Consider the following 288,358-nt stretch of genomic DNA (forward strand, 5'->3'; position numbering starts at 1 on the left):
CCCCATGCATTGGAAGGCAGAGTCTTAGCCACTGGGCCGTCAGGGAAGTCCTGCCCTCACCTTTCTTCTAAACATACCCCCAACTCTTCTATTATCTGTTCTATACTCCCTGCTGTACCTCCAGCCATTGCCCTATATCCTCCCTTTCATGGCAATTAGTCTTCTGGAAAGTATGACTGCTTTCATCCATTTCGTCATCTCTCATTCAGTTGGCACCACCGCGTTACCTAAGTGGCAGCCCCTCTGTTACACTGCAAAGGTGTTATCTTGGGGAACCACCACCTCCATAGTTGATTCTCAGTAGGTCCTTACTCAAGCTTGCTGAGGCCGTGGTCATGAACATGGATTTGGAGTCAGACAGAATGGCCAGTTCCTAACCCTGTGTGTCCTGGGCAGATCTCATAACCCCTCTGATCCTGTTTCTGTCTGTGCAGAATGGAGCCTCTACTGTTTGGCTGGAGGCCATTACTCCTGGGGCAGCTGAGGGAGTGAAGAGGGAAGGAGAAAGGAAAGCCCACCAGGCCCCAGGGGGACCCTCAGTGGGGAGCCCACAAGGCTGGGGTATGTGTGGCTTCACAAAGGCCCACTTCTCCCCTGCCCATATCTCTAGCCTCCTCCTGCCTCCCATGGAGTTTGGTCATTAACAAGCATCTTGCACCCCAAACTCCATCTCAGCTTTGCCTCCAGATAAGCCAACCTGGCCCACTTTTTCTCACCCATCTTTGTCATCCAGGTCATTTTATTGTCTCTTGTTCAGCCCACTGCTTTGGTCTTCCTTCAAGACTCCATCACTTTTCATTTGTTCTGTAAACAACTCCGCAAGGCCACCCCACCTCACTGTCAAGGTGCCCACATAAAATGTGGACCTGACTGTCACCTCTCTCAAGCCACTGCAAACCTGCTCAAGCATCTCAAGGAAGTCATTGGTTATTCCTAGATCCTCCGGGTCAGGCCGTTTTAGTGGCCTGGCTTCCCAATACTATGCATCAGCCCAACCAATCTACACAGGATTCTGGAAATCATGAGCTCGCTCAAGACTTGAGCTGTTCCCTACCCAGCATCTCCTCTCAAGGTACCTTTTTTCCTCAGCCTATCTGGAAGATCCCAGTAGTACCTCAAATATTTTCTTGGGGGGTCATCTGCCTGCTGAAGTCAACCCTGACATCCTTAGTTCACGCTACTTCCGTATGGTACCCTATGGATACATTTTGTATATCACACATACTACAACATTCACATAGCATACTGCATAGTAATATTAATTTTCAATTTTCTGTCTCTCTAGTTGGAATGAAATCTATGGGCAAAGCCACGCTCCCCAGGGTCCAGCTTATGGCCCATTCTCAGGAGCACAAGTTCAGACAGCCTCTGGAAGCAGGAGAAGGCACGGAGAAGGCAATTCTTCTCTAGAAATCCCAGAGGAATGAGCCTTGCTCACACCTTCACTTAATCTGCTTGTGAGCCATTTTGGACTTCTGATCTACAGCACTGGGAGGTAAATTTGCATTGCTTTAAACCACTGATTTTGTGGTTATGGCAGCAATAGAAAATCAATACACTTTTAAATGAACAGATTTAAAAAGAAAAGCAAATATTCTGGAAAGGCCCTAGGCTGCCTGGCTTTCTTGAGGCTGACTTAATAATGGTTTTGTTTTTTCTGGTTTTTGTTGTTGTTGTTGTTGTCCATTATCCATCTTTATATTGTCACAGGCTGATAAATCTGATACTTGGGCTTCTGGGATAATGTTTAAAATAAGCGATAACAGCCCCCAGTGAGGGCCCACAGGGCTGTCCTGGGAAGGAAGGTGGAGGCGGGGAGTGCTTCTTGGCTGGGTTGCAGCTTCTATTCTGGTGCTGAGAAACCTTTGGGATCCTCTTTTTGCTTTTCTCCTAAGTCCCCAAATGCTGATACCATCTCCCTGATAAGTGAGGTTTTACTGTCCTATTGTATTCTTAAAACATTAATCTCCCTCTTAGATTATATCTTCTTTACATGTGGTACATTTATATTGCTATTTACTTTTTTAAAGTGGTCAATTTCCCTTTACTTGCCTCATCATAACAAAAGGAACGAATGTCTCCTGTTGGCTAAAGGGTTAACGTTGTAGCTTCGGGTTTTTTCCCTCTCCTTGGGGACTCAGAACGTGCATGCCTGTTCTATATTCCTTTCACAAAAAGGATCAAGGGCGAGGAGCCTGGGTATTGAATGTGCATTCACTGTACATTCATAATAAATGCTGAACAGAATGGCACATTCATGATTGCTCTTGATGTAAATGAATGGCTGAATGAAAGTTTTAGGGCATAGCTCACCTCCAAGAGGGCAGTCCTATTCGCACTCATACCTGTCCAGTGGATCTTGAATTTCCTTGGAAAAACTAGTTTTTCCTCTCATCATAACAGCCGTCTCCTTCCTCCCTGCATCTTTGTAATCAGGCTTTTTTTTTTTTTTTCCCACACTGCTGTTGGATGAAAGATCCCGCCTTTGATTGAAATGGAATCTTCCACTATTGAGCAAGCTTTTGTTGAATGAGTCATCGGGGCGGCTGCTCATTGGCTGAGGCCGCTGGAACCAGGGGATTGCCTGGCGCCGGTGCAAGGCCCGGCTTCATTCACAGAAACGCTGGCTCGCTCGCTAGCCCTTTCATTCACACAAACAGCATTTCATTCACATTTTGCTGTTTTTGTCTGCTTCTAATGAAGATCACGGTTTGGGAATGATAGGGAAGTTTTGCTTTAGATTTGGGGGGACTTGGATAACCATCACCACCATCTCTGGAGTGTGCATTTGCTGTTGCTATGCCAGCAAGGGGAAGAAAAAAAATGAGTGCCATGCGGCTGCTCGGCTAGGCCTGCGGCCCTGGGAGGGGAGCTGCCGCTTCTCCACGCTCCTGCGTCCCCGCAGCGGGCCTCACCTGGCCCACCTTGAGTGGCACTCGTCACACCCTGTTCCATAAAGCTTTTCAAGGCTGGGTGCCTCAAGTGTCACATGTCTAGCCGTGGGTGTGAGAAGACTAAGGCTAATCTGATAACGTGCTAGAGGTAAATTCATTTTTTGCATAGAAGTAGACGGGAAACTTGGACAGGGAGCGAAAGCGTTTCACTGTGAAGGGCAGCTTCTCTCAATAGACCGATGAAGACCGATGAAGACCGGCAGAGCCCATGGTGACAGGGGTCAGTGGGTTTGCGTCTCCGCAGACCTTCTGGGGTGGGGTGGAGGGGCTCAGTGCTCTGTTTCGCGGACAGCAAGGAGGCCTGTGCGTTTCACTTGCAGCCGGTGTCTGACTCCTGAAAACAAGGCATCTTTCGGCGGGCTTGATCAGTGTACTGACAGCAGCTGCATTTTCCCCCTTTCTTTCTGCAGAGTTGCAAGCAGCAACCAAAGGGATATTGAAATGTATCTGTAGCGTTTCTTAGGCATTTCTCCAGAGCTTGAGCACATTGAGTTGGAATAAAGCTTCAAGCACAGCCCCCCTTTTGGAATGGATTTCTGGAGCTTGTTGCCATTCATCAAAAGAAACACTCTTCTTTTTCAGAAGTAGGTTTTCAGCTTAACCCTGGCTGAGAAAGACTGCTGTAAATTATCAGGGAAGAGACCCTCAGTGGCTCTGGGCAGAAGTTCATACGCAGATTTTTTTTTTTTTCCTGGGAGGGGGAGGAACTGCATCGCCACAAAGACTCTTGTCATGGCTGCTCTGTTGACTTGAAAAAAACCTTGGAGATTGATATTTTATGTTCACCTGGGAATGAATATTTTCTTTTTGGCTATTTAAGAATTCCTGCTGCTTTCCAAATCAAAATTCATGAGGATCCGCTGAAGATCTTATTCTTAAAAATCCTTCGTCACATTTTAACGCTGCACCGTCAGACACTTTTCTAGGCTCGCAGATGGGCTGAACAGGGGAGAAAAAAGCCTAGCATAGAATAATGGGTTTCAGAAAGTTCATTTGAAAGAACAGGATTTACCTCTGGCATAGATGCTGAAAGGGGGCAGGGAAAGGGGAGGTGAAAAACCAAAGGTTGGAAGGAAATGTCTGGGAAGGTAGAGAAAGGAAATTTGAGAATTGATTGGCTCTAGTGTGCTGTCAGTGGGTGTATGTGGTTTTTTTTCTTCTTCTTCTTTTTTTTTTTTTTGCTACAGGAAGTGATTTGCAGTGCTCACCGAGCCTTTGTTGAGAAGGGTCTCCTCTCGGAGTGAGTCATGCTTTTGCTGTGAGCAGCCCCAAGCAGCTGGGCGCGCAGCAGAGGAAACTATGACTTTTGCAAAGCGAACGTACCGCCCTCAGCAGCCGAGTCCGGGGCCGGGGCTGCGCGGCCGCGGCCGTGCGGGGTGTTAGCGGTGGGAGGCCGGCGCCGCTGCTCGCGCCCCCCAGCCTGCTGTCCCGGCCGCTCCGTCCCGCCCCGGGGACCGCGGCTCGCCTGCTATGCGCGGCAGCCTGCGCCGGGGCCGGCACCTGCAGCGCCCGGGCGGATGCGGCGAGCCCACGGAGGGGCATGCTTCCACGCACCAAGTACAACCGCTTCAGGAATGACTCGGTGACATCGGTCGATGACCTTCTGCACAACCTGTCGGTGAGCGGCGGTGGCAAGGTCTCGGCGGCGCGCGCGGCCCCGGCGGCGGCCCCCTACCTGGTGTCCGGAGAAGCGCTGCGCAGGGCGCCCGACGATGGGCCGGGCAGCCTGGGCCACCTGCTCCACAAGGTGTCCCACCTGAAACTCTCCAGCTCGGGCCTCCGCGGCCTGTCGGCGGCCAGGGAGCGGGCGGGCGCGCGGCTCTCTGGCAGCTGCAGCGCGCCCAGCCTGGCCGCCCCGGACGGCAGCGCGCCCCCCGGCCCCCGCGCCCCGGCCATGCGCGCCGCCAGGAAGGGCCGACCCGGCGACGAGCCGCCGCCCCGCGCCCCGCACGCCAACGACCAGGTGCTGGGGGCAGGAGTCACCTACGTCGTCAAGGTGGGTGCGGGCGCCGGCCGCCGGGTGGGAAAGCCCGGGCGCAGAGGCGTCCGGCACAGTGGGTCGCCTTGGAGGCCCGGGGGTGCGCACTTTTTCGCAGCCAGCTCGTTTGGCAGAGAGGACCCAGCTCAGAAAACGCACCCATTGCGCATCCAGTGGGAGAAGCTTTGAAATTGGTGACCTCACTGTCCTGGTTTCCCCTGGCTCCGCTCCTTTGGCATGCCTTTGCCACCGAGCTTTGCCATGTGTCCGGCCAGTACCCCTCTCGGCATGGACCACTCTCCCTGGGAACTGTGCATCAGGTCTGCCTAGGGTACACACTTGGAAGAACTGGGCAGTCCCTGCGATGAGAAAGGCAGGTGGTGTCACTACTTCTGTGTTTGCCCCAGGCGGCAGGGTAGATGGTTTCATTTCTTCCCTCAGCAAGAATTTCCAGCTTCTTGCAGTGCAGCCCAAGTACTGTCCTTTATACCAGATAGGTAGCAATTTCTTAGCCAGCAAGGTTTTCTTTGGTTTCTGCCTTTCCTTCCATGCCTCCTTTGGTTTACAGCAGCAGAAGGAAATTTGGGACTGTTTTCCCCTGAGGACTGGCCTTCCCTTTAAATAGGCTAAAGGAAGCTGAGCCACAGGCTGGAAAGTAGATTTTTTTTTTTTCCTCCAACACAGAATTATACAATCATGCCTGATGTAGTCCACAAAATTCTTCTCTTATGCAAGTATTCTATGATATTTAAAGAACAAATACTTAGCAGCATTCCTCTGGCCTGCCACATGCTTATCACATCCTTCTGGTCGTTGGGCAGCAGAGAATCACCATAGCGCTCTTCCAGCTGGGCAGACAGCCTCCAGACAGTGGAAAGGGGCCAAAATGACATTATTTCAGACTGGTCACTCCAAGACATGACTTTTTGTTTTAAGAGAAATGAGATGCACACTGTCCCCACGGTGTTGCCAATCACACTGAGAAACCTGCGGGCTCTTAGTGGATATTAATACTTACTGGCTACAGATCCAGTTTCAAAATTCTACAGACCACATCCCCTGGCAAAATATATCTTGATAATTTTGAACCAAATATTAAAGGAAACAGTTGACTTTGTGGACTATCTTTAACTATCTCAAAAGTACTAACAAAAGGAATGCGATCATGAGCATTAAAAATGGACCTGTTCTCCTTTCGAGTCTCCTTTTTAATTTAATCTTCATTCTTAGCTTCTGAGAGTGAATTAATCATATATTTTACAAAAGGGATGAAGATCAATATATAGTATGCACAGCTGGTTGAGTTTATTGTAAAAGAAAAAAGAATATTCCTCTTCTATGCCTTCTTTAAGTTATATAACCAGGAGCCGAAAACAAAAGGGAAAAAGAAGAAACAAAACCAAACAACAAAACCCCTGACAACACTGAGGTTAAGAAGTGATGCCAGAGTATATTACTTGTGGCATGTGTAATATAGTATAATTGCTATCTGAAGGAAAAAAAGAACCATGTTAGACAGATGTTGGCAAAGGTTTTTATACCTGTCATGTTGAACATAGAGGGTAGTTTCCAAATGGAGGGAGAATTTTCAAACTTATGTCTCTAAAGCTTCCTTTAAAAAAATAACTTGCTTTGCTTAGGGCTTTACTCTTGCTTTTTGAAGGATGGAGGCTGACATCCAGTTCTAAATGTCAGTTGTGGCCAAAGAAAACTAGTCTACTGTCCTGGGCTATTAGGTTGTGACATCCGGTTCCCTCAACCCCAAAGCAAGAGCAGCACTCAAATAAGTGAAAGGCTGGGTCTGCCTGGAGCCTTCTGGATTTGGGGTCATTTTGCTGTGCCAAAGGATTGTAGTGACCTGGGGGCACATAGCATGCCCGGTTAGTGCTCCTTGCTGTTGCCTGGTCCATCTTCAGTGGTGAATGGTGGCATCACAGGAATATAAGCTCAGGTTTCCCTGGAGAAGTTTGAAATCACACAGCAAAGGAGTCCAGACACTAAAGGACAATTTCTTCTGCGCACGTTTGATTCACAGCATCACATGGCCTTCTGTCAGTGCACATTTCTGAATTGCCCTTGTTGAGTTTAGAACAGTGAATTTATTTTCTTGAAAGATCACAAAACTAAAAAAAGAAAAGAAAGAAAGAAACCTGGTATTATTGGCTGATTTGCAAGTAGTTTTATTGGTGTCCTTACTTTGAAAGATCTCTGGTAGATAGAAAAGAGGCAGTCTTTATAACTTGCTTGTACATCAACAGCAAAATCTAAAGGCTTGGAGTTTGGGAGAGAACTTATTATTATTCTCTTTGATTTAAATGTATGTCTAAATTAAGGAAAACCCCAAATGTTTTCTAGTTTCCTGGAAGACTCATCTGCTGTATAATTATAGATTTCCTGCCTCAGAGACATATCTACCTAAAGACAATATTAGGATATTGCACACAGATTTATTCTTTAAAAATATTTCAATGTAATCTACTTACATAAAATGGACATTGTAAAATATAGATGTCTGGTGTATCAATTAGGAAACATCAAATTGTTTGAATAGCAGGTTGTAATATTAATTAATGAAGGATTTGAAATTTAAAAATAGTAATACCTGAGCAGCAGTAGAATTCCAGGCTCAGAGCATGTTTAATTTGTCCTTCGTGCCTTCACTTGAATCTGATGTTAATAACAGCATGAGATTATGCAAATGAGCAAGGGTTCAGGTTTGTGTTTGTTACTTCAGGACACCCATTGGTGGCACCTTTGTACCTGCCTAAGTATGCCTGACACTGGGTTTTGTTTTGTGTGTGTGTGTGTGTTTTTCTTTTTTGGTGACACAAAAGGAAAAGAACAAGAAAGTATGTCCTTGAGATAAAGGAAAATCATAATAGCAAAGAGCAATGGATATTTTCACTATAATTCTATTTTAAAACTGTTTTACATTTGGGCTTGAAAGGCCTAAAGACATACAGACAAATATGGAGGACACTGCTGCCCACTTTCAAATTCTATTGCCTAGAAATCCAAGCTGGCGAGGAGCCTGAGTGCCCATGGGGGCTGCTACTGATGTTTAGCAGGTCCCAAAGGCAATATTGGGATGCTCTACCCACAGATCCGCAGGGCGAACAGTTTAGGAAGGAAAGATAGCCAAGAACAGTTGGGGGTCAGTTCTTTAAAATAGCCACTGGCTGTTGTGGAAGAGTCATTTGAAGCAAGCTTGTCTTGAGGTTCAGCCTTGACCAGCCCTGATGGAAGGCAATACTGTGTGGGCTACACCTGAGTTAGCTGTTGGCCCTCAATGGGAGGGTTCTGTAGAAGAAGAGTTCACTTTACAGCACATGACACCACAGGCTCAAAACAGGATCAGGATAAGAAGTGGCCACATTCAGGGCTGACCCAAGTGCCCACAGCAAGAATCAGGAGGTCAAGATGCTTGCTGATCCCCAGCAACCCAGTGAGAATGTAGGTTGTACTTCGTCGCTCAGTCATGTCCAACTCTTTGCAACCCCACGGACTGTAGCCCACCAGACTCCTTTGTCCATGGGATTCTCCAGGCAAGAATACTGGAGTGGGTTGCCATGCCCTCCGACAAGGGAACTTCCCAACCCAGGGATCGAACCCAGGTCTCCTGTATTGCAAGGAGATTCTCTACCAACTGAGCCAATAGGAAAGCCACAAGAGAAAGTAGGTTATTCATTCTTAAATCCTGTGACAGCCCCCTCAGACAGCCAAGGTTTTGGTCTGCAAAGAGTGGTGCTGTGTCTTTACTGACAATAGCTTCACATTATGAGCTGTTTATAGAAGATTTTAATAATCAGAGAACTACTGAATTATTTCCTGAAGTGCTGGATTGTTTTTCTTTTGGGATGAAGCCTTGTTTTTACAAAAGCTCTTTAAAAATTATTTTGTTTCTCCCATTTGTGACTCTGATGATATTTAGGGTGTACGAATTATTCATTTTATTTATAAATGTTCTATTGCTTTTTATAGGTGGTCTTTATTAACTGTTCTTACTCTAAAATTTATTCTTAATTGGTAGTTTTTTCTCACTTGCCTCACTGTCTTTAAAAGTATTTTAAATTTATTCTTAGAAAAAGTATCTACAATTTTTTTTCTTTTATTAGCACTGTATTCTTTTGATAACTATGAGCTAAGTAAGGTCATATTAAACGTCACCAACAAAGTTATTTCATGTATAGTCATGATATATTATTGTGGTGGGATTGATCAAATTTTGTTTTAATTCTAGATGAGTAAGTTGTTTCTTGATATAGAACATAATTTTAAAAGTTGATTTTTTTCCTTAAAATTGTTGAAAAATCTCATGAATGCATGGCTTATATGTAAACTGTCAAAATGATTTGAAAAACAGTTTAAGAAATTCTTGTGAGATTAGACAAAATTATTTATTTGATCTGGAAAGCAAGACACCTCTTTTTTTTAATGACACAAGTATAGCAGATGTGTGAAATGTGTATATGCACACACACACCACATCACACATAAACACATATACACATATCCCACACCACACACACACATACACACGCATACACACACACACCGAGTAGACACCTTGTAATGACTTCGGACAGGGTCATTAGAAAATAGTAAATGTTATACTTCCAGAAATGCCTGATTATTTCATTCATTACTTTTACATTCACATTTAAGAGAAAATAATTCTGAAGAAGATAAGCTTTTGGTGAAACTTAAATCTTACAAAGAGTGAACTTCTTGCTCCTTTACGTTCCCACTCGGTTTTATCTTTGAATATACGTCATATTTTCATATTTGTCATATATGAGAAATATCATTTTGGCAAAGTTGTGATAGTGGGATACTTCGGCAACAGACATGTAAGACATGTAAAAGGCTGGCTTTCCAGCCAACTGGCTTGTTCTGAAGGGTGTGTGAAGCCTGCCGCCCCTCTCTTGGTTGTGGTGTCTCCGAGCAGGAACATGGCCTGGAGAATCTGCAGGGTGCCTGGACACCAGGACCCCAGATCCATTTGGCCACCTCAGAGTGTGGGGCTCAAGAGGTCAGCCTGTCATGGCTGGGGCAGGTCTTTACTCCTGAACCTCGTGCATCTGGAAGAAAGGGGCCTCTGGCTTGCACCATGGTGTCAGGCTGTGCTTCCCCGGGTCACGTGCCTTCTGGGTGGCTTCGGCCAAGACCAGACCCCACGGTGCTACTGCCCAGAAAGTTGCACAGGGTTCAGGGGAAAGCACAGTGAGGATTCAACCCTTCAAACGAAAATACCCAAAGACAAATAAAGTTACATGGAATTAATTCAGAAAAAGATAGTTTCAGATGAAATGCAAAAAAATGATCAATTGGGCATATTTCCTGGGTAAAGGACAAGAAAAAAATTGAATTTTAACATAAAAAATTTACAATGTGTAGTGGATGAAGAATGTCTTTATGGTAGGAGGAATTAAGTGTAAGAATGTCCTGCTGAGTGGGTGGATGTTGGCTTTGTGTGTGTGTGTGTGTGTGTGTGTGTGCACATGCAGCTGCACAATAATCTTACAAGTTGCTTTTGGTCCTGCAAATTCATAAGCATTGATTTTCAGTTGAGGTTGAAAAAAAACCCACCAAAAACCAACAAATCATTCTGTCCCCATGTGGTTTAGCCTCTTCCCTAACCACCACCAGCGTGGAGACAATAACCCGTTGATATGTGTCAGTCTGGGCTTCCCACGTGGCTCAGTGGTAAAGGCTCAGCAATAAAGAATCTGCCTGCCAGTACAGGAGACACAGGAGACACGGGTTCAATCCCTGGATTGGGAAGATCCCCTGAAGGAGGAAATGGCAACCCAATCCAGTATTCTTGCCTGGAAAATCCCATGGACAGAGCAGTCTGGTGGGCTCTCGACCATGGAGTTGCAAAGAGTCAGACATGACTGAGCAACTAATCACACACATATACAGACACACAGACACACACAGACACACACACAAACACAGACACACACACACACACAGAGGCATCAGTCTGTGCCTCCCAGCGCTAGGATTGGTGCTGTTTTCCTAAAATAAACAGAAAGACACTAGTTAAACTTGGAGGGCCAGGGCCAGGAATCTCCACGAGAACCACTGAATTCCAACAAGATGCTGGGTCAAAGGCTGAGTTTCCATGGTTCACGCAGGGCTGTTCTCTTCACCTTGGTGGGGAGAAGGTGCCATGCATACCTGTGATGCATCTGGGAGGAGAGGACCAGTTGCTGCTCTCCTTGGGGAACTGTTTCCTCTAGCATCTTCTTGACTCTGCAGTGCCTCAGGCTGGGATCAGCCTCTGCCCTTGCTCTGGTAGATGATAGCAACTCAGGGCATCCTTGGTCTTTGGCCCTCAGACTCTGGGCTCAGACTTGCCTTGACTCTCGATAAGAGAGGTCTGGCAAATTCCACCACCTTCCAGCTGAGATCTCCATTTCTAGCCATGGTCTCATCTCCTGCAGGAACTGTCGGGAAACCTGGGTGCCGGAGGAGAAGCTGCAGGAATGGGAGAGTTGAAGGGCAGGAGACTCACCTTATTACTGGTGTTTCTGACGCTCAGCAGCTTCAAAGTACCTGAAACCCTCCAAGCCAAGACTTTCTGAGGAAGAATGTTCAAAGAGCTTGTTGTTATGATGCTTCTTCCTTTCTATATTTATTTATCGGCCACACCACCTGGCATGAAGGATCTTACTTCCCTGACCAGGGACTGAACCATCGTCCCCTGCAGTGGAAGTGTAGAATCTTAATCAGGGAGGTCCCAGCTGCTTACTTTCAAGCTGACTTGAAGCCATCCTAGTTTTTCTGAAACGTGTTGTTTTGCTAAAGTAAAGGCCCCTCAGAAGAGCCTTTCCTCACTTCTGTCTATTGAATGGGCAGAAAAATCTGCAAAGATTTGATTTCAAATTTTAAGAAACTTAAATTTGTACCAACTCCACAGACTCAGTGGGACTTAGCCTTCACTCAGCCTCTCTGCTGGGACCCTTCTGACAAACTTTATTTTATCAAATTCCATTAAGCATAATTGTTTGGCAGTCTAAACGGGCTCACAGACCAGGTTCAATCCTATTGCTTTTGCAAATATTCAGCATTTCTAATACCACTTGCCCATATAAAAATCTTCTGTTTAAAATTTTTTTGAAAAACCACAGCACAGCTCTAGCTCTGTTGAGGGAAAACTAGCCCCTAACCTGTTTTCAGCAGAAACACTATAAAATCAGGGTCTCTTATGCTTTCCCCCAAAGAGGGAAAAACAACGTTTTTATCTCTGGTGATGAAACCATGAAAAGGTGACTGTTTTTTGAGTGTTCTTCATGGTGAAGAACCAGCCCTTTCATTGGCCCTCCTGGAGGTGGACTCAGTGTGTATGCACAGTTCGGTTCTGCTGGGACCACTGTGCTGCACCAGGTCAGATCCTGAAGACCCCTTTCCCTCCTAGGACTTGGCACATACTTCTTACTTCCTTTCCCTCCGGGCCTCGGTTTGGACACTGATGTTACCGAGCAGAGGCCTGTTCAAGCAGAAGTCCCCACAGCCTGCTCAGCAGGAGAGGACCTTTGCCCTCCCCCAACCCCGGGGAGGAGGGCATATGGGGGGAGAGATGGTTGTCCCCTAATGCTGAATCTGTGAGGCAGCAATAATGAGAAAGGCAGCCTCTGGGGCCTGGGATCCATTATCTGATGGGTCCCAGGGCCCGCAGAGAAACAGTCATGGACTCTAAGCCCAGACACTGACGAGCCACCTTCTGTTGCTGGCAGTCCTGCAGCCTTGTGATGTCTCTCACCTGCTTTTGTACACCTTTTTTTTTTTTTCTAAATGTATGTTATTACTGTTTGGCTGCTCCCAGGTCTTATTTGCAGCATGCGGGATCTTTAGCTGTAGCATTCGGACTTTTAGTTGTCATAAGTGGAACCTAATTTCCTGACCAGGGACTGAACCCAGTCCCCCTGCATTGGGAGGGTAGAGTCTTAAAAGTCCCATCAACCTTTCTTTATAAAATGTAAACATGTGCTGTGGAGATTTTCAAACACACACTGAGCATACAAAACATCAACATAAAAAAGAGAGAGGATGGTCTGATGAGCCCTCAGGTACCCGAGTCAGCTTCTCCAGCTGCCAGCTCACGGCCTCCCCCACTTCCTGAATGGTGCAGGGCTGGGGCTCTCAGACAGAACTCGAGGTTCTGATGAATAAGTTGCAGGATTGAGTTTCATAGTGCTTCCACATCTGGCGGAGCATGTTCAGGGTCACAGGCCCTGGGACACCCTTGCATTCGACTCTGTGGTCCCCAGGGCAGAGACAGTAGGGCAGCCCTTGTGGTTTCTTCTTTAAAGGTGATGACTTTGGGCTCCAAGAGGCACTGCTGATGGGCACCCCCAGGGGATGGGGTGGGAGCTGTACCTTGCTACCCACCCTGCTCGGGCTCCCCTGGACCACCCCTCTTCTGACTCTCCAGTAACCAGATGACCCTTTGAGGAACGGGTTTTCTCCCAAACTGTTTTTATAGCAGTGTATTAGTCCAGGGTCTCCAGAGATAGAGAACCAATAGGATGTACGTATAGGAGATTTGTGACAAGACATTGGCGTATGTGATTACTGAGAAGTCCGCAGGGTGAGTCAGCAGGCTTATGACCCAGGAAGAGACAACATTTCAGTGTGAGTCCAAAGGCAGGAGAAAGCCATTATCCCAGTTTGAAGGCCCTCAGGTAGGAGGAATTACCTCTTATCCTAGGGGAGTGTCAGTCTTTTGTTCTATTCAGGCCTTCAGTTGATTGGATGAGACCCACCCACATTGGGAAAGGCAGTCTGCTTTACTCAGTCTATCCATTTAAATGTTAAAGTCATCCATAAACACCTTCACAGAAACACCCAGAATCACTGTTGGTCCCTCTTTGGGCACCCGGTGGCCTAGCCAAGTTAACACACAAATTCAGCATCACAGGCATAGCCACAAACTTTTGGAGTCTCATCTAGGATGGCCATTAGTTCACCCAAACAGTTAGAGAGATTCATGTGCCCTGGAAGAATGGAGATGAAAGATAAGAAACGCCTAAGTAAATCTCCTGGAAGAATCTCAGGTTTTCTTACCATTTCTCTGGGCACCAAATGGAGACACCTTTAAAAATTCCTCAAGCAGGACCTCAAACCAAAACCCTGGAGTATAAGACAGATGAACTATGACCTCTGCACACCAGGACAGCTGTGGAACTTTTGGGACCAGTGGCAAGAGTGTGTCTGTGGTTTGAGACTTGCTCAGAGTGGAGGCCTGATACATGAGGTGTCACACCTAACATTATCACCAGAGGCCAGAACAAGTTCACTGGTGGAATACAGCCCCCTTGTGTGTCTGTGTACAGGCTCTCAACCAGGGACAGAGGCTCTAGGAGGGAAACAGGTGTTTCTAGATCCATGAGTTATTGTTGTTGTATAGTCACTAAGTCATGTCCAGTTCCTTTTGTGACCCCATGGTCTGAAGTCTGCTAGGCTCCTCTGTCCATTGGATTCTCCAGGCAAGAGTACTGGAGTGGGTTGCCATTTCCTTCTCCAGGGGATCTTTCTGACTCAGGGATCAAACCCATGTCTCCTGCGTCTCCCGCCTTGGCAGGTGGATTCTTTACTGGTGAGCCGCTTGGGAAGCCCCACTGGGAGTCATTACTAAAATGGAAAAACTGTGCATTTTCTTTATGATTTGCAAATAATAATAGTAATTTATAGGCCTAGTTTTCTCAATGTAAGAGTTGCTCTCATAGATTTTAAAAAAGTGGTTTCATGTGAGCTTCTGTTTGTAGCTTTGAGCAAATTAGAGAATGAAGAGTATATATTACCAGACAGTGGAAGTAGCTAGGGCTGGTCCCTTTCAGAAACTGGGCTTTGTGTGAAAGGCTGATCATCACGTGAGCAAGCTGGCCTGAGTCCTGGGCCAGAGGAAACACTGTTAGACACTTGAGACTTTCCTGAGCTCACGTTCTGAGAAGCTCCTATCTTTTGTCCGTGTTCTTGTAACTGATGAAAGCTGGGGCACAGTCTAGAAATCCTGATTCTTGCACGTGTCAGCCTTGTTTGTCCTTGTCTGGTTCTGCTGGCTTCACTCCTTCAGGAGCTCCCCCTTTAGACTCTCCTCCTGGTCTCTGGGCTAGGGACATTGTTTTAAAATTTTAAAATTATTATTATTATTTTGGGGGCTTCACAGTGTGGCATGCAGGATCTTCCCTGACCAGGGATAGAACCTGTGTCCCCGGCACTGAAGTCCGGAGTCTTAACCACTGGACCACCAGGGGAGTCCAAACACTGCTTTTTAAAAAGTTGTCTTATTTATTTATTTGGCTGCACCCAGTCGTAGTTGCAGCACTCAGCATCTTGAATCTTCATACAGCACGAGAACTCTTATTTGCAACATGTGGGATCTAGTTCCCTGACCAGGGATCGAACCAGGACCCCCTGCGTTGGGAACATGGAGTCTTCAGCACTGAACCACAGAGAAGTCCCCAAACACTGCTTTTTTTTTTTAAGGATGGTTATTTGTGAGGTGGTGGTGGCTGCAGTCTCTAAAGGACTGAGCTGTGAATTTGTTCACTGGAAGTAGCAACTCCTGTAATAGATAATAATCTTGTTTGCAGAGTGGCTTAGTTACTTATTCACTAACATGGGAGAAGAAAATAAAAATCATCAAATGATGGCTGAGAGGAGGGGGTTCTGATGTTCCAGTGTGATCCACAAACTCCTGTCCTATAATTGCATTCCCCACTTCTGTTGCGCCCTGCCGCCCGCCCCACCCTCTCCCTCCTGCACTATCTGTTGGTTAAGACTCCCAGGGCAGAGATTTGCTAAGAAAAGTTAACACTTGGCTTTCTGGACAAAAACATGATTTATGTGCTGTGTATGTTTGCGCATGTTCAGTTGTGTCCAACTTTTTGAGATCCCATGAACTGTAGCCCGCTAGGCTTCTCTGTCCATGGATTTTTCAGTTAAGAATACTGGAGTAGCTTGCCATTTCCTGCTCCAGGGGATCTTCCCAGGGTTTGCCAATTCTTGGGGTGTAAATAGTTATGGGAGGTGGGAAAAGATGTATAGTAACACAGCTTTGCAGAGTCTTAACTTCGAGGGTGTGGATGATATTGACATGTCACACAATACTTAGAAGTGCTGAGTTTTGAGTATTACTTTTGATAAAATATAACTGATTGTTTGGACCTCCTCCTTAGGCTGTGCCATGCTTAGTCGCTCAGTCATATCTGACTCTTTGTGACTCCAGGGACTGTAGCTCTCTGGGCTCCTCTGTCCATGGGATTCTCCAGGCAAGAATATTGGAGTGGGTTACCATGCCCTCCTCCCTCCTTAGGCTGCTTGCATCTAAAACAAATTCCCCTCCAAGTAGCCCTTCTTCCCTTGCTACTCCACCTTCCTCATTTCACTTTCTTTCACCTAATTCATGCCAATATGAGACAATTGACTTCTTCTGACCTGTGGACAGTGTCTGGAAAAGGTTCCTGGGTGACCCTCTAATTATAAAACCGAAAACCCACTTCATCTGGTGCTGACACCTCACAGCCTCTCTCCCAGACTCCTGGCATCTGCTGTGAAGGTTCTTCTTCTTTGCTTTTTCTCCTCATTTCTATTCCTGGATTATTTATAAACAGTCTTACCCTCTCTGTTTCTCTTCTCATTCATTAACTCCTCCATCAATCTACTAACCAATTATTTTATTCAGTTCAGTTCAGTTGCTCAGTCGTGTCCGACTCTTTGCCATCCCATGAATCGCAGCATGCCAGGCTTCCCTGTCCATCACCAACTCCTGGAGTTCACTCAGGCTCACGTCCATCGAGTCGGTGATGCCATCCAGCCATCTCATCCTCTTTTGTCCCCTTCTCCTCCTGCCCCCAATCCCTCCCAGCATCAGAGTCTTTTCCAATGAGTCAACTCTTCGCATGAGGTGGCCAAAGTATTGGAGTTTCAGCTTTAGTATCATTCTTTCCGAAGAACACCGAGGACTGATCCCCTTTAGAATGGACTGGTTGGATCTCCTTGCAATCCAAGGGACTCTCAAGAGTCTTCTCCAACTAAGTTCCCATCCTGGGGTAATGTGTTGGGGATAAATAGGTGATTGCTTCTGCTGCTGCTGCTAAGTCGCTTCAGTCATGTCTGACTCTGTGTGACCCCATAGACGGCAGCCCACCAGGCTCCCCTGTCCCTGGTATTCTCCAAGCAAGAATACTGGAGTGGGTTGCCATTTCCTTCTCCAATGCATGAAAGTAAAAAGTGAAAGTGAAGTCGCTCAGTTGTGTCTGACTCTTAGCGATCCCATGGACTGCAGCCTACCAGGCTCCTCTGTCCATGGGATTTTCCAGGCAAGAGTACTGGAGTGGGGTGCCATTGCCTTCTCCAAAAGAGGGGATTAAATAAGCATAATTCCTGCTCTTTTGGTGCCAGTGGTGGAGACAGAGGAGAGAAAGTACCAGGAGATCACATTGGTGGTGAGGATGTGGAGATCAAGGATGGCTTCTCAGAGGAGGTGATATGGAAGTGGAGCCCTAGATATCCAGGAAGATGGATGGAATTGGTATGCAGATGTGTTCAAGCATGAGTGAGTGTGTGTGTGTGTGCATGTTCCATTCTAGGAGGAGATGGAAACTGACAGTAGCCAATGTAATTAGTGTATTGAGTCAGGAGAGGGTCCCCACGGACTGGCCAGCACTAGGCAAGTACAGTGGGAAACCACTGGAGATTTTCTGAAAGACTATTCTATCTTCTGTGTGGAGAACAGATTGGAAAGGCAGGAATAAAAGTGGAGACAGTTGAGAGGTAATAAGGAGGAGTATGGTGGCTTGGACCCATGTCATAGGTCAAAGGCCAGTGGCATATGTTGGGCGCAGGTCTGTATTGTTCACTGTCCATGTAACATGCCCATCCTCTCTTTCAGGGCCCCGTAAATGAAACAAATCTCAAACTCATAACCTTTCCCACCTCAGTTAAGGGTTTCATTGCTCACCTACTTCTCAAATTCAAGACCTCAAAGCCATCCTTGAATGCCTCCTTTTCCTAAACTCATTGTATCCGTTCAATCACTGAGCTATCATTTCTATTCCACAGGGTTTCAAATCTTCTTTTTCTTTTCCTTTTGCTCTGATTCATACCTTCATCATTTCTTGCTGTGACTATTACAATGAACTAACCAGTCGTCGATGATTGCTTTGGGAAGGACTCTTCTTTTTTAAATTAAATAAAAAAGATGATATAGTCTTACTTAGATGTTTCAGAGTGTCCTCTCAACAGCCTTCCCTTCAAATTTTCTTCCTTTCATAGATAATCACCATCACCTGTTTGCTATTTGTATTTCCAGACACACATATGCACACTTTTTTACCTTCCTTTCTTGTATCTTTTCTTTTCCCTTTCTGTTTTACAAAGCAAAATATCCTACATACATTTTTCTGTGACTTGCTTTTTTAAAAAATTTAATATGCCTTGGAAATCTTTCAGTATTAGCATTTATAATTCTGCTTCCTTCTTTTTGGCATTTGCTTAACATTCATGCACGATGTTACATGCACAGTATACATGCATGCATGTATGTGTGCATGCGTGTGTGCTAAGTCACTTCAGTCGTGTCTGACTCTTTGCGACCCCATGGACTGTAGCCCACCAGGCTTCTCTGTCCATGGGATAATCCAGGCAAGAGTACTGGAGTAGGTTGCCATATTCTCCTCCAGGGGATTTTCTCTATTCAGGGACTGAATCCATGTTTCTTATGTCTCATGCATTGGCACGCAGTTCTTTACTACTAAGCCACCTGGGAAGCCAAATATTCATGTATATGGAGGTGCTGATACTTATTTAGTCAGTTCTCTATTGTTAGACTGGAGAAGGCAATGGCACCCCACTCCAGTACTCTTGCCTGGAAAATCCCATGGACGGAGGAGCCTGGTAGGCTGCAGTCCATGGGGTCTCGAAGAGTTGGACACGACTGAACGACTTCACTTTCACTTTTCACTTTCATGCATTGGAGAAAGAAATGGCAACTCACTCCAGTGTTCTTGCCTGGAGAATCCCAGGGACTGGGGAGCCTTGTGGGCTGCCGTCTCTGGGGTCGCACAGAGTCGGACATGGCTGAAGCGACTTAGCAGCAGCAGCAGCTATTGTTAGACATGTAGATAGTTTCCAATTTATCCCAGTAAAATAATGAACATTCTTCTACACACGTATTTCCATTTGGGCAAATATTTTTGCCTGTGAGTACAGTAAGTTTTAGCTAATATTAATCTTTTCCTACGATACTTGTGGGACCTAAAGAACAGTGATCAATTCTATTGATGAAGGTGACTTTTTCATTCCTGGCTATAAAGTGAGTCCTGTTACTTAACTATAAAGGAGGACATTTACTGTGTACCTTTTACAAGTTAAGAAACATTTCCTATAACCTTAGTTTTCAAAAAGTTTCAAAGTAGTTTCCAGCATCTAGTGAGTAAATATATATTTTTTGCATTCTTCTGTTAATGTGGTGAATCATTTATCTTTGTAAAATGCATATCTCATCTTCTTAATTAAAATCTCTCTGTCACTTGCTTTTGCTTATGGAATTCAATCCAAATGAATTTCATATGATACCCAGACTTTCATGATTTGGCTTCAGTTTAGCTCTTGAGCTTCAACTCTTGCCCCTCCAGTTTCCAGCCTTATAACAACTTGTTTTCCCCAAACAAGTTGCAACTCTGGCCTTAGTTCCAAGGCCATTTTCCCACTCTGGGCCTCTTCTGTCCACTCCATCTTGGCCTGGAATAACTCTGTTGTTGTTCAGTCGCTCAGTTGTGCCTGACTCTGGGACTCCATGGACTGCAACATGCCAGGCTACTCTGTTCTCCACTGTCTCCTAGAGTTTTCTCAAAATCGTGTCCCTTGAGATGGAGAGTCCATTAACTCTGTTAGCTTTCAAGAACTTCGGGCAGCTGTTCCCTCCTGTCTCTCTGGTGAGGCAGGGTTAGTGTCACTCCTCAGGGTCTCCACAGCCCCGTAGGCCTGTCTTTGTGTTCATCAGTTTAATCCATGCTGAGTGAGAACCTGCCAGATTCATGTTGCTGGAGCTCCTGCAAACCTAACATGAATTCAATGGTCCCTGCTTTCAAGAAATCATTCTCCATAGAAGGTTTACATGGCCATGCATTGTGGAAAAGAAGGTCAGCTGGCTCTCCCCAAAATGTCCCTGGGTAAAGAGCCTGTGACAAACATTTACTATGTGACAATGGAGGAATCATGGTGGCTGGAGGCCACTGGGGCGTATGACAGAGCAAAAGAGACTGGTTACGAGGGTGACCTGTGGTCCTGTCATATATGGTTGGTGATTAAGAATGTGACTTCAGAGAGGCACATTTTGAACTCTGTTCTGTTTAAAAGTCCCTTGATGATTGTTCTTTCTGTGAACTGGCATGTATGAAATAGCCCATCCAAAGTCTTTACAGGGTGTTCCCTAGATCAGAGGGACCCATGAATTCTGTTTTATATTGCTTTTTCTCTAGTACTAATTGCAGAAAGATTTCAATAAGAGAATCAACTTTAATGAGAGCCATGAATAATTATTATTAAGTTAAAATATTGTATAACCAAATGTCACCAGGACATTTCCAAACAGAAAGCTAAACTGAACACTTCCACATGCTCCCACCTCTAATTAAAGCATGTGGATTTATGAAAAAGAATGAGGGAAAATGAATGTATCAACAAGTATTTTCTGAGGACTCAATTACTTGCCTTGTCCTGTGGAAGGTATTGTGGATTGTGAAAGAGGTACAGGGTGATTTTACAAAAGGAACTTGTGATCCAGTTGAGAAGGAAAAGCAGCTCCATTTTAAAAAGAAAGAAAAAAACATCATGTTCAATAAGGTTCTAATGGCATAGTGAGAGATTAGTGGTGGCTGGAGTTATCAAGAAAGGCTTCACAGAAGGTGTGGGATTTTTTTTTTTCTGGGTCCTGAAAGACTGTCCAGATCTGGGTAGGTAGAAGAGTGGAGAGTGTTCAAGCAAGAGAGCCAGAGTGAGAAACACTTTGAAGGTGGGAGTGGGCATGGCGTTTGACTAGGGGTTGGCCAGAGTCAGAGGGACGGTGAGAGGTCAGCTGCCATCTCTAGCCTCTTAGAGTCAGGATGCTCCCTATTTAATGGAGGGACCATTCAAACACTGGTCCTTGTTGGATTACACTTGATGGCTTCCCTCCATGTGGTTGACGTTTGCAGGTCTGATCTTCATTATTAGGTTACAGAGCCTGAGGGAGCTGGAGGAATGTTTCCCTTACTTTCTTCTCTCCAAGTTAAACATTTCTCCCTCAATCAACAGTCCCAATCTCATGATATCCTGGATTCTATTTGTTTATGTATTAGTTTGTTAATTACTTTTAAGAGACGTTGCTCATGTGAAAAATTTGGTGGAATTGTTTGGATTAGTGTATATTCTATTTTTAGAGTTTTGTCCTGTTCTCATCCACACGCTAGTAAAGTAATGCTCAAAATTCTCCAAGCCAGGCTTCAGCAATATGCGAACCGTGAACTTCCTGATGTTCAAGCTGGTTTTAGAAAAGGAAGAGGGACCAGAGATCAAATTGCCAACATCCGCTGGATCATGGAAAAAGCAAGAGAGTTCCAGAAAAACATCTATTTCTGCTTTATTGACTATGCCAACGCCTTTGACTGTGTGGATCACAATAAACTGTGGAAAATTCTGAAAGAGATGGGAATACCACACCACCTGATCTGCCTCTTGAGAAATCTGTATGCAGGTCAGGAAGCAACAGTTAGAACTGGACATGGAACAACAGACTGGTTTCAAATAGGAAAAGGAGTACATCAAGGCTATATATTGTCACCCTGTTTATTTAACTTATATGCAGAGTACATCATGAGAAACGCTGGACTGGAAGAAACACAAGCTGGAATCAAGATTGCCGGGAGAAATATCAATAACCTCAGATATGCAGATGACACCACTCTTATGGCAGAAAGTGAAGAGGAACTCAAAAGCCTCTTGATGAAAGTGGAGAGTGAAAAAGTTGGCTTAAAGCTCAACATTCAGAAAACGAAGATCATGGCATCCGGTCCCATCACTTCATGGGAAATAGATGGGGAAACAGTGGAAACAGTGTCAGACTTTATTTTTTTGGCTCCAAAATCACTGCAGATGGTGACTGCAGCCATGAAATTAAAAGACACTTACTCCTTGGAAGGAAAGTTATGACCAACCTAGATAGCATATTCAAAAGCAGAGACATTACTTTGCCACAAAGGTCCGTCTAGTCAAGGCTATGGTTTTTCCAGTGGTCATGTATGGATGTGAGTTGGACTGTGAAGAAAGCTGAGTGTTGAAGAATTGCTGGTTTTGAACTGTGGTGTTGGAGAAGACTCTTGAGAGTCACTTGGACTGCAAGGAGATCCAACCAGTCCATTCTGAAGGAGATCAGCCCTGGGATTTCTTTGGAAGGAATGATGCTAAAGCTGAAACTCCAGTACTTTGGCCACCTCATGCAAGGAGTTGACTCATTGGAAAAGACTCTGATGCTGGGAGGGATTGGGGGCAAGAGGAGAAGGGGACGACAGAGGATGAGATGGCTGGATGGCATCACTGACTCGATGGACATGAGTCTCAGTGAACTCCGGGAGTTGGTGATGGGCAGGGAGGTCTGGCGTACTGCGATTCATGGGGTCACAAAAAGTCAGACATGACTGAGTGACTGATCTGATCTAATGTGATCTGAAGGATAATTTAGAAGTGGATACCTGTGGCGGATTCATGTTGATATATGGCAAAACCAATACAATATTGTAAAGTTAAAAAATAAAATAAAATACTAAAAAAAAAAAAAAGAAGTGGACATTTAGAACTGGATGTTAGAACTAGAACTGGAACAGCAGACTGGTTCCAAATCAGGAAAGGAGTACATTAAGGCTGTATATTGTCACCCTGCTTATTTAACTTACATGCAGAGTACATCATGAGAAACGCTGGACTGGATGAAGCACAAGCTGGAATCAAGATTGATGGGAGAAATATCAATAACCTCAAATATGCAGATGACACCACCCTTATGGCAGAAAGTGAAGAAGAACTAAAGAGCCTCTGGATGGAAGTGAAAGAAGAGAGTGAAAAAGTTGGCTTAAAACTCAATATTCAGAAAACTAAAATCATGGCATCCAGTCCCATCACTTCATGGCAAATAGATGGGGAAACCATGGAAACGGTGACAGACTTTATTTTTGGGGCTCCAAAATCACTGCAGATGGTGATTGCAGTCATGAAATTAAAAGACACTTGCTCCTTGGAAGAAAAGTTATGACCAACCTAGATAGCTCATTAAATAGCAAAGACATTACTTTGCCAACAAAGGTCCATCTAGTCAAAGCTATGGTTTTTCCAGTAGTCATGCATGGATGTAAGAGTTGGACTATAAAGAAAGCTGAGCACCAAAGAATGGATACTTTTGAACTGTGGTGTTGGAGAAGACTCTTGAGAGTCCCTTGGACAGCAAAGACACCCAACCAGTCCATTCTAAAGGAAATCAGTCCTAACTATTCATTAGAAGGACTGATGCTGAGGCTGAAACTCCAATACTTTGGCCACCTGATGCAAAGAATTTTCTCATTGGAAAAGACCCTGATGCTGGGAAAGATTGAAGGCAGGAGGAGAAGGGGACAACAGAAGATGAGATGGTTTATGGCATCATTGACTCAATGGACATGAATTTGAGTAGACTCCGGGAGTTGGTGATGGACAGGGAGGTCTGGAGCGCTGCAGTCCATGGGGTGGCAAAGAGTCAGACATGACTGAGCGACTGAACTGAACTGAAGGATAACTTGGGCCTTAATTTGGGCCTTAGTTCATATGCCTCCATGACAGAGGTAGATTCACATTTGTCTAAGATACAGCTGCTCTGTTTTCCAAGAAAGGATGATAGGGCTTTCTTTGTGGATTATTCTTTATAATCTACAAACAGATGATTTTCAGAGTCACAGTTCCTTTTATCAAAAGACTCAGTGCAGACTCATCTCTGCCCTCTTATCCCCCTCCTATAGGCCATACAACTACTGTGAACTTCCAACCATCAACCTCGGTCATCAAAACTCAGAATCACAATTAAGAAGGACAGCGGAATTGTCACTGAAAATAATGCTACCCATAAAATAAAGTGAATGTCCCCAGCAGAATGGTGGAATAAGTTGTGGTGTATTAACACCACACAGTAACATGCAGATGTTTAAAACAGTGAGTTAGAGTTTTATTATAGTTGATTGGATTTCACAAGGCATTGTTGGATGAGAAGAGCATAGTGTAGCTATATATGTATTATGAATTAATTCTTGTAACAGAAACAAGTACAGGAATGCTTGTATATACCCACAGTTATAGATGGAGGTTTCTACAGCTCATCCCAAGCAATGGATAGGTTACTGTGCTGAAAATCAGCTGCTGCAGCTGCTGCCAAGTCGCTTCAATAAATGGTGCTGGGAAAACTGGACAGCTACATGTAAAAGAATGAAATTAGAACTCTTCCTAACACCATGCTGCTGCTGATAAGTCACTTGAGTTGTGTCCGACTCTGTGCGACCACAGAGACGGCAGTCCACCAGGCTCCCCGTCCCTGGGATTCTCCAGGCAAGAACACTGGAGTGGGTTGCCATTTCCTTCTCCAGTGCATGAAAGTGAAAAGTGAAAGTGAAGTAGCTCAGTCATGTCCGATTCTTCGTGACCCCATGGACTGCAGCCTACCAGGCTCCTCCATCCATGGGATTTTCCAGGCAAGAGTACTAGAGTGGGGTGCCATTGCCTTCTCCAGAAAATCAGCAAGGATATACACAACTGAGCAACATAATCAGCTATAGAGTTGGATAGACATCTGTAGAGTCCTCTATGAAACCACAACAGGATAAACATTCTTATCAAGTACTCATGGAATATCTACTAAGATAGACCACAGTTCAAGCCATAAAGCAAGCAAACCTAACCAAGTTTAAAATAATTAAAATCATACAAAGTATGTTCTCTGACCACAATGAATTCAAATTAGAAATTGATAAGGAAAGACAACAGAAAAATATACAAACACTTGAAAATTAAGCAATATGCCTGTAAATAATCCCTGGACAAAGGACAAATTGCAAAGGAAATTCAAAAATACATAGAATTGAATGAAAATGAAACTACATCATATCAAAATATGTGGGACACAGCTAGAATAGTACCAAGAGGGAAATTTATAGCAACAAATGCTTACTTTGGAAAAGAGAAAATTTCTCCAAGCAGTGACCCAAGTATCTAGCTCAAGACACTAAAAAAGAACAAAATAAAGCCAAATCAAGTAGCAGGAAGGAAATAACAAAGATAAAAGCAGAAATCAATGTAATGAAAAACAAAATCAATAGGGAAAAAAAATGAAACAAAAATCTGATTCTGTGGAAAAAATAATCAATAAGATGGATAAGCCTAACAAGACTGACAAGTATCAAAAGAAAGAAGATACAAGTCACCCTCCCTAGGAGTACGAAGGGGCTGTTTCAAGAGATCTGGTTGCCATGACAAGGCTTCTAGGATAGCTTGGCCAGGTTCTCAGTTGTCAGCGTCCACATGCTGGGCTGGCAGCCACCCACTAAGAGCCAGGACAGTGAGGCAGGCTCTAGGCAAAAGGGAGTGTGGCAAGGAATGGAAGACAAAGCCAGGCATCCATATACAGTCTGATTCAATAATATGGAGGCCCAGTGCTGAGATTGGAGCTCAAGGCCCAGTGGGTCCACAGAAGAAGCCTGGCTGGGCTGAGAATGTGGCTGTTGGCACTAGACCTACAAAGGTTCAACTACACAGAGAGGAGCTAAGGAGACTTCAGGGGCCATCTTGTCCAATAATCTTTTTATTTATTTTTTCAGGTGGGGCTGGGAAGTAAAGAAAACCAATTCTACAGGCAAGAGAATGTATCTTCTGAGACCAAACAGCTAGTTCAGTGTCAGAGTGAATGGAGTCTTTGTCGGCTACAGAGGGCTGGTCAGCTTCGCCTCCTTCATACATTAGCTATAACGTGGCTTTAGCTGTCATACTCATAGGTATTTTAGGAATATTTCTTCCCTCTTTTCCTTTGGCTTTGAATAGCAGATGTGGCCTATTGCGTTGCCTGTGATTTTCAGATGAAATGAAGCACAGTGGTTTACTTTTAACCAAACCCCAGTCATACTTCCTCTCTCTGACTCAGCTTCCTCGTCGTAAATGAGATGGATGACACACGCCACCAGCTAACATTTACAAAGACATCCTGGCTTTTTTTTTTTTTTTTTGATGAAAGCCTATATGGCATTTGTATTAATATAATTTTCTCTGTTAGATGAAAGATTAAACGAGAATTGTCACACTAGCTAAGGAAACGTAGACGTAGGATGCCTATGGAACCAAATGGCTAATTTCTTCCTTGTGTGGAGCTGAAAAAAATCTAATAAAGAAAACAGGGAGACTGAAAGTGGGTCATCACCTCTCTCAACACTCAACCCTTTTATTCCCACCAGACCGTCCTGCAGCATGCTCCTCTTCATGTGCGCTTTTTTTTTTTTTTTTAACTGCACCGGAAACATATTTTCTGGCTTTATTCTTAACAACAGATACCCTGAGTTCTCTGGACTTAACAACAGGTACCCCTGGTGGCTCAGATGGTGAAGAAACTGCCTGTAATACAGGAGACCTGGGTTCAATCCCTGGGTCAGGAAGATCCCCTAAAGAAGGAAATGGCAACCCATTCCTGTATTCTTGCCTAGAGAATTCCATAGACAGAGAAGCCTGGTGAGCTACGCAATCCATAGGGTCGCAAAGAGTCAGACACGACTGAGTGACTAAACTAACATTTTCACTTGCACTTTATTACTCCAAGTTCTCTGAACAGGTGACAACTTTACTTAACTCTTAGTTGTCCATTCCCCAGGGTGATGGCCACCAGGAGGAGATGCATCGGAGCCTCAAGTCTGAAGTGGGGATGACTACAGCACCGTCTCATAGGGCTGGTCAGAAGGAGTGCAGTCAATGAACTTTAGTAGGGCAATTGGCCCAGCGCCTAGCAGGTGACAGAGGCTTCCTGAAAGCTTGCTATTTGAGCCATCCGTGTCCCTATTATTGAATCCGGAGCTCACCTCTCCAAAGTTTCATGAGTCAGGGACGACCTCTGTCTTCAGTCAAAGAGATTGATTATTCATTTACTTTATTCAAGAAAGAGTACTGTCATATCACAAGATTGTGACTCCAGCTCTGTGTCAGCTCAGCCTCCTAACTCATGTGGATCTGTTCCTGGAGGCAGATGTGATGGTACAGTGCTGTTCTACATGCCCCTGAGGGGAGGTAAGGTTGAGATTTGATGGGATGAAAGCTGGGGAACGATCACTTGCTCTTTCTGGTCCCCATTTTGGGTTCTCAGCTTCACAACTTCTGCAGATTTTCTTTGGGGCTACACTATGAACGGCATGGGTTTGTCATGGAGGGTGAGTAGCAAGGTAATTACAAGCAACTGGTTTTGAAAACCAGCCAACTGGTTTTTGCTCCTGGAAAGAAGCAGTGTGGATATTGGAAACAGATTTCATTGTGGGTGGGTGATGCCTATGTGGCCGCAGTGCCCAGCACCAGTGTTGAAGTTGATAGGTGTTGGTACAGAACTTGCTAGCTGCCCTATAAGCCAGTACACAGAAGCTGAGTTGTCATAGGGCTTCAGACAACATGTATCATAATGCCAAGTTATTTTGGTGGGTGGATTAGAAATGATTTTCATTTTTTGATGCTTGTCTGTATTTTCCAAATTTTGCTACAAGGAACATACATTGTCAGAAAAAAATGAGCATTAAAAATAAAGTGATTTGAGGATTTTTTTAAAAAAGCAATGATCTTTTATTCTTTTTATTGACCACATAGTAGACTATGTGACCTTGAGTGTTTAGCTCAATGAACATCACATATATATAGAAACACATTACACCTACAGAGCACCTGACAAAGATCTAAAGGACATTCCCAGGCTTCCTGTGTCCCAGCCAGTCAGGAACCCCCCAAATGTACCCACTCTTCTGACTTCTGCCACCATTGATTATTTATGTCCATAAACTTTTTTTCCCAACCTTGAAACTTCTTATTTTGTATTGGGGTATAGCTGATTAATGGAGAAGGCAATGGCACTCCACTCCAGTACTCTTGCCTGGAAAATCCCATGGACGGAGAAGTCTGGTAGGCTGCAGTCCATAGGGTCACGAAGAGTCGGACACGACTGAGCGACTTCACTTTCACTTTTCACTTTCGTACATTGGAGAAGGAAATGGCAACCCACTCCAGTGTTCTTGCCTGGAGAATCCCAGGGACGGGGGAGCCTGGTGAGCTGCAGTCTATGGGGTCGCACAGAGTCGGACACAACTGAAGTGACTTAGCATAGCATAGCATAGCCGATTAACAATGTTGTGGTAGTTTCAGATGAACTGCAAAGGGCCTTAGCCATAAAAATACATGTATCCTTTCTCCCCGCAAAGCCCCCTTCCATCCAGGCTGGTGCATAATACTGAACAGAGTTCCATGTGTTATAAACAGGTCTTTGTTATCCATTTAAAATATAGCAGTGTGTACATGACCTTCCCAAAGTTCCTAGCTATCCCTTCTTTCCAAGCAGCTATAAGTTCATTTTCTGAGTCTATGTGTCTCTTTCTGTTTTGTAAGTTCATTTATATCATTTCTTTTTAGATTCAACATATGAGGGATGTCATATGATATTTCTCCTTCTCTGTCTGAGTTCATTCAGTATAACACTCTATAGGTCCATCCATGTTGCTGCAAATGGCACTATTTCGTTCTTTTTAATGGCTGAGTAATATTCCACTGTATATATGCACCACACCTTCTTTATCCATTCCTCTGTTGATGTACATTTATGTTGCTTCCATGTCTTGACTATTGTAAACAGGGCTGCAGTAAACATTAGGGTGCATGTATCCTTTCAAATCACGTTTTTCTCTGGTTATATGCCCAGCAGTGAGATTGTTGGCTCGTATGTAGCTCTAGTTTTAGCTTTTGAAGGAACCTCCATACTGTTTTCCACAGTGGCTGTACCAATTTACATTCCCATCAACAGTGTAGGAGGGTCCCCTTTTCTTCACACTGTCTCCAGATTTGTTCTTTGTAGAGAAGTTACTCTTGAACACAAATGTTTGTGGTTGACTCGCTAAGATGGTTGGGCCACAGCTAACTTCAGCAATTCTAAAGGATTTTTTCAAACCTAAAATTTCTGGAACAGAATTTTGCTTGAATTTAAAGTTGTCACACATTCTGTAAGTCAATGACATTTGAATTCTAATTGATTGTAGGTGTGTAGTGAAGTGACCTGAAGTATTAGCCACTCAGTCACATTCGACTCTTTGCAGCCCCATGGACTATAGCCCAGCAGGCTCCTCTGTCCACAGAGTTCTCCAGGCAAGAATACTGGAATGGGTTGCCACGCCCTTCTCCAGGGTATCTTCTTCACCTAGGGATTGAACCTGGGTCTCCTGCATTGCAGGCAGTTTCTTTACCATGTGAGCCTCCAGGGAAGCCAGTTGGTTAGCCCTTGTCTGTGCTCAGGTGCAATGGTCACCTCTGGGATTTTGGATGAAAGAGATGAAGTTCACAGCCTGCCCTGGGCCTTTGGGTTCCCACAGGGAACCAGGAACCATTATCGAGTGATGGTTGACCAGGTCACAGATGAGACTCAGGCAGGAGCTCGTTTATAGTATATCTTATATGCCTCACATCTTTAACTCAAATTTCCCAGAGAACACATCACAAGTGCCAGTTTCCCTATAGAACCTGAAACCCTTCAAGTCACTAGCTATCAGTACTACTAACAACTAAAATCTTAAAAACAGAACCATTGACTATTATTGCAAATCTGAAAGTCTATATACAACCTTACCAAATATGGATACTTTTAGTTAATAATGTTATCTTTCTCTTATGAAGGCAATGCAAGCAAATTGCAGAAAAAGTGGAAACTAGAGAAAAGTATAAAGAAAATTAAAATTACCTGTAATCACAATTTTTCATAATAATTGCTATTAAGATTTCCATGATGGTTTTAGCCTTTATTTTACTTATGCAGAATTGAGATCAAGTTCAGTAATTCTCCAGGGCGCTCTTCTATTTTGTGTGTTCCCTGATGGCTCAGAGGATAAAACATCTGCCTGCCATGTGGGAGACCCAGGTTCGATCCCTGGGTTGGGAAGATCCCTTGGAGAAGGAAATGGCAACCCACTCCAGTATTCTTGTCTGGAGAATCCCATGGACAGAGGAGCCAGGTGGGCTACAGTCCACAGGGTCGCAAAGAGTCGGACACGACTGAGCGAGTTCACTTCACTTCACTTCAGTGATTCTCCAAATTATTAAATATTCTTAGAAGGCATGTTTTGTTTTTTGTTTTTGGCCATGCCACACAGTTTGCAGGATCCTATTTCCTTGATCGGGGATTGAACCCAGGACTTTGGCATTGGAAGGGGGCCTTAACCATTGAACTGCCAGGGAATTCCCTAGAAAACATGTTTTGCTTTTGGCTGTGCTGTGGGATCTTAGTGTCCTGCTCAGGGATAGAATCTGGGGCCTTGCCAGTGAAAGCACCAAGTCCCAACCCCTGGACCACCAGGGAATTCCTGAAGATATGGTTTTTAATGATTGCATAATATTCTATCTCATTAATGCATTATAACTTAAACACTTTCTTATTTTTTAATATTTATGCTATTTCCAATATTTTTTTGCTATAAAAACTTGGATATTCGATCATTCATTCATTTACTCAATAAATCACACTGAGTTTACACTCAGGCCCTGTACAGGTGCAGAGGGTAGAAACTGGGAATTAAAGAAAAGTAGATGTGGTCTCTTACCTCATAGAGCTTACATTTCAGTGAGGAATCAGAAACTAATAAAATAAACAAGCTAATCAAATAGAGAATTTAAAAATTAATTAAATAATTAAAAAATGCAATCATGCTCAGAAGAGCCAAAATGATCTTGATAGGAAATAGTTAAAAGACTCAAAGTTTTTGATTTCAAGACAGTATGATACTGGCCTAAGTATAGACATATAGATCAATGAATATAGATCATATAGAATTGAGAGTCCATACATTTATGGCCAATTTATTTTTGATAAGGATTCCAACATTGTATCTTTTCAGCAGATGGTGCTCAGACAACTGGATATCCACAGGCAAAGAATGAAGTTGGACCCCTTCCCACATCATATATCAAAATAAACTCACAGTGAATCAAAAACTTAAATATAAGGGCTAAAACCATGAAATTCATAGAAAACACAGCACAGTAAATTTTTGTGACCCTGGATTAGGCAATGGTCTCTTAGCTATATTACCAAAAGCACCAACAACAAAAGAAAAGTGGATAAATTTAGCTTCATTAAAATGAAAAAAATTTGTACTTCAAAGGACACTGTCAAAAAAGTGAAAAGACAACCACAGAATGGGAGAAAATATTTGTGAATCATGTCTGATAAGGGACTGACATCTAGAATACATAAGGAATTATTATAATTCAATAATAGAGATGAAAATAACTCAATTTAAAAAAATGAGCAAAGGATTAGAACAGACATTTCTCAAAAAAAAAAAAAAAACCATACAGATGGTCAGTAATCACATGAAGAGATGCTCAACATCTTTAGTCATTCAGTTCAGTTCAGTCACTAAGTCGTGACCGACTCTTTGTGACCCCATGAACCGCAGCACGCCAGGCCTCCCTGTCCATCACCAACTCCCGGAGTCCACCCAAACCCATGTCCATCAAGCCAATGATGCCATCCAACCATCTCATCCTCTGTCGTCCCCTTCTCCTCCTGCCCTCAATCTTTCCCAGCATCAGGGTCTTTTCCAATGAGTCAACTCTTCTCATCAAGTGGCCGAAGTATTGGAGTTTCAACTTCAGCATCAGTCCTTCCAATGAACACCCAGGACTGATCTCCTTTAGGATGGACTGGTTGGATCTCCTTGCAGTCCAAGGGACTCTCAAGAATCTTCTCCAACACCACAGTTCAAAAGCATCAATTCTTTGGCACTCAGCTTTCTTTATAGTCCAACTCTCACATCCATACATGACCACTGGAAAAACCATAGCCTTGACTAGACAGACCTTTGTTGGCAAAGTAATGTCTCTGCTTTTGAATATGCTATCTAGGTTGGTCATACTTTTCTTCCAAGGAGTAAGCGTCTTTTAATTTCATGGCTGCAATCACCATCTGCAGTGACTTTGGAGCCCCCAAAAATAAAGTCAGCCACTGTTTCCATTGTTTCCCCATCTATCTCCCATGAAGTGATGGCACTGGATGCCATGATCTTCGTTTTCTGAATGTTGAGCTTTAAGCCAACTTTTTCATTCTCCTCTTTCACTTTCATCAAGAGGCTCTTTAGTTCTTCTTCACTTTCTGCCATAAGGGTGGTGTCATCTGCATATCTGAGGTTATTGATATTTCTCCCGGCAATCTTAATTCCAGCTTGTGCTTCCTCTAGCCCAGCGTTTCTCATGATGTACTCTGCATATAACTTAAATAAGGGAAATACAAATCAAAAATCACAATAAGATATCACTTTATGCCCACTAGAATAGCTGAAATAAAAAAAAAGACAAACAATAAGAAGTGTTGTTGGTCAGGATGTGGAGGAATTGAAACTCATGTTGCTGATGGGAATGTAAAATGCTGTACCTGCTTTGGAAAAAGTTTTGGTGGTTCTTCAAAATGTTTAATATAGAGTTACCACGTGGCCCAGCAATTCCACTCCTAGGTATACGCCCAGGAGAACTGAAATCATATGTTCACATGAAAACTTGCACATGAATGTTCATGGCAGCTTTCTTCATAATAGCCCCAAAGTGGAAATAACCCAAATACCCATCAACTGCTGAGTGGATGGATTCAACTGTAAAAAGGAATGAAATACTGACATGTGCTATAACTTGGAAGAGCCTTGAAAACATGCTAAGTGAAAGAACCCAGGCACAAAAGGGCACATATTGTATAATTCCATTTATATGGAATGTCCAGAATTGGTAATTCTATAGAAATAAAAAGTAGATTAGTGGTTGCCAAGAGGTGTGGTGGGGAGAGGGTAGAGACTGCTAATGAGTCCCTTACCCAGATTTATTTTGGGAATGATGAAAGTGTTCTGGAATTAAATAGTGGGGATGGTTATACAATATTGTGCATATACTAAAAATGACTGAATTGTAAATATTGACAGGATGGATGACTTTTCATAGCAGGTGAATTTTTTTTTAGACAGGCTTCAACTTCTTTCTTTTAAAAGCTATGTATTTATTTATTTGGTTGTGCTGGGTCTTTGTTGCACGAGGGCTTTCTCTAGTTGCAGTGAGTGGGGGGCTACTCTTCCTTGCAGTGCTCAGGCTTCTCACTGTGGTGGCCCCCTTGTTGCGGAGCACAAGCTCTAAGCCATGGGCTTCTGTAGTTGTGGCCCTTGGGTTCAGTAGTTGCAGCTTTCTGGCTCCAGAGTGCAGACTGACACATGGTCATAGTTGCCTTGCAGCATGTGGGATCTTCCCGGAGCAGGGATTGAACCCGCATATGCTGAACTGGCAGGCAGATTCTTAACCACTGGACCACCAAGGAAGCCCAGATCTCACTTCTGAAACAATAAAATTCATTTTAAAAATTATTTTTCAGGTAAATAACAAAATGAAGATAAATCACAGCCTGCAGTCGTGGCAAAGAGGAAGGGGAAAGGTGCTCTCACATACCATGAATGGATGTATAAATCGGTACAAGTTTTATGAAAAGCCAATTGAAATCCTTATCACAGGAGCCTGATGTGGATGAATAGTCAGTATTCTGAGTATAGTACACGTAGCTTTCACAGCTTAATTAATGCCACTCTTTTACAGCCTGTGCTGTCTGGTGTATTTCTCACAGTAATTCCATTTTACAGATGAGAAAAAATAAACTCAAAAAGGCCTGCAGCAATAAAGTTTGCTGCAGTTCACACAGCCACGAGGTGGGTCTGTAACGTAAGGGCTGTGAGTCCAAAGTCTGCTCTTGACTGACTATCAAGTTGAATGCAGAAATATACGCAGGTTTTGCAGGGCTTTGTCATTTGCCATTCAGCAAAAGTGATATGTCGACAAAGGTCTGTATAGTCAAAGCTATGGTTTTTCCAGTAGTTGTGCATGGATGTGAGAATTGGACCATAAAGAAAGCTGAGCGCTGAAGAATGGATGCTTTTGAACTGTGGTGTTGGAGAAGACTCTTGAGAGTCCCTTGGACTGCAAGGAGATTAAACCAGTCCATCCTAAAGGAAATCAATCCTGGATATTTATTGGAAGGACTGATGCTGAAGCTGAAGCTCCAGCTCTGGCCGCCTGATACGAAGAACTGACTCATCAGAAAAGACCCTGGTGCTGGGAAAGATTGAAGGCAGGAGGAGACGGGGAAAACAGAGGATAAGATGGTTAGATGGCATCCCTGACTCGATGGACATAAATTTTGAGCTAGCTCTGGGAGTTGGTGATGGACAGGGAAGCCTGGCATGCTGCAGTCCATGGGGTCTCAGAATCAGATAAGACTGAATGACTGAACTGAACTAACAGGTGGCGCTAGTGGTAAAGAACCTGCAGTGCAGGAGCCACAGAGATGTGGGTTGATTCCTGGGTCGGGAAGATGCCCTGGAGAAGGAAATCACAACCACTCCGGTATTCTTGCCTGGAGAATCCCATGGACAGAGGAGCCTGGTGGGCTATAGTCCATAGGGTCGCAAAGAGTCAGATATGACTGAAGCGACTTAGAACAATGCATAAAAGTGATTTGCCTTTTGTAGAACAGTCTTCTTATGCTTTTAAAAGAACAGAAGACAGAGGAGTAAAATTTGAGATCTATGATTTTTCTTGTTCATTTTTGTATTGTAGTGGTTGGCATATAGAAACATTAAATACTTGTTGAATTGTGTAATTATGGCATACTCAACAGAAAAGCACACATGCCAGTTAACATATAGACTTAGAGAGAAGGTAGTTGACTCATAGAAAATGTATTTATTTAAAAATTATAATTAGTCACTGGGAAACTCTAAGCATGTAATTCATTTGGAAAACTACCAACTACTGACCTTTTAGAAAATGCACCTGTTATACCAATTGAATGTTACCTGTATCAATTTCCAGGATACTGCTCCACATGGGGAAAAACTGGCATGGAGGTAAACTGAGAGAAAATGTTGAAGTTTATAGCAGTAGTGTTATAGTCTGCTTTTTTCTATTCCTGAATTTTTAAGCATATTTTTATTTTGAAATAATTACAGAATATTGTTGCAAATATTTATTGTGCTTTTTACTCTTCTCCTCCTTTGCTAGGATCGGCATTCCCATCTCCTACTGTGTTTTCCTTATTGTTCTTTAACTTAAAATACACACTCTCAGACACTCACTTGGATGAATATAGCTAAGTGAAAAGGCCTATTTAACAGTTAAATATCTAAATTCCAGAATAATTTCAGGGAAACACAATCAGAGAATGTTTGAGTATGTTACATATCACAAACCAGGGTAAATTGGTGCTAATAAGTGAAATAAAAAGTTAATGAAAAAATTATGATTCATGAGATTCCCACATTATCAAATGAAGTGTTATAAGCTTTCTGGTTCTATTGCTGGAGAGATGCTGAAAGCATCTTTAACTTCATTAGCCTTTAGTGAATACATTCACCAAATGTTTACTTTGTACCCATTTCATTGAGGCATTAGGAATGCAAAGAGGAATAAAGACACAGGCCTGTGGATTCTTCCAGCTGACAAAGTGTGTGAGTGGGTGCTGGAGCCTGCACTGGGTTTGGGGATGAGGGTGCAGGGCAAACATGGGATATTTTGGAGACAAGCTGAGATATTGGGGAATTGAGAGGGAGGGAGGGCATGGAAATGTCAGAGAAACTTAAAGGTTTAAATTTTCTTCATTTTGAATTTTGGCAGCATCACTTTGTTACATTCTCTGTGTAAAGCGTCATGACACAATAAAATGGTGAAAAAGGATCATGGAAACAGGCAGAGGTCATGGCTGCAGAACACAAGAAGTGCTCTTGCAAGATAAGGGATATTACCACTTGAGGAGGGAGAGCACTTTCTGGGCGTCTGATATTTGATGCAGATCATGAAGGATTGGAAGTCATCTGAGAAGGGGAAGTGGGGAGGGAGGAAAGGAAAGAAGGAGTGGCAGGGAGGAGGATATTGCCTCTATGGACACAAGAGGTGTGACAAGATGGGATGCACGAGGGAGTGATGAAAGATTTGGTTTGGTAGGAGTATGGGTGTGGAGGTGGTGTGTGAAACCCAAAAGGCAGGCGAAGGGTAAAATCATGCTTTATTTATATGTATTACCTACTTTCCTGACTAGCATGGACCTTCAGTCAGAGCATGCTCTCATCTATACTGTTCGCTGGTGTCCTTTCATCTGTCTAGACCAGTTCTGGCACAGAGTAGGGGCTCCATCAACATTTACAGAATGAATGATGTGTTGGAAGGATCTCCTTTTTCAATTACAGAGAGAAGCTATTGCATATAGTTGAGGTTCTTCCAATTTTCATTGCTGTTTCATCACCTTGTTTTGTGAATATACTGCTATATATTTATTAATTACACCATTGATGGATATTTGGTTTTCCTTTAGTTAGGGACTACTATGAATAGTGCTACTGTGAATATTTCCATACATTTATTTTGGTGGGCAGATGGATTTATTTCTCTTGGAGTGGAATTGCTGTATCACAGGGTATGAACATATTCAGTTTCAGAAGAAAATGCCAGTTTTCCCAACTGTTTTCCACAATTTATATACCTACCAGCAGTGCAAGAGTTCCTGTTGCTCCACCCCCTACTCTTGATATTGTATTTTCCACTTTACCAACCAGGTGGGTGTGTAGTGTGTGCATTGTGGTTCAATGAGCAGTTACCTGATGACTAATGAAACTGATCACCTTTTGTTCATGTATTTGCCATTTGAAATTACCTTAAAATGTAATGCACAATTTAAACTGGTATATTTCTAATACCAGCTTTAGTATCTGATGTTAGTATTCTAGTCCAAAGGAGACAAGAGCCTCACTATCTTATCTTTCATTTTTCTTCATTCCCCATCTTCCCTCTGCTATGCTCCTTCTATCTTCCATGTCATTGTAGAACCTTCAGTTCAGTTCAGTTCAGTTGCTCAGTCGTGTCCCACTCTTTGCCACCCCATGAATTGCAGCACACCAGGCCTCCCTGTCCATCACCAACTCCCAGAGTTCACCCAGACTCATGTCCATCAAGTCAGTGATGCCATCCAGCCGTATCGTCCTCTGTTGTCCCCTTCTCCTCCTGCCCCCAATCCCTCCCAGCATCAGAGTCTTTTCCAATGAGTCAACTCTTTGCATGAGGTGGCCAAAGTATTGGAGTTTCAGCTTTAGCATCAGTCCTTCCAAAGAACACCCAGGACTGATCTCCTTCAGAATGGACTGGTTGGATCTCCTTGCAGTCCAAGGGACTCTCAAGAATCTTCTCCAACACCACAGTTCAAAAGCATTGATTCTTCGGCGCTCAGCCTTCTTCACAGTCCAACTCTCACATCCATACATGACCACTGGAAAAAACATAGCCTTGACTAGACGGACCTTTGTTGGCAAAGTAATGTCTCTGCTTTTGAATATGCTGTCTAGATTGGTCATAACTTTCCTTCCAAGGAGTAAGCGTCTTTTAATTTCATGGCTGCAATCACCATCTGCAGTAATTTTGGAGCCAAAAAAAATAAAGTCTGACACTGTTTCCACTGTTTCCCCATCTATTTCCCATGAAGTGATGGGACCTGATGCCATGATCTTCGTTTTCTGAATGTTGAGCTTTAAGCCAACTTTTTCACTCTCCTCTTTCACTTTCATCAAGAGGCTTTTTAGTTCCTCTTCACTTTCTGCCATAAGGGTGGTGTCATCTGCATATCTGAGGTTATTGACATTTCTCCTGGCAATCTTGATTCCAACTTGTGCTTCCTCCAGCCCAGCGTTTCTCATGATGTACTCTGCATATAACTTAAATAAGCAGGGTGACAATATACAGCCTTGATGTACTCCTTTTCCTATTTGGAACCAGTCTGTTGTTCCATGTCCAGTTCTAACTGTTGCTTCCTGACCTGCATATAGGTTTCTCAAGAGGCAAGTCAGGTGGTCTGGTATTCCCATCTCTTTCAGAATTTTCTACAGTTTATTGTGATCCACACAGTCAAAGGCTTTTGCATAGTCAATAATGCAGAAATAGATGTTTTTCTGCAATTCTCTTGCTTTTTCCATGACCCAGCGGATGTTGGCAATTTGATCTCTGGTTCCTCTGCCTTTTCTAAAACCAGCTTGAACATCAGGAAGTTCACGGTCCACGTATTGCTGAAGCCTGGCTTGGAGAATTTTGAGCATTACTTTACTGGCATGTGAGATGAGTGCAATTGTGCGGTAGTTTGAGCATTCTTTGGCATTGCCTTTCTTTGGGATTGGAATGGAAACTGACCTTTTCCAGTCCTGTGGCCACTGCTGAGTTTTCCAAATGTGCTGGCATATTGAGTGCAGCACTTTCACAGCATCATCTTCTAGGATTTGAAATAGTTCAATTGGAATTCCATCACCTCCACTAGCTTTGTTCATAGTGATGCTTTCTAAGGCCCACTTGACTTCACATTCCAAGATGTCTGGCTCTAGGTGAGTGATCACACCATTGTGATTATCTTGGTCATGAAGCTCTTTTTTGTACAGTTCTTCTGTGTATTCTTGCCACCTCTTCTTAATATCTTCTGCTTCTGTTAGGTCCATACCATTTCTGTCCTTTATCGATCCCATCTTAGAACCTTAGTTCTAGATTATTATTATTATATTAAGACACAACCACAAGACATTTAGACTTAACAGTTAATTTCATTGATTATTAAATATTGTGTTTTATTTATCATTTCTTTTTCTAGGATTTAATTCTCACTGAATGCAACATCAGGTAATTCTTTCAGAGAGTTTCCATGTAGTAAACTTTCTGAATCTATGTGTATCTGCAAATGTTTTCTACCTGTTCCCCTCCACAATATAGTTTAGCTGGGTGTTGAAGTCTATGTTCAAAAATTATCTTCCTTCAGAATTTTGAAGATGTTGCTCTATTATCTTTTTTTGTAGCTGAAGTTGCTGGTGAGAGGTTGCTATCCATATGCTTGTTCTTTTATCTATGTATTTATGTATGTATGTATGTATATTAAATTGTGCTAAAATATATACAAACATAAAATTCACCATTTTAACCATTTTAAGTATATAGTTCAGTTCAGAGGCATCAAGTACATTCACATTTTTGTGTTTAACTCTTTTTTTTTTTAAACTGAATACTCTTCTCCAACACCCAAACTTTTGAGGATTTCCTCTATCATTGTTCTGACATTGTATCAAGACATGGGAGCTTTTGTTCATTTGTTCTTTTAATCTTTTTTTTTTTTGATTGCACTGTGCAGCTTGTGAGATCTTAATTTGCTGACCCAGGATTGAACCTGTGCCCCCTGCAGTGGAAGTGAGGAATCCTAACCAACTGGACCACCAGAGAATTCCCTGTTCTTGGTGGAACATTTCAAAGGAGAAATTGGATCTTCTCTATTATCTTTTCTCTATATTCTTATGCCTGCATCTTATATTTGATGGGTACTGAAATATCCGAATCTATCTTCAGTGTCCTTTAAATTTTCTTTTACTCATCTCAATTCTTTGTACTTTTATGCTATTGGTGTTTAGTATGGTTGATCCCACAGTCTCCTTTTGTTCTTTTCATGTATGTAGCCGCAATGGGTTTTAGGAATTGTGTCCATCTCTAGGTGTGGTCTTGAATATGCTGTCAATCATTGTAATCGCATCCTCCTGTAAGCAGTTAGTTCAGGAACCAGGATGAAGCCTCAGCAAGGCATTCTCTTGGCAACATCCTCTTGATGCTGTCTGTGCTCATCAGTGCTCCAGTGTCAGTCCCATGCTTCATGCATGGCTGTGACTTCCTTCTTCAGCCCTACTCTGATTGGCTTTCCTCTTCCAGGGATGCCTTAATGTGGCTGGTCCACTGATACACCCCTTCTTCTGCTTCCCATTGTAATTAGGGATTCACCTATTCTTTCTAACTTTTCTGCCAGTACTGGGGATTTAAGTGGAAGTGAGAGGCTGCAGTGTGCATGCAAACAGCCAACATCATCCAAAAACTTTATCAATTTTTAAACAGAAAAGTTTCCCCCTCATTCATAGTATGAATGCATTTCCTTTTTAACTTCCCTAGTTTCGTTAAGCCTAGTTGTACTTTGGGGTGATGCCCACTGTTAGGGAAAGGATATGTGTTGCCAGCTCTGCACTTGTCTCCCACCCTGGAGAGCCGAGTCCTGCTTGGAGCTCAGCTCAGGTTCACACCAGGAAGTCCCTGCCTCAGGCAGATGCTTTACTGAGCAAAGGGTATGTTATGTTATTACATAACAAAGTTATGTAATTTTTTAAAATTTACCAAAGCAATGCATACTTATGAACTTTGGAAAATGCAGAAAATACAGTTCAAGGATTTTCAAGATGAGTTGATATTATACTTAAATGTCCAATAAGTATATTTTAAAAAATAGTCAAAAAACAAATCCTCTTTAATCCCACCACACAAAGAAGATAACTCTGGGCAGCAGGTGATTGAGGTCAAGATTTAGGGTCTGATATGAGGTGGCCGGGGTTCAAATTTTGACTCCTCCTGTGATCCTGTAAGCTCAGCATTTCACCTTTCTAAGGACTGAGTGTGGCTTCTTCCAAGTGTGACTTCTGACCAGATATTCGCATCAGGCCCCTTACAGACCACTGAGTCAAACTCTGGGGTGGAGAGGGCCTAGCACTCTGGGCTCAACAAGGCCTTCGGGTGCTTCTAATGTGTGCTCAATTTTATTCTAAGCATGGTTTCCTTCACGTGCCCTTTACAGTGAAAGTGAAGTCGCTCAGTCGTGTCCGACTCTTTGCAACCCCATGGACTGTAGCCTACCATGCTCCTCTGTCCATGGGATTTTCCAGGCAAGAGTACTGGAATGGGTTGCCATTTCCTTCCCCAGAGGATCCTCCCAACCCAGGGATTGAACCTGAGTCTCCCTCATTGTAGGTAGATGCTTTACTGTCTGAGCCAGCAGGGAAGTCCTCATGTGCCCTTAGCTATTAATTATTTGTAATCGCATAAGTAATATGTGGGTACATTCTTGTTGAAAAACATCATGTCACACAGAATGAAAAAGCAGAAGTCCCTCTTCAGTACCGTCAGGTATCGAATTCCTTTCCACTGGTCACTGCAGCTACCAGTTTGCTGCCTGTTCTTGTAGATTTTTTTTTTCCTGTGGATATACTTGTATCTTTGCAGACATATATGTCACTAGGAATAAGTAGTTTTGTGGGTTTTTTTTTTTTTTTTTTTGCTTTTAACTTACATGGTATCATAGTATGCATACTTTCCCAAAGTTAGCTTTATTATTGTTATTTATTTGCTTGCCTTGAAAAAAGTTTCAAAAACAGAGCCATGTTTTTTTTTTTTAAAATTACTGCTTGATCAACCATGATTAAATTTCTTTCTGATATAATCACACAGTAAAAATCTTTGCATGTGCCCCCTCTTAAAATGTATGAGAATCTCCACAAGTACTTTCTCACGGGAGAAGTTTTGGGTCAAAAGGGAAAAGTGCATATTTAAATTTTTGAGCCATTCTCTGAAATGCTTGTATCACTTGTGGTTCCACCAGTAGTAAATAAAGACTGTTTCATCTCATCTCCAGCAACACTGATGTGGCTGAATTTTTCAAAAATTTTTTCCCAATTTTCGATTTCTCATTTTGCTTTAACTACATAGGTTTGAGTGCTAATGAAATTGCATAGGTATGATCACTGCTCATAATGGTCAGTACCATGTCTGTCACATGGTGATTGTTTAATAAAAGTTAGCTTTTAACGATTAACATTTTGGTGTAGTCCTTCTGATTTTTTATATATAGCTTTTGAAAGACATAGTTATTATCATACTATAGATACAGTTTGAAAAAATTGACTGCACTGCATTCCTTTTTACTAACTTATTTATTTTAAAAATATTTAAATATTTATTTATTTGGCTATGTCGGGTCTTATTTGCAGCACATGGGCTTCTCTCCAGCTGTGGCTTGTATAGCACAGCGTTAGTTGCCCCACAGCTTGTGGGAGCTTAGTTCTCTGACCAGTGATTGAAACCATGTCCCTTGCAGATTCTAATAAGGCAGGTTCTTAACCACTAGACCACCAGGGAAGTCCCTATTGCATTCTTTCCTCAGTATTTATGTAGTCTTTATAAATATATAATGATGACATAACTCCTCTGATAGCTTCACCACACTGACCCTCCTCTCCTGAGGAGCACTTAGTTTGTGTCTTTGTTGTTTTTGTAACAAATAATAGTTGATAGGGCTTCCCAGGGGGCTCAGTGGGAAAGAATCCACCTGCCAATGCGGGAGACACAGTTTCAATCCCTGCGAAGATCTCCTGGAGGAGGAAATAGCAAACCACTCCAGTATTCTTGCCTGGAGAATCCCATGGACAGAGGAGCCTGGTGGGCTACAGTCCATGGGGTTGAAAAGTGTTGGACACAATTGAACAACAAAACAACACAACTAAACAGCAAGAGGATCTTTATGCATAAGGGTTTTTTTAAGAGTAGGGATCATTAAGATCCATTCCTTATGTTAAAATTTCAGAAATGGAATTTCTGGAACAAAAGAACAGTGTTGAGCCTCTTTATATGTGTAGAAAAAATATTTTCTGTGTAGTTATATAAATTAAAAATATTTTTATTACGAGTAATGCATTTACTCTTATTGCACTTATTACACACACATGTGAAAATCCAACAGTCCTAATGGTGTGAAATCAAAATGCAAGGGCACTTCTCTCTCTCAGCATACTCCTGGTGGCATACCAAGAATATATCTTGTCAGATATCCTTTATCTATATAAACACACACAGAAATGTGGATATATGTTTGATTAGGCAGAGAAAACTTGAGAAAGAAGAATGCATTTGTTCAGATTACAATGATTATTTTAAATAAAAGACAATATTGCCCTGCCTTTTTTTTTTTTTTTTTTTTAGCATTTGCAGATGCTTTTTATTGTGATTTATGTTGGGAAGATCCCCTGGAGAAGGGAAAGGTTACCCACTCCAGTATTCTGGCCTGGAGAATTCCATGGACTGTATAGTCTATGGGGTCATGAAGAGTCGGACACAGCTGAGCAATTTTCACATTTCACTTTCATGCTTCTATTTCTTAGGTTCGTGGAATTTCAAGCTAAACTTTATCTTTCTTTAAATATGATCCATTGCAGATGGATCCTCAAGGTGAAAACTCAGATCTGGTCTGAAGAGCAAGCACTAAGGGCTCAGGACACAACCCTAGAGCCCTCTGAAGGCCCAAGAAGGGGCTTTTGAAAGTCTGGATGTTTCTCCATGCCCTGAGAGTGGGCACATAATTATTTTCCTCTCCATGAAGAGAGAGGTTGGAAGAAAACTTACGACCAACCTAGACAGCATATTAAAAAGCAGAGATATTACTTTGCCAACAAAAGTCCATCTAATCAAGGCTATGGTTTTTCCAGTGGTCATGTATGGATGTGAGAGCTGGACTATAAAGAAAGCTGAGCGCCTAAGAATTGATGCTTTTGAATTGTGGTGTTGGAGAAGACTCTTGAGACTCCCTTGGACAGCAAAGAGATCCAACCAGTCCATCCTAAAGGAAATCAGTCCTGAATATTCATTGGAAGGACTGATGCTGAAGCTGAAACTCCAATACTTTGGCCATCTGATGTGAAGAACTGCCTCATTTGAAGAGACCCTGATGCTGGGAATAATTGAAGGTGGGAGGAGAAGGGGACAACAGAAGATGAGATGATTGGATGGCATCACCAACTCAATGGACATGAGTTTGAGTGAGCTCTGGGAGTTGGTGATGGACAGGGAAGCCTGGCTTACTGCAGTCCATGGAGTTGCAAAGAGTCGGACATGATTGTGCCACTGAACTAAACTGAACTGCAGAGTGAGGGCGTGTTTGTAGCTCAAGTTTTGCTTGCCAGTTTGTGAAGCCCACCAACAGTAACTAACCATGCAAGAGGCCCTACCCCTCAGGTTCTGGAGGGTCCAAGCAGCTGGCAAGAGTGAAATGAATTTGGGAGCCACTGGGAGTTATTGGTTCAAGGTGGCAAGTTTTAGTGAGCACTGTACACCTTCCCTGGCATCCCGGCCTTCCTGTGAGTCCTGAGCTCCTGGCAGTTTTTGGTTGTTCTAGGACCTGAGTCTCTCTGTCTGTGAATTCCTGCATCCCATGGGGAACTTTTAAGGGCTTCCCTGATGGCTCAGATGGTAAAGAATCCACCTGCAATGCAGGAGACCTGGGTTCAATCCCTGGATTGGGAAGATCCCCTGGAGAATGGAATGGCTCCAGTATTCTTGCCTAGCGAATTCCATGGACAGAGGAGCCTGGCGGGCTACAGTCCATGGGGTTGCAAAGAGTTGGCCACGACTGAGCAACTAACACACACACACATTGGGGAACTTTTACAATTCTGGCTCCAGCAATATGTCCCTGACCCCCAGTCTCCTTCACTTCCTAAAACACCTGGTGGGGCAGGGGAAAACGCAGCTACTAAGACAGTTCTGACGTCATCCTCATCCTCAGGCACTCACGGCCGGGGCTGTGTCACCAGGTAGACTTCTGAGATGGCAGTCCCAGTTCTTGGGGTGAGGCGAGAGCCATCAGAGTGGGTGGAGGGTGACAGATCTGGGGCTAATCTTTTCCCAACCTTTTTTTTTTTTTTTTTTTTTGGCTCTCTGCCCTTTCCATTCATTTGTAACTGGCTCAGGCACACAGCTGCTGAGAAACGTCTTTATCAAGACCCTCTTTTACAAAACGATGACTTTTGTCTTAGTGCTATTGGCGGTTATCGCTCTTTTCTTCTGTATTGAAGGAACATTTCCCCTTATTTTCCTCCTGCTCTGGATGAATTGAGTTTTCTTTCAGAATCTTTGTAAGTTGCAGTTGTTTTTCTGAGGGCTCTGGATTCTTGCCTACACACCCTATTATTTCTTTGAATTCTTTAAAAATTTTTCTTTGAATTCTTGAACAAGCTGGCTCAGTTTATTCTATCAGTGACACTCATTTCTGTTACAGGAACTCTGTCTCCAACCCCAGATGTTTTTGCTTTTAATGCTTCTTATCCAGAAAGCTGATTTTATTCTGTGCCCTTGAGTTATTATTTTTAATAATAGTGCTGTTTGCCTGTATTCCTCTGTTTCCTGAAGAAAGTCTTCAGACACAATTGGAAATTCTTTATTTTAATATCATGAACTTGGGTTTTCACAGAGTCCATTTACCAATGTTATGCCATCAGTTTCCCAAGATTTGGGATGTTTGGATGCCCTACCTGGGGGCTATTACCGGGTTTACTTCAGAAAGCAGGAGAAGCCAAAAGCTACAAAATTCTGAGACCCCCCAAAGTTAGCTGGAGAATGAAAAAAAAAAAAAAAACACATGGAAACATGCCATTTTTAACTAAATATAAACTATAGTTGAACCCTCAGCCACATTTATGAAGATACCCTTAGGAACTTGGCCTGAAGTGTACAAAATAATAATATTACTGGTATCTTAAGCCATGTATATGCCAGGAGTTATGTGAAATATTTTACAGGTGAGTTTATACTCACAGCAAATCCAGGAGACATGTTATCACCACTGTTCTGATTTAAGGAAAGTAAGGCTGTAGGTGTGCACTTGTATGCTCGCTCAGTCACTCAGCCCTATCTGACTCTTTGTGACCCCATGGACTGTAGCACTCCAGGCTCCTCTGTCCATGGGATTTCCCAGGCAAGGATACTGGAGTGGGTTGCCATGCCCTCCTCCAGGGGATCTTCCTGACCCAGGGATCGAACCTGCGACTCTTACACTTCCTGCATTGGCAGTCAGATTCTTTACTACTGTGCCACGTGGGAAGCCCAAGGCTCTGGGAGAATTAACTAAAAAGCAAGCAAACTAAGGTTTCAAGTATTAAATGGAAAAACCAAGATTTGAACTTACATAGCCTTAGACATGGAGAAGGCAATGGCACCCCACTCTAGTACTCTTGCCTGGAGAATCCCAGGGACAGGGGAGCCTGGTGGGCTTCCGTCTATGGGGTCGCACAGAGTGGGACACGACTGAAGTGACTTAGCAGCAGCAGCCTTAGACAACGGCAACCCACTCCAGTACTCTTGCCTGGAAAATCCCACGGATGGAGGAGCCAGGTAGGCTACAGTCCATGGGGTTGCGAAGAGTCAGACACGACTGAGTGACTTCACTTGCACTTTTCACTTTCATGCACTGGAGAAGGAAATGGCAACCCACTCCAGTATTGTTGCTTGGAGAATCCCAGGGACAGAGGAGCCTGTTGGGCTGCCATCTATGGGGTCGCACAGAGTCGGACACGACTGATGCGACTTAGCAGCAGTAGCAGCAACAGCCTTTGTACACCATTGATCAGATAAAGAAAGGTTGGAATGTTAAATCAGTACTATATAGACAAATCTCAGACTTGAGTGGACATCAGAATCCCTGGAGAGCTTGCAGGAATTTCTAACAGGTTCTGAGATGCTGCTGCTGGCCAGGGGACCACACTTTGAGATTCACTGCCTCATATACATGGTACAATTGGACATCGCTTCATGGTCTCTCCTTTGATTTCCCAACAATTTGTCTTTCATCCTAGTTCTGACACATTTCTTTTGCTGCCCCATGATGTAGCTGTCAAAGAATGACCAGTAAACTGTGAGTTCTTCAAAGGCATGATGCCTGTTCAAGTTCTTTCTATGTGAGCCTCCTAACAGGTTCAGATAAGTGTTCATTAACACTTATGATGTGAATGGTGTAGGGTCTTCTTACATGTAGTTAGTAAACAATGGGCTTCCCAGACGGTGTTAGTGGTAAAGAACCTGCCTGCCAATGCAGGAGATGTAAGAGATGTAGGTTCGATCCCTGAGTCAGGAAGATCCCCTGGAGAAGCAATTCACTTAGTATTTAAGTAAATAGCAATTCACAATAGCAATTCACAAATGCAATTCTCTTCAGTATTCTTGCCTGGAGAATCCCATGGGCAGAGGAGCCTAGCAAGCTACAGTGCATAGGGTTGCACAGAGTCAGACATGACTGAAGTGACTTAGCACATATGCAATAAACAAATGCTTATATTCAGTTCAGTTCAGTCGCTCAGTTTTGTCCAACTCTTTGTGACCCCATGAGCTGCAGCACGCCAGGCCTCCCTGTCCAACAGCAACTCCTGGAGCCTACCCAAACTCATGTCCATTGAGTCGGTGATGCCATCCAACCATCTCATCCTTTGTCGTCCCCTTCTCTTCCTGCCCCCAATCTTTCCCAGCATCAGGGTCTTTTCAAATGAGTCAGCTCTTCGCATCAGGTGGCCAAAGTATTGGCATTTCAGCTTCAACTTCAGACCTTCCAATGAACACCCAGGACTGATCTCCTTTAGGATGGACTGGTTGGATCTCCTTGCAGTCCAAGGGACTCTCAAGAGTCTTCTCCAACACCACAGTTCAAAACCAGCAATTCTTCGGCACTCAGGCCTCTTCACAGTCCAACTCTCACATCCATACATGACTACTGGAAAAACCATAGCCTTGACTAGATGGACTTTGTTGGCAAAGTAATGTCTCTGCTTTTGAATATGCTGTCTAGATTGGTCATAACTTTCCTTCCAAGGAGTAAGCGTCTTTTAATTTCATGGCTGCAATCACCATCTGCAGTGATTTTGGAGCCCAGAAAAATAAAGTCTGACACTTTTTCCACTGTTTCCCCATCTATTTGCCATGAAGTGATGGGACCAGATGCCATGATCTTTGTTTTCTGAATGCTGAGCTTTAAGCCAACTTTTTCATTCTCCTCTTTCACTTTCATCAAGAGGCTCTTTAGTTCCTCTTCACTTTCTGCGATTTCAGGTGGTGTCATCTGCATATCTGAGGTTACTGACATTTCTCCTGGCAATCTTGATTCCAGCTTGTGCTTCATCCAGCCCAGCGTTTTTCATGAAGTACTTACTCTGCATATAAGTTAAATAAGCATGGTGACAATATACAGTCTTGAGGTACTCTTTTCCTATTTGGAACCAGTCTGTTGTTCCATGTCCAGTTCTAACTGTTGCTTCCTGACCTGCATACAGGTTTTTCTAGAGGCAGGTCAGGTGGTCTGGTATTCCCATCTCTTGAAGAATTTTCTAAAGTTTGTTGTGATCCACACAGTCAAACACTTTGGTGTAGTCAATGAAACAGACGTAGATGTTTTTCTGGAACTCTCTTGCTTTTTTGATGATCCAACAGATGTTGGCAGTTTGATCTCTGATTCCTTGCCTTTTCTAAATCCAGCTTGAACATCTGGAAGTTTAAGATTTGCATATTGTTGAAGCCTGGCTTGGAGAATTTTGAGCATTACTTTACTAGCGTGTGAGATGAGTGCAATTGGGTGGTAGTTTGAGCATTCTTTGGCATTGCCTTTCTTTGGGATTGGAATGAAAACTGACCTTTTCCAGTCCTATGGCCACTGCTGAGTTTTCCAAATTTGCTGGCATATTGAGTGCAGCACTTTCACAGCATCATCTTTCAGGATTTGAAATAGCTCACCTGAAATTCCATCACTTCCACTAGCTTTGTTTGTAGTGATGCTTCCTAAGGCCCACTTGACTTGACATTCCAAGATGTCTGGCTCTAGGTGAGTGATCACACCATGATGATTATTTGGATCATTATGATCTTTTTTGTATAGTTCTTCTGTGTATTCTTGCCACCTCTTCTTAATATTTTCTGCTTCTGTTAGGTCCATACCATTTCTGTCCTTTATCGAGCCCATCTTTGCATGAAATATTCCCTTGGTATCTCTGATTTTCTTGAAGAGATCTCTAGTCTTTCCCATTCTATTGTTTCCCTCTATTTCTTTGCATTGATTACTGAGAAAGGCTTTTTTTTTAAAATCTCTCCTTGCTATTCTTTAGAACTCTGCATTCAAATGGGTATACATTTCCTTTTCTCCTTTGCCTTTCACTTCTCTTCTTTTCTCAGCTATTTGTAAGGCCTCCTCAGACAACCGTTTTGCCTTTTTGCATTTGTTTTTCTTGGGAATGGTCTTGATCACTGTCTCCTGTACAATGTCACGAATCTTTGTCCATAGTTCTTCAGGCACTCTATCAGATCTAATCCCTTGGATCTATTTGTCACTTCCACTGTATAATCATAAGGGTTTTGATTTAGGTCATACCTGAATGGTCTAGTGATTTTCCCTACTTTATTTGATTTAAATCTGAATTTTGCAATAAGGAGTTCATGCAACATGGATGACATTCCCATTTAGGGGCCATGCTTGAAAATAATAAGCCTAGGCTTACCATCATTCCAAATGAAATTGGAACGGAGCCTCTTATAGACAATGAAGCTAGAAGACACCAGAGTTAGTTATTCATAAACTCTTCTAACCTCTGGAAGTAAAGGTATGGGGACTGAGGAACAGTTATTAACTGGACAGAAGAGCCTGGTGGGCTATAGTCCATGGGGTCGCAAGAGTTGGACATGACTTAGTGACTAAACCACCACCACCACAGCTCTCAGAAGCTGCTCTGGTCCAGACAGTTCCACCAAAACCCCCAGGACTCTGACTTGTTGGCCTGGATGGGATCACACACACATCCTTGACCAACTCTGAGGGTGGAGTTCAAAGACACCCATCATAGAAGTAGCCTACCTGAGAGATGTGGCTGGTTTCATGGATCACTTCCCTCACTATTGCATCATCAGAACAAGGTAGCTCTCTAGAAGTTCTGGGAGGGCTGCTTAAGATCCTTTGTCATTTGAGACACCAAGATGACCTTAATAACTTTTTGGTCCATCTGCATCTTGGCTTGGAGGTCCAATTTTATTAAACATGGTCTGTTTCTTTTGGTGGAAAATATTTTTAATTTTTCCTCATTTTGTAATTGTATGAGTAATAAACGAACATGTTCTTGCTATGTAAAATGTCTATAAACAACACAGAAGGATTCAGAGCTAATACTCCTCCGGAATCATTCCTCCTCCCACTGCTCTTTCTACCAATACCCACACTGTCTTTGTCTCCTCTCTGTGCCCTAGGTCTCTGAAGGTGGACCCAGTGAACTAAGCATCCTCATGTTCATACGCTTATGTGGTCCAGTCTCCTTTAGCAAGTTTCCCTTATCCTCCTCAACCACTTTTTTTCTTTGTCCCCTACAAGCCATACTGAAATCATCTGAGATTTTAGCTTCCCGTCAGTATAAAAAAAAAATTTAGAGTTATGCATCAATAATTGCTTAGGTATAAAGTGTACCTAAATTTTGTTGATTCTTTTCTTATCATTGTTTCTTGCAGCCTACATCCTTCTCTTTTTTGTAGTCCTTGTTTTCCTGAAATACTTCTTTCAGAGAACGTCTGTGGGTGGTTAACTTTCTGAGTCTTTGCTTTGCCCTCCTATTTGAATGCTAGTTTGGGTGGATATAAGATTCTTGGCTTAATACTCTTCTTCATCCTTTCTATGTTATTTGTTTTCATATATTTGGTGCTGAAAGAGAACTTTCCCTCTACTTTTTTCTTTTATTTTTCTGGAATTCCCATGAGGCTAATATGGAAACTTCTGCATCTAAATTTCATGACTTTGCACTATGTTTTATGTTTCAGTCTCTTTGGTGGTAGGAGGTTGTTTTCAGTTTTGGGAGGTTTTCTGGGCTCCATTGTCCAGGTTTGCACAGTTCTTCAATTTTGTACATCTCTGGAGCCCATTGATTGAATTTTCTATGTAGTAAAAACCAGGTAGGCACATGATGGAAAAATCAAACTCTCATTCCCTGTCGTTACCAAAATTTATACAAAAATGCCTTCAGTTCAGTCACTCAGTCATGTCTGAATCTTTGCGACCCCATGAACCACAGCATGCCAGGCCTCCCTGTCCATTACCAACTCCTGGAGTTTATTCAAACTCATGTCCATTGAGTCCATGATGCCATCCAACCATCTCATCCTCTGTCGCCCCTCCTCCCACCCTCAATCTTTCCCAGCATCAGGGTCTTTTCCAATGAATCAGCTCTTTGCATCAGGTGGCCAAAGTATTGGAACTTCAGCTTCAACATCAGTCCTTCTGGTGAACACCCAGGACTGATCTCCTTTAGGATGGACTGGTGGGATCTCCTTGCAGTCCAAGGGACTCTCAAGAATCTTCTCCAAAACCACAGTTGAAAAGCATCAATTCTTCTGTGCTCAGCTTTATTTATAGTCCAACTCTCACATCCATACATGACTACTGGAAAAACCATAGCCCTGACTAGATGGACCTTTGTTGACAATGTAATGTCTCTGCTTTTTAATATGCTGTCTAGGTTGGTCATAACTTTCCTTCCAAGGAGTAAGCGTCTTTTAATTTCATGGCTGCAATCACCATCGGCAGTGATTTTGGAGCCCAAAAATGCCTTGGAATACACCAAATAAAAGTATGAGATTTATATAATAAAGACTGCAAAGTCTTATTAAAGGCAATAAATAATATCTGAATTTGAGACAACTCTCATGTTTGTGGATAAAAAACTTAATAATAAATGTAAATTCTTTTCAAGGTAGCATATGAAATTTCAATGGAATTCAAATGGTTTTTTAGGTGTGGGAGAACGTCACTAAATAATCTTAAAGTTCTTAAGGAAAAATATGCACAAGAGACTCATAAATTGACCAATGACATATAAGAGAGTTCAGATAAAGGTCCATACAGAAATAGGAATTTAACATACCACAAAGTTGGCACATTAATCCAGCAAGACATGAATGAATAAATCAGTGATATTCATATAAATTCTTACTTAAGTACTTGTATAAGCCTTACAAATAGCTGAGAAGAGAAGAGAAAGGCTAAGAAGAAAGGGAAAGATATACCCAACTGAATGCAGAGTTGCAGAGAATAGTAAGGAGAGATAAGAACACTTTCTTAGGTGAACAATGCAAAGAAATAGAGGAAAAAAATAGAATGGGAAAGATGAGAGATCTCTTCAAGAAATTTGAGATACCAAGGGAACATTTCATACAAAGTTGGGCACAATAAAGGACAGAAATGGCATGGACCTACCAGAAGCAGAAGATAATAAGAAGTGACAAGAATACACAGAAGAACTGTACACAAAAGCTCTTAATGACCTGAGTAATCATAATGGTGTGGTCACTAACCTAGAGCCAGACATCCTGGAGTGTAAAGTCAAGTGGACCTTAGGAAACTTTACTACAAAAAAGCTAGTGAAGGTGATGGAATTCCTGCTGAGCTATTTCAAATCCTGAAAGATGATGCTGTTAGGATCAAGTGCTACACTCAATATGCCAGCAAATTTGGAAAACTCAGCAATGGCCACAGAACTGGAAAAGGCTAGCTTTCGTTCTAATTCCAAAGAAAGGCAGTGCAGAAGAATATTCAAACTACTGCACAATTTCACTCATTTCACATTCTAGCAAGGTCATGCCCAAAATCCTTCAAGCTAGGCTTTAACAGTACATGAACCACGAACTTCCAGATGTACAAGCTGGATTTAGAAGAGGTAGAGGAGCTAGAGATCAAATTGTCAACATCTGTTGGGTCATAGAGAAAGCAAAGGAATTCTGAAAACCTCTACTTCTGCTTCACTGACTATGCTAAAGCCTTTGACTGTGTGAAGTGAGTGAAAGTCGCTCAGTCATGTCCGACTGTTTGCGACCCCATGGACGCATGGAATTCTCCAGGCCAGACGACTGGAGTAGTTAGCCTTTCACTTCTCCAGGGGATCTTCCCAACCCAGGGATTCAACCCAGGTCTCCCGCATTGCAGGCAGATTCTTTACCGGCTGAGCCACCAGGGAAGCCCAAGAATACTGGAGTGGGTAGCCTGTCCCTTCTCCTGTGGATCTTTCCAACCCAGGAATCGAACTGGGGTCTCCTGCTTTGCAGGCAGATTCTTTACCAATTGAGTTATCCTGTGTGGATCACAGGATAACAAACTGTGGAAAATTCTTAAAGAGATGGGAATATTAGCGCACCTTACCTGTCTCATGAGAAACCTGTATGCAGGTCAAGAAGCAGAGCTAGAACTGGACATGAATCAACTGGCTGGTTCAAAATTGGGAAAGGTGTACATCAAGGCTGTATATTGTCACCCTGCTTATTTAACTTATATGTAGGGTGAAAAGTGAAAGTTAGTCCCTCAGTTGTGTCCCAGTCTTTGCAACCCTATGGATTATAGCCTGCCAGGCTCCTCTGTCCATGAAATTCTCCAGGCAAGAATAGCAGAGTGTGTAGCCATTCTCTTCTCTGGGGGATCTTTCCCACCCAAGGATTGAACCTGGGTCTCCTGCATTGCAGGTGGATTCTTTACCATATGAGTCACCAAGGAAGCCCCAGAGTCATTATGTGAAATGCTGGACTGGATGGCTCACAAGCTGAAATCAAGATTGCTGGGAGAAATATCAACAACCTCAGATATGCAGATGATGCCACTCTAATGGCAAAAAGCAAAGAAGAAATAAAGAGCCTCTTGATAGGTGAAAGAGGAGAGTGAAAAAGCTGGCTTGAAACTCAACTTTCAAAAAACTAAGATCATGGTATCTAGTCCCATCACTTCATGGCAAACAGATAGGGAGGGAAAAAGTGGAAACAGTGGAAGATTTTATTCTCTTTGGCTCCAAAATCACTGTGGATGGTGACTGTGGAGATGAAATTAAAAGATGCTTTCTCCTTGGAAGAAAAGCTATGACAAACCTAGACAGCATATTCAAAAGCAGAGAAATCACTTTTCTGATCAAGGTCTGTATAGTCAAAGCTACTGTTTTTCTGGTAATCATTTATTATGGATGTGAGAGTTGAACCATAAAGCAGGCTGATGCTGAAGAATTGATGCTTTCAAACTGTGGTGCTGGAGAAGACTCTTGAGAGCCCCTTGGACAGCAAGGAGATCAAATCAGTCAATCCCAAAGGAAATCAACCGTGGATATTCATTGGGAGGACTGCTGCTGAAGCTGAAGCTCCAAAACTTTGGCTACCTGATGCAAAGAGCTGACTCATTGGAAAAGACCTGATGCTGGGAAAGATTGAGGGCAGGAGGAGAAGGGGAACACAGAGGATGAGATGATTGGATGCCATCACTGACTCAGTGGACATGTGTTTGAGGAAACTCTCAGAGATAGTGAAAGACAGGGTAGCCTGGCATGCTGTATTCCATGGGATTGCAAAGATTTGGACATGACTTAGCAACTGAACAACAACAACTCATATAAGTAGTAGTCCATTTGGAGGCTAGCATTATAATTCATGCCATAGCCTATATAGACAAATAAATCCCAAATAGATTAAAAAGCTAAATGAAAACCATTAAATAAAGTGAAAGCATAGATAGGTAAATAATAAATAAATATTCTTAATATAAAATTTGGAAAATTATTATGAAAACCTGTGGACACAAGAGCTTCTCATGCAAGATAAGGCATTCCAAAGCCACACCAGAAAGGATAGACATGTAATCACAGTAATTATTACTAGATTACTATGGTAACAAGTTCTTTTAGGTAAAATGTAGAAACTGACCATCAAAAGATTAACATCACATTAATCTAGAAAAAAAAGATGAAGAACCTAATAGAAAACTGGACCAAAGATATGAACAGTCAGTTAACAGAAAAAGAAGTGCAAATAGCCAATAAACAATGAGAAAACTACACAATCTGATTAGATGACAGGGAGATTCAAATGAAAACAACAACAGAAAAGAAATACTTTTGCCCACGAGAGGCAAAGTTTCAAAAGATTGATGTTGTCCACTGTTATGTATGGATGTGAGAGTTGGACTGTGAAGAAAGCTGAGCGCCGAAGAATTTATGCTTTTGAACTGTGGGGTTGAAGAAGACTCTTGAGAGTCCCTTGGATTGCAAGGAGATCCAACCAGTCCATCCTAAAGGAGATCGGCCCTGGGATTTCTTTGGAAGGAATGATGCTAAAGCTGAAACTCCAGTACTTTGGCCACCTCATGTGAAGAGTTGACTCATTGGAAAAGACTCTGATGCTGGGAGGGATTGGGGGCAGGAGGAGAAGGGGACGACAGAGGATGAGATGGCTGGATGGCCTCACTGACTCGATGGACGTGAGTCTGAGTGAACTCCGGGAGTTGGTGATGGACAGGGAGGCCTGGCGTGCTGCGATTCATGGGGTCACAAAGAGTCGGACATGACTGACTGACTGAACTGAGCTGAACTGTTACAAAGGGTAGAGAAGTAAACTTGCTTAGACATTGGTGGGGACAGGACAAATTGCTACAGACCTTCGGGAGGGCAATTCAACTTGGCAGTGTTGGTGGTGATGTTTACGTAGTGCTGCGAATGTGGCAGTATTTGTCATCTTATATAATTCCCTGAAGTCGGACATGGTCTTCATATAACTGTACAGCAGTGGAGGTACTGGCATACCTGTGAAGGTTGTGGTGGTGGTAATAACAACTCTGAGAAGTTAGTCTACATGTTACTCTGCACATTCGTCAAGGAATTCACACAGCTTTGCATTAGTGTTGGTGGTGGTATTCACCAGAATCTGTGATGTTGGTTGTGGTCATATTCATATAACTCTGCAGAGTTGGTGGCTGTGGTATTCATGTGACTCTGCAAGGATCTAAGTGGTAGTGTTCATCTACCTCTGCAGTGGTGAGCATGTTATAGGTTATTCTCTGGAGTGGGTGCAGACGGTCTTCATATAATTCTGCTGTGTTGGACATGATATTCACATATCTGCAGTGTTGCTGATAGCAATGAAACGATGTTGGATGTTGTTTATGGTGTTTACACAACCTGTGGTGTTGGTTGTGGTAATCACATAACTCAGTGGTTGTGTTAGTGATAGTCTTCTCATAACCTCACCATTGGCTGTCTATTCCCATAGCTCCCACGGCTCCCATAGCTGTGATGTTGGTCATGGTATCCACACAGCCCAATCATGGTGGTGGTATTTGCATACACATAATGTGCCACTGTGATAGGTGCATTCATATGACTTTATGATGTGGCTGATGTTATTTCCATGGCCTTTTGAGGTTGGCCAGGTGTTTGCATTTCACATATCATCATTGTCGGGGCAGAGGTGGTGGATGATCGGGCCACCCAGGATGGCTGTTTTCTTGCTCTCTGTACATCCCCTGCTTGACCAGTGCCAGCTATACCTACACCCTACTCACATGACTGACCTTCCCACATCCTTGCCCCCGGCCCCAGCCAGTGATCATTCTAAGCTTTGGTTTAGAGTATCTCCACCATGATACCTTATCAAATGGGCCATTATGGACATGCTCACTTGCTGGTTTTCCCTGGTAACTGATAGCCAACCTGATGTCAGTTCCCCCTATAACTGGTAACCTCCCTTTCCCCCTAGGAGCGAAGACTACTGCCCTGTTCTGCCCGCTGTCTGCTGCACATGGTGGGTTGTTGCTCCGGGACCTTGCTTCAGACATGTGAGATTCCCCCCATCCATTAAGCCACCGATGTCTCTGATGCTGACACCAGCTCTTTCTTGGGTCTTGAAGCGGTGCAAGTGCAGGGCTTGCAGGCCTGTAGGGTTCAGCCCAACAGGTGATATTCAAATAACTGTGTGGCAGAGGTCTTGTATTCACATGACCCCGCATCACTGGGGAAGGTTGTGTTCACAGACACTGCAATTCATCACAGTATTCATAATCCTACAATGTTATTTTGTCATGGCATAATTGTGTGGCATTGATATTGTTATTCACAGATCTTGTGAGGTCGGTGATGGTGTAATTCAGATAACATCAGGACTTGGGCATGGAATTCACACAGCTCTACAATGATGGTCGTGTTGGCATTAACACGGCACTGTGGGGTAGTGATATTCCCATAACTGAGAGAGCATTCACAGAATTCACATTTTGCTATGGTGGTGTGGGTGGTATCATATAATTCTACAGTGTTATAAAATGGTCTTCAATAGCTCTGTGATGACGGGCATAATAACTGGCTGACCTGCAGTGATTATGTCATATTCACATATCTGCAGTGGTGGGCATGGAGGTTTCCATAACTGCAATGGTGGTAGGAATGGTCGTCACACATTTCAGAGTTATTGACACAACTTTGCCACTTTGGTTGAAGTAATTACTTCACTTTGTAATGCTGCTGGTGATGGTGTTCACATACCTCTGGGATGTGGTTGTGATGTTCACATAACTGTGACAGTGGTGGTCTTGACAATCCTGTAACTCAGCAGAGGGGGTCGTGGGCTGCACATATCTTAGTGACAGTGGTCATCATCTAACCCTGCAGTGGCGATGATGGCATCCACACGTCTGTAATAGAGACAGTGGTAGTCACGTGATCATGCACTGTGACTTGCGACCTCGTTGTAGTATACATAACTCTGCAATGTTGGTCATGGTACTCATGTACGTTTGTGATGATGGATGTGGTATTCGCGTAAGTCTTCGGCTTTGGTGGTGGTGGTGGTAGTTATATAACCCTGTGATGCTGGTCTCGGCATTCACATGATTCTGTGATATGGTCCCTTTAATCATATGACTCTGCAAGGTTGGTGGTCATCTTATTCATATGTCTCTGTGACCGTTCATGGTACCCACTTAACTGATGGAGGTGGTGGTATTTAAATAACTCTGTGACTGTGCAGTGGTTGGAGTAATAGTCACATTTCAGAGAAGTTTAAAGTTTTGCTTGAGGTTATGTAAGATGATACGACAGAGCCAGGCTCAAATTCAGGTTTTCTGTATAATTTAAATGCAGTCTTTTCTGTACTACACCATGAGGTCCCTTCCTGCTATGTCTAAATTTAAAGTCATTAGTATAAAACATCTGTACCTTCAAACTCCCCCAAGGGCTTTGGAACACGAATATTCTATCTCTTCCATTCTAGTTGTTTGTCTGTAGCTTTAACTGTGGCTATATATTCACACATACACATACATTCTCATGTATAAAACTGATAAACAAATGTAGCTACAAATTTAGATGTTAAGTTGAAATTCTGGAAATTTATGTTAAATAATTCAGAAGAGGTCTTTCTGGTAAACCAAAATAAAACACCTTTGGGGATAATCTATAGTTTATTCAAAGCCCAAAATGTATTTACTAAATAGTGAAGTGTAAAGTTGGCCAAAATGTTGGTATTATAGTGTTTTTGTTCTTTCTTTAAATATTATAAACTTCTGGAAATTTAGTAAAGGACTAGAAATGGGATGCTGGGATGTTGGGTGGTGGTTACATGACAGGTGCATGTTTAAATGATCATTGAGTTGTACATTTATGATTTCTGCATTTTATGACATACAAGTTCTACCTCAACAAAAGCTTTTGAAGGTGTATTGCTAAAGAAAGTGAACATCCTAATGGGTTTCGTGAAAGTTAAGTATAGTGCCAAATGTAAGCACTCAGGATATTTTCTGATGGGTGTGAGTTATTACTTCTATAGAAACAGAACGAAGTGTCACCATGAATAAAAAGTTATAATGTGGTTGAAAAACTGTGTATGGCTCCCCCAAATGACTTTGCTTTGGTTAGGAATCGTCTCTTCATCTTAGCTCTCTGACTCATGACTTACATTTTCTCTCCTTGCAGTATCTGGGGTGCATTGAAGTTCTTCGCTCAATGAGGTCACTTGACTTCAGTACAAGGACGCAAATTACCAGGTAAGCCCTCTTGAAAATGGACTCCTGTGATTTTACTTGAGAAAGGAATGATTTCTGAAGTAAACCACTAGAAATTTCCAGAGGGAAAGTCTGCCCCTTGAGTGCTGGTGACCAGGGACAGGGAGTTAGGACTCACTGTCTCAAGTCTCCCGAGTGTTCTATGTTTGTGACATGTATGTCTTGACACAAGCCTCCTGAAGAACACTCCTCACTTCCAAACTCTTTTTATAATTAAGTTGCAGACAAATGGAGTGTTTATGTTTGTTTCTTTAATAAAAGAAACTCTAAGACCAGACGGATATTTTAAATCTCTGTTATTTCTTTTTTTTTTTTTTTAAATCAAGATGTCAAGAGAGAATTTCCAATGGTATACACAGAAATTAAAATGCACAGAGTTGGAAGTAGAAATCTTTTTTTTTTTTTTTTTTTTTTTTTTTTTTTTAATTTTATTTTATTTTTAAACTTTACATAACTGTATTAGATTTGCCAAATATCAAAATGAATCCGCCACAGGTTAATGGGAGTAATAATTTAGAAAGCAGACTGATTCTTTTAAGGCTTCAGTGATTTTGAGCAGGTTTATATGTTTTAAACCAGATTTTAAACTTGAGGGCCAATTCTGTTTTTAAGCATGTTTTTATAAAATTCATAGCCTAGTAGAGCTTGTATCTTTAGAAAAATGCCAATTTCAAGTCATCTTGAAGAAGAGAACCAGAAAGCTAAGACTAGGTCTGTGAAATAGCTACATTTCAGAAGGCGATGAGCTTATATTGCTTTGGCAGTAGTGGTATTGTTTAATTTAAACAGTGACCTCAGAAAATGCCTCAAGTTTTATTTCGTTCAAATTTGTCTATTGGATATCTTTCATTAGCAAGCCAAAAACTAAAGATTGAGCTTTAGAAAGCAATTATTTATGGTAATTAGCTGATCAGTAATTTACATACCTCAGTTCTACGTTTTAAGCATCACAATGAAACCTCTTGCTCATTGAAGAAATTCATGTTCAAAAGAGTTGATGTCTTCCTTCTCTCTCAAGCAACTCAAGACACACTTACGGTGAACACAGTAGTAATCTATGCCCAGGGGAGAATCCATCTCCACATATTTGTAGAAAATGGTTTATGGATATTGCCACGGCAAAAGAATGGCATTTTGAAGGGAGAGCAGTTAGAATAAAAGTCTGAGTGTTTAGTCAATCACTCATTCATCCCAGCTGTGAGAAGGCAGTGCTGTGTAGGGGGTGTGGGCAGAATGCTTAACCATGGACCTAGGGACACTGGAACCCCTGACCCTGGTCACCTGCTCATGGGGGGTGGCAGTTGTTGTGTTTTTTTAACTTAAAAAACCTGAAGTATATTTGATTTACAATGTTGTGTATGGTGCCGTTGTTTTTTAAAGAGAATTGTCAACCATTTCTATTGAATTTTCTTTACAGGTCCTAGAACTTCCGAGATAATTTTATGTCATTTTAATTCTTCTGATATATTTTTTGAGTCTTTACCATGGCTGCTGTCCTGCTTTGCCAGAACCCCTGTTTTGGGGGAGAAAGACACATGTGTAAATGGCCAAGTCCTGCTTTTCAGGAATGGAGGTGGGCGGGATGGCCAGTAGCAATCCCAGTGTGTCTTTGGATCAAGGTCTGGGCATTCTTTGGGTGCCAAATGGCCAGATAAAATCGTAGTAGTGGTAGAAAAAAGCTGTGGAGCAGACATCCAATCCCACTCTATTTAGATTCTAGCAGCGGTGCAGCAATGTAATGGGCCAAGTGAAGTGCCATTCCTTGACTCAGGAAACTTGGTGTTGTACTTTGGTTGTATCAGCATTGCCTTGGGTTTATTAGACTTAAAAAAATATCAATATATTTATTTCAATTGAAATATAGTTGATTTATGATATCATGTTAATTTCTGTTGAACTGCAAAGTGATTCAGTTATACATACATATATATATGTATACATTGTTCTCGATTTATTAGACTTTTTGAAAACTATGTTTGCTTTTCTCTGTGATGCTTTTTGTCTTTTGCCTCATTTTTATCATGTGACCTGTTTCTTATTTTGTTACGAGCCAGACAGCACTTGTAGGAAATGGTTTGACAAATCAACATCAGAAAGCAGCCTTCACACCCGGGACAAGAATGCTCAATGGTGTCCTGTGGATGTGGCATGATTTCAAGTCTGTGTGGCAGCTGAGTGTTAAACATACCTGTGATTAAACTCTCCCATCCTGATGTGCTTTATATGCTAAAGGCATTCTTGAAAGGTTGTAGGGAAACCTAATGCTGTAGTTAAGTTCTATTGTTGATGTTGTCCCTAAGTCGTGTCCAACTCTTGCAACCTTATGGATTGTAGCCCGCCAGGCTCCTCTGTCCATGGGGATCTCCAGGCAAGAAGGGTGTAGTGCATTGGCATTTCCTTCTCCAGGGGATCTTCCTGACCCAGGGATTGAACCTGTGTCTCCTGTATTGGCAGGCAGATTCTTTACCATTGAGCCACCTAGGAAGCCCAGCTATATAGTACTATACTGTAAAAGATTTAAAATACTTTTCACGCAAATAATATATAAAAAAGCAAACAAAAAATAAATAAAACATTTTTAACCTTACAGGACAGTACCTTGAAAAGTACAGTAGCACCTGCTACATCACTGCTGCGTAATGCTTGCTTCCAGGCGTCCTGAACTTGGAATAAGGATACTGTATCTCTATACTCTAGACAATACTGTAGTAAAGTACCCAAAAGCACAACCCCTGGAAGAGGGTGCACCCATGTGACAGTGTATGCCACACGTGTGAACTAATTTATGTGATTTGGACATGTGAACCATGTTCACATCTTAGCAAGTTTGCAACTTGAAGGTTTGGGCTTCCCTGATGGCTCAGCAGTAGAGAATCCGCCTGCAGTGCAGGAGATGCAGAAGACCTGAGTTTGATTCCTGGGTTGGGAAGATCCCCTGGAGAAGGGCATGGCAACCCACTCCAGTATTCTTGCTTGGAGAATCCCATGGACAGAGGAGCCTGGCAGGCTACAGTCCATGGGGTCACAAAGAGTTGGATATGACTGAAGCGACTGAGCATGCACGCACACACACACACAACTTGAAGGCTCATATGTGGGGACTTACTGTATTTATGAAAGTCTGCTCAGGGGACAGAGACGCTTGACAGATGAAGAAAAAACTTTTTCATAAGAACTAGTTGGTGGTGGACAGGGAAGCCTGTTGTGCTGCAGTCCATGGGGTCACAAAGAGTCGGACACAACTGAGCGACTGAATTGAACTGAGCTGAGAACTAGCTTCCCAATGTTCCCCTGGTCCCTGCACCTGCATGGCCTTGAAGAGGGTGACTCCCTTGAGTTCTGACCCCACAACGTGACCCCTGTCAGCACGCCTCCCCACACCCTTATAACTCAGCACTATTAAGGCCATACAGGAACCCCACGGCAGAAGCTGGGCCACTCAAGAGCTTGAGGAAACTGCCCTCTGTTGTTTCCCCCATCACCAGCGCCACCTCATGGTCTGTGAAACCTGAAACCCACGTGGGGAACCACTTTTCTCCCTGCATGGATTTCCCTGTGCTGTGCAGCCCCAGAGGACCGTGGGGAGGGTCTCGGCTTGGTGTCACCCTGGGGAAGGTGGGGGCTTGAAGCAGGGAGGACCCAGCTCCCCAGCTGGAAGTCAAATCAGAGACCTACGCTTTCATTTGCGTTAAGCCACTGGGTCTTCACATGAGGAGACTGTGGCAGAATGCTGATGGCCACTGCTGTGGCTTCCGGCCACTCTGCCCATGGGGACCACACCCTGTGCCTCGGGGGATGGCTTGGACTGAGTTACTGTACTTCCTGTCAGAGCGTGATGTGCCTCATTAGATGGGGTGGACTGGGATAGGGTGGCGAGTGTGCTTTTGGTCTGACTCGGCGAACAGCCTGTCAGGCCACCCTGCAGGGTGACAGGAAGCGCCCATGTGCCATGGTCACAGGAAAAGCAAGGCCTTACTTTCTTTCCCCTTCCCATCTGCTAGTTTGATTTGCCGTGTTAAATTTGATTTATTATTGGAAATCACCTTAAGCTGTTTTTATGGCATGGAAGGCTATAAATATATATGCGGTTAGACCCAGAGCACTCAGCGAGCTGGTCCTTCTCCAACAGTAACTGAGATGGTCTGACGTGTATTTTTGGTTCTAAACGACCCCAGCTGACCTCCTGCAGTGCTTGGATTCATCCAGTAACCATCAAGTTTGCTTTCCACTCAGCCTCGCATAGACACACGAGCTCAGTGTGCATGGCTTTGCTACACTTCCTGTAAATGAAGGTGAGGGTGAATTCCTGTAAATATACAAAATGTTGAGCAGAGACCAACACAAACTTGCTTTTTTCAAACTGTAGAGAGAAAACAGTTGAATCTAGTTTAGGTTTTTCATTTCCCTTATTTTATTAACCATGCTCTAACCAACTGAGCTAACCAGCCACTTTATTTTAATGTCATAGTTTCAATGGGCCCTGAAGATGCAGGTTTAGCCCAGACCTTGACCAGCACGGCCCATGGACGAGGTTGCTCCCTAGCACTCCACTTAGCATCCACATGCTGGAGGGTTCTGCTTCAGAGTCCAGGTGTTTTGAAAATTCCCCAGGAACATGTATGAAATATTTTTGGTTTGAAACCAAACTCAAAGTTTGTGTAAGGACAACATCCTTCTTTGAGGAAGGCATTTCCTTTTGTTCTTTTAAAAAATACATTTCATTTATTTGGCTGCACCAGGTTATAGTTGCGGTACACCCACCACCAGCTCTTCGTCGTGGCATGTGGGATCTAGTTCCCTGACCAGGGATTGAACCCAGGGATCGAATCCCCCTGCATTGGGAACACCGAGTCTTAGCTACTGGACCACTAAGGAAGTCCCTCCTTTTGTTCTGATTCAACCTATCGATGGGGGTCTCTGAAGACTTGTATCACGGATGCTAGCATGAGTTGAAGTTCAGAGTCACCTGGCCACAACTTTCTCACATTACTACAGCCTGAGGGGGCAGAGTGTAATGGACACAGAATCAGCCATGAGCTGGTGAGTCAGACTGAATGTTGTGATGCTGGGATCTTTTATGTCCAACGTTTCCCTCAGGGAGTTTGGTTAGATGGTAGATGTGTGACTGTGTGGGACGGGTCTGACAGTGCTGGGCACTGTGATGGCTACAGGGCCATGATTTTGAACAAAATAACCAGCACGCCCTGGCGGCCAGAAGGAGAAGGGAACCCGCAGACAAGGTGTTAAAGATCGATCGCGGATGCTCCTGATACAGCCTGATACAGCGAGAACGGCGGCCTGGCTTGCGGGGGTTTCTTGCCAGTTAGGAGCGTGGAGGGGTCCATCCTCAGCCTGAAAGACGGCTAGCTGGATGGCCTAAGTCCAGTTTCTTCTCTCCATCCACCCTCTCTTCCCCGAGTCGACCTGGCAGCCTTGGTAAGGCTCGCTTGTCCAGTCACTCCTGGCTTCCAACATTCTCTCAGTGCTCTCAAAAACAGAAAAAGGCCAAGGTAAAACCTTTCACCACACAGTCCTTCAGCTCCATCGACTCCCCCAGCATCCTCATCTGTGTGCATCCATCCCAGCTGTGCTGTCTCTCCTCATGCGCATGAAGGCCTCCCGCCACCGCGTGCCCTCGTTGGACTTCCCGCGAGAGAGGGACCGACCAGGCTGCGGGGCTAGGCACCCGGGCCTCCTCCACCCCTGCGATGTCCACCACAGCCCTTTGCCATCTCACATCAAACTTCTGTGACACGTGGCCATTTCATCACCAGCTCATGGGGGAGTGGATCAGTGCCCGGGCTGAGGTTTGGGGTAAGGCCACATTTACTAATGAGCTATTTGTGTTGTTTGTAGAAGATTTCCCATCCTCAGGGTGGAGTTCAGCCTATGAGGAGCTGTGGGGAGAGGAGATGGACGCAGAGGAAGAAGGGCAGGTAAGGCGTTGTGCAGCTCTGCCTCTGGGAGAACTGTACACGGTCTGGGGATGACCTGGGGTCTGATCACATATCCTGACCAGGAGGAAGCTGGAAACACCCAGGCAGGGAGGGGCTCTGAACATCTTCTGTTCAGCTTTGAGGTGAAGCTTCCTCTTGGACCATGGCATGGATCCCACATGCTGCACGAAATGGGCAGGACTTTGATTCTGTAGCTTTCTCACCTTGCAGATCCAGAGGATGAATTTGGAAGGGCCCTGGCTTCCCTGGTAGCTCAGCTGGTCAAGAATCCACCTGCAATGCAGGAGACCCCGGTTCAATTCCTGGGTAGGGAGGATCCCCTGGAGAAGGGATAGGCTACCCACTCCAGTTTTTTGGGGCTTCCCTGGTGGCTCAGATGGTAAAGAATCTGCCTGCAATGTGGGAGACCTGGGTTCAATCACTGGGTTGGGAAGTCCCTGGAAGAGGGAATGGGCTACCCACTCCAGTATTCTGGCCTGGAGAATTCCGTGGACAGAGGAGCCTGGCAGGCTACAGGCCATGAGGTCCTAAAGAGTGGGACACGACTGAGTGACTTTCACTCTTATTTATCTGCAAACCCATTGTATCAAAGGTGTTAAGATGTGCGCTTGATACTTGGCAGGTGACATGAAAAACGAGACTGACTTTTGCTCAGGTGCCTTCAGGCTTCTGGATGTTACCTCGCCAATTAGACTCCTCCCCAATCATATTGGAGAATTCCTTTTCCGCTACAAAAGAAACACGGCTAATGTCGATTTAAGTTCAACACGCCAGGAAAAGGAAGAAATCTGTAAAAATCTTTCCCGAGGCTGGTTGACTCTCAGAATTAGAAAGGGGAGCAGTGGGTGTGAACAGCCTGCCTGCCCATCCCTGTGTACATCCTGCCGGCACAGGATGGCTAACTTATGATTTCAGCCTTACGGCTCGCTCTAAATTTATTTGTTCTGAACACGTTTCTCAGGCTGAGCCTTTCGAAGACTTCCACCCCCAGAAGGGCGAGGCCTGGCAGGGAGGGAGTTAGTGTTTTCTCAGTTTAGAATTCTTTTTGAAAACACCAGCTTGCCTGCGTGCAAACGCATCCGGGCTTTGGATGTAGCGGGCTGAGTCCTTCCGCTTTCCTTCTACGTTGTTACTCAGGGCTTACCACCAACCGAAGTAGTTTTGTGCTTTGCGACTCATTCGTCATTATTTGCGTGCGAGAATGTGATAGATGGGGGTGTGTGCATCACAGGTGCCCAAAAAGCCACGACTAGGGAAAGAGGGCCAGAGTCACGAGGCAGTGGGTCAGGTGACAGCAAGCGTATAAAAAGTACCACAGGAAAACGGAAGAGGCTTGGACGAATCTGGGAGGACTTCCTGGGGAAGGAAGCGTTTAACCCTGGGGTGAATTTCCCTGACCACATGGCAGACCGGAAGAAAGCATGAAACTGAGGCAGCTGCTCCCACTTGGGCCTCTCAAGGTTTCTACCTGTCTGCCTCTGGGCAGTAATGCTAATACCCGCCAGAGGGTGGGGCCTGAGTCGGATGCAGTGAAGGAACACAGGCATACCCTGCACCTGTCTGAGTCCTGGGCCCAAGCCCGGCTGCCTTTAGGACAGAAAGAGAGTTCTGGGGCTGAGGGATATAGGCATCTGCTTTCTGATTGGCTGCAGTTTGGTGTTCCATCTCTTCTTGCTAATATATGTTGATGCATTCACCCACTTTGTGAGGAATAAACGAGAGGTTACATCATCTGGCACAAGCTGTGTACAGGTAAAGTCTCAAGGCCATTCCATTGACCAGACCCACACATGTGCCTTCATCTGTCCCCTAGAGGACCCTGAGACTTAGTGTGAGGAGCCTACTGGGGAGCGTGTTGCAGGGAGCAGAGGGTGGGAATGGGCCACTGGTGCTGGTGAAGACCCTATCAGAGCAATGGAAGCCAGACTCTGGCCCTGGAGGGAGCATAGTCATTTTTATGGGGATGTCCACGGAGCCCAGGGTGGACTAGGGGCTGCAAAATGACAGCTCTAGCTGAAGGCTCACAGCATGACTTGGTCTCCAGGCTTATCTCTCTGTATCCTCTCCAAATCAAATTTTTCTCTTGGGGCTCTCTGAGCAGCCGTCCTAGCCTGATCTTTGGACAGCAGTCTCCTGACCCAAGCAGCAGAACCTTATTTACAGGTGGGGTTCCTAACCTAGCAGGTGAGTAAAGGGATCCATAGGTACCAGCTCATAATTACCTCTCACCAGAGAGGAGCATCCTAGGTTCTCATTACTTCTCAGGGTTGGCTCCTCACCTGTGGAATAGGGATGGAATCCCTACAAATGGCTTGTTTAGAGTCTTAAACCTACAAAGTGCTGGGGCTGCACCTGGTTTGCCAGGTTACACATAGTACGCGTTCAGCAAATCTGGATAGGGTCTTTATCATGGATTTAATTTTGCAGTTCACTCACTCTTTCCAAATTTCTGTATATGATAATATCGACTGTTGATTGACATTATTCTAATTATCAATGTCAACCAGTTCCATTCAGGGCAGGTTTTCTAGCTGAAAAGAAACACTGGTTTGATGCAACAAACTAAAGTTACTGAAAATTGAAATTTTTGGTAATGTAGCATTGATTTTCACTTCAGATCAGATCAGTCACTCAGTTGTGTCTGACTCTTTGTGACCCCATGAATCGCAGCACGCCAGGCCTCCCTGTCCATCACCAACTCCCAGAGTTCACTGAGACTCGCATCCATCCAGTCAGTGATGCCATCCAGCCATCTCATCCTCTTTCGTCCCCTTCTCCTCTTGCCCCCAATCCCTCCTAGCATCAGAGTCTTTTCCAATGAGTCAACTCTTCGCATGAGGTGGCCAAAGTACTGGAGTTTCAGCTTTTAAGCATCATTCCTTCCAAAGAAATCCCAGGTCTATTCCTTCCAAAGAAATCCCAGGGCTGATCTCCTTTACAATGGACTGGTTGGATCTCCTTGCAGTCCAAGGGACTCTCAAGAGTCTTCTCCAACACCACAGTTCAAAAGCATCAATTCTTCCACGCTCAGCCTTCTTCCCAGTCCAACACTCACATCCATACATGACCACAGGAAAAACCATAGCCTTGACTAGACGAACCTTTGTTGGCAAAGTAATGTCTCTGCTTTTGAATATGTTATCTAGGTTGGTCATAACTTTCCTTCCAAGGAGTAAGCGTCTTTTAATTTCGTGGCTGTGGTCACCATCTGCAGTGATTTTGGAGCCCAAAAAAATAAAGTCTGACACTGTTTCCACTGTTTCCCCATCTATTTCCTATGAAGTGATGGGACTGGATGCCATGATCTTCGTTTTCTGAATGTTGAGCTTTAAGCCAACTTTTTCACTCTCCACTTTCACTTTCATCAAGAGGCTTTTTAGTTCCTCTTCACTTTCTGCCATAAGGGTGGTGTCATCTGATTTTCACTTATGCCGATATTATCTGGTATATAATTCTATCTTCTTGCTTTGCTAATTGCAGCTGTTGCTGATAATAATAATGATGATAATAACAATACCAACACTATTATTGAATACTTGCTATATTGCTCTAAACATGTCATTCATTCATTCAACAAATTTTTATTGATCACATGTCGTGTTCAGTCACTATTTAGATATTAGGAGCAGGACACTAAATAAAAACTAAACTTCTATTGCAGGGAGAGAGAATAAGCACATAGACATATCAAAATAAGGATGAACTTATTAGTTTTCTTAGTTGAAAATAGTCAAATGTCAGCTGTTTCATGTTGTTTGGCATAATAATTTCAGATAGTGATGAGAGCATGTGGTGTCTTCTCTCAGAATCCCTGAGAGGTGGACTGTGTACATTTTGGAGATGAGGAAACCGAGGATCAGAATGTTTACAAAAACTGTCAAAGATTACAGTGCCAGGAAGTGGCAAAGTTGAGACTGGAACCAGAGCAAGTCTGAATCTAGAGTCAGGAGTCACCCACTGCTACTTGAACAAGAGGGTTGCATCCTTAGGGAAGCCACAAATGCTGGCAAACTCCAGACACACACTGGGCAGGGGGGCACCATTGGCAGATGGAAATTCCTTGTTAATTAAAAACTCCTTTCCCAAACACAGTGACATGATGGCCTTGAGCAGGCCATGGAGAAAATGAGGCACTTGCAGTCTGGTTGGGATGAATGGGGCAAATACACATAAGGAAAAGGGTCAGCTGTGGGGCAGAGTGGGCTCTTCAAATACTGTGCTGCTTGCCTTCTACTTGCTTTATTCATCCTGGGAATGCTTGTCCTGTGCTTCAGCAACTCTTCATTGAATGTCACTAAATTATAGAAGTAAATATAATACAAGTGTTTTGTTTTTTTTTTAAAAACTTTTCATGTGAATAGTTTGTAGAAAGGATGAGACTCTCGCCACCTTAACTAGCTCAAAGTGAGTAGGGTAGGTTAGAATGGGGAGAGGTGGGGTGGAAAGGGGGTGATTGAGAGGTGATAGGATAGATGAGTTGAGGAAGGGTGGCTAGGGGGCGGTTTTGGAATGGGAAATGCTGAGTAGGGGTGGGGAGAGATAGGGTGGGCTGGGTAAGGTGGAGGGGCCTGGGTGGAAAGGATGAGATGCCATCTTTCTCTCCAAAGGGTTTTAAGAGAGTCGTCTTTTCTCACCTTGACCATTGGGATAAACTAGAATCAAGATTGCTGGGAGAAATATCAATAACCTCAGATATGCAGATGATACCACCCTTATGGCAGAAAGTGAAGAAGAACTAAAGAGCCTTTTGATGAAAGTGAAAGAGGAGAGTGAAAAAGTTGGCTTAAAGCTCAACATTCAGAAAACAAAGATCATGGCATCTGGTCCCATCACTTCATGGCAAATAGATGGAGAAACAGTGGAAACAGTAGCAGACTCTATTTTTTTTGGCTCCAAAATCACTGCAGATGGTGACTGCAGCCATGAAATTAAAAGACGCTTACTCCTTGGAAGAAAAGTTACAACCAACCTAGACAGCATATTAAAAAGAAGAGACATACCTTGTCAACAAAGGGTCGGTCTAGTCAAGGCTATGATTTTTCCAGTAGTCATGTATGGATGTGAGAGTGGGACTATAAGGAAAGCTGAGTGTCGAAGAATTGATGCTTTTGAACTGTGGTGTTGGAGAAGACTCTTGAGAGTCCCTTGGACTGCAAGGAGATCCAACCAGTCCATCCTAAAGGAAATCAGTCCTGAATGTTTGTTGGAAGGACTGATTTTGAAGCTGAAACTCTAATACTTTGGCCACCTGATGCAAAGAACTGACTCATTTGAAAAAACCCTTATGCTGGGCAAGATTGAAGGTGAGAGAAGGGGACGACAGAGAATGAGATGGTTGGATGGTATCACCGACTCAATGGACATGAGTCTGAGTAAACTTCGTGAGTTTGTGATGGAGAGGGAGGCCTGGCGTGTTGCAGCCCGTGGGGTCGCAAAGACTCAGACACGACTGAGCTACTGAACTGAACTGAACTGAACTGAGTCTGATTCTTGTTTTGTTTTTTTTTTACCCCTCAACTGGAAAATATGACATTATTCTACTTCCTCATTTCTACTTTCATTTCAGACAGTGGTCAACACATTGTCAGGATGACCTTATCACCGTAATTTTCTGACAAGATGCTTAGGAGATGAGCTTCAAGATAAGTAGCTGTCTCTCCCAGTGAGGGCATCGTGCCCAAGGGCCTGAATACCTCCAACCATGGGACCTGTTCCTGGGAACCTGGGTGGAGAGATCTTTCTACTGACAGTCTGCTGGGTGGGAGTGTCAGTGTCCACTGGACTTGCATGGCATGGGCTTGGACAGCCAGTTGGCTGCACACATGAGCCAGGATCTCATGGGATGTGGGGCTAGGAAGGGTGAGTGGCTAGAATAGGTTCAGATGTCACTGAAACACAGAGAAAGGGGTTAGAGACAGTGTCTAAGAGTTTAACGCTGAACTAGTCGAGGACTTGGCAGAGCCTCACCTTCCAAGCCTCGAGTTACTTATTTTTTTTTTTTTGGTTACTTATTTACTTCTTTAGCAACTCGCTCTGTCTCCTAGTGGAACGTTTATTTAGTAAAGACATATCACTCTTTGAAGGGAAGACAGAGAAGACAGGAAAATTGTCAATTACCATAATCTCCTCCCATGGAGAGAATTCTGCTGCAGTTGGCTGGGGCGAGGCCTGGGTGATCCCCAGGGTGGCCTGATAATGTCTCTGGATGACAGCAGTAGGAACGGAAGATCTTTTTCTCTTCTTTACCATATTACACCACCTGGAAGGGACTCTCCACCTAACCCGGGCTCCACTGTACTCTGGATTGCTTGAAGAATCTAGCAAGCTGGAATACAGGGGCCCCACAGATATGTTCTGACCTGGGACAGGGTCCCCAGAGATTTAACAACACATACACGTATCATCTCATTTTCTAGAGTAGTGGTTCTCAAACTCAAACATACATCAAAATTACCTGGAAAGTTTGTTACAACAGATGGTGGGACCTCACCCTCAGAATTTCTGATGCAATAGGTCTGGGGTAGGGGCTGAAAATGTGTATTTCTACCAAGTTTTCAGAGGCGGATGCTGAGGCTGCCAGCTCAGGTACCATGTTTTGAGAAGCAACGTTCCAGAGTTCTATTTTTCACTTCTGAACCATTTGCAACTACCATCTATGAAACCACAGCTTTGAAAATAGGTCTATTTTTTTTTCCAGTATTTCCACTCATCCAAAAATTATAAAAATGGAGAGCATTCTCGAGTTCATGGTTTAGAATGGTTTAAATAGAATCCATAAGATGAATGTGTGGCATTCATTCCATACTCTCCTCAAGGACCATCTGGTAGAGTGTATATTTATAATCCTCATGCCAGAAGCACATTTGTGTAAGAATGTACCCCCCTGATTGCTCCTTTTCTGTCTCTTTCTCTGAGTTCACTTACCCCCAGGTATATCATTCCATAAGGAACTTTTTGCTCTTGCAGAGAGACACTAGTGTTGGAGGTTCTGGAGTCAGATTGTCTGGGCTTCTATTAGGCTGAGTAACTTTCCAGCTTGTGATCTTGTGCAAATAGCTTATGTTCTCTGTGTCTCCATTTCTCTGTCTTTAAAAGGGGAATCATCATGGTGCCTCTTTCATAGGATTGAGAAGAAATTGCATTGATATCTGGAAAGCACTTAACATCTTGTCTTGTACATGGAAGGGCTTAAGGCATGTGAATATCATACTGATATTTTCATTTTTATTATATCCCCTCTTTGTTGGTAATCTCACTGCTTTAAATAACACTTCTAGGTATATAAGCCACAAATCTGTATCTGTACCTCTGGAGCTTCTCTTAGGTACAGCCCTGTATTTTTAGCAACTGATGGACCTGTGCCTTCTTGCTCAGTAAGTTGCCAAGTCCTAAGCAACCTATCTCTGACTCTCTGTTCTGTTTATGTCTCTCCATTCTCATCTCTATTACCATAGTTGGATCCAGCTCACAACTCCCTGAATGTTTGTCGCAACTACAACCCACGCATTCTCTCAAAGTAGGAACCAGGGAGTCAGTCTAATATCATCTCTCTTCCCTGTACAGTTACCAATGCTGTGGTACCAATGCTTATCCTTTGGAAGCCTCCCTAGTAATTTCTCTCCTTTTTTCTAGTCTCTCTCTCCTTCAGTTTTATTTGTATTTGCTAATCTATTAATGTGCCTAAAACATATTACTTCTTGTTAAGTTTCATTGTCTTACCCACTACCTGCAGAATACAATGAAAAAAAAATTTAACTTAATATTCAAGGTTCTATTTGAGCTGCCCCAGCATACCTTTCCAAATATATTTCTTATACTCCCCATTATGCTTCCTTTGCACAACCACACCAACCTACACACTGTTCCATTCTCCTGGTCCACTATGACACCTTGAAGTGAAATATTCAGCTATAAGAAGTATTCACTTTTAGCCTGAGCTATAAGACCACTTTGTCTGAATTGCTTTGTAGGCTTTTACCTTATGCACATTGTATTAGACTTTTAAAGACACAGGCCATATTTCATCTATTCAAATATCATCTATATATAAAACATTTCTTTTTTTTATAACCACTAAAAAAGTCACTGTCAATTAATATATGATGCAATGCTTTCACATCACTTAGATTCAATTTACATATATTGAAAAAGCTATTTGGATATTTTGCAGACACAGATTTATATCATTGTAATACTTGTACATTTGTTAGAAGGAAAATATAAGTAATATGAAAAAAGATGTTCCTAGAAGTTTCTTCTAATTCAGAGTCTGAATAAAGTGAATCATTTTTTTTTGACTCCAAGTCTTGTTGTCTATGTTTTTCTAAATTTTATTGTCCTTTAGGTTATTTCAAGAGCATTAGAAGGCAATAAAATTAGAATCAGGAAAAGAATAGAAAACAAGTTTGAAACTGAAAAGGTAGTTTTTAAAAGGCACTAAAACTGATAAACTACTACTTAGATTGGTCAAGGAGAGAGAGAGAAAATTCAGATTACCAATAACAGGAAGGAAGAAGGGAACATTACTATAGATACTACAGACACTGCCACGATAGGAAGGGAATATTATGAACAATTTTATATCGACAAATTGAATAACTTAGATAAACTGGTACAACTGCCAAAGTGGCTTAAGGGAAAAATAGATAAACATAATAGGTCTGTATCTATTAAAGAAATTAAATACATGGTAAAAGCAATAAGCAAATCTTTCCATAGAGAAAACTCCAGGGACACATGATTCCATTGGTAAATTCTACCAAACATTAATGTTTAAACAATAAATATAGTTTATTGTTATCTTTTTGATACATTGTACATATATGATACATTGTACATTGGAGGGGTTATATAAGGCTTGTAAGGTTGGCTCAACATTTAAAAAAATCCATGTAATTACACATAACAGCAGACTGAAAAAGAAAAAGAAATATGAAAATCTCAATAGAGGAAGAAAAGCCTTTGATGAAATTTAAGACACATTTGTGATAAAAACTCTCAGCACACTACCAATAGAAGGAAACTTCCTTAATCTGATAAGACATCCACAAAAACCCTATAGCCCATACCACAATTAGTGATGAAAAATTAAATATTTTCCCTCTAAGATCAGGAAAAAGACAGGAATATCTACTTTCACAACTCATATAACATTGCACTAGAGATTTTAGTAAGATAATAAAAAAGGAAAAGGAAAAACCATACAAATTAGACAGGAAGAAATAAAGCTGCCTTTATTTGCAGATGATATAATCATTCATAAATATTCCTGAAGACTCTATACATAGAAGCTACTAGAACTAATAAGTGAGTTTAGCAAATTTGCAGAATACAATTGATATAAATATCAGTTGTATCCTGTATTTTTACATACTAACAAGAATTAGTTGAAAACTGAAATTTTAAAAGAACCATTTACAATAGCACAAGACATGAAATAGTGTTAAATTAGGAAAATATGTTAGATTTATATGCAAAAACTTCTAAACATTGATGAGAGAAATTTTAAAAGATCTAAATAAGAGGAGAAATGTACTGGGTTCATGGTTTGGAAGACAGAATGCTTAAAATACCACATCTTTATATGTAGTCGCTTGATATATTTTAATACAATTCTAATCAAAGTCTAATTAAGCTTTTTGTAGAGAGCGACAAGCTGATTCTTCAGTATATATAGGATAATCAAAGAGCTAGAATAGTCAAAACAATTTTGAAAAAGCCATACAAAGATAACTTGCACAAATTTGCAGTAACCAATATAGCGCAATGTTAGCATAAGGACACAAGGACAGACATGTAGAGTTCAGAAACATATGCACACATATGGTCAATTTGTTTTTGACAAAGGTGTCAAGGTAACTCAATGGAGAAAGGATGGTCTTTTCAATAATGCTGCTGAGACAACTGCATATCTACATGCAAAAACCAAGAACAACAAAAACAACAATGGCCTTCTATCACCATTTACAACAAACTCCCTCACACATATACAAAAATTAACTTGGAAAAACAAAAGTTGAAATGCTTGTAGTCCTAAATCCAAAGGCTAAAACCACATAACTTCTGGAATGAAACAGTTGAAATAGTCTTTGTAATCTTGGATTAGGGAAAGACTTCTTAGAACACGAAAAACACAAATCACAAAAGAAAAAGGATAAATTTGCTTCATCAAATTAAAAATTTTCTCTTTGAAAAACATAGTTAAAAGAATGAAAGACAAACCACTGACTGGGCAAAAATATTTACAAAACACGTATCTGGTAAAGATGTGTATCTGCAACACAGGAAGAAGTTTTGCAACAGACCAGTTTTTAAAAATGACCAGGTGATGTGAGTAGCACTTCACCAAAGAAGAAATATGGAAGACAAATAAACACATGGAAAGACGGTCAACATTGTTAGTCATTGGTGGTGGTGGTTTAGTCGCTAAGTTGTGTCCGACTTCTGAGACCAGACCTGACGGACTGTGGCCTGCCAGACTTCTTTATCCATGGGATTCTCCAGGCAAGAATACCTGGGGTGGATAGCTATTTTCTGCTCCAGGGGATCTTCTCCACCCAGGAATTGAACCCAGGTCTCCTGCATTGCAGGCTGATTGTTTACCCACTGAGCAATGAGGGAATTAGGTAAATGCAAATGGGGGCTTCCCCAGTGGCTCAGCACTAAAGAATCCACCAACAATGCAGGATCTGCCAGAGATGTGGGTTCGATGCCTGGGTCAGGAAGGTCCCCTGGAGGAGGGCATGGCAACCCACTCCAGAATTCTTGCCTGGAGAATCCTGTGGACAGAGGAGCCTAGCGGGATATAGTCCATAGTGTCGCAAAGAGTTGGACACAACTGAAGTGACTTAGCATGCACACAAATGCAAATTAAAAATGTGTTGAGTTACCACTACACACCTACTGGAATACCAAACAACTCAAAACAAAACAAAACGCCCTGATAATACCAAGGGCTGGCTATGATATGGAGGAGCAGCTGTAACTTTCAAACAGGGCCGCTGGGCATGCAAAGTATTGTTACTTTGGGAAAAAGTATGGCAACTTCTTATACAGTTAGTCACTTACCATATGACCCAGCAATCCCACTTCTTTTTATTTTAAAGAGAAGTGAAAGCATATCCATACAACATACAAAACCCTGTGTGAAGGTTTATAACAACTTTATTCACAATTGTCTCAAATTGGGAAAAACTCAAATATCTATCTACTGGATAATGGGCAGACCAAATTATATGTCAACATAATGGAATGAAAGTGAAAATCGCTCAGTCATGTCCCACTATACAGTCCATGGAGTTCTCTGGGCCAGAATACTGGAGTGGGTAGCTTTTCACTTCTCCAGGGGATCTTCCCAACCCAGGGTTAGAACCGAGGTATCTCACATAATGGAATACTACTGAATGATAAAGAGGAATAAAATCTTAAAAAATTTTATAGTCAGCATGCTGTACATTGTATCCCCAGAACTTAGTTACAACTACAAGTTTGTATCTTTTGACTGCCTTCACCTATTTCCCTCAACCTCTTCCCTCACTTCTGGCCACCACCAATCTGTTCCCTGTTTTTATGAGTTTAATTTTTTAGATATTACATATAAGTAATATTATAGAATATTTGTCTTTCTCTGTCTGACTTATTCAGTTAGCATCATGCCCTCAAGATCCATCCGTGTTGTCATAAATGGCAGGATTTCCTTTTTTTTATGGCTGAATAATGTTTGATTGGATATATGTCCCATGTTTTTTTAATCCATTCATTTATTGATGGACATTTAGGTTGTTTCCAAGTCTTGGCTGTTGTAAATAATGCTACAGTGAATAAGGGGGTACAGATGGCTCTTTGAGATAGTTATTTCATTGTCTTTGGATATATACTCAAAAGTGGAATTATTGAATCACATAGTAGTTCTCACAGTCATGTCCATTGAGTCAATGATGCCATCCAATCATCTCATCACTCCGGGAGATAGTGGAGAACAGGTAAGCCTGATGTGCTGCAGTCAATGTGGTCTCAAAGAGTCAGACACGACTGAGCAACTGAACAATAACAACATGCTAGTCTATTTTTAATTTTTTGAGGAATCTCCACACTGGTTTCCATAGTGACTGAACTAATTTACATTTCCAGCAACAGTGCATGAGGATTCCCTTTCTCCACATTCTCAAAAACTCTTACCTTTTCTGATTCTGATAAGAGCCACTCTTAACAGGTTGGCACCTGATGTCTTATTATGGTTTTGATTTGCACTGCTCTAATGATTAGTACTGTTGATCACCTTTTGATGTCCCTATTGGCCACTTGTATGTCTTCTTTGAAAAATGTCCATTCAATTCCTCTGTCCATTTTTTAATCGTATTGGGGTGTTTTTTTTTTGGCTATTGAGTTGTGTGAGTGCTTTATATATTTTAGATACTAACCTTTTATCAGATAGATGATTTGCAAATACTTTCTCTGATTCTGTATTCTGCTTTTTCATTTCGTTGATGGTTTCTTTTGCTGTGCAGAAGCTTTTTAGTTTGAGGTAGTCCCACTTGTTTACTTTTGCTTTTGTTACCTTTTATTTTGGTGTCAAACCCCTAAAATCATTGACAAGACCTATGTCAAGGAGCTTATCCTCTGTTTTTTTTCTTTTAGAAAATTCAGGTCTTATGCTCAAATCTTCAATCCATTTGAGTTTATTTTTGTGTATTGTGTGAGATGGTCCAATTTCATTCTTTTACATGTGACTGTCCAGTTTTCCCAACACCATTTATTGAATATGTTTTCCTTATTGTCTATTCTTGGCTCCTTTGTTGTAAATCAGTTGACTATATATGAATGGGTTCATTTCTATGCTATCCATTCCATTTTTATGACTATGGCTTGGAAATCAGGAAACGTTATGTTTCCACCTTTGTTCTTTCTTAAGATTGCTCTGGAAACTCTGGGTGTGTCATGGTTCCATACAAAGTTTAAGATTGTCTGTTCCTTTTCTGTGAGAAATGCTCCTGGAATTTTGATAGAAATTGCATTGAATCTGTATAATGCTTTCGATAGTACAGATATTTTAATAGTATTAATTCCTTCAGTCCATGAGCATGGAATATCTTTTCATTTATTTGTGTCTTTGATTACTTTCATCAGTGTCTTACACTTTTCAGTGTACAGATCTTGCACCTTCTTGGTTAAATTTATTCATACCTATTTTATTCTTTTTGATGCAATTGTAAATGGGATTGTTTTCTTAATTTCTTTCTGATAGTTCGTTGTGCTTTTTGTGTATTGATTTTGTTTCCTGCAGCTTTACTGAATCTGTTTATCAGTTCTAACAGTTGTTTTTTCTTTTTTTGGTGGAGTCTTTAGAGTTTTCTATACATAATATGTATGTATTTAGAGTTTTCTATACATAATATGTATGTATATTTCTGACATATACATAATATGTCACTTGCAAATAGAGACAGTTTTAGTTCTTCCTTTCCAATCCAATTCGGATGCTTTTTATATCCTTTTCTTGCCTAATTGCTCTGGTTAGAGCTTCCAGTACTACGTGGTATAAAAGTAGTGAGAATGGGCATCCTTGTCTTGTTCCTGATCTTGGAGCTTCAGGATTTTGCAATTAAGTATGATGTTAGCTGTGGGCTTGTTACATATGTCTTTTATTATGTTGAGGTATTTTTATTTTTTTGGTGAGAATTTGTTGAGGGTTTTTGTCATAATTGAATATTGAATATTGTCAATGTTTTTTCTATGTCTACTGATATGAACATTATAATTTTTATCATTCTTTTTCTTAATGTGTATCACATTGATTGATTTGCAGATGTTGCTGCTGCTAAGTCTCCTCAGTCATGTCCGACTCTGTGCGACCCCATAGACGGCAGCCCACCAGGCTCCCCCGTCCCTGGGATTCTCCAGGCAAGAACACTGGAGTGGGTTGCCATTTCCTTCTCCAATGCATGAAAGTGAAAAGTGAAAGTGAAGCCGCTCAGTCATGTCCGACTCTGAGCGACCCCATGGACTGCAGCCTACCAGGCTCCTCCATCCATGGGATTTTCCAGGCAAGAGTACTGGAGTGGGGTGCCATTGCCGTTGAACCATCCTTATATCTCTAGAGTAACTCCAACTTGATCATGGTGTATATTCTCCTTTTAATGGTTGTTGAATTTAGTTTGCTAATATCATGTTGAGGATTTTTGCATCTATGTTCATCAGGGGTACTGGCCTAGGCTTGCTTTTCTTATGTTGTCCTGGTCTGGTTTTGGTGTCTGGATAATGCTAGCCTCATAAGATGAGTTTGAAACTTTCCCCTCCTCTCCTGTTTTTTGGAAAACTTTGAAAAGAATTAGTTTTAATTCTTCTTTAAATATTTTAAAGCTGATTCATTACATCTGAGAGTTGAAATGTGGTATTTTAAAATATTTAACAGTGTTGAGTTTATGGGTAGGAGTTTACACTGCTTCTATACACTCCAATGAAGCCATTTGATCCTGGGATTTTCTATATTAGAAGTTTTTGTTTTTTTAATTTTTATTGGAGTGCAGTTGCTTTGTTGTGTTAGTTTCTGCTGTACAGCAAAGTGAATCAGCTATATATATCCATATATCCCCTCTTTTTCAGATTTTCTTCCCATTTAGGTCACCACAGAGCACTGAGTACGGTCCCCTGTGCTAGACAGTAGATTCTCCTTAGTTACCTATTTCATACATAGTAGTGTATCTATGTCAATTCCAATCTCCCAATTCATTTCATCTTTCTTCCCCCTTTGGTGTGTTGGGAAGTTTTAAATTACTGATTCTATATTACTAATGGTCTCATCAAGAAAATCTTCTTACATGCAATAATATAGATAAATCTCAAAAGCACTGTGCTGAGTGAAAGAAGTCAGACACAAAAGGCTACATGCTGTATGATTGATTTATGTGATAGTCTGGAAAAGGTGAAGTTAAAAGCAGAGTTCAGCTCCCTAGTTGCCAAGGTCTGGAGGAGGGAGAAAAGGAATGACCACAAAAGGGGCATATGGACCCCTTTCAGGGATAATGAAAATAGTCTCTCTCTTGATTTTATTATGGTTACATAAGTGTACATACTTTTCAAAATCCATAAAACTGAACATCTAAAAGAGTGAATTTTACCTTATGTAAATTTTATTTCAAGAGATCTGTCTTTCCACTATTGTCTTAAATTTTTTTTTGTCTTGAAATTTTTTTTTCAAACTAATGATACTTATTCTGCAAATTATGATGCATATATGCAGGAAATGGTAACTACATCATAAATGCTGCCTGGCCCACAGAAGTTTTGGAAACATTAAAATATGAAAAAAAATGTGCCTTTTAGAATCAATGCATTGGGATTCCTTCTCTTCCCTAGGGAAGGGAACCCTTTAAGCTTCTGAGACCCTTCATGGCATCATTGGAGACTGGCTTTTCCTTACACTTCACAATCTTTGGTTAATAATTATTGAGTCATTTAATGCTTTTTACATTAGAGAGGCTTCTTAAACCTGAACTAATAGGTAGGGAATTTTGTGCCTTGGGAGACAAAGGGAATGCACAAATAATAATCAGGCATAAGATTTTCATGAAATAGCTCTATTCTGTGGATCAAAATGTATTCTTTTTTCCTGAGTATAAAAATAACACCCCAAATTAATGTATGTCTATTGGTACAACATTGGAGTGCATAGAAGCAGTATAACCTCCTACCCATACACCCAACACCGTTAAATATTTTAAAATACCACATTTCAACTCTCAGATGCACTCTTTTCACATATTAACATCTCCGAAATCTGGATACATTTATACTGAGTCATATCTTAACCTCTTTCAGTTCAGTGGACTGAAGTTGTAACAGTTCAGTTCAGTTGCTCAATTGTGTCTGACTCTTTGCAATCCCATGGACAGCAGCATGCGAGGCCTCCGTGTCCATCAGCAACTCCCGGAGTTTACTCAAATACATGTCCATTGAATCAGTGATGCCATCCAACCATCTCATCCTCTGTTGTCCCTTTCTCCTCCCACCTTCAATCTTTCCCAGCATCATGGTCTTTTCCAATGAGTCTGTTCTTCGCATCAGGTGGCCAAAATAGTGGTTTCAGCTTCAGCATCAGCCCTTCCAATGAATATTCAGGACTGATTTCCTTTAGGATGGACTGGTTGGATCTCTTTGCTGTCCAAGGGACTCTCAAGAGTCTTCTCCAACACCACAGTTCAAAAGCATCAATTCTTCGACACTCAGCTTTCTTTATAGTCTAAATCTCACATCCATACATGACTACTGGAAAAACCATAGCCTTGACCAGATGGACCTTTGTTGGCAAATTAATGTCTCTGCTTTTTAATATGCTGTCTAGGTTGGTCATAACTTTTCTTCCAAGGAGTGTCTTTTAATTTCATGGCTGTAATCACCATCTGCAGTGATTTTGGAGCCCCCAAAATAAAATCTGTCACTGTTTCCATTGTTTCTCCATCTATTTGCCACGAAGTGATGGGACCAGATGCCATGATCTTCATTTTCTGAATGTTGAGTTTTAAACCAACATTTTCACTCTCCTCTTTCACTTTCATCAAGAGGCTCTTTAGTTCTTCACTTTCTGCCATAAGGGTGGTGTCATCTGCATATCTGAGGTTATTGATATTTCTCCTGTCAGTCTTGAATTAAGCTTGTGCTTCATCCAGTCCAGTATTTCTCATGATGCACCCTGCATATAAATTAAATAAGCAGAGTGACAATATACAGCTTTGACGTACTCCTTTCCTTATTTGGAACCAGTCTGTTGTTCCATGTCCAGTTCTAATTGTTGCTTCCTGACCTGCATACAGATTTCTCAAGAGGCAGATCATGTGGTCTGGTATTCCCATCTCTTTGAGAATTTTCCAAAGTTTGTTGTGATCCACACAGTCAAAGGCTTCACACAGTCAAAGGCTTTGGCATAGTCAATGAAGCAGAAATAGATGTTTTCTGGAACCCTCTTGTTTTATAATGCAGCAAATGTTGGCAATTTGATCTCTGGTTCCTCTGCCTTTTCTAAATCCAGCTTAAACATCTGGAAGCTCACGGTTCACATATTGTTGAAGCTGGCTTGGAGAATTTTGAGTATTATTTTACTAGCGTGTGAGACGAGTGCAGTTGTGTGGTAGATTGAACATTATTTGGCATTGCCTTTCTTTGGGATTGGAATGAAAACTGAGCTTTTCCAGTCCTGTGGCCACTGCTGAGTTTTCCAAATTTGCTGGCATATTGAGTGCAGCACTTTCACAGCATCATCTTTTAGGATTTGAAATAGCTCAACTGGAATTCCGTCACGTCCACTAGCTTTGTTCGTAGTGATGTTTCCGAAGGCCCATTTGACTTCACATTCCAGGATATCTGGCTCTAGGTGAGTGATCACACCATTGTGATTATCTGGGTCATGAACATCTTTTTGTATAGTTCTTCTGTGTATTCTTGCCACCTCTTCTTAATATCTTCTTCTGTTTGGTCCATACCATTTCTGTCCTTTATTGTGCCCATCTATGCATGAAATGTTTCCTTTGAATCTCTAATTTTCTTGAAGAGATCTTTAGTCTTTCCCATTCTATTGCTTTCCTCTATTTCTTTGCATTGATCACCGAGGAAGGCTTTCTTATCTGTCCTTGCTATTCTTTGGAACTCTGCATTCAAATGGGTGTACCTTTCCTTTCTGCTTTGCTTTTCACTTCTCTTCTTTTCACAGCTATTTGTTAGGCCTCCTCAGGCAGCCATTTTGCTTTTTTGCATTTCTTTTTCTATTTCAGAGAAATAGAGGAAAGCAATAGAATGGGAAAGACTAAAGATCTCTTCAAGAAAATTAGAGATTCAAAGGAAACATTTCATGCATAGAAAAGGCAAAAAGTAAGACACTGAAGATTTATCGTGAGGTTCTCAAGGCAAGAATACTGAAGTGGTTTGCCATCCCCTTCTCCCGTGGGTCACATTTTCTCAGAACTCTCCACCATGACCCATCTGTCTTGAGTGGCCCTACACAACATGGTTCATAGTTTCATTGAGCTAGACAAGGCTGTAGTCCTTGTGATCAGGTTGGTTAGTTTTCTGTGATTGTGGTTTTCAATCTGTGCGCTCTGCTGGAGAATGATAAAAGGCTTATGGAATCTTCTTGATGACAGAGACTGACTGAGGGGGAAACTGGGTCTTGTTCTGATGGGCAGGGCCATGCTCAGTAAATCTTTAATGCAGTTCTCCGTTGATGGTTGTAGCTGTGTTCCCTCCCCATTATTTACCTGGGGCCAAACTAAGTGGAGGCAATGAAGATAATGGTGACCTCCTTCAAAAGGTCCCATGCACGCACTGCTACACTCAGTGCCCCCAACCCTGCAGCAGGCCACCACTGACCCACGCCTCCACTGGAGACTCCTAGACACTCCTGGGCAAGTCTGGGTCAGTGTCTTATGGGTCACTGCTCCTTTCTTCTGGTCCTGGTGCACACAAGGTTTGTTTGAGCCCTCTGAGCATCTCTGGTGGGAATGGGGTTTGATTCTAAATGCAAATTTGCCCCTCCTAGCGTCTTTCAGGGGTTTCTCCTTTGCCCTTGCTGACATTGCTGAGCATGTGAATATCTGCTGATTGCTCATGTCAGCTCAAGTAGACAACTTTGACTCTCGATGGTCAGTTCATTAACAATTCAAGGGAATGTAAGTCTTCAAAATGGGTCAAAATCCTTCCCCCAAGACTTTTTGGAAAGGCCAAGCATTAACTCTTGCACAATAGGCCTCAGTGGCTTGGAAGAAAATACCAAAATAATAACAGAGCATTCATTTAAAAACTGCTGTCTCACCTGCATTCTGGATGGCTCAGAGGATGATGTTGCATAGAAATGCACAGATACCAACAACTGAATCATAACATGATTCAGAAGTGTTGAAACCACAATGCCAAGAGGTTGCAGGAATATTTTAGTCCATTTATTTCACTTACCTATTTATTTTTGCATATTTATGTATATACACAAAAGATACATATATATATATATATAACTCTATGCATCAATAAGTCTAAAAAAGTTCTCTAAATGTATAAAAGAAAAATTCTAAGGGATGAAGTATTGTGTCACAGTTTGCTCTTTAGTTGTGGGACATACAATGAGCATTTTTTATTTCTGAGACATACCACGTGATCTCTTTTGCAATTGGGTTCATCTTCAATTTGACTAAGGATAACATTTCCTTCATCTTTTCTGTGCATTTTAAAATATTTTCGTTTGTGATTTTAAGCAGAAAATGTGTAAGAATAGGACAAAAGATCCCTGCCAATCTTTAATTTTTTTCTGAACCATTCAAAGCTACATAAGAGTGTCTTTCCTCAGGACGATAACATTTCCTTACATATCTGGAGTACAGTGATCAAATCTGGAACTGTCACACTGATAGAACAGGCCATCTAATCTACAGCCCATCTCCACATTTCATCAATTGTCCCAGTAATGTCTTCCACAGCTGTTTTTGCCCAGTCTAGAATTCCATCCAGGATCTCACATTATATTTAGTCATCATGTTTCTTTGGACTCTTTTAATTTGGAACAGTTACCTAGCCTTTCTTTGTCTTTCTTGATGCTGACATTTATTAAGAGTACATGCCAGTTACTTTGTAGAATTTACCACACTTTTAATTTTCCTGTTGCTTTCCCATGATTCATTTTGGGTTATATTTGGCAGCGAACAATAGGAATTATTGTTTCCTTCTCAGTGCATGACCTTAGGAGATACATGATGTAACTTTTTCCATATTGGTGACATCAACTTTGATGAGTTAGTTTGATACAACTGTGATGTTTACTTTTCTTACACATTGTTGATACAGTAGTGTTCATACTGTATATGAAAGGTTTATTCATCTTTCCTCCCTTAGAATCATAAACATATGTCATTATTAAAAACTCGCACTGTATGTTATTATGCAAAAAGAACAAAGTCTAAAATGTCTGAATGCAGTCAGGGTTGAGCCAAGTTATCTTGGAAGTTGGGTTTGAATTTCCTTGATGAGTTCACAGGGAGGCATTTTCATGGCCCACAAAGCCAACAGGCTGTCCCTAGTAGAGACTTAGGCCCTGAGCCAGTACATGCTGCTGCTGCTGCTAAGTCGCTTCAGTCGTGTCCAACTCTGTGCGACCCCATAGATGTCAGCCCACCAGGCTCTCCCATCCCTGGGATTCTCTAGGCAAGAACACTGGAGTGGGTTGCCATGTCCTTCTCCAATGCATGAAAGTGAAAAGTGAAAGTGAAGTCGCCCAGTCCTGTCCGACTCTTCGCGACCCCATGGACTGCAACCTACCAGGCTCCTCCATCCATGGGATTTTCCAGGCAAGAGCACTGGAGTGGGTTGCCATTGCCTTACATAGTAAGTGCTCAATCAATGTCAGTTGAAATCTTAAGTTTTCACGAATCCAGGGAAATAACTAAAAATGAAGCATCGGATAAAAGCAAATTGCAGATAGTGGCAGCCCATCTGAAGATGTGATTAATAAGACAAACTCTGAGTAGAAAGAGTGATTTAAATTTTTTCCTTCCTTTTGCCCCCAGGACCTTTTCTGTGAAACTGAGTACAGCTACATCTGCTGAGCAGAATGGAAGTCACTTATTTTTAGAAGACCAGGCTTCCTTTGTTTGAATATAATATTGTGGGATAGTGTCCTTTCTCTTCACATTTTCATTTTCTACTTATGACCTGGAAAAATGAAGACTTGTTGGGTAATTTCCAGATTAACAGCTTATAGCTCCTTTTGTAGTAAAGGCTTTAAGCACTGGGAAGTGAATTCAATTAGCTAATCTGTTATTTCCTGTAATTTGGTTTAATGCACTTTAATACCTAAAATATCTATCGGAGGTAGACATATTGTTGAGCAGTGAGTCTGATCCTGACTTCTCTGGGGGACACGACAGGGTCTGTGGTTGTTTGTTCTTTTAAGCGAATGAGCTCCTCATACTGCTTGCTGGAACCTGGCCTGGGAAGCCTCTACTCTGGCGCATTCCACCCAGCATCCAGTGTCTCTACAGCGCCCCCTCTGGTGGAACTTCTAACTTCTCTTGTCCCCTGGTCTGGGGGCACCTGTCCTAGAGGGCTCCTCCTGAGGGGCTGGGGCGACTGGTTCCTGCTGCCTAATGCAGTTTCCTCCACTCTCTTACTGGGCCCTGGTCGCTCCTTGTGCTGTCTTTTGTTTCAACAAAGCAATCTTCACTTCCTCAGGCCCTGAGTTTCTCAGGACCAGCCTCGCATAGGTGGCTGCTGAACTTGTCCACTCCACTCTGTCCAGAGCCCAAGACCCCTCACCCTGGGGAAGGCAGCTGGCAGGCAGATCCTGGGGGTCTGGTTTTCAGACCCTTCAAGGAGCATCTGAAGCATTATCAAACTCTGCCTGCTGCCTGTGAACATCAAAGGCCCCAGCTGTCCTCACCCTTGTTCCCTCTTGACCTGTAGGTACTTGCAGGACAGCCAGGTGATGGTGAAGATGAAGGTGCTGCAGCCTGCACACTGGGTCACCCCTGAGTGTGCGCCGGGAGGGTGGGGGCAGCCCCTTCAGTGGCTTTCATACTGAGTCTACCTTCCTTGGACATCTTTCTCTCCTGTAAAAGGGGCATCCATGAACTCCTCCTGGGAGAACACACACATACACACACACACATACACACACACACATACACACACACACACAAGCACAGCTGGTACTGCTGCTGGCCTGGGGAGTGGGATCCAGGGCACTGTGATCCCTTATGGAAAACAAAAACTAGGCTCCATCCCAGGGTTTCTCAGCCTCGGCATCCTTTAATTTTGGAGTCAGATCACGCTTTGTTGGGGGGACTGTTGTGTGTATTTTAGGACATTTAAAAGCCCCTCTGAGCTCTACCTACTAGACAACCCCTCCCACAACATCCAAACTGTCTTCAGACTCTGCCCAATGTCCCTTGGATTAAAACTGCTGCTTTATACTAACCTGCATGCATGCTAAGTAGCTTCAGTCGTGTCCGACTCTGTGCAACCCTATGGACTGTAGCCCTTAGGCTCCTCTGTCCACGGGATTCTCCAGGCGAGAATACTGGAGTGGGTTGCTGTGTCCTCCTCCAGGGAATCTTCCTGACCCAGGGATTGAACTCACATCTCTTAAGTCTTCTGCACTGGCAGGTGGATTCTTTACCACTAGCGCCACCTGCCTACCTTAAAACTAAATTTTATTTCATCATAAAATTACATATATACATGCCCACCAGAAAAATTTTAGAAAACAAAGAAACGTACCCCCCAAAAGAAGGGGGATGTTTTCCTCTAATCTTTCACATTTGTTCAATCACACTATGCAAAGTTCTGTGCCCTTCATTTTTTTGTCCAATATAACATTAAGTAACATCAGGTTCAGATTATTAATTTAATCTTATTTTATGTACATATATTATCTCCAGCTCACTCCCTCCAGTCTACTCACTTAGTCTAGATGGAAATTAACTCAGCCCTTCGTGACTGATGGGAGGCGAGTCTGAGTGCAAACCTCACTTGGGGGTGGATGGGATCAAGTCTGCCTCACAGTCTCCATCCAGCTTCCTGAATCCAGGACACAAGCAAATACTGATGCCCTGGTTCTCGGGGGATCAAGAATCATTTCATGCCCATTTAGTAGCCAGTAACATTTTATGTGTTTGACAGAATTCTTGTTTTTATCTGACTATGATTCTCTTATCCATCCATATTCAACATTAGTGTATGTAGTAGAGTAGACCCTGATCCTCTGAAATGTATGTGCTTAAATATATGTTATTTATTATTTTTTAGCTGTGGTTTGTTTGTATCTAAGGCAGTGCTTTCTGACATGTGGCCAGACGCCCACAAAGCCTTTTAATAGCTACAGAGCACAGGCTGTGCTGAAGGATGTCCCACGAGAAGCATATTATCATTTAAGTTTGAAAAGGCCTTACTTAGTTCAATTATTTATAGCCTCAGGCAGGAATTCTATCTTTATGGGCATAAAAATATATTGAAGAATGATGATGCATTTGACAGGAAATGCTGAAGGTTTAATTATACCCAAGATGAAGGACATGGTTAAAATTGATGGATATCGGTCAGTGGCCTGTGGCCCAATGGGTTAGCCTGTAGGTGTGAGACACACTACGCTTTTACGCCAGGCTGCTGCCATGGCCCTCGTGGGGGTACACACGGCCCTTGGTGTCTGGCTGTGACAGCAGTGATTATTTTTTATTTTTATTTTGGTTAAACATAAAATTCACCATTTTAACCATTAGCCATTTTTAGCTGGTTAAGTGACATCAAGTACTTTAACCTTGTAATGCAGCCATCACCACCGTCCATCTGTAGGATGATTCTGTTTCCCAAATGCAATTCTGTCCCCATTAAATCATCACTTCCTATTCCTTTCTCCCCCTAGCCTCTGGCAACTTCCATCCTACTTTCTGTCTCTGTGAGTTTCACTTCTCTGGCATATAGGAGGCATCATGCAGTGTTTGTCTTTTTATAGACTGGCTGATTTCACTTAGCAGAATGCCCTCCAAGTTCATCCATGTTGTAGCATGTGTCAAATTCCTGCTTTTTAAGGGCCAAGTAGTATTCCACTTGGAGAAGGAAATGGCAACCCACTCCAGTGTTCTTGCCTGGAGAATCCCAGGGACAGAGGAGCCTGGTGGGCTGCAGTCTATGGGGTCGCACAGAGTCAGACACCACTGAAGCAACTTAGCAGCAGCAGCAGCAGCAGCAGTATTCCACTTAGGTATATTCCACATTGGTGTATCCATTTGCCTGAGCAATGGATACTTGAGTTGTTACCACCTTTTGGATATTGTGAATAATGCTGCTATGAATATGGGTGTACAAATATGTGGATCCCTACATATGATATATATATATGTATTTGTACACACACACACACACACACACACACACACACATATATATATATATATATATATATATATATAAAATATACATCCTGGAATGTGAAGTCAAGTGGGCCTTAGAAAGCATCACTATGAACAAAGCTAGTGGAGGTGATGGAATTCCAGTTGAGCTATTCCAAATCCTGAAAGATGATGCTGTGAAAGTGCTGCACTCAATATGCCAGCAAATTTGGAAAACTCAGCAGTGGCCACAGGACTGGAAAACGTCAGTTTTCATTCCAATCCCAAAGAAAGGCAATGCCAAAGAATGCTCAAACTACCGCCCAATTGCACTCATCTCACACGCTAGTAAAGTAATGCTCAAAATTCTCCAAGCCAGGCTTCAGCAATATGTGAACCGTGAACTTCCTGATGTTCAAGCTGGTTTTAGAAAAGGCAGAGGAATCAGAGATCAAATTGCCAACATCCGCTGGATCATAGAAAAAGCAAGACAGTTCCAGAAAAACATCTATTTCTGCTTTATTGAGTATGCCAAAGCCTTTGACTATGTGGCTCACAATAAACTGTGGAAAATTCTGAAAGAGATGGGAATAGCAGACCACGTGATCTGCCTCTTGAGAAATTTGTATGCAGGTCAGGAAGCAACAGTTAGAACTGGACATGGAACAACAGACTGGTTCCAAATAGGAAAAGGAGTTCGTCAAGGCTGTATATTGTCACCCTGTTTATATAACTTATATGCAGAGTACATCATGAGAAACGCTGGACTGGAAGAAACTCAAGCTGGAATCAAGATTGCTGGGAGAAATATCAATAACCTCAGATATGCAGATGATACCACCCTTATGGCAGAAAGTGAAGAGGAACTCAAAAGCCTCTTGATGAAAGTGAAAGTGGAGAGTGAAAAAGTTGGCTTAAAGCTCAACATTCAGAAAAGGAAGATCATGGCATCCGGTCCCATCACTTCATGGGAAATAGATGGGCAAACAGTGGAAACGGTGTCAGACTTTATTTTTCAGGGCTCCAAATTCACTACAGATGGTGACTGCAGCCATGAAATTAAAAGACACTTACTCCTTGGAAGGAAAGTTATGACCAACCTAGATAGCATATTAAAAAGCAGAGACATTACTTTGCCAACGAAGGTCCGTCTAGTCAAGGCTATGGTTTTTCCTGTGGTCATGTATGGATGTGAGAGTTGGACTGTGAAGAAGGCTGAGCGCTGAAGAATTGATGCTTTTGAACTGTGGTGTTGGAGAAGACTCTTGAGAGTCCCTTGGACTGCAAGGAGATCCAACCAGTCCATTCTGAAGGAGATCAGCCCTGGGATTTCTTTGGAAGGAATGATGCTAAAGCTGAAACTCCAGTACTTTGGCCACCTCATGCGAAGAGTTGATTCATTGGAAAAGACCCTGATGCTTGGAGGGATTGGGGGCAAGAGGAGAAGGGGACGACAGAGGATGAGATGGCTGGATGGCATCACTGACTCGATGGACGTGAGTCTGAGTGAACTCCGAGAGTTGGTGATGGACAGGGAGCCCTGGTGTGCTGCGATTCATGGGGTCGCAAAGAGTCGGACACGACTGAGCAACTGAACTGAACTGAACTGATCTGATCTGATCTGATATATATGTGTGTGTGTGTGTGTGTGTATATATATATAATTTTTTGGATATACACCCAAAAATGGAATTGCTGTATCATATGGTCAGTTTTAGGTGTTCTCGGTGGCTCAGATGGTAAAGAATCTTCCTGCAATGCAGGAGACCCGGAGCACCCCTGGAGAAGGAAAAGGCAGCCCACTCCGGCATTCTTGCTTGGAAAATCCCATGGACAGAGGACCCTGATGGGCTAGAGTCCATGGGGTCGCAAAGAATCAGACATGGTTGAGAGATTAACATTTTCACAACGCTTTCATGGTCAGTCTATGTTTAATTTTTTGAGGAACTTTCATACCACTTCCCACAGCAGCACCATTTTACTTTCCTACCACCAATGAACAAGTGTTCCAGTTTCTCCACATCTTGGCCAACGCTTACTATTTTCAGTTTACTTAAAATTTTTATTTTAATAATAGTCATCTTGATAGGTATGACTTGGCATCTCATTGTGGCTTCTTTATTTCTTTTTTTATTGGAGGACAGTTGCTTTACAATATTGTGTTGGCCTCCGCCATATAATAACATCACTGTGGCTTTAACAGAAATGATTATTTACAGTGTTTTGCTTTTTTATCTCAAAGTCCTTTTGCATGTGAGTTCACCTTTGATCCCTTCATAGGTAATGGATGTTCACTGTGACTCTGAATGCCAGGTGCCCCAGTCTGAACTTGTCAAATTTATTCCCACATCCAGGGCTTATGATGCAAACTAGATCCATTTCCCACTGCCACCTCCCAGTCATGTGACCTCAGAGGGGCCATTTGACCTCTCTGGTCTTAGGTTCTCACCTGTAGAATGGGAATCATAATATTAAAATATTCATATGCTCAAAATAAATAGAACAGGGCCAGCCACTGAACAAACACTCCATAAGTATTAGTTGTGGATATGGTTATTACTTTTTCAATCTTCCTACCTTGATAATAACATTACCCTGTCACCAGACTCAGAGTCAGTGTCTTCAGCCTGTGTGTGCTCTGCTTGAAAACACCTCTTATATTCTCACTTTCCTTTCATCCCACCTCAGCTCTCCCCAGGATTCTTTAACTGCAGAGACTCACTTTCACATTTGACCCCTAAATATTTGCCCAGGAACACTTCCTCCTCCAATTTCTCCTTTAAAAAGATCACATCCCTGTTCCAAAATTTTCATCGCTTTTTTCTCTAGCTTCAAAAGCTACAGTGGAAAAAAAAAAAAACCAAAACGCTACAGTGGGTCCTAATGACAGTGGGTCCTAATGTAGCAGAATACATTCCAGTCCTGCTGACTGGTTTTGTTGTTTGAATTTTCATTTTTGTTGGTGTTTAACAATGAATTCATTGAGGTATGAATATAACATACCTCTGGTAGAATGTCCAAATATTCAGCGTATAACTCACTGGAATTTTACACACGCATACACTGAACAGCTGACACCCAGATCAAGACTTAGAACGTTCCCAGACCCCAGAACTCCCTCTATGGCTTCCCAAGCCAGTAAACCCCTACCCTGTTCTTGAACTTCTCATAAATGGAAGGATATACCCTGTCCTTGTGCCAGTCTTTTTCCTTTCTCTCATCGTTTCCTGTTTACTCTTCGACCTTCATTCTTGCTGTTGTCTGTTCTTTTCTACTGATGAATGGTACCCAGGGACTGTGATGCCGCATGCATGGCTTTGTGCATCTCTTCCAGGGCATGTATGCATGCATTTCTCTTGGATATGCACCTTAGTGTGCACCAAGTGTAGGCCATGTTTCTTATTTCATTAGAAATTTTTGTTGTTATAAATGTTCCCCTTGGTTCATTGAGGTCTGACTTACACAGATAGAATCCACCTATTGTAAGTGTACAGTTTGAGGAGTGATGGTAGTTGTATACAGTCATTTAAGTACAGAAGATATTTGTCCCCTCTTCCAAATTCCCTATGCTTTTTGTAGTTGATAGCCATCCCCAAGTCTGCCCCAGGCAACTATAGTACTTTCTGGTCCTTTAATGTTGCCTTTTCTAGAATTTCACGTGAATGAAATCATGCCAAATGAGGTTTTCTGTGTCTGCCTTCCTTCATTCCCCACAATGCTTTGAGGGCCCCAGCAACGTGATTGTGTGTCATTGCTGTTAAGGATGCAAAATGGCACAACACTTTGGAAAGTAGCTGAACAGTTTTTTTTCTAAAAAGTTATTTAAATGTATTTATTTTATTTATTTGGCTGTACCAAGTCTTAGTTGCAGCACTCAAGATCTGTAGTTGCAGCATGTGGGATCTAATTTCCTGACCAGGGATCAAACCTGACCAGAGGCCCCCTGCATTGGGAGTGTGAAATCCTGGCCATGAACTACTAAGGAAGTTCTTGGACAGTTTTTTAAATGAAATTGATATAAACTTACCAGATAAGCCAGCAAAACATATATGCACAGCAGGTGAATGTTCACAGGATTATAATTCATAATAGACCCAAGCTAGAAACAGCCCAACCCATCGATCAGCCAGTAAATAAATAAACAAATTCTGGTATGTACCTGCTATAAATACCATTTAGCAATAAAAAAGAGGAATTACTGATGTATGTGACCACATAGACTGATTTCTTGTTCTATTAAACATGTTTTTCTTTAAAAATTTCATTAATACAGTAGGTGCTTATTATAATGAGTTAAAAAGGATAGAAGTACAGAAAGAAAAGGTAAAGTTTCTCTGCTCCAGTCATAGCTACTTGAGGTGAGGTAACAGGTAATCACATTTTCTTTTTTTTGCACTCACACACTGCACACACATGCATGCACCACACATCACACACCACATATATATAGCACACATACACACACACATATTAACTCCCCACTCTTTTTGTTAAAAACAAATTGATACTACACTGATTTCCACAATTTGCCTTCTTCATGAACAAATCAGTAGATTTGGGTCTGACTCCTTCATTTTTTCATGGCTGCAAGTCATTATGGCTATGGGCCAATTTAGTCAGCTCTTCCCGTATCTGTTTTTTTCTGGACAAAGCCACCCTGTAAGGTCACAGGGAACTCTGTCCTTGGTGCTGAAGCTCAGGTTTTCATAGGATTCCTTGACATGGGGCTGCTGCAGGGTCGCTTCTCAAGTTCACACCATTTTGAGCAATTTATAAATACAGCCTCCACCCTTTTTTTTTTTTTTTAATACATTTGAGCACTGAGTTTTAATGTTAATTTTACCAGTTTTATGGTCAAAACAATGTTGCTTTTGTTTTCCTTTAAGGTTTTTGTGTACCAGAAAGGTGGCACCTTCTCACACATATTTGCCAGCTGGTTTCCTTTCCTTTTTAATGAATTGCTTTTACATCACCTGCCTATTTTTCTGTTGGGTTCTTTTTCATTTTCTTGTCAATTTGGGGGAGCTTTTTGCATACACAATTGTATTTTGCAATACAATGTTTCCCTCACTGTAAGATCACACTAATGATTATTAATATTTTACTTTATTTTTTGCATCTGGATTTCTTAGTTCACCTCTCATAAGGTACAAGTGCCCAAATGGCATCTCCAGCTGAGTTGAATTCCACCTTGTGTGTGTGTGCTTAGTCGCTTAGTTGTGTCCAACTCTTTTGAACTGTGGTGTTGGAGAAGACTCTTGAGAGTCCCTTGGACTGCAAGGAAATCCAACCAGTCCATCCTAAAGGAGATCAGTCCTGAGTGTTCATTGGAAGGACTGATGTTGAAGCTGAAACTCCAATACTTTGGCCACCTGATGCGAAGGGCTGACTCATTTGAAAAGACCCTGATGCTGGGGAAGATTGAGGGCGGGAAGAGAAGGGGATGACAGATGATGAGATGGTTGGATGGCATCACCGACTTGATGAGATGAGTTTGAGTAAACTCCGGGAGCTGGTGATGGACAGGGAGGCCTGGCATGCTGTGGTCCATGGGGTCATGAAGAGTCGGACATGACTGATGAACTGAATTGAACTGAACTGTGTCCAGCTCTTTGCAACACCATGGACAGTAGCCCGCCAAGTTCCTCTGTCCATGGGATTCTCCAGGCAAAATTACTGGAGTGGGTTGCCATTCCCTTCTTCAGGGGATCTTCCTGACCCAGGGATTAAACCCACATCTCCTGCACTGGCAGGCGGATTCTTTACCACTGAGCCACCAGGAAAGCCCAAATTCCACTTTTTCATCTACTAAATTCCCTATACCCTTGGCTCTGTTTCTGTGTCCTATATTAGTCTACTTACAGATTTGTCTTCTGTGTACCAATAACCTACAGTTCTTGATCTTGGTGGTGGTATAGCCATGTTCCTGATCTTGTAGGAGGCATTTCTCCTCATTAGTCTTTCTTGTTGTTTAAAGCCTTTTCTTCTCAAGTTTTGAACTTTCTTGTGCATTCTAACATCATACTGTTGAGTACAAAAAGATCTCATTAAGATTATAATTATAATCAAATTAATTTATTGTATTGGGGAGAAGTTGCATTTAATACTATGATGTCTTTGTATCTGGGGACATTCATTCAGACCTCGTTATGTCCTGTGATGACATTTTATGCTTGTCTTCATGCAGGTGCTGCCCCACGTGTTACACTCCACCCTGTGTCTTGTCATCCGTATGTGTAGGGCTCCCCACCCTTCATCCCACCATTCCCCTTTCTATATGCTCACTGCTATCAGAACGAAGAGTCTTTCTTTGTTTGTCTCTATGTTACCAGACTTTCATCTTACTTCCCAGTAATTTTTCCTTTACATCCCTTCCACAACATAATTTCTCCCATGATGTTCACAACACCACCCTTGTGGGTAACTTGCCTGTTTCTTTGTTTCCTGTCCAAGGTCCCAGTCCAGACCAGCCCCCTGGGCTCTGTAGCTGTCTTCCAGGCTCCTCCTGGTCCACTAGGGCCCACCCTCCCTTCTCTCTATTTCTACATTTTTGCTTGTCCTCCCCTTTCCTGCATGGCATTTGGCACCCTTCTCAACAGAGAGCCCACCAAAACCCCTAGAGGGTCAGCCTGTGCCCAGTAGCAAAGGACTTCCCTGCTCTGACTCTGCACTTGAAGGCCTGTGGTCCTTCCTTTCTCTGAGGCCTTTGTCATGTCACACAGTGTGAGGTTGGATGTGGCCCTTCCTCCTCCACACTCCACGCGTTTGGTCTCCCTTCTTGTATCAGCTCTGAATGGATCCCACGCAGGCGACTCTTCTCTGTGTCTGTCCCCACTGCCCACTGGGTCTGGCTACTCTGCACACGCTCGACCCTCAAGTGGGAAGGGCTGGTCCAGGCCCACTCCAGTGCCAGTGCTGGCTTTGTGGTCTCACATGACATGCTTGGTCTCCCCACACCCCAAGAGGAGAGTGAAATGAACAGGAGTTCAAATGTCTGCCCCGCTGCCTCTTGTGATCTAAGTGAGATGCTGGGTCTAAAGGTTCTCTTCTGACCTGACCTGGCTCATCAATGCTGAGTGCCCACCCATTGTGTGGGTTCCTGGGATTGTGTGTGGACCCAATGGTGTGCTTGAGTAGCTTTTGAAGTGCAGAGCTCAACTCTGGAATGCTGAGCATCCTCGCAAGAGATGAAAGCTTGGAACTCTGGGGCCATGCCCAGCCTCACCTAGCAGTGCTACATACCCAGTGGTGTTGCCTCTGGTCATTGTGGGCTGTGGCGATGGGGCAGGATCTCACACCTGAGCCGGGGGTCCCGTCTTCCTGTGTGACCATGGAGGTGCCTGCCTCCTTGCTCACAGTGGCTGATGGCAGGCAGTCCCTGGGTCACTGAGTGCATTGGGTGAGTTAAGGTGGCCAGGGCTTCCCCACCATCACCTCTAAGGAGGCTCAGGGCTGTGGAGCCCCAAGGATCTAATTCAGATTTTGACTCTTCTAATACAATGTGATTCTGGGAAGAATTAAGTACCTTCTCTGAACTGAATTCATTTGAAAGTGAAAATGAAAGTCATTCAGTCATGTCTGACTCTTTGAGACCCCATGGACTGTGGCCTGCCAGGCTCCTCTGTCCATGGAATTCTCCAGGCAGGAATACTGGAGTGGGTAGCTATTCCCTTCTCCAGGGGACCTTCCCAACCTCGGGATCGAACCCAGGTCTTCCAAATAGCATTCAGATTCTTTACCGTCTGAGCCACAGGGAAGCCCAAGAAAACTGGAGTGGGTAGCCTATCCCTTCCCCAGTGGGACTTCCAGACCCAGGAATTGAACTGGGGTCTCCTGCTTTGCAGGTGGATTCTTTACCAGCTGAGCTCCCAGGGAATTCATTTTATCTTAGTTCATTTTTCCCAAAGGGGAAAGATGCTGGATACATCTCAGGGGTGGTAACTCAGGGAGATGAGGGGTGTGAAGGCACACAGCAGAGGCCAATTTCCTTACTCTTGGGGTGCTGGCTCCCATGGAATGAGCATATATGTGTGTGTGTGTGTGTGTGTGTTCGTGTGAGGCCCCCTCCTACAGCTTAGAGTCCTTGTTTGCAGGGAGCCTGAAGATCTACCCTCTGGGTCCCAGGCCCCCAGTCCGCTCTCACTCTGCCCCTTAAATTGAGAATTACCTCCACACACAGGCAGCTGCTCAAGCATATTTTTTTGAAAGTTTATTTATTGTTTTCTAATGTTTCCCTCAAGCCCCATCTCCTTCCCTCTTCCTTTCTTTTCTGCAAAATCAATCAGAGGGACTTGTTTTCACACTACATAGAAACAGCCAAATACAGACAGAAAGTTAGACAAGAGGGCTAAGAAGGGAACTCTCTCCAAATAGAACAGCCTGCGATGCACAGAGTTTGTTGAATGATCAGAGAAGGGAAATTTCGCTTGTTTAAATAAACACCCACATGATGGGTGCCTCCCATAGGAAGGGGTGAGATTAACACCATTTGTACATGAGGAAGAATCAAACCAGATTTTCTCTTTTACTTTCCAGATGTACTGTCTGTCTGAAAGGCACTTTCTGAGGACTTGCGGAGAGGGACCTTCACACCCTTGGAGCGCCCTGGCCACCTTGGTCTAGCCAGGTGCTGTATCCTGAGCCCCAAATTCTCTGTTCTCCACAGCGAGGCTCCTACCCTGCCCACCTCCCCTAATCCTGCACTTCCCCACCTCTCTGGGGTCTCTGCCTCCTTACCCACAGGGCGCTGTGATCACCCTTTTGATTGACCGCCTTGTAGTTCTTGCCTGATATTAAACATCTTTTTGAGAAAAACAACCCATTGTGTCTATGTGGTCTTTATTTCTAGGAATTTGTACTTTGGCTTCCTATATTCCATGCTGCTCATCTTCTGGAGTTTGTTTATATAAGAATCTGTTGCTGTTCTATTATTAATAAAATGGTGACAGAAAGGATGTTTGGGGACCAATGAAGTAGGTCCTCGAAAGAGGCGGGAGCGTGGGGAGTTGCCTGCCTCTCCCTCCCCTCCCCTTCTCTGACCCCTGGGCTCCCCAGGGCTCCTCCTCACTCCTCCTTCGACCTCCAGTGGCTGCTCTGAAAGGGGGAGCTCACTGCGGTGGCCCCCACAGGAGTAGAGAAGAGGAGGTGTTCAGACTGAGACAACGCCTGAGTTTCTGTGAGGCTGGCATGAGCTCCCTCCGCCCTGATGTCAGGAGGCACAGGAGGGAGCAGGAGGCAGAGGCCAGGAGGGAAGAGGTTTAGGCCAGAGTATCTGCTGGGGTTTCCATGGGAAAGGCAAGACAGGGCGGTGTGCACAGTCCAGCCTAGCTAGCTTGAATAACTCCTGTGGGCTCTGAGCTATAGCAGTCGCCTGGCACCCAGTCCGGTGATGAGAGAGGCAGAGGAATGTTGCCTCTGGGGTGCAGGGGCCTGAGAGAGGAGGCCTGGCTCTGAATTTGTTCATCGGCATGTCATTGGTGCTCCACTGGGCCCTTTGCTGTCTCTAAAGAATCAGCTAATCCCAGAGGAGTGGTCTGTCCCCAGCTAGAAAGTTTCTTTAAGATGTCAAAATGTCATGATATACAGAAAATAATGACAGAGGACATGTCTGTGCGAGGCTCAGGACTGTTAAATAGGGCTGCATTGGAGATCCTCCTGTTGGCTAAACCTATTTTTAGCTGCTGCCTCTGAGAACTGCATCCATCCACCCACAGGATCCTAAAGGGGAAGATCTCATTGGGCAATGGCTTCTGGGTCTGCAGTGCAGTACAGAGCACAGCACGGCAGCCAGCCCAGCCTAGTGTCTGAGCTGTCTGGCCAAAGGGACACCCACAATGCTCTAGCTGCCATTTTACAAAGGAAAGTGAATGCAGAGGATGGAGGGAAGGAAGAGCAGGTGTCTGTTCCAGATTTAGGCAGTGCAGCCAAGACTAGAGCCACAGAGGCTTGATGATGGAAACCTGTCCTGACTTGACCAGACGTGGTTGGGAATCTTGGACCCAGGCTTCTCCCAGGGAGTATGGGAACAGGCTCGTTCCTCCTGTGGTCTCCCAGTCACACACAGAGCACCATCACATATAGATTGGTGTGCATTTCCTGGAATTTTTATATATGTGGAATCAGGTAGCACTTACTCTCTTTTGTCTGACCTCCCTCATGCATATAACTTTGTTCAAACTCATTCATGTTCTGTGTGGATCTCTAGTCTGCTCTTTTTCACTTCTGGCACAATTTTACTCAAATATGGTTTGTTTATCCATTCCATAGGTTTTGGATATTATGGCACCTGTTTTTTTTACTCACGGCCCTCATCTTTCCCACCACTCAAGGTCCCCAGTGGGTTAGAAATGGTGTTGAGGACTTCCAAGGCCTTATGTAGTTCTGAGGTGGTGAGGATGCCAAGATTCTGAGTCAGTTGCTGGTGACCTTGCTGAGGAACATGTGGGTGGGCTCTCCCGAGGTCCAGAGAGAGACAGATTCAAAAAATGTACCATCTCTGTGGACCTCCCATGTGATCTGGTCTTGGAGCTGAGGGTTCAGTCCCAGGATTCCAAGCAGGCTCAGGAGCTTGCTGGCTGTGTGATCTCAGACACTTTGCTTAACTACTCTGTGTCTTCATCTCCTCAACTATAAAACCAGCATCAGTGGTCCTATCTGCCAAGGATGTGTGAGGATTAAATGAGGCCACACCTTGAAAGAGACGCGGGTTCGGTCCCTGGGTCAGGAAGATTCCCTGGAGAAGGAAAAGGCAACCCATTCCAGTATTCTTGCCTGGAGAATCCCCATGGACAGAGGAGCCTGGCAGGCTATGGTCCATAGGGTTGCAAAGAATCAGACATGACTGAAGTGACTGAGCACACACACATACCTTGAAAGCATGTAGAATAAAGCCTGGAAAATGTCAGGTCCCTTTTTGCTTTTGGTGGTTGTTCAGTTGCTCAGTCGTGTCTGATTCTTTGTGACCCTGTGGATTGCAGAACACCAGGCCTCCCTGTCCTTCACTCTCTCCCCAAGTTTGCCCAAGTTCATGTCCACTGAATCAGTGATGCCTTCCAACCATCTCATCCTCTGTCACCCTCTTCTCCTTTTGCCTTCAATCTTTCCCAGCATCAGGGTCTTCTCTGATGAGTTAGCTATTCATGTCAGGTGGCCAAAGTACTAGAGTTTCAACTTTGGCAATAGTACTTCCAATTGAATATGCAGGGTTGATTTCCTTTAGAATTGACTGGTTTGCTTTTGGTATGTGTATCCAAAGGGTCAGAGATTTTGAGGTCAGGTTTGCTTGTTTCTCCTATATTTCTGCTGTGCTATAAGGAAGCAGGTTTCAGTGGCATTGGGTTCTTTAGAGCCTGTGGTATTTGATCTCAGAAGATGAATCTCTCTTAAAAGCTGGCATTAAAGATAGATATAGGCAGGGTTTCCAAGGTCTGTGGATTCCACGCTCCTTTGGGCAGCCCCATTTAATCTCTTGGTGGCTGGCATTCAGAGGGAAGTGGGACTGCCTTGCCTGTAGCACAGTGTGGGTCATGGACTCATCCTGATTACCTGAGAACTAGGCTTTTTATAAACTTGTGCCTGTCCAAAAAGAGCAATTATGAGGTATACCGTTCTCTTTGATTGGCTTATCAGCATCTTGAAGCAGTTGAATTGGGAGCACTTTTTCTAACACACCAATTAGAATGTTAAAGGGGAAAAGAAAATTCAGAGGAAGTACTCATAAGAATAAATAAGGCAAGGGTCTGAACTCTCAGCCAGAGATGTCTGAGACCACCACCGGTGATCTTGAGCAGACTTTAGTTATTTAAACCATTAGGAATATTAGGTTTAATATTGTCTCAGGGAGCTTTTCTCTTTGGTTCAGACGTTTTTAGCAGTCTCAAGGGTTTATGTTTCATTTTGGAGATATCAAGGTGCTTAAGGAATGTCTTTTCTACTTTTCTGTTGGGCTTTTATTTTAAATGAGAAATTATAGGATACTAGTTTTTGTATCTGTTTAGTAATCAGCAACCAGTATTTATTGACACCTACTGTGTACGTGTGTCTGGGGCAAATCACAAACATTGGGAATGTTGGGATAACAATGGCAGAGTTGACAGTAAAATTGTGACAGTCGGGGAACTTGCTTTGGTATCTTACTGATTCTTCAAGTGGTACAGAGATTTCAAAATCCATGGCTCTGTTTCTGCTTGCAACATACCTATTGTTGGAAAACTTAAGTGGTTTTGACTTGTTATGGTGAAATTCCTTTTGACAAATTAAGTTTGAGGTATTTTTGATGCCTAAAATTGTATTTAATCCTGTATGATGCTTTAGATTGTAGGTGTTGGGAAATTTCCATCCATCTGCATGGATGAAGCTGGGAAGAAGCCATCTGCTCTAAGTCCTCCTCCTGGCATGTTGAGCATCCATGTCCCCTCTGACCCTGACTGGCAGCCTCCTGGCCCCATCCTTGCTGGATGTTGGCTCTCATACCTTGCCTGCCTGTCTCATGGCTTCACGATGGAGATCATGGGCCACTTTCGAGCATCTTTGGGGGAAGAGAGAGGCCATCCTAACAGTGAGCGTGAGCTGTCTATGGCCCCACTCTTAGCTCTACTCACCACTATCAGGCAGGCCTGTTGAGTTTTCTTCTCCAAATGCGCCTCTTTTTCTTGTCATTTTCACCACAGAAGTCTGGGCTGGTCTCCCCGCTTGCTGTTTCTCAGTCCTCTCTGTCTGGCATACTGCTGCTAGGTAATGTCCATTCAGTTTTATTTCTACCATATCAACCCTATTTCTTTAATGTTGAGTTAGTTTCTATTGTACAGGAAAATGAAGCTGCTGCTGCTGCTGCTAAGTCGCTTCAGTCGTGTCCGACTCTGTGCAACCCCATAGACAGCAGCCCACTAGGCTCCTCTGTCCCTGGGATTCTCCAGGCAAGAACACTGGAGTGGGGTGCCATTGCCTTCTCCATGAATCAGCTCTATATATACATATATCCCCTCTTTTTTGGATTTTCTTTCCATTTAGGTCACCACAGAGCATTGAGTAGAGTTACCTAAGCTGTACAATAGGTTCTCATTAGTTATCTATTTTATGCTATGCTATGCTATGCTAAGTCAGTTCAGTCGTGTCTGACTCTGTGTGACCCCATAGACGGCAGCCCACCAGGCTTCCCTGTCCCTGGGATTCTCCAGGCAAGAACACTGGAGTGGGTTGTCATTTCCTTCTCCAATGCATGAAAGTGAAAAGTGAAAGTGAAGTCACTCAGTCGTGTACGACCCTCAGCGACCCCATGGACTACAGCCTTCCAGGCTCCTCCATCCATGGGATTTTCCAGGCAAGAGTACTGGAGTGGGGGTGCCATTGCCTTCTCCTATCTATTTTATACATAGTATCAATAGTATATGTATGGAAGTTCCAGTCTCCCAATTTATCCCACCCCTTCCTTCCTGCTTTAGTGTCCATATGTTTGTTCTTTACGTTTGTGTCTTTATTTCTGTTTTTCAAATAAGATCATCTATGCCATTTTTCTAGATTCCATATATACTTGTTAATACACAATATTTGTTTTTCTCTTTCTGACTTATTCCACTCTGTACGACAGTCTCAAGGTCCATCCATGTTTCTACAAATGAGCCAATTTCATTCCTATTTTAGGCAGAGTAATACTCCATTGTATATGTACTACATTTTCTTATTCCATTTCTCTGTTGATGGACTCTTAGGTTGCTCCCATGTACCTGCTATTGTAAATAGTGCTGCAATGAACATTGGGGTGCATGTATCTTTCTAAATTATGGTTTCTCTGGTTATATGCCCTGTATTGGGATTTCTGGGTCATATGGTAGCTCTCCATACTGTTCTTCATAGTGGCTGTATCAATTTACGTTCCCACCAAAAGTGCAAGAGGGTTCCCTTTTCTCCACACCCTCTCCAGCATTTATTGTTTGTAGATTTTTTGATAATGGCCAATATCAGCCCTATTTAAAAGGCCTCTGTCACTCCTCAGAGCACCTCTGAATACTTCTTGGATCTGGGTCTGAATTTTAAACCCATCTGTTTCTTTCTCCCAGCCCTCTGCAAATCTGACCCAGTCTACTGTTTCCTAGACCATCCATTGCTCCCTGAGGCTGCTCCTTATACTTCCATCATGTCATGCTTCTCTGATCCCATTTCCAATCTGTATTTTCTCCTGAGCTCTTCTACCACCCCTGGCCTCCAGCTCCTATAGCACAGAGGCCTCTCTGTGGACAAAATGTACCTGCCTTTTTGCTTCTCTGAAAGACAGAATCGCCTTCTGGTAGGTGACAGTGCATGTGCTCTGGCCACTGCTTTCTCTAGAGTATTCCATGAGTCGCTGGTCTCCTCCTCTGCTCTGTAGGTTTCTTGAGAGCGTAGACTGTCTTGCTTCTCCACGGTGGTCAGAGCTTTGATGGATTTGGTGTGGGAGTGGCATGGGAGGATCAAGGACAGCTCCTGGGTGTGGGGTGGGGGTAGCTCTCTGGACCATGGTCCTGTTTTCTACCATGGGAAGACCAGGGAAGGAATGCTTTTGGTAGGGATAATCAAGGCTTTGTTTGAAAACAAGTCTGAGAAAACTTTAGACAATGAGCTGGAGATAGCAACTGGATGTGGTAATTGTCTATAAAATCCTGGTACCAACATCCTGGGAAAGATTGAAGCTGGGGATGAAGACAAATGAGGCATTTGGAGCTAGAGATAATAAGACACCTTAGGACAGAAATAGGTAGAGGTAACCACAGAGTAAAATTGGACTCTGCCTTTGTTTAGCAGAGGTCCAGGCAGGGCATGGCTCCAGCACTCCTGGAGGCCTAAGGTGTGGGATCACCACAGATGGGTGTGGAACCTACTTTGCTGTTGTTTTCCCAATACTCACCCGGAAGGCATAATGAATGATGTTGGGAATTATGGAGAGGATTTCTCTGGCTAGAGTCTTGTGTCTTGTGGTCTGTACCCTGCTAATGTGGGAGGGGCCAGATGGTTTCCTCTTGCTTCAGACACAGTGATGGGCTTTGAGAAAATGACACAAACTTTGGCATGTGTCACCGGGAGCTCGGGCAGCCTAGTGGGTCAACAGAATTGCAACATTGAGACCTTAAGCAGGAGGAAATGTGTTTGGAGAGAAACTACCTGTAGCTGATAGAAGGTGCTGTGCACAGGAGGCACCCTAATGGGTCATGAGCCCACTGAATCCATGCTAGAAAGCATTCAGCTAAAGAATGAGGTTGTGTCAGCAGCAACAGGCTGGAGCTACTCCATGGGTGTGATGCTCGGAGGGGCAGGTGTGTGGGTAGATGAAGGATGGACATTATCTATTTTATAGCACAGGCACCCAACTATTCTTGGGAGAGAGGGAAGGAGCTGTCAAAGAAGCAAGTTCAGACCCTCAGTCATGTCCAACTCTTTGTGACCCCATGGACTGCAGCATGTCAGGCCTCCCCGTCCATCACCCTCTCTGAGAGTTTACTCAAACTCATGTCCATTGAGTCAGTGATGCCATCCAACCATCTCATCCTCTGCCATCCCCTTCTCCTCCCTCCTTCAATCTTTCCCAGCATCAGGGTCTTTTCCAATGAGTCAGTTCTTCGCATCAGGTGGCCAAAGTATTGGAGTTTTAGCTTCACCATCAGTCCTTCCAATGAATATTCAGGACTGATTTCCTTTAGGATGGACTGGTTGGATCTCCTTGCAATCCAAGGGACTCTCAAGAGTCTTCTCCAACACCACAGCTCAAAAGCACTAATTCTTTGGTGCTCAGCCTGCTTTATGGTTCAACTTTCACATCCATACATGACTACTGGAAAAACCATAGCTTTGACTAGACGGACCTTTGTTGGCAAGGTAATTTCTCTGCTTTTTAATATGCTGTCTAAGTAGGTTGTAGCTTTTTTTCCAAGGGGAAAGTGTCTTTTAAATTCATGGCTGCAGTCACCATCTGCAGTGATTTTGGAGCCCAAAAAAATAAAGTCTGTCACTGTTTCCACTGTTTCCCCTTCTATTTACCATGAAGTGATGGACCAGATGCCATGATCTTAGTTTTCTGAATGTTGAGTTTTCAGCCAACTTTTTTACTCTCCCCTTTCACTTTCATCAAGAGGCTCTTTAGTTCTTCTTCACTTTCTGCCATAGGGGTGGTGTCATCCGCATATCTGAGATTATTGATATTTCTCCTGGCAATCTTGATCCCAGCTTGTGCTTCATCCAGTCCAGCATTTCTCGTGATGTATTCTGCATAAGAAGCAATGAGAGTGCCTATTAGAGGAGTCTGCTGCAAACCTCAGTCCTGGCCTGAGGGCCCAGACCCAGGGCTGGCAGTGTCCCTCAGTGCTCCCTGACTTCTTTGTATGCATCCCCAGACCCCTATCCCAGCTGTGTCCAGAGGATGGAAGACACCTCCTTCCTTGGCCACCAGAAGGTTTTGGGCTCCAGACACTGCTAACAGAGGAGAAGAGCTCTAACTTTAAATGATGTTCCAGGCTTTCACTATTACACTGGTACTAAACATTTTAAATCACTAGAAATAGGAAAATGGAGTCATTTGTAAGTGACTGAGGACATTTTCTTGTCCAGAAGTGAGTTGACCAGATGTGGGGTGTGCCCAAGGGCTTCATCCAGAGCCAGAGAGGAGCTGGCTCCCTGAGTGGATTTAGATGTTTGGGTAGTAAATTTGTTCTCAGATTGCACCATCTACTTGTCCAGGTTATACAGAGGACAGAGAGGAGTTGGGCTGAATAGATCCCTGGGGCTCTCTACGATTTAGAGATAGAGTCATGGAGAAGGTGAGAAATTGACCAGAAACACTCAGGAGGGTGGAGCTTGTCAGAAGAGTGTGGAAGCAAGAAGTCAAGAAAAGTAAGTATGTCAAGGAAGTGAGGCAGGAGATCATCGGTCAATTTGGTGCCAGGGAGGGTGTTGGCGACTTTGCAGGGACAGTTAGTGTGAACAAGAGTGACCTGGAGAAAGCTGAGGAGGAAAAGGGAGGTGGGAGTGGAGAGGGCACCATCAACAATGCTATTGATAGTTCATTTAATGGAGGTACCATAATTTGTTGAACTGGTCCCATGATAGACATTGTTTCCCATCTGCATGTTAAAGACTTTGCTGCAATCAGTGGTGCTGGATGTAAGTCTTTTATCTTGTTTCTGAGTGTATTTAGAGGATGCATTTCTGAAGGTAGAACTGCTGGATGAAAGGGTCTATGCGTCTTTCGTTCTGTCAGGGATATGACCAGTCTGCTCCCATAGAGGCTATACCAACTTACACATTCTCACTGATACAGGTACTTTACCTACAAAGTCTTATCAAGCTTAAATCTTTGGCTGTGAAAGTTGATTTTTAGTATAAGCTTTAATTTGTATTTTTACTATGGTAAAGATGAGAATCTTGTCATATTTTCAAGAGCCATTTATTTCCTGTGTGAACTCTTTGTTCATATCTTTTACCCATTTTCCATTGGGTTTTTGATGTTTTCTTTATTGACTTATATTAGGACAGTTATCGTTTGATTGTGAAATGTTGCCATTTTTTCTTGTGCGTGAAGTTTTATGATATTGTGTCAATATTTTCTTTTCTGGCTTCTGTATCATTTTAAGAGATTTTTAAAAAGTCTTCCAAGTTTTCTTTTAGTACTCTTATGGTTTCATCACAAACAAATTAAATCTGTGATCCATCTAGGATCTATTTGCATACTTGTATAAATATAAGATAGGAACTCAACTTACTTTTTCCTAGATGGTTACCCAGGCACTTAAATGACCCCACTGGGTAACTTTTCCCCTCAACTGATATACATTACGACATTTATTCTGTAGGGGAGGAAAAAAACTTTTGTGCTCTACCCTCCTATGTTCTTTGCCTGGGACCCTAAAATAAAGACTAACAGAAGACAGAGTAATGAGAGAAAGATGAACTGTTGATTAAAGCATGCAGTGCGTATGCACACAGTGAAACTCAGCGATGAGTAACACAAAGAAGTGGTTAGAACTTGGGCTTATATCTTAATTGAAGGAAACATCTGTACAGAATTGACAAGGCACAAAGAAAAAGACTGAGTTTCTAGGGGTGACAAATTGTGGGAAGATAAAATGCATGAGGAAACTAATGGAAGATAATACTAGTTAGGAACAAGGTTTGCTATGCAGATTCCGCTGGTGCATTTCTTAGTTGATCAAGGTCTAGCACTGTCTCCGGCTTCCCTGGTGGCTCAGAGGGTGTAGAATCTGCCTGCAATGCAGGAGACCCAGGTTCGATCCCTGAGTCAGGAAGATCCCTGGAGGAGGAAATCACAACCCACTCCAATATTCTTGCCTGGAGAATTCCATGGACAGGACATCAGCTACAGTCCATTGTGTCACAAAGAGTAAGACATGACTGAGCAACTAACACACACACAGCATTGTCTCCAGCTGTCCTTCCTGGTAGAAAGGAGAAAGAAATGCCTTTGAAAATTCATGTCCTAATTGTAGGCAAATAGGGGAAGTGCAGGGTGCTTTTCTTATATCTGCTTCTTCTCAATTGCCTTCAGCTCAAAATGATCCTTAGGCCAGAGAGGCATATTTGAGGGTGGCAGGTTCTACTTATCTACACATTCTACATACCTCTACTTTTTGTTTCTTCATGAAGTTGATTGCAATTTGTGATTATATGTGTGTGTTTGTTGCACACCCAACCCACTAGCATATGAGTGATAAGTGTAGAAATAACCCAGATGTCCTGTTTTTCTTCTTTTTATTGTTTTAGTCTATAAAATATGTGTGTGTGTGTGTGTGTGTGTGTGTGTGTTTGGGGAGATTAGGTAGGCAGCAATGAGATTGTGAGTAGGGAATAAGGTGATGCTGTATGATTTCAAAGGATCTAGTACTGTATTCCAATGAAAAAGCTATTAAATCTCAAGGGTACTGGCTCTAATGATGAGAATTTTAGACTGAAAAAGGGACGATGGTGAAATTATGAGAAAGTAAAGATTAGCATATAGGGCTGGCTCTTGAAGTCAGTAATTGTACTCTCAGATGACTCTGGAGGTGCCAAACATTCCATTTTCATATTAACTGAACTCCAAGGTCATGGTTGACTTACCAAAATGGGATCTCACTGGACAGAATGTTAGGATGCAATTTCCATTATTAAAAACAGGGCAAAAGCACAACTGGAGGCTCGAACTAGGATTAAATGGATTTATACAAAGGCTAAATAATGATTGCTAAATGAACCAGTTGAAATAATACTGATCACCAAGAGGCACTCTGCTAGGGAATAAGGATGGACAATAAAAATTGTTACATTTAAATTAGACTTTGAAGTTCAAGCTAATTTCAGTCATCTAGCTATTGCACTTATTAATAGTTATGTCACATTTCTATTTCAAACAGAAATGAATACCATAAACCTGATTGAAATGAGAATTCACACTCATGAGGAATACGGTCATTAGAAACAAGTTTCCGCCAATGATGAAAGGAGAGCATTTTTCTGAAAAGTAGCTTGGTTTGCAAACCTCCTTGGGGATTCTAAAGACTGGCTCACAAGGGGGATCCCTAGGACTTCCCTGAGTCCATGAGCTCTGAGACATTTCTAGAAGGTATTACATTTGCAAAGTTTAAGGCCAAAAGATTGAGTCTCTGAACATGCCCTGAGATGGCTGCTTATCTGTCTATGGGAGGGATAGAGATAATGGGATTTGTTTGATAGACCATGTTTATTATTTGCAACATTTTCACCACAATCCCATTCTTAATGCTCACTGGTCTTTCCCAACTCCCTAAGTGGTACATAGGTAGCAAGGCCTGTTGCCCAAGCTTCATGGCTTGACTACATGGGACATTTGATGATGTGTAAAAGCTACATACTAAATTAGACATTTGACATTTCTTTCTTGAAGCCTGTCATCCAAGACCAGTTTTTTTCCTCTTGCATAAGGTAGAAGGGAAAAGAAATCTGATGCTTACTAGGGGTATTTAAAAAATGACTAACTGGAAACTTTTCACCAAAGAATGTCTTTCTAGCCTGCTGGGACTATCAGAGACTGAACTGCTTTGCTCAGCTAAATATATCATTTAATATAACACACACAGTGCAGACAGGCATCAAACTTTTAAAAAATTAAACAGATAAAATATAGTAACTTTTTAAAAAATGCATGCTTCTCTAGAGAAATGACTCGACTCTATTCAGTAAGGCGTTTACCTTTAGAAAATACTTTGGATGATCATTTTGATAGAATCACTTTTAGAATAATAGTATTTTAGAATAAATGACTAAGGATAAACATAAAAAAATTTGTTTCTTTCAAATAAACTTTTTCTGCGTCATGATGATTCATTGTCTACAGTTTTTATGGCATCTGAACTTTTAGAATAATATTTCTTTCTCTTTTCTCTACAATGAGTTGAATGGCAAATGTAAAGCTTATCTTCATAGTCTCTTGCTTAATTTGACAAGGTCATATTTCTCTTAAAAGCATTCTATTGTGACAGTAATAATGTTTAGATGATAGAAATAATTGCAAGAAGTATTCAGCTGAAAAAGTTTGTGAAATGTCACCGAGGACCCATTATCTTCTTTATTATTCAATGTGTCTCCAAATTCCTATTTATTATTTTTTTTAATGTTCTTTTACTATTTTGTCCTTTTCCATGCGGGAGTTAGAAGTTAACCCAGCTCTTTTCGGGGCTCCTGACTTTGAGGCCTCACTTGGCATATCACTTATCATGTCTCACTGAGGCTGAGTCACAAAATTGTGCTACACATGCATTCAAGCACCCGCCAGAGCCATGTTCTGCCCAGCTTCCAGCATCTGGACTATAGCAGCCTCCACCTGGTCTTACTTTTGCACCCACCCATTGCTCCTGTGCGTGCCCGGGGCGGCTCAGTGGTAAAGAATCTGGCTGCAATGCAGGAGACGTGCGTTCAATCCCCGGGTCAGGAAGATCCCCTGGAGGAGGGCATGGCAATCCACTCTAGTATTCCTGCCTGGAAAATCCTATGGACAGAGGAATGTGGCGGGCTACAGTCCACAGGGATGCAAAGAATTGGACATGACTGAGCATGCGTGCACTGCTTCATGCCTCCTGCCCTGGACAGGCCTGTGGGTCAGACGCTCTGCAGCTGGTCCTCCTGTCAGTCCCCCTTGGTACCTACATTCCTTGTCTCCTTCCTCAGGACTGTGCCCAGCACATTGTAGCTACTCTAGAAATGCCTGCACAGAGCCTCATTTCTGGCTCATTTGTATACCCCCGGAGTTCCTCTCCTCTTTCAAAACTCTCTTGATTTTATGATATTTAGTAACTGCAGAAGCTGGGAATAACACTCAGAGGACTGAATTTCTTTTAATTACATTCTGACTCACTTCAGAAGGATCTTGATCAATAGCAGTGCTTGATTAGGATTGGGCCTTGTGCCATGACCACAGCAATGGAGAGAACATCCAGAAAAGTACACTTCAGCGCTTCACGGCACTGATTTTCTAAAATGGAATCTTAACCAAATGTTGAAAAAGAAAAAAGCAAGTGTGGCATTGATACATCTCACAGCCTTAGGAAATGGCCATTGCAACAGATAGAACTATGATCCTGGCAGTCAGAGGTTCTAAGATGCTCTGCTTGTGGATTTTTTATTTTGTTTTTTGTACATGTAGACAATCTGGGTTATGTAATCCTGATGGATGTGATAAAATGGATCTCTCTTCCTGTCCTCTTAGGGAAGCCATAAGCCGGGTTTGTGAAGCTGTCCCTGGATCCAAGGGAGCCTTCAGGAAGAGAAAGGTACCGTCCTCCCAGCTCTATGTCTGCCTGTGTCTCCTTTGCTTTTCCCCCCTTCTGTCACCACGCAGCATCTTTAATCACATGCCTTGTTCAGTTTCTCTTTCCCATGGCCTGGCTGTTGTCACTTTTTTTTTTGGCTGAGCAGTGGGGAACCAAGAGTCATCTGTTGGTTTAAAGAGGGTAACTTACAGTGACAATGACTTTTGTCACTTTTAAAAACAAAAAGAGCTTAGTTTCCCTCTTTGCCATATGGTCGAGGAGGACAGTTAGCTCTTAAGGCTAACTGATAGGGTTGCCAAAGTCAACACCCCAGGTCTACACTTAAAGCCCTATAAACCAGGGCCAGATGCTCTTCTCAGCTTTTCTGTACATTAATTAATTTCATTCGAGCAACTCTTTGTGGTTGATGCCCTCAGGGATGTGCTGGTAAAAGTTGAGCAACAGGCTCTTGGGGCTGGAGATGGAGACTGAGAAGCACTAAATTGGTCTTGTTTGCTAGTTTCCATGGTATAAATGCTCCACTATGGCCAATTTCAAGCTGTAACCTGATATCCCTAAAGGGGAGTTGGGAAGAAGTGTGTTTTAGGTCTCTGTTACACAGCATCCCTGCCACATGTCATGGACATAAGTAACCTGAAGAGCACGGGCATGCATACTCAGTCTCTTGGTCACATCCGACTCTTTGTGACCCCATGCCCTGTAGCCTGCCAGGCTCCTCTGTCTGTGGAATTTTCCAGGCAAGGATACTGCAGTGAGGTGCCATTTCCTCCTCTAAGGGATCTTTCTGACTCAGGGATCGAACCCGAGTCTTCTGCATCTCCTGTACTTGCAGGTGGATGCTTTACCACTGAGTCACCAACCTGAACAGCATAGCTAATACATAATGTAGCAACAATTAGGAAGTGATGAGTTTTGAGTATTTATTTCTTGTTTTACAAATGTAATTGATTTAATTGTAAGTCTACATAAATTAATTTTAAGTAGCAGCTGCTTTTAATGACCAGCTCATGTTGTTGTTCAGTCACTCAGTCATGTCCAACTCTTTGTGACCAGCTCATAAAACTCCTAAAAAGTTAATAATTGGCTTTCTTTAGCTAGAACAAACCAGCTCTAGAATACCACTGGCTATCCCCATTTTACAGATGATAGAAACTGAGGTACAGGGGTGGGAACTTACAGTGTGAGAAGGTGGTGGAGCTGAGCTCAAGCTCCGGCCGCCTGGCTTCAGGGGTTGCACTTTTAATTCCTTGACCTTTTCATCCTGAAGGTGGTTGGACTAGAAAGGAAAAAAAAAAAAAACACACACAAACTTGATTAAGAGAAAACATAGAAAAACTCTTTCCTTAAGTGTCTAGTATATATGTAATTAAATACCCACCATCTGGACTTTTCTAAGCCTGGACTGAATGGTGGGGAGTACGTGCATCCCTGTCTTCGAGTCTGTCCCAAGGCTGAGGTTCTGGGCAGGTTGTGTCATTGCCTCCGCTGCTTCCAAGGCTGTGGGTCAGCTCTGTTTTCATAGCTTGCAGACATTTGTGAACCCACAGAGTAACTGGATTTCAGGCAGATAATTTTGGATGAAGGCTCAACTTGATGTGCTAGCCTGTGTTTCAGTCAGCCCAGGGGAGACATAGAGGACCAGGCAGGCTCCAAAATTTTGCAAACAGGAATGCTTTTATAGTCACATGGTACTTGACCAGCAGTTCTCAGGGTTCCCTCACGGTCCTCTTGACAAAAGTGGGGGAAGCAATTTCTATTTTGAGGCTCCACTCTGGTATACTTAATCAGAATCTCCTGGGTGGGCCTCAGGCATCTCTGTTTTTAAATAGCTCTGGCAGGTGATTCAAAAATAGTGCTGCTTGGTTAAGAACTAGTGTGCATTGGCATCTTAGAAGACGGCGTGTTCTAATCTGAAAAGGAAGGATGGTGGGGCAGTTGGTCCCTGTGCCAAGGACAATTCTGGAGGACTGTTTAATGCACCAGTTGGAGCAGAACTGGGTCTGTCCATCCTTGTGCTGGCCCCAGACCCAACAGCTTTAACTGGACCATTTGATTGTTCATCAGCCCCATGAGCTGGCCCATTTAGTCTAGTCCTGAGTAGTTTCCTGGTGGGATGAAACCAGTTTCTGAGGCTGCAAAACTTGTGGCCTGTGATGCTTTTCTGAGGCTTCTGAGTGACCCCCATGAGACCGCATCCCAGACGAGCTGCCTGGTGTACTGACACCTCTGACCTCCCTGCAGGGTCCTCATCTCAGTGTGTGCGGGTTAGGTGTTTTAGTTTGCATACTGCATACTCTAGAATTGATGTGTTAGGGTCAGATCTCACCCTCCCAGCTCATTTCCGTGACATTGCCTTCGTGGGCCTGATGAGAGGGGATGGTGGAGGTTGGAGGTGTGGCGGATAGAACAGCGTGGGGGCCCTGACAGTGTGGCCTCCCGAGAATGGAAAGCTAAAATAATGCTTCTTCATTTCACAGCCTCCGAGCAAAATGTTGTCCAGCATCTTGGGCAAGAGCAACCTCCAGTTTGCAGGCATGAGCATTTCCCTGACCATTTCCACCGCCAGCCTGAACCTGCGGACGCCGGACTCCAAACAGGTCTGTAGGTGCCCAGGCCCTGCCCTGCCCAGAACCCTAAAACCGTGGCTGCTTGAAAGGGCTTCCCATTTCCAGCTTTATCGGGTCCCTGTGAAACACATTTGTATAAACTTTCATCAGTCTACAAACTCTGGCCACTTTTAAAGTTCATCAAGTGAGTGATAGCTGGAATTGGGTCTTTTGAATTCTGATATAAACCTTTTTTTGTTGGGGGAGGGAAGGAAAATGCATGAAATCACTGATATACTTAGAGTTAAAAAGAGGTGTATTTGTATATGCAAAAGTTTCCTATCAATGTCCCTTTGCCCCATTTTGTTTTCTCTTACGTTGTATTTTGTTGGTTCTACAGCCCACATTTAATTTTCATATTTATCATCTTTGAAATGGTCACATGCTGTGGTTTAATTGCTGGCATTTTTAATTTCTTAGTGGGTCATTATTTTGGAGGCTCTCACGGTTGAAACTGTCATGGAGTTGACGTGACATGGTGCATCTGTGGCACGCCCAATGTGGAGGGGTCCTGGCTGACTGAGGTGGGGGTGATGAAGCTTACTGAGGCAAATTCTGTTAAGATAGTTGGGTTTTTCCACATTGCCTGTCATTTAAGTTTATTTGACTGTTAGTTCCTTCAGCTGGGAAAATGGGTGTATGAGTAGCTATCCTGGAACCAAGAGAACTTTGGTTCTGAAGGCCAAAGCAAGTAAAGGAGGTGAACACGCTCAGCTCAGTCTGGGGTTCTGTTGGCGGCAGTGTAAGCTGGGATTCAGGTGTGTCTCCATGGCGGAGGCTGGGCAATCCACAGACCTCTGAGTGACATACTTCCCCACTCTGCAGTGTGTTACCAGGGATGCCCAGGGTTACCTTCATCTTGCTAAACATAGTCATATTTATTGATTTCCACACCCTCAAGTAAGCAAGCAGCATGCCCAGCTTCATTTAGGATGAATAGGACACCACGTCCAACCCCAGATGCTGAAGTAAATTCTAGATCTGGCATAGAAACGAGAGGCAATGCCTAGGCTGTGCTTTGGAATACTGGGTGCCACTTCTCCCTCCATTCCTTTGTTCTCACTCAACTGATGGATAATTCCTTCTCACCGGCCCTTCTGAGGGATGGGTAACCAGTCCTCTGGTGGTAGATTAGAAACATGCAATGGGCTCAGCCTTTCTCTGGAGCTGCCTCTAGCTGAGCACTGTGGTGATTTGGGGTGCAGCACGCTTGAGCATGAAAGCTAATGAGATAGGTTTCCTCAGGGTTTCCCTCACATGCCCACTTTCATTCTTTTTTTTCAAATTGAAGTATAGTTGATTTACAATGTTTTGTAAATTTCTATTGTACAGCAAAGTGATTCAGTTATATATGTATTTTTATATGTATATTCTTTCAAAACTTCTTTTCCATTGTGATTTATCACATGATATTGAATATATTTCCCTGTGCCATAGTGTAGGACCTTGTTGTTTATTCATTCTCGATATAATGGTTTACATTTGCTAATCCCCGACTCTCAGTGTTTCCCTCCTGCCCTCTCTCCCCTTGGCAGCTGCAATCTGTTCTCTTCCATTTTTATTGCATGTGACTGTTGCATCTTTTGTTTCTAGGAATCCTCAGGCCATGGTCCTCAATTCTGTGAGATCATTGTAATTCCACATTATACTTCGTGTCCCACCTCAAAAAATAAAAAGAGAGAGAGAGAGGCAGACTCTCAGAGCAGAAAGGATGAGGTCACAATGGTTGGCCTTCCCCATCCTGGGGTAGGGGGCTGGTTGGTTATGTCCTGGTCTCATCATCCTGCCCTTGGGAGGGTGTGCTAGGCTCAAGAGTCCTGGGAGATGCCAGTGCAGATGACATGAGCACAGTCTGAGGGAGATTTGGCAGGAGCCAGAGCTCACATTCCTCAGCCTTTCCCAAGTTTAGGCCTGGCTGTAGCAAATTGAGAAGGAGCTTGAGTGGGCCTACCCTTCCCAATCCAGAGAGACAACAGAAGTGCAGCGCTAGCTCCCCTCTGCAGAGCTTGCAAGGAGGAGAAACAAGATGAAACACCCTCAGAGCAAAGCACATCCTTTAGTTAATTAGCTCTCATTTTCTTACTCTCCTTTTCAATTTCTACTCTACCCAAAGGGACAACATAAAATCACACAGTAATGGTCATGTTGACCAAATATGATGTCCATTTTATTCTGAAATCTTTGATTTCCAAATCTCAGCTGTAGGGCTGCTTTGGAATAAAAAATTAAAACATTTAACAAGCAGAAATGAACAACTATAGAAGTCACCGTTTGTCATCATTTTGGGACTGCTACGTCCTCATTGCTCTCCTGGGAGCCCCCTACCCCTAGACTAGAGGCAGGAAACAGCTGCAAAAGGCAACCATTAGTTTGATCCAGCTGGGTTTGAGTACAGGCTACAGAGCTGGACTCATTGTTTTTATTCATGTATATGCTCAGGATTTTTCTAGATTCTGAGTAGTTTTCTGAGTGCCAACAACTGAAGTAGGCATTTAAAAATATCTCATTTTATCTTGTAATTCAGTTATAGCTTTGCTTTGAGTTTTACTGGCGCACGATCGGAAAAATCCCTTGGATGGTAGGATTATGGCTCTGTGAATTCTGCCTGCCTGCCTGCTGGCGAGGGCCCGAGGGGGCTGTGCAGAAACAAACTTGGTTATGCTGGGCTGGAGGCAAGAGTGCTGTTCCCACCCCCGAAAATTTACCTCAGTGTCACTGCATTGTCTTTAGAAAGATAAAAATAGCAGGGAAGACTTATGTAGCTTTTTAAATTTAGGGCAGCTTCTAATTTGCTCAGTGTCTACTAAATTCCTCTGTATGCTGCAGTTGATAATGCTAATGGAAATTTCCCATTTTAAAATTAACTTGGAACATTCTTGCTGGTTTTTAAATTGATCAATGACAAGAGTGCTGGAGAGGGCATTGATTGTGATCTTGGATGTAAGCTAATTTGTGTGCTCATGATACAAACCAGATGAAGTTGGGGACAACCATATTTCCCTCCCCTCCAGCTATGGGGTCTTTAGACCCCATTATGTCTTTGGAAACAAACTGCAGAGTTTTGGTGTGTAGGTGAGACGTTTTCCTTCTCAAAGAGGCATGGTTATTAAGACCCTCTGTGTTCAGGTCTCAGCTCTGCCTTTTATTAGCTATAGAGCTTTGAGCCAACTGCTTGCTTAGCCCCTGGGGGCCTCAGGCTCTTCATCTGTAAAATGGGATTGCAATAGTTACATACCTCACAGGGCTGCTATGAGACATAAATGAGATAATTCTGGCAAAGTAGTTAAATGAACAGCTGATATGCTGTGAAAGTTCACTCGAGGTTATCTATGATTACTACTTTTATAATTGTTCTTTTCATTGGGTACCAATTTTACCAGTTTTCAGGACACCTTATTGATTTGTATTGTCTGTCAACAAATTGTTTTCCAAGACGTGGGAAGGGTAGTAACAGTGTGTCTTTGTTTCTTGTTTTCGGCCTGGTAGATTATAGCGAATCATCATATGCAGTCCATCTCCTTTGCCTCCGGGGGAGACCCGGTAAGTACCCCTGGCGTTGTTTTCGCTTGTTTTTGTCAGAGTTGCTGAGAAGGGACCCTGCTTCAAAAGCATGCCTCTTAGAACCCTGTAAGGAAATTTAACTGTGATACCATCTATTTCTGCTTCCATTCCATAAGCTCTTCCTATAGTTTTTTTTAGGGGTGACCCATGGCGACCTACTATTAGATTTCATTTCATTAGTCAAAAGCTGTCAGAAGTCTCCGAAGCAGCAGCTTTCTTAAGGCATAGTGACATAGCTCCCTAGTTTTCAAAGTGGCCGCTGTGTGCCTGACTCTGCCGGTCCTGCTTCTTGTACGTGTTTCTCTTGGCTCTCCCTCAGAGTTCTCCATTTGGGGATTTTAAGTTTATTCAAAGGCTGTGAATTTACTTACTCTGACTTATTCATGAATATTTGAAACTGGTATTTTTCTCTCCAAATTTAACACTGTCGTCTTTTAATGATTTGTTTTGCCAACAGGGAAGGAGTTGTGTAGAGAGAGGATAGAGAATAGGAGAATGTTCCAGTTTTTGTTGCTTCTTTTATTAAGAAGGTGGCATGACCAGGGAATTTGCTCCCCACATATGGTCAGGAAATCTACAATACAAGGCTAGCATTCAGTTTCAGGGTCAGGAAAACCATTCCTTCCTCGGGCAGGACAGTATTTTTGTTATCCTTATTGTTGTTTGTATTATTTTATCAAATTGTTGGTAGGCAGTGTTCAGATTTTATGTAAAGCTTACTGGTCCAAGATAGCCTGAGTAATCAATGCATTATATTAATTACTTCTTATCCCAAGGCCAGGGACCTTGTCTATTTTTAGCCGGGAAAGGGAATTTTTCCATATATATATTTACCTTTCTTATATATATATATGAGTATATATATATACTCATATACCTTTCTTATATATATATATGAGTATATATATACTCATATACCTTTCTTCCACACTCCTACCTGGGTAGCCTGATTGTAAAACTGCTGTTGGCACATTGAAAGCCAAATCAAGGGAGTGATTTCTTCTGCTGGTTCCAGTCTCACATTTCCAAAGGACAGTGTAATCATGACATTGAATGTATTCGCTACAGGAAAGCCTGTGCCTGCTCTTCTCTCCCCCACCTGCTGCAGCCTCCATGCAGGTATCACTCCCATCTCCCCAGCATCACTCAGATGCTCCTGCTGGGGAGATACAGGCTGCGTCTCAAGGGTCTGAGACAGGGAGATGCCTGAAAGAAAGGGCACTGGCAGGAGAGGGACTTGGCCACCCTGCAGATGGCTCTTTGCCCTTAAACCTCTGCTAAAGTGTCACCCTGATGGCAGAAAGCAAAGAAGAACTAAACAGCCTCTTGATGGAAGTGAAAGAGGAGAGTGAAAAATTGGCTAAAAACTCAACATTCAGAAAACTAAGATCATGGCATCTGGTCCCATCACTTCATGGCAAATAGACAGGGAAACAGTGAGAGACTATTTTTGGGGGCTCCAAAATCACTGCAGATGGTGACTGCATCCATGAAATTAAAAGATGCTTATTCCTTGGGAGAAAAGTTATGACAAACCTAGACAGCATATTAAAAAGCAGAGACATTACTTTGCCAACAAAGTTACGTCTAGCCAAAGCTATGATTTTTCCAGTGGTCATGTGTGGATGTGAGAGTTGGACTATAAAGAAAGCTGAGCACCGAAGAATTGATGCTTTTCAACTGTGGTGTTGGAGAAGACTCTTGGGAGTCCCTTGAACAGCAAGGAGATCCAACCAGTCCATCCTAAAGGAGATCCGTCCTGAATATTCATTGGAAGGACTGATGCTGAAGCTGAAACTGCAATACTTTGGCCACCTCATGCGAAGAATAGACTCATTTGAAAAGACCCTGATGCTGGGAAAGATTGAAGGCAGGAGGAGAAGGGGACGACAGAGGATGAGATGGTTGGATGTCATCATCGACTCAATGGACATGAGTTTGAGTAAATTCCAGGAGTTGGTGACGGACAGGGAGGCTTGGCGTGCTGTGATCCATGAGGTTGCAAAGTGTCGGACACAAATGAGTGACTGAACTGAACTGAAAGTGTCACAGAATGACCAAAGCATTATTTCAACATCTTATTCAGTGCGTTTCACTGGCTTTAGCCCTATTTCATTCTTAGGGTCTAATTTTCAGAAGTCTTCCAGGATGCTTTCCTCTTCTTTTTTCCTTTCCTTCCCTTCCTTTATTTTCTTTTCAATCCTTTGATTTCTTACGATCCACTGCAAAATGAAATACCTCATTGAGATGTACGTTTAGAAAGTGGAAGTCTTCTATAATTAAGCCCATCCAAAGAGCACTTCTGAAGATTACATCAAGACATGATTACACACTTACTCTCTACCTGTGCTACACATATACTAGACATATACACATGTCTATACTTACATCTGTAGCCAGGTTTAATTATTTTGCACACATATCTATACTTACATCTGTTCGGTTCAGTTCAGTTTAGTTGCTCAGTTGTGTCTGACTCTTTGCGACCCCATGAATTGCAGCACGCCAGGCCTCCCTGTCCATCACCAACTCCCGGAGTTCACTCGAACTCACATCCATCAAGTCAGTGATGCCATCCAGCCATCTCATCCTCTGTTGTCCCCTTCTCCCCCTGCCCCCAATCCCTCCCACCATCAGAATCTTTTCTAATGAGTCAACTCTTCGCATGAGGTGGCCAAAGTACTGGAGTTTCAGCTTTAGCATCATTCCTTCCAAAGAACACCCAGGACTGATCTCCTTTAGGATGGACTGGTTGGATCTCCTTGCAGTCCAAGGGACTCTCAAGAGTCTTCTCCAACACCACAGTTCAAAAGCATCAATTCTTCGGCACTCAGCTTTCTTCACAGTCCAACTCTCACATCCATACATGACTACTGGAAAAACCATAGCCTTGACTAGACGGATATTTGTCGGTAAAGTAATGTCTCTGCTTTTGAATATGCTATCTAGGTTGGTCATAACTTTCCTTCCAAGGAGTAAGCGTCTTTTAATTTCATGGCTGCAGTCACCATCTGCAGTGATTTTGGAGCCCCAAAAATAAAGTCTGACATTGTTTCTACTGTTTCCCCATCTATTTCCCATGAAGTGATGGGGCCAGATGCCATGATCTTCGTTTTCTGAATGTTGAGCGTTAAGCCAACTTTTTCACTCTCCTCTTTCACTTTCATCAAGAGGCTTTTGAGTTCCTCTTCACTTCCTGCCATAAGGGTGGTGTCATCTGCATATTTTGAGGTTATTGATATTTCTCCCGGCAATCTTGATTCCAGCTTGTGCTTCTTCCAGCCCAGCATTTCTCATGATGTGCTCTGCATAGAAGTTAAATAAGCAGGGTGACAATATACAGCCTTGACATACTCCTTTTCCTATTTGGAACCAGTCTGTTGTTTCATGTCCAGTTCTAACTTTTGCTTCCTGACCTGCATACAGATTTCTCAAGAGGCAGGTCAGGTGGTCTGGTATTCCCATCTCTTTCAGAATTTTCCACAGTTTATTATGATCCACATTTACATCTGTAACCAGGTCTAATTATTCTGCACTGGCTGTCTACTTCTTGCCTAATGTAATGCTTGTAACCAGTTTCTTAAATTTGGAAGTTGACCCAGTTTGAAAAACAAGAAGCAGAAACACTGAATACCTGCATCAACATCTCCTTTCAAGAACTTGTCTCAAACCTCATCTTCATGATGATGTTATGAGAAGAGGTGCAAAGATATGGGAAGTGGAAAGTCAAATACGTTGTCCTTATCCAGGATGTACTAAGATCTGTGAACTATTTTCAATTTTCACCATCACCTCTTCTTAAAAAGGGAAACATTTCAGTGACCCCTAAAGTAATTCATAATTTTTAATGTTTTTTTCTGATACAAAAAATGTTATGATTCTAGGGGATAGGAAACCTAGTTACTTTTTAATTTTAAGCAATTCAAATGCATATCACCTTGTGCCTGAGTTCCAATTCCAAATTTATTTGTAACCATTACAATTGGTAGATGTTTTAAATAAAACTAACAATTCTTATTTCTCTTCCTTGTTCTGATGCTAAGTATGTGTCAATTTTTTGCTTTGTGCCTCAGTTTCCTGGGTAAGAATATGGTGTTTTGAAATGTCAAATAAGACAGACTGGAATAAGACAGTATTTGTCTTATTCTTATTCATTATAATTGTCTTATTCTTATTCATTATAAGAATAAGATGAATAAGACAGACTGTTAATCCTTACAGTAGATAGGCATACTACAATTATTATCTACTATTATTAGCAGTTTTAAAAGATCACTAAAAGAATGCCAGAATAATGGTTGGGCTTAGAAAAGCTTGGGAGTGAGAAGACACATGTATAAATACAGAATAAGCACTTGGCAGCTCCATCTTTGGAACTTAGAGTGCTCACGGTATGACTGGGTGATGTCAATGGCATTGTTCGGAATAGCAATACATTTCCCTGCTGTGCCAGAAGTGCTTCGTTTTTGGCATCAGAAAGGCTGTGTCCTTGGCTTAACTGCTGACCAGCTGAGTGGCAGGGGCACATCAGGTCTCTTGCCTAGTCTTCCTTCCCTAGCTTGGATCCAGCAGAGCATTTCTCAGACTGGAGTAAGGATTGAAAAAGAAGAATTTCCTTGTATATGCCAGAAGTGTGGACTCTAATTTTGTTATCAAAATATATGCAAAAATAAATTATGGGTAGACTCCTTTTGTTTACATCTTTTATTGAACTGTAAATCCCAATCAAACTTGGAAGTGCAAATAAACACAGTAAGACTCGACAACATTCAAAGTAAAATTAATTTACTGTGATGCATAAAGTTTTGCTGAAACTAAATCTCTGCTCCCAATGTGACTCTAAAACCGGCCACCATGGTGCTTTTGAGGGCAGCAACTGTACTATCACAGGCGTCGGATGACTCACTCTTTCCACTAATTTCTTCTATTCAAGTAAACACTTCAGTCATACATCATTGCGTACAAAAGTGACATTAAATTGCTTCAGGTGGGGCAAAGCCATCTAGTCTGCTTGTTCTTTTCTCTCTAATTCTTTAAAAAATGTGGCACCCAGAATGTTGGAAACCCCACTGAAAATCTTGGCACTGAAATTGCATGCAGAGCTTGATGACACAGTTGTTGTTCGAATGATCCCACATTTTCTTGTATTAACTTTTAAGATTCTCATGGAAAGGAAACCATACAAGAGATTCTGGTGATATCTCAAAAGCTGGAGAATATACCTGCCCAAACCCAGCATTCCATGGATCTCAGATTGAGAAACACTAGTGCTTTCTAGGGTCACTTCTGACATTCACATCTCTTGCACCCAGAAAGGGTGTCTATGATTACAAGCTACAATCCTTATTTTTGTGGTCCAGTTCAGTTCAGTTCAGTTCCTCAGGTATGTCTGACTCTTTGCGACACCATTGACTGCAGCGTGCCAGGCCTCTCTGTCCATCACCAACCCCAGAGTTTACTCAAACTCATGTCCATTGAGTCAGTGATGCCATCCAACCATCTCATCCTCTGTCGTCCCCTTCTCCTCCAGTCTTCAATCTTTCCCAGAATCAGGGTCTTTTCCAATGAGTAGCTCTTCGCATCAGGTGGCCAAAGTATTGAAGTTTCAGCTTCAGCATCAGTCCTTCCAATGAATATTCAGGACTGATCTCCTTTAGGATGGACTGGTTGGATCTCCTTGCAGTCCAAGGGACTCTCAAGAGTCTTCTTCAACACCACAGTTCAAAAGCATCAATTCTTTGGCGCTCAGCTTTCTTTATAGTCCAACTCTCACATGCATACACGACTACTGGAAGAACCATAGCCTTGACTAGACAAACCTTTGCTGACAAAGTAACATCTCTGCTTTTTAATATGCTGTCTAGGTTGGTCATAACTTTTCTACCAAGGAGTAAGCGTCTTTTAATTTCATGGCTGTAGTCACCATCTGCAGTGATTTCGGAGCCCAGAAATAAAGTCTGCCACTGTTTCCATTGTTTCTCCATCTTGCCATAAAGTGATGAGACCAGATGCCATGATCTTTGTTTTCTGAATGTTGAGCTTTAAGCCAAAATTTTCACTCTCCTCTTTCACTTTCATCAAGAGGCTCTTTAGTTCTTTGCCGGGGACCAGCCCCGGCTGATCCAGGGTATTCGAAGGAGAGACGGCTAGGCGAGGGTCAGGGAATAACTGCTTAATTACACTTTAATTAAGGATACAAAGAGTAATAGAATAAGGATAGCTCAGTGAGGAAATTCAGTGGAGAAAAGAAGCTGAGTGGCTTGGTTTACGCGGAAAATCAATATAACCCGTGACACCAGGTTAGCTCTGACCACGGAGGCCGCAGGCGCCCTCTCGAATAGCGGAAGGTGCCCCACCTTAGACACCCTCTCGAGTGGGTCTTAGAAGCCCAGGCAAATAAATGGTCGCAGAGGACATCTGCGCTCCAGATGGACGCTCAGCTGGAATTTGGGAGAGAGAGTGACATGGGGAGACCAAGTTTCAGTGAACAAGGCCCGCACTTTATTTTCCAAAGTAGTTTTTATACCTTAAGGTATGCATAGAGGATAATGGGGGAAGGGGTAGAGTCATGCAGCAAGCCAGGCTTTCTTCCTGCAAACTTATCATATGCAAAAGTTCAGGTGATTGACATCATCTTCTGGCCCGGAGGCCTGTTAACATTTTAAGAAACTTATCTTTCTCTAAAGGTGATTATTCCAAAGTCAGGCGCCAGCCTTCCAAAAAGCATTGGACAAAGCTGCATTTTACATTTCTATACACCCATTATATCAATCAATACACTGCCAAGGACACAGTAGGTAAGGAGTATGAAGACTTAGCAGCAAACTGGCTCAACAAGTGAAAAAACCCTTCACCAATACAATTTCTAATTAATCTTTTAACTACTCAAAGGAATCTGTGTTTAGGCAGTTTAGAACATCTCCTGCCTCTCACAGTTGGGAGGCTCTGAACAATCACATGTGGCCGGAAAAACCCATTCAGGCAGGCTAGAGGATTTCCAAAGGAGTTTGTAGGTTAAACACTGTCACACCCAGGAATTATTAACTGGAGCTGTAAGCTAACTCTTTTTCCAGAGAGAGGTAGTGGGAGACAGCCCCCCGTAAAGTCAGAGGTGTAGGTGAAAGCACAAAGCAGAAAGTAGGCAGACTCTGGTTTGGGGGTAGATGCTCGAGAATTTCCAGGGGGACTCCTGAGGCTCGATCCCGCCTTTGCGTATGCCGAGCCTCCTTCCTCATGACCTTTGTCATGGGCGGAGTGCCTCACGCTGGCTCCCGGCAGTGATAGAATTCCAGTTGAGCTATTCCAGATCCTCACTCAATATGCAATATGCCGGCTCCCAGCATCTCCCCCTTTTTTATTTCTTAAAACAGCCAGATGCAGCTCAGTCGCGAGCTTCTGAATGTTCTGCCGAAGAATCCTGACAACACAAGGAAGAATGATTATGAGAAGATTAGACAGAATGTTTTTTCCAGAAATAAAAGTTAGAGAAGGTGTGAAAAAAGTCATTAGCTGCTCCAGCGGCGGTAAAATCCAGTCGAGAGTGTTTCAGGGTCTGGATTTGATTATGAAGTTTCCCTAAGTCCAGGCCAATGTCAGAGCTGTTCCAAACACCTGAGATATGATTTTTGATTTTTTCCCATTCATAATCTGTCTCATTTACCTTTAAAGATGTCACGCATATCCACCGGTAATCAGCGTGGCAAGACAAAGCCATTTTCAGTTTTAAAGCCTGTAAATCAGTCCCAATATGCATTATTGCCTCTTCTAAGGCGTCTACTCTCATCTCTAATTTCTTATCTATAGCTTCCTGTGTTGTTAGAGTTAGTGAAACATTTTTAGACATGGTATCAACATATTGGGCAGTATGCACTTGTTGAGTCAATGATATTGCTGCCACAGTAACAGAAGTAATTGCGGTTATTAAAGCTGATATTCCTAAAATAAGTAAGCCCACAAATCGTCGCAATCGCATTAAATCCTGAAGTTGTTGTAACACGGCAAGACTATAGTTATATCAATAAGTGGTTACATTATAAGATAAGGTGGACGTTGTAACACTTACAAAGGAGCAAACATTATATTGAGGGTTTAAACAAGATGAGAGCATACATTATTCACAGGTCACTACATTGGGTCCACCAGTTTAAAGTCACATGTACATTAAGTTTTCCAGAATCGTTGGTAAAGAGAAAAACATAAGGAGAGGGTAGACAAGCCAAATCAGAATAAGTAGAATTATTTTCTGGTTGGAGTTCGCGCTGCAGCAGCCCCGTCGGTCCCGCCGGGATCTCGATGTTTATCTTGCCTCCCCTTCTGGCGGGCTCCTCTTTTGTGATCGAAGCAATGGGTGAACTGGATGTCTGGGGGTCTGCAACATGGTGAATCAGCCTGTCTAAATTGGAGAATCTGCATCCTGTGGAAAAATATAAGCACATCCTCGACCGATAGTTAATAATGGGTCAGGACCCTTCCATTGTCCTGAGAGGGCCTTCCATTTGACTAATGGTTTTGCATTTAATTGCTCCAGGCACCAATGACGAAGCATTGCAATAGTTCTGGCTGAAATCAGTATTTAAAATATTTATTACGAAAAGAGCATGTTGCAAGATTTGATGGGGAGAACTATACTTAAACTCCCCTTCTTTTAGTTTTGAATTTGGATTTTTAATGTTTGATGCGTTTTTCAACAATGGCTTGTCTCTGTGGATAATAAGGGATGCCTGTATTATGTTTAATTTGAAACTTTATACAAAATTTCTGAAAAGACTTAGAAGTGTAAGCAGGAGCATTGTCAGTTTTCAGAGCTTTTGGCAGGCCCAAATATGAAAAACAAGTAAAGAGATGTTGTATCACATCTTTACCTGCCTCTCTGGTACGAGCAGTTGCAATAATAACGTGAGAAAAGGTATCTACAGTTACATGAACAAAGGACAGTTTTCCAAATGAAGAAACATGAGTTACATCTGTCTGCCAGAGTACGTTAGGTTTGAGACCATGAGGATTAACTCCCATAGGTAGATTATTATAAACAGTGGGGCAGTGTAAGCAAGAACGCACAATCTCTCGAGCAGTCTCTCTGGGAATTTGGAATTGATGTCTTAAAGCAGTAGCGTATTGATGATGAAGTGAGTGAGAGGCTCTGGCCTCCTCAATCACAGTAGCCACTGTATTTCTGGTTAACAAGTCAGCCAAATCATTAAAGGCATTTAAAGGGCCAGGCAATCTGGAATGAGCCCGAATGTGTCCAATGAAAAATATTTTTTTTTCCAAATTTGTTGCTGTAACTTAGTTAACAAATGAAATATGGTAGTTTTATTTTCAGGCAAAACCGCAGTTTCAATGTGTGGAATCAGCCTGACCACATACTGAGAATCAGAGTAAAGATTAAATTCCTCATCTGCAAACATAGCAAAAGCCTCTATGACTGCTGTTATTTCAGCTCTTTTAGCTGAAGTTTTTTGTGTTTTTAAAACTTTTTGGTGATTTTTAGTAACTATGGAGGCTTTACCATTTGCTGACCTGTCAGTAAAGGCTATCTGAGCATTTGGAATAGGAGACTGTTTACATCTGACAGGAAAAATAACTGGATGCCTGGATATAAAATTCAGCAAAACATGTGAAGGAAAATGATGCAAAAATTTTGACCAAAATAGTTTCTTATAGTAATCTGCCAATTTTCAAACATTAGAAGCACATCAAGTTGTTTTTTATTATATGGAATTACAATTTCTGATGGCTCTTTACCAAATAATTCAATGTTCCGCTTTTTTTTTTAATATCAAAGTAGCTATTAATCCTAGATAAGAAGCCACTACTTTTTTAGTTTGAGCGGGAAGATGGACCCACTCTAGGGAGCCGTTTTGCCATAAAACCAATTTTTTGCCTGGCTTCCCCAATTACACCTATGGGGGTTTTATGGCAAAGGAATTGTCAAGCAGTTGTCAATTTAATTTTTTAATTTTTAAAATTTACATTTTAACAACATGAATTTAAAGATATGTTAATTTAGGTCTAATGTTTAGTTTAGGTCTTTGTATAAATTTAAAAAATAAATGTATAACCTCCTTATCTCATTTTAGTATACAGATATACCTAAATGTAAAATGTATTTATATAGTTTATACTTGTTACCATATAATATATATAAATCGATATACTTGAATTAATCTTTATAATTAATATATTAATATATATATTACAGCAATACAATACGTACACAGCTAATACCAACCAACACAAACCAATGTACTGCAATAATACATGTCACACATATATAATTATACGGTATATAGAACATATATCATCACAGCACATCAATCTATACCAATTAATATCAGCCACTCACACATTATATTACTGCAATACATATTCAATTATACAGTATATATATAATATGCATATATGGCATACATATTTATATACAAATTAATCAAGTATAGATCTATAAATAGAATTAGGTATACCTTTATTATATTTTATTTATACCCATACCTAACTAGGCAAACTGTAATTATGTAAATATATTTATATTATGTATTTATAACAACATATAAAGTATTGTTAATTGTACCGCCTGTTGACAACTAAGAAATTGAGAAAACCCTTCTCTGAGTATCTCCTATTTGAGACAGCACGTCCCTCCCCCATAGGGTAAAGGGGAGCATAGGAACTACATAGGGTTGGAAAGTTTCACAGGTATCCTCAAACTTCCAATCTAACATTTTTGAACTTTTAACTACTGTGGGGGCTTGAGGGCAAATGAAACAAAATTTGACTCTTGAAATCTATCAGGGCAACTTGCCAATCATCAGTATTTTGTAAAAGACTTGCAGTTGATCCTTATTGAGTAAAATTATTATATTTGCTACTTTTTTTTAAAAAGTTCTACGCTTCTTTTTTCCTCATTTTATAATTAATTGTGCCACCAAGCTGGGATAAGATAAAACTATTTTTCTTGGGGTCACTGATAGATGGAACCAATGGGCCTTTTTGTCACAAGCGCCTTGTAGGTGTATGTTTTGTGGCAAGAATAATTTAATCTCATCTTTTGGTAATATTAATCCTAATTAACTGATCATTTAAAGTCTCATCTACTTTAACAAGAGCCGTCTGTCTCATTTAGTCAACTTTTTCTTAGAACTGGAATTAGGATTGCTTTTTAAGTAATCAAAGGCTTTAAATCTGCAGTAGTCAGTTTTAAATGTGGGCGTATCCAATTACTGTCTCCTAATAATTTTTGGAAATCATTTAAAGTTAGTAAACAATCTCTACGCTTCAAAGGGGCAGTTTTTAAAACTTTTGGCAGACCTAAATATGAGAAGCAAGTAAAGAGGTGTTGCACAACATCTTTATAAGCTTCTCCAGTTATTGTTTTGTAAACTAAATCTGGTCTATAGCTTTTTATATGACAAGTAACCATCTAACTTTGCCTGAATACTTCCAGGGGAACTCACTACTCCAAGGTTTTAAACTCTCCCTCACCTTTTTTTCTACAGCATTCTCACTCCGCTTTCTCTAATCCCACCAACTCATTTTCAGTAGTATGTGTTGGCCAGGAGCTGGGTCAGTCTTTCCCAGAAATGTTAAGAGACGTCTGTTCTTGTGTCTAATAGCCCTGACATTTTACTTTTTTGAATTAAAAGATCTTTTAAAGGCCTTGGAGCTGTAATTTTCTGCACCCAAAAAGCTAGATCACTAAATCCAAATATTTTGTGGCTCTTAGCTTGAGAAGTCAAGTTTTTTCCTGTCTGATAAGGTAAAAGTAAAAACTGTGTTATTCTTTGACCTTTATTAATTTGCAGTTTTGGTAGGCTGCGAGATCAAAACTAATTTTTCCAATATAATCAGAATCTACTACACCATGTACCACCGAATTTTTTTTTTTTTTTTTTTTTTTTTTTTTAAGAAAGCGAGCTTCGCCCTAGCACAAGTCCTACAATGCCCTCAGGCAGGGGGCCAGCCACTCCCATTGGAATTGGAGTAACCAGCTAGTCAAGGGTTAATATTGTTGTTAAATCCCCTTACGGTTTTTCTCTTAGCCTGGGTGAGACCCCCCTGAGGGGGTTTTTTCCAAGGAGCACGCTCTGCATATCGTGCAGGCAGTCTGTTTTAAAAGCTCCACTGTTTAAAAAACTTTTTTTTTTTTTTTTTTTTTCAGGCTTAGGTAACACTTTGAGAGGCTTTGGGGGCAAAGTGGGGAACTCTTGAGCCCTGAAAGGCGCAAACGGAGGCGGCGGCGATGGCCTTAAATCAGAAAGTGGTGGATAAGTTTTTTGTTTTTTAAAGGTTTGCGCAGAGCGGGAGGGAGCTCGCCAGGGCACCTGGTCACAGCGTCTCTTACTGTCTTTCTCTCTCTCTTCCTGCCTTTCTCACTTTTTTTTCACCCTTCTTTTTTCGCTACCCTTCTTTCCTTCGTTTCTTTCTCTTTATCCTCTTCTCTTCCTTAATTTTTTTTTTCTTTTTATCTTTTTCTGTTATCTCTTTTTTTTAACTTCTTTTCTCTATCTTGATGCGTTCCCTGATTCCTTCCTTCTCCGTTCCTCTCTTTTTCAGTCTTTAGCTCTTTCTCTATCTTTACATCTTTCTCTACTTTTTTTCCTTTTTTACTTTTTTTGTTTTGTTTTGTTTTTATTTTTGCTTGGGTGAGGCCCCCCCCCCCCCAGGGGTTTTTCTGCAATGAGCAGGCTCTGTATATTGTGTATTCTTTAAAAACTCCTTTGTTTAAAAGAATTTTTTTTTTTTTTTTAAATCTTTTTTAGCCTTAGGCAATGCTCTGGGAGGCTTGGATGTAAACTGGGGAATTCCTAGGCCCTGGGAGGTGCAAGCGGAGGTGGGGTAGCTGCCTTAAATCAGAAATTGTTGGATAAATTTTTAAAGGTTTGTGTAGAGGGGGAGGGGGCTCGCCAGGGCGCCCGGCCGCAGCGTCCTGTAAGCCCTCTCCTTTGTCGGGAGGTAGAGCACAGTCTCCCTCCTTTTTTTTTTTTGTCAATGGCAGAAAATATGATCTGCGCAGAAGGTGGAGACCCACTACCATCCACCGCTATAGCCTCTCCCATAGGCTATCCCACAGCCTCATGACGAGGGTCCAGAACATTTTTAATCATATTTATAGCATAAGTTTTTAGTTGTTTTTTACCTTCACCCAAGTATCTAAATTAACAGTAGCCTCTTTATCAGTTTGAAGATTACTTGTATAAAGAGTTGCCATTGTTAGTTTCAGTGTTACCCATGTCAGAAAATTAAGTATAATAGAAGATAAAGCTTTTAGCTTTTAAAAGATCAGGCTTTTCTTTGGCCTTTTAACTTCAGAAACCGTTTTCTCTAAGTCTTCAACACTTTCAACACTTCCCACTCCTCAGCCCTGTCTATCCTACAGGGGGGTCCGCGGCACCCTTGAGTGGGGTCCTAGCCGTCCCGAACATTGGAAGGACAATAGGGGCTGATGACCCAGATTGTCCCGGGGGGGAAACAGAAGGCTGATGACCCAAACTGTTTCGAGGGGGGAGCAGTAGAGCTGATGACCCAAACTGCTCCGTGGGGGAACAAGAGAGCTGATGACCCAGTTGTTCCGAGAACGGGGGAGCAAAAAGGGCTGATGACCCTAATTGCAGGGAGCTTACCTTCGAAGTCCCTGTTCAGGCGCCACCTGCCGGGGACCAGCCCCGGCTGATCCAGGGTATTCGAAGGAGAGACGGCTAGGCGAGGGTCAGGGAATAACTGCTTAATTACACTTTAATTAAGGATACAAAGAGTAATAGAATAAGGATAGCTCAGTGAGGAAATTCAGTGGAGAAAAGAAGCTGAGTGGCTTGGTTTACGCGGAAAATCAATATAACCCGTGACACCAGGTTAGCTCTGACCACGGAGGCCGCAGGCGCCCTCTCGAATAGCGGAAGGTGCCCCACCTTAGACACCTTCTCGAGTGGGTCTTAGAAGCCCAGGCAAATAAATGGTCGCAGAGGACATCCGCGCTCCAGATGGACGCTCAGCTGGAATTTGGGAGAGAGAGTGACATGGGGAGACCAAGTTTCAGTGAACAAGGCCCGCACTTTATTTTCCAAAGTAGTTTTTATACCTTAAGTTATGCATAGAGGATAATGGGGGAAGGGGTAGAGTCATGCAGCAAGCCAGGCTTTTTCCTGTAAACTTATCATATGCAAAAGTTCAGGTGATAGACATCATCTTCTGGCCCGGAGGCCTGTTAACATTTTAAGAAACTTATCTTTCTCTAAAGGTGATTATTCCAAAGTCAGGCGCCAGCCTTCCAAAAAGCATTGGACAAAGCTGCATTTTACATTTCTATACACCCATTATATCAATCAATACACTGCCAAGGACACAGTAGGTAAGGAGTATGAAGACTTAGCAGCAAACTGGCTCAACAAGTGAAAAAAACCCTTCACCAATACAATTTCTAATTAATCTTTTAACTACTCAAAGGAATCTGTGTTTAGGCAGTTTAGAACATCTCCTGCCTCTCACAGTTGGGAGGCTCTGAACAATCACATGTGGCCGGAAAAACCTATTCAGGCAGGCTAGAGGATTTCCAAAGGAGTTTGTAGGTTAAACACTGTCACACCCAGGAATTATTAACTGGAGCTGTAAGCTAACTCTTTTTCCAGAGAGAGGCAGTGGGAGACAGCCCCCCGTAAAGTCAGAGGTGTAGGTGAAAGTACAAAGCAGAAAGTAGGCAGACTCTGGTTTTGGGGGTAGATGCTCGAGAATTTCCAGGGGGACTCCTGAGGCTCGATCCCGCCTTTGCGTATGCCGAGCCTCCTTCCTCATGACCTTTGTCATGGGTGGAGTGCCTCACGCTGGCTCTCAGCAGTGATAGAATTCCAGTTGAGCTATTCCAGATCCTCACTCAATATGCAATGTGCCGGCTCCCAGCAGTTCTTCTTCACTTTCTGCCATAAGGGTGGTATCATGTGCATATCTGAGGTTATTGATATTTCTCCTGGCAATCTTGATTCCAGCTTGTGCTTCACCCAGTCCAGCATTTCTCATGATGTTCCCTGAATATAATTTAAATAAGTAGAGTGACAATATACAGCCTTGACATACTCCTTTGCCTATTTGGAACCAGTCTTTTGTTCCATGTCCAGTTCTAATTGTTACTTCCTGACCTGCCTACAGATTTCTCAAGAGGCGGGTCATGTGGTCTAGTATTCTCATCTCTTTCAGAATTTCCCACAGCTTATTGTGATCCACATAGTCAGAGGCTTTGGCATAGTCAATAAAGCAGAAATGGATGTTTTTCTGGAACTCTCTTGCTTTTTTGATGATCCAGCAGATGTTGGCAATTTGATCTCTGGTTCCTCTGCCTTTTCTAAATCCAACTTGAACATCTGGAAGCTCATGGTTCACATATTGTTGAAGCCTGGCTTGGAGAAATTTGAGCATCACTTTACTAGTGTGTGAGATGAGTGCAATTGTGCGGTAGTTTGAGCATTCTTTGGCATTGCCTTTCTTAGGGATTAGGATGAAAACTGACCTTTTCCAGTCCTGTGGCCACTGCTGGTGGTCCAGTGGTTGAGAATTGGCCTGCCAATTCAGGTTTGATCCCTGGTCTGGCAACTGAGCTCACAGGCTGCAGGGCAACTAAGTCCACATGCTCTAGAGCCTGTGCTCCACAACAAAAGAAGCTCCCTTAATGAGAAGCCTGTGGACAACTATCGAGTAGCCCTTGCTTGCAGCAACTATAGAAAGCCCACGTGCAGCAATGAAGACCCAGTACAACCAAAAAAAAAAAAAGAATTCAGAGAATTGTTGGTTCCTCTGTTTAGAAACTAAAATCCACATGGTTGCCTAGGCCACTTCTGAGATCATCAATTCTTCTGTGTGCCAAGTAGGTGAATCAGGAAGGGGACTTATATTTCATGAGTAAGGGGGAGACTTCTCAATAGAATTCAAACTTTGGAAACATCTCAAAAGGATTAAAATCAGTCATTAAGTCATCGTATCTCACCCACCCATTAGGGGTATTTGTAACCAATCTTTGAACATCCAGTTCTGATTTTCTCAGTGTGGCCCCCAGATCAGCAGCAGCAGCAGCAGCTGCCTGGACGCTTGTCAGAAATGTACATTTTGGGCCCTCAGCTCAGACCTGCACAGTTGGAGACCCTGGGGTGGGGCCCAGCAATCTGCGCTACAACAAGCCTTGCGGGGAACTCTTGACATCAGCTCAGATTTGAGCACCATTGTTGGAGAGCTGATGGCAGTGTTTCTCAGCCCTGGTCCATAACAGAATTATCTGTTTTGCTTTTAAAAATTCTGATGCCTGGGGCCCACATCCACTCTGGTTATATCAGATTATCTGGGAGCTGGGACTCAGCGATCAGTGTTTTTACATCTCCTGGGGTGATTCAACATGTTGAGTACCTGGGCCTTCTAGGTCCTTGCTGTTCGCAGTGTGAGTGAGAGCTGTCTGCTGATCTCTGGTGATCCCTGTCCTGCATACAGTTCGAGACATGTCCTTTAGCTGGTCTGTCGTTTGGGCTGCTCTTGGTATCTGAGCTGCTGTGTACACGATGCATCTGCTTCACCTGTGATTAGTGATGTGACATCTCCTTTTTCTTTCACAGGACACAACAGACTACGTTGCGTACGTTGCTAAGGACCCTGTTAATCGCAGAGGTAAGCTGTGTGTGACCTTTGTCATTTCTCATTCACATGCAGTTGGGCTTAACATTGGATACAAGTTGGTCTTCATGATCTCAGCCCTCTTCACCTGCACGAACAAGTGTTCTCTCGTACTGTCAGTGATAATTGAGCTTTACGGGCAATGAAGTGTGACGGCACACCTGGCTGGGTTAGGAGACACTGGATATCTGAGAGTCTGAACCACACATCTGTATAGGAGACACTGGATATCGGAGAGCCTGAAACACACACCTGTATCCAGACGGCTAGCACTTGGTACACCTGACCTGTGCAAGGCAGCTCCCACTTAGACTCTGAAGGTGGACTCAGTTACACCTGAAGGCTTTACAAGCCGCTGGCCTCCTGCCCAACACCATCTCCTCATTTGTCCACTGCCAACTGTTTCACACTGCTCTACATGGCCCTGGAGGCCAGTGTCCAAGCTCAGGGCTCTCCTCTTAAACCCCGCAAAAAATGCTAGACACGGGCCTCAGACACAGGCTAGGTAGGGGATTTGAAGGATCAAGTACTTCCCATCCTCATGGACCCTGTATTCCTAGACCTTCCCTTCCTACCCACTATCCCATCAGTTACAAACAGTGCCCCCATCCCTCCTGTGTTAACAGGCTTGGGCCGGTGGGCTGAGTGAGGGTGCTACTCTTGAATTCCAGGCAGCCGCCAGGTGGCGCACGACTCCAATTGAGAACTCATCAATGACACCAGTGGGGCTTCTAACAACACAAAATGGCCCTTCCCTTCACCACCCATTGGTTCCCCCCCTCCTCTCCACTCTACCCCAGAAACCAAATAAAATTTCCTAGTTGGCTTTGCAAAACTTTTGTCTGTACACACACACACACACACACACACACACTTCTTCTAAAATTTCAACACAGATGTGATTTTGGAATACTGTTTTCCCACTAACCTTGGGGGAGGGGGATGTGGCAGGCTGTACCGCATTCCAGAGTTATACTGGTTGAAGTTCTTCTTTTATTTTTGTTTGTTCCAAGTTAACCTCAAGTAATCCTAGACTTTCTTTTGATATCTTTAATGGTTCCTAAGTCAATGGTTCTTAAAATGAGCTATATTTTAAATCACCTCAGTTCAATTCAGTTCAGTCCCTCAGTCGTGTCCGACTCTTTGTGACCCCATGAATCGCAGCATGCCAGGCCTCCCTGTCCATCACCAACTCCCAGAGTTCACCCAGACTCACGTCCATCAAGTCAGTGATGCCATCCAGCCATCTCATCCTCTGTCATCCTCTTCTGCTCCTGCCCCCAATCCCTCCCAACATCAGAGTCTTTTCCAGTGAGTCAACTCTTCGCATGAGGTGGCCAAAGTACTGGAGTTTCAGCTTTAGCATCATTCCTTCCAAAGAAATCCCAGGGCTAATCTCCTTCGGAATGGACTGGTTGGATCTCCTTGCAGTCCAAGGGACTCTCAAGAGTCTTCTCCAACACCACAGTTCAAAAGCATTGATTCTTCGGTGCTCAGCTTTCTTCACAGTCCAATTCTCACATCCATATATGACCACTGGAAAAACCATAAGCTTGACTAGACGGACCTTCGTTGGCAAAGTAATGTCTATGCTTTTGAATATGCAGTCTAGGTTGGTCATAACTTTTCTTCCAAGAAGTAAGTGTCTTTTAATTTCATGGCCGCAGTCACCATCTGCAGTGATTTTGGAGCCCAAAAAAATAAAGTCTGACACTGTTTCCACTGTTTCCCCATCTATTTCCCATGAAGTGATGGGACCAGATGTCATGATCTTCGTTTTCTGAATGTTGAGCTTTAAGCCAACTCTTTCACTCTCCACTTTCACCTTCATCAAGAGGCTCTTTAGTTTCTCTTCATTTTCTGCCATAAGGGTGGTGTCATCTGCATATCTGAGGTTATTGATATTTCTCCCGGCAATCTTGATTCCAGCTTGTGCTTCTTCCAGCCCAGCATTTCTCATGATGTACTCTGCATAGAAGTTAAATAAGCAGGGTGACAATATACAGCCTTGACGTACTCCTTGTCCTATTTGGAACCAGTCTGTTGTTCCATGTCCAGTTCTAACTGTTGCTTCCTGACCTGCATATAGGTTTCTCAAGAGGCAGGTCAGGTGGTCTGGTATTCCCATCTCTTTCAGAATTTTCCACAGTTTATTGTGATCCACACAGTCAAAGGCTTTGGCATAGTCAATAAAGCAGAAATAGATGTTTTTCTGGAACTCTCTTGCTTTTTCAATGATCCAGCGGATGTTGGCAATTTGATCTCTGGTTCCTCTGCCTTTTCTAAAACCAGCTTGAACATCTGGAAGCTCATGGTTCACGTATTGCTGAAGCCTGCCTTGGAGAATTTTGAGCATTACTTTACTAGCGTGTGAGATGAGTGTAATTGTGTGGTAGTTTGAGCATTCTTTGGCATTGCCTTTCTTTAGGATTGGAATGAAAACTGACCTTTTCCAGTCCTGTGGCCACTGCTGAGCTTTCCAAATTTGCTGGCATATTGAGTGCAGCACTTTCACAGCATCATCTTTCAGGATTTGAAATAGTTCAACTGGAATTCCATCACCTCCACTAGCTTTGTTCATAGTGATGCTTTCTAAGGCCCACTGGACTTCACATTCCAGGATGTCTGGTTCTAGGTGAGTGATCACACCATAGTGATTATCTTGGTCATGAAGATCTTTTTTGTACAGTTCTTCTGTGTATTCCTGCCACCTCTTCTTAATATCTTCTGCTTCTGTTAGGTCCATACCATTTCTATCCTTTATTGAGCCCGTCTTTGCATGAAATGTTCCCTTGGTATCTCTAATTTTCTTGAAGAGATCTCTAGTCTTTCCCATTCTAATTGTTTTCCTCTATTTCTTTGCATTGATCACTCAGGAAGGCTTTCTTATCTCTTCTTGCTATTCTTTGGAACTCTGCATTCAGATGCTTATATCTTTCCTTTTGTCCTTTGCTTTTCGCTTCTCTTCTTTCCTCAGCTATTTGTAAGGCCTCCTCAGACATCCATTTAGCTTTTTTCATTTCTTTTCCATGGGGATGGTCTTGATGCCTGTCTCCTGTACCATGTCATGAACCTCTGTCCATAGTTCATCAGGCACTCTATCTATCAGATCTAGGCCCTTAAATCTATTTCTCACTTCCACTGTATAATCATAAGGGATTTGATTTAGGTCATACCTGAATGGTCTAGTGGTTTTCCCTACTTCCTTCAATTTTGGTCTGAATTTGGCAATAAGGAGTTCATGATCTGAGCCAGAGACAGCTCCTGGTCTTGTTTTTGTTGACTGTATAGAGCTTCTCCATCTTTGGCTGCAAAGAATATAATCAATCTGATTTCAGTGCTGACCATCACCTAGGGAGTTTTAAAAACCCCAGTGCTCAGGCCTCAAAGCAGTGGTGCCCATGCTCAGTCAAGGCTGTGAAATCAGGCTCTAGGGACAGACCCTGAAGGAATATACCCCCATGCAATTTGAGTTAGGGCCATAGACCCATACAAGCTATTGTCTTGTTTCACAGGCAGAAACCAGCAGTGCCTTCTGCCCACAGTGCCTTTTCAAAGTCATGGATATCAGGATGTATTTCACATGCGTGTTGGTTTCTAGACCAGCTCCCCCTTGGGACCTGTGTGCAGTGCTAGTGTGGAGACAGTTGCCAGACCTCTGTGCTATGCTGCTGGTGTTTTGATGGTACCATCAGCCAAGGGGTCCTTTGATGCTTTGTGGGAGATGTTCACTCTTTCTTTCCAGTTATTTGTTGCCTGTAACACAGCTTTGTGGGTTAATGACCATCATTTTAAAAGTATTTTTTGATATATTGTGTCACGAGTCCAGGCAGGGCTCAGTTGGCCAATTTTTCTGCTCTATGTGGCATCAGTGGGGTCTTGGGTGGTCTTTGGCTGGTAGCTGGCCTGGTCTAGAAGGGCCAGATTGATTTCATGTCCATGCCTCATACATTGGCAGGAAGGACTAGAAGTCTTCGCCAGCAGGGTCCTCCTCCCTCTGCATAGAGTCTCAGGGTCCCTCCAGGTGGTTCCTCCATCAGACAAGTAGGACGCCCCATGTAGCAACTCTGGGCTCCATGATGCCAATGTGGACACATCCAGTGGAAGGCCAGGCATGGCTCCACCTCTGTCATAGTTTACCAATCAAAGCAGTCCTAGCCAGCTCAGATTCAGGGGACAAGGGAACCAGACCTGCCCTCCAACAGGAATTTGTAGCTTTCTTTATCCATCACATCTCTGTCCCCACCCCTGCCACCCCCACAAACACACACATACAGGGAGCTACGGCCTTCTGCGAGGCAGTAAGTGAAGGGAGGAGGGTTGCATGAGTCCAGCTATGAACAGTATCTCAAAGTCAGCTTTGCCTTCATCCCATGTATGTCCACCCCATCACTACCTCCTTCCATAAGATGCTGGTGGAGGGCTCCCCTGGTTGCTCTGTTCTTCCTCCTCCTCCTGGAATTTAAGTTCCAGGAAGAGAGTTTAATTTAGTAAGAATAGCCTCTGACATGTAGGAGTTTTATTAGCAAGATATTCTGGGAGTAAGTGTTCTTATTTGGACTCTTAGATAGCCAACTCCTCACACAGTGACCCCAGTCAATATGCTAGGGTAAGCCTTGTAGCATTGTGGTTCCCTGGCTGCCGGCAGAGCTCCTTAGAATGGACAGATATCTGGTTCTACATCTGGAACTCAGAAAGTCTTCTGTTAAAATCCTACAGAGATAAGTCAGAATCCCCCACCATTATCATTCATCTTTTCCTCATTGATTCCTGCTTATACATTCCTGTGTGTGTTTTGGTTAATCCAGAAGTATTTACGGACCAGCATCTATATTTTTCTCTCGAGTATCAAGAGTCCATGGCTTATCTAATTAATCTGGTGGAAGAGTAAAGGATCTCTGACCCAAGTCATTAAGTTCTATGGTAACCACCACTACCATCTCGAGGAGATAAGCGTTGCAAATGAGCAAGTTTCATGAAGTCAGCAACTTATCATTGAAAGGCAAAGCCAACCAGGAAGGAGGTCTGGAAGGTAATTCCTGATATATGTAGGGTAAAACTCTCAACAAAGCAGGCTTTGCAGAATCCTAACATACCATTTTCACAATGGAATTTGGATTATGACCCAATGACTCCCATCCCCTGCAACCTAATGTCTTTTGGTTCAGGATGGACTGTCTGGGTCACAAAAGTAGCTAAAAGATAATGTTCTGCTTAGACATATGGCTGCCTGCAGGTGGCTTGTATTCCTATAACCTATAAGCACAGTAGCATCCTGGTTCAGGCACCCACTGGAGCTCCTGAACTTGCTGTAGAATGTCTTGCGGTGTTGACCTGATGGCAGAGAGCCCTCTGTTCAGCTTGTATAGCTTCTAATCCCAGGGTTACAGGTTGCTTTTCCCCGCAGGGTTTCCTGAATAAGGGGAAATGTGGTGAATGGGCTCGAGAGGGAAGTCCCCCGTGGACTGCTGCTCACGCGACCACACTTCCTTCTTCAGGCTGCTCTATTAGCTCACAGTCATTTCAACCCTGTATTTAGGGCTCCTCTGGCTTTGGACCAGAGGCCCCAGAAGGTAACTTTGTAGGTTACCTTAACTTTGTAGGTCCCAGAAGATAACTTTATGGTAGAACCTCACAGAGTATGAGCTCCTTAAATAATAGAGCACTTCCTTTGACTTTTCCTTCCCTAGAAGCAAAACCTCATCACCTCATTTTAGGTGAAAGCAATGATTTGTTTTTTTTTAAGCCAGGAAGTTAAATTTCATCAAATAACTCAGTGGTGGGAGGTTAATTTTCCTGTGGGCGAATGATTAGGTTGTTGTTTCCCTTATCTGGCTATTGTCAACAGTGTTTTTTTTACAAACAAACCAACCTTTGGGCTTTAAATATGCTGTGCAGAAGACTCTGAATATTTCTCCCTAGCCCAGAAAGTCAGACTTTCAGACTTTGGCTGAAAGTCAGACTTGTACCAGCCTGTTGCACATCTCTGCTCACAAGTCTCCTAGGCCCCTCTCTGTGATAAGCCATGAGCTATGTCTTTCCTCCCTCCATAGAGCTTTTCTCACTCATCACGATGTGAGCTGATCCTGGTCTATCTGCTGTCTTGTTTCCTATGATTTTCTCCCACCTCCACTCCAGCTCCACTGCTTTCTGGCTCATCCTTGAACCTGCCTCAAGGCCTTTGCACCTGTTAACCCCGTGCCTGTGACATTCTTACACTAGACCTTCCCATGGGTCACTCCCTGACTTCTTCTAGGCTTCTTCTGTGACATCACCTCCTAGGTCACCTTCCCTAGTCATCCTATATTTTATCCTATACTGCTGCTGCTGCTGCTAAGTCACTTTAGTCGTGTCCAACTCTGTGCGACCCCATAGACGGCAGCCCACCAGGCTCCCCCATCCCTGGCATTTTCCAGGCAAGAACACTGGAGTGGGTTGCCATTTCCTTCTCCAATGCATGAAAGTGAAAAGTAAAGTGAAGTCGCTCAGTTGTGTCCAACTCTTAGCGACCCCAATGGACTGCAGCCTACCAGGCACCTCTGTCCATGGGATTTTCCAGGCAAGAGTACTGGAGTGGGGTGCCATTGCCTTCTCCATTATCCTATACTGTCATCCTTAATTTACATTTACATTATTGTTTTTATGGTTGTATTGGTTATCTGTGACTGTGCTGTGCTTAGTCGCTCGGTTGTGTCCAACTCTTCACGGCCCCATGGATTGTAGCCTGCCACATGGACTGTAGCCTGCTAGGCTCCTCTGTCCATGGGATTCTCCAGGCAAGAATACTGGGGTGGATTGCCATTTCCTCCTCCAGAAGATCTTCCCAACCCAGGGATCAAACCCAGGTCTCCTGCATTGTAGACAGATTCTTTACCATCTGTGCCAGCAGGGAAGCCCAGAAATACTGGAGTGGGTAGCCTGTCCCTTCTCCAGGGAATCTTCCTGATCCAGGAATTGAACTGGGGTCTCCTGCATTACAGGTGGATTCTTTACCAACTGAGCTACCAGGGGAGCCCTGTGACCACTGGAACAAATTACCACTAACTTTGTGACTTAAAGACAGCAAAAGTTGCTCTCTCATAGTTCTGTAGGCTCAGGGTCTAAAATCAAGATGTGGGCAGGACTATGCTTCCTCTGAAGGTTCCGGGAAGGAGCCTTCCTGCCTTTTCCAGTGTCTGGTGACTCCAGGAGCCCTTGGCTTGTGGTTGCATCACTCTAGTCTTGGCATCCGTCTTCACATCATCTCCCCCTCCTCTGTGTCTGTGTCATCTACTCTTCTGTCCCTTATAATAAGAAACTTGTCATTGGATTTAGGGCCCATCCTAATCCAGAATGATCTCATCTTGAGGTCCTTAACTTAAGGACATCTGCAAAGACCCTTTTACACAGGTTCAAGAGGTCAGGATGCAGACAGGGCTTTGTGCAGGGGCACCATTCAATCCATGCAAATGATGTATTTTTCCTTTCTTATTTTCAGTGTCTACCCTCTCAACTGTCAGCTTCATGACAGTGGGACCGTTTGTTTCTTGCTGTATCTGTAGAGTATAGGCTACGGCATGGTACACAGTTTATGTTCAACAAGTGTCTACTGAGTGAAGTCTCCAGCAGATATTTTGTACATTTGCCCGTGCTCACGTGCAAGAATGTTCTTAGGGATTATACCTCTGTGACAAATCACTGTTTTGGGACATCTTTAACTTAAAAAAAAATGGTTATTTCACTTTGCAATTCCACAAGTGGCACAGGAGGACTCCTTGGCTTCTTCAACACTTGGCATTTTCAGGTTTTTAGATTCCTGCCAATCTGAGGGGTGCAAAATTATGTCCTTATAATTTTAGTTTGCTGCTCTAGGGCTAGAACACATATTAAACTCAATTTTAAAATGTTTATTATTTTTATTGGAATATAGTTGCTTTACAGTGCTATGTTTGTTTCTGTTGTACAGCAGTGAATGAGCTGAGCATATACATACGTCCCCTCTTTCTTGGATTTCCATCCCATTTAGGTCATCACGGAGCATTGAGTAGAGTTCCCTGTGCTATGTGTTAGGTTCTTATTGGTTATTTACTTTATACACAGTAGCATACATACGCTACTTCTGTTGATGGACATTTAGGTTGCTTCCATGTCCTGACTATTGTAAATAGTGCTGCAGTGAGTACTGGAGTGCATGTATCTTTTTATTTGTTTATTTCTTATTGGGGTACAGTTACTTATGATATCGTGCTAGTGTCTGTTGTACAATGAAGTGAATCAGCTACATGAACACATCTAGCCCTCCCTCTTGCATCTGTCTCCCACCCCACCACATGCCTGCCGAGCACTGAGCTGAGCTCCCTGTGCCATACAGTGGCTTCCCCCCAGCAGTCTATTTGACACATGGTGGTGCAGATGTGTCAGTCCTCATTTTCCAATTCATTTCATGCTCCTTTCCCACCCTGTGCCCACATGTCTGTTCTCTATGTTTGAGTCTCTATTCCTGCCCTGGAAATAGGTTCATCTGTACCATTTTTCTAGATTCCACATATATGTGTTAATATGAATTATGGTCTTCTCAGAGTATATGCCCAGGAGTGGGATTTCTGGGTCATATGGTAGCTCTACTTTTAGTGTTTTTAAGGAACCTCCATACTGTTCTTCACAGTGGCAGTATCAATTGACATTTCCACCAATAACGTAAAAGAATTCCCCTTTCTCCACACGCTCTCCAGCACTTATTGTTTGTAGATTTTTTGATGATGGCCAGTCTGACTGGTGTGAGGTGATGCCTCACCGTGGTTTTAGTTTGCATTTCTCTAATAATTAGTGATGTTGAAAACAACTCTTAATTAAGAGCATGGGAGCCGAATCTTGACATTCTTACCTGTCTTGGATTAAAAAATCTGAAACAACGAGGAGCATGTGAATAAGTGAACACGCTAGAGTTGACTGAAAACTATGCTTGAGTTTGTAGCCTCCAGCTCTCTGCTAAGAATTCATTGGTGTTCAGTGTTCCTTTTAAGGGGTGAGAGTTATCAGCCCACTAGGAGAAAGAGAGAGCAGTCATTGTTTGGTAGGGTATTTTTCTGATTGGCCAGTGATTCCAGATGTCTCTGAGATTCCCTGTGTCAGTCACCAGTTGGTAGAGAATGTGGCTGTGAACTTGAACTCTTGGAGAGTCTGTGAGTCTAGATATGAGGACAGGAGGAGAGTCCAGGATGGGACCACTGCAAGGGCTGGGCTGCCTTGGGGAGGCTGGATGGCTGTAAAGTGTGAGTTGGGAATGGTGTGGGTGTGGGTGTGGATGTGGGTAAAAGGGGTCATGAATTCCTGAAAGAGCAGCACAGATCCTGAGAGGTTTTCTGCCCATACTTGCAGAGTCCAATCCCCCCCCACCCCCACCTGCCATGGAACTAGTGCCCACCAAGGTGGGGTGGCCCATCCCACAGGGTACTGACGTGGCCACTGTGGTGGGAGACATATGCTGGAGCCTCTGTCTATAGTCGCCGCTGATCTGAGATAGAGGGGGTACTACCTTGTAATCATACATAAAAGGCGCAGTGAACCAGTGACATCCTTTCTGTGTGTCAGTGGCTCCAGGACCACAGAGGGGGTATGGGAAGTGGGGTCTTACTTTCACAAATGCACACACACAATAATCAGATAAGGAATCAACCCCTCCAAACTCTAAATGATTAAGAAAAGTTTTCCAGAGATGGAAAGATGAATTTTTATCCATCATGGTTAGACACTGGCAGGTCAGTGTCTAAATACAAATATCTCACCCAAAATATTTATCTTGCTTTGAGATAATAACCGACAGTGTGATGCTTTCAGAGTCAACAAGCGATCTTGAACTTTTGTTTATCTTTGTTGCGTCATTTTTGAAAGGTAAAAAGAAAGTGTCAGTCGTGTCCGACTCTTTGTGACCCCATGGACTGTAGCCTGCAAGGCTCCTCTGCCCATGGGATTCTCCAGGCAGGAATACTAGAGTGGGTTGTCATTCCCTTCTCCAGGGGATCTTCCCTACCCAGGGATCAAACCAGTGTCTCCTGCATTGCAGACAGATTCTTTACTGTCTGAGCCACCAGAGAAGCCCTACGTGTTTTAAAAGATATTTTTATAATATACATACCATTATATTGAGCTTCTCAAGAGGCTAGTGGTAAAGAATTCACCTGTCAATGCAGCAGACACAGAAGATGCAGGTTTGATTCCTGGATCCAGAAAAACCCTGGAGTAGGAAATGGCAACTCGCTCCAGTATTCTTGCCTGGAAAATTCCATTGACAGAGGAGCCTGGCAGGTTACAGTTCATGGGGTCGCAAAGAGTTGGACACGACTGAGCACAAGGAAAGAAGGAACTATTATATTATGTTCATAATTTATAAATAAGTTAACATCTATTTGGGACATATGCTCAGTATAGTGAAGAGTTCTTTACTGGTAAGCATGAACAAACTTTGACAACTTCTTATTTACAGAAGTAAAGCCATTTGGGTGTTTGGTGCACATGATAAGCATTGCTAGTGCTCACTTATGTCTTGATCTCCTTCCTCCCAAGCTCCCAGGGGACAGTACTGCCAGGCTTTCCTGGGTAGAGGAGGAGCCAGGTGACAGTTCTGTGTGAGAGCAGAATGCATCAGTGCTGGTACAAGGCCCTGCTGTTTCTTTCTTCTCTGGCTTGTGGAGGAGGCCTTGTACTGAAATTCAGGATTGAAAGATCAAAGCAGCCTGGCTCATGGTGTCACCACCTGGTTGAGGAGAGTTGAGGTGATTGAGTAGAGTTGCCCAGGAATGAGCAGACAAGAATGGAGTTGTCTTGTCACCGAGATGCTGGGACTCTTTCTTATTTCAGCATCACTTGTTTGTGCCAACTAACAGAGCAGCTGTCCCAGGCAGGGCTCAGAGAGCAAGCTCACATGAATGGAGATCCCAGGTGGCCTGCAGTCCACTCATCAGTTAGATGGCCGGGGCAGCCTTGGACACCAATGGACAGGTGCGGCCACTGGCCTCTGGACTTGTTTGGAGCCATGGGGAAACTGAACCAGCATCTTACATAGTAACTTCTGCCCTGCCAGTGTCTACTGTTCATGGAAGATGTGTGGTTGCCACGTGAGTAAAGATGTCACATCTCAGTTCTATCTGATGTGATTACAAGGGCCTCAGCACATGTTGCTCTCAGCTGGCTTATCCCAGGTTGGGAGAGGCCTTTGTGGCGAAGCCCGATGAGGCCCCTTGCTAGTGTCAGGGCTGAGGTGGCTGCTGTGTGGTCTGAGTGAGCTCCTGGAGAGTGATGTCAGCCTTGCTTTTGGTCAAGAAGAGAGACCAGCTGGGCACACAAGCACCTCTGGTCCTCACCCCCTGTCACACTACCGTTCACCCCCCAGTGGTACACTACTGTACCGCTTCAAGAGAGCCAGTGTCCTCCAAAAGGGACAGATTGGGGAATGACCTCATTTTGCTGCTCCTGTGTTTGTTTGGGGGCCACATTTTAGGCTCTACAACGTCATTTTGAGTCTTGACTCTGGGCCCCACTACTCTGTATGTACTTTTTATCCAGAGCTTCTCCTTCTCACTCATGAATGACAGATACCTCCAGCTCCCTGTTTGCATTGCGGGATGTAAAACAAGCAGCTCTGGTGGTCACCTTTGGGGAGGCCCTCATACTCCTCCCACAAGTGAGGCTAGATGATAGTGGCTTTTAAGCTAAAAACCATTGCAACACCAAGAGAAAATCCCAGGCCCAGAGAGACTGTCAGCCAGGTTGGTTTTAAATTTGGAGTGAGTTTCTGGAGCACAGAGAAGTCATTCTACAGAAGGATCCTCAGACCCAACTAACAGATGATACTTACTCGAGGACTGAGCCGGCCCCAGAGCCTGGAATCATGATTTAATTATGCATCTACAGGTTCTGTCACCCTCTTGTATCTAAATACTAGGGCTTCACTGTCACCAAGCGACGGTGCTTCCACCCAGAGCCCTGAATCTTCCAAATGTCCCAGGAACTGACTTAAAGAAGACCTATTTCAGGCCTGGACTTCTTTGGTCTGTAGAAGGTGAGAGAGCTGTGTGGACCTCGGCAGAAACCTTATTCTTCATTCACTGTGTTAAAGCCTAGGGAGCTGCTCTTCTCCTTAGAAGAAAGACAAGCTTCACTTTCTTGACTCATCCCCAGCCATTATTCTGGTTCTCCAAAATACTAGCCAGCTGGTTCCCTTGGCTGGTGCTGATGTTGGGTGGATGGGACAGGTGTGGCTGGAAACACAGGGCAGCAGGGGAAGCCAGGTGTCTTTCCCTCAATCCATCCTAGACTCCTATTTCCTTATTGGCTGGAAAGACACCTCCAATCCTGTCCATTAATGAACAACCACACGACTACAACAGCTGCTTAATATGTGCTTGCTTTATTCTTACCTGGGTTAATAATAAATACTAATACCAATAATAACATAAAACAATATCATTATTGGTTCACAGAAATACAGCTGGGACATCTGTCTCCTGGGACAAATTGGTCATATCTGTGCTAGGGCTAGTATATCCAAGGGATAGGGCTTCCCTGGTGGTTCAGTGGTAAAGTATCCACCTGCCAATGTAGGAGATGAGGAGACATGGGTTTGATTCCTGGGTCGGGAAAATCCCCTGGAGAAGGAAATGGCAGCTCACTCCAGTATACTTGCCTGGGAAAGCCTATGACAGAGGAGCCTGGTGGGCTGCAGTCCTTAGGGTCACAAGAGTTGGACATGACTAAGCAACTGAGCATGGGCGCGAGACCCAAGGGGACTGCATTGTAGCCCGAAGCAGCAATCCAGGTACACTTGGTCTTCCCAGAAAATTCTTGTTTCTGTGTCCTCAGAGGCATGCTCCTTCCTTGAGCCTGTGAGAAGAAACCTCAGGCTCCCCAGCCCAGCAGCCACCATCAGGGTGGGCTGTGCAGTGCCTGGCTGGCATTGTGCATAGGGAAGGCGGCATCGTGATGGAAGAGTGGCCAAACTGTGGAGGTGGTGATGTCTCTGCTCCCTCCCTCGCAGCTTCCCATCTTAATGAGTCCTCTCTTTGCTGACTTCCCCTGCAGTGGCCGTGCTTCTGCATCTCCCTAATCACTGCCCCAGGGAACAGCTCACTGCTGTAGCAATGCCTCTCCTCACTGCTGGGCATCCACCATGCTCCTGGAGGAACCTCCTTGAAACACAGCTGTGTCCTAACTGGTGGCAAGAGAAAGATGGAGTGTGACACACACATCTGTCATTTTCTCCAGGGAGAATGTCTTTATCTCATTAGTAGCAGAACATGTTCCACTGGTCAGGATGCCACGTGGAGGGGCTGAGATGCTTCTGTGGGATGCCATGGACATGTGTCTGGGGAGGAGACAGTTCTACTTGTAGAGCAGAGGGGGCCTTCTCTGGCACCTTCCTCCATTTGACCCTTTTTTCTCTGAAGGTTCTGCATGGATTATGCCACAGCCTGGCCACCAGGAAGGCAGACACCCCAGTGGGTTAAGGGTTGCTCCAGGTCCCTGAGGGGCCCTCATCTGACTGCCAACACCCCTTTGATGAGAACCAGCATGAATGTCCAGCCTCTTTTGGTGTATATGCAGATGGCATGTGGTGGGTTGGTCATACTGGCTAATTAGTATCTCTTGAAATGCATCTTAAAAGTTAAGATGCTTTGAGTTGAGTCTTAGTGCTTAGAATTGCCACATTTGGTGATGACACTTTACTCCCCCTAGGAAATAAGCAAACAACTTGCTCCAAGGCCATAGGATACCTCAGGATTCATTCAGTAAGAATCTGTTTAACTACAATGAGGTATCTCCTCACACTCTTCAGAATGGCCATCATCAAAAAAAGTCTACAAACAGTAAATACTGGAGAAAAGGGAACCTTCTTGCACAATTGGTGGGAATGTAAATTGATACAGTTCACTATGGAGAACATATTTCTTGAAAAATCTAGGAATAAAACTACCAGATGAGCCAGCAATCCCACTATTAGGCATATACCCTAAGAAAAACCATGATTCTAAAAGACACATGTACCCCAATGTTCATTGCAGCACTATTTACAATAGCCAGGACACAGAAACAGCCTAGATGTCCTTCGACAGATGAATGGATAAAGAAGTTGTTGTACAAATATACAATGGAATATTACTCTGTCATAAAAGTAATGAGTTTGAGTCAGTTCTAGTGAGGTGGATGAAACTAGAACCTGTTATACAGAGTGAAGGAAGTCAGAAAGAAAAAACAAATATCACATATTAACGCACATGCATGAAATCTAGAAAAATGGTACTGATGAACCTATTTGCAGGGCAGCAATAGAGACACAGACAGAGAACAGACTTGTGGACCCAGCAAGGGAAGGGACAGGGTGGGATGAATTGAGAGAGCAGCGCTGAAGCTTATACATTACCACATGTAAAACAGATAGCCCAGTGGGAACTTGCTGTATGATGCAGGCAGCTCAATTCACAGCTCTGTGACAACCTAGATGGGGTGGGAGGGAGTGAGAGGTGGGGAGGGAGGTTCAGGAGGGAGGGGACATATGTATACCCAAGGCCGATTCATGCTGATGTATGGCAGAAACCAACACAACATAGTGAAGCAGTTATCCTCCAATTAAAAATAAATCCATTTTAAAAAGAGTCAGTGTAAGTCCATTTTTAAGGCTCATGGGGTCTTAGAGGGATCCCTTTGTCATGTTAAGATTTCCCTCCAAAGTCTATTTCCCAGTTGAGTTCAAAGTTGATATTTTATAGACTCTCAAGCAATTGAAAAGCCATCAAGTTGAATTTTAAAAATTTAAAATGGACTTACAAATAGAACCTTTACTTTTGTAGGAGAATAAGCTATTAAGAAGTGGATCCCTGTGGTGAAGCTGTGTGTCTGGGGGCTCCTGGGATTAAGCTGCAGGCAGAGCTGCCAGGACATGTTATGAAAGCCACCTCCTTGGCCCCCTCTTCTTCCCTAGGCTGCAGGGTTTTACCCTCAGGAAGAAGAAGCCTGGGTAGCTCCAGTGTCTGCCTCTAATGGGCGTGTGTCCCTTGCTCCCACAGCTTGTCACATTCTGGAGTGTTGTGATGGGCTGGCCCAGGATGTCATCGGCTCCATCGGACAAGCCTTTGAGCTCCGGTTTAAGCAGTATTTGCAGTGTCCTTCCAAGATCACGGCTCTTCATGACCGGTGAGTAGTGCTGTGACACCATGTGCAGTGGCCTCTCTGCATTTTCTGACCTTTCCTCTTAACATGACTTAAAAGGAGAAAAAGCACAAAACAGCTCCCTGAGAAGTGTTCTGAACAGACAGTTAATCACAGGGCTTCCTGGGCCTGGAGACACCTGGCCGGTGCTGGGCTGGGGCTCAGAAAACCGACAGATGGAAGCTGACATATGGGTGATGCTCCCAATGTTTAGAAAAACATTTTCTTGAAACTATAGTGACAGTAGCTAAGGTTACCAAAAAAACAGTGTAATATGTTTTTATTCTGTTTTCCATGCAAGCATGTGATGTCTCCATATGTTGTCTTCTTGGGTCGGTGTCACCCCGGGTTCTAACTGTGCTGTTGTCCTCGTCATCAGGGTTAGACAGAGTCCTGATTCAGAGGCCCCTGTCATGAGGCGCTGTGCTTGGGATGGCCAGCATGGTTCTGCTTTATTGGACTTTGTAGCTTTCAGGCTCAATGGCTGTAGGGTCCTGACCTTTGTCTCAGCAGTTTTCTTTCTGTAGGGAGAAGACTCTTGAGAGTCCCTAGGACTGCAAGGAGATCAAACCAGTCAATATTAAAGGAAATCAACCATGAAAATTCCTTGGAAGGATTGACGCTGAAGCTGGAGCTCCAATCCTTTGGCCATTTGATGCTAAGAGCTGACTCATTGGAAAAGACCCCTCAGCTGGGAAAGATTGAGAGCAAGGGGAGAAAAAGTGGGTGACAGAGGATGAGATGGTGGGGTGGCATCACCAACTCAATGGAAATGAGTTTGAGCCAACTCCGGGAGACAGTGAAGGATAGGGAAGCGTGGTGAGCTGCAGTGCATGGGCATCACAAAGAGCTGGACACAACTTACCGACTGAACAATAGGTTTTCTCTGTAAAATAGGAATAATAGAAGCTTGCAATATTTTAAACATTAAGTTCAGTTCAGTTCAGCTCAGTTGCTCAGTCACATCTGACCCTTTGTGACCCTATGGACTGCAGCAAGCTAAGCTTCCCTGTCCATCACCAACTCCTGGAGCTTGCTCAAACTCAGGTCCATCGAGTTGGTGATGCCATCCAACCATCTCATCCTCTGTCATCCTGTTCTTCTCCTGCTTTCAATCTTTCCCAGCATCATGGTGTTTTCCAATGAGTCAGTTCTTCCCATCAGGTGGTCAAAGAATTGGAGTTTCAGCTTCAGCATCAGTCTTTCCAATGAATATCCAGGACTGATTTCCTTTAGGATGGACTGGTTGGATCTCCTTGCAGTCCAGGACACTCTCAAGAGTCTTCTCCAACACCACAGTTCAAAAGCATCAATTCTTTGGTGCTCAGCTTTCTTTATAGTCCAACTCTCACATCCATACATGACTACTGGAAAAAACATAGTTTTGACTATATGAAACTTTGTTGGCAAAGTAATATCTCTGCCTTTTATTATGCTGTCTGGGTTGGTCATAGCTTTTCTTCCAAGGAGCAAATGTCTTTTAATTTCATGGCTGCAGTCACCATCTGCAGTGATTTTGGAGCCCAAGAAAGTGAAGTCTGTCATTGTTTCCACTGTTTCTCCATCTATTTCCCATGAAGTGATGGGACTGGATGCCATGATCTTAGTTTTTTGAATGTTGAGTTTTAAGCCAGCTTTATCACCGTCCTCTTTCACCTTCATCAAGAGGCTCTTTAGTTTCTTTTCATTTTCTGCCATAAGGGTGGTGTCATCTGCATATCTGAGGTTATTGATATTTCTCCCGGCAATCTTGATTCCAGCTTGTGCTTCATCCAGCCTGGCATTTTGCATTATGTACTCTGCATATAAGATAAATTAGCAAGGTGACAATATACAGCTTTGATATACTCCTTACCCAATTTGGAATCAGTCTGTTGTTCCATGTCCAGTTCTAACTGTTGCTTCCTGACCTGCATACAGCTCAGGAGGCAGGTAAGGTCATCTGGTATTCCCATCTCTTTAAGAATTTTCCACAGTTTGTTATGATTCACACAGTGAAAGGCTTTAGCATAGTCAATGAAATAAAAGTAGATGTTTTTCTGGAACTCTCTTGCTTTTTTGTTGATCCAGTAGATATTAGCAATTTGATCTCTGGTTCCTCTGCCTTTTCTAAATCCACCTTGAACATCTGGAGGTTCTCAGTTCACATGCTGTTAAAGCCTAGCTTGGAGAATTTTGAGTATTACTTTGCTAGCCTGTGAGATGAGTGCAATTGTGTGGTAGTTTGAGCATTCTTTGGCATTGCCTTTCTTTGGGACTGGAATGGAAACTGACCTTTTCCAGTCCTGTGGCCACTGCTGAGTTTTCCAAATTTGTTGGCATATTGAGTGCATCATTTTCACAACATCATCTTTTAGGATTTGAAATAGCTCAGCTGGAATTCCATCACCTCCACTAGTTTTGTTCATACTGATGCTTCCTAAGGCTCACTTGACTTCTCACTCCAGGATGTCTGGTTCTAGGTGAGTGATCACACCATCATGGTTATCTGGGTCATGAAGATATTTTTTGTATAGTTCTTCTGTGTATTCTTGCCACCTCTTCTAAATATCTTCTTCTGTTAGGTCTATATCATTTCTGTCCTTTATTGAGCCCATCTTTGCATGAAATGTTCCCTTGGTATCTCTAATTTTCTTGAAGAGATCTCTAGTCTTTCCCATTCTGTTGTTTTCCTCTATTTCTTTGCATTGATCGTTGAGGAAGGCTTTCTTAGTTCTCCTTGCTATTCTTTGGAACTCTGCATTCAGATGGATATATCTTTCCTTTTCTCCTTTGCTTTCACCTCTCTTCTTTCCTCAGCTATTTGTAAGGCCTCCTCAGGTAACCATTTTGCCTTTTTGCATTTCTTCTTCTTGGGGATGGTTTTGATCACTGCTTCCTGTACAATGTTACAAACTTCTGTCCATAGTTCTTCAGGCACTCTATCTATCAGATCTAATCCCTTGAATCTATTTGTCACTTTCACTGTATAATTGTAAGGGATTTATTTAATTTAGGTCATACCTGAATGGTCTAGTGTTTTTCCCCTACTTTCTTCAATTTAAGTCTGCATTTGGCAATAAGGAGTTCGTGATCTGAGCCACAGTCAACTCCTGGTTTTGTTTTTGCTGACTGTATAGAGCTTCTCCATCTTTGTCTGCAAAGAATAGAAGCAATCTGATTTCGGTTTTGAACACCTGGTGATGTCCATGTGTAGAGTTGTCCCTTGTGTTGTTGGAAGAAGGTGTTTGCTATGACCAGTATGCTCTCTTGGCAAATCTTTCTTAGCCTTTTCCCTGCTTCATTTTGTACTCCAAGACCAAACTTGCCTGTTACTCCAGGTATCTCTTGACTTCCTACTTTTGCGTTCCAGTCCCCTATGATGAAAAGAAACTCTTTTTTTGGTGTGTTCTAGAAGGTCTAGAACTGAGGTTAAATATTTCATTTAAACATTAAACGAAATAGTAAATGTAAACAGGAATTGTGAGATGTTTAGTTTTTATAAAAAATGTTCAGTGTCTACTCTTGAGTTTCCTTAGGAGATAAGAATATTCCATGCAGCACTAAAAAGAAAGTAATGAGGCATATTGGTCATTCAGTCACTTATCCTACTGAAAGCTTATTACAATGGTGTGTTCACTGTCAATAAAGGTTAATTTCTCCTGAATTTACTTTTCCTCCAACTTCTGTGGCCATATTCCAGACTTAGTTGTGAAGGCATTATACTCCTCTGTCTTCATTATCTCTCTGAAGTCTTCATCTTTCTTGAAAGAGATTTTTAATTTTTTTTTCATCAACTGGAAAATTTCTTTTAAGGTATTCATTCTGGGGGTGCCTATGAAAGCCCCATTTTTCCTGGTTGACAAGGACTTCTGCAAATGCATATAAGCTGTGTGGAAAAGGAGTTAGAACGTAGTGGGGACCCTATAGCCCTTGGCAGGACAGTGGGTGAACAAAGTTCTAAATTTTATATTATAATGGAATATAGTCATTAAACAGAATTCATCAGTATATGTGTATTATCAAAATGAATCTCAATCATTTAAGTGAAGTAAAAAAGGATATGAACCATTTACGGAAATTTTAAAAACACACAAATGACTGTATATGTAGCTTATGGATAAATGCATGTGTATAAAGAGTATAAAAACATGCAAAAATATTACATACCAACTCTAGGACATTTGAGGATGACAGGGACATGTATGCATGCATGTTCAGTCATGTCCAACTCTTTGCGACCCCATGGGCTGTAGCCCACCAGGCTCCTCTGTCCATGGAGTTTCCCAGGGAAGAATACTGGAGTGATTTGCCATGTCCTACTCTAGATGATCTTTCTGGCCCACGGATTGAACCGATGGCTCTTGCATCTCCTGCATTGGCAAGCAGATTACTTACCACTGTGTCACCTGGGAAGCCCAAATTTTTGTACATAGAAGCTAGGTGCATGCATGCATGCTAAGTCATGTCCAACTCTTTGTGACCCCATAGACTGTAGACCACCAGGCTCCTCTGTCCATGGAATTCTCCAGGCCAGAAGACTGAAGCGGGCTGCCATTTCCTCCTTCAGGGGATCTTCCTAACTCGGACTGAACTCGCGTCACCTATGTATCCTATATTGACAGGCAGATTTACTACTGAGCCACCTGGGAAACTGACAGGGGCTCGGGGTGGGCTATAACTGGTTTTGTTAAGTGTATCTCTTCCCTAACATTTTATAAGAACAGTATTCCAGTATGTAAAAAGAATTTTGCAGTGAACACCTGTAAAACCAACCACCTAGATTCTACTATTAACATTTTACTGTTAACATCACATACTTATTCATCCAATGTGAGTCTGACAAATTTTATTTCTTTAAAAAGAAAGGAATCAAATATAGCAAAATGTTCACACTTGTTTAATCTCAGTGGTGGATGTGTAGGTGTCTTTTATATTAATTTAGCTTTTCTGTACTTTCAAAATGTTACATAAAAGTCAAATAAATACTATTAAATTAGTATGTACAAAATGAGTGGGGAGAGTTAATTGAACTACACGCTTCTCTAGGCATATACTTAAGGTGTGAAGTCCTTACATGTTTCTATATAATAAAATTTGAAGAAGTTTTGGGGAAAGAAAATGAAGTAGAGAGATCTTATCTATTGAGAAAACTTTGAATCCAATATGCAAGTAATGGTATACAATTTCTAAAGCAGAGCATCAACCAGGGGTCCTGTGTTCCCTGGCATCATTCTCATCTGCTCTGACAAGCTGCTTTTGTCCACTGAGCAGGTCTGAGACCCATCAGGTGGGAACGTGCCACCTTCTGGCCCTGTGGGGGCCATGAGAGAGCACATCTTGCCTCCAGCTGCCACACTCTTTGCCCCCTCCCCACCCTTTTCCAGAGACTTTGGACTGCAGAAGTCACTGGCCCATTTTCCTTCTAGATTTCCCAGAGGCCAGCAAGACAGGAGGTTCTGTTTGTGAGCAGTTCTCCTTGGGTTTACTTCTTGCTTGCTCAGGCCATCTCTCTTCAAATTGGGAATGAGCTGGAAGTGTGAGAATTTGGTATAATCAGCTTCTTTGTCCACATTCCTCAGAGTAGAGTTGGGGACAGATGAGTGTGGAGTGAGTGTGGTGGCGTTAGGGCCCAGTACGCTGCCCCAGCATCTCAAAGTTTCAGGTTGGTGCACATGGCTTCCTCTCTCTTCTCTTGCTTCTGGTGGTTGGATGACTTTACTTATTATTCATGAATTATTTTTTGCTCATTGTATTAATTATTGGGAGACAGACTCTGTATCTGGAATCATCACCCATCTCCAACTGGAAATCAAAAATAGCACTTTTAAATGAATGGAATTTTTGGTATGGTCTGATTTTCCTTAGAAGATTTTTCCTCTGATTTTTCTTGCCAAAATCCAGGGTCATTTTCAACACAAAACCAGAGAAGACAATGAAAAAGAATTCAAATGTAGTGAAATCTCTTTTTATTATTAAAAAAAAGTTTTGATATATAATTTATGATGAAAATTCATTCCTTTTGGAATATATAGTTCTGTAGTATTTAGTACTGTCAGAGACTGTATAACTATTGTTCCTAAATAATTCCAGAACATTTTCATCACCCCAGCAAGAAACTCCATACTTATTAGCAGTTAATTCCCCAACTTGCAATATTCTCTCCCCAGACAATCATTGCTCTACTTTCTGTCTTCATTGATTTGCCAGTTCTGGATATTTTATATGAATGGAATCATATAATATATGCTTGAGTTCTTTCACTTACTGGATTGTTTTCAAGGTTAAGCTATGTTGTAGCATGTATGAGTATGGCATTTTTAGGTTTGAATAATATTCTTTTGCATACATTTTTTACCTTTTGTTTATTCATTCCTTGGTTTATGGATATTAGGGTTGTTTTTACCTTTTAGTTCTCATGAATCGTGCTGCTGTGAATATGTGTACAAATTCTTGTGTGAACAGATGTTTCAATACTCTTGGGTATATAACTAGGAATAGAATTGCCTAGTCATATGGTAACTCTGTGCTAAAGTTTTAGAAACTGCCAAACTGATTTCCAAAGTGGTTGTACCATTTTATATTTTCACCAGAATGTATGAGTTTCAGTTTCACTGATATTTGTTATTGTCCATCATTTTGATTTTAGCTATCCTAGTGAGTCCAAAGTGGTTTCTGTGATTTTGATTTGCATTTTCTTGATGACTATTGATGTCAAGCATCTTTCCATGTGCTTATTGGCTAGTTGTATATCTTATTTGGAGAGATGTCTGCTCAAATCCATAGACTATTTTAAAAATTATAGTTGATTTACAGTGCCGTGTTACTTTCTGCTATACAACAATGTGAGTCAGTTATATATATATATATATATATATATATATCTCCACTTCTTTTTAGATTTTCTTTCCATATAGGTCATTATAGAGTACTGAATAGAGTTCCCTGAGCTATACAGTATATATCTCCACTTCTTTTTAGATTTTCTTTCCATATAGGTCATTATAGAGTACTGAATAGAGTTCCCTGAGCTATACAGTAGGTTCTTGTAGTTATCTATTTCATATACAGTAGTGTGTATATGTTAGTTTCAATCTTACAGTTTATCCCTCCCTCCCTTTTTCCCCCTGGTAACCATAAGAACGTTTTCTGCATCTGTGACAATTTCTGTTTCATAAATAGGTTCATTTGTACCATTTATTTGTTAGATTCCCATGTATAAACAACATCATATGATATTTATCTTCCTGTGTCTGACTTGCTTTACTCAGGGCTGAGTAATATTCCATTGCATATATGTGCCACATCTTATTTATCCATTCTTCTGTCGATGGACATTTAGATTGATCCCATGTCCTGGCTATTGTAAATAGTGCTGTAATGAACATTGGGGTGCATGTATTATTTCAAATTATGATTTTTCTCTGGATCTGTGCCTATCAGTAAGATTGCTGGATCACATGGTAGCTCTATTTTTCGTTTTGTAAGGAATCTCCATAGTGTCCTCCATTGTGGCTGTACCAATTTACATTCCCACCAGTGGTGGAGGAGAGTTCCCTTTTCTGCACACCCTCTCCAGCATTTATTGTTTGAAGATTTTTTGATGATGGCCATTTTGACTAGTGTGAGGTAATACCTCATTGTAGTTTTGATTTGTATTTCTCTAATAATTAGTGATATTGAGCATCTTTTTGTGTGCTTTTTGACCATCTGGATGTCTTCTTTGGAGAAAAGTCTTTTTAGATCTTCCACCCATTTTTGATTGGGTTGCTTGTTCTTTATAATGAGCTGCATGAGCTGTTTACATATTTTATTTTGTTTATTTTTTTTTGTTTACATATTTTAGATTAATCTCTTGTTGGTTGCTGTGTTTGAAAATATTTTCTCCAATTCTATGGGTTTTCTTTTCATTTTGTTGATGATTTCTTTTGCTGTGCAAAAGCTTTTAAGTTTATTTAGGTCCCGTTTGTTTATTTTTATTTTTGTTAATCTTGGAGATTAACCAAAAAAGATCTTGCTGTGATTTATGTCATAAAGTGTTCTGCCGATGTTTTCCTGTAAGCATTTTATAGTGTCTGGTCTTTCATGTAGGTCTTTAATCCATTTTGAATTTGTATATGAGCATGTTCTAATTTCATCCTTTTATATGTAGTTGTCCAGTTTTCCCAGCTCACTTATTGAGGACACTGTCTTTTCTTCATTGTATATTCTTCCCTCCTTTGTCATAGATTAGGTGAGCATAGGTGTGTAGGTTTATCTCTGGACTTTCTTTCCTGTTCCACTGATTTATATTTCTGTTTTTGTGCCAGTGCCACATTGTTTTGATTACTGTAGCTTGGTAGTATAGTCTGAAGTCAGAGAGATTCATTTCCCCAGCTCTATTTTTCTTTCTCAAGATTGTCTTGGCTCTTCAGTGTCTTTTGTGTTTCCATACAAATTGTAAAATTTTTCTTGCTGTAATTCTGTGAAAAATGTTATTGGTAATTTGATAGAAGTTTCATTGAATCTGCTGATTGCTTTGGGTAATATAGTCATTTTAACAATATTGATTCTTCCAATCTAAGAATGTGGTATATTTCTCCTTCTGTTTACATTATCTTTAATTTCTTTCATCAGTATCTTATAGTTCTCTGAGTATAGGTCTTTTGCCTCCTTAAGGTTTATTCCTAGGTATTTTATTCTTTCTGATGCAGTGATAAATGGGGTTGTTTCCCTAGTTTCTCTGAACTTTTGTTGTTAGTGTATTGGAATGCAAGAGATTTTTGTATATTAATTTTGTATCCTGCAACTTTACCAAATTCTGTTCTGGTAGTTTTCTGGTAACATCTTTAGGACTTTCTATGTATAGTAGCATGTCTTTTGCAAACAGTGACAAATTTACTTCTTGTTTTCCAGTTTGAATTCCTTTAATTTCTCTTTTTTTTCCCCTATGATTGCTGTGGCTAGGACTCACAAAACTGTGTTGAATAAAAGTGGCAAGACTGCACATCCTTGTCTTATTCCTGATCTTAGAGGAAATCCTTTCAAATTTTTCACTGTTGAGAATGATATTTGCTGTGGATTTTCATATATGGCCTTTATTATGTTATATTATCTTTATGCTTACTTTCTGGAGAGTTTTTCTCATAAATGGTGTTGAATTTTGTCAAAAGCTTTCTCTGCCTCTGTTAAGATGATCATATAGTTGTTATTCTTCAGTTCATTAGTATGGTGTATTATATTGATTGATTTACATATGTTGAAGAATCCTTGCATCCCCAGGATAAATACCACTTAATCATGTGTATGATCCTTTTAATGTATTGTTGGATTTGGTTTCTAAGTATTTTGTTGAGGATTTTTGTGTCTTTGTTCATCAATGACATTGGCCTGTAATTTTCTTTTTTTGTGTGTGAGATCTTTGTTGAGTTTTGGTATCAGGGAGATAGTGGCCTTGTATAATGAGCTTGAGAGTATTCCTTCCTCTATAATTTTTTGGAATAGTTTGAGAAGGATAGGTTTTAACTCTTTTCTAGATGTTTGATAGAATTCATCTGTGAAGCCATCTGGCTCTGGACTTCTGTTTGTTTGAAGTTTTTAAATCACAGTTTCAATTTCAGTGATTCATGCGTTCATATTCTCTATTTCTACATGTTTCAGTCTTTGAAAGTTGTACCTTTCTAAGAATTTGTCCATTTCTCTCAGATTGTCCATTTTACTGGCAAATAGTTGCTTGCAGTAGTCGCTTATGGTCCTTTGTGTTTCTGTGGTGTCTGTTGTAACTTCTCCTTTTTCATTTCTAATTTTATTGATTTGAGTCCTCTCCCTTTTTTTCTTGATGAGTCTAGCTAAAGGTTTATCAACATTATCTTCTCAAAGAATCAGCTTTTAGTTTCATTGATCTTTGCTATTGTTTTCTTTGTCTCTATATCATTTATTCCTGTTCTGATCTTTATGACTTCTTTCCTTCTTGAGGATTGTGGAGATTTTGTTTGTTCTTCTCTCTCTGGTTGCTTTCTTCTCTCTCTAGTTGTGTAAATTTAGGTTGTTTACTTGAGATTTTTCTCATTTCTTGAGGTAAGATTGTATTGCTATAAAGGTCCCTCTTAGAACTGTTTTTACTGCATCTCACAGATTTTGGATTGTCATGTTTTTGGTGCCATTTGTCTCTAGATGTTTTTTGATTTCCTCTTTGATTTCTTCAGAGATCTGTTGATTGTTTAGTAACGTATTTTTTAAATTTCCATGTGTTTCTTTTTAACAAATTTTTTTTAACTGTAATTGATTTCTAATCTTATAGCATTGTGGTCAGAAAAGATGATTAATATGATTCAAATTTTCTTGAATTTACCATGTCTTGATTTGTGGTCCAAATGTTATCTATCCTGGAGAATATTCCATGTGCACTTGAGACGAAAGTGTATTCTGCTGCTTTTGGATGGAATTTCTTATAGATATCAATTAAGTCTGTCTGATCTAACGTGTCACCTAAGGCTTGTGTTTCTTTATTATTTTTCTCTCTGCATGATCTGTCCATTGGTATACACAGGTGTTAAAGTTCCCCAGTATTATTGTGTTACTGATTTCCCCTTTCATGTCTGTTAGCATTTGCTTTATATATTGAGGTGCTCCTATGTTGGGTACATATACATTTATAATTCTTATATCTTCTTGGATTGATCCATTGATCATTATGTAATGACCTTTGTCTTTTGTAACAGTATTTATTTTAATGTCTATTTTGACTGATGTAAGTATTTCTACTCCAGCTTTCTTTTGATTTCCATTTGCAGGGACTGTCTTTTTCCATTCCCTCAATTTCAGCCTGTATGTGTTTCTAGGTCTGAAGTGAGTCTCTTGTAGACAGCACATATATTGGTCTTGCTTTTGTATCCATTCAGCCAGTTTATGTCTTTTGGTTGAAGCATTTGATCCATTTACATTTAATGTAATTATTGATATGCATGTTCCTATAGCCATTTTCTTAACTGCTTTGGGTTTGTTTTTGTAGTTCTTTTTTCTTCACATCTTCTTTTGTTCTCTTCTCTTGTGGTTTGGTGACCATCTTTAGTGTTGTGTTTGAGTTGTTTTTCCTATTTTGTATGTGTATCTATTGTAGTTTTTGTTTGTTGTCATCAGTTCTGATCTAGCAGTCTGCTGCTACTGCTGCTAAGTTGCTTCAGTCATGTCCGACTCTGTGCGACCCCATAGACAGCAGCCCACCAGGATCCCCTGTCCCTGGGATTCTCCAGGCAAGAACACTGGAGTGGGTTGCCATTTCCTTCTCCAATGCATGAAAGTGAAAAGCGAAAGTGAAGTTGCTCAGTCGTGTCCGACTCCTAGCAACCCCATGGACTGCAGCCTACCAGGCTCCTCCGTCCATGGGATTTTCCAGGCAAGAGTACTGGAGTGGGATATGTACAAAGTCTCATGTTTTAGATTGCTGGTCTCATTCTACCTAGAGAAGTTTGTTAGCATTTGTTGTAAAGCTGGTTTAGTGGTGCTGAATTTTCTTAGCTTTTGTCTATAAAGCTTTAGATTTCTCCACCAAATCTAAATGATATCCTTTCTGGATAGAGTATTCTTGGTTGTTGGTTTTTCCCTTTCATCACTTGAAATACATCATGCCACTCCCTTCTGGTATAGAGTTTCTGCTGAAAAATCAGCTGATAACCTTATGGGGATTCTTTGTATATTGTTGCTTTTCCCTTGTTACTTTTCATATTTTTTCTTTGTCTTTAACTTCTGTCAGTTTGATTAATATGTGTCTTGGTTTGTTCCTTCATGGTTTCACCCTGTATGGGATTCTCTGCACTTCCTGGACTTGAGTGAGTGTTTCCTTTCTCATGTTAGGGAAGTTTTTGACTATAATATCTTCAATTATTTTCTCCAGCCCTTTCTCTTTCTGTTCTCCATCTGGGACCCCTATAGTGTGAATGTTGGTGCATTTAATACTGCCCCAGTGGTCTCTGAGAGTACCTTCATTTCTTTTCATTCTTTTTTCTTTACTCTCTTCTGTGACAGTGATTTCCATCACTCTGTCTTCTAGCTCACTTACTTGTTCTGCCTCAGTTATTCTGCTACTGATTCTGTCTAGTCTATTATTCATTTCAGTTGTTGTATTATTCACCTCTGTTCATTTGTTCTTTAAGTCTTCTAGCTCTTTATTGAACATTTTATATATATTCTTCATCTGTACATCCACTCTTTTTCAGAGATTTTTGGATCTTTACTATCATTACTATGAATTCTTTTTCAGGTAGATTGCCTATGTCCTCTTCAGTTAGTTGTTCTTGTGGGTTTCTATCTTGTTCCTTTGTTTGCAACATATTTCTCTGTCATCTCATTTTGTATAACTTCCTGTGTTTGTGGTCTCCTTTCCACAGGCTTCAGTATTGTATTTCCTCTTGCTTCTGGCATCTTCCCACTAGTGGATGAGATTTGTCTAAGGGCTTCTGTAGGCTTCCTGGTGGAAGGGACTGGTGCCTACCCTCTTGTGGGTGGAGCTGGTCTTGAACCTTTGATGGGCAGAGTCCTTAGTCCATTTTTAAGATTGCATTATTTGTCTTTTTATTGTTGACTTGTAGAAATTCTTTATATATTCTGGATACAAGTCTCTTTCCAGATATATAATTAGCAAATATTTTCTCTTATTGTTTGTGTTGTCTTGCATTTTCTTAATAATGTCCTTTGAAGGACCATAGTTTTTAACTTTGATGAAGTCCAAGTAATTTACTTATTTTTTCTTTGGTTGCTTTTGCTTTTGGTGTCATGTGTAAGAAACCATTGCCTAATCCAAGATCATGAGGATTTACATCTATGTTTTCTTCTAAGTTTTAGCTCTAACATTTTGGTCTTTAATCCATTTGAGTTAATTTTTGTATATGGTGTGACTTAAGGGTCCAACTTTCACAAATGACTATCCAGTCATCATAGCACCATTTGTTGAAAAGACTGTTCTTTTACATAGTGAATTGTTTGGGCATCCTTGTTGAAATCTATTGACTATAAATATATGGGTTTATTTATGGACTCTTAACTGTTCCATTGATTTATATGTCTATCCTTATGCCAATACCATATAGTCTTGAATAGTATAGCTTTATAGTTAGTTTGAAGTGAGGTAGTATGTGTCTTCCAACTACATTCTTCTTTATTAACGTTTGACCCTGTTCACTATTCTGGGCCTCTTGCAATTTCAAAGGAATAGCATAGCTTGTTTATTTTTATGAAAGAAGACAATTGTGATTTTGATAGAAATTATCTTGAATCTATAGACCTATTTGGGGAGTACTTCCATCTTAACAGTATTACATCTTTCAATTCATAAATGCAGGATGTCTTTCCACTTATTTAGAATTCCTTAATTTCTTTCAACAATGTTTTGTAATTTTCTGTTATGAGTCTTACACTTGTTTTGATAATTTTTACTACCAAAAGAATACATCTTTTATTCTTTTTGATACTATAATAAGTGAAATTGCTTGTTAATTTTGTTTTTATTGTTAATATATAAAAATACAATTGATTTTATACACTGATTGTGCATTGTGGAAACTTGCTGAATTCATTTATTTTTTATTATTCACTTAGCTCTAATAATTTGGGTGTGTATGTGTATTCCTTAGTATTTTTTATATACAAGATCATGTCCTGTGCAAGAAAATATAGTTTTATTTTGACTTACTAATCTGAATGCCTTTTATTTCTTTTTATTATATAATTGTCCTGGCTAGAATCTCTAGTACAATGAATAGAGGTGGAAAGATGGGACAAACTTATTATGTTCCTGATCTTAGGAGGAAAATATTCAGAATTTTCCCATTAATCATGTTCTTAGCTGTGGACTTTTCATAGATTCTCTTTTTCAGGTTGAGAAAAATGCCTTTTAATTCCAAGATTTTTGAGGGTTTTTTGTCATGGAAAACTGTCAGATTTTGTCAAATGATTTTTCTGTGTCTAGATATGAGTATTTGGCATTTGTTTTTATTCTATTGGTATGATATATTACATTAGTTGATTTTGAATGTTTAAACAACCTTGCATTACCAGAGAAATATCACTTAGTCATGGTGCATGATTTTTTTGTATTTTGCTGGAGGATTTTTGGCTTGCTAGTATTTTGTTGAGGATTTTTCCATTCATATTCATAAAAGATATTGATCTGCAGCTTGTTTTTTTTTTTTTTCTTGCAGTGTCTTTGGTTTTGGCATCTGGATAATTCTGGCATCATAGATTTAGTTTGAAAACTTCCCTCCTCTTCTATTTTTTGGAGGAGTTATGAAAAATTGCTATTAATTCTCCTTCAGATATTAGATAGAATTCACCAGGAGGCCATATGATTCTGGGCTTTTCTTGGGATGCAAGATTTTGATTACTAATTTAGTCTTGTTGTTACAGTTATCTTCAGATTTTCTATTTCTTCTTGAGTTATTTTTTGATAGATTGAGTCTTCATAGGAATTTCCCCATTTCATCTAGATTATCTAATTTGTTGGTATATAATTTTTAATAGTTTCTCTTATAATCCTTTTAATTCATGTATGGCTGGTAGCAGTTTTTCCTCTTTTCTTCCTAATTTTGGTAATTTGAGTCTGCTCTCTTCTTTCTTAGTCAGTCTAGCTATAGATTTGTCAATACTGTTGATCTTTCTAAGAACCAACTCTTGGTTTAATTGCTTTTCTCTATTGATTTTCTATTTTTATTTCTACCTTAATCTTTATTGTTTTTCCTTCTGCTTGCTTTGGGTTTAACTCTTATTTTCTGGTTTATTAAGGCAGAGATTCAGGTTGTTGATTTGATATTGTCTATTATTATATAGGCATTTATATCTCATAAAGTTCTGTGTAAACACAGACTTTCCCTGTAAGTCTTAAACCCCTCGAAGTCATCCACGAGGGTTGAAACTAACTTCTTCCAAACTTCTATTAATGTTGAATGAAGATTTTACCTCTTTCCATGAATCATGAGTGTTTTTGATGGCATCTAGGATGCTCAGCAGAGAAGGCAATGGCACCCCACTCCAGTACTCTTGCCTGGAAAATCCCATGGATGGAGGAGCCTGGTAGGCTGCAGTCCATGGGATTGCTAAGAGTCGGACATGACTGAATGACTTCACTTTCACTTTTCACTTTCATGCATTGGAGAAGGACATGGCAACCCACTCCAGTGTTCTTGCCTGGAGAATCCCAGGGACAGGGGAGCCTAGTGGGCTGCTGTCTATGGGGTTGCACAGAGTCGGACACGACTGAAGCGACTTAGCAGCAGCAGCAGAATGCTCAGTCCTTTCTAGAAGGCTTTCAATTGACTTTGCTCAGGTCAATCAGAGGAATCACTATTTGTGGCAGCTATAAGCTTATGAAATGTATTTCTTATAAGACTTGAAAGTTGAAATTACTCCTTGATTCAGGGGTTGCAGGATGAATGTTGTGTTAGCAAGCATAAAGACAACATCAATCTCAATTGGAACTCTTGGGTGACCAGGTGCATTGTCAATGAGTAGTAATATTTTGAAAGGAATTGTTTCTTTCCAAGCAATAGGTCTCAACATTGGGCTTAAAATATTCAGTAAATCATGCTATAAATAGATATGCTGTTGTCCAGACTTTGCTGATCCATTTATAGAGCATAGACAGAGTAGATTTAGCATAATTCCTAAGGGCCCTAAAATTTTCAGAATGGTAAATGAGTACTGGCTTCAACTTAAAGTCACTGACTGCAGTAGCCCCTAGCAAGAGGGCCAAGTTTGTTCTTTGAAGCTTTGAAGCTGGGCATTGACTTTCTCTAGCTCTGAAATTCCTAGATGGTGTCTTCCAATATGAAGCTATTTTGTTTACACTGAAAGTCTGTTGTTTAGTGTAGCCACTCCATTATCTTAGTGAGATACTCCAAATAACTTGCAATTGTTTCTATCAATACAGCAGCATTTGCTGCTTTGCCTTGCACTTTGATGGTATGGAAATAGCTTCTTTCCTTAAATCTCATGAACAAACCTCTGCTAGATTCAAGCTTTTCTTCTGCAGCTTCCTCATCTCTCATAAATTGAAAATAGGATTCACTTGCTCTGGATTAGGCCTTGCTGCTGCTAAGTCGCTTCAGTCGTGTCCGACTCTGTGCAACCCCAGAGACGGCAGCCCACCAGGCTCCCCCGTCCCTGGGATTCTCCAGGCAAGAACACTGGAGTGGGTTGCCATTTCCTTCTCCAATGCATGAGAGTGAAAAGTGAAAGTGAAGTTGCTCAGTCGTGTCTGACTCTTAGCGACCCCATGGACTGCAGCCCACCAGGCTCCTCCGTCCATGGGACTTCCAGTCAAGAGTACTGGAGTGGGGTGCCATTGCCTTCTCCATTAAGGTAATGTTGAGGCTGGTTTTATCCTCTATCCAGATCGCTCATAAGGTCTCCATATAAACAATATGACTCTTTACTTTCTTATTACTTCTGTGTTCACTGGAGTAGCTGTTGTTGCTGTTTGCTGTGGTTGTTTGTTTTAGTGATTTTCCTAAAGCAACTTGGTCAAGTCTATATTTTGTTACATATGACCACTGACAACTCTGCTCAGTTCACTTATTAGACAGCTAATGATCAAAGAGAGATTTAAATGTCTGAAACCACTAAGTCCCCCAGTTTTTGCTGAGGTGCTCTGTGTGAATCTTGGGGAACTCCTTCAACACTTGGTTAGGCAGTTGACAACTCTGCTTTAGCTTTGACTTTCTGCTTGTGCAAAACTTCAAGGTCAGTGCAGATGAGAACTAATGCCTTTTTACGTCTTTTCTGAGCAGGCACACAACCCGGATGTGAAAATAGTTCTATGCATACATGTAGATGCCTAGATTCCTAGAAATATGTCAAAATTTATAATTTCCTAGCTTTTTCTTTTAAGCTTTTTGACTAGCTTACTCTTTAGCCCAAATGTTATCTATTGTTTCAGGGAGTCATAGTGTTAAATAATTGCCTGTAATTGTTTTTGACAAATGACCTTATGGAAGAAGCTGTTTTCCATAGACAACCTCTGAATCAGGTCAAATAAAGACAGTTTTGGGAGTGGAGTCTTTTAGAGAATGAACAGAAAGGTCATAATGAATGTTTTCTGGGAATAGGAATTTACAGGAACCTAAATGCTTTTTTGCCTCCTCCCATGTCTAGCTATTTAAGCTGCTGGTTTTCACTGTGACTACTGGATTTTGGCTTTTAAGTCTACCCTGGAGATGGCAACAGAGCAAGTTAAAATGCAACAAAGCTCTTGTCCTGACAGCTATTTATGTCTTTTTTTGTTTGTTTAATAAACACTCTCTGCTGCTGCTGCTGCTAAGTCACTTCAGTCGTGTCCAACTCTGTGTGACCCCATGGACTGCAGCCTGCCAGGCTCCTCCGTCCATGGGATTTTCCAGGCAAGAGTACTGGAGTAGGGTGCCATTGCCTTCTCCAAAACACTCTCTAGATTGGTACAAACTTCTGATTAATTTCCAGAGTTCTAAAAATGTTGATCATGAAAACATTTTTTGCTAGCTTTCTTGTTGTCATTACAGAGGAAAGAATAATTCAGAGGTCCTTACTCTGCCATTTTCCTTGATGTCACTAAATCTCCATTAAAGTTAATTTTGTTTTGGGTAAATTTCATGATATACTAAAATGTGTGTCTATACCTCAAGAAGCTGATTATCATTACATATAAACTATGTCTTTTCTTATTAAAATGTACTTTTAATAAAGGAGCTCTTTTCTGTTTCAAATAAGACTGGGATTTTCTAAAGGGTAGCACTGTGAATAAGGCGGGGATATTTGGCTGAACCATTCATCTGCTGTTTATATGTGCCTGAGACCTAGATCGTTGAAGGGGGAGTGACTAAACTCTGCTTTCTGGGACTATAGTTACTAACATTAGATTTTTTTGTTTTGACAGTAAGCTCAAATTTTGGCTAAAGTTCTCGAAAATCCTCTTTTAACAGAATGCAGAGTCTAGATGAACCATGGACTGAAGAGGAGAGTGATGGCTCAGACCACCCATATTACAACAGCATTCCAAGCAAGACACCTCCTCCAGGGGGGTTTGCCGATGCTCGCCTGAAAGCCAGACCCCACGGTCCTGACACAGCCCAGGTGAGTCTTATATCTTTCCCTGAATGGTAGCTAACTGGACTTCATTTCCTATTGCTTTCTTCAACTCTATTTTCAGGCTGATGTTCTATCCAGACAAAAAAACTCACAAACTTCCTCCCCTTGAATTTCATAAAGCAGACAGTAGGGGAAGCTTTTGCTTTAACATCACAAGGTTTAGTCAAATGCCTTGGAACTCCATTGTGATTCCTGAGATACAAGTCTGCAAGTTCCCTCATCATCCTAGGACAAATCCCATTGTATTTTGAACTTAATGAGGGAAAGAGAGTTCAAGACTTTTGAAAGCCTGGGGTTCTTTGAGTTCTCTGGAAAGAGAAAGAATATAAGCCTTTAACATAAGTTTTTTTTTGTTTGTTTGTTTTGTTTTGAGGGTTTCTGTTTTACTTATCTCCCTGATTTCCCCTCTAATTCAAAATTCTAGTAAGGCATTCTCTTTCTAGAGTTATGGTATCTCTATGATATCTCTTTGTTAAAGGGAATTTTTTGATGTCACTTACCTTATGTGGATGACAATAAAAGCAGTAAATAACACTGAAGCCAAGTGTCAATAGCTCTATAAGAAGGAATCGACAAGGTGGATTTGCCAAGGAAAGAATGGTTATAGGTGTATATGCTGGGAACTATGTTCTGACACATAGATAGTCTCTAAATGAAATCTATCTTAAGGCATGTTGGTGATGTGGCTGTATGTAGAGAATTCAATTTATGGTCACACTTAGGGAAGGGAGGTGGGGGGGTGGGTACTGAAAGCAGGGAACATCTGTAGTTTTGATGAGATGTAGCCTCTTTTTCACACCCGTGCAGACTAACTTCCCAAATCTTCATGCCAACTGTGAGGCATGAAGGGAAAACTGAGTACAACAGGGATGCAATCCACTGGCCACTGAAGTCCCTTCTTCTGTATTATGGCTTTCAAAGGTGGAGACTCAAGAAGAGGAGGATTTTTTCTTGTTTTGTATTTACATATGTCTATAGTTTGCAGGAAAAGAGCAAACTTACTACCAGGGAAGACACTTAGGAGACCCGTTTGGTGAAGACTGGCAGCAAACACCTGTCAGGCAAGGTGAGCAGCAAGGTAAGGTGGACAAGAAACATAAAAAATACTTTTCAAAAGTTCCTGTCCTGTGGAGTGGCAGAATGGCTGACTGGAAATAACTGCTGTGGGTGGGGCTACAGTTTCCCAACCGGATCACAGAAATAGAAAGAATGGCTGTCAGGGATGTCGGAGGGCACACATCAGATAATCCGTCCCTGGGCACCAGGACCAGCTCATTCTTCACGCCTCCCAGTTCTTCCTGTTCTCCTGCACACTGAGACTGTGCATCTAAGGCCCTTCTCTGGCGGGAGGGCTTGCCCCTCCAGAGTCTGAGGAATTCACCTCCCCAGGGCCAACTCCACACCCAGTTCAAACGAGGCTAAGGTGGGAGACTCTGGAGTCAATATTGAATCCTGGTAGCTTCTAATGGCAGCTTGTAGTTTTCCCTTCCTTTCCTCTGCCCCACCTCCCTCTTCTATGGTCACCTGTAGGAAGAACGGAGTGACACCATCCCTGGCAGAGATGGCACCTGGAATATAAGTCTGTCACAGGGCCTGGGTCCTTTTAGAGGACACTTCACTTCTTATCAAACCTATAAGCATGCACCTACATCCCACATTAAAAATAGTGTGACTAATTAAGCACTATTTAGTTTAATTGCTAACATTAGTCTCTATTCTCTAGACAGTTATTTTTAGACAAGCATACACATGTATGTATCTATACGTTTTAAACGTTTCTTTCAATTTTAAGCATTTTACCTCCTCAAACATTTTGAGAACTTTTGATGGTTCCAGGGTCCTGGCTACAGGGTCTGAAGGAGATGGAGTGATAAATGAATGAAGATCCGATGTATGCTTCTATGTATATATTCTAACCATTTGTTGGTTTAACATTAAGGTTTTCACCTACATTATTGCCATTTGTGCCAGTGGGTAAATGAAAATATATTTTTAAAATGCTTCTCCTGTGAAATAATTTTATGTCATACTGGCCCCAGCTGAAAGATGACCCATTTGTGCTGCCCAGTTAATAATCCATAAAAGAGTCAACAGACTACTTGACTCTACCTCAGAATAGGATGGAAATAGCAAATTAAAGTTATAACTTTGCCAGAGGCACTTATTTACATTTTCAATTTTGTTCTGTATACATTTAAAGCATTTTATACAACAATCATGTACTTAGACATAGAATAACTATTAAAGACTAAGAGAGACACATTACTTACATTAGATATTGACTCTATTGAAAAATTTGTTAGATTTATTTGAAAATGAGGTCTTTTTTATATCCAGGTTATTCCAGCCAGATCAAGAACAGACAATGTAAGAAATTCACCAGAGAAAAAAAATGAGCCTTATATAAGTTCTTGGCCTGGAACTTGAGACTCATAACTCTTAATGAATTTCAAGTTCTTATTGGAAACCAATAAATACCTTGTCCATAGAACAAATAAACCCCTATTAACCTGCTAACAGCCATTTCCCCTAAATGAAACTGAACTCTGGGTACCACCACCAGGGAGTGATATCCCCTTGCCCTGTACTCAACACTCACAATCATCTGAAGTTGATGACTTTCTCAGGACACTTGCATTCTCAGGCTTGTAGGCAGAGACAGTGGTCTGCCAAAAGTCCTTCAGTGGGCTCTTGGGAAAGCTTCTTAAAGAGTCCTGAACCCACTCTTGCTGGTTGAATTGAGCCAACTCTCATGCCCCACCACCTGGAGAGGTGACCTCTCTCCAGGTCCAAGGTGGTCTTGAGAGTGTCTGTGGAAGTTTGTTAGAAATAGTGACCTGTACAAAGAATCAGATGGTGACCCGAACAGGGCCACACCCTTCATTCACCTTGGGTGACAGTGGCTGTGACCCCCCAGTCGAGCCTCAGCAGTCTTGGTTCAGTTGGGAAGTCCCATGATGGCACAAGCCTGATTCTGTTTTATAAGGAAAGTGTCTCAATTCATTAGGAAGCAAATGGGGTAAATATTGCTTTATGTCTAACAATGGGGCCAGAGCATTGGAAATGCATTGCATTTCTTTGGAGTTAATATATGAAGCATTCACCTATACTTAAAAAAAGAGCAGTGCAAATAAGACTCATTGTTCTTCTGCTCAGTTATTTTGATCTCAGTCCTTTGCAGAGGGAATGAGGAGGCTGGGGGAGCTTCTGTGGCAGGCGTAGTTCCCCTGCCCCTCCCGCCCACCCGGCCTGAGTCAGACGGGCCTATGGTCTTGACAAGGCTTCTAACCTTCATGGTGTCCATCATCCTGGGATGGCAGGTCCCATTTTGACAGGCAGGAGTGGAAAGTATCTTAGCCGAAGCACAGCAGGGTAAGAGGGTCAGAGAAGAGAGTTAATAGATGGGCATCTGAAAGAAGGATTTTCTTATGAATGGACTGAGGGAACTTCTCTGTGAAACATTGGGTGGCTTAACATGAATAGCATTATGATCAGAAGAGAAAGGAGTTCTATTTTCTTGTTGCAGGATCCTTGGACATCTACAGCATGCCTGAAGGGAAATCACATGTGGCTCCTACGGGAGAAGCCCCCACCTACGTCAATACCCAGCGTATTCCCCAGCAGACAGGGCCGACCACGGGCAGCAGTGCAGAGAGCAGTCCGCGGAAAGACCTCTTTGACATGAGTGCGTTTCCATTTGCTATTGTTTTTTTCTCTTTTAAGGCTGTGTTTTTTTTTTTTTTAAACTTTGTCTTTTGTTTGAAATGTGTGCAATTACTGATTTTCTTCCAGTGTAGTTTTGATTAAGGATGCTGATTAGCTGTTTTTCTCCTGGGTTATGATTGAGTTTTTCAAGGTTTTGAACTTGGCTGACCCCTGTTTTCATATTACAACCTTCTCTGCAGTTCTCTGCAAAAGACAAAGCAACTCCCCCCACTTTTTATAATTAACTTTGTTCTTGACAATCACATTGAGACAAATGATATACATAAATGAATGCATTCATTTATTTCTTCACTTAGGTATTAATCGGATATTGTGTGCCTAAAATACTGTATCAGTTTTAAGGATGCTGAAATGCCTTGGCCCCTATTTTCACAGAGCTCTTAATCTGCTGAACAAAGCTAACACGTAAGCAAGAAATTGTAATACACCCATGTGTTTGCATACACACACCCACTTTCCTTCTCCCCTTCTTCCTCTCCACTGAACACCTACCAGGTATCAAATACTATTCTATTTACTGGGGATATACAGGAGGGACAAAGTCCCTCCTCTCATGGAGTTTAAATAACCACCATGTGTTACAGGTAGTGACAAATGCTCTGATGAAAAATAAAATGGGATGAGAAGAGGGACCCCAAACTACTGTTGCTTGCACTCTAGTGTGATGTGTGTCAGGGACCTCTGCTTGTCATATAGATTGGGAAAAAGAAATCATCTGTGAACTAGTTAATGAAAGTGTCAATAGTTGTTAAAGAATTGTGAAAGAGCGTTCCAAACTCACAAATAGCTTTACATCCCCAGATTTCTTTTTCAACTTCCTTAAGAATTTTACAGGCTAACGAGGGAGGGAGAGAAGACTAATATTTAGTGAGTTTCTACCACGTGGCAAGGTGCATATTATTTAATTTTTCCAGTAGTCTTATGGGTATTATTATTATTATCATTATTATTACACTTTTGAAGAGCAGGAAATAGAGAATCCCAGAAGTCTGGTAAATTCACTGCTGGTTCAATACTTTGTATTGTATGTGGGTGAGGATAGGATTGAGTGCTTTTATGAATAGATATTGACTATGCCAAAGCCTTTGACTGTGTGGATCACAATAAACTGTGGAAAATTCTGAAAGAGATGGGAATACCAGACCACCTGACCTGCCTCTTGAGAAACCTATATGCAGGTCAGGAAGCAACAGTTAGAACTGGACATGGAACAACAGACTGGTTCCAAATAGGAAAAGGAGTACGTCAAGGCTGTATATTGTCACCCTGCTTATGTAACTTATATGCAGGGTACATCATGAGAAACGCTGGGCTGGAAGAAGCACAGACTGGAATCAAGATTGCCGGGAGAAATATCAATCGCCTCAGATATGCAGATGACACCACCCTGATGGCAGAAAGTGAAGAGGAACTCAAAAGCCTCTTGATGAAAGTGAAAGTGGAGAGTGAAAAAGTTGGCTTAAAGCTCAACATTCAGAAAATGAAGATCATGGCTCTGGTCCCATCACTTCATGGGAAATAGATGGGGAAACAGTGGAAACAGTGTCAGACTTTATTTTTCTGGGCTCCAAAATCACTGTAGATGGTGACTGCAGCCATGAAATTAAAAGACGCTTACTCCTTGGAAGGAAAGTTATGACCAACCTAGATAGAATATTGAAAAGCAGAGATATTACTTTGCCAACAAAGGTCCATCTAGTCAAGGCTATGGTTTTTCCAGTGGTCATGTATGGATGTGAGAGTTGGACTGTGAAGAAAGCTGAGCGCCAAAGAATTGATGCTTTTGAATTGTGGTGTTGGAGAAGGCTCTTGAGAGTCCCTTGGACTGCAAGGAGATCCAACCAGTCCATTCTGAAAGAGATCAGCCCTAGGATTTCTTTGGAGGGAATGATGCTAAAGCTGAAACTCCAGTACTTTGGCCACCTCATGCGAAGAGCTGACTCATTGGAAAAGACTCTGATACGGGAAGGATTGGGGGGCAAGAGGAAAAGGGGATGACAGAGGATGAGATGGCTGGATGGCATCACTGACTCGATGGACGTGAGTCTGAGTGAACTCCAGGAGTTGGTGATGGACAGGGAGGCCTGGTGTGCTGCAATTCATGGGGTCACAAAAAGTCGGACATGACTGAGCGACTGAACTGAACTGCACCATGACAACAATAGTCTATTTCTCCCAGGATGACAGGCAAAAATTCACCAGAGCCAGAAGAACTGCAGAATCATCCAGTCCAATCTCTTCATTTTAAAAAAAATGTGGAAATAGCCTAGGAGGTATGAAGCGACTTTGCAAAATTTAGAATCAACTGTTAGCTCCTTGACCCTCTGCTCCAGTATTAACAATGTCTCCCAACTTCACTTTAGTAGTTGAATTTATGGCAGACCATTTTCACTGCTTAACTTAGTCAAGTTGCCAGTGAATTCTGGCCCCAGAGCCTGAGGATAGTTAGATTAGGCTGGGGTTTGAGATGGAAAAATGAAAGTCCAAGCCACCCTTTTCAAATCCCTCAATTTCCACTCCTACTCCCAAAACTAGAGAAGGGGAGAGAGAAAGTAGATAGAGCTCTGGAGAAGCTAATATCTATTGAAAAGTATTAGAGAAGTAGACCTAGTGCTCTGTTTATCTTGAACCCCAAGTCCAAGTGTTAGTCACTCAGTCGTGTCCAACTCTTTGTGACCCCATGGACTGTAGCCTGCCAGGCTCCTCTGTCCATGGAATTTCCCAGGCAAGAATACTGGCATGGGTTGCCATTCCCTTCTCCAGGGGATCTTCCTGACGCAGGGATCGAATCCAGGTGTCCTGGTTTGCAGGCAGATTGTTTACGGTCTGAGCTACCAAGGAAGCAGTACCTTGAACCAGTATATCTAAATAACAATAGTGATAGCAGTGCTGATTGTTCTGATAATGGTGCTGATGGTTGTGGTGACGATAATGACAGTCATGAAGGTGATGATGATGTTAATAGTGATAGTGATGCTGCTGCTCGTGGGTCTGAGATGATGGTGATGCTGATGATGAAATGGTGATAGTGGTGTTGGTGACGATGGTGTTAATAGTGATAGTGATGCTGCTGCTCGTGGGTCCGAGATGATGGTGATGATGATGATGAAATGGTGATAGTGGTGTTGGTGACGATGGTGTTAATAGTGATAGTGATGCTGCTGCTGCTCGTGGGTCCGCGATGATGGTGATGATGATGATGTTGTGGTGATGGTGATGGTAGAGAAATAGAATACAAATTTTCAACTACTCCCGGTAATAAGGGGAAAAAGTAGAATGAAAAAAGGAAATACACAAACAATTTTAGCCCATAGTTTAAACCTCTTGTTTTTGGGTGGGAGGGGGGGCACCCAAATCTGTAAATAATTTAATAAGTTGTCAAAATGTCTTAGTTTTGGTTTCATTTATTCACTTCACTTCTGCCCATTCTCTGCTAACATTTAACAAACGGGTCTGATTTTACAGCACTCCCTGAATGTTTACAGGATACAAACTATGACCCAGGAGCAGTGTTGGTCTCTGGGGATGCAGCTATGCCCAGGAGAGAAACCTTCCTGGTCTTGTGGTGTTTGCATTGTAGTATGTTGGTAGTGTGGCCCTCAATAAACATCGCAACACCTTACTTTTGTGTAGCACTGTGTGCATTTTGCAGAATGCTGTTGTACGTATTGCTTCGTTTGAAAATCCAACATTGAGATTTAATTAGATGTGCCTGTCGACTTCTCTCACTGCTGATATTTGTTGCTGTTTAGAGCAATGCCCCACAGTGAGAAGTGTGTTCTGAAGGGCATGGAGTCAAGCTCAATCTCAAACATTCATACAAGAGCCTTTTTCTCCAGGGAAACAAGTGAATGTCAAAGGGAGGTAGAGCTCCTAGCCTGGGGCAAGTCACACAAAGGGCTGCTAATAAATGTTGGTTTTCTTCTCTTTTAAAAATGCACCTAATACAAAGATTTTGAAAGAAACATTTGTTGGGCTGGGTTTCGGTTTTGCACAAAACCTTGCAATTTGTCTTTTCCTCTGTGTATTTTCTTTGGTATTGACAGATTTTTATTCAGAAGAGAGCACATTTGTTGAAGAGGCTAGCCAATGTACCAGAGAAAGTAGATGGCACGTAGTATGCCTGGCCTCTTGCAGCATGCAAAAATGAAGTCATTCTAACCAGTGAGACAAAGGGTGTGCTTGAATCATTGGCACAAGACACAATGCCCAGCTGTCTTGGGAAAGCAGACTCATCAGAGAGAGTCATGCCAAGGTTTGGGCTGTGTTTTCAGATGCCATTACGATGAATCTTGTTATCTTACCAGCCAGTCAGTTTTCTCTACTTTACTTTTTTTTTCTGGTCGAAGTTGCCTTTGCATTGCCAACCCTCACATTGTGTTGTTTATCTTTTGCTCTCCTTGGAATTGACGTGTTGCTGGCACATGTTGTTGGCAGAGCCTTTTGAAGATGCTCTCAAGATTCAGTCCTTGGGGCCTGTGTTGAGCAAGGCAGCCTCCATGGAATGCATCAGCCCTGTCTCACCCAGAGCACCAGATGCCAAGATGCTGGAAGAACTGAAAGCAGAGCCTTGGTACCAAGGGGAGATGAGCAGGAAGGAGGCAGAGGGGCTGCTAAAGAGAGATGGAGACTTCTTGGTCAGGAAGAGTACCACCAACCCGGGATCCTTCGTCCTCACTGGCATGCACAACGGCCAGGCCAAACACTTGCTGCTCGTGGACCCAGAAGGCACGGTGAGCACAGGGCGGAGTATGGCCTGCACTGGCCACCCTTCCTCCAACAGTCTCCCCTAGGTCACTGCACTGGGGACCACTTTCCCTTCTCTACCCACATATGCCTGCTGAGTCCTGACAGTCACTCCTCTGGGACCCTGGAGACCAGGCCCAGAGGACTTACTTTCAGACCAGAGTCAGATTACTGGAGCCTATGGTTAGAGCCCCATGCAACTTATAAGACTTGGAAATTCACCAGAACCCAGGTGGTAAGCCTTAATTCTCATGTTCTTTAAAGTGAATACAAAAACTGCGAGAGTTTCCCTTCCAAACACATTCATAGTGAATCTTTGTTCGCAAGTGCAGGGTTTCTGGGCTTTTGATACACACCTCAAATTTCTCTACAAGTTGAACCACAAGATTTTATTTGCAGGTTGTAAAATGTGACGGAGCAGTAGGTAAGCCTCCTATTAATTGTCTCTTGCTTTCCCACCCAGAGAAGTAATAGCTCATGACAGTGAGTTTGGCTTTTTGGCTCTTCCTAGCAGAATGACTGTGTCTGAGTAATTCTGTAGGGTTGACTGAATACTCCATCTTCCAGTAAGTAAACAAAATTTGACTTCACCCTGGCATAGTCCAAGAATTACTAAGTTTAATAAATGTAGTTACACTAACCTAACTATTGAGTAAATTCCAGGATTGTTGTTTAAAATATTTTATCCAGTGAGAACAATGCAGCAGGTAGAGTTATCTCAATAGTAAAGGATGTTGTATATTTAAAAATTTCGTTGAAGTATAGTTGATTTATAATGTGTTAATTTTTGCTGTACAGAAAAGTGACTCAGTTATACTTACACACACATATATATATGTACATGTATATATATATATGTATATATATATATATATTCTTTTCCATTGTGGCTTATCACAGGACATTGGATATAGTTCCCTGTGTATATAGTAGAACCTTGTTGTTATCCTACCTCTGTATAATAGTTTGCATCTGCTAATCCCAAACTCCCAGTCCTTCCTTCCCCCATCCCCTCCCTCCCTTGGCAACCACAAGTCTGTCCTCTATGACAGATATTGCATTTTTTTGATTGACAGGTAGGGATTTAGACAGTCTTCAGTTGAATTTGGACACAACTGAACTGTGTGTGTTAGAGATGATGCTTTGCCTCAGGTGTCTGGACTTAGCTGCCTGCCTACCTTGGCTCCCTAGACTTCTACATCTCCTCTTTCCCTTCCACCTGTGCAACCACGCCCCATAAATGTAATTTATAGCCTTCCAATCCACTTTCCTCAGAGAAGGCAATGGCACCCCACTCCAGTACTCTTGCCTGGAAAATCCCATGGACAGAGGAGCGTGGTGGGCTGCAGTCCATGAGGTTGCTAAGAGTCGGACACGACTGAGCGACTTCACTTTGACTTTTCACTTTCATGCATTGGAGAAGGAAATGGCAACCCACTCCAGTATTCTTGCCTGGAGAATCCCAGGGACGGGGGAGCCTGGTGGGCTGCCGTCTATGGGGTCGTACAGAGTCGGACACAACTGAAGTGACTTAGCAGCAGCAGCAGCAATCCACTTTCCTTAGTTGTATGGATTTTTTTTCTCACATATATACATACCAGGTAAAATACATATTTTGTACTTCTGTGTTTTAGAAATTCACAAACATGATATTGTTCTGCAAATCATTTCTTTCTTTTCCCCTTTGGTACATGTTTTCAAGATCTGTCAGTGGTGCCTCTGCATGATGAACTGTTTCTTGGGTGGGCCATCTGGGGCTCACTGGATACACAGTCTATACATCACTTCCTGACTCTTTTGTGAAGGATTAAAACCCTGAAGGCGCTGCAAACCTTGCGCTTGTTTCCCCCTGCACCTGGTACGGCCTCTCTTGGCCATATCCCAAGATAGGAATTTTTGATTGCAGAATGTATGTACATTTAATGTCACTGTGGGGTTGCATTTACTTCCAGAATGGCTAGGGTTATCGACATGCACAGTGGCAGAGGATGAAGGTCCCTCATCTGCCTCTTCTCTCTCTAATTATGCTAATATGACGGGGGTGGGGAGTGAAAAGATGTCTTATTGTTTGCCATGCAATTCTTTGATTGCACTTTAACAGGTTTCTCTGTAAATTTTGTATTCCTATCTTTCCCCCATATTTCCCCTTTAATTTTCTTATTGGGCTTTCTTGAGTTTTCTCCAGTCATAGAATGTCCATTTGTACTCTCCCACGTCTTCACCTCTCAGATAATTTTGTCTGTGACCTTCTTCATCAAATTAAAGTCTTTTTTTCTGAGAATATAGCTAAATCCATTAATTTTCCCCTTTATGGTTTTTAGTTTTAAAAGATTTCTCACCTACCAATCACAGGTATACCGCATCTTCCTTCCGTATTTTCTCCTATTAGCTTCATGGTTTTATCTTTCACATCTACCTTTCAAGCCCAACTGAAGTTACTTTAGAAGATGATATAAGAGAAGGACCCAACGTCTAAAAAATCGCCACGTAATGAGTCCATTTCCCCATCACTATTTACCGAAGAATTCATATTTTCTCTGTGGTGGTGGCGCTCCTTCTAACACGCACTAAGTTCTCTGTGTTGTGGGTCCGTTTCTGGACTCTCAGTTCTGTTCTGTTGGTTTGATGCTCTGTTCTTTGTCCGTGTTCCATACTGCTTTAGTCATTACTGCTTTAAACTATCCTAATATCTGGTGGCAAGTCCTTCTTCTTGAATCTCCTTTTCATAAGTTGTCTTAGATATTCTCAGACCTTTATTCTTTGTTCTGAGTTTAGATTCAGTTTACCGAGTCACCAAAAATATATGCTGGGATTTTGAGAGGACTTGTGCTGAATTTGTAGATTAACTTGAGGAGAGCTGACATTTTTTTAAATAGTAAATCATCACCTCCATGAACATGGCATGTCTCCACTTATTTAGTGTTAAGATATCTTTTGTTAGAATTTTAAAATTCTCTCCAGAAAGTTCTTCTGTTTCCTTTATCAGGTTACTTCCTTGGGTGCCTAGTTTTAGTGCCTGTTTTAAGTGATATGTTATTTTTGATTACTTCTTTTCAATAGTTATTGCTTCAGGGAGAGGAAAGTAGCGTGATCTTGATTCTGGAAATTTTTCTGACTGTTGTCGTTTTACTGGAACAGCGGTCATGCTATTGCAAACACTGACAGTTTTTTCCTCTTGTCCTCCAAATCCCAGACCTCACAGGGTACTGCTGAGCTGACCAGGGCATCTTTGAGCATTGGCCAGGAGGGGGCGCCCTTGTGCAGTTTCCAACCTGAAAAGGAATGGCCTCTAAATTTTCATGCGGGCTTTTGTGGTGGCTCAGACAGTGAAGAATCTGCCTGCAATGCAGAAGACCCGGATTTAATCCCTGGGATGGGAAGATCCCCTGGAGAAGGGAACGGCTTCCCACTCCAGTATTCTTGCCTGGAGAATTTCATGGACAGGGGAGCCTGGTGGGCTACAGTCCATGGGTCGCAAAGAATCAGACAAGACTGAGTGTCTTTCACTTTCTCCCTTAAGGATGATGAAAGCTTTTATAGATGTTCTAATCAGCCTAAAGGATTCATTCATTCATTCATTCTTCACTCAACAAATGTGTACTGAAGGACTACTAACCCAGATATTGATTTTGGCACCTGGTATATGTCCATGACCAATTGGAAGGATAATCTCTGCTCTCATTAACATATATATTAATTACCCAATTACTTTTATCATGTATACGTATTGAACTTTATCAAATGTTTCTTCAACAGCTCTTGAGATAATACCATGATTTGTTTTCCCTAAAGTCCATTTGTCTGGTGAATTACACAGGTAGATTTTTCTGATGTTTCATCCTGGCATAAACTCTGCTTGGTCTATGACATAGTAATCATGGATTTGGATTTGGAGTCTGAATATTTTCTTTAGAATTTTTTCAGGTGCTGTTCATAAGAGAAATCTGTCTTCATCGTCTTTGCTTCCTTTGGTTGTGTGTTCATCAAGCGATGTCAAGATTATGGGGTTATAATCACCTCTTACAATGATCTACCGCTGCTGCTGCTGCCAAGTCGCTTCAGTCGTGTCTGACTCTGTGCAACCCCAATGACAGCAGCCCACCAGGCTCCCCGGTCCCCGGGATTCTCCAGGCAAGAACACTGGAGTGGGTTGCCATTTCCTTCTCCAATGCATGAAAGTGAAAAGTGAAAGTGAAGTCGCTCAGTTGTGTCCGACTCTTAGTGACCCCATGGACTGCAGCCCACCACGCTCCTCCGTCCATGGATTTTCCAGGCAAGAGTACTGGAGTGGGGTGCCATTGCCTTCTCCTACAATGATCTAGGTTTACTCCAAATCAGAGAAACCTCCTCCCCCCACCATTTTATCTCATAGAGAATACTTTGTATAACTGCTACTTCTTTACCCTGATTTATTCTTACCCTTAAGCACTTATCACAAACAAGCACTCTTTTATTTGCTAATTTATTATTTAGCTTCCTCAACTAGACAGCAGGGCTTCCCTAGTGGCTCAGCAGTAAAGAACCTGCCTGCCAATACAGGAGACATGGGTTCAGTCAGTTCAGTCCCTGTGTTGGGAAGATCCCCTGGAGAAGGAAATGGCAACCTACTCCAGTATTCTTGCCTTGGAAATCCCATGAGCAGAGGAGCCTGGCGGGCTACAGTTCACAGGGTCATGAAATAGTTGGACACGACTTAGAAACTAAACAGCAACAACTAGACTATAATCCCCATGAGGGTAGCAGTCTTGTTCAGTGTTGTTATTTCCTACCATCTAGAATAGGGCCTGGCACATAAGTGGTGTTCAATAAGCAATGGTTAACTGAATACATAAAGCAACCTCAGACTTTTGCAGGTTAGGAACTGAGGACCCAAGAAGACAGCCTGGGTTCACAAATAAGTTTTCTACACAGACTCAGTCCAGAGTTCTTTCCGTCCGCATTGACTACCTATGAAATTTGTTGTAGTTATCTCTAAGTAAATAGGAGAGAAAATATCTAAGCAATTCTATGAGAATATAAATATTTTGGTTGAAAATTTTAGGTATTCTTTAAAAATTTAAAATTTAGCTAAATTATACCCTCTTATAGATCAAAGATGATTAGTATTTTTTTTTTTTGGTCACTCAGTCCTTATAGACAAAAGGATGATTTATGAAAAGATATGTACTACTAATATATTATACATTCACAAGCCAGTATAGAAATAATGTAGAAGGTAAGAAGGAGATGAAGTTAGACCAGATGTCTGAGCAAGCCCCAAGCACCCTGCACTGTGTTGTCTCTACAACTTTAATTTTGGAGCAGAAATTTGCAGTATGGTTGGGAAAATGTGTGAATCACACCTACTAATAACTGTTCTTTTGGGGGGCTTTTCACTGGATCTGATTATCTAGCTTAATTGATCCTATGGAGGACAGCTTTAGTTGAAAGGGAAAATGGAAATCAAAGACTTAATTAAAAATATAATGTCGCTTGCTTGCTGTGAGGACACGAAAATAGACGATGAACACATTCTCTTCAATATTTATTCATCTGATTTTCATGGTAATTGGTTGGTCCCAGACTATAAAGGGGAAAACTTGGCAGAACAGATTACTCAGAAAAATAAGGATGCAAAACAGTTCTGCGTCTAAATTTACCCCCGAGTATATCAACCTATGTGCCTTCCCACTGTGCACTGATTGTTCAAGGCTCCTGGGGGCGCTGATAACGGGTAACGGGGGTGGTTGTGGCTGGGCTTCTGAGCTCCTGGGGAGTTGCTGAAGCTACCTACCCTTGAAAATACCAGCTGGAAATAGGCCCGTGAGTTGGTCTGTAGGAACAGCCTCAGAGATGGCATCTGGTGCATTTTTTTTTTAATCTTTTCAACATCTTTCAGAAACATTTAGTCAGCGCTCTGTGTCTAAAATTATTCCCTGAGTCATTTATCACTGATTCATCACTTTGGCCCTGAAGGGCCAGCAAAGTGTGGTGGGCAGTGAGCGTGCTTGCATTTGAACAAGCTGCTGTCACACATGGCTGGGTGTTCTGTGGGCTTCATTAATGTGACCTCAGGTTGTTTGTTAATGTGGTCTCAGGTTGTGACAGGTTTGAGAGCACATAGGGGCTTTTGCTTTCATAAAATCACCAAACCACAACAGCCATCCAACATTCACATTTATTAGGTTGTTACTTTCTTCTTAGTGTAATTAAGAAAACACAAAGCCTTCCCCCAATCCCTCCACTTAATAAAGCCATGTTATTATTTTTAAATTCCCTTTTTACCAGTCAGTCTAGACTGTGCTGCCTTAATAAATAAAAGGTGAATTCTGGTTAAAAATGATTAAATCCAGCAGAGCTTCTGTTCCCACTCATGCCAAGCTGGTGTTTGTAGCTCCCTAGCCTCTCCGGTCCTTGCTTGGGTGGCTCAGGGATGCAGGCTCGTCCATCTCCTGGGTCTGCCTTGTCACCATGGAGAAGAGAGGGATGGAGGAAGATCAGTGGCCTCGCTGGGGAAGTGACACATGTCACTTACCTCATGGTCCATTAGTCCCCTCCTGACTCCAAGAGGGGTGGAGAAATGTAAGGAAGCATAAAAAGTGCTTGACTGACAAGGTCATCTCAACAATCTGTCTTTTAACTTTCGGTCAATGTAGTGTCCCCAGATATGAACAAAAAGACAGAAAGGGTTTAATGAAAACTGATAGTCCCCCTCCTTCCTCCCTACCCTATTTCTGATTCCAAGAGAGACAGGCTCTGCCAACGGATTCTCTTTAAAGTTCTTTGAAGAGTGCTTGATTCATTAATTTAAAATTTCCAGACATTGTTTCTTGATGTTCCCTGCGAACACTCTTTAGTCTACCTCATTTTTGCTACCTCTTTAATTTTTTGACAAGTATTTTAGTTTTTCTAGTGCTTGTTTTTGTGCCTTGTGATCTACCGCGGCTCTCTCCAGTTCCATCAGTGTAAGGACCGGTGTCTCACAACTTCGTCCCCTGCCCCAGGCAGAGTGGGCACCGGGCAGGTCCTTTCTTTCCTCCCCCTTCTTCCTCCATCTGTCTTCTGTCAGCACTGGCCTTACATTTTTCTTTAATGCACCAGAGCAAAGAAAGTGGTCTAATGGATTCCCAAGTACTTATTAATGGCTGCAAAAATGACCAATATTGTTCTAATATCCTTTCACATGTATCTCACCCCATTCATTTTTTTTGGAGTATCTTTTGGAAGCACAGTATACAAAAACTTTCTTCTCTGGAATCATTTGAGAGTCAACTGCTCAGATATTCCATCACCTCCTTGAGTACTGGAGTGTGAATTCTTGCTAACAATTCTCCTGCCTAACCATGGTACAGACACCCGAATGAATCAGACCTTTATTCTGCTGCATCACCACCAGCTCATCCTCCAGAGCCTTTTGTTGTCCCAAGAGTGTCCTTTGTCCTGAAAGGATCCAGTTCAGAATCATGTGCTGCATTCAGTGGTGATGTCTATTTAGCCTCCTTCAACCTACAACAGTTCTCAGTTCAGGTTCCTCTGATGTTTCCTCATTATTGGAGTCAGCTTACACATCTTGGCTGAACTATCATAGGAACACTGCTCGCTGTATGTGTATAGGAACACATCTCCCTGCTGGGGAGATGCTGACTGCTGGTGAGTGTTCACCTGGACGGCTTCACCAGGGAGGTGTTGGCATCCTTCCCCATAGCAGACCCTTTCCTTTCCCTTGAATTAACATTTGGGGGAGGTACTTTGAAAACTACATAACTTCCCTCTTCATAGATCAAACTTTCCATCTAATCACTTATTTTTGCTGTTGTAGATTTCTAGTTTCCTGTTTTATTCAGCGGGCTATTTGTTGTTGTTGCTCAGTCGCTTAGTCGTGTAGCACACCAGGCTTCCCTGTCCTTCACCATCTCCTGGAGCTTGCTCAAACTCATGTCCATTGAGTTGGTGATGCCATCCAACAGGTTATACTTAGTTATTGTATTCATTTTGATGCTCCTTCAAGCTGGCTTCTATGTCCTTTTGACATGTCTTTATCTTTCAGCATCTTCTTTCTTCTGATGCAAAATGATAAAACTCGGCCACCTGGCCAAGTCCTGCAGTTACCCACTTCTCCAAATGAACTCTGGTCTGGTTCCTTCAGAGACCAAGATCTGGGCATTGCATGTGCTCATTGCTGGTGGGGTGTTGCTGCTACCAGACACTCTAAATGGACAGACACTGTATACACACACACACACACACGTTTATTTCCATATCTATTTCTATATCTATCTGTGAAAGTGAAGCTTTAATTGCTCAGTTGTGTCTGACTCTTTGCGACCATGTGGACTGTAGCCACCTGGCTCCTCTGTCCATGGGATTCTCCAGGCAAGAACGCTTGAGTGGGTAGCCATTCCCTTCTCCAGGGGATCTTCTCCACCCCAGGGCTGAACCCGAGTCTCCTGCATTGCAGGCAGATTCTTTGCCATCTGAGCCACCAGAGAATTGGAAACCAGGTGTTCACAAAAATTCTTCTAATTTCAAGCTACAATCACAGGGTTCATTTTTACTTTTTTCCTTTTCTCTGTCTATAACTCCCTTCTCCAACAAGAAACCTGACTCCCATTATTCTTAACAATTTAACCTATTTGATGAACTCCTTTGTATGTGATACATCATCCATCACGGCTGCTGCCCCTACTGTGTGTGGAAACCTTCCTCACCCAGCCTTGACTTGGACTGCCCGACCCAACCCTTCTCCACATGATTCTCTCCTCACCTTGTTCATGCTCCAATGCCTGTGCCACTCTACCCTCCTACATACACACCCTCCCCCTCCTTGGCTCTGACCACCATACTGCACTGTCCAACCTTCTCCCTGGCATGGATGTCTCTGAAACCCTGTGCCAGTCCATCCAGCCATCCCATGGGCATTTCCACTCTGCTAACACTCCAGGATGCCATGTAGGGCCATTGTGACTACATGACCCTCATAGCGCCGAGACCTATCTTCTTGGCTTTTGGACTGATTGTTCTTTTAGGAAGGAAAAGGAGAAGAAAGGAAGGGGAAGGAGGAAATTTTCAAAGTAATTCATAGCAGATTCTGGGCTTCCTGTCATTTCTCCTGTAACTTCTGCAGAAATCTCTACCAATAAGGACATTGCAACAATAACATACCATCATTATACCAACAAAACCAAAAATAATTATGGAACATATTGAAATTTTCCTGATTATCTTAAAGATGTTCTTTTTATAGTAAGTTTGTTGGAATCAGAATTGATAGAGGATCCGCATAATGCATTTCGTTATGTCTCCTATGGCTCTCACTCTGTTGCAACTTTCTTTCTGCCTCCCTCTTGACTTATTTGAGGAATTAAATCCCCCTTGATTTATTTGAGGAATTAGACATTTGTCTGTAAAATATCCTGCATTATGATTTGGGTACATTATGATTTGGGTCCTTGTTTCCTTGTGGCATTATTTAACTTTTTTCTTGCCTCCTATATTTCCTATGAACTGGTAGACATAGAGATCTTTAAAAACAGCTTTATTGGGATATAGTTTACATAATACCCATTTAAAGTGTACGATTCAGTGGTTTTTAGTATATTCACAGATATGTGCATCCATCATCACAGTCCGTTTTGTAATTTCATGCTGTACCATTTAGCTATCACCCTCCTAGTCTCCCATTCTCCAGCATTAGGAACCACTCAGCAGTTTTCTGTCTCTGCAGATTATTCCATTCTAGACTTTCATATGAACAGAATCATATAACATGTACACTTGTGTGACTAATTTTTTTCACTTACCATAATGTTTTAAAGGCTCACCTATGCTGTAACATGTGTTAGCACCTCCTTTTTATGGATGAATAATACTCCATTTATGGATATACCACATTTTATTCATGATTAATCTGTTGATGGGCAGTTGGCAATTGTGAATAATGCCACTGTAAACATTATATAAAAGTTTCTGAAAGGACATATATTTCATTTACCTTGGATATATACCTAGGAGTTGAATTAGTATGTCAAATGGTAACTTTATAAATAGTCACTTGAAATGCCAGACAATTTTCCAAAGCAGCTGCATCATTAAGCAGTGTATAAGGGTTCTAATTTCTCTGTGTCATCACCAACACTTGTTATTATCTGACTTTTAAGTTTGAGAATACTAGTGGATATAAAGTGGTATACCATTGTGGTTTTGATTTGCATTTTCCTTGATGACTCTTGATGTTGAGCACCCTTTCATGTGCTTATTGGCCATTTGGGTATCTTCTTTGGAGAAATATCTGTTCAGATCTTTTGCTCATTTTTTCCCTTCTTTTTATTTTTTTCCCTTCATTTTTTTTATTGTGGTAAAATATATATAGTATAAAATTTACCATCTTAACCATTTTTGAGTGTACAGTGATATTAAGTATGTTCATATAGATATGCAACCATCACCACCATCCACCTCCAGAAATCTTTTTGTCTTGCAACACTGAAACTTTATATTTGTTAAGCAATAACTCCTGCCTACAATGCAGGAGACCTGGGTTTGGAAGATCCCCTGGTGAAGGGAAAGGCTACTCACTCCAGTATTCTGGCCTGGAGAATTCCATGGACTGTATAGTCCATGGGGTCGCAAAGAGTCAGACACGACTGAGCGACGTTCACTCACTTACTCATTCCCATCTCACAGCCCCTGGCCTTCACCAGTTTACTTTCTCTGTCAATGATTTTGACTACTCCAGGTACCTCATGGGCTTCTCCAGTGACTCAGTGGTAAAGAACCCATCTGCAATTCAGGAGACGTGGCAGGAACTTCGGGTTTAATTCCTGGGTCAGGAAGATCCCCTGGAGAAGGAAATGGCAACCCAATCCAGTATTCTTGTCTGGAAAATCCCACAGACAGTCCATGGGGTCTCAAAAGAGTTGGGTATGACTTAGCAACTAAACAACAAGTACCTCATATACTTGGATTCATACAGTATTTGTCTTTTTATGTTTGGTTTCTTTCACTTAATATAATGCCCTCAAGTTTTATTCACACTGTAGCATGTGTACTAATTCCCTTCCTTTTTAAAGCTAACTAGTATTCCATTGTATATATGAGTTCCAGTTTCTACACATCTTTGCCAACATTTCTTATTTTCTGTTTTTTTTTTTTTTTAAATAATAGCCATCACAATGGCTATGAGATGTACCTCATTATACTTTGGTCTTAGATCCATTTTCAGTTAGTTTTTGTATGTTGTGTCAGTTAAGGGTGCAGCTTTATTTTTTTGCATGTGGATATCCAGTTTTCCCAGAGACATTTGTTGAAAAAACTGTCCTTTCTCTAGTGAAAGGCCTTGGCTTCCCAGTCAAAAAAATTTTCCCACATGTTGTGGGGGTTTTGTTTTCTGGGCTCTCTATTCTATTCCCTTGGTTTATATGCCTATCTTTAAACCAATATCTTATTGTTTTGATTACTGTAACTTTGTAGTGAGTTTTGAAATCAGGAAGTGTGAGTCTTCTAACTTAGTTTTTTTTTTTTCAAGATTTTTTGGTTATTCATGTCCCTTGAAAGCAGAGATATTACTTTGCCGACAAAGGTCCATCTAGTCAAGGCTATGTTTTTTCCAGTGGTCATGTATGGATGTGAGAGTTGGACTGTGAAGAAGGCTGAGCGCCGAAGAATTGATGCTTTTGAACTGTGGTGTTGGAGAAGACTCTTGAGAGTCCCTTGGACTGCAAGGAGACCCAACCAGTCCATCCTAAAGGACATCAGTCCTGGGTGTTCATTGGAAGGACTGATGTTGAGGCTGAAACTCCAATACTTTGGCTACCTGATGTGAAGAGCTGACTCATTTGAAGAGAACCTGATGCTGGGAAAGATTGAGGGCAGGAGGAGAAGGGGACGACAGAGGATGAGATGGTTGGATGGCATCACTGACTCAACGGACTTGGGTTTGGATGGACTCTGGGAGTTGGTGATGGACAGGGAGGCCTGGCGTGGTGCAATTCATGGGGTCACAAAGAGTCAGACATGACTGAGCAACTGAACTGAACTGAACTGAATATAAATAGTATTTTAAATTTCAAATTCAGCTTGTTCATTGCTTACATATAGAAAAGCAATTGACTTTTGTATATTAACCTCTTATCCTGAAACCTTGATGCAATCACTTATTCATTCCAGGAAAGTTTTTTTTTTTTTTTTTTGGTTGTTGTTGCTGTTGACTTTTTTGAGTTTTATTCATAGATAATCATATTATCTGTGAGCAAGCACAGTTTTATTTTTTCCTTCTCAAGTATTTCCTTTCTTGACTTATTGTATTAGCTAGCACTTCCATTTTGGTGTTGAGAAAGAGTAATGTAATGGGACATCCTTGCTTTGTTTCTAGTTATAGTGGGAAAGCATCATTACTTATAGTATTCCTTTATTATCCTTTTAATGTTCATGAGATCTGTAGTGATGACCCTTCTTTCACTTCTGATATGAGTAATTTGTGTCTTCTTTCTTTTTCTCTTAGGTAGCCTGGTTAGAGGCTTACTGATTTTAACTTTTAAGAGAACTAGCTTTTGGACTCATTGATTTTCTATACTGATTTCCTATTTCAATTTCATTGATTTCTGCTCTAATTTTTATTATTTCTCTCTCTTACTTTGAACGTAAATTGCTGTTGCTTTTCTAGTTTCCTATGGTGGAAGTTTAGATGATTGACTTCAGATCTTTCTTCTTTTACAATACATGCATATTTTAGTCTATCCTCCTTGTTCAGTCACTAAGTCATGTCCAACTCTTTGCCACCCCATGAACTGCAGCATGCCAGGCTTCCCTGTCCTTCATTATCTCCTGGAGTTTGCTCAAACTCATGCTCATGGTGATGCCATCCAACTATCTCATCCGCTGCCGCACATAGTTTTCTAGGGTTAACATTCCTTGTGTCATTTTTGTAGCAAAATCCTTTATGCATCTGGAGGAGTTTGTCCTAAGTTTATCTGGGTTGCTGGGCTTTTAAAATCAGCCTTTGACATTTCCAACACATGGAAGGTCATCCCCACAGATAGCTCTGTGGGCTGCAAGTTCTCTGGGCAGAATCCAGACGGGCTTGCAGCATGTATTTATGGGAGTGAAGTAAACGATTTCTTTATATTTCTTACTCCTTCTGTGTGCCTTTGTTTCCATGTATGCATGTTTATACTGGCCATCCTATGCACTACAAAAACATTGACAAGTGGTCCTCAGCTTGGGTAGAATGCTGCAGTCATGGAGGGAATATGAAACATGCCAGTGGCCAGGCCTCACCCCAAGCTCCTGGTGGAGCTGGCCTGGGCATGGAGTTCTGGAAAGCAACTCAGGTGATGCCAACGTGAGCCTAGGTTCAGACCACTGTCCCAGACACCTCCCCATCAAAAATCGGGCATCTGCCCTATTGCCCTAGAACAGAAATGAATGTTAATCCTTGCTGCTGCTACTGCTGCTAAGTCGCTTCAGTTGTGTCCGACTCTGTATGACCCCATAGACGGCAGCCCACCAGGCTCCCCTGTCCCTGGGATTCTCCAGGCAAGAACACTGGAGTGGGTTGCCATTTCCTTCTCCAATGCATGCAAGTGAAAAGTGAAAGGGAAGTTGCTCAGTTGTATCTGACTCTTAGCGACCCCATGGACTACAGCCTACCAGGCTCCTCCATCCATGGGATTTTCCAGGCAAGAGTACTGGAGTGGGGTGCCATTGCCTTCTCCATGTTAATCCTTAAGAAGTGGGAATAAGGAATCAATGTAAAGGCAACACCCTGACAGTACTGGGCTCAAGCTGACTTCCTGGATGCCTTCATCCTCCTAAAAGGGGCCTGCTATGGCACTCAGGGGTCTTTCTGGATGGGGAATTCTACGGAGCTCCAGGAGGATTAAACAACCTTGATGCCAAGATGCCAGAAAGTCTTGCATAAGGTGGTTTTTTTTTTCCCCCTGAATGTGCCCATCAGATTACATCCTTACTGAGGCTTAATGCCCAAGAGTCAGGGGACCTGACTGGGAAGTTTCTTCCCCTTCAATACTTACAGAGGTGGGTGGAGAGGGGCCTCATAGCAGAGTTGGATCCCAGGAGAGAAAAACATCCTCATTTAAAAAAGTTTAAAACCCGAAGCAGATGGCTTCTGATATCCACATCTGGAGCATAGAGTTAGTGGAAGAGTGGGATATGGGACTAAAGGCCCAGAGATACAGGACCGAAAGACATCCCATGTCTTTGAGGTTGATGGAAGGAGAGAGATAAGAGTGACCACATTATGGCAGGGGAGTGAGACTAAGAACTTGGGGAAAGATGAATGGACCTAGAGATTGTCACATTGAGTGAAGGATCAGACAAAGAAAGAAAAATATCATATGATATCACTTACATGTGCTTATTAAAAAAATGGTTCAAATGAGCTTATTTACAAAGCAGAAATAGAGTCACAGATGTAGAAAACCAACTTATGGTTACCAGGGAAGAAAGTGGGAAGGGATAAATTGGGAGGGTGAGGTTGACATATACACACTACTATATATAAAATAGATAATGAATAAGAACATAGTGTATATCATATATGAAATGAGTCGCCAGTCCAGGTTCGATGCATGATACTGGATGCTTGGGGCTGGTGCAATGGGACGACCCAGAGGGATGGTATGGGGAGGGAGGAGGGATGAGGGTTCAGGATGGGGAACACATGTATACTTGTGGTGGATTCATTTCAATATATGGCAAAACCAATACAATATTGTAAAATTTAAAAAACAAAAAAACAAAAAAAACATAGTGTATAGCACAGGGAACTCTACTCCAAACTCTGTAATGACCTATACAGGAAAACAATCTAAAAAAAGAGTGGATATATGTAATATTGGACAAGGAAATGGCAACCCACTTCAGTATCCTTGTCTGGACAATCCCATGGACAGAGTAGCCTGGCAGGCTACAGTCCATGGGGTCACAAAGAGTTGGACACGACTGAGCGACTAACAACACACACACACACACACACACGTATATGTATGGGATTCTACATGGCACTAGTGGTAAAGAACCCGCCTGCTAATGCAGGAGATATAAGAGACACAGGTTTGATCTTTGGATAGGGAAGATCCCCTGGAAGAGGGCATGACAACCCACTCCAGTATTCTTGCCTGGAGTATTCTGGCACTTGCCTCTAGTATTCTTGCCTCCATGGACAGAGGAGCCTGGAAGACTACAGTCCAGTTCAGTTCAGTTCAGTCACTCAGTTGTGTCTGACTCTTTGTGACCTCATGGACTGCAGCACGCCAGGCCTCCCTGTCCATCACCAACTCCCAGAGTTTACTCAAACTCATGTTCATTGAGTCGGTGATGCCATCCAACCATCTCATCCTCTGTCTTCCTCTTCTCCTCCTGCCTTCAATCTTTCCCAGCATAGGGTCTTTTCAAATGAGTCAGTGTTTCGTATCAGGTGGCCAAAGTATTGAAGTTTCAGCTTCACCATCAGTCCTTTCAATGAATATTCAGGACTGATTTCCTGATGGACTGGTTTGATCTCCTTGCACCCAAGGGACTCTCAAGAGTCTCCTCCAAGACCTCAGTTCAAAAACATCAATTCTTTAATGCGCAGCTTTCTTTATAATCCAACTGTCACATCCATGCATGACTACTAAAAAAAACCCCATAGCTTTGACTAGATGGACCTTTGTTGGCAAAGTAATGTCTCTGCTTTTGAATATGCTGTCTAGGTTGGCCATAACTTTTCCTCCAATAAGCAAGCGTCTTTAATTTTATGGCTGAAGTCACCATCTGCAGTGATTTTGGAGCCCACCAAAATAAATTCTGTCAATGTTTCCATTGTTTCCCCTGTTACCCATCTATTTGCCATGAAGTGATGGGACCAGATGCCATGATCTTAGTTTTCTGAATGTTGAGTTTTAAGCCAACTTTTTCACTCTCCTCTTTCACTTTCATCAAGAGGCTCTTTAGTTCTTCACTTTCTGCCATAAAGGTGGTGTCATCTGCATATCTGAGGTTACTGATATTTCTCCCAGCAATCTTGATTCCAGCTTGAGCTTCATCCAGTCCAGCATTTCTCATGATATACCCTGCATAAGTTAAATAAGCAGAGTGACAATATACAGCCTTGACATACTCCTTTCCCGATTTGGAACCATTCTGTTGTTCCATGTCCAGTTCCAACTGTGGCTTCCTGACCTGCATACAGATTTCTCAGGAGGCAGGTCAGGTGGTCTGGCATTTCCATCTCTTGAAGAATTTACCACAGTTTGTTGTGATCCACACAGTCAAAGGCTTTGGCATAGTAAATGAAGCAGAAGTAGATGTCTTTCTGGAACTCTCTTGCTTTTCTGATGATCCAATAGATGTTGGCAATTTGATCTCTGTTTCCTCTGCCTTTTCTAAATCCAGCTTGAACAGCTGGAAGTTCACAGTTCATGTACTGTTGAAGCCTGGCTTGGAGAATTTTCAGCATAACTTCGCTAGCATGAGATGAGTGCAATTGTGCAGTAGTTTGAACATTCTTTGGCATTGCCTTTCTTTGGGATTGGAATGAAAACTGACCTTTTCCAGTCCTGTGGCCACTGCTGAGTTTTCCAAATTTGCTGGCATATTGAGTGCAGTGCTTTCACCGCATCATCTTTTAGGATTTGAAATAGCTCAACTGGAATTCCATCACCTCCACTAGCTTTGTTTGTAGTGATGTTTCCTAAGGCCCACTTGACTTCGCATTCCAGGATGTCTGGCTCTAGGTGAGTTATCATACCATCATGATTAGCTGAGCATGAAGATCTGTTTTGTACAGTCCTTCTGTGTATTCTTGCAACCTCTTCTTAATATCTTCTGCTTCTGTTAGGTGCATACCATTTCTGTCCTTAATTGTGCCCATATTTGCATGAAATGTTCCCTTGGTATCTTTAATTTTCTTGAAGAGAGCTCTAGTCTTTACCATTCTGTTGTTTTCCTCTATTTCTTTGCACTGATCACTGAGGAAGCCTTTCTTATCTCTCCTTGCTATTCTTTGGAACTCTGCATTCAAATAGGTATATCTTTCCTTTTCTCCTTTGCCTTTAGCTTCTCTTCTTTTCACAGATATTTGTAAGGCCTCCCCAGACAACCATTTTGCCTTTTTGCATTTCTTTTTCTTGGAGATGGTCTTGATCCCTGCCTCCTGTACAATGTCACGAACCTCTGTCCATAGTTCTTCAGGCACTCTGTCTGTCAGATCTAGTCCCTTGAATCTATTTCTCGCTTCCACTGTATAATTGTAAGGGATTTGATTTAGGTAGGTCAAACCTGAATGGTGTAGTGGTTTTCCCTACTTTCTTCAATTTAAGTCTGAATTTTGCCATAAGGTGTTCATGATCTGAGCCACAGCCAGCTCCTGGTCTTGTGTTTGCTGACTGTATAAAGCTTCTCCATCTTTGGCTGCAAAGAATATAATCAGTCTGATTTTGGTATTGACCATCTGGTGGTGTACATGTGAGGAGTCTTCTCTTGTGTGGAAGAGGGTGTTTGCTATGACCAGTGTGTTGTCTTGGTAAAACTCTCTTAGCCTTTGCCCTGCTTCATTCCAAGGCCAAATTTGCCTGTTACTCCAGGTATTTCTTGACTTCCTACTTTTGCATTCCAGTCCCCTATAATGAAAAGGACATCTTTTTTGGGGTGTTATTTCTAGAAGGTCTTGTAGGTCTTCACAGAACCGTTCAACTTCAGCTTCTTCAGTGTTACTGGTTGGGGCATAGACTTGGATTACGGTGATATTGAATGGCTTGCCTTTCAATATCACAGTATTTCTGGAAAGGAACAGAAATTATGATGTCATTTTTGATACTGCAGCCAAAGACATGGAACAACAGACTGGTTCAAAATAGCAAAAGGAGTACGTCAAGGCTGTATATTGTCACCCTGCTTATTTAACTTATATGCAGAGTACATCATGAGAAACGCTACACTAGAGGAAGCACAAGCTGGAATCAAGATTGCTGGGAGAAATATCAATAACCTCAGATATGCAGATGACACCACCCTTATGGCAGAAAGTGAAGAAGAACTAAAGAGCCTCTTGATGAAAGTGAAAGAGGAGAGTGAAAACGTTGGCTTAAAGCTCAACATTCAGAAGACTAAGATCATGGCATCCAATCCCATCACTTCGTGGCAAGTAGATGGGGAAACAGTGGATACAGTGGCTGACTTAATTTTTCTGGGCTCCAAAATCACTGCAGATGGTGACTCAGCCATGAAATTAAAAGATGCCTACTCCTTGGAAGGAAAGTCATGACTAACCTAGACAGCATATTAAAAAGCAGAGACATTACTTTGTCAACAAAGGTCCATCTAGTCAAGGCTATGGTTTTTCCAGTGGTTATGTATGGATGTGAGAGTTGGACTATAAAGAACGCTGAGCGCTGAAGAATTGATTCGTTTGAACTGTGATGTTGGAGAAGATTCTTGAGAGTCCCTTGGACTACAAGGAGATCCAACCAGTCCATCCTAAAGGAGATCAGTCCTGGGTGTTCATTGGAAGGACTGATGCTGAGGCTGAAACTCCAATACTTTGGCCACCAGATGTGAAGAGCTGACTCATTTGAGAAGACCCTGATGCTGGGAAAGATTGAGGGCAGGAGGAGAAGAGGATGACAGAGGATGAGATGGTTGGATGGCATCACCAACGCCATGGACATGGGTTTGGGTGGATTCCGGGAGTTGATGATAGACAGGGAGGCCTGGTGTGCTGCAGTTCATGGGGTCGCAGAGTCAGACATGACAGAGCGACTGAACTGAACTGCATCTCGGACTCTTTTGTTGACTATAATGGCTATTCCATTTCTTCTAAGGGATTCTTGCCCACAGTAGTAGATATAATGGTCATCTAAGTTAAATTCACCCATTCCGGTCCATTTTAATTTGCTGATTCCTAAAATGTTGATGTTCACTCTTGCCATCTCCTGTTTGACAACTTCTAATTTGCCTTGATTCATGGACCTAACATTCCAGGTTCCTATGCAATATTGCTCTTTATAGTATCAGACTTTACTCCCATCACCAGTCACATCCACAACTGGGTATTGTTTTTGCTTTGGCTCTGTCTCTTCATTCTTTCTGGAGTTATTTCTCCACTGGTCTCCAGTAGCATATTAATAGGGCACCTACCGACCTGGGAAGTTCATCTTTCAGTGTCCTATCTTTTTGCCTTTTCATAGTGTTCATGGGGTTCTCAAGGCAAGAATACTGAAGTGGTTTGCCATTCCTTTTTCCAGTGGACCACATTTTGTCAGAACTCTCCACCATGACCTGTCCATTTTGGGTGGCCCTACATAGCATGGCTCATAGTTTCATTGAGTTAGACAAGACTACAGTCTATAGGTTTGCAAAGCATCCAACACAACTGAAGTGACTTAGCACACAATGCATGCATGTGTGTGTATAACTGACACACTTTGCTGTACAGCAGAAACTAACACAATACTTTAAATCAACTATTTGTATTGATACTACAACTATTTATATTGGAATATATTTTACTCCAATATAATAAAATAAAAAGGAACTTGGGGAAAGAATATTGAGACAATTAAGGAGAATGGATGCATCTTCAGGTCCCCAAGGTAGGAATGGGAGAGATCTGGTTGCTCTGGGAGGGATAAGTTCTGAGCAATGAGGCTGGAAAGAGAGTGGAGTACCCAGGCATCCCAGATACATTGTGAGGGCCAACTACAGGCTTGGAGCATCCGTGGATGTAGTGAGGTGCCTACTCCCTGCCCCACCTCCCCTCCCTCTCAACGGAGCAGGCCCCCGGGGCTGCATCCAAAGCAAGAGAGACTGCTCCTGGCCAGACTTCATACTGCCTCTTTCAAGTGTGGTCTCTCCTATAAGTGTACTGACTCAGGGTGGTGGGTGGGACTGGTGGCCTCCAGGGACCAGAGCACAGGCCCAGTGAGCAGAGCAAAGAGAGAGAGTTCCTCCTGGGACCCTCACCCCATCTCAGGCCCTCATCTGCTCAGGAGGAGTTCATGGACAGGCACCATACCTGGCTCCAGAACTGAGTGACCAGGAACTGCAGCACTGCCCCTCTATTGCAGCTAGGGTCACCCTCCAGTGGAAACTTGGAGCCACTCCTCACAGCTGTGGACTCCTTCCTGGCAGGCAGGCAGGATGCTGGTGGGTGGCCTGGGGAGAGTTGGTATGGAAGGAAGGAACCCGAGAGTGCTGCTGAGTTGGGTTTCCAGGTGGAAGCAGCACAGTCTGGGCCAGGGACCACTGTCCAAAGGCTCAAAGGTGGCAGGGGCTCTGGAGCCTATAGACACTGCTGGGTGGTGCAGGACAGAGGTTTCTGGGTCCCAGGAGGGCAGGAGGGGAGCAGGAGAGAGGAGGCTGGCACCAGGTGAGCGAGCTCACCAGTCCCTGGTTGCTAAAGGCAGGGGAGGGCATGGTTCAGTCCCAGAGGGGTGGACAAATGAGCTGACTAAATTGACTGGCCAGTGACAGTGGCCAGGGACTTTGCAGGCACCATCTCTGAAAGGGTGATCCTGGGTGCCTAAGGAGCCTGCCCTTCCAGTTTCGACTCCTGGTGAGGAGGGATGTTCTCTGTCCTCTGACCGTGGGTGGTGCTAACCTTCCTTGTGCATCCCTCCCAGATCCGGACAAAGGACAGGATCTTTGACAGTATCAGCCACCTCATCAACCACCACCTGGAAAACAGCCTGCCCATCGTCTCTGCCGGGAGCGAGCTCTGCCTGCAGCAGCCAGTGGAGAGGAACCCGTGACCCGTCAGCTGCCCTGTCCGACACTGCACCTGTGGTCAGGAGGGCTTGGTTCTTCCCAGTAGATGGGTATCGGGGCCCGGGAACGTGGGCCGCTGTCCATTGGCTCAGAGCTTTGTTCAGAAGCCCCAGGAGGAAGGCTTCCTAAGATGCAAGTTTCATAAACTTGTTCAGAATTCTCATTAGCATATTAAAGGTGTACATACCTATACATCCTGTACAAATTATCCCTCTATATTTATATTTTTTAAGACTAAGAAAGATGTAAGACTAATGTTCTGTGCTGTACGTTTTTAATGAAAACTAAGTTTGACTGTAGTTGTCCAGGCAAAATGTTAATTCAGCTGACCCATTCCACTGGGAAATTCCACTGGGAAAGTGTTACCTATTAAGCACAATACAGGGAATAGAAGCAGCAGGAGGGTCAGTACTAAACACTTGGGATGTAACAGAGTAAGACAAGATGCAGCCCGTGCTCTGCATGCAAAGCACCGTGAAGTGCTGGTCCTTAGGGCCGTCCCTTCTCATTGGTGACGCCTCCCAGGCTGCCTGCACCACACCCATGTTCATGGGGTTTCCAGCACCAGAGTTTGGGGTGCTGTGCTAAAAACAGACATCACTCCAGCTGTTTCAGGTAGTACTGAGCACAGGCATGCTTCTCCCATGACCCTGGCTGTCCAGGGGTTCTTGGGGTTTCACTTCACTGCCAAATAGGGCACAAAATAAGCCTCATGGATCAAGATCTTGACAGGTAAATGCTTCCTTTGTTTTTATCAGTATAATGGCAAAACGAGGGTGTGTGCAGGGATATTGGGTAGCCGGGGATGTGTACATCTTCTCAGCCAATGGGCTGCTGCCGTACCTGCTAGTGAAATCCTGTCCCCTTTATATTCAGTAGAGGAGGAAGCATGCGTTCAACCTGCGCAGAATTTGGGTGCAAACACGTGTGCTCAGAGACGTTCCTTTGGTCATGGATGATTAAGGTTTGCTTAAACCTAGGGACCAACCCACTCCAGTGTTCTTGCCTGGAGAATCCCAGGGACGGGGCAGCCTGGTTGGCTGCTGTCTATGGGGTCGCACAGAGTCGGACACGACTGAAGCGACTTAGCAGCAGCAAACCTAGGGACCAGGCTCAGGAGCTTTGGGAATCAGTTTGAAGTCCTGCTTCTGGAGAGATGGGTGGATCTAGTGTCTGGTTTGATTCCACAATAGGTTTCCCAACTGCTCCATGAAGAGGGTACCTGCCCCAGGCAGCCCTTTGTCCCAGCTTCTTCCTTCAGGATCAAATGCTCTGATCTCCTACTGGGTCTTCTGGTTTTAGGAAATTGACAATGGTTTTAAATGTCTGGCTTGAGATTTCCATGGGATTTAACAGGTGTTGACTTTTAAAAGATAGAAAGATTCATTCATTCACCGGCACCTTCCCACTAGTGCCACAACATTGGCTCTTGCCCAGTTGAAATCCCCTCTTGGGCAGCACCCCCTTCATCAGTGCAACAGAAAGACCCTCCACACACACTTAGCCTTTAATAGTAATAAATTTGATGCTTCCAGAATGAGGATCAAAAAGTAGATTTTTGAAAACACTGACGAGCACTAATTCCACAAAGTTCTAATGCTCAGTGTGTGAACCCTATTTCTACTTTGAGGGGGTGTGCTTGGCCAGGATGGGAGAATGGGGTAGAGCTGACAGTTGAGGATGGGTTGGGGAAGGTCCAAAGCTTCATATTAGCATTCTGTGGAATTTTACCCCATGAATCCAAGATGACAGTGGTTTCAATCTTCTAGAATGTTCTGCCGTGAATGGGAACTCTGTGGGGAGTCTGACGCTAATCTAGAACCACCCCCCTCCCCACCCCTGCCTCCTCCTGGACTGGTTCTGATTTCAGGTGCAATTGGGATACCTGTTCCAGCTCATCCAGAGGCAGTAGGGGCTGAATGGGGATGGGCTGAGTACCTGGGTTGGGCTCCTCCCCTGTGACAATGTAGATTTGGGGTGGCTGTGAGAATTGCCCAGCATTCTTTATGTATACCTGCATCCTGGAGATGTCCATAAGGTCTGACCTCTGTGGGGAGGCACGGTCCTTCTCTGTATGTGAGTGTACACACATATTCATGGATCAGACGACTTCTTTCAACAGTCTTGCACTCTCCGCTGCGTAAGGCCAAAACATTAATGTTTAGGGCAAGGCAGAGAAGGAAACAAGAGCGAAGACCTGAGAGCCCCTGAACACTTGATCTGTGTCTTCTTTTCTCTCCGGTGTGCAAGAAATGCTAATCAGTTTTAGTAGCTCTCTGCTCTGAAGTTAGTGTTTATCTCAGTGGTGACAAGCAATATATGTTTTTTTTGTTTTTGTTTTTTTTTGCATGAGAATCAATTTAGAAAATTGAAAGTATGGGGGGATCAAATATCATTTCAGTGTTACTTAAAATATGTATTTTTAAGTCCAGATTATACCTTGCCTCCCATGGGGCAGTGGGGCAAACCGCCCCTCTTGTAGCCACTGGAGAGGATTTGAGACACAGCAAATGGCAGTGATTTTCTAGTCTTTGTTTTCTCCCGTTTGTAAAGCATGTAAGAGCTCACCAGGCCATCTCATCTCTTCCTTCAAGCGCCATGTGCCGGGTATCACGGAGCCTCACACATGGATGGCGAAACTGAGGCTCAGGTGGTGCCCACTTGCTCAAGTCCACGCGGTCGGCGGCAGCGAGCTGTTTCCCGCTGCTCTAGGCGCTTCCTGAGCTCCGCTGCGCTGGAAGCTCCGGTTTCAGAGGCAAACTCCTGCCCGCGCGACCATGCGCTCCAGGGCCTCCGACTCCCAGAGCGTGGTCTCTACGCGCTGTGAGGGCCATCCTGGGCCCCCGGAGCGTACTAGGACCTGCTGCCCCTCTCGTGGGACCCCTGCCACTTTACCCAGGCCCCTGTGTCTGCTGGGAGGACCTGGCGAGTCCTAAAATGGACCCTCTTGCTAAGTGGCCCTGGAGAAGGCTCCTCCCTCCCCCATCATCTTGTGGGAATTAGCTGTGCCTTCTAGCGATTCCCACCTACTGAGAGTCTGCAGGGCTTCCTGTGGGGCTGCTGGTCACTGGTTTCAGCCAGCTTTGAGGCCTGACTCTTACGGATTCTCTGAAAGGCTCACAGTAGAAGCAGGGGGAGAATTCCCTGGGGGGTCCGTGTGTGAAGGGAGAGGCCTAGTTTCAGGCAGGGAGGGTGGATGGAGCAGCACTTGGTGAGGCCCCATTCCCCACAAAGAGCCCTGTGCTCCAGGACAGTGTTGACTCCTGGCTCCATGTCCAGCCCTGTGTCCTGAAGTGCCCCCTTCCTGTAGTGGAGCTCTCCTTTCAGGTAGCACTGAAGCATTATGTAAGTAATGCTTACATAATGGAACGAACGTCCTGGTCCTCAATTCCCTGAATCGGTCACCCCATGGAGGCCAGTCACAGGATCCCAGGCTCCCACGGCAGCCCACCTCAGCTCCTGCATGCAGAGCCACGTGGCCTTGAGCTGGCTGCTGGGTTTCTCTGAGCCCTGCCCCACCACCTGCACCACAGAGCAGTACCTGACCTTGAGAGGGTGTGGGGGTTGACCACTGTGTGTGAGCACCAAGGACAGTTGTTTTCTGGGATGTTTCACTCTCAAAGTGTGCATCTGTGCTCTATTGCTGTCCAAGCACATATGGACAGCAGCCATAAATACTTCTCTGTGAATGGTGGTGTGCATGCATGCTAAGTCGCTTCAGTCATTTCTGACTCTGGGGGACCCCATGGACTGTAGCCTAACAGGTTCCTCTGTTCATGGAATCCCATGGACAAGAATACTGGAATGGGTTTCCATGTCCTCCTTTGGGGGATCTTCCTGACCCAGGGATTGAACCTGCATTTCTTATGTCTTCTGCATTGGCAGGCAGATTCTTTACCACTAGTACCACCTGTGAAAGGTGGAAGCCTAGTGGAAAATGGGAAGGAGACTGTGGAAAGATTACCAATAGATAACTATAGGACACAGACAGTCTTGACCTTGTGTGTGTGTTCAGTCGTGTCCTACTCTTTGTGACCCCAAGGACATAGCCTGCCCGGCTCCTCTGTCCGTGGGATTCTCCAGGCAAGAATACTGGAATGGGTTGCCATGCCCTCCTCCATGGGATCTTCCCAATTCAGGTATCGAACCCATGTCTTTTATGTCTCCTGCATTGGCAGGTGGGCGGGTTCTTTACCACTAGTGCCGCCTGGGAACTGCAGGACACAGACAAATCTTGACCTTGGGTTTCAGAAAAATACTCTTGGGTTCTGTAGTAAAACTTTAAGTTGGTTTTAATAAAGAGAAGTGGAAAAATGACTTTACTGGCACATGTCATAAACCTGGAACTGTCCCTGCTCCTCAGAGGACAGCAAACGAGGGAGCGTCTTCAGATAGCACAGCTGGAAGGATACCTTTTTCAGTGGGGATATTAGAGCTGATTGATTTCCTAGAAGGTGGTGACAGTCAGTAGCTGAATCTAGGACAGAATGCAGGACTTATTAGGGTCCTTCAGGGTTTCTACATAAAGTTCAGCCCCTGGTGGAAAATGGCAAGTAGTACTTCCCTCCTTGACTGTATCTTTATGTTCTTCCCCACCCCCCTCCCCAAATGCATAAAAGCATGAGCCATTCACATGGACAAGGAAGTGTTTCTCTTCCTTTGTTTAGTTTGTGTGTCCGACCCTTTGTGATCCTATGGACTGTAGCTGGGCCCCTCTGTCCATGTGATTCTCTAGGCAAGAATACTGGAGTGGGTTGCCATTTCTTTCTCCGGGGATCTTCCTGACCCAGGAATTGAACCCATGTCTCCTGCATTGGCAGGCAAGTTCTTTACCACTAGCACCACCTGGGAAGACCCAAATTTTCATTTTTTATATTGGAGCATAGTTGATTTCCCAATATTTTTGCCTAGGAAATCCCACAGACAGAGGATCCTGGTAGGCTACAGTTCATAGGGTCGCACAAAGTCAGACATGACTTAGCGACTAAACAGGAAGGTAGGTGACTAACAGTGATATGTCCGTTATGGATGTCTGGCGAAGTGATTCAGTTATGCCCATAGCGTGAATATTAGAGTGGGTTTCCGCACCCTTCTCCAGGGGCTCTTCCTGATCCAGGTGTTGAACCTGCCTCTCTTATACGTCCTTCATTGGCAAGCAGGTTCTTTACCACTAGTGCCACCTGGGAAGCCTCAGTTTAGTTTGGGGTCCCACAGAAGCAGACCCTGAGAAAGGCTCTGAGTGTATATAGACTCAGGGTTGGGGAAGGAAGCTGATGAGGAAGGCATGACCAAGCAAATCACCAAGATGTAGATAACTAATTGCACTGGGGACTGAGAGAGGCAGGGCTGGATAGACCTAAGAGCTAACCCACCAGGGCAGGGATCGAGCCAGACATTTACCCAAATAGCCCAGTGCTGGTGGAAGGCTGTTTCTGGCCACAGTGTCCTGGCTGGTCCTTCACACACCAAACCGAGGAGTCCTTGGGTGGAGAGACAGCCCTTCATAAGCAGACTTGGGGTGAAAGGCAGGCATCAGAGCCTTCGGGGATCCTCCCCAGAGTTCTTGACTCGGTAGTTCTGGATGGGGCCAGAGAATTTGCATTTTTAGTAAATTGCAGTTGATGCTGGCAGGCGGTCTTGACTTTCAGAACCATCATCAGGTATGAATTGCTAGCCCTTACCTGTCTCACTGACTGTTTTTCCCCTCTAACATATGGTTGTTTTCATGCCACTTCATGTTATAGATCCCAGAGTCCAAGCTGTGAGTTCAAAAGTGGAGGATTAATAAGCATTTATAACTCCATGCAATCACTACTGGCAGATAAAATGCCATCTGCCAGACACAATTTATTTATAATGGGGTTTATACATATTTATAAGTTTGCAAGCAACAAATGCACAGTTTTAAAACTGGCATATTTTATAGCAGCCAGAAAAATTGCAACTTTATACCAGGACTTGTGAATATCAACTGCATATGTGTATATATATATATAAACACACACACATACATATACCTACTAATTACGACAGATGTTTGTCTCTGTCTGTCTGTACATACATATATACACATGCATATACCTACATTGATTATGATGGACACACATCTCTGTCTATATGTGTGCACATGCAGGTTGGTACCCTGGGACTCCTCCCTGGATTTTGGTATTTTAATTAACATGGACAACTAGAAAGTTACACACATGTTGAGAGTTTGGGGACCGATACGTCCTGGCATCTGCACATGGTCCTGGATGCTGGTCTTGGGCGGATGGTCTTGGATGCTGCAGGAACAAGACAAGAGTGCCATGAGGGGGCCACTGTGGGAAGTGACAAAGGGACATCGGGAAGAGAAGCCAGTGGGGGGAGACAGGAAGGGAGAGGCTGGGAGAACAGAGAAGGAAAAAGCAAAAAGGTAGGGGGCAGCAAGTCCAGACCTACATCCTGTGTTCATCCAGCAGTGTGTAAAGATAAGCAGGGGCGGGTGTAGGGGAGGCTGCCCAGGCAGGTGTGCCTAGGGGCTGAGCGTTGTCTTCCGGGTGCGGCTACACTGCTTGTTGCCTCCACTAACCAGCCTCCTCTTGGCCTTGTCTCACGTTTGTTCACATGAGGCAAGCACTGTGTTGCGCTTCTATGATCATGCAAAGGTTCTGCCTGTCTGCAGTTACAATTCAGTAGAAAATACACACACAGAGGGTATGGGGCCGCGACAAGCCTGATGTGTGGCCCACTTCATAGGACCCTGAGGGTGGGGCTCCTGGGTGGGTCTGGGGATTCTGAAGGCTTTGCAGACAGGCACAGACAGGATGGAGGTTAGAACAGGCAGACACAGTGTGGATGGCCCAGGAGGAGGCAGAGACACCCTCATGCATGAACAGTGGTCAGGGTTGGGAGGGATGTTGGAGGCATCCCTGGGGTGCTCCTGCCTCATTCTTGCCTCCTTCTCACAACCACAGATGACCAGAATGATGACCCCCTTAGGCCCCAAACACATGGGGCTCCCTCCTGAGGGCTAAGGTATGGAAGAGGCATTCTCATTGAAGAAAGCATGAGAAATGAAATCCCATACAATTTCCAGTTTCTATTTTGTTGTTTCACCTTGAAATGCTGTAGGCAGAAACACACACACGTGGGGACACATGCTGTGGCCCTGGGTGACTGAAGTCATGAATTCACACTCATCTGGGACGTTTTTACCACAACCAAAGTTTCTAACCACGGAATCAAGGGATGATTAAAGCAGAAATCAATAGACAAATCCATTTTTGAACACTGAATAAACTTTTTTGTAACAATTATATGTTGGTTGCAAGTGGAATGTTCTCTGTTCCTTTGACTTTTGAATATAACTTGTTCCAGAGTAAATCTTGTAAAATTAAGGACATGAATGTTTCTTTGTATCCAGAACTAAATAAGAATTAAAATTTGATGCTTAAATCCAAGGATTAGGAGAGAACTCCGTCCGGTGTACATCTAATGTGTAACAATGAGATATTTATTACTTTTAAAAAAGCATTTGGATGGGAAATTATACCTATTGGTAAATATTTGAAAATTTCGTGTTTATTTTCCATTAACTTTTGTGAAACAAAAAAGAACTACTGTGAAGATCTCTGGTTTATTGCCAATTTACCACTTTCTATGTTGCTACTGGATAAGAATTGGTGTTGGAGATCTCTGAGGAGTGGAAACACAAAACCAACTTCAAGTTTTCTAAATTCTGTTCTTTGAAAGGTAATAAAACTGAAATTATTTGGCCAACATCTGGGAGATTTGACAACACAATGGGTTAAGAGAATTGGCTTAAATTCCCTCCTCACGCTCAGTGATTCCACTTCACTCCTTCAGTAAATGATGTGGTTTCCTGTTGTGAGCTCTGCTGCCATGCTGGGCATGTCCCTGAGCTTCTAGGGCAGCCAGTTGGAGGTGCCACGTGGCATTTCTGTGTGTTACCACCATGGCCCAGAAGCAGAGGTTGTCACTCCCACTTAGGCGCGATTGCACTCCTTGTCACTGATTATCGGAAAATGTGCCTTCATTTTCAGAATAGTGGTGTGTGCGTTTCTGATTATGTAGCAAACCCTTTGATATTTGACTTAGATACTAAAAACATTTGAGTGTGGAGGTTTTGCACTCGTAGATACATTTAAAAGCATGGAATTGGTAATTTAACTACAAGTTTTCTATAACATACACCTCGTTAATAATAATTTCTGTGAAAGGCTCTTTTCCAGTGTAGATGAACCATGGGTCAAGGGTGGAGAGAAACAACTGTTCTCTAAATAGTCTGATGTTAACTGACTGTCAATGTGAGTCTGTGGGCAATAAAGAATATTGTGAAAAGTCTCTCATTTGGATGGTGGATCTTGTATTGCCTCATGAAGGAGGGGAGGGGAGTTGGAAGCCTTTCCATAGAAAGCAGATATTCTCAATTATTCCCCAGGAGACCTCTTAAAATACAATCACAGCAGAGTCCTGTTGGGGACACCAAAGGTGTGGGATGAAAATGGCAGTTTGACAAAAGCATTCCTGATGGGATTTAGATAAACTTCTGCCCACTTGGCCTTGGGCAGTATCAAAGGTGGCAGTCGGCTGTGGTCTTTATTACATAATGGTACCACACACTGCAGCTTGTGCATGTATCAATGGCAGACATTTGAAAATCCAAGTGCTCTGTAACACAGAAATGATGAATTTCTGTGTACACCCAGTTACTTCTGGGGGCAGATTTCTTCAGGAATGTCACTACCAACTGGTGATGCCAAACACTGGCTTCTTTCTGTGTAAGAATGCAGGGTGGAGAGGTAAAAACTTACCATCTGTGATGGAGAAAGCTAGAGAAAGGGCTGGTTTATCAAGTCTCTCCTGTTGCCTCCATTGCACCAAATGGAGCAGAACCCATCGTCCCATCTCTTTTGGCTGCACTTTGGCTGCCATGACTCTTTACAATTTTCTCCCCATTGAAAGGGTAGTCTATTGACCTCCTTCCCTATTGACCTACCAAAATTGGTGGAAAGTGAAAGTGTTAGTTGCTCAGTCATATCTGACTCTTTGCAACCCCATGGACTATAACCCGCCAGGCTCCCCTGTCCATGGAATTCTCCAGCAAGAATACAGGAGTGGGTTGCCATTCTCTTCTCCAGGGAATCTTCCTGACCCAGAGATTGAACCTGGGTCTCCTGCATTGCAGGTGGATTCTTTACAATCTGAGCCACTTCCCACAAGCAGAGCTGGTATTTTCGGAACCTTTGGTGTATTGGGTGCTATTCCACCAATTTTAGTACCCGATACCCTGAAGTTTCCTAAAATACCAGTTCTGCTATTGGGAAGTATAGGGGAAATGCGACTAGAGTTCTCAGAGTGGTTTAATTCCTGGAGGAACAGCTAGCAGCAGGAGAGAGTTCATGATGTCACTCTGCATATCATCAGGGGTGGCCTTAGAGTACACAGCTCCCCACATGGAATCCCAACAACCAGTTTATACAAAGGCTTTCAATTTTATTTTATTTTTAACAAACATACATGGGACTCGATAAAGGTTACTAACTGAAGGAGCTCTAACAGACAGGTTCTCTGTGGCTTTGACACACTCAACTTCTAAATGATCAGCTAGCTAGTTAGGATTGTACACTTGATACTTTTTGTTGTTGTTCACTCAATCGTGTCCAGCTCTTTGCCGCCTCATGGACTGTAGCCCACAAGGCTCCTCTGTCCATGGGATTTCCCAGGCAAGATTATGGGAGTGGGTTGCCATTTCCTTCTCCAACACTTGGTACTAAATTTGATTATTATTACTTTTTGCATATATCAAATAGACACAATGACTGTTTTGGGGTATTTTTCGTTCAGATTGATTGAAAGTGTTGTGCTACCTCAAAAAAAAGTTGAGGTTATGGTGCAGTGTTATATTTTTAGTGCCAGAGAGCTGGAGCCCCCAAGCAACTCATAACTAATATATAAAGTTCTTAAGTAATTTCTCCACTGAAGACAAAATGCAATACTCAATATTCTGGCTCTCGGAGGCAATTTTGTTGTTATTTTCTTAACCCAGTATCTTAATGCTTAACTTTTCTATAAATGCTCTCGGTTTTCTCAGGCTGTTTGATAAGAGAATAAGCTCCTTTTCAGTGATGTAATGAAAACAACTAAAATGCCACTGATGAGCATGTCCTTGCAAATAGGATTTATCTCCATCAGCAACAAAAATTAATAAAGGTGTTGGGTGGTATATGGTCACCCAGGACCCATGAAAATGTTCCTTTATAAAGAGGAGCTGGCACGAGATAACAAAGAGGAATCACTTTTTCTCTGAAAAGTTATTCATGTGTTAAGACTACTCTTTTAGTCTTTACTCAGGCAAAATTCCCACTGAACCTAAAAACTTCAGGGGTTCTGAAGTGAGGCTTACACAGATAAGAATCCTTTTGAAGGTTCCTTTTTATCTTTTTTAAAAAATGAAGGACTCAGTACATCAACTATATACTTATGACAACTCTGAAAATTTGTACATTTTTCATCCATTTGTACTTCATAAAGAATCCTTGGGGATGACTGTGTACAAAAATGCCTTCTACGTAATTCCTTCTAAAGGTAAAGAGTGGTACAGGGTCAACCTGTGTTAAAATGAAAGATTACAGTATTGCTACATCTTTTTGAAGAAAGCACAAACTGCCAGATCACAATTAAACTGCTCTAATGGTAGAGGTCAGGGTCAGCTTTCAGGAATCCACGAGGCTGTTGACGGCCCCAGCTGCTCAGCTGTAACAGCACAGGGGCGTTACTAACTTGGTGCTTTTCTGATATGGATTCAAACTCAACACAGGATCACAGTGCTGTCCTGTAAGCATCTTCGAATTCAACGGAAACTCCCCATTACGTTGGAAAGGTGAAATAAGCCAGGGGTCTGTCCTCTGCTTCTCCCTCTTGGATTCTTTTCTTGATTGGTGTGGGGCACAGGCTCCTGGAATACTTTGGCTGGCTTTTCTAGGATTTGGAGAAACCCCAAACAACTGGGTAATTTGGCTAATTTGACTTTTGAATGAGCTTAAGACTCCTCAGGGAGAAATGACAGAAGACAAGCAGGGGTCCCCTTGGGGGACATACATCCACAGAACTCACTTGTTCTCTCCTGGATCCTCCAGACACTGTCAAGGGCATCTCAGGACAGTTGGGGGTCAGATGCATACATCTGAGACCAGCCTTGGACAAGCCCTTTTAGAGGGGTTGCGCTTTCAAAATTTGCTTAACATGACACTTTGTGTCAGTCTGAGGAGACTGGGACTGGCCTGTCCACCTAGTTCCCAGTCACATCCTCATACTTGGTGGTTCAGCCAGAACTTACTTGTACTCCCTGTTACATAACGCCACCATGTACTGCAGCTGACACGTGTACCAGTGGCAGACATTTGAAATGCAAGTGCTCTGTAACACAGAAATGATGACTATACAGCATCCTTCTGTGCACAGTTGATGTAGTGTACAGTCACTGAACATCATCCTGGGATGATGATGTTCCTGGGAAACACATTGCACAGTGTGTGTGGTCCAACACCTTCCCTCTCCAGACAGAGGCCAGAGGGGAGGGAGGATTCAGGAGAAGGCAGCTGCTGACATCAGCAGCTTGGTACATTTGGAAGACCCTAGAGCCTAAATGGACAAGGCATGGTGTCTACATTGAAATGCATCAGCAATTCCTTGGGTCCCCTCCTTAAGAGACATCCACACCAGGCCAGGCTGTTGGCAGAACAGCTTTCTCGAGTCCCAGATCTGGAAATACCCCCATGGGTGAGGCATGCAATCCAGAAGAACGTGGCTGCAGGGTTGGCTGCCGCTCTTCCTGTGGCGATGCAAGGACCCCAGGTTCCTTGAGGCCCACACCCTCACTTGTAGATGACTCCATTCTGCAGGGTTTTGTTTCTGTCGGTGATGCAGGGGGAGGCGGCTGTTTGGGGGAGGTCTTCCTTGCTTTTGGGGGAGGGGCTGCTGTTGTTGCTGCCGCTGGATTTGCTTCTGCTTGGGTCGAGAGCGGGCTGGATGGGTGAAGAGTGGGCTCCCCGGCCCCTGACCAGGCAGGTGCAGACAAGTCGGAAGAAGGCCCGCCGCATCTCCTTGCTGGCCAGTGTGTAGATGATGGGGTTCATGGCGGAGTTGAGCACGGCCAGCACGATGAACCACTGGGCCTTGAACAGGACAGCACACTCCTTCACCTTGCAGGCCACGTCCACAAGGAAAAGGATGAAGAGGGGGGACCAGCAGGCGATGAACACGCTCACCACGATCACCACGGTCCGCAGCAGGGCCATGGACCGCTCTGAGTTGTGCGGGCTGGCCACCCTGCGGCTGCTGGACTTCACCAGGAAGTAGATGCGTGCATACAGGATCACGATGGTCACCAGGATGGCCATGAAGATGCTGATGCAGAATGCGATGTACTTCTTGGAGTAGAGGGGCAGGATGGTGGAGCAGTCGGGGAGGTTGTGCAGGCAGTTCCAGCCCAGGATGGGTAAGGCGCCCAGTGAGAAGGCTATGAGCCAGCACATCCCGATCAGAAGAAACACGCGGTGCTTCTTGTTGGCATCGTACGGCCTCATTTTGATCATGGTCAAGTGTCTCTCGATAGCAATGGCTAGCAGGCTACAGGTGGACGCCCCAAGGGCCACAAACATGCTGCCTTCCCGTAGGAACCAGACCGTCAGAGAGAGGCTCAGTGTCCTCTTGCCCGACATCAGAATGTTGACCTTGTAGGCGATGCCAGCCAGCAGGTCGCAGAGGGCCAGGTTACCAATGAAAAAGTACATGCGGTTGTGGAATTTATTGTTTTTCCAGATGGCAATCAAGACCATCAGGTTCTCCAAAACAATGAAGCTGCAGATGATCAAGAACAGCACGGTGGTGAGTGTGCTGCCCTCGGGGGCGTCCTTCAGCCTGCCTTCCAGCTTGCCCACGTAGCTGTAATGTTCGTGCAGGGTTTCGTTGGAGGTGTAAGGTCTGGGGCGTGGCGTGAGAATCATCGCCATCACTTGGAACTCACAATCAGTTAGCTCCTGAATCCACCAGAGGGCGCCCTGAGAACGTCCATTTCCAGGGAAAACACCGCTTTCTGCTTAGGCTGCCACAGGGATCCAGGCCAAACACCGGCTAGGGTGTTGAGAATAGACTCCTACGAAAAGACAAAAAGAGAGAGAGCCCGGTGATAAAGTAACAGCACCTAAGAACAACAGCAGCAACAGAGTTGGAGAAAGGCACTAAAAATGCTGAAGCATTTGCATGGCTGGTCCATAAGGGCCCAAAGAGGGCCTTTAACCCAGGCCAACTTCCTATGTGACTATGCAGCCCAGAAGAAGCAATTCTGTGTCTACAGTTGCCAAGGAGGGAAATTCTGTCATTGGGCACTGCCACCATTCAATCATGTAATCCAAACACACGGACTTAAACCCAAAGAACACTTCCACCTGGAAATCTCAAGGCACTTAAGAACGCTAACCAGTTCATACTCACCTACTGTGCATGCATGCAAGTCACTTCAATCATGTCCAACTCTGTGTGACCCTATGGACTCTAGCCTACCAGGCCCCTCTGTCCACAGGATTCTCCAGGCAAGAATACTGGAGTGGGTTGCCATGCCCTCCTCCAGGGAATCTTCCCAATCCAGGAATCGAACCTGCATCTCTGTGTCTCCTGCATGGGCAAGTGGATTCTTTACCACTAGCACCACCTGAGCAGCCCCATCTCCTGCACAGGAGCTGGTAAACCCTTATTCCCAGTTACTGAGAGAGAAACAGATATTATGTCAGGCCCCCAAAATAGGATGGAATTCAGAATAAGGCCCACTGATTTCTGAAACCTCCTTGGTGGGCTTTGAAGCAATGTTGTAGGAAGTAGTCACACTTCCCTGGAATCCCTGGGACCAAGGCCAAGACCAGAAATCAAATCTAGATGGCCCCCAGGTCTGCCCCACAGAGAGCTCAGAGACAAACCATCTGGTCACCAACGGAAGAACAGCACAGCCCACACATGGCCCACAGGGCCACTCCCTGAGTGAGCAGCTAATCGTGGAGCCAGGGGAAGAAAGAATATAAGCCTGTAAAAGTGGAATCAACCACTACTGAGACTAAAGGAAGAAGAGCAAGGACAAACAAGTGGATTTTTGAGTTTGGCTTAAAATTCAGAGTTTAGATACAACTGTCGAAACTGCCAAAACTCAATCGGTGTGTGTGATGGAAAGAAACAACCAACCTGGGAGCACCGGTGACGGTGGGGCAGAGAGCCCAAGAGCCAGGCTTCCAACGGCCCTTCCCGCTCCGGACCTCTACACACCCCCCAGCCCCACGTGGCTTTATCCAAAGGCTTCCTGTGATGTCCAAGGCAGAGCAGATCCAACTACCAAGGTAGAAATGGTTTTCGCTAAATGCACTGATTCTAAATCAAAACTGTTTGAATATTTAAATATATAATTAAACTCAAACAAGGTCAATTTACATCAGCCTACTGTGTGAATCCAGTGAAGTTTTTCAACTTTTATAAGTTTAAGTCACAGCCCTCAGTTTGGCTTGGTGGCACATAGACCACTCTCCAGAGAAATGGGGCTCTGCATTTTGGGGTGCAGTGGAATCTGAAGGCCTGGTACAACTGCTGAGCTCATTCTTGAGAAGGCCTCAGTGGCAGGGGGACCCTGGGGCTCAGCCTGTAGGCTGCTCTGTGAGTGAGAAGCAGAGGAGGCTCCAGACAGAGCTCCCTGACCAAGGGCCCTCCAGGTGGATGCTCTCCTGCCACTCGGGTGCTGGTTCCAGAGCCCTGAGGATGTTGTCAAGCCTCCACTCCCTTAATCTGGGTGAGCCTGGTTTTTCTGACATGGGGCAACAACGACCCCACTGCTTCTTTGCAGAGATTTCTTCTGTGTCCTGGAGGTTTATGTGTGGCTTATTGTGGAAACCACATGAGCCCCTGGTGTCTCAGTGCAGTTTGAGGTCACGGAGGGCTGGGAGTCAGCTTTACCACCAAATGTTGGGGCCTGCCAAGGTCTCCACATCGCTGATGAGCCTCGGAGGCAGCATCCGACCCTGGGGCTGTCTCCCCTCACCCACGGGCACTGTGAGGCCTCATGCAGGAGGCAGACTCCCCACCCAGCCCTGGTCCCCGCTGCTTGGTCTGTGATAAGGGGCCTGGTCTCCCAGAGACAGAAGCAGGGATGGTGGGGGTCAGCTCGTGGGCCACTCCCCCCCACCAGCTTACCTCTTTTCCATTTTTATTTAAATCGTGCCCATCCTTAAGTCTCCAGGTCAACTTCTACCAGCTCTATAGTGTTTTCTGGAATCATCCTGCCCCAGCACACCACTTTTAAAACAAACTGCAAACTGTTTTTAAGGATAGAGATAGGAGCAGCAGCTGACACTCTCGGAGCACTTTCCTGGAGCCCCTTATTTCATCCTCTCCATCTCCTCTCAGAGCACCACGTACATTAACGGTGCCCAGTAAATGCGTGTGCCCCTCGTTGCTGCTCATCTAAGTGCTCTCATCTGTGGGCGCTGAATGGAGTCTCTGTGCTCCCACTTTGCTGACCCTTCCTGGCTGTTGTAGGAAACCAGGCACAGGAGAACCTAGTCGCCTGGTTATCTTTCCAACACCTCCCACCCCAGAGCACAACCCTGAGAGAGTGCTTGGCATTCCCGCATGGATACCCTGTCATGGCACCACGTGTGTCCTTGTTCACAGAAAAGGCACGACCCAAAGGTAGGACAGAGGAACACACGCGCTGCTCCAATGAGAGTCACAAAGCGGCAGCATCCTGAGAGGGGCTGTTTCTCCTTTCGTGGCAGTGGGGTCATATAGCTGGCCGGAGGGCCCTCCAACACTCCCTGTCCCCACCCTCGCCCTTGCCCCCACCACTCCAGGCCACCGGCTGCCATGTCCAGGTGGCCGCCCCTCCATCCCAGGACCTGATACTGGGGAGCATAACGTGAGGAGTTATGATGGTGACTTAGCACCAGAAGAGCCTGAATGATAAAAATATACAAACATTAAAGAAAAGGAGAGCAATGTGAATTGTATGGTAATTCCCCCTCACACTGGGGCGAAACAGCTCCAGGAAACTGCATCTGAAAGCCTTTTGAAAACAGGTATGTCCGAAGTTTCTCTCCTGTGCCCTAGTTTGCCTGCGATAACTCCATGGCCTTAAATACCTCATGGCCTCCTCGAGACAGTCTCTGCCCCTCCGACTGTGCTCTACAGTACAGAGAGCAGGGCTGCGAGTCCCTTTAAAATTGCTGGATGTGGACTTCTCTTGGGAATAAAGGGCGGAGGAAGTACACCGCAGGCTCCACAGACTCACATTCATTTTTTTCCCCTTCAATATGTAGAGTTTTGATAAACTTGAGTAGAAAGTACGAAAGGAAACAACAAAAACGAATACCCAGCAAGAAAATAACCAAAATGACAATAGTTTAAGATGTGCCAGAAACCCATCAAAACCATGAATCCTGAGGGTGAACACATCTTCCCATTAATGCTCGATTAATGATTTCCCTTAATTAAATATGTATCACTTAAGGAGCATATTTTCTCAGAACATTTTTTGTTATAAAATACCAATCTCCACTCTTTGCATAACTGGAAGATACCCATCTCTCTTTGGAACCCAAAAGCTTATTTTCTTTGGGTTATCAATATTAAAAAGCTGATCCCATCTGAGAGTTTTGTGCCGGGCCAAAGATAAGATTGATTTTGGATAGATCTGAATGCCACTACGCATGGCCAAAACCGTCTCATGGGCGAATTCCTGCCTCCATCCGGAGGGACGCAACACAGACTCCAAGTCTGCAAGGAGAACGCTCTGCCCCTCCCTGGTCCCCGAATCTTTGAGAGTCAGCTGGCTCTGCACATGGAGAGGTGGGCATCAGCCCTCCATGGCTCACCCATCCTGCTGCTGCAAGTCACTGCAAGAGTGCTGGGCACTGTGGGCACCAGGGCCCCTGGGAGACCCAACCTTTCCTATCCCTCATGGCCTCTTCTAGTCACTAACCACTAGAATGGCAGCACTCTCTGGACTTCTTATCCCTTAGAGTAATTTAGCCTGTGTCTGACCCTCACATAAATGGAGTCATGAAGCTGTGCCTGGCATCTTCTTCTCAATGTGATGTTCCTGTGAGCTTCCTGCTCAAGGTGAGTCATGCAGAGAGATGTGGGTAACTCCTTCCCATTGCTCCTGCTGGGTGGACGGATACATTCTGGGCTGTGGACGTGGAGAGGTTTCCCTGTGCCGTTGTCCTCAGCAGTGCTGTTAGGACGAGTTGAGGATGTCCCCCATGGCCTGTGTCCCAAGGGGTACCGTGGACTTCCTACTGCTGATGTCTAGGCTGGTTTTTGATGGAGGGTCCCCACAGAGGCTTACAGGTCTCAGCCAGTGGTCCTGAGAACTGTCTTTGTGGGTAGCTGGAGAAGTCCCCATCGAGGGTGAGAGTTACACATTACAAATGCTCACACTTTATTTTAAAAGATAAGTGTCTGGGGCTGGTAGTGACCAGACCAGTATCTGCCTTTCCAGTAAAAACTGGATCACTGCTTAATTTCCACCTGAATACTGAAAAATACAGCCTGATGCTGAAAATGTGGCTGGGTGCCAGCTAGTCATGTACATATTCAGAAAACCTGGCCAGTTATAGAAGACACGTGGGTGCTCCTGCTCATGCGCAGTGGCCTTCCAACAAACCCAGATTCCGACAGAGCTGTGCCTGAGAGCAGGCCTTACTTATATCTGTAAGCAGAGCTCTCCCTCCCAAACTGTGCTCAGGTCATCCAGACCCCCGCAGACTTCTCCCCTCACCCACTCTGAGTGAGGATTTCACTGCCTGCATCTCACTGCGAAGGTAAAGATAGTACACTGCCCACTCCTGGGCTTGCCTTCCATCTATTCAACAGAGATCTGCTACCTAAGAGTTTTCACTCCATCCTCATTCAGGTGGGGTCTTCGAGTCTACCTCAAGGCATTCCAACACCAAGGCTTTTCTTTCTGCAGAGAAGGAATATGACGCCTTCTAGAAGGTGGTTCATAGGGGTGTCACCCCATCCCCCTCCCTCCATTCCAAGGAAGAGCATCTGTGGGGGGAGGGGGAGGGAGCCAGGCAGGGCCCGATGGATTCCAGATGTGTTTTCCACGCTGGAGAGTCACTTTCTCTACTCATGTCACTTTGAAAAATAAACAAACTATAAAAAGAAGGAAAAGGGAAAAAAAAACAGAGGAAAATATTTCACCAGTCTGGGGTCTATCTCTTTCTCTTTGTAATGGCCAAAAAAAAAAGCACAATAAGATAGTGAGACATTGATTTCTCCTGGTAAGATGCAAGGTGTTATATTTTTAAAATGCTATATTCTCCCAGTTCATCCCACAAACTGAATTAAAACACAAAGCATTTGTCCACAAGTAAAATTTCTTGGAAAGCAAGATTTTTTTTTCCCCCACTTAGAAGAATTTAGAAAGGAAATAATGAGTTGGCCGTTTCATGGCCCCAACAAAATTCCTTTGCTAATGAGTATTTCCCGTCACTCAGGGGTTTCTTAGGTGACCTCACTCTGCTCTCAGAGATGGTTCATGACAAGAGGTGTTACGTACTCAGCCTTGCATGCCTGCATGTTGCTCTGGACCCATTAGTGGAGCGCCTGGTGAGAAAGGCTGTTACAGATGAGCCACATCAGGATTCTACATCTTCCCCTTTCTTCTCCAGATTGCGGAAGTGAGTTTGTCCCTGGTCAGATTTCCTACTTTTATGCAGCTTCTCCAAAGGTTATTCTCTCAGCAAACAAGGCTCAGATGCTAACAGAGATCTGACAGCAGTCCAAGGAGTCCCATGTATGCAGGTTGTGCCCACAATCAAGTCCAGCTTGAACATCTGCCTCTCTGCATGTTCTCCTGGGCATCCAGGCTCATCAGTCTGAGGGCAAATGCTTTTGATGCAAGAGGTCTTTATCTTCATTGCTTTTCTGCCAGGTTTCTCAAACTTTCTCTTCTGTTTGTTCTAAGGAAGGGTACAGGACTGAATTCCTACCAAGGCTGTCACAGCACAAATCAAAGTGTGTGGAAATGAGTTCCTCTAGGCATACGAAAATGAGAGGTGTTCTGGGCAGGAAGTGGTAACCGCGGGGCTCCTTTCATCCGTTCCCACAGCAGCACTCTTGCTCGGTGGCCTGGCATGCGCACTGCGCCTTGCAGGCGCCACGTCTGAGCCCACCACAGCATCTGCTTCCAAATGGACACAGGGGGAAACTGAGCCTGTGGCACAGCTTGGAAGAGGCCGCGCTGGGCTGGATGCCCATGTCATCCTATTCTAGTGCACAACATTAGGGGTAAGCTCTTCCAGAAGCTGTTGCGTTTCCATGTGTTCCTTACCTATCTAGCGACACGGGTGTCACCAGCATACTTGGGACTGAACTACTTCTAGCTACTATGCTAGCAAAATGCTGGAATGCTGAATCTGGGGGCTTGACTGAAATATATGGAAAACTCTGACCCCAAGGAGATGGAGCAGCATCTTCAAGGCCAAAGAGCCTACAAATGACTCAGGATTCCCACTCCAGCTCATGGTTCCAACCAGACGTTAGAACCACCTGATGGATTCCACACCTTCCTCTGAACAACCTTGTCACTGATTTACCTGACTGGCTATTCCCTGCCCTCTCATAGATGCCACTGTGATTCCTCAAAAACAGAATAAAAATGAAACAAAAGGTAACTTTATGCCTAGTAACTATCAACAACAAGTTAAAAAGTATTATTAACTAAAGCTAGACAGGATTCCACTAAGTCCAGCATATCGTCTCCAAAAGCTCATGGAATATCTCTTTTTCATTTATTTGTTTTTTAATTGGAGGATAATTGCTTTACAATATTGTGCTGGTTTCTGCCATACATCAACAAGAATCAGCCATAGGTGTACATATGTGCCCTCCCTCTTGAAGCTCCCTCCCACCTCTCCACCCCTCTAGGTTCTCACAGAACACCTGATCTGAGTTCCCTGCTTCAAACAGCAAATCTTCACTGGTTATTTAATTTTACATATGGTAATGTGTATATTTCAATGCTCTTAAGGTAATTAACCAATTTTACAGAAAACATATGGCAAGGGGATAATACAAAAGGGCTCTAAAACTGATAAGAAACGAATCATGAAACCAAATGTGAGGAAACAGAAAGCCTTGTATAGCCCAGGGACAGCTCAGTCTCGGCTAACTGGCCAACACAGTAGATTGCCCAAGGCTGCCATGCCAGCTGTTATCAGCCCCAGAGTCATAGTCCCAAGTCCTGGCAGAGAAAAAGGGTTTCTCCAGTTGGGCAACAACAAATGTTTCAAGATTATGTTATGCTTAAATTCCCATGTCTTTGTAACAAAAATATATGTATAGACAGTAGGTCTTGAAACATTTTTAGGGAGTCGAAGAGATACCATGGAATCAAATTAGTGTCATAATTTCCTGATAAAGGAAAATCAGTCCCTAAATTTTGAGACATAAAGTCATTAGGCCAATTCATAAGGTAGGCCTTGTACAGGAAATGGTAGCTTCAGTATCCACATATGGTAGAAAATTAGGAGAGTCATGCATTTTAATGGAATTCACAAATATAAAGAGGAAAGCAGCATTTTCAGAGATGAATACTGGTCGAGGAATCATTGCATCTGTATCTTAAGGGCTGATTTTGCGTTTCGGATCCCTGGTGTCAGGAGACTAGAGCACCTGGACTAGCAGGCCCAAAGTGAAAGTTTTCTGACTGAGAAAACCCAATGTGTGGTTCACCTATGGTAATAAAAGTATTCAAACTGGCACTGAGCTCTGCATCAGTGAGTCCACAACTCTTTGAGTACCACATACACACACACCCCAGAACCACCACCATCCTCATTAGTCATATACCCACAGATCATAATCCTGCCCTTGTACTTTCTAGGAATTAAGTTTTTCTTAACCATGCCTGTAAGATTTTTATCAATGAAGAAAGGAATGTTGTAAAGATAAATCATGAAGACTTAATTCTTTGGGGCTTCCCTGATGGCTCCGATGGAAAAGAATCTGCCTGCAATAGGGGTTTGGATCCCGGAGAAGGGGATGGCTATCCACTCCAGTATTTTTGCCTGGAGGATTCTATGGACAGAGGAGCCTGGTGGGCTACAGCCCATGGGGTTGTGAAGAATCAGACAGGACTGAGCGACTAACACTTTACTTTCAGGATTCTATACAATGTCTGCAACTTCTAACTCCAGACTTTAAAAAGATGCCTAATTCTGGAAGCACCCAGAGCTCCAGAAGAGCCAGACTCATTCATGCTCTTCATCTTCAAAGTAAAGCATGTTCCCTTTAAAAATCCAACAAGAAGTCCCTCTCTTACATCTAAATATAAATACACCACAAAGATATATGTCCTTGGCAGTGTCCAACGTCAGGAAGAGAGAAAGTAAGGAGAAGGAGGAGAGAACAATTTGGAGACTATGGTGGGGGCAGGGGGTTAAAAGTGGCAAAGTTAGCACTTTCCTGCAATCGGCTCGAAGAAGGACCAGTCCTGTCGCTTCCCCGGATTTATCCCAGATATGAGTATAACTTACTGATCTTCCCTGGGAACCTCATTACCGCATCATAGAACTTTTGTCTTCCAGACTTCTCTTCCCGCCCCCCCCCAACCCCGCCCCCCGCCCGGTTCCGACAGCCCCAACTACCTTGTTTGAGAAATAGAAGGAAAACTGGAACTTTGTGGCGAAGAAACACTTCCAGAGCCCCCAGGTCCGCATTCCAGGCCGTATAAACTTAATTATCCCAGAAAAGGGACCCATGGCGCGTCTCTGTGAAGAGTCACTTCTCTTTCATTCGGCGTTTAAACGCTCTAACTGTAGTTTAAAAAGGAACCATCCCCACTTCCCCTGCCCGGGTTCAGTCACCAGAATGGACGACCTGGTGGGAATAGGCGATGCTGATGTGGTGTGCTCGCCCGCCCAGGTCCACGTCGCGATGGGCTGGATAGCCTGGAAGACGGGCTGGAAATCCGTGAGGAAAGCGGACCCGGCTGCTCCCACCCAGCCCTGGGGCCCGCCGGCTCACCTCCATCCGAGAAGGGCGCTCGGACCCCCGGCATCTTGGCACCCCTTCCTGCCCTCCCAGTGCCGGGGCGCCGGGATAGACTTGGCGCTCGGGGCTGGGGACACTGCCCGGGCCGCAGAGTCTCGCTCGGGTTCCTGCGGCCACCGCGCTGGGCGTCGGGTTCCTGTCGCGTGTCTCCCAGACCGGCTTCCTCAGCCTCTGCCCCCGCCAGCCCCGGCGCAAACTTTTCCAGCTAACCTCGGGGGCTGGGCCCGCGCCCCGCCTCCCAGCCCTGCCTTCCAGCCCTCATCTGCCTGTGTCCCAGCCCCTTACTCCCGCCCCCGCAAGACCCCTCCTACCCCGACCTCCTTCCCTACCTCCCGGCTCTCCGCCCCATCTCCCGGCCTCGCTGCATCTCCCCCGCTCCCTGCGGCTCTCCCACCTCATCTTTTCCCCCCGGCCCCTTAAGTCCCCACCTTCCCGCTTCCCACGCCCCACACCGTCCTTGGCTCCTCCCACGTCTCCCCGCCCTCTGGCCTCACCTCGTCATTCTCGGTCCCCACCACCTTTGTACGTCTTCCCTCAGCGTTGAGCCCCTATATCTCCATCCCTTCTCTCCTCCCCGCAGCCTCTGCATCCCACTTTCTCGCTCCCGGCTCCCGCCCTCGCTCCTCAACCCCTTTATCCTCCTCCCCGACTGCCACCCCTGGAGTGTCCCCGCCTTTCGTGTCCGCCCCCGCAGTAGAGCCTCTGGCGGGCCCCGGACAGTCTCCTGTCGCCCCCGCCTCCCTCGGCAGTCCCCCTGAGCTTGGCTCGCCCCTCCGCCTCTGTCCCAGAACTGCCCCTCAGATCCTCCGCCCCGCCGAGTAGTTCAAGGCTGCTGACCCCTGCCCAGCACCCAGCGGGAAAGGTCCAAACCGGATCGGGACTAGGCGTGGACCGGGTGCATCGAGGGCGAGGGTCTGCCAATTATTGCTGTTAGTTTCATCATCATCAGCTTTGTCGCGATCACGATCATTTTTGGTTGGAATTGACTGACCGCCAACTTGAGGGGAGACATTTGGCCACATTTTGATTTGAACCCTGCGCCTACCACCTCCGTCCTGCTCTGAGCCTCCAGGGCAGAGGCTGTTTCCCGGAGGGCACACAGGCTCTGAATCCCCGGATCTACCCCTGGCACAAGAGCTCCTGGGCCTGCGGGGGCAGATCTCAGCGATTCGCCTCTCTTGTGTGTATGAATGAGATAGTCCATGTGAAAGCTTCCTAAAGAAGAATCTCCAGGGAGGGGACGACCAACTCTATTGGACAGGGAAAGTGAAGGTCCTGAGTAAGTGAACACAGAACCAACCCTCCAAGTTTCTAGCCGGATGGAGAAAGAAAGAGATGGGCGGTTGGGCAGGGGGTGGAGGAGGGGAGGTCAGGGGAAGGGTTAGGAGGAAAAGGAGAGAGGCAGGAAGAAGGAACCAGAAGGCCTGATATCATAGCAAGGCTGTGCATTCCTGGGAAGAGGGGACTGGGACCACAGGGGTCCCTGGAGCAAGTTGGGGAGTTGCTCAGTTACCTGTCTGTGATTTGCTCTCTTGCTTCTAGAGGAGGAACCCCAAGCATCCTTCCCCTCAAGCTGGGAGCAAATGCCCATTAGGGGTGGGACTGAGCCCTGATGGGGTAGGCAAGGGAATGCAAGTTGCCAGCACTTCTGCCTGCCTTTTGAGTTGGTCCCTGTTGAGAAAGCCCAGCCCTGAAGAAAAAGGGGTATTGGTGTGGGTTTGCAGATCTCTGTTGGCCTTTGGCGCTCAGTGGAGGGCTGGTGTTGCCTTTGCCTTGCTTCTACTTAATCTATTCTGAGTTCCCTCTGGTCGCCTTCCCAACTGGCTCAGAGTATCCTGTGCCAGCTCTGAGAAGCCATTTCTGCTCCAGATTACAAGGGGACCCAAGTGTGCGCTCATCTTTCCACTTCTACAACAGCAAGTCAGGAAAAGGAGAGGAGAGATCACGCATTTTCAGCCAATCACCATGACCAGGGTAAAAAGACAGAGTACTGGCCATGGTGCCTACAACTGACCAAAACAATCAGTTGGTTCATTGACAACTCTGTTCAATTAGTTGCTTCGCATTGTGAACAATGCATTACTAGGTTTGTTTTGATTGGTGCCCATGTCTTCATTCACTGGATGATGTCTGAAATCTTGACATCACCAGGGCAACCTTGAGGCCTAGTGATGCCTCCAAAATCAGTGTCAGGACCTGGACTCCAGAAGCCTGAAAACTTGTGGGACTCTACTGCAGGTATCCAAGGGAGATGAGAGGATTTGACATATAGGCATATCTGAAACTCCTTTTCCGCAAAGATTTCCCATCCTGAGCGGCTCTATCCATACACGGCCCTCTCACTGGCCCAGTGCCCAACCCTGCTTGCTCCTCCTTCCCTTAAAGTTCAGACAATGGACCTTGACTGGGGGTGCCCTCTGTGCCCCCACACAACTCTTAGAGACCACATTCTCTCATGACTTTTCTGGAGAGAACCAGTTTTCCCTAAGAGTCTGTGGGATAAAAGTCTTCCCCTCTGCAGGGACAGCTCTCTCCAGAGGAATGATGTTTCGCAAATGCAGAACTAATGAGAGAACTGGGCTTCCCTGGTGGCTCAGTGGTAAAGAATCTACCTGCAGTGCAGGAGATGTGGGTTTTGTCACAGGATCAGGAAGATCCCCTGGAGAAGGAAAAGGCAACCCACTTCGGTATTGTTGCCTGGGAAATCCCACGGATAGAGGATCCTGGCAGGCTATGGTCCATGGGGTGGCAAAGGAGTTGGACATGACTTAGCGACTAAACAACAGTGGGATAATTAGGAAGTTCCCAGTGTGCAGTGGTCAGTGAAATAATTGAGTTAGAGAAGGCAGTTTTATGCAGGGCCCTATGAAGGTGTGGAGAGTTGGTGAAGCACAGAGCTAACTGGAAAAGGAAGAACATTCTCCACTTTCAGTGGACACATCTGGCTGTCAGGGCCTTCAGGAGGGATCAAACTTAGCGTCTCTCATACCGAATCAACCTGATATTGGATGCAGAATTCAGCACACAACATCACCAATGCTGTGTTATTGTTAAAAATACTTAACTCGAATCAAAGTTCAAGCCTGCAGCCTTTCTGGTTTACGAGAAAGAAGGGTTTGAACAGCAAAGTAAATGACTCCAGGGAGAAAAGATCAGATAGGTGCAGAGAGCAGAACATTCTGTATCAATTTTTCTGGTCTCTTCAAAAATGTCAGTGTCAGAGAAAGAGTGGGAATGTTCTAGTACAAAATCAGCTAAAAAGGAGCAATATTCATAACAAACATGGACGCTGATCAACTCCTAAGTCAACTAACCAGTGTGAAACAGTTTGGAGGAAGTTTCAACATGATGATGTATTGAATGATATTGTAGAATTATTGTTCACATTGTTAGGTGTAATAATAGCACACTGCTTGCTAAAATGACTTTATTTTTAGGAGATGCCTGCTTAACTATTGAAGGGTCTCAATACCTGAAACTTGATTTTAAATGATTCAGCAAAAACAGTGAAGTGAAGTGAAATGAAGAAGTGAAGTCGCTCAGTCGTGTCCGACTCTTTGAGACTCCATGGACTGTAGCCTACCAGACTCCTCCTTCCTTGAAATTTTCCAGGCAAGAGTACTGGAGTGGGTTGCCATTTCCTTCTCCAGGGGATCTTCCCAACCCAGGGATCGAACCCAGGTCTCCTACATTGCAGGCAGAGGCTTTAGCGTCTGAACCACCACAGTATGTACAGATAAAGCTGATATAACAAAATGTTAGCAGTAATTGGATCTCCAGGGTGGATGAGGAGACTTGTGTTATGTGTTCCCCTTCTCTAAGAGCTTGAAATTTTTCCATGATAAAAATTTAGAGAAAAATAAAATGTCAGGTACAAAGTAATTAAAAAAATTCTCCATCTCTGTGCTCAAACTATCAAATCAAATCCAGGCTTATGGGGATAAAATTAAAAGATACGATCATTTATGTCTGTATACTTTTGAAAACCACGTGATTGCAGACAAATATAATTTAAGCAAATGTGTATTATCATGTGGACTTCCCAGGTGGTGCTAGTGGTAAAGAACCCACCTGCCAGTGGAGGTAAACTGAAGAGACTTGGGTTTGATCCCTGGATTGGGAAGATCCCCTGGAGGAGGGCATGAGAACCCACTCCAGTATTCTTGCCTGGAAAATCCCATGGACAGAGCAGCCTGGCGGGCTATGGTCCACTGGGTCGCAAAGAGTAGGACTCAACTGAACATACACACACACACACACACACACACACACACACACACACATTATATTCTTATGTGTAGCTTTTTTTTTTTTTTAAAGAAATACACTTTATTTTTACAGCACATTAGTGTCTGAAACTTGGCTGCAGGTGCCACATGGTGAAAAGATATCCAGTTTTAAGACTCTAACCCACAGGGAAGCCTTCCCCAGCAGAGCTGAGATGCTGCAGAAGTAGTTGTAGGAACAGAGAAGCTGGGAAAGCCAGACACTTGTGCTTATAAATGTACTTTCTTTCCTCCCTGCTTGCCTCTGGCTCTTGGATCTCTGTCTTGCTCTTATCCTGAGTGAGTGTACATGCTACTTTTGGGGGGGTTTCAGAGGTTGATCTGTAAAGATGCAATGTGGTGTGAGTTCACACGTGTGGACAAGTGGTGGGAGCTCTGGGCAGGGGGTGAGGTAGGGTAGGTTGGCCACAGAGAAGGGTACCCAGTAGAAAAGAGTCCCTGGGGGGCCCTGGTCTTGTGGTTTCCAGCAGATCACCACAGTGGAAGTTATTTACATAGTGCTGGAGAGAAATGAAGTGAAAGTGACTCACTCATGTCTGACTCTTTGCCACCCTATGGACTATACAGTCCATGGAATTCTCCAGGCCAGAATACTGGAGTGGGTAGCCTTTCCCTTCTCCAGGGGATCTTCCCAACGCAGGGATTGAACCCAGGCGGATATTTTTACCAGCTGAGCCACAAGGGAAGCCCAAGATACTGGAGTAGGTAGCCGATCCCTTCTCCAGTGGATCTTTCCAGCCCAGGAATTGAACCGGGGTCTCCTACATTGCAGGTGGATTCTTTACCAACTGAACTATCAGGGAGAGAAATAGCTCCAAAACATCAATCTGGATTGGATCTGCAACATGGAAATTGGCCTTTTGTACCTAATAACCCTGGCTGGGGCCAAGTGAAGCCTCTGCCTCACTGTCAGAACTCTTTCCCAGTGAGTTTTCTTTCTTTGACAGAGATTCCTACCAAAGCTAGCCTTCACGACTTTGTGACTTTCATAGTTATTACATCATCTGTCCCCATCTTTATGCCTCATCCATCCCCTTTCTCCACTCTTGCTCAGTGGAGAACCAACAGATTCCAGGAATTGTTCTTTTCACATTTCATATTTTGTAAGGCTGTTTCTAATATTCAGACACCTAATTAGTGTGTGTGTGTTCATATAAGTGTGTAACTGTATATATGTGTGTGCATTGTGTGTGGGTGTATGAGTGTATGTGTGTATGTATTTGTATACATGTATATATGTGCCTGCATGCATAAGTGTGTGCACATATGTGTATTGTGCATGTATGTGCTGCAGAGGTAACTCCTGTGAGGGAGGTAATAGGTTTGACCCTCCCTGGAAGATAAGCCCATGGACACTGTAGTATGCTGCTGCTGCTGCTGCTAAGTCGCTCAGTTGTGTCTGACTCTGTGCGACCCCATAGACGGCAGCCCACCAGGCTCCCCCGTCCCTGGGATTCTCCAGGCAAGAGTACTGGAGTGGGGTGCCATTGCCTTCTCCGACCCTGTAGTATAGTACAAAATAAATATTTGGTCTTTGCTCCTGATTCTTGGGGCTTCCCTGGTGGCTCAGACAGTAAAGAATCTGCCTGCCAATGCAGGATATGGAAGAGATGCAAGAGATGCAGGTTCAGTCTCTGGGTGAGGAAGATCCCCTAGAGGAGGAAATGGTAACCTACTCCAGTATTCTTGCCTGGGAAATCCCATAGACAGAGGAGACTGGCAGGCTACAGTCCAGAGGGTTGCAAATAGTTGGATGCCACTGAAAGAACTCCTAAAATCCTCAAATCTATTGTCTTTTGCCTGCTAATGAGATGGCTGGTGGTTGGGGCCATGGAAAGCTTCAGGATGCGGGCTGGTTGAGAGGAACCAGCCATGTGATTACAGAGATGGAACTTTCAGCCCCATTCCGGGGAGGAGGGTGGCTGGAGATAATCACCAAAGGCCAGTGATTTAAACAATGAAGCCTACATAGTGAAACCTCCGTGGAAGCCCCTACACAACTGAGCTTCTGGGTTGGTGAACATATCTATATGCTGGGCACATGATAGACCCAGAGAGGGCGTGGACTTTCCAAGGTCTTTCCCCGTACCTTGCTCTGTGCATCTCTTCCATTTGGCTATTCCTGATCTGTATCACTTATAATAAACCTGTAACATAAATAAATTTGTAGTCTGCTGGGCAGAAGTTTCAGTGGGAGCAGATAAACAGAGAAATGTAAGCTCAGCCTGGGCTGGTGGTGAAGTATATTGGTGTATTTGCCCTTGTGGCATGTTTTCAGTTAGAAGCGTGTGTTCTCTGACAGCAGGAGGAGACGGGGTGGGCTGGAAGGCACTCCAAAGGGTGGAGGCACTCCTGAGTCTCTCCATTGTTTTGTTGAGGAGACCTGTCTGAGGCTTGCGGCGATGTCTGCACTGAACCTCACAAACCGGGTAGCTCAGTCTTCGGCAGCCTGAAACTTTGAGTCGTTTGTCCCTAAAAGTGCTTTTCTTGCTGGATATTGCTTCTGGGAAATTGTGGTGGGGGCTGACTTGCTGGAGAAGAGCTTTCCATTTATGGAGGACTGTTGATATATATAGTCTGGGTTGTAATTCAGCAAAAATGCCTGGGTTGTGTTTATCCTATCATTCACATAGCCCTCAGTGAATGGAGTGGTTTTGCACAAACCTGTCTGCACTCTGCTTAGACTGGTTCCATGTATTCCTCCCCTGCCCCTGGCTATTTGAACAAGTGTCTGCAACATTATTGAATGACTTGGCTTTTCCTTGGCTGTGGAAGGGTTGTTTGGAGATGAAGGTGGAGAGAGAGGGTGACGCGATGAGGGCAAAAGTAATTGCCAATTTCCTCACTCCTGTACCATCAGAGACTGAATCTTAAGTGGAAAGGGCTGAAGGAGTTTGGATGGGGGAAGTCAGAGCAAATATCAGTACTGATTTGGTACCTACTCCTGCCAGAGCTTGTTCAAAGAACTTCACACAAAGTAACTCCTTAACCCTCAGAGCATCCCTAGGAGATGGACACGAATATCATTCCATTTCTCAGAAGAGGAAAGAGAAATGCTGAGCTGATCATACGTTTACCAAAAGTCACACAGTTGGCAAGCAGTGGAGTTGGGTTGCCCTGTCTATCTGGAGTATGTTAATTTACTTTAGCACTTTGGAAGTTACAGCCCTCCTGAAAGACCTAGCCTGGCCTTTATGCATGGATGTCCACTATCCAGGTGCCTGCAAAGAGGCCCAGGGCCTGGCTCCTTTGACCTAACTTGACTGGAGCCTGAGGGCAAGAAGAGGAAGGTAGATGCCATCCACTGACCCTCACTCTTGCCAGTCCCCACATCTACTCTGGGTTGTAAACTGTACATGGCTGGTTTTGGGGTGGAACATGCCCAGATCCCTTATGGACAGCCTCTGCTCCAACTGGTGAGAATGGCTAGCACAGGCTGGAATGCTATAGTGGGGAGAAGGGTGGGGAGTGTTGCTTCTACCATCATTGTTAATTAATAAAGAAACTGCCACACATCTGAGTGTCAGGGTCCGCATCTAGGAAATGGCACATTGTACCCCGTTTAATGGGTACAATGCTAACTATCTGGGCATTTAAATGGACCATAGAATTTCTACAACTTTTCATAAAAAGAAAAAGCTTTTCCTTCTATATTCATTGAATTGAAACCATGCACAAGCTCTTCTTCTTGATTAAAACATTTTTTTTTTTTCCACGCATGGTTCTTTTTTTTTCCAACCATCTTTTCCATCAAAATCAATAGTTACTTTTTTTGGTGATATATTGATTTTAATTCATTTTATTTTTTAATTTATTTTTTTTAATTGGAGGATAATTGCTCTACAATGTTGTGTCTGTTTCTGCCATACACCAAAGTGACTCAGTCATAACTATATATGTATATATCCCCTTCCTCGTGAGCCTCCCTCCCCCATCACAACTCCTACAGAACACCTGCTGAACGCTGGCAGAAGACCTCAGACTTCCAAAACATGTTTTTAAAAGCTGAGATTAGAAAATAAAATAGACTCAAATCAATAGTCTAAGCTCTCACCTCAGGAAATAGGAAAAAGAAGGCCAAGCAAATCTAAAGCAAGCAGAAAGAAGGAAGCAAGAAAGATAAGAGCAGAAGTTAATTAAATGAAAACAGAAAAATAATCAATGAAATAAATGGTGGTTGTTTTGAAGGTCAATAAACAGACAAAGCTCTAACAGGGTTGACACAAAATATGGCAAGACAGACATTAGCAGTATTAGGAATGAAACAGGTAATGACTACACTCCCTGCAGACATCAGAAACATACAGAAGGAAAACTAGAAACAGTTCTACACACATACATTTGACAACTTAGATGGAAAGAACCAATTCTTTGAAAAGCACAATCTACCACAACTCTCCCAATATGAAATAAAACATTTCAAATTTGGATGGCCCTATAGCTATCAAAGAAAAGGAATTAATAATGTTTAAATTCTGAAAAAATAAATCTTCAGGCCAGATGGTTTTGCTGAAAATTCTACCAAAGTGTGAAAAGAAGAATTAACACATGCCAATTTTGCACAATTCTTTCAGAAAATAAAAGTGAGAACATCAACTCATTTTGTAAAGCCAGTATTATCCTGAAAGCAAAAAAAGTACACACACACAAAAAAGACTACAGGCCCATATTCATCAATATAGTTGCATAGATTCTTAAGAAAATGTTAACAAATAGAATTCAGTAATATATACAATAATTATCATGAGCAAGTTGGGTTTATTCTAAGGATGAAATGCTGGTTTAGTGTTCACAAACCAAGCAATATAATCCATAATACTTACAAGCTAAAGAAGAAAAATCATAGGATCCTATCAGCTGATGCAGAAAAATCATTTGACAAAATTCAACATTATTTATGATAAAACTGTCAGATAACTAGGAATAGAATGAACCTTCCTCAACTTGGTAAAGAACATCTGCAAAATCCCTACTGCCAACATTATATGTGATGGTGAAAGAGTTGAATGTTTTCCCCCAAGATCAGACACAAGACAAGGACACTGACACCACTTCTCTTCAGCATGCTACTATAAGTCCTGGACAGCAAAATAGAAAAAAGAAAGGAATAAAAGATATACAGGTCAGAAAGAAAGAAATAAAACTGCCCCCATTTGCAGATGGCATGAGGGTCTTCAGAAAAACTCTAAGGAATCTACAGAAGACAAACAAGCAAAAAACAAACACAAAAACACCTGGAACTAATAGACAAGTTTTCAGGCTATACGATTAATGTGCAAACATTAATTGTATTTCTACATACTGGCGATAAATATATGAAAACTGAAATTTAAAATATAATATGACTTACAATCACTAAGCAAAAAGAAATTCTGAGGTGTTCTAATTCTAATCTAACAAAATATGCACAGGTATGCTAAAAACGAGAGTGCTGAAGAGAGAAGTCAAAGATATAAATAAATGGAGAAATATACTATGTTCATAAATTGGAGAACTTAAAGGAGTCAATTCTCCAAAACTGATTTAAGGTTTAACACAATTGCTAAAAAACTTCCAGAGAAAGGGAAGATAAACCAGGCCACATGCCAGAAAATGGTCATCATAACAAGTACCAGATTTCTCAACAGTAGCTTTGACAGACAGTAGAGCCTGGAATCCTATACTCAGCCAAATTATCAGCCAAGTCTGAAGGTATTATAAAGATATTTTCAGACAAAGCAAGGATTGAAACAATTCTCCTTCTATGTCCCTTTCTTAGGAAGTTACTTGAGGATGAGTTTCAGCAAAATGAGACCAAACCAAGAAAGAGGACAGCATGCGGCCTGAACATAAGAAACCTAAGCTGGAAAGAGAAAGCAGCTCTCATGATGCCTGAGAAGGAAAGTTTCTGGATAATGGCTCTACAGGAAATTCATCCGTGACTATCTCTACCCTTCTCCCCTCTACTGTCATACCAATGGACAGTTTAAAAGGGTCAGACCTGGAGAGTAATCTTCCTTCCGTTTTCTTTGTGGCTATTTCTACTTTGTCTTTAATGCCTCTGTTTATGAACCACATTAAACATTGCTGTCCCTGGGAATGGGAAAATCTTGCAATTAGTTATGATGGGAGCATTTGGGATAAGCAGAGGTTTACTGGGAAAGCATGACCAGATAAAGAAAGAGAGAAAAGACATCGCTGTATTTTTGGTAGAAGGAGGAGGCTGGCTACCAAAGAAATGTTTTAGAAGGAACCAAGTGAAATTACCACACTTGACCGCTTGTAACCACTAATATGGTAATTTTATACAGTGCATGCTAAAAGAATAATGCTAAGAAACACAGATGTGTTCTCTAGAAATGCTCTCAGACTTTTATAAACCAAGTATACAAACACACCCTGTCCTCCTTCAACGACTCTTGCTCCCTTCTCTATTCCAAACAACAGGGAAGAAATAAAGTAATCTCTCTCTCTAGTCCCTCAGTGCAGAAATCCCCTGTGAAGTCCCTTGCTTCAGGGCTGCCATCTCTTAACTAGCAATGTTAACCAAAGGACTCCAGGCTCATAGTTCTATGGGCTGTAGGATCTTGCAAAGTCAGATAAAAGCAGAGACAAATCATAAACCAGAAATAAATCCTGCCTGCAAGGCTGACCTGCTGCCTGAAGCATCCAAGTAATTGAGAGTCCTCAACAATCATTTGAAAACATATTCCGTTACACTGAAAGGAACTGACTTTGATTCATAAAGAGTAGAGTAAATTCCATTCAATAAAAGTCACAGGGAATGTTCCAGGACTACATTGGCTATAATGCTCACATAGGCATTTAAAGATAAATAAAGAGGACAAAAAGGGAAAAAAAAAGAAAAAAAAAAACAACCTTTGGAGCATTAATGCTTTTAAATGCAGAGGCTCGCGGAGAGTCAGTGGAGAGCAGTGGGTAAACCCAGGAGAAACAAAGGCCCCAACAGGGGACTGTGTGGTTATTGAGAGAGGCAATGAGTCAGAGGCAATGAGCTACTTGAGAACCCAAAGAGGCAGCACGGAAATGGCCAGAAGCCCTTGGCTCTGAGCACTTCTCCAAGTACCCAGAGAGCATGCAGCGCTGTGGCCTTCCTCCAGCTTCCCCAGTGGGAACAGCTTCACTGTGGGATCCCGGGACTTGCTGGTTCAAGGGTTTCCAGTTCCATGCACACAATTGCCAGAGAAGGCAATGGCAACCCACTCCAGTACTCTTGCCTGGAAAATCCCATGGAGGGCGGAGCCTGGTAGGGTGCAGTCCATGGGGTTGTGAACAGTCGGACACGACTGAGCAACTTCACATTCATGCATTGGAGAAGGAAATGGTAACCCACTCCAGTGTTCTTGCCTGGAGAATCCCAGGGATGGCGAAGCCTGGTGGGCTGCCATCTATAAGGTCACACAGAGTCAGACACGACTGAAGGGACTTAGCAGCAGCAGCACTCCATTGCACTGTCCAGAAAGGAGGCACCTCAGGAAAAAAAAACAAACAAAAACAACCCACTCCACATTGAGACCACCAGCACTCGAGCAGCAGGTCCATGGGATATCTACATGGGGTCTTTCTGTCCCCTTCCCATTCTTCCTAACAGAGAGGTATTCAGTTCTTTCCCACTGGGGGTCTTCACCCCGGTTCTTGTACATATCATGAGAACATACCCTTCAATTTTCCCACTGGAACAAGGACATCATGTGTTAAATCTTTCACAAGAAAATATAAGGACTTCCTGATTTTTCACTTATTTAAAATTTTGACTTTTTGAAAGTGAAAGTATTAGTCAATCAATAGTGTCTGACCCTTTGCGACCCCATGGACCGTAGACCATCAGGCTCCTCTGTCCATGGAATTCTCCAGGCAAGAATACTGGAGTGGGTAGCTATTCCTTCTCCAGGGCATCTTCCTGACCCAGGGATAGACCCCAGGTCTCTTACTTTGCAGGCAGATTCTTTACTGTCTGAGCCACCAGGAAAGTCAAAATGTTAACTTTTTATTCCAAAAAAATTGTAGATGCATAGGATTCTACAAGTTACTCAGCCATAGAGAGTGTGTATGTGGTTCTGTGCCATTTAATCACTTGTGTAGGTTCTTATAACCATCTCCTGGCTGTGCCCTGAGAGCAGGTGGGATGGGGACATGGGGTCCCAGTTGGATTCTCTTGTTTCTCCAGACCAAAGGCTTCCTGGGGTTCTCCTTGTCAGCATCCCTCCCTGCTAGCCTTCCTAAGGCAGTTCCCTCCCCTTCATCCAGGTGTTCTCTTTCCAAATTTCCATTAGTGTCTCTTTCCCCGATGTCCCTATTCCATTTCTCTTTATCCCTTGTGCATTTATTGCACAAGGGATAAGGGGTTTCAGGAAGGAGATAAGGTTAAGTGTTTGGTTAATGTAATATGGGTTTCCCAGGTGACACCAGTGGTAAAGAACTCGCCTGCCAATGCAGGAAATCTAAGAGACACAGGTTCAATCCCTGGGTGGGGAAGATCCCCTGGAGAAGGGCAAGGCAACCCATGCCAGTATTCTTGCCTGGAAAATCCCACGGGCAGAGGAGCCTGGAGGGTTACAGTTCATAGGGTGGCAAAGAGTCAGACATGACTGAAGTGACTTAGCATGCATGCACAATGGAATATATTCAGTAGACAGCCTAAAGACAGGTTTTTAAACATTCTCATTCTAAACAATGCTAACAACAAAACAAGTTCCTCCTTTGATGATTTCCTCTTCCCCACGGCTATCATCTTTCGTCTCCTTCCTAGAAAGTTGCTATTCTCTCCCTTTCTGCTTCTCTCTTCAGTACACTCCCATTTAGCTTGTATCTGTCGCTCCAACCTTAATATCTCTTGCTAAGGTCACAAGGATCCAAATGCTGCTAAGCCCAGTATGCTTTTTCTTACACTGTGGTCCCTCGGCAGACTGTCATGTTGACACACCTTTTGGGCAGTCCTTCTTTCCTTGGCCATCTATTTATCCTCCTCTCTGATGATCCCTTACTCTCCTTTGTGGGTAACTCTGGCTTCACTTGAGGTTAACCTTTGACTTACCTCAGGGCTGGATCTAGGCCCTCTCAACTTTAATTTCCACTGTGGTCATGCACAAATACAGCTGAACTCACCCTAGTTCTCCTTTCCCACTGCCACTGAAAGGATCTTATCAAAATGCAGTGATGACCTCTCTCCTCAGCTCTAGCCCCTCCCAGCTGCTAGGAGCTCCTAGTGCCGTCCCCATCATTTCATGGCCTGAGGTCCTGCATGTCCTTTCTCCGGCCCACCTCCTGCCTTGTGCCTCTTCCTTGCCACACTGCTTCCCACCTCAGGACCTTTTGCACATGTTGCTCTCACACCCTCCTCATCTCAGTAGATCCTCGTCACACTCTGGCTTTCAGATGAAGAGGCTCTTCTTGCAGGAAGTCCTGCTTGATGCACCTAATTGTCTCTCTGTTCCCTCTTGGCCACTAAAGAAATAATGCTCCTCTACTTCTTCTTCCCCTCACCTTTCGTCTGTATTCCGCATCTGCCTCCAGACCCTAAAATCTATTATCAGGAGAGCCGGGGTCTCTATTATCTTTGGAAAGCAACACTTTCTAGAGGGTTTTGCATCATTTCAGCCAGTCTCAATGTAGAATGGCAGGCATTCTGTTTTCCCATGTAGCAGAAACACAATTTACATTTACTCTGCTGGCTTGCTAAGAAGTACGCACAGTTCCTCATCCTTATTTAACGTGAAGTGAAATTTTTATTTTTTGAATTCATGTAATTAAAATATACATGTAACATAGGTTGACGTTGCAGGATGTGGGGAGTATTTTTGTTCTCACACTGACATGCCGCAGCCGCCCCATGCTGGGGCCTGGCTCGCTGCAGCCCCAGGAAGCACCTGGGGATCCTGACCCCCTCCAGCCAGGTGGCTGCTTACCTGGGGGTAAAACCCCCAAGGTGGCCAGGTGTGCAGAGGAGATTTCATTTAATTTATGGCCTTCCAGGGTCAAGAGGTTTTCATTCACTAAATTAAAATGTTTGACAGTTGATTGCTTAATATAAGTGGGCAGGAGGGAAATCTACACTTGGGACCAGGGCTCGGGAAAACAGACCTCCCCTTTGGACGTATTCCAAACCCAGAGACTCGAGAAATGTTGGCTCAGCAACTCTGTGGTCTAAAGTCCAGTGTGACTCTGGGAAAAGTGTGGAGTGTACGTGTGTATACGTGAGTGTCTGCATGTGTGTACGTGAGTGTCTGCATGTGTGTACGTGTGTGTCTGCATGTGTGTACGTGTGTGTCTGCATGTGTGTACGTGTGCATCTGGGCACTTGTGGGGCAGAGATCTCAGGCCCAGACAGCACTTCTCCTCAGGCTGACTTTGGAGTAGCCAGCCTGTTGTCTCACTAGCTCCTTGCTTAGCAGTTGTCCCGCAGGGCTGGTGGCTTTGACAGTGACTTCTGAATTTCATGTCAATTACCACTTTGGTGTGTAGTATTCTTACTCTGTTTTCTGTTGACTACACCGAAAGACAATTTAAGATGAAATTATTCTTATTTCTCTGTTATTTTCTTCCCCACACTCAACCTTATGTGATTTGGATTACAATGAGGCAACGTGAACCTGTGTTCACCTTGAATTTTAAATCTTCCTGCTGGTCCTTATAGCACGTTCACTGAATGTGCAGGATAGTAACCATGCCATGAGTTTCCACCCAGTTGAAGATTAGATCCACCCACTTACTCAGTGACTATGCTCATGTCACCTTGAATTGACTCTTCTAAAGGTAGTGCACCAGCTACATTCACTGGGCACTCTTGGTCTTGCCACATGGAGTGTAAGTTCTGAAGTCTTAAAAAGAAATAGGAAACAGGGTTTGGAGAGCTAAATGCTTTCCTCTTTCCTGCCTTCTCTCCTTCCTTCTCATCTCTCATTCATTCTTTTTTTTTTTTTTAATTTATCAACTAACAGGGCTTGCCAGGTGGCTCAGATGATAAAGAATCTGCCTGCAATGGAGAAGACCCAGGTTTGATCCCTGGGTTGGGAAGATCCCCTGGAGAAGGGAATGGCTACCCAAACAACTAACACTTGTGAAGCTAGACCCAGAGTGGGCATTGGATCCTGTTCTTAAATCCCCTCTAATCCAGTAGAGCGGGAAAGACCAGAAAGTGGACAACTGCTAAGCAAGGAGCTAGTGAGACAACAGGGTGGCTACTCCAAAGTCAGCCTGAGGAGAAGTACTGTCTGGGCCTGAGATCTCTGCCCCACAAGTACCCAGATGCACCCTCCTGCTTTTAAGGAGGGTGGGGGTCACAGCCCAGTCTACGGAGGTGGTTAAGGCTTCCTGCAGGAGGGGCTTGCCTTCCATCTTACATCTTACAGATACAAAACATGCAGGGTCCAGCAGCGAAGGGCTGGGTGGCAGGTGCCAAGCCTGGAGAGCGTGTGCCTCCTGGGCCTTGCATCATGTTAGATGTGACCTAAGATCTGTGTGTATTGGGGTGGGAGTGGGAAGTCATGGCAAGTAAGGCCATGGGAAGGGTCTGACCTCTCAGTCATCACACCAAGAATTTCCAACTATCTTTTCAGACTAAGGGCCTTTGCTGGCTTTGAAGCAATGGTGTCCTGATCCAATAGGCTTGTGAAGACACACATCAGCCTCACTTTTTACTCTCACACCTTGGTGTGCACACGGTGAGAAAGTCCTCCCTGTGCAGCCTTGAAGGAGAGGGAAGGCAGAATCCTGGGGAGGCCTGGCTGGGCAGACTGCTGGGGGATGCAAGAGCCTTCATGCTCTGAATCACTAGAGACTAGAGTTCCAGGGCAGGCAAGAGCTTGGTGGGTATGGACAACACTGTCATCACTTACTGAGAACGTCTTAGGTGACATGTGCTCCTGGTTGGTTGCTCTGTGAATACATATGTTATTCATTAACATCCAGGCACTGCAAACCTGTCAATCCTAGAGGACATGAACCTTGAATATTCACTGGAAGGACTGATGCTGGAGCTGAAGCTCCAATACTTGGGTCACCTGATGCAAAGAGCCAACTCATTGAAAAAGACCCCGATCCTGGGAAAGATTGAAGGCAGGAGGAGAGGGGGCAAACAGAGGATGAGGTAGTGGAATGACATCACTGACTCAACGGACATCAGTTTGAGCAAGCTCCTGGAGATGGTGAAGGACGGGGAAGCCTGGTGTGCTGCAGTCCATGTGGTCAGAAAGAGTCAGACGTGACTTAGCACCTGAACATCGAGGACACTTTGAGGTGAGTTCTTGCTTGCGGGTGTAAGCAACTGGACAGAAAATCTTGTTAAAGAGCCCACTCTCTTTGTGGAAGCATGATGTTGGGTTTGGTGTTGCCCAGGAGCTCATCAGAAATGCAGGTACTGAGGCCCACTGTTCCTCCTGCACCAGAACATGCACTTTAACAGACCTGCAGGCGTTTTCTGAGGCACTGAGGTGGGAGGAACTCTGAGCAACAGCGGCAGTTCCCTGTCTCCCTGCATCAGAGAAGCCTGGTGGACTAAAGTCCATGGGCTCGCAAAGAGTTGAACGTGACTGAGTCACACACACACACACACACACACACACACAAACACACACACACTGCACATTAGCATCACCAGAAATCTAACACTCCCCAGATCCAGCCACATGCCATGCCAGCAGAGCCAGCTGCTGGTGTGCAGCTGGTGCCCTGCATAGCCAGGGCTGAGGAGCTGCTCCACCTGCTGGATCTGGCTCACCTGAGCCCGCAGCTCAATCCCCCCAATGTAGAGCTGATCCTTGGTCCTTGCCTGGGTTGGTCTGAGTCTGGGACCTTCCAGTCAGGCCTCTACAGTTCTATATTCCTGGTGTTCTCACTGTCTCTCCAAGGGCTCCCCTCACTCTCCTGCACATCCTCCATGGCTCCCTTCCTATGGGATTGCTGCATTTATCTCCCACACGTCTTTACCCTTCTTCCCCCAGGTAGGAGTTCATTGTCCATTACTATCATTGCTCCTAGGTCAAGTCCCCAACAACTTCCGCACTTCCCACCACCAGTTGAGTCCCTGCCGAAACTTTATTTAATCAAACCTAAATCTGAATCACAGCAAAATGACAGGGAGAGCTGAAGGCAAACATGATAAATGGGCGTTTGAAAATTGTCTTTTACTCTAAGAAATAAAGTGTAAGCAGTAGATGAAAAGACAGGCTTTGAGAGTGACCACAGGGCAAGGACTGGGTGGTTATTAACAATGCAGTGGGAAGAGAGGAGCTGTGGCTTTGGGCATACCTGGCATTTCAGTTGGGGGAGACTGGGTGTGCAATTAGGGAGATGGGGCGCCCCGTAGCTTGCCATACCCTGGGATCCTGAGAGTCTTAGCTGAATATGGCCAAGACCAGGGTCTAATCAGTGCTCCTGTGACATGGAGGCAGGTTACTTGTATAGCTACTTCTTTAATTAAATACCCAAGGAAATTTTCACTCTAATAATAGCTCCAAAATGATAGCTGGTGGCAAGAAGCCCATGGACAGTGATAAAGCCCCCATACAGGTTTCTGAGCAACTGAGGACCTTGGGATACAGACAGGGCAAAGGGCAAGCATGGAGCACTGCAGAGTGTGGCAGAAACGAGGACTGGGATGATGGGCAGAGGTCAGCTTGCTGTGGGATGTGGGCTGGGTGCCTAGAGCAGGGCTATGAGTGCCTCAAGAGCCCCCATAAGCCTGGCAGCAATGTGATGAGCCAGGACTCAGGTGGCCTCATTGGGGTAAAAACTTTGGCTCTGAGGTGGCTTATAGGCAAGTACATCACAGGGAACTGTAGGTCCCAAGTTAAGGGGAAGGGCTTAGCCAGGTGACAGGTGGAGAAGCCTACCACAGATCAGGCTCAGGTGTGCAGAATCTGGTGACAGGACCTTGGTGGCTCCCAGGAAGGGGCAGGGGGGTCTCCAGATCCTCATCAATGGCCCTCCCCTTGGGGCAGAGAAAAGGAGACTGTCTCCCTACTCAGGTTCAACTGGCTTCCAGGAACTGAGATCAAAGCTTTCTAGAATGGCCTGAGTCAGGGCAGGATGTGGCCAGCTGTGGTGGACAGGGTGTGTGGGAGCCAGGGCCACTGCCTCCTGCAGCTATCAGTCTTGCTGTGGCTTACAGACCCGTCAGGAGTTTCCGAAACAGGACCGTGGGAGGGAGGTGGGTGAACCCGTAGGTTGGTGATCTGGGGAAATCCATTCTTCATAATAATGATTTTTGCTTTTGTTTTGTTACTTCGGTTTGGCCTCTTTTATTTGACATGCTGTTTTGAGATTCATTTTGTATTGTTCCACACATCAGTAGTTTGTCCGTTTTTAAAAAATTGAACTATAGTTGTAGTGTTAGTTTCAGCAAAGTGCTTCAGTTATATATGTATCTTTTTTCCAGATGTTTTCCATTAAACATAATGATTTGAAAATGGATTCCTTTACTGACCGTGACTTTTTTTCTTTCTTGTCTCCCTTCTTTCCCTCCTTCCTGCCTTTCTTCCCCTCTCCGACTATATCAGTTTCAGGTACACAGAATTATAATATGCCACCTGTGTACACTATAGGGTTGTCATAGCCACAAGTCTAGGTGCCATCCATCACCATAAGGTGGACCCCCTCCAATGGTTTCAGCCTCCTCTCAACCCCCTTCCCCTCTGATCACCACTAATCTTTTCTCTGTACCTATGAGTTTGTTTTGTTTAATTTTGTTTGTTTGTTTATAGCTTTTTTATGTGAATGATATCTTTCTCCATCTGATTTATTTCACTTAGCGTAATACCCTCTAGGTCAATCCATGTTGTTGGAAATGACAAAATTTCATTTCATATTTTATGGCTGAGTAGTACTACACACACACACACACACACTTTCCAGGTGACTCAATGATAAAGAATCGACCTGCCAATGCAGGAGATGCAGGAGATATGGGTTCAATCCCTAGGTCAGGAAGCTCCTAGAGGCAACCCACTCCAGTAGTCTTGCCTGGAAAATCCCACAGACAGAAGAGCCTGATAGGCTCCAGTCCATGGGGTCAGAAAGAGTTGGACATGACTGACTGGGCACACTCAGCATGCCCACCTGTATGTGCCACATCTTCCTTATCAGTTCATCCATTGATGAGTGCTTGGGTTGCTTCCATGTTTCCATCTCTTGGCAGTTGTGAATAATGATGCAATTGAACATAGGTATCTTTTCAAATTAGTGTTTTCATGTTTTTTGGATAAATACCCAATAGTGGAATAGCTGGATAATATGGCAGTTGCAGTCTTAATTTTTTGAGGAACCTCCATTCTGTTCTTCATAGTGGCTGTATCGATTTATATTCCCACCACCTGTGTGCAAGAGTCCCTTTTTCTCCACATCCTCTTCAACATTTGCTGTTTCTTGTCTTTTCCGTAATAGCCATTTTAACAGGTATGAGGTAGTATCTCATTGTGTTTTGATTTGCATTTCTCCAATAATTGGTGATGTTGAAAATCTTTTCATGTGCCTGCTGGCCATCTGTATGTGTTCTTTGGAAAAATGCCTATTCAAACACTTCCTTTTTAAGTGGGTTGTTTCTTTTTGTTGTTGAGTAGTATGAGGTTTATAAATTTATAAATATATTTTACATATCAGACATATGATTTGCAAGTATCAGATACATGATTTGCAAGCATCTTCTCCCATTAGAGGGGTTGCCTTTTCAGTTTGATGATAATTTCCTTCACTGAGCAGAAGCTCTGTAGTTTGATATAGTCCAATTTGCTTATTTTTGCTTTTGTTTCCCTTGCCTCTGGAATCAGGCCACAAAAAAAAAAAAGTCACCAAGACCAATGACAGTGAAATTACTGCCTATGTTTTCTTTTAGGAATTTTATGTTTTCAGGTCTAATGTTGTAAGATAGGGATCTAGTTTTTTTTGCATGTGACTGTCCAGTTTTCTCAACACCGTTTATTGAAGAATGGTGTTGAGAATCCTTTTTTCATTGTATGTTCTTTCCTTTCCCATAATTTTTCCATATATGTGTGAGTTTATTTCTAGGCTCTCAATCTGTTCTGCTATTCTATATATATATATATATATATATTTTTTTTTTTTTTTTTGCCAGTATCATACTGTTCAGGAGGAGGAAATGGCAACCCACTCCAGTATTCTTGTTTGGAAAATTCCATGGACAGAGGGGCCTGGCAGGCTACAGTCCATGAGGTCACAAAAGAGTCAACATGACTTCAACTGAGCACAGCATACTGTTAAGATTAGCATAGCTACTCTATATACTATATATATTCTAGCATATACTTGATATATGTTAGCATACTCTGAAATCAGGATGTATGATACCTCCAACTCTGTTCTTCCTTAAAATTGTCTTGGATATTTATGATCTTTTGTGGTTCCATAAAATTTTTAGAGTATTTGTTCTAGTTTTGTGAAATATGCCATTGGGATTTTGATAAGGATTGCACTGAATCTTCAGATCGTTGTAGGTATTATGGACATTTAAACAATATTAATACTTCTAATCCATGAACATGGAATGTCTTTCCATTTATTTGTGTATTCTTCGATTTCTTTCAAAAGTGTCTTAGTTTTCAGTTGTATAGGCTTTTCACCTCCTTGGTTAAATTCATTCCCAATTAATTTATTCTTTTTGATGCTATTGTAAATGGGATTTTTAAAATTTATTTTTCTGAGGGGAGGAGCCAAGATGGCGGAGGAGTAGGAAGGGGAGAACACTTTCTCCCCCACAAATTCATCAAAAGAGCATTTAAACGTCGAGTAAATTCCACAAAACAACTTCTGAATGCCGGCAGAGGACATCAGGCACCCAGAAAAGCAGCCCAACTCTTCGAAAGGAGGTAGGAAAAAATATAAAAGACAAAAAAAGAGACAAAAGAGGGAGGGACGGAGTTCCGTCCCGGGAAGGGAGTCTTAAAAAGAGAGAAGTTTCCAAACACCAGGAAACCCTCTCACTGCCGAATCTGTGCCGAGCTTTGGAAGCACAGAGGGCAACATAAAAGGGAGGGGAAAAAAAATAAACAATTAAAAATCGCGGATTGTGAGCCCTACGGTATCTCCCCCAGCGGAGAAGCAGCGCAGACGCCAGCACACGGCATTAGCAAGCGGGGGCTGGGCAGGGAAGCAGGGCGCGGGCTGTGTCCCTTAGAGTAAGAATCGGGCCGAATGTCCTGAGCGCTATCTGAGCGAAATAATTTGGGCTAGCAAACCAGACTGTGGGATATCTACCACGCGAAAAGCCAGCCCTAACCTAAGACACCGCCAGGCCCGCGCACGGAACAAAGGACTGAGCAGAGATAGCCGGCTGCAGACCTTCCCCCTCTGGTGACAGGCAGCCAGAGCTGGAAGGGGGCAATCGCAGCCCGAGAGAGACACTATCTATAAAACTGTAAGCAGGCTTCTTTGCTAACTAAAACTTCTTGGGGGTCTGGACGGTCAACATCTGCCTGAGAAGGTGCGCCGGTTTTACACCCAGATAACCGAGTGGCGGGGAGGCGATAAGTCGCAGCATTGGCGCCCGCCAAACACATCACCTGAGCTGCTCGGATCTGGGAAGAGCACAAAACGCAGGCCCAACCGAGTCTGCGCCTCTGAGGACTACCCGAGTGCCTGAACCTGAGCAGCTTGGACCTGGGAGCTCAGCCCAGGGCCGGCCTCTGATTGTTCCCGGCGGAACAACCTAGAGCCCGAGCAGTGTGGGCACGGAGGCTACACACGCCGTGAGCGGGGGCAGACCCAGTGTGGCTGAGGCACTGCGAGAGCACGCCAGTGTTATCTGTTTGCAGCATCCCTCCCTCCCTCCCTCCCCACAGCGCGGCTGAACAAGTGAGCCTAAATTTAAAAAAAAAAAAAAAAAAAAAATAGTGTCCTCAACCATCCCCTTTGTGTCAGGGCGGGAACCAGACACTGAAGAGACCAGCAAACAGAAGAAGCTGTAACAGAGGGAAACGCCTTGGAAGCTACAGGCCATAGATTAAAACCCTGTGGTTACTACGGATTACATAGGAAGGGGCCTATAGATCTTGAGAAATATAAGTCGGACTAAGGAACTGCCAAAAATGAACTGAACCCAAAATACTCACAACAAAACCAGAGAAAGACCTAGATATATTTTTACTATTTTTACGATCAATCTTTCTTTCTTTTTTTTTTTAATTAAAAAAGAAAAAAAATTTTTAAGTCCTCTATTGTCCTTTAATTTTCACTTTTATAACTATTACTTTGCAAAAAAAAAAAAAAAAAAAGACCCTATTTTTTTTTTCTTCTTCAGCAAACTTCATATATATATTTTATAATTTTTTGACCGTGGTTTTTTTTTTTTTTTTCTTTTTTCTTTTTCTTCTTTTCTTTAACAATGTATTTTTGAAGTTCCAAACTGTACTCTAGATTTATAATTTTAGCCTTTTGATATATGCTATCAATTTGGTACCTATAGTTTTTTTCATAATTTCTGTGACTTTTTTTTTCCTCTGTTTCTTTCTCTTCTTCTTTTATATAACATCATATATCTGCAATTCCAAACTCTACTCAAGATTTTTAATTTATGCTTTTTGGTATTTGATATCAATTTTGTACCTGTATTTTCTTTATAATTTTTGCGACATTGTTTTTGTTGGTTTGTTTGTTTTCTCTCTTTATTTTTCTTCTTCTTCTTCTTTTTTTTTTTTTTTAACGTTGTATTTTTGAAATTCCAAACTCTACTCTAGATTTTTAATTTTTGCTTTTTGGTATTAGTTATCAATTTTGTACCTGTAGTTTCTTTATTACTTTCACGACCTTGTTTGTTTTTCTTTGTTCGTTTTTTCTCTCTTTCTTTTCCTTCTTCTTTTCATTAACATCACATTTTTGAAATTCCAAACTCTACTTTAGATTTCTAATTTTTGTTTTTATGTATTTGTTACCAATTTTGTACCTTTAAGAACCCAATCTTCAGGACCCATTTTTCACTAGTGTACGAGATTACTGGCTTGACTGCTCTCTCTCCCTTTGGACTCTCCATTTTCTCCACCAGGTCACCTGTATCTCCTCCCTAACCCCTCTCTACTCTACCCAACTCTGTGAATTTCTGTGTGTTCCAGACGGTGGAGAACACTTAAGGAACTGATTACTGGCTGGATCTGTCTCCCTCCTTTTCATTTCCCCCTTTTATCCTTCTGGCCACCTCTGTCTCCTGCCTCCTTCTTCTCTTCCCTGTATAACTCCGTGAACATCTCTGAGTGGTCCAGTTGTGGAGTGCACATAAGGAAGTGACTACTGGATAGCCCACTCTCTCCACTATTGATTCCACCTCATCTCATTTGGGTCACCTCTAACTCCCTCCTCCCACTTCTCTTCTCCATGTAACGCTGTGAACCTCTCTGAGTGACCCTCACAGTAGAGAAACTTTTCATCTTTAACGTAGATGTTTTATCAGTGGTGCTGTATAGAAGGAGAAGTTTTGAAACTACTGTAAAATTAAGACCGATAACTGGAAGTAGGAGGCTTAAGTCCAAACCCTGACTCCAGGGAACTCCTGACTCCAAGGAACATTAATTGACAGGAGCTCATCAAACGCCTCCATACCGACACTGAAACCAAGCACCACACAAGGGCCAAAAAGTTCCAGGGAAAGACATAACAAGCAAATTCTCCAGCAACAAAGGAACACAGCCCTGAGCTTCAAGATACAGGCTGCCCAAAGTCACCCCAAAACCATAGACATCTCATAACTCATTACTGGACATTTCATTACACTCCAGAGAGAAGAAATACAGTTCCATCCACCAGAACATCGACACAAGCTTCCCTAACCAGGAAACCTTGACAAGCCACCTGTACAAACCCACACACAGCGAGGAAACACCACAATAAAGAGAACTCCACAAACTGCCAGAATACAGAAAGGACACCCCAAACTCAGCAATTTAAACAAGATGAAGAGACAGAGGAATAGCCAGCAGATAAAGGAACAGGATAAATGCCCACCAAACCAAACAAAAGAGGAAGAGATAGGGAATCTACCTGATAAAGAATTCCGAATAATGATAGTGAAATTGATCCAAAATTTTGAAATGAAAATGGAATCACAGATAAATAGCCTGGAGGCAAGGATTGAGAAGATGCAAGAAAGGTTTAACAAGGACTTAGAAGAAATAAAAAAGAGTCAATATATAATGAATAATGCAATAAGTGAAATTAAAAACACTCTGGAGGCAACAAATAGTAGAATAACAGAGGCAGAAGATAGGATTAGTGAATTAGAAGATAGAATGGTAGAAATAAATGAATCAGAGAGGATAAAAGAAAATCGAATTAAAAGAAATGAGGACAATCTCAGAGACCTCCAGGACAATATTAAACGCTACAACATTCGAATCATAGGGATCCCAGAAGAAGAAGACAAAAAGAAAGACCATGAGAAAATACTTGAGGAGATAATAGTTGAAAACTTCCCTAAAATGGGGAAGGAAATAATCACCCAAGTCCAAGAAACCCAGAGAGTCCCAAACAGGATAAACCCAAGGCGAAACACCCCAAGACACATAGTAATCAAATTAACAAAGATCAAACACAAAGAACAAATATTAAAAGCAGCAAGGGAAAAACAACAAATAACACACAAGGGAATTCCCATAAGGATAACAGCTGATCTTTCAATAGAAACTCTTCAAGCCAGGAGGGAATGGCAAGACATACTTAAAATGATGAAAGAAAATAACCTACAGCCCAGATTATTGTACCCAGCAAGGATCTCATTCAAGTATGAAGGAGAAATCAAAAGCTTTTCAGACAAGCAAAAGCTGAGAGAATTCTGCACCACCAAACCAGCTCTCCAACAAATACTAAAGGATATTCTCTAGACAGGAAACACAAAAATTGTGTATAAATTCGAACCCAAAACAATAAAGTAAATGGCAACGGGATCATACTTATCAGTAATTACCTTAAACGTAAATGGGTTGAATGCCCCAACCAAAAGACAAAGACTGGCTGAATGGATACAAAAACAAGACCCCTGCATATGTTGTCTACAAGAGACCCACCTCAAAACAGGGGACACATACAGACTGAAAGTGAAGGGCTGGAAAAAGATTTTCCATGCAAATAGGGACCAAAAGAAAGCAGGAGTAGCAATACTCATATCAGATAAAATAGACTTTAAAACAAAGACTGTGAAAAGAGACAAAGATGGTCACTACATAATGATCAAAGGATCAATCCAAGAAGAAGATATAACAATTATAAATATATATGCACCCAACACGGGAGCACCGCAGTATGTAAGACAAATGCTAACAAGTATGAAAGAAGAAATTAACAATAACACAATAATAGTGGGAGACTTTAATACCCCACTCACACCTATGGATAGATCAACTAAACAGAAAATTAACAAGGAAACACAAACTTTAAATGATACAATAGACCAGTTAGACCTAATTGATATCTATAGGACATTTCATCCCAAAACAATGAATTTCACCTTCTTCTCAAGTGCACATGGAACCTTCTCCAGGATAGATCACATCCTGGGCCATAAAGCTAGCCTTGGTAAATTCAAAAAAATAGAAATCATTCCAAGCATCTTTTCTGACCACAATGCAGTAAGATTAGATCTCAATTACAGGAGAAAAACTATTAAAAAATCCAACATATGGAGGCTGAACAACACACTGCTGAATAACCAACAAATCACAGAAGAAATCAAAAAAGAAATCAAAATTTGCATAGAAACGAATGAAAATGAAAACACAACAACCCAAAACCTGTGGGACACGGTAAAAGCAGTCCTAAGGGGAAAGTTCATAGCAATACAGGCACACCTCAAGAAACAAGAAAAAAGTCAAATAAATAACCTAACTCTACACCTAAAGCAACTAGAAAAGGAAGAAATGAAGAACCCCAGGGTTAGTAGAAGGAAAGAAATCTTAAAAATTAGAGCAGAAATAAATGCAAAAGAAACAAAAGAGACCATAGCAAAAATCAACAAAACCAAAAGCTGGTTCTTTGAAAGGATAAATAAAATTGACAAACCATTAGCCAGACTCATCAAGAAACAAAGGGAGAAAAATCAAATCAATAAAATTAGAAATGAAAATGGAGAGATCACAACAGACAACACAGAAATACAAAGGATCATAAGAGACTACTATCAACAATTATATGCCAATAAAATGGACAATGAGGAAGAAATGGACAAATTCTTAGAAAAGTACAACTTTCCAAAACTCGATCAGGAAGAAATAGAAAATCTTAACAGACCCATCACAAGCACGGAAATTGAAACTGTAATCAAAAATCTTCCAGCAAACAAAAGCCCAGGTCCAGACGGCTTCACACCTGAATTCTACCAAAAATTTAGAGAAGAGCTAACACCTATCCTGCTCAAACTCTTCCAGAAAATTGCAGAGGATGGTAAACTTCCAAACTCATTCTATGAGGCCACCATCACCCTAATACCAAAACCTGACAAAGATCCCACAAAAAAAGAAAACTACAGGCCAATATCACTGATGAACATAGATGCAAAAATCCTTAACAAAATTCTAGCAATCAGAATCCAACAACACATTAAAAAGATCATACACCATGACCAAGTGGGCTTTATCCCAGGGATGCAAGGATTCTTCAATATCCGCAAATCAATCAATGTAATACACCACATCAACAAATTGAAAAATAAAAACCATATGATTATCTCAATAGATGCAGAGAAAGCCTTTGACAAAATTCAACATCCATTTATGATCAAAACTCTCCAGAAAGCAGGAATAGAAGGAACATACCTCAACATAATCAAAGCTATATATGACAAACCCACAGCAAACATTATCCTCAATGGTGAAAAATTGAAAGCATTTCCTCTAAAGTCAGGAACAAGACAAGGGTGCCCACTTTCACCATTACTATTCAACATAGTTTTGGAAGTTTTGGCCACAGCAATCAGAGCAGAAAAAGAAATAAAAGGAATCCAAATTGGAAAAGAAGAAGTAAAGCTCTCACTGTTTGCAGATGACATGATCCTCTACATAGAAAACCCTAAAGACTCCACCAGAAAATTACTAGAACTAATCAATGACTATAGTAAAGTTGCAGGATATAAAATCAACACACAGAAATCCCTTGCATTCCTATACACTAATAATGAGAAAACAGAAAGAGAAATTAAGGAAACAATTCCATTCACCATTGCAACGGAAAGAATAAAATACTTAGGAATATATCTACCTAAAGAATCTAAAGACCTATATATAGAAAACTATAAAACACTGGTGAAAGAAATCAAAGAGGACACTAACAGATGGAGAAATATACCATGTTCATGGATTGGAAGAATCAATATAGTGAAAATGAGTATACTACCCAAAGCAATCTATAGATTCAATGCAATCCCTATCAAGCTACCAACAGCATTCTTCACAGAGCTAGAACAAATAATTTCACAATTTGTATGGAAAAACAAAAAACCTCGAATAGCCAAAGCGATCTTGAGAAAGAAGAATGGAACTGGAGGAATCAACCTACCTGACTTCAGGCTCTACTACAAAGCCACAGTTATCAAGACAGTATGGTACTGGCACAAAGACAGAAATATAGATCAATGGAACAAAATAGAAAGCCCAGAGATAAATCCACGCACATATGGACACCTTATCTTCGACAAAGGAGGCAAGAATATACAATGGATTAAAGACAATCTCTTTAACAAGTGGTGCTGGGAACTCTGGTCAACCACTTGTAAAAGAATGAAACTAGAACACTTTCTAACACCATACACAAAAATAAACTCAAAATGGATTAAAGATCTCAACGTAAGACCAGAAACTATAAAACTCCTAGAGGAGAACATAGGCAAAACACTCTCTGACATACATCACAGCAGGATCCTCTATGACCCACCTCCCAGAATATTGGAAATAAAAGCAAAAATAAACAAATGGGACCTAATTAACCTTAAAAGCTTCTGCACATCAAAGGAAACTATTAGCAAGGTGAAAAGACAGCCTTCAGAATGGGAGAAGATAATAGCAAATGAAGCAACTGACAAACAACTAATCTCGAGAATATACAAGCAACTCCTACAGCTCAACTCCAGAAAAATAAATGACCCAATCAAAAAATGGGCCAAAGAACTAAATAGACATTTCTCCAAAGAAGACATACAGATGGCTAACAAACACATGAAAAGATGCTCAACATCACTCATTATCAGAGAAATGCAAATCAAAACCACTATGAGGTACCATTTCACACCAGTCAGAATGGCTGCGATCCAAAAGTCTACAAGTAATAAATGCTGGAGAGGGTGTGGAGAAAAGGGAACCCTCTTACACTGTTGGTGGGAATGCAAACTAGTACAGCCACTATGGAGAACAGTGTGGAGATTCCTTAAAAAACTGGAAATAGACATGCCTTATGATCCAGCAATCCCACTGCTGGGCATACACACTGAGAAAACCAGAAGGGAAAGAGACACGAGTACCCCAATGTTCATCGCAGCACTGTTTATAATAGCCAGGACCTGGAAGCAACCTAGATGTCCATCAGCAGATGAATGGATAAGAAAGCTGTGGTACATATACACAATGGAGTATTATTCAGCCATTAAAAAGAATACATTTGAATCAGTTCTAATGAGGTGGATGAAACTGGAGCCTATTATACAGAGTGAAGTAAGCCAGAAAGAAAAACACCAATACAGTATACTAACGCATATATATGGAATTTAGAAAGATGGTAACAATAACCCTGTGTACGAGACAGCAAAAGAGACACTGATGTATAGAACAGTCTTATGGACTCTGTGGGAGAGGGAGAGGGTGGGAAGATTTGGGAGAATGGCATTGAAACATGTAAAATATCATGTATGAAATGAGATGCCAGTCCAGGTTCGATGCACGATACTGGATGCTTGGGGCTGGTGCACTGGGACGACCCAGAGGGATGGAATGGGGAGGGAGGAGGGAGGAGGGTTCAGGATGGGGAACACATGTATACCTGTGGCGGATTCATTTTGATATTTGGCAAATCTAATACAGTTATGTAAAGTTTAAAAATAAAATAAAATTAAAAAAATAAATAAATAAAAAAAAAAAAAAAAAAAAAAAAGATCCATGTGGGAGGTATTATGATCCCATTTAAACAGATGAGGAAACCAACACTCAATAAACTTAAGTTTTTTTCCAAAAAAAAAAAAAAAAATTTATTTTTCTGATAATTTGTTATTAGTCTGTAGAAATGCCACAGATTTCTGTTTATTGATTTTTTAACTTAAATTTATTTATTTTAATTAGAGGCTAATTACTTTACAATATTGTATTGGTTTTGCCATACATCAACATGAATCCGCCACGGGTGTACACGTATTCCCAGTCTTGAACCCCCCTCCCACCTCCCTCCCCATACCATCCCTCTGGGTTATCCCAGTGCACCAGCCTCAAGCTTCCTGTATCCTGCATCAAACCTGGACTGGCGATTCATTTCTTATATGATATTATACATGTTTCAATGCTATTCACTGCCATCCAAAAGTCTACAAGCAATAAATGCTGGAGAGGATGTGGAGAAAAGGGAACCTTCTTACACTGTTGGTGGGAATGCAAACTAGTACAACCACTATGGAGAACAGTGTGGAGATTCCTTAAAAAACTGGAAATAGAACTGCCATACGACCCAGCAATCCCACTGCTGGGCATACACACTGTTTATTGATTTTATATCTTGAAATTTTACTGAATTCATTTAAGTTTTTTGATGGAATCTTTAGAGTTTTCTATATATTACATCTAAAAATAGTGACATTTTATTTCTTCCTTTTAAGTTTGGTTGCTTTTTATTTCTTTTTCTTATTTAATGCTGTGGATAGGACTACCAATACTGTGTTGAATAAAAATGGCCAGAGTGGGCATCCTTGTCTCATTTCTGATATTACAGGGAAAGCTTTTAGCTTTTCACCGCTAATAATAGCTGTGAGTTTGTCATACAGGGCCTTTATTATGTGGAAGTATGTTCCCTCTATACCCAGTTTGTTGAGACTGTTTATCATGAATGGATGTTAATTTTGTCAAATACTTTTTGCATCTTTTGAGATAATCATATGATATTATTGTTCATTTTGTTAATAATGTATTAATCATTAACGTGTCATACTGATGGGTTTGTTGATGTTGAACATCCTTGCATCCCTGGAATAAATCCCACTTGAATATGGTGTATGACCTTTTTAATGTACTGTTGGATTTGGCTTGCTACCATTTTGTTGAGGATTTTTGCATCTGTGTTTATTAAGGATCAGTTCAGTTCAGTTCAGTTCGGTCACTCAGTCGTGTCTGACTCTTGGCGACCCCATGAATCGCAGCACGCCAGGCCTCCCTGTCCATCACCAACTCCCAGAGTTCACCTAAACTCATGTACATCGAGTTGGTGATGCCATCCGGCCATCTCATCCTCTGTTGTCCTCTTCTCCTCCTGCCCTCAATCCCTCCCAGCATCAGAGTCTTCTCCAATGAGTCAACTCTTCGCATGAAGTGGCCAACGTACGGGAGTTTCAGCTTCAACATCAGTCCTTCCGATGAACACCCAGGACTGATCTCTTATAGGATGGACTGGTTGGATCTCCTTACAGTCCAAAGGACTCTCAAGAGTCTTCTCCAACACCATAGTTCAAAAGCATCAATTCTTTGGTGCTCAGCTTTCTTCACAGTCCAACTCTCACATTCATACATGAACACTGGAAAAACCATAGCCTTGACTAGATGGACCTTTGTTGGCAAAGTAATATTTCTGCTTTTTAATATGCTGTTTAGGTTGGTCATAACTTTCCTTCCAAGGAGTAAGCATCTTCTAATTTTATGGCTGCAATCACCATCTGCAGTGATTTTGGAGCCCCCCAAAATTAAGGATATTGGGCTGTAATTTTATTTTTTTGTGGTGTCCTTGTCTGATTTTGGTATAGGGCTGAAAATGAAAATCACTCAGTCATGTTCAACTCTTTGTGACCTCTGGACTATACAGTCCCTAGAATTCTCCAGGCCAGAATACTGGAGTGGGTAGCCTTTCCCTTCTTCAGGGGATCTTCCTAACCCAGGGATTGAACCCAGGTCTCCTGCATTGCAGGTGGATTCTTTACCAGCTGAGTCACAAGGGAAGCCCAGTATAGGGTAATGCTGGCTTTATAAAATGTGTTTGGAAGGTTTCCCTTCCCTTCACATTTTTATAAGAATTTGAGAAGGTTAAGTAGTATCTTCTTTGAATATTTTGTAGAATTCACGAGTGAAACCAACTAGTCCTGGGCTTTCAGTTGTTGGGAGATTGCAATTTCCTTACTAGTAATGTGTCTACTCAGATTTTCTATTCCTCCAAGACTCAGTCTTGGAAGATTATATGTTTCTAGGAATTTATCCATTTCTTCTAGATTGGCTAAATTGTTGATGTATAAGTGATTGTAGCAGTCTTTCATGAAATGTTGTACTTCTATGTATTAGTTGAAATTTATTTCATCTTTGATTTTTTTTAGATCAAGTTTTATTTTATTTTTAAATAATATTTCCAAGCCCTACTTTTTTAAATTCTTTTTTAAAATTTTTTAACTTTACAATATTGTATTGGTTTTGCCATATATCAACATGAATCCACCACAGGTATACACGTGTTCCCCATCCTGAACCCCCCTCCCTCCTCCCTCCCTGTACCATCCCTCTGGGTCGTCCCAGTGCACCAGGCCCAAGCATCCAGTATCGTCCATCGAACCTGGACTGGCGACTCATTTCATACATGATATTATACATGTTTCAATGCCATTCTCCCAAATCATCCCACCCTCTCCCTCTCCCACAGAGTCCAAAAGACTGTTCTATACATCAGTGTCTCTTTTGCTGTCTTGTACACAGGGTTATTGTTACCATCTTTCTAAATTCCATATATATGCATTAGTACACTGTATTGGTGTTTTTCTTTCTGGCTCACTTCACTCTGTATAATAGGCTCCAGTTTCATCCACCTCATTAGAACTGATTCAAATGTATTATTTTTAATGGCTGGAACTGGACATGGAACAACAGACTGGTTCCAAATAGGAAAAGGAGTTCGTCAAGGCTGTATATTGTCACTCTGTTTATTTAACTTATATACAGAGTACATCATGAGAAACGCTGGACTGGAAGAAACACAAGCTGGAATCAAGATTGCCAGGAGTAATATCAATCACCTCAGATATGCAGATGACACCACCCTTATGGCAGAAAGTGAAGAGGAACTCAAAAGCCTCTTGATGAAAGTGAAAGTGGAGAGTGAAAAAGTTGGCTTAAAGCTCAACATTCAGAAAACAAAGATCATGGCATCGGGTCCCATCACTTCATGGGAAATAGATGGGGAAACAGTGGAAACAGTGTCAGACTTTATTTTTCTGGGCTCCAAAATCACTGCAGATGGTGACTGCAGCCATGAAATTAAAAGACACTTACTCCTTGCAAGGAAAGTTATGACCAACCTAGACAGCATATTCAAAAGCAGAGACATTACTTTGCCAACAAAGGTTCGTCTAGTCAAGGCTGTGGTTTTTTTCTGTGATCATGTATGGATGTGAGAGTTGGACCGTGAAGAAAGCTGAGCGCCGAAGAATTGATGCTTTTGAACTGTGGTGTTGGAGAAGACTCTTGAGAGTCCCTTGGACTGCAAGGAGATCCAACCAGTCCATTCTGAAGGAGATCAGCCCTGGGATTTCTTTGGAAGGAATGATGCTAAAGCTGAAACTCCAGTACTTTGGCCACCTCATGTGAAGAGTTGACTCATTGGAAAAGACTCTGATGCTGGGAGGGATTGGGGGCAGGAGGAGAAGGGGACGACAGAGGATGAGATGGCTGGATGGCATCAGTGACTCAATGGCCATGAGTCTCAGTGAACTCCGGGAGTTGGTGATGGACAGGGAGGCCTGGCGTGCTGCGATTCATGGGGCCGCAAAGAGTCGGACATGACTGAGTGACTGATCTGATCTGATCTGAATACTCCATTGTGCATATGTACCACAGCTTTCTTATCATTCATCTGCTGATGGACATCTAGGTTGCTTCCATGTCCTGGCTATTATAAACAGTGCTGAGATGAACATTGGGGTACATGTGTCTCTTTCAATTCTGGTTTCCTCAGTGTGTATGTCCAGCAGTGGGATTGCTGAGTCATAAGGAATCTCCACACTGTTCTCCATAGTGGCTGTACTAGTTTGCATTCCCACCAGCAGTGTAAGAGGGTTCCCTTTTCTCCATACCCTCTCCAGCATTTATTGCTTGTAGACTTTTGGATTGCAGCCATTCTGACTGGCGTGAAATGGTACCACATAGTGGTTTTGATTTGCATTTCTCTGATAATGAGTGATGTTGAGCATCTTTTCATGTGTTTGTTAGCCATCTGTAACAGATGTAACTGTAACTAAACAGTAATGTATGTTTAGTTTTTTGGCCCATTTTTTGATTGGGTCATTTATTTTTCTGGAATTGAGCTGTAGGAGTTGCTTGTATATTTTTGAGATTAGTTATTTGTCAGTTGCTTCATTTGCTATCAAGAAGGCAATGGCACCCCACTCCAGTACTCTTGCCTGGAAAATCCCATGGACGGAGGAGCCTGGTCGGCTATATTTTCTCCCATTCTGAAGGCTGTCTTTTCACCTTGCTTATAGTTTCCTTTCACCTTGCTTATAGTTTCCTTCTTTGATTTTATTTATTTGAATTCTCTTTTCTTTTCCTGTTAAGTCCAGCTAAAGGCGTGTTGATTTTGTCTTTCTAACAACTGGCTCTTAGTTTGATTGATCTTTTCTATTTCCTTGTAGCTTCTATTTCATTAATTTCTGCTCTGATCTTTGCTATTTTCTTCCTTTTACTAATTTTGGGCTTCATTTAAAAAAATGTCTTTAGAAGTAAGGTTAGATTTTTCATTTGTGATTTTTCTTGAGGTAGATTGCTATGAACTTATCTTTTAGCATATGTGGGAGTTTTTTGTTGCTAGTATGTTTTGATTTTTCCTTTAATTTCTTCAATGACTCCTTGGTTTTCAGTAGCATGTTGTTTAATCTTCATGTTTATGTGGCTTTGAGTTTCTTCCCACTTGTGATTGATTTCTACATTAATACCATTGCAGTTGGAGAAGGTGCTTGATACAATTTCAATCTTGAATTTATTGGCTCTTTTCTTGTGACCCAGTATGTCACATATCCTAGAGAATGTTTCATATGCATTTGAGAAGAATGTGTATTCTGCTGCTTTTGGATGGAAGGTTCTATCTATAAATGTGAAGTTTATTGATCTAATATGTTGTCTAAGTCTGATGTTTCTTTATTGATTTCCTGTTTGGATGATCTATCTATTGATTTACTGTTAATCACTCAGTTGTGTCCAACTCTTTGCAACCCCATGGACTGTAGCCTGTCCATGGAATTCTCCAGGCAAGAATACTGGAGTTGGTTGCCATTCCCTTCTCCAGGAGATCTTTTTGACCCAGGAATCAAAACCATATCTCCTGCATTACAGGTGGATTCTTTACCATCTGAGCCACATGGGAAGCCCATTCAATGATTTAAGTGGGGTGCTTATTACTATTAGTACTTTTACTATTGTACTATTATTTTGTTTATTATTTTATTCTAATTTTCTGCTATTATTTTGTTGTTTACAATTTTCCCTTTACAATGTTAACATTTGCTTTATATGTCTTGGTGCTCCTCTGTTGGTGCATGTACACTTATAAATTATAAAAGTGTATCTTCTTACAGGATCGATCCCTTTATCATTGTGCAATATTTTGCTTTGTCTTTTTATTACACTCTTTGTTTTAAAGTTTATTTTGTCTGGTATGAGTATAGCTGCTCCAGATATCATTTCCATTTGTATGAAATATCTTTTTCCTTCCTTTTCATTCTTTATGTACTTTCTCTGAAGTGGCTTGTAGGCAGCATAGAGATGTGTCCTGTTTTGTTATCCATTCAGTTGCTCTATGTTTTGATTGGTGAATTTAGCATTTTACATTTAATTATTGTATGTACATTCTTATTGACAATTTGTTAATTGTTTTGTGGCTGTTCATGTAGTTTATCTCTGTAACTTTCTTCTTCTCTTTCTCTCTTACCTCATGTATTGGTGGTTTTCTTTAGTGTTGCATTCTTTTCTCATTTTCTTTTATTTACTATAAGCTTTTTTGTTTGTGGTTTCTATGAAGTTCACATATAACATTCTATGTAAATAGTAGTCTGTTTTAATTGGTAGCAACATTCCAAAACTTTATCCTTTTACTCTACCCCATCACATTGTGGGCTTCCCACGTAGCTCAGCTGGTAAGGAATCCTCCTAAAATGCAGGAGACCCCAGTTCAATTCCTGGATCAGGAAGATCCCCTGGAGAAGGGATAGCCTACCCACTCCGGTATTCTTGGGCTTCCCTGGTGGCTCAGATGGTAAAGAACTCCCTTGTGATGCAGGAGCCCTGGGTTCCATCCCTGGGTTGGGAAGATCCCCTGGAGGAGGACATGGCAACCCACTCCAGTATTCTTGGGCTTCCCTGGTGGCTTTGTGAAGAACTCCTTTGCAATGCAGGAGCCCTGGGTTCCATCCCTGGTTTGGGAAGATCCCCTGGAGGAGAGCATGGCAACCCACTCTAGTATTCTTGCCTGGAGAATCCCCATAAACAGAGGAAACTGGCGGGCTATGGTCCATGGGGTTGCAGAGTTGGACATGACTGAGCAACTAAGCACAGCTCTGCAGTTTATAATTTTGATAACACATTTTACCCCATTTTATTTTATGCATCCCTTGATTAATTATTATAATTTTAGTAATATTTACTACTTTTGATCCACTGTCTTTATTTTACAGTAAGTCCCCTACACATGAATGAATTCTATTCCAAAAGCTCATTCCTAAGTCCAACAAAGTTAACTTAGGTACCAAACTAACACAATTGGCTATATAGTACTTTACTATAGTGGATTTAAAATACTTTTCACACAAATAATACATAAAAAACAAACACAAAAAAATAAAACATTTTTAATCTTAAAGTATAGTACCTTTAAATGTACAATAGCAGCTGCCATTCAGGGGCTGGCATTGCATAAACAGACAAGAAGAGTTACTGACTGAAGAAGGGAGAGGATTTGGGAGATAGTAGAGCTGAAGGCAATGGCACCCCACTCCAGTACTTTTGCCTAGAAAATCCCATGGACAGAGGAGCCTGGTAGGCTGCAGTCCATGGGGTCACTAAGAGTCAGACACGACTGAGCGACTTCACTTTCACTTTTTATTTTCATGCATTGGAGAAGGAAATGGCAACCCACTCCAGTATTCTTGCCTGGAGAATCCCAGGGACGGGGGAGCCTGGTGGGCTGCCGTCTATGGGGTCACACAGAGTCAGACACGACTGAAGTGACTTAGCAGCAGCAGCAGCAGAGCTGAAGGATTGTCAGCAATAGGAAATGGAGGGCAAATTGCAATTTCACTCACACCTGACTTTGATGGCATGCATGTTTGCATCTTTGAAAGTTTGCAACCTGATGGTTTGTATTTAGGGGACTTACTGTATATCCAAAATCACTGCAGATGGTGACTGCAGCCATGAAATTAAAAGACACTTACTCCTTGGAAGAAAAGTTATGACCAACCTAGATAGCATATTCAAAAGCAGAGACATTACTTTGCCAACAAAGGTTCGTCTAGTCAAGGCTATGGTTTTTCCAGTGGTCATGTATGAATGTGAGAGTTGGACTGTGAAGAAAGCTGAGTGCCGAAGAATTGATGCTTGTGAACTGTGGTGTTGGAGAAGACTCTTGAGAGTCCCTTGGACTGCGAGGAGATCCAACAAGTCCATTCTAAAGGAGATCCAAAGGGTGTTCTTTGGAAGGAATGATGGTAAAGCTGAAACTCCAGTACTTTGGCCACCTGATGCGAAAAGTTGACTCATTGGAAAAGACTCTGATGCTGGGAGGGATTGGGGGCAAGAGGAGAAGGGGATGACAGAGGATGAGATGCCTGGATGGCATCACTGACTCGATGGACATGAGTTTGAGTGAACTCCAGGAATTGGTGATGAACAGGGAGGCCTGGTGTGCTGCGATTCATGGGGTTGCAAAGAGTTGGACATGACTGAGTGACTGAACTGAACTGAACTGTATTATGATATATATTATATATTGTCTTTTCACTGAGATTTTTACTTTAATATTGTTTTCTTATTATTGATTAGTGCCATTTCTTTCAGCTTAAAGAAATCCCTTAATATTTCTTGCAGGGTTAGTTTAATGGTGATAAACTTTTTTTTTTTTTTTTTTAACTTTTGCTTATCTGGGAAATTCTTGATCTCTTCTTCAATTCTGAATGAAAACCTTGCTCAATAGAGAATTCTTGGTTTGAAGTTTTTCTTCTTTTCAGCACTAAATATAGCATACTATGGAGAAGGCAATGGCACCCCACTCCAGTACTCTTGCCTGGAAAATCCTGTGGACGGAGGAGCCTGGTAGGCTGCAGTCCATGGGGTCGCTAAGAGTTAGACACGACTGAGCGACTTTACTTTCACTTTTCACTTTCATGCATTGGAGAAGGACATGGCAACCCACTCCAGTGTTCTTGCCTGGAGAATCCCAGGGACGGGGGAGCCTGGTGGGCTGCTGTCTATGGGGTCGCACAGAGTCGGACACGACTGAAGTGCCTTAGCAGCAGCAGCAGCATAGCATACTATTCCCTTTTGGTTTGTAAAAATTTCTGCTGAAAAACCTGCTGATTTTGGGCATTTTCCTTATATTTAACAAATTGTTTTTCTCCTGATACTTTTAAAAGTCTTTTTTTAACTTTTATCTTTCTAATTACAGTGCTCATCTTATTTGGTATTTTCTGAGTTTTATAGACTTGGATGCCTATTTTCTTTACCAAATTAGGGAAATTTTCAGCCACTATTTCTCCAAATAATTTTTCTGGCCCTTTCCCTTTCTTTTCTTCTGGGACCTTGTGATAAGTTGATTCAGACGTGTCTGACTCTGTGTGACCCTATGGACTGCAGCCTGCCAGGCTCCTTTGTCCATGGGATTCTCCAGGCAAGAATGAATAATGGACCGTGTTGCCATTTCCTTCTCTATCTGGAACCTTACAACACAATATCTACCTGATGTTGTTCCAAAGGTCCTTTAAGATATTTTCACTTTTTAAAGTTCTTTTTTCTTTTCTTTTATTTTTTAACTTTATAATATTGTATTGATTTTGCCATATATCAACACGAATCCGCCACAGGTATACACGTGTTCCCCATCCTGAACCCTTGCTGCTCTGACTGGGTGAATTCCATTGTTTTGTCTTCCATCTCACTGATTCATTTTTCTACCATATCCAGTCTGCTGTTGCACCCCTTTAGTGTGTTTTTCAGTTTAGTTATAACTTCTGTTTGGTAATTTCTTGTATTTTCTATCTTTTTGTTGAAGTTCATCCATTCTTCTCCCAAGTTCTGCGAGCATTCCTATGACCATTATTTTGAATTTTTTACCAGATAGCTTGCTTATCTCTGTTTGAGTTAGTTCTTTTCCTGAGGCTTTGTTTTGTTTTTTCGATTGGAACATATTCTTCTGTCTTCTCATTTTATTTTATTTCTGCCCTCTCTGTTTATTTCTGTGTATTAGCTACATGGGAAAAATTGATGGCAGAAGGAAAAGAGGGCATCAAAGAATGAGAATGCTGGATGGCATCACTGATGCAATGAGCATGAACTTGGACAAACTCCAGGAGGTGGTACGGGACAGGGAGACCTGGCATGCTGCAGCCAATGGGATGGCAAAGAGTCACACATGACCGGACAACTGAACAACAGCAACAACAGCAACATTAGGTATATTATCTATCTCTCACAGGCTTGGAGGAGTGACTCAAACCCTACGAAGTCTTGCAACTTATTCCTTCCTTTCCAGCAGATGCTTCAAGATTAGTAAGCGGGTCTCCTTCACCTATGGCCCATATGCTTTTAAATCTGGTGTTTCTGAGCTATTTTTGAGATTGAGTGAATTTTGCACATGATCCTTTTAAGAGTGGGTTCTCCATTCCCTATAGTTCTGTAGTTTTCCTGGGCATATTCCTTATTGGTTTTCAAAGACAGGTGTTTTAGGGGCTCATCTCTCCTGTACAGGATCTAGAGGTTGGAGTATCAGATGTGAAGCTCAGATCCCTTAGTCTTCGGGGAAATGACCCATACCTTTGTGATCTCTCCCGATTGTGGATCACTGTAGCTGGGATCTGGGTTTTTCCTTGGCAAGCCTGTATCTCTGCCTCTTTTACCCATTTAGATGCTGTCCTTTTACCCTTTGCTGTGGATGCTCTGGGTTTTAGGTCTCTTTCTGAGGGAATTATTTCCCATGTATTTGTAAGTTTTTTGTGACCATGGTAGGAGGTGAGATCAGGATCTTCCTACACTTGCCATCTTGAAGCCTCTCTGGCTGTGACTGCGGTGCAGGAGGAATGGTTAAAGACGGTAGTTGGGAGAAATGCTTTGACAATGTTAAAAATGATAACTATGAAATGCTTAAGACTGTTTTCTGACACTATGAATACAGCTACTTTTCTTTAAGTTTTCAGGCACTTTGAAATGATGGATAAGAACAAGGCCATCAGCATAAATGAAGAACATGAACATAAATTACATCAGGAGGTCAGGATTTCCCATTCTGGACACTTTTCAAGGATGATCTTCAAAGCAAGGACATTTTCAATGCTTGGGTTTGTTAAATAAAAAGCTAATGTTCGATTTAACCTGTGTGTTTGTTCATGTGGTTATTCTCCTTCCTTGAGGCAGCTTTCTCTGTCTCTGAAAAATGCAAACATGTCCTGCATCAGGAGAATTTCTGAGTAGTCTTTTCTTCCTAACTCCTTTGCAGAAGGTGGACTACAAAGGACGCTTGTCTCTTCCTGAAGAGACAGTTCCTAGTGACGGGCTGTATAGATCTGAGCTTGCAGCGTGAGAACAGAGACCTGGAAATAGAATGAAAGGAGAGACTGTGATATGTCAGGAGGCCTTCAGGAGATTTTTGACCTCTGAGAACAAGGGGGTCACCTGGATGCAGACTGCCTGTTCCACTCAGTACTCCAAAGGAGAGTGGACCCAGATACCCTGGAGGGCCTGAGTCTGAACTCACATCTGAACAATCCATCTGATGGATTCAGACAGAAGAAAATAACATCCCGAGTCACCTTGCAGGATATCTGTTTTTCTGCTGAGAGATGTGGTCCTTAATTCCACATGCAACCACATGCAGTAACATATTCGTAGGTTCCAGGGATGAAGACATGATTAGGCAGCCTCTGAGGGGCCAGTCATTACCAACCAGGAAAGGAATCTGCATTTTTATCCTGTGTGTGGCAGGAGCTTTCGGAGGAATTCACATAGGGAATAAGAGCCGATTAAGAGCCGCCCCCCCAGCAGGGTGTCACAGTGTTATAGAACCCTTCAGGGTGTACAGGGCTTCCCTTGTAGCTCAAATGGTAAAGAATCTTCCTATAATGCAGGAGACCCAGGTTCAATCCCTGGGATCGAGGGAAGATACCCTGGAGAAGGGCATGGATACCGTCTCTAGTATTCTTGCCTGGAGAACTCCATGGACAGAGAAGCCTGACGGGCTACAGTCCATGGGAATCACCAGAGTTGGACATGACTGAGCGACTAGCACACACAAGGTGTTTCTAGGCTTCCCAGGTGGCGCTAGTGGTCAAGAACATGCCTGCCAGTGCAGGAGACATAAGAGACATGAGTTCCATTTCTGAGTTGGGAAGATCCTCTAGAGGAGGGCATGGCAACCCACTCCAGTTTTCTTGCCAGAACAATCCCATGGACAGAGAAGCCTGGCAGGCTATGGTCCATGGTGTCTCAAAGAGTTAGACATGAATAAAATGACCTAGCATGCACGTAGGATATTTCTGGCACCTGTCATAGCCCCATTCTCAGAGAAACAGTCTGCTGGGTGCCAGGCCCTCCCTGGGACCCATGGAAGCCTAGCTGCCCACTGGGTGTGTCTAGTGCAGAGGGGAAAGGGAGCTGGAGAGGAATCCTGTCCACCATCCGGCTTCTTCTGGCCAGAGCCTCTTCCTTGATTCAGCCCTCACTGCATTCCAGAGTTCTCCAAGCTACGTATTCAAGAAGAGATTGAAACGGTGAAATGTCCACTGGTCAGTGTCTTTTAAAGAAGACGAGAACCCCAAATACCTTTGAATCTATTAGGGGTCTGGCCTTCTTCATATTGCAAGAGGGGACTATATTGTTTTCAGAGTCCCATTTTTATTTTTGGTAACTCTGTGTCACATCTACTTTTCTATTCAACTGAAGAGGCATCTTCAATGCAATCCCTAAATTATTTAATCGTCCATGCTAAGTATTAGATTGGCTAAAAAGTTCCTTCGGTTTTAAGTATTGTAATGTACTTACTGTGATCGATATTCTTGTATAATGAATGAGGCTTGTCCTATTTAAGTGTTTATATAAGCTAGTTATATGAAGTGCCAGGTAATGACGATTATCATAGTAAGTTGTTTTCGTAAATTTGCACAAGTTTTTGAAACTCATTGGTAAAACAGAAAAATTTTGGTTTAAGGATAATCTTCACTGAAGCCTGGAAATTCACTCTAACAGCTTGCACCTGGGTTACATTTACTCTGTCCTATTCTGTGGAAGTTGTTACAATATTTGACAACCATCTAGTAGGAAGAGAGGGAGACAATCCCTAGAGAAGGCTCTTTCCAAGGAGGCCAGGTGCAGGGGAGGGAGATGTGACCTTAGTTAATATCTCTTCACTCTTTGGGGAGTGGAATATACGCATGATGGATTTTAGTGCACCTGGAAGCATCAACTAATACATATTTCTTGAGTGTTGCAATATATTTGTCTCCTGGGAGGCTGATAAGAACAAATTTGTGCTGACCATATGTGAAGCAATGGGGCAAGTGTGGACTTGAACTTCGCTTCCTCTGATACCAGTAGTGGTAGAAGTCAAGGAGATGCTCACATGCTCAAGATAGGGGAGAGAACTTTTCAGGTTATGATTCTGGATTCTCACCTCTTCCTGCAGCAATCATCCTCATTAGCCATCCTTCAGTCTCTCTTTTGTGTCCTTGCAACCAAAACAAACACAAATTACTCTGTTAAACTCCTAGCTGCTGTAATAATGAATAACAAAACATGTTCAACCTTGTGCCTGGTTCTTGATATGCATGCAGTGCTTATAGTTAACATGTTATTTCTGTGTTCTGCTCTTTCATATTTTTGATATTGTTGCTTTCATATTTTTGGTATTGTTGCTTTCATTTTTATGGTTTTTAATCAGTTTCTCTCAATTTTTATTTATTTCTCTGTCTACATTTATTACTTTCAAAATAGTTTTATTTTCAAAAGACTATTTTCAAATAGTCTTGTGACCTATTTGTCCTTTCCTATTTCTTTTTCTTTTTAATATTTTTCTGTTGTGTCTCAGTCATTTCTTTCCATTCTCAAACCTTTGATTATGTCAACAATTTCTAACTATCCATAAGCTTCCTTAAGTGACTAAGGGCTCAGAAATGCCCGTAACTGTGACCTAATCTTATTCATCTTATTGAGTTCCATGATATATGCTGAATAATACCTATGGAAATGGAAAGTTGAATTTCCAAAATATTAAGCAGTAAATTTCCAGCAACTAAAGCCCACACTCATAATTTTCGGCATGATTTTCTTGGGCACCATCTCCTAATGGTCAGAACCACAGACTGCAGGCTCTGCTGAGGAGACCATTGCACAAAGAGACCCATCAACCTGCATAAGTCTAGCCCTTTCTCTTAAGTCCTGAAACAACATTCTGCTATGACTAAATTACCTATGATGTACTCACTGGTGTTACCAACTCCCAGGATGTTGAAATGAGAATTGTGGCTTGGCCACAGTTATAAGCAATCTATAACTTTAAATCTCTTACCATCTGGCTACAGGGAAGCCTTCTCCTGAATGGTTTGCTTTCTTCAATCTGAACTCTTTTTGCATATTTGTGTTGCTTGTTATGTCTAGACTCTGTCTTCCCTGAATAAATGCAACATGAAGTTACAACCTGTTAGCTTGGTCATGAAAGGTAGAAGGTAGGGATGGGTGGCTGGCTGGAGGGTAGACAGGTGGCGAGATGGATGGATATGTGATAAAGCAAGTAGGGTCAAATGGGCATCATAAGATCTAGATGCATGCATATTGCCTTTTACTGCAATATTCTTTTGGTTTTTCAGTTTATTCGAAACATTTCACAACAAAATGTTGGAGAAAAAACGTGGAGATGGTGGGATGATGGTTCAAAATCTTATAAATCCCTATGACTTTGATTTTCTCCCCTAGTTAGTTATGTGCAGCTTATCTCTGGCCAAGTTCAGGCGGGTGCACCTACAGAACACATTCACCAGACCTGCTGCTATTCAGTCCAGTAGTTGTGGTATGAGTCTTCTCAGTTGGATGCTGATCTCCTTTGGCAGGGATCAAGTTATACCCATTTTCTCTTTCTGTCTGTGGATCCATACTGAGCACAGAGTGAATTTTCAAATACTACAATTTTACCAAGGTTGGTTGGAAAGTTGGCTCCCACAATGTATTTCTTATTATGTTAACAAACCAGACAGTGGAAACGAAGTAACCGATCCCTTCATCAGCCACTTGGGTGTTGCCCTATTCAGTTCCTTCCTTCTTGTATCAGTTATCTCTTGAGGGTACCAGGCCTCCAGTTCTGGGAACACAAAGCTGGAAGACACAATCACTGCTGTTCAGGAGTTTATGGGGAAATGGAGATGGTTACAGTGTGATGTTCATGTTTGCTGGGGGAGGTCAGTGGGATTAGCAAAAGTGAAGCCTTGTCCTTGGCCCTTGCCCACTCCAGGTGCTGCCTGCCCCTCTCGCAGACCACCTCCAAGCAGGCCCAGACTCCAGTGTCAGGAAAGGCTGGGGAACCAATGCCCAAGTTCACCCCTCACCAAAGAGGATCCTGGACTGAGGATCTCTGTCTTTCTTGCTCCATGGGGCAATTGCACATCTCTGGAGTGTTCCCAGCAGGACTGAGCCCCAGGTGCCCACAGAACTGTGGCACACACTTCATCAATCCTCCTCCCCTCTCCCTGAGTAAGTGCTTCCTGCCGCTGTCTCCAAATGAACTAATGTAATGAAACTTTGTCGCTTTGGGAAAGACTCAAACTAGGACACAAGCACAAACCACCTGGAGCCAGGTGGGATCAGTGCAGGTCTAGGGCTCCATCCATCAGCCAAGGTAGGGTGGGATGAGGAGGTGGGTGGGCGTGGGGAACACACACACCACTTGGAGATATAAGGCTATAAGTAGGAGACCTATTTAACTAAATCACTGAAAAACAAATTAAGGTTCTAAAAAAGCATATAGAGCAGGATTTCTTGCTTTCTGTATTAATTTTTAAAACCTTTTTTTAAATTATATATTGGGGTGTAGCCAATTAACAATGCTGTGATAGTTTCAGGTGGACAGCATAGAGACTCAGCCATACATAAACATGTATCCATTCTCTCCCAAACTCCCCTCCTATCCAGGCTGCCACATAACCACCTTTGGCATTTTGGGCCAGAAAATTCTTTCCTGTGGATACCGTTCTGTGCACTGCAGGAAGTCGGGTCTCTACCCATTAGATGCCAATAGCACGTCTTCCTCCTAGTTGTGACAACCAAAAATATCTTCCAGGCACAGCCAAATGTTTCCTGGGGTGTGGGGCAGGGGGGGCGGGGGGAGGGGAAATCACATTCAGCTGAGAACCACTGACACAGAGTTTCTGGAGTTTCAAAGTGGCATCCTGATTCTAGAACATCCCCAGATATACAGGTGCTCCTGTGATGGTGCTGCCAGGGCCATCATGGGGGTGGTCCAGGAGCCCACCTCACTGATGGGGCAGCTCTGTGCTCTGCAGGAAAGCCTCCTGCCCGTTAGCTGCATGCTGCCCTGGGGGCACAGTGCTGTGAATTTGTGGGGGTCCCTTGGAAGAGTCGAGTAGGGGAGAGCTGGAGCTGACCTGCCTGATGCCAATCCTAAAGCAGCCCCAATACCTCCTCTCCCACCTCTGTGACCAGTTTTGGGAGTCCCAGGCTTGGCGTTTCCTTGGCTGCAGAACTCGGGCAGCCTTGAAGTCACTTTAGTGAGCTTTCCACTGAGGATTGGGCTGGGATGTGCCAGGCACCTGTGGAGGGAGATGCTTGTGGGACCCGATGAGTTTAGGCTGTCTCCCAGGAGAGCCACTGGACAGCCCCAAAGAGGTTCTGAATCAAAATGTGCTACAGAGCCTCCTGCTCTTGCTCCCAAACCAGCTCAGAGTCCTGGGATCCAGCCCACCCTGGAATCCCCAGGGGCAGTTAAGCGTTCTCACATACAGGGTGGCAATCCTTGCTTAGCAGGCCTCCCCAGAGTCTCCCTTGTGGCTCAGTCTGTAAAGAATCTGCCTGTAATGCAGGAGACCCAGGTTAGATTCCTGGGTCAGGAAGATCCCCTGGAGAAGGAAATGGCAACCCGCTCCAGTATTCTTGCCTGGAGAATCCCATGCACAGAGGAACCTGGCGAGCCCCAGTCCATGGGGTCGCAGGAGTCGGACATGACCTGGGACTAAACCACCACCACTACCCAGGGGTCTGTCGGTGTTCATGGAGGGCTCGTGCATACACACAGGTGAGAAGTCTGTAGAGAACCCTGTTCCCTCTGGGAGTTTTCAAATTCAGTCTGGAGGATGAGGCAGGCACATCACAGCGCAGAAGATTATCAGTGCCCTGCAGGACCATGCGTTCTATGGCAGAGGATCACTTCTGACCCCCGTGATAGCATCACATGGGCGAACACGCCACTGTCCCAACTGCCTGGGGGGCTGGGTCTTCTTAGTGGCCCCTCTACTTGGTCTCTGGTTGAGATTGCCTGGGAGATTTTCTGCTTCCCCACTCCCCACCTTCTCTGCGATGGTCTAAGAAACCCACTCTTGGAGTAGCAGTGAATGTGTTGGCTGAAGGGTGAAGACAGCTTAGTACAGAGCGGTGGGCAAGGCAGAGAGGACACCTCCCTGCTCTGAAGCCTGTCCAGTCCCTAAAGACAAGGCAATCTCTTCAACTTCAGCTTGCCTAAGGGACCAGAGTTTCTCTTAAATGATGGTGAGGCTCTGGCCCCCAAAATTTGGATTTGCTGGCTTCAGGAAGCAGATTTTCAGGTTCATTTTACTTATTTATTTTTAAAATGTTTTATTTTATATTGGAGTTAGAACTGGACATGGAACAACAGACTGGTTCCAAATAGGAAAAGGAGTTCGTCAAGGCTGTATATTGTCACCCTGCTTATTTAACTTATATGCAGAGTACATCATGAGAAACGCTGGACTGAAAGAAACACAAGCTGGAATCAAGATTGCCGGAGTAATATCAATAACCTCAGATATGCAGATGACACCACCCTTATGGCAGAAAGTGAAGAGGAACTCAAAAGCCTCTTGATGAAAGTGAAAGTGGAGAGTGAAAAAGTTGGCTTAAAGCTCAACATTCAGAAAACGAAGATCATGGCATCCGGTCCCATCACTTCATGGGAAATAGACGGGGAAACAGTGGAAACAGTGTCAGACTTTATTTTTCTGGGCTCCAAAATCACTGCAGATGGTGACTGCAGTCATGAAATTAAAAGGCGCTTACTCCTTGGAAGGAAAGTTATGACCAACCTAGATAGCATATTCAAAAGCAGAGACATTACTTTGCCAACAAAGGTTCATCTAGTCAAGGCTATGGTTTTTCCTGTGGTCATGTATGGATGTGAGAGTTGAACTGTGAAGAAGGCTGAGCACTGAAGGATTGATGCTTTTGAACTGTGGTGTTGGAGAAGACTCTTGAGAGTCCCTTGGACTGCAAGGAGATCCAACCAGTCCATTCTGAAGGAGATCAGCCCTGGAATTTCTTTGGAAGGAATGATGCTAAAGCTGAAATTCCAGTGCTTTGGCCACCTCACGCAAAAAGTTGATTCATTGGAAAAGATTCTGATGCTGGGAGGGATTGGGGGCAGGAGCAGAAGGGGATGACAGAGGATGAGATGGCTGGATGGCATCACTGACTCGATGGACGTGAGTCTGAGTGAACTCTGGGAGTTGGTGATGGACAGGGAGGCCTGGCGTACTGCGATTCATGGGGTCGCAAAGAGTAGGACATGACTGAGTGACTGATCTGATCTGATCTGATAGCCAATTAACAACATTGTGTGTTTCAGGTGGATAGCAAAGGGACTCAGCCATACATATACATATATCCATTCTCCCCCAAACTCCCCTCCCCTCCACGCTGCCACTTAACGTTGAACAAAGTTCCTTATTCTGTACAGTAGGTCCTTGCTGGTTATCCATTTTAAGCAGAGCAGTGTGTACATGTCCATCCCAAACTCCTAACTGTCCCTTCCCCCTGTCCTTCCATCTGGCAATCCTGTTTGTTCTCTAAGTCTGTGAATCTAATTCTGTTTTGTAAATAGGTTCATTTATATCATTTGTGTTTAGTTTTTGCATATAAGGGATGTCACACAATATTTCTTCTCTGCTTGACTTATTTCACTCAGTATTCCAGGTCCATCCATGTTGCTGCAAATGGCATTATTTCATTCTTTTAAATGGCTGAGTAATAATCCATTGTATGTTTGTGAGTGCTTAGTTGTTTCAATCGTGTCTGACTCTTTGCAACTCTATGGGCCATAACCCTCCAGGCTTGTCTGTCCATGGGATTTTCCAAGCAAGAATACTGGAGTGGATTGCCCTGTCCTCCTCCAGGGTTTCTTCTGACCCAGTGATTGAACCCTCATCTCCTGCATCTCCTGCATTGCAGGCAGATTCTTTACCACTGAGCCACTGGGAAAGCCCAATCCATCATATACATGTATCCATTTTAATTTTAAATAATTGTCAGTAAGTAGTCAATGGACAAGGCTCTGCTCTGAGAAGCAAGGGCATCTTGCATCCTTCTGTGGGAACAGAGAAATGGTGTTTAATTGTGGGATTTCACTCACAAGCTGGAGGGAAGGCAAGCTGATTGATGGATAGCCCACCACCACTCTGGTCTGGGAGAACATGAGGTCTTAACAGAGGGCTGATCAAGGCAGCCAGAGGCAGAGGGACCCTTATTTTGACACTGAGACAGACTGAACAGAGCAGGTCTCTCAGCATGCAATCTCCCCACTGCACCAGCTTCCAGAAAAAGCCAGATCCAGTTACAAGGTAACAGAAAGGTGGTCATGACTGAGATGAGAACCATTCATCCTTCATTCCTCAGCATCCTGCTGGCCACACCTATAGGAACAGAATTTTCCAGGGACAGTTGGATTGAAAAAATTGAAAATCGTCCCGAGAGAAGGGCAGAAATTGAGTTTGAGTCCACCTTCCAACCCAGAATCCTTTCCTGAGTAACCCAGGAAGCTGGGTGGGTGAGGTTGTGAAGAAGTTGGGGAAGGAAGGGCTCACCTGTGAGCTCCTGCTCCTCCAGTGAAAGGCTGGCACTAAAGCACCTCACTGAGGGAAAATGGATACATGTGTATGTGTGGCTGAGTCCCTTTACTGAAACTATCACAACATTGTCAATTTGCAACAGTGGTTTAGTCACTAAATTGTGTCTGACCCTTGTGACCCCATGGAGAGGAGCCTGCCAGGCTCTTCTGTCCATGGGATTTTCCAGACAAGAATACTGGAGTGGGTTGCCATTTCCTTCTCCAGGGAATCTTTTTGACTCAGGGACCGAGCCTGCATCCCCTGCATTGCAGGCAGAATCTTTACCAACTGAGCCACCTAATTGGCTATACCTCAATATAAAATAAAAACTTTTAAAAAAGTACCTCATCTTTCCTTGAGTGATTTTCTTTTGATGTGGGCAAAGTTGATGGTTAAATGATCCTATAGATCAGCATATGCAATGGTTCGCCCAACCCTCAATCTAGAAGTGAGGGATCCTTACTTCTTATCTCAATAAGATGAATTCTCAACGTGTAGCCCAAGGGCCATTAGCATCAACATCACCTGAGAAATGCAATTATTATGCCTTTTTCAGACCCACCGAGAAACTCACTATGCATTTTAAAGTTCTGCAGGGGCTTCTGATGCGAGGAACCACGGCAATGCAGAAATAATAAGCTCACACCAGTGCAGATCAGCTGAGGCAGAATTCAGCCCTTGTTCCCAAGCACCAAGACTAGCAGCCCTTTCCACCATCATTCTGACACCCATTTTTCCAAAAGAACCAGACGGCATTTCATCTCTCTAGAGTTCTCTTTCCAAGCTTTTTTTCTCCCACCAGAAACATTCTCTGACCACCTCATTGAACGATGGGTTTTGTCTGCCTCCTCTCAGCTTCCCAGTATCTCTGATCGTTCCTTTTCTGACTGGGGGCACCTGGAGAGCAAGGACTGTGTCTCACTGTACGGGTCTGGGGTTGAGAAGATACACCATGATGTTCACAAGAACATCACTGAGGGTGGCACTGCTGGATTCCATCCACAAGAAAGCTGCCATGAGCTCATTACCTGGAGTTTTAGTCTGGGTTCTCCTGAGACACAGAACCAAGAGAGATAGGCAAATAGATAAGGGACTTATTTTCAAAAATTGACTAATGTGATCTGTGGAGGCTTTCAAGTCCCACTGTATGGTGCAAGTTAGCAGCCTGGAAACCCAGAGAAGAGCTGATATTTCAGCTTGAGTCCAAAGTCCATGTAGAGTCAGAATCCCCTTTTTCTTGGGGATTTCAAGGTTTTTTTCTCTCAAGGTTTTTGACGGATTGGATGAGGCCTACCCACCTTATGGAGACTTACCCGCTTTTCTCAAAGCCTACTGATCTAAATGTTGCTGCTACTGCTAAGTCGCTTCAGTCGTGTCTGACTCTGTGCGACCCCATAGACAGCAGCCCATCAGGCTCCACCGTCCCTGGGATTCTCTAGACAAGAACATTGGAGTGGGTTGCCATTTCCTTCTCCAGTGCATGAAAGTGAAAAGTGAAAGTGAAGTCACTCAGTTGTGTCCAACTCCTTCTCCCACCTTATGGAGACTTATCCGCTTTTCTCAAAGTCTACTGATCTAAGTGTTAATTACATCTAAAACTACCTTCACAGCAGATGTTGGGCCAAACATCTATATGCCATGGCCTAGCCAAGTTGATAGTTAAAATTAAACATCAGACAGGGAATTCCCTGGTGATCCAGTAGTTAGGATTCAATGCTTTCACTGCTGTGGCCTGGGTTCAGTCCCTGGTCCGGGAACTAATGTTCTACAAGCCATGTGCTAAGTCACTTTAGTCGTGTCCGACTCTGTGTGACCCCATAGACGGCAGCCCACCAGGCTCCCCCGTCCCTGGGATTCTCCAGGCAAGAACACTGGAGTGGGTTGCCATTTCCTTCTCCAATGCATGAAAGTGAAAGTGAAGTAGCTCAGTCGTGTCTGACCCTCAGCGACCCCATGGAGGGCAGCCTTCCAGGCTCCTCCATCCATGGGATTTTCCAGGCAAGAGTACTGGAGTGGGGTAGTGTGGCCAAAAAAGAAAAATCACACTAGTGACACTGTGGAAGCAATGCACTTTGTGAAACTACATAGACAAGAGCCAGGGGCAACCACTGTTAAGCTGAGTTAGACACATACGCATCTGCTCAGGGACACACTCATGCACAAACACACCCATACACGCATGGGTGACAGAGTGGGGCAGTGACTATCCAAGAGTGTCTGTGAGAGAAAATCGTCACACTGGGGTTTTCCTTTGCACTATCTCCTAAATATACATTTCTATTTGTAACATAAAAGCAGGTCAAAAGCCACTCTGCGTTTACCAAAAGCCCAGAGAACACCACTGAGAACAGTAGGCAAGTCTAATAATGGAAAACCCACAGAATTTTGCTGGTTTCCGCTTTGATGTTCCTAATCAGCTGAGGACTAGCTAAGAAGATAACCCTTCATTTAAGAGGAATTAATTTTTCAATATCTACAGCTATTTCATGTCATGTTGCCACCCTTAACCAGTATGACTCATTCCTTTTCCCTGCAGTGTTTACCTCATGAAAAAACACTTCTCTGTGATTGATGGCTCTCTGAAGAGTTCAAATTCAGGGTTTTGATATTTAGTGAACCATGATTTCCTTTTTGCTTTGGCTCTCTCTTTTTTCTTTTTAACCATCCTCCATATTTCTCTTTATTCTTAAAAACAATGGGAATAAAAATAAAAGTGATCAAAGAGCTCCATCATTGAATTCTCTAAGTCTTAAATTGGACTTATCTCGCTGATGTATACATTCTTGCAGGCAAATAATAGAGGAGCATACATTTTCGCAAGCTTTACATTCAAGAAACTTTTGATCCTTTTAAACTGATAATGACAGTGAGTGCATTTCAGTAAGAAATTTTAAAAGTTTTTGTTTTGTTAGTCTCTGTGATGTGTTTGTATAAGAAAATTTCATAAATGTGTTATTGTGAAAGACAATTAATGCAATAGGATAAACAAGCTCCAAACAAGTCCCAGGTGATTCCAATTGTGCGAGTGTAATGGGGAGCCAGCCCAGCTCTGGGGGAAGGGTCAGGAGCATGCGGGGTGCCTGAGGACTTGATCAGGAGCAGGAGCCTCTGGAAGAAGCTGAGTAAAGGTAACTGACTGACAAGGAAGGAGAAGCAGCAGTTGCTGCGATCAGCTGGGAAGATGTCACTGGCAATTGTGGCCCGGGCACGCAGAACGCTTGTATGAACAAGTGCTTTTGTCTGACTGAGCTGTCTTCAAAGTTTCAACAGATCTCTGTCTGACCTGGGTTGAGGGTGGGGATAAACTTCACTCTGTAGGGAAAATAGTGTGGGTCAGTGGTGCAGGAAGTGAGACTGGGGGGCTTCCAGGGTGGTGGGCGGAGCATGGAAACGGTGCCACAGGACGCTGATGACACAGTGGATGCCGGATGACAAGGTGCAGGTTCTCGGCTTCCAGCTGGTGGCTGCAAGGCGTCTTCAGAATGGGCAAGCCAGCCAAAGAAATAGCTTTACACAGCAAACCGGCTTAAGGAGCAGGTACTAATTTGGACAAGTCATTTTCCACTCAAGTCTGCATGTCTGTGAAATCAAGCCTGGATCTTCTCTTTGAAATATTATGAAAACACATTAGATAAGTCCTAAAAGAAGTAGCAGCTTTTTAGGCTGGTGTTTTAAGTTCTGAAGTGTTATAGGGTTTAGTAACTTTTGGCTGGGAGGGGACAAAATGAACCTTTCAACAGTTATCATTAGAGCCTGTGCACACTTGTAAGCTTGACACTGCTGGTATGTTGGCCAGGGGTTTTTGGAATATAAACGTTCGAACTTGATTGCTCTTGGGGAATTTCTATATACATTTTTAAAAATCATAAGAATTTTTATGTCTTTGGGTCGCAGAGTCGGACACGACTGAAGCGACTTAGCAGCAGCAGCTACAAATAGGCTGTCCTAAGACTCCAGTCTTCTGCTGTCGGTGCAGGTTTTGGAGACCCTGGTTGCCTGGGCAAAGGATGAAAAACACCGGTTGATGGAACAAGGAGCCGCGGGCAGGTGATGGCAGCCGGGCGCCCACAGCCAGGCGCCCACAGCCAGGCGCCTACAGCCGGGCTGAGACCGCCCTTGTCGGTCACACAGGGAGTGATGCCGGAAGCAGCAGAGACGCTTCTATTCTGGGAACCGTCTACGCCACCTTTGAACTTTGTCTATCAGTAAGGAGTGTGTGGGCATTGTTGAGTGGCTTGGTCTTAAAATAAACTGTGCTGTCTCCAAGGTCAGATTCCAGATGCCGGACGATGCGAGTGGCGGTGGGGGTGGCAGGGGGGACCCTCTCAGGGAAGTGATGCTCTATCTTGGTTGCTGAATGAGCCACGAGCCCAGAAATGGAGTCTCCTGGCTGTGTAGAAACTCAGAGGTCTCTGACCAGTTCCAGAACGATTCCCTACTGTATGTGCACGCCCACAGAACATTAACATGAAGGCATCTTTTCTTTCTTTTTTTTTTTTTAAAGTTGTTTTCCTTTCTGTAAACTCAAGGGTGCTTCTCTGACAAGCTTTTTTTAATTTTATTTTATTTTTAAACTTTACATAATTGTATTAGTTTTGCCAAATATCAAAATGAATCCGCCACAGGTATACATGTGTTCCCCATCCTGAACCCTCCTCCCTCCTCCCTCCCCATACCATCCCTCTGGGTCGTCCCAGTGCACCAGCCCCAAGCATCCAGTATCATGCATTGAACCTGGACTGGCAACTCGTTTCATACATGATATTTTACATGGTTCAATGCCATTCTCCCAAATCTTCCCACCTTCTCCCTCTCCCACAGAGTCCAAAGACTGTTCTATACATCAGTGTCTCTTTTGCTGTCTCGTACACAGGGTTATTGTTACATCTTTCTAAATTCCATATATATGCGTTAGTATACTGTATTGGTGTTTTTCTTTCTGGCTTACTTCACTCTGTATAATAGGCTCCAGTTTCATCCACCTCATTAGAACTGATTCAAATGTATTCTTTTTAATGGCTGAGTAATACTCCATTGTGTATATGTACCACAGCTTTCTTATCCATTCATCTGCTGATGGACATCTAGGTTGCTTCCATGTCCTGGCTATTATAAACAGTGCTGCAATGAACACTGGGGTACATGTGTCTCTTTCCCTTCTGGTTTCCTCAGTGTGTATGCCCAGCAGTGGGATTGCTGGATCATAAGGCAGTTCTAGTTCCAGTTTTTTAAGGAATCTCCACACTGTTCTCCATAGTGGCTGTACTAGTTTGCATTCCCACCAACAGTGTAAGAGGGTTCCCTTTTCTCCACACCCTCTCCAGCATTTATTACTTGTAGACTTTTGGATCGCAGCCATTCTGACTGGTGTGAAATGGTACCTCATAGTGGTTTTGATTTGCATTTCTCTGATAATGAGGGATGTTGAGCATCTTTTCATGTGTTTGTTAGCCATCTGTATGTCTTCTTTGGAGAAATGTCTATTTAGTTCTTTGGCCCATTTTTTGATTGGGTCATTTATTTTTCTGGAGTTGAGCTGTAGGAGTTGCTTGTATATTCTCGAGATTAGTTGTTTGTCAGTTGCTTCATTTGCTATTATTTTCTTCCATTCTGAAGGCTGTGTTTTCACCTTGCTAATAGTTTCCTTTGATGTGCAGAAGCTTTTAAGGTTAATTAGGTCCCATTTGTTTATTTTTGCTTTTATTTCCAATATTCTGGGAGGTGGGTCATAGAGGATCCTGCTGTGATGTATGTCAGAGAGTGTTTTGCCTATGTTCTCCTCTAGGAGTTTTATAGTTTCTGGTCTTACGTTTAGATCTTTAATCCATTTTGAGTTTATTTTTGTGTATGGTGTTAGAAAGTGTTCTAGTTTCATTCTTTTACAAGTGGTTGACCAGATTTCCCAGCACCACTTGTTAAAGAGATTGTCTTTACTCCATCGTATATTCTTGCCTCCTTTGTCAAAGATAAGGTGTCCATATGTGTGTGGATTTATCTCTGGGCTTTCTATTTTGTTCCATTGATCTATATTCCTGTCTTTGTGCCAGTACCATGCTGTCTTGATAACTGTGGCTTTGTAGTAGAGCCTGAAGTCAGGTAGGTTGATTCCTCCAGTTCCATTCTTCTTTCTCAAGATCGCTTTGGTTATTTGAGGTTTTTTGTTTTTCCATACAAATTGTGAAATTATTTGTTCTAGCTCTGTGAAGAATACTGTTGGTAGCTTGATAGGGATTGCATTGAATCTATAGATTGCTTTGGGTAGTATACTCATTTTCACTATATTGATTCTTCCAATCCATGAACATGGTATATTTCTCCATCTATTAGTGTCGTCTTTGATTTCTTTCACCAGTGTTTTATAGTTTTCTATATATAGGTCTTTAGTTTCTTTAGGTAGATATATTCCTAAGTATTTTATTCTTTCCGTTGCAATGGTGATTGGAATTGTTTCCTTAATTTCTCTTTCTGTTTTCTCATTATTAGTGTATAGGAATGCAAGGGATTTCTGGGTGTTGATTTTATATCCTGCAACTTTACTATAGTCATTGATTAGTTCTAGTAATTTTCTGGTGGAGTCTTTAGGGTTTTCTATGTAGAGGATCATGTCATCTGCAAACAGTGAGAGTTTTACTTCTTCTTTTCCAATTTGGATTCCTTTTATTTCTTTTTCTGCTCTGATTTCTGTGGCCAAAACTTCCAAAACTATGTTGAATAGAAATGGTAAAAGTGGGCACCCTTGTCTTGTTCCTGACTTTAGAGGAAATGCTTTCAATTTTTCACCATTGAGGATAATGTTTGCTGTGGGTTTGTCATATATAGCTTTTATTGTGTTGAGGTATGTTCCTTTTATTCCTGCTTTCTGGAGAGTTTTTATCATAAATGGATGTTGAATTTTGTCAAAGGCTTTCTCTGCATCTATTGAGATAATCATATGGTTTTTATTTTTCAATTTGTTAATTGGTGTATTACATTGATTGATTTGCGGATATTGAAGAATCCTTGCATCCCTGGGATAAAGCCCACTTGGTCATGGTGTATGATCTTTTTGATGTGTTGTTGGATTCTGATTGCTAGAATTTTGTTAAGGATTTTTGCATCTATGTTCATCAGTGATATTGGCCTGTAGTTTTCTTTTTTTGTGACATCTTTGTCAGGTTTTGGTATTAGGGTGATGGTGGCCTCATAGAATGAGTTTGGAAGTTTACCTTCCTCTGCAATTTTCTGGAAGAGTTTGAGCAGGATAGGTGTTAGCTCTTCTCTAAATTTTTGGTAGAATTCAGCTGTGAAGCCATCTGGACCTGGGCTTTTGTTTGCTGGAAGATTTTTGAGTACAGTTTCAATTTCCGTGCTTGTGATGGGTCTGTTAAGATTTTCTATTTCTTCCTGGTCGAGTTTTGGAAAGTTGTACTTTTCTAAGACTTTGTCCATTTCTTCCACGTTGCCCATTTTATTGGCATATAATTGTTGATAGTAGTCTCTTATGATCCTTTGTATTTCTGTGTTGTCTGTTGTGATCTCTCCATTTTCATTTCTGATTTTATTGATTTGATTTTTCTCCCTTTGTTTCTTGATGAGTCTGGCTAATGGTTTGTCAATTTTATTTATCCTTTCAAAGAACCAGCTTTTGGCTTTGTTGATTTTTGCTATGGTCTCTTTTGTTTATTTATAGGGATGCTCCTATTTTTTTGTTTAATTCTCTTTTCCCTTTGAATGCTTTTGGGTGCTTGTGCCTCAGAACTTTTCTGGAAGAGGTGACCCCTTCCTGCCCAGACTCTCCACCTCAGGGACGATATACAAAGGTGGAGATCAGGCTGGCTCTGAAGCGATTACCTCCAGAGCATTAAAACCTTCCTGATAATTACTTGGAATGAATTGAGACTTACATGCATTAAAACAAAAAAAGTGAGAAATCAACCAACACCCCTCTCCCATTACAAAGGAGAACTCCCATCACAAAGGGGAATTGGAAAATGTCAAAGTGGTAGATAGAAAAATTTATTCAGTCAAATAGAAGGAAGAATTTTGATCTGGAAGAAATGCAGCAGATGATACCTTGGCTGTCCCCTACTGTAAACACAAGCAGACACACACACACACACCTACCTTATGGCAACATCCCCACCCTCCCTCTTGGCTGACCTTCACCTTATGGTCCCCAGTATGGGGTTGGCGGCCGCCCACCTGGCATGATTTCAGGGTGGAAAGAAACCATTCACTCCGTAACACCTGCCCCTTCACTCACCTCTACTGACCGATGTCTCAGATGCCCATTTTATTAGGAAAGCAATACAGTTTTTAGCTTTGATTAAAAAATCCCGTCTCTGAGCCTAATGGGGTCATTATGAGTCACTGAACCTGTAACAACATCTATCCACTCTTGAGAACATGTGGAAAAGAGATAAGAGGGAAAATTCAGACAGCAGGAGAGTTTAGGAGCTTGGAATGTACCGGGCCTTCTTCTCAATCTGTGATAATTCAGGGAATTTTTGTTATAAACAAACTGTAGCATCTGCAAGCCCTACAACACAGCTAGTATCTTAGGGATGTATCTTGTGATTAAGCAAGAGACAGGTACAAGGATATTCATAGCAGCAATTTTTATTTATTTATTAAAGATTTTTTGATGTGGACCAGCTTTTGAAAGTCTTTATTGAATTTGGTTCAGTGTTGCTTCTATTTTATATTTTCGTTTTTCTGACCATGAGGCATGTGGGATCTTAGCTGCCTGACCAGGGATCAAACCCACACTCCCAAGCATTGGAAGGCGAAATCTTAATCATTGGACTGCCAGGGAAGTCCCACAGCAATTTTTAAATGTCAAGAGTCAGAAACAAGCTTGATGTCCCTCAACAGGAGTAAATAATGGTATAGTCACAAAATGGCAAAAATGAATGTTTGACATGTACTTCTAATAAAAATGAGTAAATCTCACCAACTGCTCACATCCAAGCTCCACATGATGGGCCCTGCTGCTGCTGCTGCTAAGTCGCTTCAGTCATGTCTGACTCTGTGCCACCCCATAGACGGCAGCCCACCAGGCTCCTCCGTCCCTGGGATTCTCCAGGCAAGAACACTGGAGTGGGTTGCCATTTCCTTCTCCAATGCGTGAAAGTGAAAAGTGAAAGTGAAGTCGCTCAGTCATGTCCAACTCTTATCGACCCCATGGACGGCAGCCTACCAGGCTCCTCCATCCATGGGATTTTCCAGGCAAGAGTACCGGAGTGGGGTGCCATCACCTTCTCCAGTGACAGGGCCTAGGGTGTAACAAATTTGACTGAGCGTGGAGTAGGACAGCTGGTCCATTGCCCGAGTCCTGCTGGGGTTCCCTGGGGACAGAACTTCTTTGGGGGTTCTCTCTGCTTCATTCCCCACTCTCAAGACCCACTCCCATGAAAGTCTATTCTGGGGTTCAAAATAGCTTATGGAACCTCCCAAGTTACTCTCAGGGACATGACTGTTTCTGTAGTGCTCATGCTTCAGCCTCAGAAAAGGTAAAAGAGAGAGATGAATAAATCACAGTCACTTTTGTTCCCACTATCCAGAACTGTGGACACTGTGGCATTTTCTTTCCAAACACTTTCTCAGTGCTCTGTGTGTGTGCCTATGTGTGCATGTATGTGTGTATTTTTTTTTTTGCAAAAATGATGTATACTGAGTACTCTTTTGCAAATTGTTTCTCCATTGAATAATATTTGGCTACATGTTTCCGTGTGATTCCATATTCTTCAGTACTTTTGAAAAATTGTCATGAAATATACATAAAATTCAATATTTTACTCATTTTTATAGCTTCTTTTTAAAACTGATTTATTTTTTAAAATTAATTTTTAATTGGAGGATAATTGCTTTACAATATTATGTTGGTTTCTGCCATATATCAACATGCATCAGCCTTAGGTGTACATATGTCCCCTCCCTCTTAACTTCCTTCCCACCTCCCAACCCTCCAAGTTGTCACAGAGCACCAGATTTGAGCTCCCTGCACCATACAGCAGATTTCCACTGGCTATCTAGTTTTACATATGGTAATGTATATGTTTCAACGCTGGTCACTCAATTCATCCCACTCTCTCCTTCCTGCACTGTGTCCTCAAGTCTTTTCTCTATGTCTGCATCTCCATTGCTGCCCTGCAGATAGGTTCATCAGTACCATCCTTCTAGATTCCACATATATGTGTAAATATATGATATTTGTCTTTCTTTTTCTGACTTACTTCACTCTGTATAATAGGCTCTAGGTTCATCCACCTCATTAGAACTGACTCAAATGCATTCCTTTTTATGGATGAGTAATATTTCATTGTATATATGTACCATAGCTTCTTTATCCATTCATCTGTCAGTGGACATTTAGAATTTAGATTGCTTCCACATCCTGGCTATTGTAAATAGTGCTGCAATGAACTTTGGGGGTACATGTATCTTTTTCAGTTATGGTTTTCTCAGGGTATATGACCAGTAGTGGGATTGCTGGGTCATATGGTAGTTTTGATCCTAGTTTTTTTTTAAGGAATCTCCATACTGTTCTCCGTAGTGGTTGTATCAATTTGCATTCCCACCAACAGTGCAAGAGAATTCCCTTTTCTCCACACCGTCTCCAGCATTTATAGTTTGTAGATTTTTTGATGATGGCCATTCTGACTGGTGTGAGGTGATACCTCATTGTAGTTTTGATTTGCATTTCTCTAATAATGAGCGATGTTGAGCATTTTTCATGTATTTATTAGCCATCTGTATGTATTCTATGGAGAAATATCTGTTTAGGTATTCTGCCCACTTTTTGATTCCAGTGTTTGTTTTTCTAGTATTGAGCTGAATGAGCTGCTTGTATATTTTGGAGATTAATACTTTGTTAGTTGTTTCATTTTCTATTATTTATTCCCATGCTGAAGGTTGTCTTTTCACCTTGTTCATAGTTTCCTTCACTGTGCAAAATCATTTAAATTTAATTAGGTCCTATTTGTTCATTTTAGTCATTTAAAAAAATACCTTTCTGTGACTTTAGGACTTTCCTGATAGATATCTCAATTGGTAAAGAATCTGCCTGCAATGCAAAGACCCCAGTTTGATTCCTGGGTCTGGAAGATACCCTGGAGAAGGGATAGGCTACCACTCCAGTATTCTTGGGCTTCCCTGTGGCTCAGCTGGTAAAGAATCCACCCATAATGTAGGAGACCTGGGTTCAATCCCTGGATTGGGAAGATCCCCTGGAGAAGGGAAAGGCTACCCACTCCAGTATTCTGGCCTGGAGAATTCCATGGACTGTATAGTCCTTGGGGTCCAAAGAGTTGGACACGACTGAGTGACTTTCACTTTTGCGACTTTAAGTACATTCACAGTGTTTGTGGCCATCACCACCACCCATCTCGAGTTTTTCATCTTTGCAAACTGAAACTCCATCCCTGTTAAACACTGCTTCCCTGTGTTTCCTCCCCCATTACCACCCCAGCCCCTGGCAACCTGAATCCTGCTTTCTGTCTCTATGAATTTGACTCCTCTAGGGATGTCATATAGGTGGAATCATATAGTATTTGTCCTTTTGTGACTATTTTTTTCACTTAACATAATGTCCTCAGGTTTATCCATGTTGTAGCACATGCAAAATTTCCTTCCTTTTGAAGACTGAATAATATTGCATTGTACTCTTAAATGACTACATAGTATTTCTTTTGCAAATATATCATAGCTTATTTAAATAATTCTTTGTTCTCAAATGTTTATTTCCACTTTTTAAAATTATTATAAGCAACACAACAGTGGATATCTTCCTAGCTAAAGATTTGCACATATACCTGATTGTTTCCTTAGGATAAAATCCTAAATGGAAATGAAATTGTTGAGTAAAATGATGGAGGACACATTGTAAGTAGCTACACGAGGTACTAGCCTTTCACTTTAGTGAATGAAAGGGGCTCCCTGGCTGGTCTCTGTTGCCTGAAATTCTGTCTCTAAAAACTTATCCTATTCAAACAGCTCTCCTGTGATAGTTATAGGCCTTCTTAAGGAAAATGAAGCTAATGGTTACCACTTTGAGCTGACTTAGGAGGCCTATTCTGTTTCTTCTGCAAGAGGAAGGACTTTGGATGGGAAAAGAAGGGGACCAACATTTTTAAAATATATCAGATGGATCAGGCTTTTTGCTTGCTATTGCCTCAGTAGTCTCTCATCCTCCATTTGATGGCCCAACTTCTTGTTTTTAAAACAATTTATTTTTTTTTATTTGAGATAATTTATATTTACAAAGAGTCAAAAAATAGTACAGGGAACTCTCATCTTCACCATTTCTCTGATGCCAAAATCTTATGTAACCATAGTACATTTGTCAAAACTAAGAATTTAGCATTGGGAATATACTGTTTGGGCTTCCCTGGTGGTTCAGATGGTAAAGAATCTGCTTGCAATCTTGGAGACCTGGGTTCGATCCCTGAGTAGGGAAGATTCCCCTGGAGAAGGGAATGGCTACCCACTCCAGTATCTTTGCCTGGGAAATCCCATGGACAGAGGAGCCTGGGGGCTATAGTCCATGGGGTCACAAAGAGTTGGACATGATTGAGTGACTAACATTTGCACTTTCATTATGCTGTTTACTGAAGTCCAGACCATTCAGATGTCATCCATGTCCCCACTAATGTCCTGTTTCTACCCTGGAATTCAATCCAGGATTCCATGTTGTGATTGGGTGTACAAATCCTCCTGGGGCCAGGGACAGGTACCATGTTTCTTTATTTTCATGACTTTGATGGTTTTGAAGAGCATGGCTCAGGTATTTGTCAGAATGTCCCTTAGTGTGAGTTTGTCTGATGCTTTCTTGTGATTATTCTGGGAAGAATATCACAGAGGTGAGTGTTTACTCATACACTCATATCAGGAGGAACATGCCCAAAGCACCTCCCTGGTGCTAGCTGATGACTCATCAGATAAAGAATCTGCCTGCAATGCAGGAAACACGGGTTCAATCCCTGGGTTGGGAAGATGCCCTGGAGGAGGAAAATGGCAACCCACTTCAGTATTCTTTCCTGCAAAATTCCCATGGACAGAAGAGTCTGGCAGGCTACAGTCCAAAGGATCGCAAAGAGTCAGACTTGATTGGGTGAGTAAGCACACAGGCACAAGCATTGGTTGAGGTGGGGTCTCTGTGAAGACTCTGCTTCTCTCTTTCAGTAAGTTGGAGACCAGACACTCAGTCCAGCTCACACTCAAGGGGAGGGGAAGTAAGATCCTTCTCCTGGAGGTGGATCAAAGAATCTGTGGACTATGATAAAACCACCACAGTAATTAATAAACATTTTGCAGTAGGTACTGTGAAATGATGCCAATATCCACTAATTTTAGCATCATCTGTGGGCCTTGCCTGCAGCAATGATTACCTAAGTGTTTTCGTGGGGATTTTTTCTTTTCCTCAGTTCTTCTACACTTACTGTTTGGAATCTGTGAAGGCAGTTTTGTTCCACTTCTCCATTTATTTATTTTTCAATCATTTGTTTATATCTATACTCATAGATATTTATTTTCTTCTCTGAGTTACAATCTAATATTCCCCTTATTTATTTTGTTGCTCAACTTGTTCCAGCTTGGCCACTGGGAATTTTTCCAGGTTGGCTCCTGTGCTCAGTTGAAATGTCCTAAATGTTATTCTTTTGTTCTTTTCTTGAGTACTTAATTTCTGGAACAACAAAATGTTCCAAGCTCAACTGCTATTTTCTTTGCCCCTGTCCTAGAATCAGCCATTTCTCCAGGGAGTTGTGGTTCCATTTGTTGGAATTGGTATTTAGACACTAAGATCTGTGACCTGGATCTGCTTGTTGCTCCTGGAATATTAGTGCTCCAGACCCTTGAGGCTAGTTAGTGACTCTAATCTTTTTTGCTTAGAGATTAGCACAGGCTAACCTTTAATGCACACTGGCACACTGATGGACATTTATTTTGGCATTATCTGTCCTTATCTATATGAAAACAAAAATGAATTCTTACCAATGTCTTCAGCTTTATTCCATCATCAGCCTATTGATTTTTTAGTTAGCTTTAGAGCAGGACGTTAAAAAAAAATTTTTTTTAATATTAAAACTTTCTTTTAAATTTTATTTTTTAAATTGAAGCATAGTTGCTGTATAAGTTACAAGTGTATGCTGCTACTGCTAAGTCGCTTCAGTCATGTCCGACTCTGTGCGACCCCATAGAGGGCAGCCCACCAGGCTCCCCCGTCCCTGGGATCCTCCAAGCAAGAACACTGGAGTGGGTTGCCATTTCCTCCTCCAATGCATGAAAGTGAAAAGTCAAAGTGAAGTCACTCAGTCGTGTCCGACTCTTAGCGACCCCATGGACTGCAGCCTACCAGGCTCCTCCGTCCATGGGATTTTCCAGGCAAGAGTACTGGAGTGGGGTGCCATTGCCTTCTCCTGACAAGTGTATAGTATAGTGATTTCATAATTTTGAATTATACTCCATTTATAGTTATTATAAAATATCAGCTGTATTCCCTGTGCTGTACAATATATCCTTGTATCATGTTTTATACCTAATAGTTTGTAACTTTTAATCCCCTACCTTTATACTGCTGCTCCGCCCTCCCCACTGGTAACTACTAGTTTGTTCTCTATTCCTGTAAGTATGCTTCTTTTTTGTTTTATTCACTAGTTGTATTTTTTAGATTCCACATGTAGGTGATATCATACAGTATTTGTCTTTCTGTTTGAATTATTTCATTTAGTTTAAGGCCCTCTAAGTCCATCCATATTGCTGCAAATGGCAAAATTTCATTCTTTACAACTAAGTAATATTCTAATGTGTGTGTGTGTCTATATATATAGGAGCCTGGCAGGCTACAGTCTGTGGGGTCACAAAGAGTCAGACATGACTAAACATGCACATGCGTGTTCGCATGCACGCACGTGTTCACATGCACGCGCACACATGCACACACATCACATCTTTATCCATTCATCAGTTGATGGACACCTAGTTCGCTTCCACATCTTGGCTATTGTAAGTAGTGCAACTATGAGCATTGGGGTGTTTGTATCTTTTTGAATGGGTGTCCTTTTTTTTTTTTTTTTCAGATATATACCCCTGAGTGGAATTGCTGGATCATATGGTAGTTATTTTTAGCTTTTTTGGTTCATATGAATGATGTTTCTCATAAACTCTTTTGTTCCGGACTTGGTTTTCTGAAGAAAAAGCTAACTCACCACAAAACCTTATGCATGTGTTGAATGTGTTGATAAGCAGGGATTCTGAGTTCAGATCTCTATCTCAGGTCAACAAAACAGTTACGTCTTCATTTTCCTTGAAATCTGACTCAGAGTCTTTATGCTTCCGGCTGGTAGAGAATTGAACCTCAGGCAGTCTTGGAATTTCCTTTGCTCCCAGATGGCATCTGCCCTGGGAGGTTCATGTGATGGGAGGGGCTGCTAAGGTGAACTCCATCATGGCAGCTGCCAGCACCCAACCCTCACTAGGTTGGGCATGGTCTGGACAACTCGGGAGCTCTCTGTGCCCATATGTCAAGCAGGAAATAGGAACTTTAGCTCAGCTGAGAGTGCCTGGAGGCTGTCCCTCTCTGGCCTCCCTCCTCCTCTGGCTCCCTTATTTCTACTCCCAACCCTCTATCATATCTACCTGGTTGACCACAGAGGCTCTTATAGTAGTCTTTTTCATAAACCCAGACCTTAGGAAAACAAAGGCCAGTGAAGGAAGAGTCTTGCTGGCAACCTCTGCTTTGGACTTACATAAACTGCCCCCAGGAAAGAGCCTGGCTGCCTTCACAGGTTAGGACAGTGAGAAATACAGGTAGGGAAGAAAATGACAAATGATGTTGAACCTCTGGACTTCTGTAAGATCTCTGTTGCAGATTTTGCTAGTGTATCTAGATTTGTCTGGATTCATCCTTTGGCAGTTTCTCTTATATAGCCAAAGACTGACAGTGAATATCCACGTGTTTGCATTTTTTCCCCTGCAAGGCCGACCTTCCACATGTTTAAGTGACCTGTAGATTTGGTATGGATAATAGAGAAAGTTCATTTTCATAATTATTGTTTTAATACTCATGTTCTGGCCTCCTATACATCTGAATTTTGTGGAAATGTTTTTAAGTTTATGTTCTTATGTTGATATTTAGCATTACCTGAGCATATCATCTTCATAAGTAAACTGCTGTTGCTTCACTAGGAGAAATTCACTGTTAATTTCTGCCAGAAGAATTAATCTAGCTGAGTTAGTACAAGGGAAGGGGAAAATAATTAGAAACAAAGAAATAACTCTTACACAAACTGCATCTGTTGGAATGCTTTCAGCTGCAAACAACTGAGGACCCAAATCACATGCCTGAAACATTATGGATGGGTTCAGGTAGGGATTGATCTAGAAGCTCTGTGATGACACCAAAAAATCTGAACATAGGATGTGGGATTTCTTTTAAATCTTATTCTTGATAATATTTTATAAAGCTATGGGGATAAGTTATTAACAACAATAACAACAACAAAACAACCAGATTGACAGTCTTCATCTTGTTTTTGTGTAGCTCTTTATGTAACTGAGAAGGACTCTATGGGACCTACCTAGAACAAACCCACCCACCAAATCTTCTGCTAGCCTCTTGTCTGTAGAAAAACATTAGCCTCCTAGGCCTTCCCCTAGTTCCAAGGAGTAAATTTAATCAGAGAGGTGAGAAAATGAAGAAAGAAAGGAAAACAGTCAAGTAAAATAAAATAATAATAGCTTAGCCATTAAAAAAAGTTAAAGACCTTTAGTTCATCCTCAAAGGCTAAGATATTATTCTGAGACATATTCTTTGAACTGTTTTGCAGATACTGAAACCCCAACCAGGTGAGAGAAGTTAACCATATGTTTCCCACAATCTCATATACCCCAGACTGGTTGGAACCAGAAGGTTGATAATGTTGATTCCTAATTACCTCACCACAAACTGATCAAAAGAATGTTCACAAAATGACCACACACCCCACAACTCTCCTCCCTAACCCTATACTTAAAAACCTTCCCATGAAAGCCTTCAAGGAGTCTGGGTCTTTTAAGCAATAGCTACCTGGACTCCTTGCTTGGTGTCCTGCAATAAATATTGCACTTTGCTTTACCACTGCTGCTGCTGCTGCTAAGTTGCTTCAGTTGTGTCTGACTCTGTGCAACCCCATAGATGGCAGCCCACCAGGCTCCCCCGTCCCTGGGATTCTCCAGGCAAGAACACTGGAGTGGGTTGCCATTTCCTTCTCCAGTGCATGAAAGTGAAAAGTGAAAGTGAAGTTGCTCAGTCGTGTCCTGTTTTACCACACCCTGGTGTTAATAGATTGGCCTTACTGTGTGCAGCCTAGCAGATCCCAGTGTGATTCAATAACATTTAGACAATAAACTCCATGGTAAACAAAATTCTCCCACCAGTCAGGGACACTCCTGCCAGCAACTTGGATCACTACCGTGCCGGTGTTCCAACAACATTTACATACCTCACTTTGCACCCATGCCATATAATCATCTTGTGATTGAAGGCTTCCACTTCCAGCTTTATCCACAGCCCTCTCCTTTCTCCATCTGTGAGGGGTGCTCTGACTTTCTGGAGTTTTTGAGTCCTTTGACTCCCTGCCCATGGTTTTACTGTCTTCCCTCACAACCCAGCTCTTCTTGTACATTATTTTACCTCTTTTCTATCTCCAATTCTTTGCCTTCTTGTCCATCTGCTGCAGCTGTCCTGCCAGTGTCCCACTTTGAATCCTGCCAGCCACCTGCCTTCTCACTCCCTAAGCCTTCATCCTACAGATGGGTATTACCACAACTTTACCGCCTCTCACTGCAGCCCGGCTTTCAGAGGTGATGGCTGTGTGTTCCATCCCCTGTCTCGGTCCTCACTCACGCTGTTGGAGCATCACCTCTCCTCACACTAGACGTCCCACCTGCGCCCCTCTCAGGAGGGGGACACCGCACTGCGCCTGCACTCCCTGCATTGGCACACCCTTGTCTCCTTTCTCTGGGTCCCTTCCTCAAGGAATGCTGCACCCACCTTTGACTTTACATCCCCCTTTTCCCTCCAGGCCCAAAGCCTGTTTCCATTTGATGTTTCAAATCAGTCATCCTTCATCTCATCTTCTCTCCTGACTCCTTGCTCCTGGATGTGTCATCTCATGAATAATTAGATGAATGAGAAGTCCTCCCTGACCCTGTGCTCACACCTCTGCCAAGATGTCCCCATTCCCTCCTGCTCTCTTCCTTCCATTTTGGTTTTGCTGGTACATAAAGAAGAAACAAGTGAAAAGGGCCTATTACTGCCTGCAGCCTCCTCCAAAAGGGGTTGTGTGTGTTCAGTCGCTTCAGTCATGTACAACTCCTTGTGACCCCACAAACTGTAGCCTGCCAGGCTCCTCTGTCCATGGGATTCTTCAGGCAAGAATACTGGAGTGGGTAGCCATGCCCTCCTCCAGGGGATCTTCCAGATCCAGGGATTGAACCCACATCTCCTGCATCTCCTGCATTGCAGATGAATTCTTTACCACTGAGCCATTGGGGAAGTCTAAAGGGGTGCCCCCAGGCATTAAAAGCAGGAGAAGAAGGTTCATGACCCATCGCTTGCAGGCCCAGTTAAGAAGAGATGTCTGACCCTTGAACCATTGAAGGAGACTTACTGTTATGGTAGGATTCTGGTTTTATAACTCTGATTTAGAAAGGTGTTCCCCTTCAGCCAGCCATGCATTTAGGGCTGACATTCTTTTCCAATTTTTCTGTTGTTTGGAGAATTTTAAGGATGGTGTCCTGCAGGTTGCCAGCCTTTCTGATGTCATTATTTTCCAGGGAAAACTCTACAGTAGTAAGCATTTGAAGCTCACTGAATGCCTCAATCTGAAATAATATGTGTACAAAAGTAGGCGATAATAGCATATTCAGTTTTATTTGACTCACATTGGGATTATATCAACAGTAACCATTTTCAACATTCATAATTAAATCTTATTAATAACTGTAAAAACAATAAATAAGTTTCTCCTTACTTCATATCCTTCTTTGCTTCACTCTTATGCCCACCCCCCAAAGAAGAATTTGGAACTTTTAGTTCTAGGTCATCATTCAGTTTTAAAATATCATATGTCTCTGTTTTAAATCATCCACAATGCCTGCCTGCCCACACTCAGCCACATCACCACCTTCACTGTCCACGTGACTCAGATCCATCACACTATCCTTGCATGCCTGTAGGCCCTTCCACGCCCTCACCATGCTTATCATGTCAGCATCCTTTGGTTGAAGGATTTCCTCCAGGAGTTTCCTTAGGAGTCCACAAGGGTCAACACAAGGAATAAATGAGATAATGTTCCTCAAGCACTTAGTACTGTGAATGACAGGGCACACAGTAGGGCCACTAAATATATATATATGCACACACATACATGCACATACACCACATATATATGATGTGTGTATGTTGTATGTGTGCTATGTACTGGAAGATACTATGTACTGTGTATGTGTATGTACACACAACACATTTGTATGAAATCTCTAGGGAGCTACCATGTATTGTACACTACAAATTAGTGTTGTGTGACATAAAGCCTCTATGCTACTTGTTAAAACAGCTGATAGTTTTCCGTAAACCATAAAGTATCAAAAACAGGGTTTTCAATGGCTGTTCTCCGTGATATGGTTGTGTGATCATTTAAGTTACACTCATCTACTGTCTGATGGCTAACATGCTCTGAATCATCATGGTACTGATACTTCTGTAATGAACTTCCTATGCAAAGCCCCACCCAGCCTCACTTGAGGGTGCCTTTCTGCCCATGGACCTCCCAAGAAGGGCAGAAGCAACTAATGTGATTCTGTGCCTTGTCCGGCCTCAAGTTCGCTTTGTTTCCATCCTATGTGATGCCTGCTTCACCTGAAGGTCTAGACTCACAACACTTCTCCAGATATAGGTTAATGACTTTTCCCTAGTATGAGTGGCTACAACACATGCACCTCCCAACTGGCATATGATGGTTCCTGAAAATGAGTCTGCATGAATCTTTCCTAATGGTTGGACAATTGAAAGAAGTTGAAGAGAATCTAACTTATATAGATGGAACCTCTTTTCCTAAAATAAGACACAGAAATTTAGTAAATCTAATCATGGGCAGTTCAATTCAGTTCAGTTCAGTTGCTCAGTCATGTCTGACTCTTTGTGATCCTGTGGCATGGGCAGTTATAACTTACCAATAACCTCAAGCAGGATGATTAAAAGAAAAATCCTAGTTACTAAACACTCTTTAACTGTTAAAGTCACATCTGCATTTAATCTCTCAAATTGAACACATACTGAATAGTTTTTCTTGGTCATAAGTTCGGGCTCATTTGCTCTGAGTAGAGGTGCTTCAGGCTCAGGAGTTAGGCTGTGGTGTTATCAACACCCCTGAGTTGCTTGGTGGAGGCAAAGAGAGAGCCCTGAAGACAACCTACTTGAATGAGAGAAGATATTGGCAAATGACATACACAATAAGAGGTTAATATCAAAAATATATAAAGAACTCACATAACTCAATATCAAAAAACCAAACAATTCGATTTAAAAATGGGCAGAGGAATTGAACAGACATTTTTCTAATGAAGACGTAAACATAGCCAATAGAAAGATGAAAAAATAACACTACTAATCATGATGGAAATGCAAATCAAAACCACAAAGAGATGTCATCTCACACCTGTCAGAATGACTATTATCAAAAAGACAACAATTAACAAGTGTAATGTGCACAAAAGTGAACCCTCTTGTGCTGCTGGTAGGAATGTAAATTGGTGCAGCCACTATGGAAAACAGTATGGAGGAAAAAATAGAATTATCATATGAGCCAGCATTTCTACTTCTTGGAATTTATCTGAAGAACATGAAAACATGAATTCAAAAAGATATTTGCACCCCTATGTTCATGCAGCTTTATTTACAATGGCCGTAATATAGAAGCAACCTAAGTGTCCATCAGTGATGAATGGATAAAGAAGATGTAGTACATATATATGTCATCCTGATTATTTAACTTATATGCAGAGTACATCATGTGAAATGCCAGGCTGGATGAAGCACAAGCTGGAATCAAGATTGCTGGGAGAAATATCAATAACCTCAGATATGCAGATGACACCACCCTTATGGCAGAAAGCAAAGAGCAACTGAAGAGCCTCTTGATGAAAATGAAAGAGGAGAGTGAAAAACCTGGCTTAAAACTCAACATTCAAAAAACTAAGGTCATGACATCCAGTCCCATCACTTCATGGCAAATAGATGGGGAAACAGTAGAAACAGTGACAGACTTCATTTTCCTGGGCTCCAAAATCAGTGCAGATGGTAACTGCAGCCATGAAATTAAAAGACGCCTGCTCCTTGGAAGAAAAGTTATGACCAACCTAGATAACATATTAAAAAGCAGAGACATTACTTTGCCAACCAAGGTCTATATAGTAAAAGCTATGGTTTTTCCATTAGTCATGTATGGATGTGAGAGTTGGACTACAAAGAAAATTGAGCACCAAAGAACTGATGCTTTTGAACTGTGGTGTTGGAGAAGACTCTTGAGAGTCCCTTGGACTACAAGGAAATCCAACCAGTCCATCCTAAAGGAAATCAGTCCTGGATATTCATTGGAAGGACTGATGTTGAAGCTGAAACTCCAATAATTTGGTCACCTGATGTGAAGAACGGACTCATTTGAAAAGACCCTGATGCTGGGAAAGATTGAAGGCAGGAGGAGAAGGGGACAACAGAGGATGAGATGGTTGGATGGCATCACTGACTTGATGGACATGAGTTTGAGCAAGCTCCCAGAGTTGGTGATGGACAGGAGATCCTGGCGTGCTGCAGGCCATGGAGTTGCAAAGAGTCGGATATGACTGAGCGACTGAACTGAACTGAATGCAAAATTTGATGAAATAAAAGCAAAAAATGATCATA

At 42.9% G+C, this 288,358-nt stretch overlaps 2 protein-coding genes across 5 annotated transcripts; one reads left to right on the forward strand and one right to left on the reverse strand.

Moving 5' to 3' along the window:
• The first annotated feature begins 3,605 nt into the window (after window positions 1-3,605).
• On the forward strand, window positions 3,606-195,890 carry SHC3 (SHC adaptor protein 3). Of its 2 annotated transcripts, none has more exons than XM_006064072.4 (12): window positions 3,606-4,950; window positions 58,653-58,723; window positions 110,254-110,317; window positions 112,795-112,914; window positions 116,410-116,463; window positions 133,068-133,119; window positions 148,164-148,290; window positions 166,209-166,359; window positions 167,353-167,440; window positions 169,901-170,059; window positions 174,538-174,833; window positions 195,447-195,890. In XM_006064072.4, exons 1-12 carry the CDS (start codon window positions 4,495-4,497, stop codon window positions 195,573-195,575), a joined length of 1,767 nt encoding a protein of 588 aa, XP_006064134.3. In that variant the 5' UTR covers window positions 3,606-4,494; the 3' UTR covers window positions 195,576-195,890. The 2 variants fall into 2 exon arrangements, with proteins under 2 accessions (XP_006064134.3, XP_025137903.2); XM_025282118.3 differs by having other exon boundaries at window positions 3,611-4,950; window positions 167,353-167,452.
• A 9,196-nt stretch (window positions 195,891-205,086) lies between these two features.
• Window positions 205,087-218,288, reverse strand: S1PR3 (sphingosine-1-phosphate receptor 3). Of its 3 annotated transcripts, none has more exons than XM_025282120.3 (2): window positions 218,187-218,288; window positions 205,087-208,750 (listed from the first exon to the last, which is right to left on the reverse strand). In XM_025282120.3, exon 2 carries the CDS (start codon window positions 208,605-208,607, stop codon window positions 207,471-207,473), a length of 1,137 nt encoding a protein of 378 aa, XP_025137905.1. In that variant the 5' UTR covers window positions 208,608-208,750; window positions 218,187-218,288; the 3' UTR covers window positions 205,087-207,470. The 3 variants fall into 3 exon arrangements, with proteins under 3 accessions (XP_025137905.1, XP_025137904.1, XP_025137906.1); XM_025282119.2 differs by lacking the exon at window positions 218,187-218,288 and adding an exon at window positions 217,666-217,993; XM_025282121.2 differs by lacking the exon at window positions 218,187-218,288 and adding an exon at window positions 217,287-217,626.
• Window positions 218,289-288,358: the final 70,070 nt, after the last annotated feature.

This window comes from Bubalus bubalis, chromosome 3 (genome assembly GCF_019923935.1).
Source record: "Bubalus bubalis isolate 160015118507 breed Murrah chromosome 3, NDDB_SH_1, whole genome shotgun sequence".
In the NCBI taxonomy this organism is placed as follows: Eukaryota; Metazoa; Chordata; class Mammalia; order Artiodactyla; family Bovidae; genus Bubalus; species Bubalus bubalis.

Excerpts from the sequence above, each read along its gene's own strand:
- SHC3 (XM_025282118.3), top strand. The coding sequence starts at position 4,495 with ATGCTTCCACGCACCAAGTACAACCGCTTCAGGAATGACTCGGTGACA. Across the intron at positions 116,464-133,067 it reads TTGCCTCCGGGGGAGACCCG|GACACAACAGACTACGTTGC; the intron begins GTAAGTACCCCT and ends TTTCTTTCACAG. Across the intron at positions 170,060-174,537 it reads GAAAGACCTCTTTGACATGA|AGCCTTTTGAAGATGCTCTC; the intron begins GTGCGTTTCCAT and ends TGTTGTTGGCAG.
- S1PR3 (XM_025282120.3), bottom strand. The coding sequence starts at position 208,607 with ATGGCGATGATTCTCACGCCACGCCCCAGACCTTACACCTCCAACGAA.